This window comes from Schistocerca piceifrons, chromosome 11 (genome assembly GCF_021461385.2).
Source record: "Schistocerca piceifrons isolate TAMUIC-IGC-003096 chromosome 11, iqSchPice1.1, whole genome shotgun sequence".
Lineage (NCBI taxonomy): Eukaryota > Metazoa > Arthropoda > Insecta > Orthoptera > Acrididae > Schistocerca > Schistocerca piceifrons.
This window is the reverse complement of record NC_060148.1, coordinates 42,723,447-43,011,804: the sequence shown is the minus strand read 5'-3', so window position 1 is coordinate 43,011,804 and position 288,358 is coordinate 42,723,447. Positions and strand designations below refer to the sequence as shown.

General features: G+C 42.3%; 1 protein-coding gene across 1 annotated transcript; it reads right to left on the bottom strand.

Annotated features, from left to right (window-relative positions):
- Nucleotides 1–117,991: 117,991 nt before the first annotated feature.
- On the bottom strand, nucleotides 117,992–253,605 carry LOC124720082 (putative sodium-dependent multivitamin transporter). The gene is made up of 13 exons (XM_047245357.1): nucleotides 253,541–253,605; nucleotides 229,741–229,856; nucleotides 196,926–197,147; nucleotides 185,859–186,083; nucleotides 179,367–179,482; nucleotides 176,816–176,935; nucleotides 174,680–174,830; nucleotides 161,838–161,984; nucleotides 160,015–160,239; nucleotides 138,731–138,882; nucleotides 131,889–132,084; nucleotides 126,432–126,599; nucleotides 117,992–118,570 (listed from the first exon to the last, which is right to left on the bottom strand). The coding sequence occupies exons 1-12, from the start codon at nucleotides 253,593–253,595 to the stop codon at nucleotides 126,471–126,473; spliced, it is 1,854 nt and encodes a 617-aa protein (XP_047101313.1). The 5' UTR covers nucleotides 253,596–253,605; the 3' UTR covers nucleotides 117,992–118,570; nucleotides 126,432–126,470.
- Between the last annotated feature and the right edge of the window lie 34,753 nt (nucleotides 253,606–288,358).

The following is a 288,358-nucleotide window of genomic DNA, read 5'->3' as shown; positions in this document are numbered from 1 at the left end:
TCCCGGAGAAGGCGGCGTCGCGACTGGGGCCGGTTCTGGTGTACTCGGAAGCGGTAGCGACGTCAGCTGCATCAACACGTACGGTAGATCGGCAGCAGCAACAGGACTGGTTCTCGGGCTGGAGGAGGTGAAGGAAGGGGGCGGTGGCACCGGCGTGGCCACCACTCGTGGGCGCATCTGGTCGTATTGGCGAACAATCGTGCCGTCGTCCGTACGTATTTCACAAAGCCGGCGGCCGCGAAGAGCCTTGACCACCCCTGGAATCCATTTAGGGTGAGATCCGTACCCTCGTGCCCACACGTCGGCGCCCACCGAATATTTTCCCGCACTAGGGGACACAGCACAAGGCCTGACAGGGTGAAGCAGATGCAGTAGAGTGCGCGGTTGGCGGCCATGCAAGAGTTCAGCAGGGCTGCGATCACCCAGAGGCGTGAAGCGATAAGAACTCAGAAATTGCAGCAGAGCGTCGTCTGTGGAAAAATCACTATGGAATTTTTTCATCTGGCTTTTGAAAGTGCGGACAAGGCGCTCGACCTCCCCATTCGATTGCGGATGGAAGGGCGGTGCTGTAACATGATGAATCGCTTGTCCAGTACAAAAATTACGGAACGCCTGTGAAGAGAACTGAGGGCCATTGTCCGTGACGATCGTGGATGGAAGGCCTTCTAGCGCAAAGATTTTGGACAAAGCCAGCGTCGTCGCCGCAGTGGTGGGCGACGGACATCGAACAACAAACGGAAACTTCGAGAAGGTGTCAATCAACTAGCCAATAAGTACCGAGGAAGGCGCCGGCAAAGTCAGCGTGCACCCGTTCCCGTGGCTGCGCCGGATCAGACCACGGAGAGGGCATTGTACGAGGTGCAGCCAGTTGTTCAGCACACTGGCCACACGCAGCAACCATGTGGGCGATGTCCAAATCAATACCGGGCCAATAAACGTGTCTGCGGGCCAGGGACTTAGTCCGAGAAATCCCCCAATGGCCTTCATGTAACAGTTCGAGAACATCCTTGCGAAGAGAGGCTGGCACCACGACCCGGGGAGATGCGCCATCCGTGGCCAGAAGAACAATACCATCACGAACAGACAGACGAAGGTGCAAGGCATGGTAGTTGCGAAGGGGATCCGATGCCCGGCCCTCGGTCCTGTCCGGCCAACCGCATTGAACAAAATCGATCACCTGACGCAGGACCGCGTCCCGCGCAGTAGCCGACGCGACCTGCGAACCAGTAAGTGAAAAACCCTCGACCGCATGACGTTCTTCCTCATCAATGTGGAAACAGAGTAGTTCATCACGATCGAAAACCGGGGGGGGGGGGGGCCCATCGGCAATCGCGACAATGCGTCAGCGTTGGCGTGCTGGGCCGTGAGGCGATAATGAATCTCATAGTGAAAACGAGACAAGTATAAGGCCCAACGTTGCAGGCGGTGAGCTGCCTTATCCGCAAGTGACGCCGATGAGCTGAACAGAGAGACCAGTGGCTTGTGGTCGGTGATGAGGTGAAACTTAGAACCATACAAAAAACTGCTGAACTTTTTTAGAGCATAAATGATAGAGAGCGCCTCCATTTCGATTTGAGAGTAACGCCGTTGCGCATCGTTGAGGGTCTTGGAAGCATAGGCGATGGGTTGTTCCGACCCATCCTCATACCGATGGGTGAGAACAGCCCCTAGGCCATACTGTGACGCGTCAGTCGCCAGAACCAACTGCTGAACCGGACGGAATGTGGCAAGACAAGGCGCCGAATGGAATTGAGCCTTCAGGCGGACAAAAGCCTGCTCACACTCGTCGAACCAACAGAAAGGGACGTTTTTTCGTAACAGCTGATGCAGAGGATGAGCTACCGCCGCCGCGGATGGAATGAATTTGTGATAATAAGCAATCTTGCCTAGAATCGCCTGAAGTTCTTTGACCGTAGACGGCCGGGGTAGAGCGTTAATGGCCGCAACGTGCTGACGTAGAGGACGTATACCCTCACAGGACAAGTGGAAACCAAGACACACAACGGAGGGTTCGAAGAACTGTGACTTGTCCAGATTGCACCTCAACCCAGCCAAACGCAAAACCCGAAACAGTGAACGCAAATTGCGATGGTGCTACTCAGTGGAGGCCCCCGTGACAACAATGTCATGGGGGCAGCCGGAAACGGAAGCCGTGAGCTGCTCCAAAAACCGCTCAAAAATGGCCGGCGCGCTAGCGACGCCAAATGGTAACCGCTCGTACTGCTACAACCCACAAGGAGTGTTGAAGACGAGAAATTCCTTGGAAGAATCATCCAACGGCAACTGATGGTATGCCTCCGATTAGTCAAGTTTGGAAAAGAACTGACCCCCAGCGGGCTTGGTAAATAACTCCTCAGGGCGGGGAAGAGGATAAGTGTCAATGAGGCTCTGAGCGTTGACAGTGGCTTTAAAATCACCACACAATCGCAGACTCCCGTTTGGTTTAGAAACCACCACGATTGACGATGCCCATTAAGTGGAGGTAACAGGAAGGAAAATCCCTGAAGCTGTTAACCTGTCTATCTCAGCCTTGACAGGTGCACGCAACGCTACCGGAATAGGGCGTGCCCAGAAAAACTTAGGGCGAGCTGTAGGTTTAAGAGTAATGTGGGTTTCAAAATCCTTGGCGCGACCCAGACCAGCATAGAATACGGACGAAAATTCAGAACACAAGCCATCCAGCTGCTGATACGGAATATCCTCAGATATGAGGTGGACATCATCATCAGAGGAGAACCCGAACAACTGGAAAGCATCATAACCGAACAGGTTTTCAGTGCCCGCATGATCCACCACATAAAAAGGTTTATTATAAGTTCTCAGATTTCGCGTAACTGGAGACAAGGGAGGGGAGCCCAACTCCAAATACGTGCGAGAATTAATGAGAGTTACTGCAGAGCCAGTGTCCACTTGCATGCGAATGTCTTTATCCAGAACACAAACAGTAACAAACAACTTATTTGTTTGAGAAAGTACACAGTTGACATCCATGTCCGATGCCTCGTCCTCGTCGACAGGAACTTTAGGGGACTGACACACAGAAGCAATGTGGCCTTTTTTCCTACATGAATTACACGTGGTCCAACGTTTTGGACACGCGGCCCTGTCATGCTGTACGAAACAACGTGGACAAGAAGGAAGTGCGGAACGAACTTGCTTCTGTGGGTGCTGTTGTCGCTGCAAGCGTTGCGGCCCAACGTGACGTTGTGTACGCGAGTGAACCGCCGCCACAGCTTCGTTCTCCTGTGAAACAGGCAAATTGTCCGTGTCGAAAGGTGACTGTACAGCGCCTACATCACACCACGCGTCTATTTGCCCGCCATCAGCGTAAGACACTTCAAAGGATTGAGCGATGCTTAGAACTTCCGACAACGACGGGTTTGGCTGTTGTAGGGCGCGTTGCCGAACTTCTTTATCAGGAGCAAGCCGTAGAATAGCATCCCTAACCATTGAATCAGCATAAGACTCATGATGAGTGTCCGTGACAAACTGACATTTCCTACTCAGACCGTGTAGTTCCGCCGCCCAAGCCCGGTAAGATTGATGGGGCTGTTTACGACACCGGTAGAACGTCACGCGGGCGGCAACGACGTGGGTGTTTTTTCGGTAATACTTAGACAATAAGTCACACATTTCTTGGAAGGACAGAGAGGCAGGTTCCCGCAGAGGGGCTAACTGAGATAGCAGCTGGTAGATCCGTGGGGAAATCCAAGATAGAAATAACGACTTACACATAGGAGCGTCGACAATGCCGAAAGCCAAGAAGTGTTGCCGCAAATGCTTCTCATAATCCTCCCAGTCTTCAGTGGCCTCGTCGTAAGGAGGGAATGGAGGTGGAGAAGAGGAAGACAGACGATGAGTAAGCGACGTAGACAACGCCTGAATAGCAGCCGTCAATTGTGTTTGTTGTTCAATGAGCGCTTGGATGAGCTGTTCCATGTCTGCCCCGTCACGAACACACAAATCCACAACGCAGTGAAAATATCTGACCTCGCCACCAAAAAGTGTTATAACCTTTAATCACCAATAATTGCGTGGATATTCAAACACACTCACTTAGAAACAATAGCTGGTTACATGATAACAACTCAGTATCTCTTATTCGATTGCCGTGCCGTGACATGCAGCCGGCGCCGTTCGTAGCTAGGTGGCGCTCCCGCGCTCAGCCGAGTTACGGAGCGCCTCTATCGCCGTTTGCACGTACTATCGTGGCGGCACTGTTGAATGTCGTGGCACTGTCACAACAGTAACAATGAAATCTGACCTGAATAACCAATGAGCAGATTTATGCATACATCACATACAAATATTACTGAAAATCAGAACCAAAACACCCGGAGATAGAAAAGAGAGAAAAAAATTATTGGTAATAGTTACGGTGTAATTAGAGCAGCTGACGGATGCCAGCTTGATCTGCCACAGTATGCCATGACCATCCCCTGTGATATGTTCAGTTGTAGCTTATCTTCACTGAGCCAGTGTTTATTAACACACAATGTAGTCTTCTTGTTTACACCTAATAGACTACTAAGATTACCAATTTTATTTTTTAATGACCTGACATTTATATATAAGAATAATCATGAGTCATCACCACAAAATGGTAAATGTGGATTCTTAGGCAGTAGCACGTCATTGTCTTCACTTTATACACAGTCTTCTGTTAAGAGGAGATTGCATACACGCAACAGCAGATAGCTCCTTGATTGCATTGAATGCAGATGCTCCCGGCAAAGTAATTTGCTCAGAACCACCCACATAAAAATCACGGTTGCTTTCTTGTTCTGGCAGTCTCTCATACAATGACTTCTTTCTTTTCATACAAAATTCTTTGTATTTGTTGTATGCAATGTCCTACTAATATAATTGAACATTTGTAATACTGTCCAATGAAAGGAAAGTAATTGTTTCCTTTTTCATGGATTTGTCTATGCATTTGTAGCATCAACAGTAAATATGAAAAGATGACCAAATAATGTATTACTTATATTATTATAAGGTGATAATTAAATGGCACAACTGAAAAATGGGACTGCCTGTTCGGACACATCTTGAGACATGAAGGAATAGTCAAGTAAATTTGGTACTGAAGGGAAGTTGGTGGGTTAAAAATTACAGAGGTGCACCTAGGTCTGACTATGGTATGCAGGTTCAAATGAATGTAAGTTGTGCTTTATAATAAAATGTAATGGAAGCTGTGCCTTATAACAAAATGTATCCAAGTTTCCTGAATAAATTAATTACAGTTACAGCTCATGCTTTTAAGTGTGATATCCTAATGGATTTGTGCATCAATACAAATTGTCAGGCGTATCAAATACAAGTCGGTATCACTTTCATTTTCAATTAACTATTCTCAGTTCAAATATTTACTAGCAACAAACATTTGATATAATAGTCTGTTGATGTAGACCCATTTATAATATGATCCAGCATGTTAAAGAAAGTTTACAAGAAAAACACTCCATCCGAACAGCCCTTGAAGGACCAACGGTACTGACTGGCTGCCGTGTCATCCTCAGCCTTAGTCATCACTGGGTGTGGATACAGAGGGGCGTGTGGTCAGCACACAACTCTCCCAGCCGCTGTCAGCTTTCGTGACCAGTGTCGCTACTTCTCAGTCACGCAGCTCTCAATAGGCCTCACAAGAACTGAGTGCACCTCGCTTGCCAACAGCACTGCGCAGACCCCGATGGTGACCCATCCGAGTGCTAGCCGAGCCCAACAGCTCTTAGTATCGGTGATCTGACGGGAACTGATGTTACCACTGTGGCAAGACCAATGGCCAAGGAATATATTGGTTTCATTTTTTATTGTGTTGAGACCACAGGAAACTAAGGTGCAATTGACTTGCGCATGTTCCTTGGTGTAATACGTAACTCACAGACTTCAGCATGTTTACGCAAAAAACATTAAATACAAAGTAATTTTTAATCATTATGGGCTCCAAATATTTAGGTATTCTGTGTAATATTTTCTCCCCTAGCAGATTTGTATGTTTGCGATATTATTTATTTCAGTGTTACAAGATCAGTGATTAAAAAATGGCTACTTAGAAATGGCTTTCACACAAATAAAGAGTATTAGATACGTATTTCAACACAGGAGGCAAGCTTACAGGATACTCCCTCAAGGTAAAATTCACATCTGTTGGCAATAGTTTGTCAGTGGTGTTACTAATGCAATATGCCTTATGCCCTTGTTCCCTGCAAACCAAGTTGAACCTGGAATATTAGACCATGAATGCCTGTGTAATAAAATCTCAATCAGTACTGTAATGTTTAATACAGTTACAATTCCACATTTTGCTCGTCTTTACTCTCAGTGCATTTCCTTTGCCAAAACTGAATAATAAATCTATAAAAATGTAATTGCAAAAATCACAGTACAGCGTGTAAATATACTATCAATAGTGTACAGATTACAGTGAGTACTGATATTAGCTAACAAGAATAGACGCTATGTTAACCATTTTTGATTATCATGTTGATGACTAATGTAGAATAGAAGCAAATTCTTCCGAGAATGGGACATTAATACAATGAAAAATCTTTATATACACGTCAAAATAAGAGTTTAAAACTGCATCAGAATAATGGCCACAAAAGATGAAACTCTAGAAATGTACCAAGAACTGTTCTTCACTTTTTGATAGAAATAATAAAACTACATTAAATGTGTACATCATAAGCTATTTATTTCACAACATTACTTGCCATCCCATGATTGGAATACAGTCATTTTTTGAGCATTCCCCTAACCTACTCTTTCTGCCCAGGTATCTTAAATAAGCCAAAAATCTATAGTCATTCTTGAAGCACTTAACGATGCTGTATTTTACGCGCATTCCTCCAGCTTGCAGCAGTATCAGTATTTGGGCATAGTCTGAGAGCGTTAAGACAGTACACAGTAGTTGAAGCGGATTGAGTAACAGCACAATACACCGCCCTGCAGCCTAGAGATAAGTTAACAAACAGAATTAGGAGATATGAGGACAATAAAAGCAGGTGACAAAATGGAGACTGTTAAAAATTGAAACATGGAGAAAAAGATGCGAAGATAAAAACAAACAGTCGGTGATGCTGATTAAAACACATAGTAAATAAACAAGCACAATTTAAAAAAGCACAGCGACAGTCTGGTTTCTGTTTTCATGAGATAAAAAACACAACTAGCGACAGAATGGTGGGTGTTCACAACACTGTCAGGGGACACACAACACTGAACACTCAATTGAAACAGCACTATAGAGGCGACATGACACCAGATGGAGGGAGGGAGGACCCAGACCAATGAGGGGGAAAAGGGGGAGGAGAGGGAAAAAATGGGGCAGCCAATGGAGGGAGGGGACATAGAAAAAAGGGGGGCTGGGTGGACGCAAGAAGTGGGAAAGGCAGTGGAGGGGAGAGCAAAAGGGCTCAGGGGAGAGAAGGGAGTCAAGAGCGAGGGCTGGTAGGGGATAAACAGGATCGAAGGATGGGAAGAGGGAGGGTAGGCAGGGAAAAAACAGGATGGAAGGACAGCGAGGGGGAGCCCAGGAAAAGGGTAGAGGAAGGGAGGGAGAGGTGAGGATCAGGGTTGATAGGAGGGATAAATGGAGGGAAAGTGGTCATCATCCGGGAGCGGGAGTTGATGGAAGCCACTTTGGGAAAGGAGATTAAGGGTGCAGAGGCGGAGCGTAGGGGGGACACAATGGTGAAGGTGCGGCAGAAGGCAAGGGTTGGAGAGGAGAAGGGCAACCAGAGGATGAGGGGTATCAAGTTTGCGGAAGGTGTAAAGGATCCGAATATGTTCGAGGAAAATGAGCAGATGGGGGAAAGCAATCAGGTCATAGAGGATCCACGTGGGGACGGGAGGTGTAAATGGATGGTGAGACAGATTGCATGACGCTCAAGGATCTGGAGGGACTCGTAGAATTTGGCGGGGGGGGGGGGGGCAGATATCCATGTGGGACTGGCGTAAGAGAGGATAGGATGAATGAAGGAACTGTAGGTGTGGAGGATGGTAGAGGGGTTCAAACCCCATGTCCGGCCAGAAAGGATTTGAATGAGTCAGAGGCGGTTCTGAGCTTTCTATTGGATTTTTTTTTCTTTTTTTAATCAATGCATTACCACAAGTGTTGCTGAGAGTGAAGAATTCTCTTTGCAAATAATTATTAAACTTGAGCACTTATACCAACTTTGTTAAACTATAAGTAAGCAATAAACATAGATAAAGCTTCTAATTGTGACATCAAATAAAAGGTTCTCCATTGCTTGCACTGTTGCTTGGTGTCACTAACAGAAGTGAGCTCGGCACGATGCTGGGAAAAATATGGAGATCCTTTTACCACCTGGCTCCTGTCGCCATCTGATCTGCAGTGCCTGATAGAGCACAGTCGTATGTCGGTGATATTCTATGCACCCATTTGTAGCCCTGTATGGAAAGCCATTCTGGGCTTACATTTCAGAAAGATAATGCACATCTGCACATAGCGATAGTTTCTACTGCTTGTCTTCATGCTTAAAAACCCTTCCTTGGCCAGTGAGGTCGCAGGATCGCTCCCCATCTGAAAACGTATGTAACATTATTAGTGAGGCCCTCTGACCAGCTCAGGATTATGATGAGCTAAAGCACCAACTGGACAGTATATGTCTCGACATCCCTCAAGAGGACATCCAACAAAGCTATCAATCAATGCCAAGCCAAATAACTGCTAATATAAGGACCAGTGGTAGACCAACACTTTACTGACTTGCTCAATTTGTGGAGATCTTTCTCTTGAATAAGTTGATCAATTTTTCTGCAGTTGTGACCATTTGGTTGGCTGTACATGTACATAACGTCTACCAATTTCAGTCCCAAGTGGATAATTTCTTCGAGGTGAGTTGCTTTTTTTTCAGTTTTAAAGGTTTTCCCCGTGTGGGAATCACGAATTGTGCAAGTATAAGGGTTGTGACTATGTGACACGTGTAAGTTTCGATTGATACTGAAAGTGTGCTCAGGTAGTTGTAGTTCTTAAGGCGAGCACTTGTGGTAAGCGACAAATCTGGGTTCGAATCCTGGTCTGTCACAAATTTTCTTCTGGTCCAAATGGCTGATGTCAATATAGTGTCTCAGAACATGAAGTTATTTTGTAACATTTCGGAAGTATTCATAGCTAGCTGTATTATTCAGCAACAAGAAATGCTTTTTTTGTTATAACATTTTATATCCTCTTCACTTCAGCCAAAATCAGTTATTTTGCCACCTAATTGGGTAAAGTCGTATACTACTTCAGTGTGTCATTTTCTAGTCTAATTCCCTCAGCATCAGCTGGTTTGTTTGAACTACATAGCTGTACCCTTGTTTTATTTTTGTCACTGTTCTTCATATGATCGCTTTTCAACACACTGTTCATTCCATTCAACTGCTCTTCATAGCCTTTTGCTGTCTCCGAGAGAATTACAATATCATTAGGAAACCTCAAAGCCTGTGTTGTTTGTCCCAGAACTTTAATTTCCCTCACAAATTTCTCCTTGATTTCCTTTACTCCATACTCAATGTACAGACTGAATAACACCAGTGATAGACTACAACCTAGTTTTCCCCACTTATGCACTGCTTTCCTTTCACATTCTGTGACTCTTGCAACTGCAGTCTTGTTTCTGTACAAGTCTTGAATAATTGTTCACTCCATTTTCTAAAAATTTGTGATACCTTCAAACTTCAAAGAGTGTATATAAGTAAAAATTGTTACAATCTCTTTCTAAATTGGCCAATACTATCAGAAGAAGAGCATAATATGTTATTTCTCAAGACAACAAATCTCTTGGGAACATTTACTAATTGTACACAGCCGAATGTGGTATCACTAGAAAGAGTTTTATTTGGCACTGCATACCATTTTGTGCCATGACTTAGTATTTTTTGAAAATTTTAATACAAAAGACACTTTTAGCTATTGTAGGCAAACGGGCATCATGGATGTCCAGGTTCATACCTCTATTTTACGAAGTTAACTCATTAATCACAAATAAGAGATGGTCTTTCTATACAATGTTATCACAAATGCCTTTTTATTTGTTTTAAAGTGCTTATTAAGTGGATAATTTGTACACAGCATTGTCATAAACAATAACCATGACCACTAAGGTAGTCCATTATCTCTGGCAATCGTGCAAGTTGACGTTTCTAAACAAATATACTTTCCGAATTGCTAAATATATTTGTCATTTGTGCCTTGAATTGTAATTTACGTATTGCTCCTATGGTCTAATGTGCTTACTGTAGTTGAAAATGTTTGTCAACTTAAAGTTCCAGGTTGTGTAGCCCTACTGCAAACCTCCATGGGGTCTATGGCAGAGGGTATGTCCCACTGTAGCAGTTAATAGGGTTACTTCCTGTTTCCTTCTCGAATGGAGCATGGGAATAATCATTGTTTGACACACTCACAATCCCTGCATGAGCAATACATGGGGGTGTAGCATATTTCTAGAGTAATCATTTATAGCTTTTTCTCAGAACTTTCACAGATTTTCTTGGGATAGTTTATGTCTGTCTTCAAGAGTTTGCCATTTCAGTTCCTTCAGTGTGTATATGACACTATCCCATGAATGAAACAAATTTGTGGTCACAGATGCTGCCCTTCTCTGTATAAGTTCAGTATATAAGTATATCTGGTATAGGTCCACACACTTGACCAGTTATCTTGGATGGGTCGCATAATTGATTTATAAGCAATCTCTTTATTAGACTTATTGCACTTCAAGCATTCCAAGTACAAAACACATTTTAGAAAACACAGAAATGTATATACAAGGCTGTACCATAAATTCACAATTAGTATTTCCCATTATTCAGTTCAATTTCAGAGATGTTTCTCTTCATTCCCACAACAACCCATATCCCAGCAACTACACTTACTCCAGATGCTGTCATTATTTGAAAGTGTAAAAGTGGAAGAGCATCACACCGCTCATCCAGTACCTTAAAGAAATGCAATTCCACATTTGAATTGGAATGTTGAAATATCCCACATCTTCAAGATACTAAACTTTTCAGACGATACAATACATTTTCCATGTCTTAATATTATGCTAAAAGTTTCTTTTTCTACTCCGTAAAGATGAATGTGGAGGGATTAAGGCTAATGCTCTACAGCAAATCCTAATACGTTTGCTTAACGTTTTGATAAAATGTGTTAAGTGAACACATGGCCTTTCTGTATATATTGCAATACATGCACATAAATCACTACATAACTCAGATATTATTCTATGTCTTAATATTATGCTTAAATTATGTTTTCCTACTCCATTAAAATGAATGTGGAGGAATGAATGCCAATGCTCTGCCAGTAATCCCAATATATTTTCTGGATGTTATGTTAAAATTTATGAATTGAACATATGGCCTTTCTGAATATATTGTAATAAATGCACATAATTCAATTCATAACTCAGAGTTTCTTGCCAATATAAGCAAAAATCATACAAATTATGGCTAGTTCCCAGTGTCTTTGGCATTATACTCTACTCATGGTTCATTCTTTGACATATGGTCAGTTGTATACATTAGATTAGAAATTCTTGATGATTCCTTCTTTTGGTAGGGATGGTAGAAATCACCTTAGATGGTATGTTCTTCTCATTTATGGGTACATGACCCCAACTGGGCTTGGTGGAACTCCAGTCTGATCAGACAGTTGGAATGTGTGATCTTCAGAAGCGTCAATGAATGGGCTAACCTGTGAACAACAGAATTGCACAAATTGTGTTACCTGGCAGTGCTGTTAGTTATTTCTGTGTGAAGCCCTTCCTTTACTTTCAACAGAAATATTATTCTTTCTGTACAGTTTTGGCCACCATTCCTTAAACATTAGCACCTCACCTGTTTTTGATATTTTCATTTCAAAATTCATCTTTTCGAGGGAGTCAATTATTAATTCAGCATCTTTATTCACAAAATATATCCTATCCATCTTCCTAATTTTCCTCTTTATCTGTTGAAATCTCTATCACATGCAAGGTAGCACTACCCTCCTGTTGGAAAGTAATGGGCGATGAACTGAAACCTTCACTCTGCCACAAGCATTAAACAAACCTCACCAGTGCATGGTTTTTATTTTTGCCTCCAAAACAGGCTTCATCAGAGCTTTTTCGTGATAGAGGTAACATATGGCCCTTGCACTCTGTAACTCGTGCACATTAAAGATATTTAATGAAATCTGACCCAAGTTAAATGGAAATTGAATTGGTATCTGAGGTAATTGCAAATTCTGCATACAATCAAACGAGAGGACTGCAATGGTAGAATCAGTGTCAGTTTTTGCTGTAACTGCGTGTAATTTCTTGAAGAATTAATCACCACACCTCTTGCGCGCTATTAACTCAGCTATTGCTGCCCTTTTACCAGCATCATTCAGAGATGGACTTTTGATTTTTATCCAAATCTCTTCACATGTACTGCTGATATACACCTGTGGTCCCCCAGATTTTAAATTAAAATGGAAAGTTTTCAAATAAAATTGATAATCAACTTGAATATCCATTTTAATAGTTTTGAACATGTGCCACATAATCTGCACATGTTTGGGATCAAGATAATTAGATTCTTCATTGGCATAATGTGCTTCCCGGATGGGAAATGAGTCGATGTGCTTTTTATTTCCACTTCTTAAGCCACTGGTTCTGCACAGCCAGGGTTACATTTTCCCCTCTTACAACACACCAGTGCCTGTGTTATTCTGAATTACGATGCAATATCCCATGGGACAAGGACCCTCTTGATAAGTGGGTTATCTGGATTCGAGTGCCACTCTGGCAAAAATTTTCATTGTCATCACTCCATTATACAGCTGTTGGTTGTCCATTTTCGCAACTGTGAATTCATTCCAGGTTTCCTCCTTTATCTCTTGGAGATTTACCTTCTTTTAACATATTGCTATATTCGCCCATTGCTGACATCACCAACACCTTGGAAGGCAGTTTTACAAACTTGAATCTTTCCTTCAGACCTTGATAGCCAACAAATGCATGACTACAATTTTGGTTTCTTCCCACTAAATTCCTTATCACTTCTAGGCTTCTTTCTTGCCACTTGTTTTAATTCTATGAGGTTTTGATCGATTCCATCCTGATCATTTTTTGTTCTATCTTGCTGCCCTCTGTCATCTCAGTTGTCATGCTTTTCATCTGACAACTGGAAACAGAATGACATATTCAGTTGAACTTAACGTTCTACATTATTATGTTCACTGTGGTAGTTAAACGTTGATTTTGAAGTAATACTAAATTTCAGGTTAAGACACGCATGCTGATATAACCATTACGTTTTGGTTGGTATCTATTCCCTCTCCAATTTATATATGCTTCATTTTCACTCTGCTCGCTATATGGCTATATGTTTTGGAACCTCCACTGCATTCTTTCTTTTTCCATTACTCCCTGATATTTGTCACTAACGTCACGACTGTCTGACATCTTACCACCAATAACAAAATAGATTAATAAAAGAGTAAGAGGAATATTGATTATTCTCCTTGCCTTAAACTGAGATGATAGTATAAAATTTTTAGCGAGCCAAAATCTTTTGTACCTGTGGGCTTTCACTTCGAGAGAATGTGATAACAATGGCTGCATAACAATACAAAATGTTCCAGGACATATGGGATTTCGTTACATCTTGATTGGGCTACATCCTTAAAGCGCAAACACATATGTCACTCATACTGTCAAAAATGGATGTGTTTGTTTTCGTAATATTCCCATTCACTTACAAAATAAATCAGTATTGTTTCTTCTGTTCTTACCTTACTCCTAAATCTGATCTGATAATTCTTGAGGTCACGTATTACTAATATTTACAATCAAAAACACTCTTGATCACAAATTATTTATTCTGGTGACCGGTTTCGGCCACAACTTTGGTCATTTTCAGACCAATGATTAAGAACCTCCTTCTGGTGGTAAATCACAGTAGTGATTACACTGGCACTGTAGTGATTTACCAGCAGGAGGAGGTTCTTACTCATTGATATTAAGATGAGCACAGTTGTGGTCGAACCCGGTCTCTGGAATAACTAATTTGTGATCAAGACTGTTTTTGATATTAAATATTTGTAATAGCATTGATCACTGCATAATCCCACAATGTATTCAAAAGTAATTTCATGTATTACTGCCTATTCACTCATCTTGTAGATATTTCCTGGTAGTTTTTTACAGCCATACATATGCTGTATTTCATAAGTTATTGGGCAATAAATGGACAGATGGATCATAATCTACAACAGCAGTTGTGAAAGGCAAAGGGCGTGAAAGTAGAGCAGTGGTTGAGAAGGGACTGAGGCAGGGTTGTAGTCTATTCACCGTGTCATTCAGTCTGTGCACTGAACAAGCTGTCAAGGACACTGATAAAAATTTGGACATGTTTTTATAGTTCATGAAGAAGAAATTATAGTTTTAAGGTTTGCCAATGACAGTGCAGTTCTGTCACTGTTGGCAAAGGTCTTGCAGGGTAAGTTGAATGGAAGAAATAGTGTCTCGAAAAAAGATTATAAGATGAACATCAAGAAGAGTGGTTCCTTGCACCTATTGTCATAGGCGAGTTGATCGTCATTTGTTTTACATGTCATTTGTTTCATGGATAACATTGCTCCACATTTGGTAACTGAGGGATCAAGTGTTTTAATCCATAATTAATTTTTTTATGTTTGGATGAGAAAGTCAAGATAATTACAATATTGTCCATGGGCGATTTTAAAGTCCTGATTACAGCTAGTTCTCTGCATTAAACACAGCTCTCTCTTCCTGGTATGACATAGATTGAACCAGAGAAAGGAAAGACTTCCTCTTTCTCATCCACTGGGTAAATCTCCGCAGATCCAGTGTTCTCGGTGGCTTTCTCACACACTACACATTTCCCAAACCTCACCAGCCTTATCATTCACCCCTCTTCTTTCCCCTTCAATGCTTCTACAAGAAGAAGGAGCCACTGGCTCCTAAACTGGAGTATTTCTACAATATTTGTATATGTTTTCTCCTACCACCACTTATTGAGTAGTCCTGTATCTAGAAAATTACACTACGACTTCAATGAGAGGAGAACACACGGGCTCAGACCACTATATAGTTGAAATTAACATCAAATTCACACCTTTCAAGAAAATGAGTTACAACCCACCTCAACTGTTAAAAATGACAAGTAGCACCAAATAAAACAAAACATTAAATTAAGAAATGACCTAGGTGAACTGATATCTAGTACAAAAATCAACAAAAAACTATCAGCCTCAAAACAAGAAAACAACTTCCAGGAGTTACTGCAAAATCATTTGGAAACAGCTGCAGTAGTACTAACTATTTACGGTAATATTTGAGAATAAAGATAGAAGACACACAGTAACAAAGAAAGTGCTGAAACCATGACAGAAGCATTTAATAAACGTTTGGGCTGTGAAAAAGGCAAATATATCTTACAGACCGGTGTAAATAACACAACAAAAACCAAACCTAACAAATCAGGTTCTTAAAATTTCCTAGATGTTGAAGGAGAACTCACAGATCAAAAACTGGTAAGGTTGTTGCCGAAATGTGAATATATTTAAGTCACACTCTCAATATCTCCTTACACATAACTCTAACACAAAGATGGACGACATAGCCATTCCCTGAACATTATACCACAACCGTCATCCAGATGGGGGATAACAGCAGTCTGAATATCTACAGAGCAATCTCTCTCCTAGACTCCACATGCAAGACTTAGTCCTAGATTCTATGTGGAACAATCAAGGGACAACTAAAACAGGAGTTACGAGGAAATCTGGAAGGTTTCAGACCATGGAGAATTTGTGCAGAGGAGATCATTAGACTTTATCCAAAATTAATTAAACTGGTAGAACTTACTCTAAACAACGCTAATTGAAAGTAAGGTTTAGGGAAAAAAATTCTGAAACATTCCTCATAAAAACAGGTGTAAGACAAGGTGAATGCCTATTATCATTACTGTTCGACTGAGCACTGGAATATGTAATGAGAGAATGGTAGAAGGATAATGCAAAGAACATAAGAATTGGAAGTGTGAAAACTGATAAAAATTTAAACTGCTTGGGATTTGTTGCTGATAATATGCTCCTAGCCAAGAACGTTCAAGAAACTACTAAAGTAGTTAAATCATTAAAAAATAGCACAGAAACTCAGCCTCAGAATATCATTTGCAAAAACAAATTATGCCAGCTGGTCCATAAAAATACAGCGGAAGAACAGGAAATAAAAATCGATGATCAATTTAAATATTTAGGTGACATCATAATGGGAAATCTAAATGAGGAACATGGCAAGATAGAATAAAAACCTCACTAAGGAAAATTAAATCAGCAAAAAAAACATACAACAAAAAACGGCTGTCTGTAGTTGCAAATTTAAAACATTATAAAACAATCAAATGACCAGAAATAACATATGCAGCAGCAACCATCCTCAGGACAAGGGTTGTTGTCCGCGTCTTCAGCCCAGGTACTGGCTCGATGCAGCTCTCCATGCATGGTGGCTGGGGAGAAATGGGGAGCTCTCTAGTGCATTCAGCAAATTAAAATAAAACCGTGTACTTACAGACACGTAATTTTGACTCACATCCCTCGCCACTTTACGCCTAATACCGTGTACTTACAGACACATTTACCGGTTCGCACCCTCCAACCTTCGCCACTACACACCGTATAATAAAATCAATCTATTTGCCGGTTCGCACCTAACAGCACGAACCCTTCAAAAATTAAACATTGGTAAAGAACAAAAGTTTTCCCTTATTATCTGACCTCTCAGTTTTAAGCAACATGTCATCACAAATACGGCTGAGTATGAAAAATTGTCTTTGCAAATAAAAAACAGACACGGATGAGCTTTCCACCTTTGTTAAAAAACTAAACATATTCAATTGCAGTAGATAAGGAGGTTTTTGTTATTTCCAACCATTTCCTGTTAAGCTTCTTATTTCGACATCGGAATATCGGCCGTCGGTTGAAGGCCCTGTTGCTTGGCCTCGCCGACAGATGTCAGAGCGGTACGCTGCCGGGAAAAACATGGCGAGCCTTTCACCTCCATCTCCTGTCGCTAACCGCTCTGCAGTGGCTGTATAGCGGAGCAAACACAGACTAATTGCAGTGAACACTAGCATTATTCTATGGAGGGGTGAATGCAAATGCTCTGCTGGTAAACGTAATATATTTTCTTGACATTCTGTTAAAATTTATTAAGTGAACATATGGCCTTCTTGAATACAGTGCAATAAAAGTACATAAATCAATACGTAACTAAGTTTATTGTAATATTGGCAAAAATCAAGTAAATTATGGCTAATTCCCATTGTCCTTCGGATTATACTCCACTTGTGGTTCATTTTTTGACATATGACCAATTGTATATGTTAGAGTAGAAGTTCTTTATGATGTCTTGTTTTGGGAGGAATGGAAGAAATCGCCTTAGATGGTGCATGTTCCTCTCATTTATCGTTGCATGAGCCCAACTGAGCCTGATTTACAGGGCTTGGTGGAACTACAGTTTGATCAGAAAGTTGGAATGGGTGCTATTCTGCCACATCAATGAATGGCTTAACTTTAACAACACCACGAGGTTCTTGTGAACAACAGAATTGCAAAAATTGTGTTACATAAAAGAGCTGATAGTTTCTGTGTGAAGCCCTTCCTTTCCTTTCAACAGAAATATTAGTATTTCTATGGAATTTTGGCCACCACTCCTTAAAATTTGGAACCTCTTCTGTTTTTGATATTTTCACTACAAAATTCCTCTTTGTGCGGGTTTCAGTTATTAATTCTGCATATTCTTTCAGAAATTATATCCTATCAACCTTTCTAATTTTCCTTTTTGTCTGTTGATATTCCTATCATGTGCAAGGTAGGACTACCCTCCAGTTGGAAAGTAATGGGTGATGAACTGAAACCTTCCCTGTGCCACAAGCATTAAACAAACCTCAGCATTGAATGGTTTTTATTTTGCCCTCCACAACAGTCAGAGAATGAGTGAAAGTCTTTAACACATTGTCCAACATTTTCATTTATATAATTAAAAAGAAATGAACAAGCTTCATCAGAGCTTTTTCGTGCTATTCCTTCATGATAGAGACAAAAACCTGGCTGTTCAACTCTGTAATTCTGCGCATTTAAGAAATTAATGAAAGCTGCCACAAGTGACATGTAAGTTGTCTTTGTATCTGAGGTAATTGCAAATTCTGCATTATATCAAATGAGAGGCCTGCAATGGTAGAATCAGTGTCAGTTTTTGCTGTAACTGGGTGTAATTTCTTGTGCACTATTAACTCAGCTTTGCTGGCCTTTTAGCAGCAACATTCAGAGAGGGATTTATCATATTTATCTGAGGCTCTCCACATGTACTGCTCGCATACACCTTGTTGTTGTTGTTGTAGTCTTCAGTCCTGAGACTGGTTTGATGCAGCTCTCCATGCTACTCTATCCTGTGCAAGCTTCTTCATCTCCCAGTACCTACTGCAACCTACATCCTTCTGAATCTGCTTAGTGTATTGATCTCTTGGTCTCCCTCTACAATTTTTACCCTCCACGCTGCCCTCCAATGCTAAATTTTTGATCCCTTGATTCCTCAAAACATGTCCTACCAACCGATCCCTTCTTCTAGTTAAGTTGTGCCACAAACTTCTCTTCTCCCCAATCCTATTCAGTACCTCCTCATTATTTATGTGATCTACCTATCTAATCTTCAGCATTCTTCTGCAGCACCACATTTCGAAAGCTTCTATTCTCTTCTTGTCCAAACTGGTTATCGTCCATGTTTCACTTCCATACATGGCTACACTCCATACAAATACTTTCAGAAATGACTTCCTGACACTTAAATCTATACTCGATGTTAACAAATTTCTCTTCTTCAGAAACGATTTCCTTGCCATTGCCAGTCTGCATTTTATATCCTCTCTACTTCGACCATCATCAGTTATTTTACTCTTTAAATAGCAAAACTCCTTTACTACTTTAAGTGTCTCATTTCCTAATCTAATCCCCTGAGCATCACCTGATTTAATTTGACTACTTTCCATTATCCTCGTTTTGCTTTTGTTGATGTTCATCTTATATCCTCCTTTCAAGACACTGTCCATTCCGTTCAACTGCTCTTCCAAGTCCTTTGCTGTCTCTGACAGAATTACAATGTCATCGGCGAGCCTCAAAGTTTTTATTTCTTCTCCATGGATTTTAATACCTACTCCGAATTTTTCTTTTGTTTCCTTTACTGCTTGCTCAATATACAGATTGAATAACATCGGGGAGAGGCTACAACACTGTCTCACTCCTTTCCCAACCACTGCTTCCCTTTCATGCACCTCGACTCTTATAACTGCCATCTGGTTTCTGTACTAATTGTAAATAGCCTTTCGCTCCATGTATTTTACCCCTGCCACCTTCAGAATTTGAAAGAGAGTATTCCAGTTAACGATGTCAAAAGCTTTCTCTAAGTCTACAAATGCTAGAAACGTAGGTTTGCCTTTTCTTAATCTTTCTTCTAAGATAAGTCGTAGGGTTAGTATTGCCTCACGTCTTCCAACATTTCTACGGAATCCAAACTGATCTTCCCCGAGGTCCGCTTCTACCAGTTTTTCCATTCGTCTGTAAAGAATTTGCGTTAGTATTTTGCAGCTGTGACTTATTAAACTGCCAGTTCGGTAATTTTCACATCTGTCAACACCTGCTTTCTTTGGGATTGGAATTATTATATTCTTCTTGAAGTCTGTGGGTATTTCGCCTGTCTCATACATCTCGCTCACCAGATGGTAGAGTTTTGTCATGACTGGCTCTCCCAAGGCCATCAGTAGTTCTAATGGAATGTTGTCTACTCCCGGGGCCTTGTTTCGACTCAGGTCTTTCAGTGCTCTGTCAAACTCTTCACGCAGTATCTTATCTCCCATTTCATCTTCATCTACATCCTCTTCCATTTCCATAATATTATCCTCAAGTACATCGCCCTTGTATAAACCCTCTATATACTACTTCCACCTTTCTGCCTTCCCTTCTTTGCTTAGAACTGGGTTGCCATCTGAGCTCTTGATATTCACACAAGTGGTTCTCTTCTCTCCAAAGGTCTCTTTAATTTTCCTGTAGGCAGTATCTATCTTACCCCTAGTGAGACACGCCTCTACATCCTTACATTTGTCCTCTAGCCATCCCTGCTTAGCCATTTTGCACTTCCTGTCGATCTCATTTTTGAGACGTTTGTATTCCTTTTTGCCTGCTTCATTTACTGCATTTTTATATTTTCTCCTTTCATCAATTAAATTCGATATTTCTTCTGTTACCCAAGGATTTCTATTAGCCCTCGTCTTTTTACCTACTTGATCCTCTGCTGCCATCACTACTTCATCCCTCAGAGCTACCCATTCTTCTTCTACTGTATTTCTTTCCCCCATTCCTGTCAATTGTTCCCTTATGCTCTCCCTGAAACTCTGTACAACCTCTGGTTCTTTCAGTTTATCCAGGTCCCATCTCCTTAAATTCCCGCATTTTTGCAGTTTCTTCAGTTTCAATCTGCAGTTCATAACCAATAGATTGTGGTCAGAATCCACATCTGCCCCTGGAAATGTCTTACAATTTAAAACCTGGTTCCTAAATCTCTGTCTTACCATTATGTAATCTATCTGATACCTTTTAGTATCTCCAGGATTCTTCCAGGTATACAACCTTCTTTCACGATTCTTGAACCAAGTGTTAGCTATGATTAAGTTATGCTCTGTGCAAAATTCTACAAGGCGGCTTCCTCTTTCATTTCTTCCCCCCAATCCATATTCACCTACTATGTTTCCTTCTCTCCCTTTTCCTACTGACGAATTCCAGTCACCCATGACTATTATATTTTCGTCTCCCTTCACAACCTGAATAATTTCTTTTATCTCGTCATACATTTCATCAATTTCTTCATCATCTACAGAGCTAGTTGGCATATAAACTTGTACTACTGTAGTAGGCATGGGCTTTGTGTCTATCTTGGCCACAATAATGCGTTCACTATGCTGTTTGTAGTAGCTAACCCGCACTCCTATTTTTTTATTCATTATTAAACCTACTCCTGCATTACCCCTATTTGATTTTGTATTTATGACCCTGTAATCACCTGACCAAAAGTCTTGTTTCTCCTGCCACCGAACTTCACTAATTCCCACTACATCTAACTTTAACCTATCCATTTCTCTTTTTAAATTTTCTAACCTACCTGCCCGATTAAGGGATCTGACATTCCACGCTCCGATCCGTAGAATGCCAGTTTTCTTTCTCCTGATAACGATGTCCTCTTGAGTAGTCCCCGCCCGGAGATCCGAATGGGGGACTATTTTACCTCCGGAATATTTTACCCAAGAGGACGCCATCATCATTTAATCATACAGTAAAGCTGCATGTCCTCGGGAAAAATTACGGCTGTAGTTTCCCCTTGCTTTCAGCCGTTTGCAGTACCAGCACAGCAAGGCCGTTTTGGTTATTGTTACAAGGCCAGATCAGTCAATCATTCAGACTGTTGCCCCTGCAACTACTAAAAAGGCTACTGCCCCTCTTCAGGAACCACATGTTTTTCTGGCCTCTCAACAGATACCCCTCCGTTGTGGTTGCACCTACGGTATGGCCATCTGTATCGCTGGGGCACGCAAGCCTCCCCACCAACGGCAAGGTCCATGGTTCATGGGGGGCGCATACACCTGTGGTTGCCCAAATTTTAAATTAAAATGTCCATGCTTAATTGTCAAATAAAACTTATAATCAACTTGAATATGGGGTTCAAAAGTTTTGAACATCTGCCACATAATCTTCACATGTTTATGGTCCAGATAATTCTGTTCTTCATTGGCATAATGTGCTTTCTGGACTGGAGATGAGTTGATGTGATTTTTCATTTCCACTTCCTAAGCCACTAGTTTTGCACCACCAGGATGACATTTTCCCCTCTTACAATACTCCAGCGCCTGTGTTACTCCGAATTACGATGCAATTAATGAATCTAGTAGAACTTACTCCAAACAACGTCAATTTCAAAGTAAAGCTTAGAGAAAAAATTTCTCAACCATTCTTCATAAAAAGAGGCTTAAGACAAGGTGAATGCCTATCACCATTAGTGTTCGACTGTGCACTGGAATATGTAATGACCGAATGGTACAAGGTAACGCAAAGAATATGAGAACTGGAAGTGTGACAAATGGTAAAAGTTGAAACTGCTTGGGATTTGCTGCTGATCTTACTCTCCTAGCCACGAATGTTCAAGAAACCACTAAACTATTTACATCTCTAAGAAATATCACAGAAAGTCACCCTCAGAATATCATTTGAAAAAACATATTATGCCAGCTGGTCCACAAAATTTCAGTGGAAGAACAGGAAATCAAAAACGTTGATCAATTTAAATATTTAGGTGACATCATAACTGGAAATCTAAATGAGAAACGAACATGACAAAGTAGAATAAAAACCCCATCAAGGAAAATTACATTAGCAAAAACGCATACAACAAAAAAGCCTGTCTATAGTTGCAAATTTAAAACATTGTTGAACAGTTACACAACCAGAAATAACATATGCATCTGCAACCGTCTTCAAAACGACCGTTGTTGTTGTTATCGTCTTCAGTCCATGTACTGGCGTGATGCAGGTCTCCATGCATGGCAGCTGGAGGGAAAGGATGAGTTTTGTAGTGTATTCGAAAATTAAACAAGAATGGGTAGTTGCAAACGTGTTACTGTAAATGGCACCCCAACTGTGGGAACGGCGTTGCCGCAGTGGATACATAGGTTCCCGTGAGATCACAGGAGTTAAGCGCTGTCGGACGTGGCTGGCAGTTGGATGGGTGACCATCCAGCCGCTATGCGCTATGCGCTGTTGCCATTTTTCGGGGTGCACTCAGCCTCATGATGCCAACTGAGGAGCTACTCGACTGAATAGTAGCGGTTCCGGTCAAAGAAAACCATCATAACTGGGAGAGCAGTGTGCTGACCGCATGCCCCTCCTATCCCCTATGATACTGCGGTCCGATGGGCCACCTGCGGCCTGAAGACAGAGTGCTTTCTTTATTGTGATTTCATTCCAATGCCCCATATGGGCAGGGAAGGCCTGTCAGCGGCACAATCCATTGCTCTTCTGCCGAGTAACATGACAACTATGACAAGAATAAAATGTTACATACATAAGGCGATAAAAATGGGGAACTTAAAACAGAGCAAGGGGAGATAATGGAGGTAAAAAGACACTGACATGGAGATGTTCATGGGGTGACAATTAAAAAAGTCGACATAAGGTTAAAAAACACAAAGAAGACACTGCAGGCACACGCAAAGATTAAAAGTCGGCCACAGTATTAAAAACCCTCCAGAATAACGCACTTAAAACCCACTTGGAGCACACACCATGAAGAATAAAACTACCACGTGGGACCTGCTGAGGGAGAGGCCAGAGAGGATGGAGAAGGAGGGGAGAGCAAGGGGCAGCAAGGGAGATGGTGGGATGAAGAGAGTAGGGGCGTCAGCAGGTAGGAGACTGGTGGGGCAGGAGATGAAGAGGGAAGACAAGGCAGCAGGGAGCGCAGAGACACTGAAGGGGAGCACAAGAGAGGGAGGGGGAGTGGGATGGGGAAGCCGCTCAGGAGAAGGGAGGGGGAGGAGAGGGAGCCCTGAAGAAAAGGCAGGAAGGTGGGGTTAGAGTTGGTAGGAAGGGTAGATGTGAGGGGAAAGGCCATCATATGGCAGGTGTAGATGGTGGAAGTTGCGTTGGGCAAGGAGGCAGAGGGTGTGGAGATGGAGAGAGGGAGGGACACAACGGTAAAGGTGCGGCAACGGATTGGGGGTGGAGAGCAAGGGAGATACCAGGGGATGAGGGGGATCAACGCGGCGGACAATATACAGTCTACAGATGTGTTCAAGAAAAGGAGGAGGTGGGGGAAGGGGGTGAGGGATGCGCATGATGGATGGAAAGTGGATGCGGAAGGTGAGGCGGAGCACATGGTGTTTGAGGATTTGGAGGGATTTATAGGGCCTGGAACGAATTTGCTTTTTTCCCCTTTATTGTTAATATCGCACTTTATACAGGTAGGCCAGCAACAGCATTCTACGCCGCTCTTCAGACACAAATAAAACTAATGATAGAAAAGAAGACAATCACAGAACAGAGATGGTGGATATACAAACGTAGACATACAAAATTAAAACGCACGGGGCCGTTCACAAGCGCAGAGTCCAAATTAAAAATGTTCAGACACGTCGACAGGCGCAGGGATGACAGGTGACACATGCAAACTTTGGAGCACAAACGATTAAACACTGGAACACTTGAGTACAAACACGACGGCACACACAAACACTAGGCGATGATCTAAGGCGCACAAATGTTCAATATACGTGTGCGGGTCCGGGAACCTGCCAAAAGGGGGAAAAGGGGGGAGGAGGGAGAGGGAAGTGTGTAGATGTCAGTGGCAGAGGAGATGGGAGGGGCAGGAAAGAAGGTAAGGGGGGTAGAGGAAGCCTGGGGGAGGAGGGAGGAAGGAAAGGAGGTAGGAGAGAAGGAAGAGAGAGTGCCCTCGGGAAAAAACACACGGTGTTGTCGAGGAGGATCAAAGTTGGCAGGAGGGTAGATGGAGGGGATGAGGGCAACATCAGGGAGGGGAAGTTGGTGGAATCCACGTTGGGAGAGGGTATGGTGTGTGGAAAGATGGAGTGCAGGTGGGATGTGGGAATGAAGGTGTGACACAGGACGTGGTTGGGAGAGGATGGGAGAGACAAGCGGGTGAGGGGGATCAAGTTTGCAGGAGATGTAGAGGATCCGTATCCATTCGAGGAAGAGAAGAAGGTGCGGGATCAGAATAAGGTAATACAGGATCCGCGTGGGGGACGGGAGACGGATGCGATAGGCGAGGTGGAGCTCATGGTGTTCTAGAATTTGAAGGGATTTGTAAAAGGTAGGAGGGACAGAGATCCAAATGGGATGAGCGTAGCAGCGGATAGGGCAGATAAGGGATTCATAGGTGTGGAGGATGGTGGAGGGGTCCTGACCCCATGTGCAGCCAGAAAGGAGCTCGAGGAGATGGAGTCGAGAGCGTTCCTTGGCATGGATTGTCCAGAGATGGGGGTCCAGGTGAGGCGATGGTCAAGGGTCATGCGAAGGTACTTCATGGTGGGGGTGAGGACGATAGGACGGCCATAAATGGTGAGTTAGAAGTCGAGGAGACAGAAGGAAGGGGTGGTTTTGCCTACAATAAACGCCTGGGTCAACCAGTCAAGATGGGATTGGAGAAAGTGTTGGTAGCGTTGCAGTGTGGGGGTGAGGGAAAGAGAGGCTATTTCATCGAAGTACTGGAGAAGGTGGATGGGGGGTGAAGGTGGCGGCATATCCGCCGTATACAAAAGGTATAGAAGAGGGGAGAGGATGGAACCTTGGGCACACCGGCGGAGGGGTAGAAGGTGTAGGAATCCGTGTTATGGATGGTGACATAGGAAGGACGTTGGGAAAGAAAGGATCCGATCAGACAGACGTAGTCGATAAGAAGTGCAAAGATTTGGAACACGAAGAGGCGACCAGAATGCTACACACCGTCGTAGGCGCGTTCCAGGTCGAGGGAGAGGAAGATGGCGGAGTGACAGAAAAAGCTGTTCGGAGAGGAGATGAGTGAGGTGAAGGAGAAGGTCATCAGTAGTGAAGGATGGTCGAAAGCCACACTTGGGTAACAGAAAGGAGGCGGCGATGGCGGAGATGCTGGTGGATTCGTCAGGTAAGGATGGATTCCAGGACCTTGCTAAAGACCGAGGTAAGGCTGATGGGATGGTAGGAGGTGACAGCGGATGGCGGTTTGTCAGGTTTGAGGAACATCAGGATAAGAGGAAGTCTGGCTAGGGTGGAGAGAAAGGACGTGGGAGCTTCACGGAGGTGGCGATAGATAACACTATCGTGACCTGGAGTGGTGTTGTGTTTCGTGCAGAGTGTAGTGATGAAATCCTGAGTAGTGATGTGGGCATTGAGTTCGTTGGGTGTAATGTTGTCCAAGTACTGGAAGCGAATGGAGGACATAGGTGTTCTCTGGGAAGAGGGAGTAACAGAACTGGGGATCGTGAGGGAGGGTAAAGATATTGGACAGGTAGGAGGCAAAGTGATTGGCCTTACTAAGGTTGTCAGGGAAATGTTGGTCATGATGATGGAGAGGATGGTACGGGGGGGGGGGGGGGGGGGGGGGGAGGCAGACCAGTACTTGGACGAGTTGACAGGAAGTGTAACATTACGACAGGCACATGTCTGTCACCAGTCGCGGCGATTCTTAGCAGTGAGCCAGTTTTGGACGTGTCTTTGTAGTTGCCGGTGGCGTCGCAGTGTGTCCGGGTCACACTTGTGAGTGAAGGCATGGTAGAGACGCCGAGATTCATGGAGGGGAAAGACGGCCTATGGGGGTAAAGGGGAATGGGAATAAACATGGACGTACTTTGGGGGAGGGTCATTACGAGGGTTGGGGTGGGGGCGACGACAGTCTGAAACGGTGAGGAGGACAGGGAGATGGTCGCTACCAATGGGTCCCAAGACATCCAACGCTATGCGGCCAAGGAGGTTAGGGGAGGAGAGGGTGACATTGGGAGTGGAGTTGGATTCAGGGCGGTTGTGCTGGGGAATGGAAATGAGGTCACCTTGGAGGGAGGAGAGGAACATATGCGACCGCTGTTACTGGGGAGGGAGTGTGGGCAGATAGGGTCCTTGCAGCACTCTGATGTTAAGTTTGCGTTGTAGTGCAGGCACCTCTGGCAGCAGATGGACTGAGGAGGGGAATAGGAGGGGTCGACTTCGTACCAACGATGGAACAGAAGGGCACTCTCCTTCAGGAGAAGGAGAAGAGAGGGTGAGAAGCTTGGGGGATGGAATGAGGGCGGGCCGATTGGGCACACCACGTAACTGTGGTGGTGGCAGCAAAGGGAGAGCTATATACAATGGCGGTGGTGGTGGTGGTGCTTACAACGAGAAACGAAGGAAAAGAACAGGACAGGACTGGACCCTTTATAAGGCCCGCCGCACACTGCACACAGCAGAGGCAGAGCAGAGGCGTAGCAGAGCAACATAGGTTTTGCCGGTCAGCGCACACTACACGCAGCAGAGGCACGGCAGAGCTCAGTGGTAACCCAGCGCTCGCGAAACACAGAACGTCCAGCAATGTCCACCGCGGGTCTGTGTATGCAGTTAGACTTAGATTCCGATTCTGATTCGGAACTCAGGAGTGTTATTTTATTGTACAGTGCATACAAGAACAGAGAAAGATCTCTACGGAAAAGCAAGTACGTGCAAAAGCGAAGAACACATGGTGAATACGCGTTGTCTACGGAAGTTTCTGATCACGTATTCAGGGAAAGCTTCCGACTGAACAGACGGCAGTTTGAAGAGGTTCATACACTGATAGAGCAAGATATAAGAGGAAAACCAAGTGACATGCGGGAGCCCATACCTACAGAAGAAAAATTAGCTGTATGTTTAAAATATGCAATTGAAATAAAGTATTTTTTCTCTCAATATTTATTAAAGTTCAGGGAAACAATTTCCATCTGTAAATTTGTTAAAATAATGAACATGATAACACTGTTTATAGTAAATGTGGTGCTGAAGGTTCAAACTCCATACCAGGAGAGTCAGATGTTGACGTGGTAGACGAACTACTTTCTGTGCTGCATGATGGTATTGATGAATGATGTCGAGCCACTGATCTAGTCAAAATTTCCTCCTCCGTTTCAGATACTAACTGAAACACTTTTTTCTTTACCAACACTTGGTACGCCTTTGGCATATCTTTTGTCGATAGGTACATCGACACGAAAAATCGGTGTAAGGCGCCATTTTCTTGATGCAGTGATCTTTCGCGAAAAATGTCTCTTTTCTTAGCTCTCTCTTCGTAGCTGTTAATACTTTCAAGAATGATTTTAATGACATCTGCTTTCATATTCTTCTTTGACAATGGCGTCCCCAAGTCATCTTGTGTTTCGTTCCTCTGCGTGTCTGTTACGTCATCTCCTCCACCATCATTTGCAACGCTCGTTGTAGCATTTACCTCTTCCATCATATTTGTTACGGTACCTCTGTTGGCCATATATGGAACTAAAAATTCCATATGATTTTGATACAGCCATGGGCGGACTGAGGTCGCTGCCTGCCCACTCTTCTTTTTCTGTCTACAGAGGCCATCTCGATGACAATCCCTAAGTTCTCTCCAATTTTCTTTCGCTGTTTCCCCTGCAACAAGGAATTCCTGAATTTAGTTTTTCATGTATTTCCGTATAAAGTGACGTAAGAAAGGTGAACAGCTACATTTTCGAACAGTTTTGCCCCATTCCCTAGTAGTGACAGAAACAATCTGTGATTTCGTGTACACGTACCACAAATGTCGAAACACTTAGTAACTTTCTGTCCACTCTGCTTATGCGACATAAACGGATTCTTGTCTTTTTTCATTTTAGGTATTTAACGACGGGGAAAATGTTTAAAACCATCGCTCTAAGCTACGGCATGGGTCAAAGGACAGTGTCGAAGATAGTTTATGATGTGTGTGGAGCGATATGGAAGCATCTACAACCCATTTATCTACCTGAGCCAACAACAGTTATGTGGGAAAATATTGCTTCTGACTTTGAGAGGAAATGCCAGTTTTACAATTGTCTTGGAGCTGTTGATGGGAAACTTATCATTCTGCGAAAACCTCAATTATCTGGTTCCTCATTTTTCAATTATAAACAGCATTGCTCTGTAGTATTTATGGCTACTGTCGATGCTCATTACAGATTTACCTCTATAGGCGTCGGTTCAATGGGCAGATTTAGTGATGGAAACATTTTTTCTAATTCAGTATTAGGAAGAAAACTGACTGACAGAACTTTAAAAATCCCAGGAGATAAATCGCTTCCTGGACAACAAAACAGAGCGCCTTACGTTTTCGTAGGTGATGAGGCATTTCCATTATTAAAAAACTTAATGCGACCGTACCCTAAATGCAGAGTTACTGGCAATGACAAAAATAAAGTTTATAATTACAGAGTGTCTCGTGCTCGTCAAACTGTAGAGTGTGCATTTGGTATCTTGAGTTCCTGATTTCGTGTGTTTAAACGGCCTTTTGACTGTAAACTAGAGACTGTAGATAGAATTGTGACAGATAGATGTGTACTTCATAATTACTTGAGGACTGATAACATTACGTCAAATGATCTCGCCGAGGAGGACGACATGGGACCACTGAGTACCAACCAGCTTCTGTCGCCTGCTCCAAGTAGGTGCAGAAACACGAGTGAAGCGTTTCTTACGAGAGAAAAATTTAATGAGTGTTTTAATTCACCAGAAGGTTCTGTTCAATGGCAGTATGCAGCTATCAAAAGAGGCCAATACTAAAGAGAACGACTTATGTCATTAATATTACATGTATATTGTGAAAATGCATATAAAATAAATAAATCAATTAGTAAATAATACTTACAATTGCTGTAATGTAATTCCTCTGCAACCTTCTTCCATATTTCGTCCTTCAATTTACTCCGCATGTAGTCCAGATGACTGGTGTCGTACAGCACTGGATTGTCCTGAACTAACTGAATGAGGTGTTCCATAACTAAAAGACTTTGTACAAGAACGAAAGTGAGGTACTGTCGCAGACGCACACACTGCTGCTGGAAAGTCACTACTGGCCGAGCGCAACGCGGTGCCACAGACCACCTCTGTGGTGGTGCGAACCGCTGACAGAGATGGGATCGGAGATAACAGGCCCCTCGGGCCGCAGGCAGAGGAAAACTGTGCAGCTCGGACAGAGGGACAGAGGGCTGACCCAGCTAATCCTGCCCTGCGCCTCGGCTGCATGCAGTATGCGGTGCCCCATTGGAAAGCGTGCTCTACAAAAGCGGCTCTGCCTCTGCTGCGTGTAATGTGCGCTGGGCCTAAGGAGGGTGGGGCCGGCAGAATTGAAAATCCGGTGCACTGCACGGACGTCTAGGTAGGGATGTGCCTTAAGCTCCAACAGCACCTCCTCCTCCGTAATCGTCAGACTAAGCTAAGTGGTCATGGCGGTAAGGGTTGGTGGGCAATGCAGGCCTTGGGTTTGGTGGGAGTGGGAAGGGAAGGAGCAGGGGAGAGAGAGGCATTGGGGACAAAGCAGATTCGGGAAAGGATGTCTGAGTGAAGGGTGGGGCAAGGGGAGGTAATGAGAACGGAGTCCCAACAGGAAGTGAGGAGGGAGATGGGAGCTCCGGGATAGAGTTGGAGCTCCGGGATAGAGTTGGCAGAGGAGCTTCATGAGGTTGTGGGCCTCGAGGTGTGAGGGATCAGGATGGGATAGGAGGTATTTGTAGGAGGAGCAAAAGGAGGGGGAGGAGGAGGCAGTGGTGGTGGCAGAGGGGACAGGTGAGGAGACATCCATGCCATCCTGAGGGAGGTAAGAGGAGGGGACTGGGACTTTTTGGGAGCAGAGGAGACAGGGGTGCCACTGGGGCACTTAACAGCGATTGAAGCGTCAGAGGAGGTGTGGGACAGGAGCAACTGGGAGATGGTGGAGGTGGCAGGTCCTGGCATGGCTGCTGGTGCTGCGCCAAAGATGGGGATGGTGATGGGCCTCCACCCTGGCAGGGGCTGCAGAGACGGAGGGAACGGGGTGAGGGAGTGGAGGGAAGGGGTCAGAGGAAGAGGTGAGGGAGGAAGGAGCAGGGGATGAGGCTACGAAGAGCGAAGGAGAAGGATAAGGGAGGGTAAGAAGCTTGGGGGATGGAATGAGTGTGACGATTGGGCACACCACGTAATTGTGGTGGTGGCGGCAGAGAGAGAGGTATATACAATGGCGGTGGTGGTGGTAGTGGTGGTTGTCATGATTACAACAAGAAAAGAAGGAAAAGAACAGGATAGGACTGGACAAAACTAAAGAAGAAAACGAGCTCACAAAGACGGACAAAACGCTGACTGGGGCCGAAGCCCCACTCCACTGCTGCTGGAGGGAGGTGACCACAGAGGCTGCTGGGATGGCAGGCTGGCAGGTCCTGGAACACCTAACACTTCGATAAGTGGCTATGCCATGACTGGTTGTTTTTTTTCTACAGACTTCGTTTTAGAAATATGAAGATAATAAATAATAAAAAAAGGCGATAAAACCGGAGATTTAAATAGTAACATGACGAAAAAATCGTGGAACATAAAACATAGAACGAAGGGATGACGACGCAAATAAAATACATACGAAGCAGACGGGTAAAAAAATACAGACAATTAACAACACATGGCGACAGTCTGGTTTCTGTTCACAAAAGACTTAAAATTCTCACCCAGCGATAGCATGGTTTCTCTTCGCAACACTAGAAAGGCGAACAACACTGAACATTCACTGGAACACTGCACTATAAAGTTGGCAACTGTGACATACCACAGTCGATACAGATGATAGACAGATGATGGGAAAATAAAAAAGGGGGATGGAGAGGAAAAGCGAAGGGGGTGGAGGGGGGAAAGGAGCCAATGGAGGGGCGGGGGGTGCTGGGCAGATGCGACAGGCAGTGGGGAAGGCAGAGGAGGGGAATACAAAAGTACTCGGCAGGGGGGGGGGAGAAGTGAGGTAGGGAGAGGTTTGGCTGGGAGAAAACAGGATGGAAGGGGGGAGAGGGAGCCCAGGGAATGGGCTGAGGAAAGGAGGGGGGATGAGGATCAGAGTTGATAAGAGGGATAGATGGAGGGTAAGAAGGATAGATGGAGGGAAAGAGGGTATCATCCAGGAGGGGGAGGTGATGGAAGCCACCGTGGGAAAGGAGATGAAGGGTGTAGAGATGGAGGGTAGGGGGGACACAACAGTGAAGTTGTGGCAGGAGGTGGGGACAGGACAGGAGAGGAGCCACCAGGGGGTGAGGGGAATCAAGGTGGTGGGAGGTGTAGAGTAGGCGGATATGTTCGGGAATAGGAGCAGATGGGGGAAAGGAATGAGGTCATAGAGCATCCACATGGGGGACAGAAGGCGCCACTGGATACACTACGCAGCAAAATGGTCAAGTGGATTCTGGAGAAGGTGTTGGGACCGTTGGAGGGTAGGAGCGAGGGCGAGGAACGAGAATGCAGTGTCATCAGCATATTGCAAGAGGTGTACTGGAGGGGGTGTTGGGGCACATCTGCCATGTACAGGAGGTAGAGGAGAGGGGAGAGGACAGAGCCGTGGGGCACCCCTGTAGAGGGGTAGAAGGTGTGGGAATTGGCATTATGGATGGTAACATACGAGGGGCGATGGGAGAGGAAGGAGGCCATCAGACGGAGGTAGTTGACAGGAAGTGCGTTGGTTTGGAGTTTAAACAGGAGACCAGGATGTCAGGCATGGTCGTAGGCCTTTTCGAGGTCGAGGGAGACGAAAATGGTGGAGCGACGGGAGTTAAGCTGGAGGAAGAGGAGATGAGTGAGGCGGAGGAGTTGGTCATCGGAAGAGAAGGAAGGTCGAAAGCCACATTGGGTGTCGGGGAGGAGGTGGTTTTGGTGGAGGTGGTGATGGATGAGCCGGGAAAGGATGGATTCCAAGAGCTTGCTTAACACCCATGTGATACAGATAGGACGATAGGAAGACGCATCAGATGGAGGCTTGTTGGGTTTGGAGAACATCAGGATACGGGAGGTTTTCCACAGGTCGGGGTAGAAACCAGTCGCAAGGATGATATTGTAGAGGGTGGCAAGGACTGAAAGGAAGGAGGGAGGGCAGTGTTTAAGGTGGCGGTAGGTAATGCAGTCGTAGCCGGGAGCAGTGTTGCGTTTAGTGTGGAGTGTGAGGCTGAGGTACTGTGTACTGATGGGAGTGTCAAGTTCATATGATGGTGTGTGGCCCAAGTACTGGAATCTAGGGGTAAGGGGAGGAACAGAGGTATTTGTACGGTCCATGAGGTCAGGGAAGAGGGAATAATCAAATTGGGGATCATCTGGTACTGATAAAACATCGGAGAGTTGAGAGGCAAAGTGTTTGGCCGTACTGAGGTTGTCAAGAAAGGCATGGTCATGAAGGAGGAGAGGGTACTGTGGGGGGGTGGGGCGGTTTCCAATAAGGCCATGGAAAGCAAATCAGTACTTGGAATAGTTTATTGGGAGCATGGTGTTGAGTTGTGTACATGTCTGGCGGCAGGCACGGAGTTTCTTCGCAGTAAGCAGGTTGCAGATGTGTCGTCATAGTTGCCGGTAGCGGGTAAGTGTGTCCCGGCCATGAGTGCGGAGAAAAGAGCGGTAGAGGTGGCGGGACTCTGGAAGGTGGATGGCCTGTAGAGGCAGGGTGGGTCGGTGAGGGTGGATGGCTTAGATGGAGATATGGGTGGCGATGGCATCAGACAAGGTCTGGTGCAGTAAGTCGGCAATGTGAGAGATGTCATCAGGAGATTGGAGGGCAAGGTCGTGGCCATCACCTTGGGTGGAATGGAGTCCCGGTAGGCATCCCAGTTGGCACAGGAGTAATCATGGACAAGTTTAGGAGGGACGTCATGGTGAGGAGTGGGGCAGGGATTGTGACCACTAGAGATAGTGAGGAGAACAGGAGCATGGTCACTGCCAATGAGGTGAAGGACATCTGCAGTGATGCGCCCAAGGAGGTTGGGAGAGGCAAGGACCACATTGGGAGTGGTGTTGCATTCGGGTCGGGTGTGCTGGGGAAGGGGACCGGGCCTCCCTGGAGGGAGGTGATAAACTGATACCAACACTGGAGATTGGCAGGATCACGGCTGTGGATAAAGAGGTCAGTGGAAATCATGTAGGTGGAGAAGGTGCGGTCAATGTGGGCCAGGAAATCGTATGGGATGGGGGTGCGAGGGCAGACATAAATGGTGGCACAGGTGACGGTAAGGGTGGGGAAGAAGAGGCTGAGGGTGAGATGCTTGGCAGGAATGTTAAGGAGAGGTTGGTGCTGGACAGGGAGGTGCTTGAGGTGGCCTATAGCAACTATGCCATGCGCCAGAGGGTATGGGTTATCGGTGCGGTGAAGGGTGTAAGGAGGTGTGGAGATGGAGATATAGGGTTGAAGGAAGGTTTCATTTAGGATGAAAGCATCCATGTGGTGCTGATGGATGGTGTGGAGGAAGAGGAGTTTGTGGGTGGGCAGGGGGCAAATATTGTGGTACAGGATATGTTAGGGTTGTTGTACCATGGGAGGGGAGAGCAAGACGAGGGCGGTGAGGGGGGTGAAGGTGAAGTGGGCCTGGTTATGAGAGTAGGTGGCATAGGTGGTAAGATGGAAGATGGAACAGGCATCGAAGGCGATCTGGGGAAGGGTGTGGGGACACTGAGGGGTGGATGTTTTGGAGCACAATGGTGATGAGATGGATTATGTCCTCTGCAGTAGGCAGAGGGCGGAGCGAGTTTTTGGGGTGGATGGGATCATCAACAGGACGGGCATTGACAGTGAGCTCAGGGGTCACTGGAGGATTTTTCGCTTTACACTTCAAGGAGAAGGTAGGATGTGGTTTGTTACAGGTGTTGCAGGAGGGGGGAGAGGTGAGGTTGGGGCAGTTCTTGAGGAAGTGGGAAGCTTAGCAGTGGGGACAAGTAGGGGGGTTCTTGCAGGTAGAGGTAACATGGTCATTGTATGTGAGGCAGCTTTGGCAGTGGTAAGGTTGGACTGGGGAACAGGAGGGGTCCACCTCATGACGGCGATCGTAGATGAGGGCTCCCTCGGTGAGGAGGCGGTCAGTTGAGGAGGAGGATTCAGTGAATATCCGCATTAGATAAGTTGGCCCGCCATCATTAAAGATGCGATGGGCCAAGCGGATTATGATGTTGGGCCGGGAATTGAGTTCCGCCCACACCTCAACCTCCGTGACCACAGGGCTAAGCTTCGTGATCACAGCGGTGAAGGTTGACGGACGTCGGGGAGGTTGAGGCTGACGGGGAGAGGACAGGGTGTGGTAGGGGTGAGAGATGCACGTTAGCCAAATTGGATGCATGGGATGTGGGAGAGGAGATCGATGTGTAAGGAAGCAATGGGGAATTTAATGAAGACCGAGTCCTTGTGAGGACTCAGAAGGGAGATGGGGGCATTGGGGTAGTATTTCCGGATGGCGAGGGTGAGGGTGCAGGTATCAAGGAATTGAGGGTCACGATTGGAGAGGACAAAGGTGCGGGTGGCAGGCGTGGTGGGGGCGGGAGTTGGGGCCGTATCCATGGGGGTGGGTGGGTCACGGGGATTGGGGGTTTTTTTGGAGAAGACTTCGGGGGAAGGGTCAACATTCGGGCGCTTTGAAGGTTTCGTGGTCATGACAGGGTGGAGACGGGGCTGGGGGATGGGTTGCAGGGGGAGATGGCGGGGGGCAGTACCGCCCTGAGGAGCGGATGACGCAGAGGGAGGGGGCGTGGGTGTCACAGAGACTGTGTAATGGCGAGCCGAAAACCAACCGAAATCCGTGCCGCCTTACAGCCTGTCGGAGGTGGTGCAGGGAGCGGCAGAAAGTCTGCAGATGTCGATGGGGTGACAGTGACAAAGGAGGGAGAGTTGGGGGGAGTTACAGCCGAAAATGGCGCAGGAGTGGGGTGGACAGGGAGGGAAGGAAGGACCGGAATAGAGGTGGATGATGAGCACCATATGATGGTGGTAGGAGCAGCAGAGGGAGAGGGGAAAATGATAGTGGTGGTGGGTTGGGACATGGTGATGGCACGTGAAGGGGGGGCGAAGGCGGCGGCGAGGAGGCCCGGACGGCGAGCAGTAGTGACAGCATGCAGAAAACACGACAGGTAAAGTGTGGGATCTTCCAAGTCGAAGGTACACCCTGAGTTTAACCCAGGCAGACTGAGTCCTCATTAAGGAAGTGAGGAATCCAACCGTCGAATGATGGAATTTGTTGCATATCTTTCACTTTTTTAACGAATGCATCATCACTAGTGTTGCTGAGTATGAAGAACTGTCTTTGAAAATAAACAAGAGACATGAACGGGGTTACCCCTTTGTTAACAGACAATCGATACTCAATAGACGCAGATAAGGTGACTTTTCTTACTTCCAACTGTTTCCTGTTAAGCTTATTATTGCGACATCGAATAAACGGCCGTCCGTTGAATGCACTGTTGCCTGGCGTCGCCGACGGATGTCAGCTCGTTACGCTGGCGGGAAAAACCTCCGTCTCCTGGGTCCGATTGCTCTGCAATGCCTGTGCGCTGGAGCGAACAACAGGCGAACGACCAGTCCTCTGAATAATGATAGTGTTCACTACAGTTGGCCTGAACTTACGAACTAGATTTTACGCAGTACGAATGAAAGGCAGTACTGTCGGACGAATAATGAGCGAAAGGAACACAAGTGATTCGGTTTCTTTGGCGCTAACCTCACACAGCTACACACACACACACACACACACACACACACACACACACACACACACACAGATATCCAATAGAACGCTACTGTTGCGAAATACTTGCAATGAAAAGCAGTGATATCCCCACAGGATTATTGTGTATGTCACCTGCGCTGTTGGTGATGCAGAAGGCAAAGCAGCGAAGAAAAGGAAAAATATTTGCGTCTGAATTTTTACAGAAGCTGACAAATACGTGGCGGCAGTTCACGAGTCATTGAATTACAGCTACAGACTTTATGAGGCGTGTGTCAAAATTTTACGTGTATGTCTGTGGACAATTACTGAATTCGATTTGTTCAGTATTCCGTTTGAAACGGATATACATACTATAAGGGGTCGGCCGTGACGTTCAAAGGAACCATTCTGGCATTTGCCTGAAGCGATTTAGGGTAGGAAACATGGAAATCCTAAATCAGGTTGGCGGACACAAGTTTGAACCGCCGTCCTCCCGAATGCGAGTCCAGCGCTCTAACCACTGCGCAACCTCGCTCGGTGTAGTGGGTGTGATGTGGGTGACTGCATGCTCATGAGTTGTGAGATGTGTGATGCTGGTAATTCCCAAACGCAACTCCACATTCCTCTCAAACCAACCCTCAGTTTTCAACAGTTCTCGCAATAAAACGTGAGAGTCGCGAACTGTAGTATTTCCAAACTTTACCCTTCGGAAAGATGTGACGCTTGTGCTTTGTTTACAAGGACTATCGAGTTTACAGAACTGCAGCGCAATAATTTTTTACTCTGCTGTTTATTTATTTCCCTACCCATCCAATCATCAACTTCAGTGACCACAAATTTCAAAACTAAGGAGCTTCTATGACTTTCGCGTTATGATGTCAAGTGCTGGATAAATGCTGTGAAATTGCATTTTTCTTCCAATTGGTTTGGGGTCAGTCCTCGATTGCTTCACTATTCAGATGACGATAGAAGGAAGAAATTAATTTTTTTCGTCTATGGAAAGCCGTCCGTGTTGACTTGTGAAGGACCAGTGGTGCAGAAGATTGTGGGACGTGCGATAAGGCTGCGCTCACATTGCCACCGACAACGGTCGTCAGACTCCGTCGATAAAGGTTGCCCTCCAACATCGTCTGACAGCTTGGTCACTGTATGTCCCACCTGATTCGTTAGTTTTTGACGAGATCGAGGAGGTTAGGTTAGGTCAGAACCTATTCTATGTATGAAGTAGGCTATATTCTAACCTACAAAGATGGGATGGATACCACGGCGCCTCTGTGCTTGAAGACGAGTGCTGCAGCTCGGCTTTTGCTGTTATAAGGTGCACGTAAATCAGCTGCATCTGTCTCGAAACGAACGTGGCGAGTACTGCACACTCTGTCCTCAGTTACTGTAATTACCAGACAAGTTTCACAAACATAATGGAAGAAAGATAAACACCGTGCCACAAATATTAAAATCGCTATTATTTTGTGAATCCACTTTCCTACTCTCACCAGCATTTAGAGTCAGAAGGGACCACCACCTTAGAAACGAACAGGCCGTAATTGATTTTTTTCATATTTATACACGCGTCTTACGAAAATATGTAGTTTCAGTGATGCACAGCACCCATGATCTCTCCAAAACACAGGCGCATAATGGGGCCCCTTAGGGATATGGCAGCAAGAGAGGGGAAGAAAACCAATGTACACTCCGTGTGCATACCGGGGGGAGTCATTCCAGATGTGGAAAGGGTCCTTCCGGATGCCATGAAGGGTACAGGGTGCACCCATCTGCAGGTGGTCGCTCATGTCGGCACCAATGATGTGTGTCGCTATGGATCGGAGGAAATCCTACTGGCTTCCGGCGGCTATCTGATTTGGTGAAGACTGCCAGTCTCACTAGCGGGATGAAAGCAGAGCTCACCATCTGCAGCATCGTCGACAGGACTGACTGCAGACCTTTGGTACAGAGCCGAGTGGAGGGTCTGAATCAGAGGCTGAGACTGTTCTGCGACAGTGTGGGCTGCAGATTCCTCGACTTGCGCCATAGGGTGGTGGGGTTTCGGGTTCCGCTGGATAGGTCAGGAGTCCACTACACGCAGCAAGCGGCTGCACGGGTAGCAGGGATTGTGTGGCGTGGACTGGGCGGTTTTTTAGGTTAGATGGCCTCGGGCAAGTACAGAAAGGGCAACAGCCTCAAAGGGTGCGGGGCAAAGTCAGGACATGAGGGGACCAAGCAGCAATCGGTATTGTAATTGTCAACTGTCGAAGCTGCATTGATAAAGTACCGGAACTTCAAGCGCTGATAGAAAGCACCGAAGCTGAAATCGTTATAGGTACAGAAATCTGGCTGAAGCCAGAGATAAATTCAGTCGAAATTTTTACAAAGGTACAGACGGTGTTTAGAAAGGATAGATTGCATGCAAACGGTGGTGGCGTGTTTATCGCTGTTAGTAGTAGTTTATCCTGTAGTGAAGTAGAAGTGGATAGTTCCTGTGAATTAATATGGGTAGAGGTTACACTCAACAACCGAGCTAGGTTAATAATTGGCTCCTTTTACCGACCTCCCGACTCAGCAGCATTAGTGGCAGAACAACTGAGAGAAAATTTGGAATACATTTCACATACATTTTCTCAGCATGTTATAGTCTTAGGTGGAGATTCAATTTACCAGATATAGAATGAGACACTCAGATGTTTAGGACGGCTGGTAGGGACAGAGCATTGAGTGACATTATACTGAGTGCACTATCCGAAAATTACCTCGAAAAATTAAACAGAGAGCCGACTCGTGGAGATAACATCTTGGACCTACTGATAACAAACAGACCCGAACTTTTCGACTCTGTAAGTGCAGAACAGGGAATCAGTGATCATAAGGCCGTTGCAGCATCCCTGAGTATGGAAATTAATAGGAATAGAAAAAAATGGAGGAAGGTTTACCTGTTTAGCAAGAGTAATAGATGGCAGATTTCAGTCTACCTAACAGATCAAAACGAAAATTTCAGTTCCGACACTGACAATGTTGAGTGTTTATGGAAAAAGTTTAAGGCAATCGTAAAACGCGTTTTAGACAGGTACGTGCCGAGTAAAACTGTGAGGGACGGGAAAAAACCACCGTGGTTCAACAACAAAGTTAGGAAACTACTGCGAAAGCATAGAGAGCTTCACTCCAAGTTTAATCGCTTGACAGAAAATCCTAGGAAGTTGTGGTCTTACGTTAAATTAGTAAGTGGCTCGAAACAGCATATCCAGACACTCCGGGATGATGATGGCATTGAAACAGAGGATGACACGCGTAAAGCTTTAATACTAAACACCTTTTTCCAAAGCTGTTTCACAGAGGAAGGCCTCACTGCAGTTCCTTCTCTAAATCCTCGCACAAACGAAAAAAATGGCTGGCATCGAAATAAGTGTCCAAGGAATAGAAAAGCAACTGGAATCACTCAACAGAGGAAAGTCCACTGGACCTGACGGGATACCAATTCGATTCTACACAGAGTACGCAAAAGAACTTTCCCCCCCTTCTAACAGACGTGTACCGCAAGTCTCTAGAGGAACGGAAGGTTCCAAATGATTGGAAAAGAGCGCAGGTAGTCCCAGTCATCAAGAAGGGTCGTCGAGCAGATGCGCAAAACTACAGACCTATATCTTTGACGTCGATCTGTTGTAGAATTTTAGAACATGTTTTATGCTCGAGTATCACGTCGTTTTTGGAAACCCAAAATCTACTCAGTAGGAATCAACATGGATTCCGGAAACAGCGATCGTGTGAGACCCAACTCGCTTTATTTGTTCATGAGACCCAGAAAATATTAGATACAGGCTCCCAGTAAACGCTATTTTCCTTTACTTCCGGAAGGCGTTCGATATAGTTCCGCACTGTCGCCTGATAAACAAAGTGAGAGCCTACGGAATATCAGACCAGCTGTGTGGCTGTATTGAAGAGTTTTCAGCAAACAGAACACAGCACGTTGTTATCAATGGAGAAACGTCTACAGACGTTAAAGTAACCTCTGGCGTGCCACAGGGGAGTGTTATGGGACCATTGCTTTTCACAATATATATAAATGACCTAGTAGATAGTGTCGGAAGTTCCATGCGGCTTTTCGCGGATGATGCTGTAGTATACAGAGAAGTTGCAGCATTAGAAAATTGTAGCGAAATGCAGGGAGATCTGCAGCGGATAGGCACTTGGTGCAGGGAGTGTCAACTGACCTTTAACGTAGAAAAATGTAATGTATTGCGAATACATAGAAAAAAGGATCCTTTATTGTATGAATATATGATAGCGGAACAAACACTGGTAGCAGTTACTTCAGTAAAATATCTCGGAGTATGCGTGCGGAACGATTTGAAGTGGAATGATCATATAAAATTAATTGTTGGTAAGGCGGGTACCAGGTTGAGATTCATTGGGAGGTCCTTAGAAAATGTAGTCCATCAACAAAGGAAGTGGCTTACAAAACACTCGTTCGACCTATACTTGAGTATTGCTCATCAGTGTGGGATCCGTACCACATCGGGTTGACGGAGGAGTTAGAGAAGATCCAAAGAAGAGCGGCGCGTTTCGTCACAGGGTTATTTGGTAATCGTGATAGCGTTACGGAGATGTTTAGCAAACTCAAGTGGCAGACTCTGCAAGAGTGGCGCTGTGCTTCGCGGTGTAGCTTGCTCGCCAGATTTCGAGAGGGTGCGTTTCTGGATGAGGTATCGAATATATTGCTTCCCCCTACTTATACCTCCCGAGGAGATCACGAATGTAAAATTAGAGAGATTCGAGCGCGCACGGAGGTTTTCAGACAGTCGTTCTTCCCGCAAACCGTACGCATCTGGAACAGAAACGGGAGGTAATGACGGTGGCACGTAAAGTGCCCTCCGCCACACACCGTTGGGTGGCTTGCATAGTATAAATGTAGATGTAGATGTTCAGATTGTGGTTAATTATGCTACAGTGGCAGGATGTCCGACTTCGTTGGACATTTTTTCTATGTGATAATGAGCACAAAGTAGTTAATTTACGTTATGGAAGTATATGTTTCTGTTATAAACTGAAGGGGCAAAGAAACTGGTGTACCTGCCTAATATGGTGCGGGGTCCCTGAGAGCACGTAGAGGTGGCATAACACGATGTAGCATGGACTCAACTAACGTCTGAAGTAGTTCTAATAGGAATTGACACCGTGAACCCTGCCGTGCTGCCCATAAATCCGTAAGAGTACAAGGGCTTTCAGTGAGGTAACCCGAATAATCAGACAGCTCAACAATGAAGGCGCACTATCTGGTATGCAGAAGTTCACAAAACATTGGGAAGCTGTCACTAGCAGATAAGCTTTGGACAAACGAACAACTACAGTGAAATAGTGAGACTGACAGGAAACACATTGCAAATTAATAACGCCACGTGCGTAGTGCACAAGATTGCGAGTGACACGATCCGCAGGAAGGAGAAAGTGAAGTAAAATATGCAAGTGTTACCACCTAAACTTGAATTACAATGACAAAAACCCTGTTTGGCAGTTAAAATTTAAAATGTAAATTTGTAGCTTTAGAAAAATACAAAGATTGCATGTATATATCTACAGGATAAAAAATATAAAGGAATTAACATTTAGAGAAAAGGGGTATCTGAGGGGAGTTCAATTTGAGGGCTCAAATAAACTGATCAAACACATAATATAAACAAAGCGAACTGAAGCATAAAAACTGGCTGGAAATGCATCATGTAAAAATACATAAATTAATACACAGTACAAAAAAGCAATTTGAATGCAGAATAACTAAAGTAAAAAAGCTGGCTAAGCAAATATTTCAAAAATTAACATCGTGGTGTCAAGGTAGTTCTGATCCTTACTAATCAGCTGATCACTAAGCAGGTGATCATTAACTCCATATCCATGTTTGATAATTTACAATTCTTCTAGAAGTCCACAACAAAACCCAGCACAATCGTGTACCTAATGAATAGCCTCATAAACACAGAAGTGCTAACTTCTCCCCCCCCCCCCTCCCACTATATAAACTGGAGTGTAATGTCTGCCAAAACTTTTATGGCTGGTGGGAGGCTTAAGACTTTGGCCAGATGAAGCAGCATTCTGCCTCTGTTGAGAATTTTAAGTCAACAGGGCATCGACCACCCATGCTGGATGATCTCCAGATTCTTAATTATGCCAGAAAGTGGCAAAAAAAGTGACCTTCTTGTTAAATTGGAAGAATCAGAATTACTTTGACATCCTGATGTGAGTTTTAAAAAAAATTTTGTTTGGGTTATTCTTCTTTTAAGTTGCTTTTTCCTATATATTGTTCAGTGTATTTTTATATTATGCATTACGTGCAATTTTGGTTCCATGGAACCCTTTTCTTATATAAACCATTTATTATTGCATTTTATTTTAACTTGTGTGTGCCACTCTTCTGATGATGTCTATTATTTCATATGTTCCAATGCACAACGCTTTGTCTTGCTAAGGTCGCAGAAAAACATATGGACTGATGCAAGACAAAGCATAGTCTACTGGAACATAGTGCAGGAGCTGACGACATGCTGTTGATGAATACATAAATATAACTGGAAACGTCAGCCATGTGAAGATGGGCACAGATTCCCAAGGCCAGTTATGGCACTGAAATAAGGCACTTCAAAACTGTTTATACAGTATCTGTGTCTTCACAATACTATGCCCTTCAGAACGGCATGCAAATCTGAAGGAACAGGCACTGTCATTGACAATTATAGCAGTAGTGAACATTAGGGGTTTAAGTCCCAGACAGGAACAAATTTTCACGTGTCACAAACATCTGACATCAATGTATAGCCGCAGTATGCAAAGCTATTTTGTAATGTTTACCACTGCTGCAATGGCCAGTGAGATTTCTGCTCTGTCAGATGTGTATGGATGTTTGAAGGAATATACTGTAAAGATACGGTCACTGTATAAACACAATATAGGAACAATCAATGATGTATCTATTCCTCTACCACAAAAAAATCACGATATAACACACACAAAATAATACTTTGCATGAAATGGCGAAATGAGACGGAAATCAATAGATGAAAATCCTGAGCGGGTTTGATGGCTCTACCCTGGCCATAATGCTCCAAACATTCTCAGTTGTGGAGAGAACAAGTGGCTATGGTGTCCAAGATAGGGTTTGACAACCACAAAGACAAGCACTTGAAACACTCACAGTGTACAGGCATATAATGTTGCTGAAATGTAAGCCCAGGGTGGCTTGTTATGAAGGGAAACAAAATGGTGCATAGAATCTCCTCGACTTATCTCTGTACTGTATGGGTGCCACAGATGGCAACCAGTGGGGCTCTGCTATGAAAAGACATGGCACTCCAGACCATATGGTTGTCAGGCCACATGGTGGGCAACATTCAGGTTGGTATACCAGTGCTGACGAGGGCGTCTTGAAACACATATTCGACCTGGAATTTCGTTGGCTGGAGTAGAATTGTCTTCAGTGACGAATCCCACTTGTAACTGAGCCTGGATGAGGATCAAAGTAGTGTCGGGAGACGCTACACACAGCCATGGGATGCCAATATGACTGTCGCCCACCACACTGACCGTCAATGTGGAGCCGTGATCCAGGGTGCCCTTTCATTTTGTAGTAGGACCCCTTTAGTTGTCATCCACAGTACTGTTAGAGCACAGTCTTATGTCGGTGATATTCTATGCACCCATTTGTAGCACTCTACGGAAAGGCATCCTTGGCTTACATTTCAGCAAGATAATGCACATCTGCACATAGCGATAGTTTCTACTGCTTGTCTTCATGCTTAAAAACCCTTCCTTGGCCAGTGAGGTCGCAGGTTCGCTCCCATCTGAAAACGTATGTAACATTATTGGTGAGGTCATCTGACCAGCTCAGGATTTTGATGAGCTAAAGCGCCAACTGGACAGTATATGGCTCGACATCCCTCAAGAGGACATCCAACAAATCTATCAATCAATGCCAAGCCAAATAACTGCTAATATAAGGACCAGTAGTAGACCAACACTTTACTGACTTGCTCAATTTGTGGAGCTCTTTCTCTTGAATAAGTCGACCAATTTTTCTGCAGTTGTGACCATTTGGAAGGCTGTACATAATGTCTACGAATTTCAGTCGCAAGTGGACAATTTCTTCGAGGTCAGTATAAGGGCTGTGAATATGTGACACGTGTAAGTTTCGATTGATACTGGAAGTGTGCACCGGTAGTTGTAGTTCTTAAGGCGAGCACTTGTGGTAAGCGACAAATCTGTGTTCGAATCCTGGTCTGGCACAAATTTTCTTCTGGTCCAAATGGCTGATGTCAATATAGTGTCTCAGTACGTGAAGTTATTTTGTAACATTTCGGAAGTATTCGTAGCTAGCTGCATTATTCAGCAACAAGAAATGCTTTTATTTTATTTTTATTTTATTTTATTTTTTTGCCATAATACTGCTCATTCCATTCAACTGTTCTTCATAGACTTTTGCTGTCTCTGAGAGAAGTACAATATCATTAGAAAACCTCAAAGCCTTTGTTGTTTGTCCCAGAACTTTAATTTCGCTCACAAATTACTCCTTGATTTCCTTTTCTCCTTACTCAGTGTACAGACTGAATAACACCAGTCGTACACGACAACCCACTTTTCCCCCTTAGCCACCGCTTTCCTCTCACATTCTATGACTTTTGCAACTGCAGTCTGGTTTCTGTACATGTCTGGAATAATCGTTCACTCCATTTTCTAAAAATCTGTGATACCTTCAAACTTCAAAGTTTGGTATATAAGTAAAAATTGTTACAATCTCTTTCTAAATCGGCCAATGTTACGAGAAGAAGAGTATAATATATTATTTCTCAAGACAACAAATATTTTGTGAACATGTACTAGTTGTAAACAGCCGAATGTTTTATCACTAGAAATAGTTTTATTTGGCACTGCATACCAATTTAGTGCTATGACTTACTATTTTTTTTAAATTTTAATGCAAAAGATAATTTTAGCTATTGTAGGCAAAAGGGCATCATGGATGCCCAGGTTCATACCTCTATTTTACGAAGCTAACTCATTAATCACGAATTAGAGACGGTTTTTCTATACAATCTTATCACAAATGCCTTTTCATTTGTGTTAAAGTGCTTATTAACTGGATAATTTGTACACAGCATTGTCATAAACAATAACCATGACCACTAAGGTAGTTCAATATCACTGGCCATCGTGCAAGTTGACGTTTCAAAACGAATATACTGTCCGAATTGCTAAATATATTTGTCATTGTTGCCTTGAATTGTAATTTACGTATTGCTCCTACGGCCTAATGTGCTTATTGTAGCTGAAAATGTTTGTCGACTTAAAGTTTTAGGCACAACTAAAACAGGAGTTACGAGGAAATCTAGAAGGTTTCAGACCATGGAGAATTTGTGAAGAGTAGATCATTAGTTCAAAGTTGATTATGGTGTGCTGTAGGAGACAGAACAAATCTATGGCAATAACGTTTGTAAACTTTAAGAAGCCATCCAATGTCTCCATGGAACTCCAGTTTTAAACAATCTAAGAAATCTAAGACTTTATCCAAAATTAATTAAAGTAATAGAACTTACTCTAAACAACGCTAAATTGAAAATAAGGCTTAGAGAAAAAAATTCTGAAACATTCCTCATAAAAACAGGCCTATTACCATTACTGTTCGACTGAGCACTGGAAAATGTAATGAGAGAATGGTACAAGGATAACGCAAAGAACATAAGAACTGGAAGTGTGAAAACTGATAAAAGCTTAAACTGCTTGGGATTTGTTGCTGATATTATGCTCCTAGTCAAGAATGTTCAAGAAACTACTAAAGTAGTTAAATCATTAAAATATAGCACAGAAACTGAGCCTCAGAATATCATTTGCAAAAACAAATTATGCCAGCGTGTCCACAAAAATACAGCGGAAGAACAGGAAATCAAAACCGATAAATCAATCTAAATATTTAGGCGTCTTCACTCCAGCTACAGGCTCAATGCAGCTCACCATACATGGTGACTAGCAACTTAGCAAGCCCCACCACTTCACGCTTTATATCTTCAATCTAATTGCCGGTTCGCACCTAACGGCACAAACCCTCCAAAAATTGACTAGAATTTCCTAAATATCATCGACTACGACACCACGGAACCATTGTCTTTCTCTTTTTTAACCAACATGTCACCACAAATATTGCTGAGCATGAAAAATTGTCTTTGTAAATAAAAAAGAGACACGGATGAGTTTACCATCTTTGTTAAGAAACTAAACATATTCAATTGCAGTAGATAAGGAGGTTTTTGTTATTTCCAAACATTTCCTGGTGAGCTTCTTATTTCGACATCGAATAATCGGCCGTAGGTTGAAAGCCCTGTTGCTTGGCGTTACCGACAGATGTCAGCGCGGCGGGCTGCCGGGGAAAACATGGCGAGCCTTTCACCTCCATCTCCTGTCGCCGTTTGCTCTGCAGTACCTGTATAGCGGAGCAAACACAGACTAATTGCAGTGAACACTAGCATTATGCTATGGAGGGATGAATGCAAATGCTCTGCTGGTAAACCTAATATATTTTCTTGACGTTCTGTTAAAATTTACTAAGTGAACATATGGCCTTCTTGAATACAGTGCAATAATGCGCATAAATCAATACGTAACTCAGTTTATTGTAATATGGGCAAAAATCAAGTAAATTATGGCTAATTCCCATTTCTTTCGCATTATGCTGTACTCGTGGTTCATTCTTTGACATATGGCAAATTGTATATGTTAGAATAGAAGTTCTTTATGATGTCTTCTTTTGGGAGGAATGATGGAAATCGCCTTAGATGGTGCATATTCCTCTCATTTATGGTTACATGAGCCCAATTAAGCCTGATTTACAGGGATTGGTGGAACTGCAGTTTGATCAGAAAGTTGGAATGTGTGCTCTTCTGCCACATCAATGAATGGCTTTACTTTAACAACACCACGAGTGTCTTGTGAACAACAGAACTGCACAAATTGTGTTACATAAAAGAGCTGTTAGTTTCTGTGTGAAGCCCTTCCTTTCCTTTGAACAGAAATATTAGTATTTCTATGGAATTTTGGCCACCAGTCCTTAAAATTTGGGACCTCTTCTGTTTTTGATATTTTCACTACAAAATTCCTCTTTGTGCAGGATTCAGTTATTAATTCTGCATATTCTTTCAGAACATATATCCTATCCATCTTGCTAATTTTCCTTTTTGTCTGTTGATATGCCTATCATGTGCAAGGTAGGACTACCCTCCAGTTGGAAAGTAATGGGTGATGAACTGAAACCTTCCCTGTGCCACAAGCATTAAACAAACCTCAGCATTGAATGGTTTTAATTTTGGCCTCCACAACAGTCAAAGAATGAGTGAAAGTCTTTAACACGTTGTCCACCATTTTCATTTATATAATTAAAAAGAAATGAACAGGCTTCATCAGGACTTTTTCGTGCTGTTCCTTCATGATAGAGACAAAAACCTGGCTGTTCCACTGGTAATTTATGCGCATTAAAAGAATTAATGAAAGCTGCCACAAGTGAAATGTAAGTCGTCTTTGTATCTGAGGAATTGCAAATTCTGCATTATATCAAACGAGAGGCCTGCAATGGTAGAATCAGTGTCAGTTTTTGCTGTAACTGGGTGTAATTTCTTGTGCACTATTAACTCACCTATGCTGGCCTTTTAGCATCATCATTCAGAGATGGACTTTTCACATGTACCCAAGGCTTTTCACATGTACTGCTCGCAGACACTTGTGGTTGCCCAAATTGTAAATTAAAATGTCCATGCTTAATTTTCAGATAAAGTTTATAATCAACTTGAATATCCTGTTTAAAAGTTTTGAACATCTGCCGCATAATCTTCACATTGGCAATAATGTGCTTTCTGGACTGGAAATGATTTGATGTGATTTTTCATTTCCACTTATTAAGCCACTGGTTTTGCACTGCCAGTATGTCATTTTCCCCTCTTGCAATACTCCAGCGCCTGTGTTATTCTGAATTACGATACCATGTCCCTTCGGATATGCCTCCTCTTAATAAGTGGGTTATCTGGATTCGAGTCCGAGTATGGCACAAATTGTCATTGTCGTCATTCCATCATACAGCTGATGGTTGTCCATATTCACAACTGTGAATACATTTCATGTTTTCCCCTCTTATCTCTTGGAGATTTACCTTCTTTCAACATATTGCCCTACTCAGCCATTGCTGACACCAGCAACAATTTGGAAGGCTGTTTTCCAAAACTGAATCTTTTTTTCAGACCTTGATAACCGATAAATGCATGACTGCAATTTTGGTTTCTTCCACCTAAATTCCTTATCACTTCTAGGCTTCTTCTTTGCCACTTGTTTTACTTCTCTGAGGCTTTGAATGATTCCATCCTGTTCATTTTTTGTTCTATTGTGCTCCCCTCTGTTATCTTGTCATGCCTTTCATCTGACACGTGGAAACATAATGACATATTCAGCTGAACTTCATGTTCTACATTATAATGTTCACTGTGGTAGTTAAACTTTAATTCTGAAGTAATACTACATTTCAGGTTAGAACTCACATGCTGTTAGAACCATGACGTTTTGGTTGAACTCGGTTCCCTCTCCAATTCATACAAGCTTCATTTATCACTCTGCTCGCTCTATGGCTACATGTTTTGGGAGCTCCACTACATTCTTTCTTTCTTCATCACTCCCTGACATTTGTCACTAACTTTATGACTGTCTGACATTTTATCACCAATGACAATAGAGATTAATCAATGAGAATGAGTCAATAATGATTATTTGCCCTTCTTAAAATTGTGTTGACAATATAAAATTTTGTGTGAACCCCAATCTTTTGTACCTGTGGGCATTCTCTTCAGTGAAAGTGATAATAATGACTGCATAACAATACAAAAAGTGCCAGAACAAATTGGATTTTTATACATCTTTATCAGGCTACATCATTATAGCACAAAACCATACCTAACTCAATGTTGTCAAAAAATGGATGTGTGTATTTTCTTAATATTCCCATTCATTTACAAAATAATTCAGTATTGCTTCTTGTGTTCTTACCTTATTCCTAAATCTTATCTGATCTTTCTTGAGGTCATGTTTTACTATCTATTCACTACTTCTGTATACAATTCCTGATAGTATTTTTCAGTCATAAATACTCAGGATTTAGTACGTTGTTAGACATAAAATGGACAGATGGATCATAACCTACAACTGCAAGTGTAAGAGGCAAAGGGCATGAAAGTAGAACAGTGGCTGAGAAGGGACTGAGACAGGGTTGTAGCCTATTCACCGTGTCATTCAATCTGTGCACTGAACAATCTGTCAAGGACACCAAGAAAAGTTTAGACATGATTTTACAGTTCATGAATAAGAAATTACAGCTTTAAGGGTTGCCAATGACAGTGTAGTTCTGTCACAGTCGGCAAAGGACTTGGAGGGTAAGTTGAATAGAAGGAATAGTGTCTCTAAAAGAGTGTATAAGATGAACAACAAGAAAAGTGGTATCCTTCAGCTACTGTCATTAGGGAGTTGATCGTCATTTGTTTTACGTGTCATTTGTTTCGTGGGTAACAGTGCTCCACATTTGGTAATTGAAGGATCAAGTGCTTTAATCCATTATTAAAAGTTGTTATCTTTTGATAACTGGGTCAAGTTATTTACAATATTGTCCATGGGCAATTTTAAAGTCTTGATTACAGCTAGTTCTCTGCATTAAACACAGCTCTCTCTTCCCAGTACAACATACATTGATCCAGATGAAGGAAAGACTTCTTGCTTTTCATCCATGTGGTAGGTCTCCCCAGACACAGTTTTTGGGTGCCTTTCCCAAAACCTACCCATCTCCTAAACCTAACCAGTCCTTTTCCTTCGCCCCTCTTCTTTCCTCTTCAATCCTTCTACAAGAAGATGGAGCCACTGCCTCCAAAATCTTGCACATTTCTATAATCTTTGTATATCTTTTCTCCTGCCACCAGTCATTGAGTAGATCAGCATCTACAAAATTACATTACGTCTTCAGTGAGAGGAGGAGGCACTGGCTCAGACCACTACATAGCTGAAATTAATATCAAATTTACACCTTTAAAGAAAATTAGATACAACCTACATCAGCTGATTAAAAATGAGAAGTACCACCAAATAAAACAAATCATTAAATTAAAAAGAACCATAAACTTCAAAATCACAAAAATTCCAGGAGATTCTACAAAATCCTTGGGAATTAATTGCAATAGTATGAACTACCTATGGTAATATTTAAGGATAAAGCTAGAAGACACTCACACACTAATAAAGAAAATGCTGAAACCATGACAGAAGTATTTAATAAAGTTTTGGACTATGAAGAAGGCAAAGATCTCTTACTGACCAATGTAAGCAACCCAACAAAAACCAAACCTAACAAATCAGTCCCTTCAGATTTCCCAGATGTAGAAAAAGAAATCAGAGGTCAAAAAACTGTAAGGTGGTTATTAAAATGTGACACAGCCAAGATCTCCTTACACATACACAGCCCTCTCTTCCCAGTATAACGTAGATTGAACCAGAAGAAGGGAAGACTTCTTACTTTTCATCCATCTGATAAGTGTCCCCAGACCCAGTGTTCTGGGTGGCTTTCCCAAACCCTACCCATGTCCTAAGCCTGGTTCACGACATTCTTCCATTTTTCTGGCGTTATTCATATGACATTCTCGTTTACCAGCCTCTCTGTGTCACCCAATGTAAAGGTTTTTTTTTTTTTTTTCCGCTCCGCAACATCTACTTTTATTTGAGCCGAGATGAGTTCAGTTGTGTTGTAATGGCAGTGGTACGGTGGAAGACAAATAACTTTGTAGCCGTGGTTATCTGCTAACGTATCAATCATATAATGCGTCTTCTGTGGCTTGTATCATTTGACTACTTCCGGAAGTTCCGCTTTCCACATATTCTGTTCGAAGCCTGTTTATTATCTTTCAACCAGCTGACTACTCCGCCTCTCCTTGCAGCAGCTGTTGGTGCCTTATCTAATTGTACAAATGGTATGGCACGTTGTCCATTACAAAAACACTAGCACAACTGACGTTTGGTAGCAAACGAGTAACAAACCAGTCTTTGAATGTATCTGAATTCATCTCCTCATGGTAGATGAGAGATTTTATTGACTGAAACATCATCATAGCACTGGGCACAAAACCGTTCATAGAGCCAGCATGGCATATAATTAGTCGCCCTCCCTTACCAGTTGGTTCACACATAGATCCGTGGCACGTGTCGTCTGTCCTTGTGACAGAATGTGCATGACGCACATTGACCCGCGTTTCGTCCATCCGTATTACATTTTCCAGATTGACTGCTAGCAACTCGCGCAGGAAACAACATCTCCGTGCTACAGTGTCTCCGCATTCCGTTAATACCTTTCGTACTGAGAACTTTTTCCAATGGAAGCCAATTTTTTTTTTCCCCCCCCCCTCTCCAGAACAATGGAGAGACTTGTCGTTCTGCCTGCAAACAAACCACTGTCCGACAGTGATGCCATCAACTTTTTAAGTTTTGAATTCTCCTTCCTGCTGTAGTACGCGTATATGTGTTGCCTGATAGCACTTTTGACAAAGTTGTCTGTTTCAGTCACACAACACGATCTCTTCCTGGAGTTTCCAGGCATCACAATAACAGGGCTCGCAGCTGAATTGGCAGCTTCTTCAGCATTTGTAACTCTCTTCACTGTCGCTGCAGAGATGTGCAATGCTTCTGCCTTTCAGTCAACCAATTTTCTCACTGATAACAAAAGGCACACCAATGACCTTTTCCCTTTCAAACTAAACACGCAATCTGTATATAAATTCGTGTGCTTAGGATTTCATCGTAGCTCCTTTCCCAAAAGCCATTTTCCTCTTATACGCACTTTTGAACTTATACGGCAAGACTCACAGATGTAGCAGCACGCACACGTGTACACACAAACCTGTACGTAGCATGAGGCACAACTGAATGAAAGCAGTGGTCCGGTCAGCAGTACGACAACACTGGGGTGTTGCCACGGTGACGTAAACAAAAGCTCACGATCCGATCGGCCGTTGCGGATGCGCGAAGCAAGTGTGCCGAGGCCGCGTCAACTGTCGGGGCTCTTCTCTCTGCTGTATGGAGTATAGCTGTGCACGCTGTGAACACTAAACATTGTTTATCAAATTTGTATCTATTTGGCCCGTAAGGCAATTACATCATACCAGTTTTGCATGCGCAGAAGCTCCTTAAAATTGCACAAGTGAAGGTGAACTCGTGATCCTGATGCCAGTTTCCACTGAATCTAGAGGAGTAATCCAGCACAGCGCGGTAGACTTAGTGGCGTGTATTTCAGATTACCGCATATACATTACATTTTAACAGCATTCAGAAATAAAAGAAAACAATAAAACCAGAAGGTGTCAAAAGTTAGGGTGCTCACAGGCTCTTGTGCTCTGACACAGCAGCTTCCACTGGTAACATTGTAATGGCTACTGCAGTGATCTACAAGTTATTATTATTTCTCTCCCCTCTCAGACGCATGGGTCTGGTCAAAGGCGGAAAGTGATGCGAACCTTGATCGAGCGTGACTTCCTTTTAACTGTACAGTATATGTTATATTGCATTTAGGAACTTTCGGGTAATTGAACATGTATCAATAATTACAGATTTCTGTAGTTGTATATATAAGTTTTGATGTAGCTGTATTGCATTGATGTACTGGTGGATATTGTGTGGTAGGACTCCTGTAGTTGATAGTATAATTGGTATAATGTCAACTTTATCCTGATGCCACATGCCCTTGACTTCCTCAGCCAGTTCGATGAATTTTTCAATTTTTTCTCCTGTTTTCTTTTGTATATTTGTTGTATTGGGTATGGATATTTCGATTAGTTGTGTTAATTTCTTCTTTTTATTGGTGAGTATGATGTCAGGTTAGTTATGTGGTGTTGTTTTATCTGTTATAATGGTTCTGTTCTAGTATAATTTGTATTCATCATTCTCCAGTACATTTTGTGGTGCATACTTGTATGTGGGAACGTGTTGTTTTATTAGTTTATGTTTTATGGCAAGTTGTTGATGTATTATTTTTGCTGCATTGTCATGTCTTCTGGGGTATTCTGTATTTGCTAGTATTGTACATCCGCTTGTGATGTGATCTACTGTTTCTATTTGTTGTTTGCAAAGTCTGCATTTATCTGTTTTGGTATTGGGATCTTTAATAATATGCTTGCTGTAATATCTGGTGTTTATTGTTTGATCCTGTATTGCAATCATGAAACCTTCCATCTCACTGTATATATTGCCTTTTCTTACCCACGTGTTGGATGCGTCTTGATCGATGTGTGGCTGTGTTAGATGATACGGGTGCTTGCCATGTAGTGTTTTGTTTTTCCAATTTACTTTCTTCGTATCTGTTGATGTTATGTGATCTTAAGGGTTCTAGAAGTGGTTATGAAATTGCAGTGGTGTAGCCGATGTATTTATATGAGTGATTACTTTGTTTATTTTGCTAGTTTCTGCTCGTTCTATAAAGAATTTTCTTAAATTGTCTACCTGTCCATAAGGTAGGTTTTTTATGTTGATAAATCCCCTTCCTCCTTCCTTTCTGCTTAATGTGAATCTTTCTGTTGCTGAATGTATGTGATGTATTCTTCATTTGTGGCATTGTGATCGTGTAAGTGTATTGAGTGTTTCTAGGTCCATTTCACTACTCCAAATGAGTAGGTCAATACTGGTATAGCATTGTTTCTTGCTGTCAATTCTGTTTTCAGGATTTTTGTTAGTCTTTGTCTATATTTTTCTTTTAGTTCTTCTTTAATATTTGTATTATCTATTCCTATTTTTTGTCTGTATCCTAGATATTTATAGGCATCTGTTTTTTCCATCGCTTCTATGCAGTCGATGTGGTTATCCAACATGTAATCTTCTTGTTTAGTGTGTTTTCCCTTGACTATGCTACTTCTCTTACATTTGTCTGTTCCAAAAGCCATATTTATATCATTGCTGAATACTTCTGTTATCATTAGTAATTGGTTGAGTTGCTGATTTGTTGCTGCCAGTAGTTTTAGATCATTCATGTATAGCAGATGTGTGATTTTATGTGGGTATGTTCCAGTAATATTGTATCCATAATTTGTATTATTTAGCATGTTGGATAGTGGGTTCCGACAAGGCAGAACCAGAAAGGACTTAATGAGTCTCCTTGATATATTCCATGCTTAATCTGTATTGGCTGTGATGTGATATTATTTGAATTTGTTTGGATATTAAGTATGGTTTTCCAATTTTTCATTACTATGTTTAGGAACTGTATCAATTTAGGATCTACTTTGTATATTTCCAATATTTGTAGTAAACATGAGTGGGGTACACTATCAAAAGCTTTTTGGTAATCAATGTATGCATAGTGTAGCAACCTTTGTTTAGTTTTAGCTTGATATGTCACCTCTGCATCTACACTCCTGGAAACTGAAATAAGAACACCGTGAATTCATTGTCCCAGGAAGGGGAAACTTTATTGACACATTCCTGGGGTCAGATACATCACATGATCACACTGACAGAACCACAGGCACATAGACACAGGCAACAGAGCATGCACAATTTCGGCACTAGTACAGTGTATATCCACCTTTCGCAGCAATGCAGGCTGCTATTCTCCCATGGAGACGATCGTAGAGATGCTGGATGTAGTCCTGTGGAACGGCTTGCCATGCCATTTCCACCTGGCGCCTCAGTTGGACCAGCGTTCGTGCTGGACGTGCAGACCGCGTGAGACGACGCTTCATCCAGTCCCAAACATGCTCAATGGGGGACAGATCCGGAGATCTTGCTGGCCAGGGTAGTTGACTTACACCTCCTAGAGCACATTTGGTGGCACGGGATACATGCGGACGTGCATTGTCCTGTTGGAACAGCAAGTTCCCTTGCCGGTCTAGGAATGGTGGAACGATGGGTTCGATGACGGTTTGGATGTACCGTGCACTATTCAGTGTCCCCTCGACGATCACCAGTGGTGTACGGCCAGTGTAGGAGATCGCTGCCCACACCATGATGCCGGGTGTTGGCCCTGTGTGCCTCGGTCGTATGCAGTCCTGATTGTGGTGCTCACCTGCATGGCGCCAAACACGCATACGACCATCATTGGCACCAAGGCAGAAGCGACTCTCATCGCTGAAGACGACACGTCTCCATTCGTCCTTCCATTCACGCCTGTCGCGACACCACTGGAGGCGGGCTGCACGATGTTGGGGCGTGAGCGGAAGACGGCCTAACGGTGTGCGGGACCGTAGCCCAGCTTCATGGAGACGATTGCGAATGGTCCTCGCCGATACCCCAGGAGCAACAGTGTCCCTAATTTGCTGGGAAGTGGCAGTGCGGTCCCCTACGGCACTGCGTAGGATCCTACGGTCTTGGCGTGCATCCGTGCATCGCTGCAGTCCGGTCCCAGATCGACGGGCATGTGCACCTTGCGCCGACCACCGGCGACAACATCGATGTACTGTGGAGACCTCACGCCCCACGTGTTGAGCAATTCGGCGGTACGTCCACCCGGCCTCCCGCATGTCCACTATACACCCTCGCTCAAAGTCCGTCAACTGCACATACGGTTCACGTCCACGCTGTCGCGGCATGCTACCAGTGTTAAAGACTGCGATGGAGCTCCGTATGCCACGGCAAACTGGCTGACACTGACGGCGGCGGTGCACAAATGCTGCGCAGCTAGCGCGATTCGACGGCCAACACCGCGGTTCCTGGTGTGTCCGCTGTGCCGTGCGTATGATCATTGCTTGTGCAGCCCTCTCGCAGTGTCCGGAGCAAGTATGGTGGGTCTGACACACCGGTGTCAATGTGTTCTTTTTTCCATTTCCAGGAGTGTATTATCAGTTGCTCTTTACATCCTCGTGCTCCTTTGCAACAGCCTTTTTGTTCTTCATTTATAATTTTGTTCTGTGTTGTATGTGTCATTAATTTCTGTGTAATGACTGAAGTTAATATTTTGTATATTGTTGGTAGGCATGTTATGGGGCGATATTTAGCTGGGTTTGCTGTGTCTGCTTGATCTTTAGGTTTCAGATAAGTTATTCCAAGTGTAAGTGTATCAGGGAATGTGTATGGGTCTGCAATGTAAATGTTAAATAATTTAGTTAGATGTGAATGTCTTGAGGTGAATTTCTTTAGGCAGAAACTTGCTATTTTATCTTTTCCAGGGGCTTTCCAATTGTGAGTAGAATTAATTTCTTGGGTGACTTCATGTTGCAAAATTATCACTTCAGGCATTTGTGGTATCATCTTGTATGTATCTGTTTCTGCTTGTATCCACCGTGCATGCCTGTTATGTTGTACGGGGTGTGACCACATGTTGCTCCAGAAGTGTTCCATGTCTTCTATGTTTGGTGGATTGTCTATTTTAATGTGTGTGTTATCTATTGTCTGGTAAAATTTCTTTTGGTTTGTGTGGAATGTTTGGTTTTGTTTCCTTCTATTTTCACTTTTTTTGTATCTTCTAAATCGTTTGGCCAATGCTTGTAATTTCTGCTTCTTTTCATCTAATTGCTCTATCACTTCTTGTTGTGAGATTTTACCTAACCTTTTTCGTTTTTTTTCTGACATTTCATTTCTTATAAATTGTGTTAGCTGTCCGATGTCTTTTCTCAGTCTTTCTATTCTGATCTGTAGCCTGTGTTGCCATGCTGGTTTTGTGGGTTTCTTCTGTGTGTTGGTTGGTTCTGATCTCTGCCTAGTGTGTATATTTAGTGTAGTGAGTGCTCCTATATAAACCAGTAATTGTAACTCTTCCATAGTTGTGTTTTCATTTATTTTGTTGTGTATGATTGTGTTGATAGTTGTTATTGTTGTTTCGAATTGTGGGTTATTTGGCGGTCTATGCAAGAATGGTCTAATGTCTGTATTTGTGTCTTTGTATTCCATATATGTCAGCTGAAATTTTTCTTCTATATCTAACATGTGTGTCACTTCGTGTTCTATTTGTGCTTGTTCTGGTCGCTGTCTTAAGATTTTGTTTTCCTCTGACTGTTTAATTGATGTGTGTTGTTCTTTGTTTGTTTGCTCTGGGATGTTTGAGTTCATTACTGTATTTTCTTCTTCTTCTGATTGCACATTATTTTGTTCCAGTATTTGTTGTACTTGTTGTTTGATGTTTTCTAATTCTGACTGGGGTACCCTGTTATTTTTGATTATTACACGGATCTGATCAGCTAGTCGTTGTTCTGTTAAAAATTTCTGGTAATAAATGTTGTGTATACTTGTGATCTGTATCCACTTGTGTTGGTTCCTAGGTTTGTTGCTTGGTAATAACAGAACATGAGGTGTCAATTAACTTCATCTGACCATCTCATCCTCTGTCTTTGTTTTCCTTCTAGGGTGGTTGCAGGAAGCATATCCTGCAAAACACCTCTATTTGGATTTGAATCATTTTCCAGTTGGCTAGCAGTGTCGTTACCATTGTGGGCGGGCATAGGGATCAAGCGTCGTCCCCGACCATGACGGCCCTTGTCCGAGGCTTCTTTAGTTCTGTCCTGAACCAACTAATCACACTAAAAGGGGGGCTAGCTCTATTAGTGGTTTGTTCTTTTCGTCACCTTTTATGACTGGCAGAACATACCAGAGGCCTATTCTTTTCCCGGGCCTTTATTATTATTATTATTATTATTATTATTATTATTCAGTGGGAGTGCTCGGACATGAAGCATTGGCATGCTGAAGCCTTCTAATTTCTGCTTGTATGAAAGGTTGTCCAGCAATCAAATAATTTCCAAACAGGAAGAACCACATTTTAAGTGTGTTGATTTTATCTGTGGGAAAAGTGTGTGGAAGAAGTAAATGCCAGTAGGTAGGACAGTGCACATTTCTTTTCTGAGGTGGAGTTGTTGATGGCACTTGTGATGCACTGGGAATTACTTTACCGTTCATTTTAGCTCACAGACTGCTGCAACACACACACACTGAAAGAAACACTGCACTGCAGTCACGGACTGCGCGGCTGGTGCTGGCGAAGATTAGAGTCCTCCCTCGGGCATGGGTGTGTGCGTTTGTCCTTAGGATAATTTAGGTTAAGTAGTGTGTAAGCTTAGGGACTGATGACCTTAGCAGTTAAGTCCCATAAGATTTCACACACAATTGAACATTTTTGAGAAACACTGCATTCAAGATATACTGATATGAAAGTAGAATTTTGATTATGATATCAATGAAACAAAAAAAAACCTGAATAGACTTTGTGCATGACTTACAATGTGTAGTGCCTGAGAAGAAACCAGATGTAAAAAAAAAATGAATAAAAATAAGCAGCACCCATATCTCACAGACTCACTAGTATAATAGAAACAAGAACCAAATACTATTTATCTTTAATCATTTTAAAATAAAACTAATAGAATTTATTTCTAAAATTAAGTTTGGCAATAATGTTTGTGATATAGGAGGGAGGGGGAATTAGCTAATACCTTACACACTCAAGGGTAGGGACAATGACTTTATAATTGTTGCCACCACAGGCAAGAAGTAACATATACTTTATCGACTATAGCAGGTCATTTCTATATTTTGAATTTACATTGTTCATATTTAGTGAAATTATTTTCCCGACATTGATATAATCCTCGAGTGCTTCGCATATGTGCCACTGCAGATTTCAGGAACTTTGTGTGATGCAGCTGTTGTTGAAATTCGAAATAAATGTTTTAGACTTGTGTAAATGTTTCCAGTTGTTGGCATGGAGCGTAAGTGCAAGTCTCTCTTCAGCCGAGGTCTCTAGTCTATAGCCACGGTCTTGATTTTAGTTTTCCTTTCAATACGTGTTACCAACCAGCGAAAGTCATCCACCAACATACATATCGAAGCAGGCCTTATGAAGTTAGTGACTAGTGAACTGCCACCACATATCTGAAGCTTCCACAAAAATTCAGACCGAAATTTTTCTCTTCCTTCGCTGCTTTGTTTCCTGGATCAGCAACAGCGCAGTTGACATACATGACAATCCTGTCTAGATAACACTGTTTTCATCGCAACTATTTGACTGTGGTGTGGTTCTATCGGGTATCTGTGTAAGTAAGTTTAGTGCCAAAGAAACAAAATCGCAGACTTCAGTTTTGTTCACTCTCTCAATACTCGTTTGGCAGTGCTTTCTTTCGCTCGTCTAGTGTAAACGCTTGTTCGTAAGTACTAGCGATTTGTAGTGAACTGTTGTCTGGATTGCTCGTTCGCATGTGTTTGCTGAGGTGCACAGTCACTACACAGCAGATGGCGACAGGAGAGACAAGACTACACCGACAGAGTAAGGGACATAGTTCACATAAGTTATGACATCCAGTTGAAGAGTTAATTGCAGTGTCTGATTCCAACTGTCGGCTTTGAACAGTGATGTCATATCTAAGGCAAAGACGCTACATTGAGGTAATCTTTGAAAGTAACTGATCAAAAAGTAACTGATAAAAGAAAACCGAATATAGCATACTATAAAATTATGTACAATCACAGGTGATTCATTACTTAGCCAAGATTTATATCGGGAAGAACTGAAGGTAATGAAAATAAATAACAGAAAAAGAGTAATATCCATGTCTGAAATAAATCAGTGTGCGATTTGCAGTGGGGATGCGGGGGATTCCCCCCCCCCCCCCCCCCCCCGCCCCCCTCTGCATCAGACCATCCCCTCCTCTGGTTTTAGTTTATGCATCCCAAGCTGGGATGTTTATTTCCCACGCACTGGAGTAAAACTTGACATATAATGTAAATTTGTGGAGCCGAACACCCAGACTGCTTGTGAGATGTCTGCTTGTGTCTGTATATGTGTGGATCGATATGTGTGTGTGTGCTAGTGTATACCCATCCTTTTTTCCCCCTAAGGTAAGTCTTTCCACTCCCGGGATTGGAATGACTCCTTACCCTCTCCCTTAAAACCCACATCCTTTCGTCTTTCCCTCTCCTTCCCTCTTTCCTGATGAGGCAACAGTTTTTTGCGAAAGCTTGAATTTTGTGTGTGTGTTTGTGTTTGTTTGTGTGTGTATCGACCTGCCAGCACTCTTGTTTGGTAAGTCACATCATCTCTCTCTCTCTCTCTCTCTCTCTCTCTCTCTCTCTCTATATATATATATATATATATATATATATATATATATATATATATATATATATATATAGTGTTGTGTAAAATCTGAATATTTGTAATAGGTACGATGTAACACCCAATATTGTGCCTTATTAGGTCCAATGGTACATTTGTATCATGTATATGTAATCACATATGTATATATGACTGTACATAACTTGTAAAAAAATGCTATGACGTTTGCAATAGACACCAGTTGGTGTCTCCACGCAAAAAAAAAAGAAAAAAAATACAATACAATACAATAAAAATACTTTGTGCATTAACAGCCTTTACACAGGAACAGAATTTCTTTGGTTTTTGTGAAATGTCATTTTCACAATATTCTGCTATGGTAGTCATTGAAGGCATCACTAATTGATATCTTGACAGCCAAATGCATTTCATTCAGCATCTATCTATAGCCTACTATTTGTTTTACACCTATTATGCAGTAATCTTTGTTTGTTTAAAAGTTTCTTTGCAGTGACTATATATCATGGAGTTTCCCTAATGGCAGTAAACAGACAACCTTGACATAATTTACTTTTAGATATACACTGTGAAGTGTTGGATGAAAGTTCAGCCTATTCCCCTGGCATGTTTCACTCAGACTTGCATTTCTTCTTAAAATTCAAAGTTGCACTTGTTCATCAGCATTTTTCACCTAACACAGAAGCAACTCCAGCTGTGGAAGAGAATCCTTCCAATTGTACACTACAAAGATAAAATTTCACTGGATGAAATATGTTATTGTTAAAGAAGATTATTTTGAAAAATATTCTGGAAACATAAATGCACGTTTTTCAGTATGAGGCAGAAAACTTTCGAAACCTCCCTCCTATCTTCACTGATTTCATCTCTACTGATTACACTTATTACACATTTCAGTTAATTCTGATGTTCATTATGAAGTGCACAGCAGAAGACACAGCCCACTGTACCACATATTTACATTTCATCCTGCTCCATTACCTCATACAATTCTGTCTGTATTATGTCTGAAACGCAAAGTCATTTTTGTCAGGTTAGGGAGATTGTTACAAACAGAGAAATAATACATTTTAAAAATGACATTCCTACAGCGTGATTATATCAAAACTATGGAAATGCTGGAAAGGCGTTATTTCAGTGGATAAAAAGTGATATTATTGGTTTGTCCAATGCATGATATCTTTATGTAATTACTGACGCAAGGGGATGGGAGATTGTCATCCCCAAGGAAGTTGCATCACAGGAATGCCATTTTTGAAAATGCAGTGAATGGAAAGAGTAATGACTCGAGAAATAAACTCTGGAATTTTGGTGTATGGAGTTATTACTCCTTCTATGAAAGCAGGCAACAAATGTTCATAATATTGAGGTATTAAGTGGTGTGACTGACTGATTACTATTTGGAAAGCAAGTATTCATTTATCTGCATACCATTTATATATATATTTCTTTTCACACATTTTGAATTCTTCCATGAGGTCTTCCATGAGATCCTATAGCTCTGATATTTTGCTTTCATGGACTTTTACATGGTTGTAGTATTGTGATTCTTCACTGAATAACTGTCTATTAAAGTTGGAAATCTGCTGCTTGCTTTAGAAAATATGTTGCTCTGACATCCACAAATCCACAAAAATAATTATATAATTTGGCACCAGGTGGTGGTGATGAAAGGACTAATGCACATATAGCTGAGCACGAGCTCACAAATTACGTTCTGGCACAGGTAAACAAGAAAAATTATCAAGTCAGTATACTCTGTGACCTTGCTACAGTCTGTGACATCATGCCTTCTACAAATGGCATCTAACCTCCAGAATAGAAAGTAGAGGGTCACACTGGTCCACTTAGACACAAGAACGAAACAAACTTGACAATTGTATAACATCAAATGTGGGCCCCATAAGTGTCAGTACCAGGTCTGTTGTTTATCTTAGGTCAAATTATGATGATCACTCAAGTACAGGGAACAAAAATTCATGGTTACATGCCATGTGGATTCACCTTTCAGCTCACAGCAGTCCCCACTGTACTCTGTCGACATCACATTGGGGTGACGTGGTGGCCACCTATGCTATTGAGCGGCTCCTCCTGGCTCTTGGTGTCTGCAGCTGGTCCCACACCATTGGACAGGTCACCGGCCACACGTGTCAGCTGCAGCGAGTTGGAGCCCTGCACACAGATATATACTGGCTGTAGCCACTGACTGTACTAGAGCCAAATATGAAAAACTTTAAACTGTCAATATTTTATGGAACTTTTCCAAGGCCTTCAGATGCACAGATCATTTAATTCTACAAGAGAAACTATAAAATGTTGCATTGTGAATAGAGTCTTGTTTCAGTGACAGAAAACAGATCACATTAACAAATTGTAATACAGGAATAAAACCTAATTCACAGTGAGAAAAACACTAAGTATGGGGATCCACAAGGTTCAGTATTTGGCCCACTACTGTTTTGACCTAAATAAAATGTGATATAGAGATTGTTCAGCAATATTTCTGAGCGTTTTGGTATGAGAAATCCATGCTATCCAGTGGCTTGTTACAGAATAACTGCATCTAGTTTGACACTTTACACAAACTTTTTTTATATCTGGATTGGGCTGTGAACTAAGCTTTTATTTGATTCAGCTGCTATATTCCGGACCTAATTGTTAAATACTGTATATTGTATTGTCATGGTAAGCTATTTGGACGTCACTTATAACTCCCTGCAACTGACTTTACAAGAATATAAAGATTTCAAAGCAATCTAATTAACAGGACATTGAACTTACAGAGACACAGAACTACACTGTCCACTGGTTGTAGCTTTTCTGATCTGGTATGAAGATACTATGATATGGTTTGCCATCCATGTGAGAATATTTCATTATAGCATGACTGTATTGATCCTTCCACTGCATTCAGTTAACCTTCACACTAGATGTATTGGCCAACTCGATCCATACTACTCGGCACCACTGTTAACATACAGCTAACACTGCCAGAAAAGAAACCTGAGAAAGTACTGAGCTGTTTGAAAATCCAGCTTGAGGGCAAAGACTAAAATGGACATTATTGACGTTGGCAGCAAGAATTGTGAGCAAATTGAACAAATTTGTTTCCAAACAAGACGCACAGTGCATACTGTAAATGTTGGGTTGCAAATGTCTATGATATGCAGACATTTGCAGCACAACCACATCACAATACCTTCCCAGCAGGCCAGAAAAGCTACACCCAGGCCTATCACTGAAGCCTGTTTGTGTACAGTGTAGTTTTGCCTGTCTTTAAGTTTACAGTCCTGTTACTTTGGTTACTCAGATAACTGCTTCTTCTTCTACTACTACTACATAAGTCAGTTGCTGGAAGTTATAAGTGAACTTTAAGTAACTTTCGACAATAAGTACAATGTAGAGTAGTTAACAGTAACTTTCTGAATATAGTGGGTAAGTTAAATAAAATCTTAGTTTCTCCAGGGAATTATCTAATTCTCTTAGGAAACGGCTTTCAAAGACTGCTATCTGAAATACACCTTTATGGTACTGGAAAGGCGGAGATTCAGTCACTGAGTAAATAAGTGAAGACTAAGAACTCTCAGGTGCACGATGGATTATCTAGCTGAATACTAAAGCACTGTGGTGCCTATGTTGGTCCAGTACTTGGCCAAATTTGTAATTCTTCTTTTAGGAATATTTAGTTTCCTGAATGATTAAAGAACTCAACAGTGAAATCACTTTATAAAAAAATAAATAAAAAAGAAATGGATAATGGAGACAAATTCACATTTCAGTGCCAATGGCTTTTCAGAAGGAGTTTAAAAAATTAATAAGTAGCAATAATATTTTGTCTATTGTAAGTAATTGTGCAACTGGGAATTTGCAGAAGTGACTTTATACTGACTGACCAGCCCGATGACGGTACATGGTTGTGCACGAACTGCCCTCTGCTCTGTAGCAGCAGCTGTTTATAGATGCATATAAATCTGTCTTTACAGAACAATAAATTATGTATAAGATTTTTGAAAACATAGTCAGTGATCTTAAAAGTAGTTAAAATCAAGACTGTTTTAAATTTTAATTTTAATAAATTATGCAGTTGTTGAATTTCAACAGTAACATAAAAGACAGGAAAGTAGAGAAAACATACATACATTAAGCAATTAAGTTATTTTGATTAACAACTATATGAATGCACAAAAAACAGCACATGTAGCTGGTTCTAGTTTTATGAGCAAAATTTTAAGCGTGTACTAGAATTGTGTAGAAGAACACATTGAAATTTGAGGGGATTCACTAAAATCCATCATCCTGGTGCTGTAGGGAACAGAACACCATGTTATAGTAAAAGTAGCTTTTTTTCCACATTTTCAAAGGTCTAAACAAAAAAATTTTACTGTGCAATCAAGTTTTGAAAACAAGCACAACTGTTCAGAAGAGGAAAGTTTACACTTTTATCACAAATGCAATGTAGAATGAAATGAGTCAGTTCTTAATTGCAAAAGCCAGAGAATCTGAAATCTGTTCAATACTGCCCCACCTACCACAAATGCAAAGAAAGTTTCAGGTAAACCCTAGGTATTTTTTGGCATAGACTCCAAATCTGCGATGAAATGAAGATTTCCATTTGAAAATAAAAAATTGACCACTGCATTGTGGGAATGGAAGTTAGTGGGTAGCACATATATATGTCCCCTTCGAAAACATTAACTTTTTATCTGGAACATTTTTTTCATACAATTCACATTTTTTGGAGCTATTTAGTTGTTCTATGCCAAAACAAACACCCTACCCATTATATACAGGGTGTTTAAACATACTGTCATATATTCCTACATGAGTTAGTATTGGTGAATAATATAAGGAAAGTACTTATTTTAATATGTCCAAAAATCAATACCTGTTATGACATGAGCTGTTGAAAATCCACAGTTCACAGACTGTATTTTATTTACAGATGAAGCAGAATTCACAAGAGATGCCATAGTAAATTATTACACTATGCATGTATGGACCAATGCAATACTTGAGCAATCACAGTGATAAGGCATCAGGATCACTTCAGAATGAATGTACGGATGGGAATTGTCAGTGAAAGGCTCTTAGGACCATAGACTTTACCAAACAGTTAAACAGGTGCCACGTATCAGAATTTTCTGTACAATAAATTATTAGCGCTAATGGAGAACATTACCATTACAGAATGATGACTGTTTTATGCATGACAGGTCACCACCCAATTTTCTACAGATTGTGTAACAGTATCTCACTGCAATGTTCATGGGTAATGGATTGACTGGGGAGGTTCAGTACCATGGTCCCCGCATTGAACAAATCTGAATCCATTGGATTTCTGGCTCTGGGGATATTTAACAACATTGATGTATGCCCGACCCATCAACAATCTCCAGATGTTGCAGTAGCACGTGACCAATGCACAAAACACAATCCAAATGGTGCTCCGTATATCTGAAAAAATGCCTATTCACTGTGAAGTAGCACTGAAGGATGCATCAGAATGCATGGTAAGTGCTGTAGCATATACTTCTATGTAACACACAGATAGGAATGAGAGGACACATTGGGCCATATCTCAACAGATACTGGTTTCCGAACACATCTTTTATTCCATTTTTGACCAATATTAGCTCCTATAGGTATATGTAACAATTTACTATAATACCCTGTATATGTAATGGGTGACATCACAGTAAGTGGAGGAACTGTACCTCACTACATTCTGCCATGTCTAAATATAATATGTCAGGTTCTTACTTTCTCCCCATTTTATTATCAGTTTCTTGGCCGTTCTCCCTTTACCTTAAGTTGCCTCGTTTGCAGGAATATTGAGCTTTTTGGTCACCCTGACACCGCTATATGCAATCCAACATGACACACGGAATTTCCTGTAAGCTCAATCTCTCTGGTGAGCAAGACGACCATTGACAAATGATCGGCATATATAGTGGAGCCATTCTTCTGACTCTCAGTGTCCATTTAGTCACAGAGCATGTTGTGTAGCTACATCATAGAAGCTGAGTTGTCAGATCGGCCCCAGTGGGGTCACAGCAGAATGGCTCATGTAACGTTTTTTAAAACTAAGTGCCAAGATTATTCTCTTGAGAGCCATTGAAGCCGCTAGACTAAATAGATTCTGCAGTCAAGAAAGACACTTTATAATTTAATAATAAAATTAAATAAATAAAGTTAAGACCAATAGAGATAAAGCTAGTGTTCTTTATCCCACAGAATCTTGGTCAAACACATGTAAATAAAGAGTATGTGGCCTGTGAAAAGTACGACACTGCTGGTATATATCACATCAGTTGTGACAATTATCCTCCCAGGTATGTGAGGTGAGGCAGACTGGCAGAGGGTCTGCTATTATGTTTCGAGAACACGATAGTCTGAGAAATTCGAGGTCTACTCTAAGTAGCCACTTATGTGATTCTGGCCACTCCATAACAGGTGTAGTCAATAATTTAAAGGTCTTACACAGAGAAGTCAAGGACTAGATCTTTAAAGGAAGAGATTGAAATTATGTGGAGTCTAAAGCTATACCCCAAACACACCCTTAACAATCAGCTGGAGTTAAGACGTTACAATATACTGTCTAACTTTGATTACCTTTCAAAGACGTAGTGTCGTATTTGCTTGGTTATTGATCCTGGGATTGTTGTTACATGTTCCTACATCTGGTCTATTTGGTTTTACAATTTTTTTGCTGACATATTTTATAATTTATATGATTATGCTGTGTAACAGAGGCCTCAAACATTCCCAGGATATTTGGATTGAATAAAAATATTTGTAGCTTTCCCTGCTATGTGCATGGTGATGGTAGTGCCCTCCATGATACACATGAACACACTGGCACACTGAGCAGGCTGAAGCATTGCTGTCTGCAGCTTCCCAGTATGAAGTGAGGATTCATAACCAGGGGCGTTCAATGTATCTAGCTGGGGCTTTTACTTTTCTTGTTTTGTTATTTTGCTCTTTTCACTGTAGGTAGGTGCACATTTAATATTTCAGTTTTCAACCTGTCAATTTGAATTACGACATCCCGCTTGTTGTGGGTAACAGTACTTTACTTTGAGATGTCGTCCCCCACTCCTTTTTGTATCAGGGGTTAAACATTTCACTGATGTGTATTTCATATTGGTTGTCATCACCATAGGTTATTAGGATAGCTATCTGTTTATCATAATGTTCATTGTACATTTCCTATCTTGTACACCTGAAGATGTGATTTTAAATCACGAAAGTTTTTGTGTTCCCATAATAGTTCATATACAAGTGAAAGAGGTTTATTTCAGAAACACTTCATAATTAACTCCACCACTAAAACAGCTTTTAATTCAACAGTAAATGTGTCTCCAAACAGATTATATCTGAAATTGACTGCCTAATCACTTGTCAGGGCATCGCTCAGCTGGAGACAGTGCTGCCAGTGTTACCACTGCCACTCACCCTGTGCCCTCTCCTCGCGAGCAGCGCCCTCCGGACTGGCGGCACGAAGAGGTCGGGGTCTGGCGGCGGCACGCTGTGGTCCCCCTCGCAGGTGACGCCCGCCACCCACGATGCGACGGCGCCCATGACGAGTGTCAGCAGGAATCCCAGCACGACAACCCACAGGTACGACACGCGGTACAGGTAGAAGTACTCGCTGCAATGTGGGGAATAATACACATAATACATACATGTAACATGTGGTTCCCAGGAGTGGGGTGCATGTGACATCATGATATAACTGCCGATGTTGTTGTTGTGGTCTTCAGTCCAGAGACTGGTTTGATGCAGCTCTCCGTGCTATCTATCCCGTGCAAGCTTCTTCATCTTCCGGTACCTACTGCAGACTACATCCTTCTGAATCCGTTAGTGTATTCATCTCTTGGTCTCCCTCTACGATTTTTGCCCTGCACGCTGCCCTCCAATACTAAATTGGTGATCCCTTGATGCCTCAGAACATGTCCTACCAACCGATCCCTTCTTGTAGTCAAGTTGTGCCACAAACTCCTCTTCTCCCCAATTCTGTTCAATACCTCCTCATTAGTTATGTGATCCACCTATTTAATCTTGAACATTCTTCTGTAGCACCACATTTTGAAAACTTCTATTCTCTTCTTGTCTAAACTACTTATCATCCACATTTCACTTCCATACATTTCTACACTCCATACAAATACTTCCAGAAACGACTTCGTGACATTTAAATGTATACTCAATGTTAACAAATTTATCTCCTTCAGAAATGCTTTTTTTGCCATTGCCAGTCTACATTTTATATCCTCTCTACTTTGACCATTGTGAGTTATTTTGCTCCCCAAATAGCAAAACTCATTTACTACTTTAAGCGTCTCATTTCTTAATATAATTCCCTTAGCATCACCCAATTTAATTCGACTACATTCCATTATCCTCGTTTTGCTTTTGTTGATGTTCATCTTATATCATCCTTTCAAGACACTGTCCATTCCATTCAGCTGCTCTTCAAGGTCCTTTGCTGTCTCTGACAGAATTACAATGTCATCAGCAAACATCAAAGTTTTTATTTATCCTCCATGGATTTTAATTCATACTCCAAATTTTGCTCTTGCTTCCTTTACTGCTTGCTCAATATACAGATTGAATAACATTGGGGATAGGCTACAACCCTGTCACAGTCCCTTCCCAACCACTGCTTCCCTTTCATGCCCCTTGAGTCTTATAATTTCAATCTGGTTTCTGTACAAATTGTAAATAGTCTTTCTCTCCCTGTATTTTACTCCTGCCACCTTCAGAATTTGAAAGAGAATATTCCAATCAACTTTGTCAAACACAGGCTTGCCTTTCCTTAATCTATTCTCTAAGATAAGTCATAGGGTCAGTATAGCCTCACGTGTTACAACATTTCTACTGTCAATACGGAATTTTAATTGAACGCTACTCTTTCCGTTTACTAAACTACCCCATACACTGTGCATTTTTTCATACTTCCATCCTTTTATTCTCAGGTGATGCTTCATTCCACTATTATGAGCCATATTTGATTGTTTTCTGTATATTCATTGCTGATTTTATGTTAATCTCATTTTATGAGACATTGCATTTCATTAATAGTTGCTTGTAAGTGGAAGATGCATAGTGTTTCAATAGCTTTTCAATAAATTATTAAGAACAGTAAAAATGTATTGAAGTACTCATATATGCAGAAATGTTAAGACTAATCAAGAAGTTAGTATTGATTAGAATGAAAGCAGTTGCTGACGTGTGTGAATATTACCAGACTATCGGTTTAGTAAGTCATGGTTGTAAAACACTAAAACAAATTCTTTACAGAAGAATGGAAGAACTGGTATAAGCTGACCTGGTGGAAAGTTTGTATAGATTCTGGAGAAACGCAGCAAAATATGAGGCAATAGTGATCCTACAACTTATCTTAGAAGATAAATTAAGAAAGGCAACCCTACATTTACAGTATTTGTAGACTTAAGAAAGCTTTTGACAGCCTTGCCTGGAATGCTCTCTTTTAAATCCTGAAGGTAGTAGGGGTAAAATACAGGGAGCTAGAGCCTATTTACACCATATGGAAGTTATAACAGTTGAGGGAACAGAGGAAAGCAGTCGTTGAGTTAGTGAGGCAGGGTTGTAGGCCTATTACTAATGTTATTCAATCTGTACATTGAGCAAGAAGAAAGGAAACCTAAGACATATTAAGAGTAGGCATTAAAGTTCAAGGAGAAGAAATAAAACTTCTGAGTTTGTCAATGACAGTGTAATTCCCTCAGAGGCAGCAAAGGCCTTGAAAGCACAGTTGCAAATTATGGATAGTGTCTTGAGAGGAGGATATAAGAGAAACATCAACTAAAGCAAAACAAGGGTAATTGGATATAGTTTAATTAAACCAAGTTATGCTATGGGAATTAAATTAGGAAATGACACACTTGAAACAGTAGACGAGTTTTGTTATTTGGGCAGCAAAATAACTTAGGATGACTGAAGTAGAGAGGACATAAAATTTAGACTGGCAATGGCAAGTAAAGTGTTTCTGAAGAAGAGAAATTATGTTAAAATTGAGTATCAATTTAAGCTTTAGGAAGTCATTTCTGAAGCTATTTTTATCAGTGTATATAGCCATGTTCTGAAGATAGAGTTCACACATGAAGAGACTAGAAGCCTCTGAAATGGGGTGCTATGGAAGAATGTTGAAAATTTAATGCCTAGATTGTATAACTAATGAGGAGGTACAAAATACAGTTGGAGGGGGGGGGGGGGGGGGTGCAACCTGACTAGAAGAAGGAATTGGTTGATAGGAGACATTCTGAGATACCAGGTGATCACCAATTCAGTACTGGAGGGAAGTGGGGGTGGGAGGGAAGGGGGCTGTAAAAATCATAGAAGGAGACCAAGACAAGAACAGAGTAAGCAGATTCAGTAGGATGTACGTTGCAGTAGTTACTCAGAGATGGAGAGTCTTGCACAGGCTAGAGTAGCATGGAGAGCTGCATCAAACCAGTCTCTGGACTGATGGCCACAACAACAGCAATAACAAATAATAATTAACGAAATATATGTTCACATTTTGTGCATGTCCAGGTGTGCAATGGGGACATGTGGTGATAAACACTGGAACCAATCCTTATATCATTCAGTGTAATAGCATTGGTGCTGTTTTTACACACTCGTGATCTACAGCCTTAACTAAGAGAGGTAGTGCAAAGCTGATCTTCACTAATTTTCTCTTTTACTTCCAGGTGAGAACATAGGAAGGCAGGTTGTGGTGTTGACACTGCATTATCTGTAGCTAACATTATCCCAGACTGAAGTTATCGCTGAATTGTTACTCGATACCTTATTAAAAAGATTTATGAATATAGGGTAGTAGGGGGGTGTTTAGATCTGGTAAGGTGGCGGAAGGCAGACCTGTACTTGGACAATTTGATAGGAAGTGTAACATTAAGATGGGTGCATGTCTATCACCAGTCATGGCGGTTCTTTTGGTGTGCAAGGTTTGATCGTGTCTTTGTAGTTGCCAATAGTGTCATAGTGTGTCCAGGCATGTTAGAGACGCTGGGATTCATGGAGGAGAATGACGGTCTGTGGGGGTAAAGTGGGACTTCCGGCATATGAAGTCAGCCTCATTCTGCCAACGGCCTTGTCAAAGAGGGTGGAGGAGCGGATAGAGGTTCAGGGCACTCTCTTGTCCTAGGGGTGGGAAATTGCCCCTAAGGGCAGAAGAATCAGCAATGATCAACGACATGAGGATGCAGAAGGCAATTGAAACCACTGCATTAAAGACACGTAATGTGTATCCACAGGACATGTGGCCTGTAATTGAAGAAGTGTCATAATGATCTCTGCATTGGCAAAAGATTCCGGAATAGTCCCCCATTCGGATCTCCAGGAGGGGACTGCCAAGGGGGAGGTTACCATGGGAAAAAGATTGAATAATCAATGAAAGGATAACGATCTACAAGACGGGGCATGGAATGTCAGAAGCTTGAACGTGGTAGGGAAACTAGAAAATCTGAAAAGGGAAATGCAAAGGCTCAATCTAGATATAGTGGGGGTCAGTGAAGTAAAGTGGAAGGAAGACAAGGATTTCTGGTCAGATGAGTATTGGGTAATATCAACAGCAGCAGAAAATGGTATAACAGGTGTAGGATTCGTTATGAATAGGAAGGTAGGGCAGAGGGTGTGTTACTATGAACAGTTCAGTGACCGGGTTGTTCTAATCAGAATCGACAGCAGACCAAAACCAACAACGATAGTTCAGGTATACATGCTGACATCGCATGCTGAAGATGAACAGATAGAGAAAGTGTATGAGGATATTGAAAGGGTAATGCAATATGTAAATGGGGACGAAAATCTAATAGTCATGGGCGACTGGAATGCAGTTGTAGGGGAAGGAGTAGAAGAAAAGGTTACAGGAGAATATGGGCTTGGGATAAGGAATGAAAGAGGAAGAATCAATACGCAAAGAAGTGGGATACGGAAGTACTAAGGAATGACGAGATACGTTTGAAGTTCTCTAACGCTACAGATACAGCAATAAGGAATAGCGCAGTAGGCAGTACAGTTGAAGAGGAATGGACATCTCTAAAAAGGGCCATCACAGAAGTTGGGAAGGAAAGCATAGGTACAAAGAAGGTAGCTGCGAAGAAACCATGGGTAACAGAAGAAATACTTCAGTTGATTGATGAAAGGAGGAAGTACAAACATGTTCCGGGAAAATCAGGAATACAGAAATACAAGTCGCTGAGGAATGAAATAAATAGGAAGTGCAGGGAAGCTAAGACGAAATGGCTGCAGGAAAAATGTGAAGACATCGAAAAAGATATGATTGTCGGAAGGACAGACTCAGCATACAGGAAGGTCAAAACAACCTTTGGTGACATTAAAAGCAATGGTGGGAACATTAAGCATGCAACAGGAATTCCACTGTCAAATGCAGAGGAGAGAGCAGATAGGTGGAAAGAATACATTCAAAGCCTCTATGAGGGTGAAGATTTGTCTGATGTGATAGAAGAAGAAACAGGAGTTGATTTAGAAGAGATAGAGGATCCAGTATTAGAATCGGAATTTAAAAGAGCTTTGGAGGACTTATGGTCAAATAAGGCAGAAGGGATAGATAACATTCCATCAGAATTTCTAAAATCATTGGGGGAAGTGGCAACAAAACGACTATTCACATTGGTGTGTAGAATATATGAGTCTGGCGATATACAATCTGACTTTCGGAAAAGCATCATCCACACATTCCGAAGACGGCAAGAGCTGACAAGTGCGAGAATTATCGCACAATCAGCTTAACAGCTCATGCATCGAAGTTGATTACAAGAATAATATACAGAAGAATGGAAAAGAAAATTGAGAATGCGCTAGGTGACGATCAGTTTGGCTTTAGGAAAAGTAAAGGGACGTGAGAGGCAATTCTGATGTTATGGCTAACAATGGAAGCAAGGCTAAAGAAAAATCAAGACACTTTCGTAGGATTTGTCAACCTGGAAAAAGCGTTCGACAATATAAGATGGTGCAAGCTGTTCGAGATTCTGAAAAAAGTAGGGGTAAGCTATAGGGAGAGACGGGTCATATACAATATGTACAACAACCGAGAGGGAATAGTAAGAGTGGACGATCAAGAACGAAGTGCTTGTATTAAGAAGGGTGTAAGACAAGGCTGTAGCCTTTCGCCCCTATTCTTCAATCTGTACATCGAGGAAGCAATGATGGAAATAAAAGAAAGGTTCAGGAGTGGAATTAAAATACAAGGTGAAAGGATATAAATGATATGATTCGCTGATGACATTGCTATCCTGAGTGAAAGTGAAGAAGAATTAAATGATGTGCTGAACGGAATGAACAGTCTAATGAGTACACAGTATGGTTTGAGAGTAAATCGGAGAAAGACGAAGGTAATGAGAAGTAGTAGAAATGAGAACAGTGAGAAACTTAACATCAGGATTGATGGTCACGAAGTCAATGAAGTTGAGGAATTCTGCTACCTAGGCAGTAAAATAACCAATGACGGACAGAGCAAGGAGGACATCAAAAGCAAACTCGCTATGGCAAAAAAGGCATTTCTGGCCAAGAGAAGTCTACTAATATCAAACACCAGCCTTAATTTGAGGAAGAAATTTCTGAGGATGTACGTCTGGAGTACAGCATTGTATGGTAGTGAAACATGGACTGTGGGAAAACCGGAACAGAAGGAATCGAAGCCTTTGAGATGTGGTGCTACAGATGAATGTTGAAAATTAGGTGGACTGATAAGGTAAGGAATGAGGAGGTTCTACGCAGAATCGGAGATGAAAGGAATATGTGGAAAACACTGATAACGAGAAGGGACAGTATGATAGGACATCTGCTAAGACATGAGGGAACGACTTCCATGGTACTAGAGGGAGCTGTACAGGCCAAAAACTGTAGAGGAAGACAGAGAATGGAATACGTCAAGCAAATAATTGAGGACGTAGGTTGCAAGTGCTACTCTGAGATGAAGAGGTTAGCACAGGAAAGGAATTTGTGGTGGGCCGCATCAAACCAGTCAATAGACTGATGACCAAAAAAAAAGGTGAGGGAGTGGCTATCGACCTGGGTAGAGAGGGTACCCCAGTAGGAATCCCAGTCGACACGGGATTATTCATGGATGTCTTTCAGAGGAGGGGTGATGTGAGGATTGGTATGGGGGCGACTCCACCATGCACGATCGGGAGGGGATTATCGGAGTGGTAGAGGAGGTAGGGAGAAGTGTGGACATTACGCTGGGGCTGTAGAAAGGTTTTGTTTAAGAGGAAGGCATCCACACCATGGGTCGTAAGGGTGTGCATGAAGAGGTTCTTGTTGGTGGGTAGGGAGCGGATGTTGTTAAACAAAATACAGTGCTGTCGCATCATGACAGGAGTTTAGACAAGGGTGCCGAGACGGGTGAAGGTGAAGTGGGCTTGGTTGTGGGAATAGGTGGCATAAGCGTTAAGGCGGAAGGCGGATTAGGTGGCAAGGGATATCTGCTGGTGGGTGAGGGGGCACTGTAACGGGTGGACATTCTGGAGGACGATGGTGACAAACCAGATGATGTCCTCAGAAGTGGGGAGGGGGGGGGGGTACGGACGGAGTTGCCAGGAGGAGTGGGGCATCCAGAGGGCGGGTGGGGACGGTTAGTTCAGGAGTTGTGGGGAGGGGGGGGGCCTTGCATTTCTGGGAGTAGGTGGGATGCGGGAGGTTGCAGGTATTGCAGGACACAGCCTGAGGAAGTGCACCTGTTTGCAGTGCAGGCAGATGGGGGCCTCGCAGCACTCTGATGTTGGGTGTGCGTTGTAGCACCGGCACCTCTGGCAGCGGATGGATTGAGGAGGGGAATGGGAGGGGTTGACCTTGTACCAGCAATGGAACAGAAGGGCACCCTCCTTCAGGAGTAGGAGAAGAGAGGGTGAGAAGCTTGGGGGATGAATGAGTGGGGGGCGGCGATTGGGCACACCACATAATTCTGGTGGTGACGGCAGAGGGAGAGCTATATACAATGGCGGCGGTGGTGGTGGTTGTCATGATTACAACAAGAAAAGAACGTAAAGAACAGGACAGGACTGGACACCCACATAAGGTGGGTGGGGCCGGCAGAATTGAAATTCCGGTGCTCCGCACGGACGTCTAGGTAGGGATGCGCCTGAAGCTCCAACAGTACCTCCTCTTCCGTGATCGTCAGACTAAGCTAAGTGATCATGCCGGTAAGGGTTGGCGGGCAACGTGGGGCTTGAGGTTGGCGGGAGGCGGAAGGGGAAGGAGCAGGGGAGAGAGAGGCACTGGGGGGAAAGAGGGTGATGGGGATTCGGGAGAGGATGTCTGAGTGAAGGGTGGAGCAAGGGGAGGTGATGAGAACAGAGTCCCGATGGGGAGTGAGGAGGCAGATGGGAACTCCGGGGTAGTGTTGGCAGAGGAGCTTCATGAGGTTCTGGGCCTCGAGGAGTGAGGGGTCAGGACAGGATAGGAGGTATTTGTAAGAGGAAGGGAGGAGGAGGAGGAGGAGGATGAGGAGGAGGAGGAGGAAGAAGTGGAGGAGGAGGTAGCAGTGGTGGCAGAAGGGACAGGGGGGGGGTAGGAGGAGGAGATTGGGACGTTTTGGGAGTGGAGGAGGCAGGGGTGCCACTGGGGCACTTAACAGCGACTGAAGGGTGAGAGGAGGTGTGTGGGAAAGGAGCCACTGGGAGATGGTGGGGGGTGGCAGGTCCCAGCATGGATGCTGGTGCTGGCTCCGAATACGGGGATGGTGATGGGCCTCCACCATCGCAGGGGTTCCAGAGACAGAAGGAACAGGGTGAGGGAATGGAAGGAAGGGATCAGAGGAGGAGGCGAGGGAGGAAGGACCAGGGGACAGGGTTACGAAGAGTGAAGGAGAAGGAGAAGGAGAAGGAGAAGGGAGGGTGAGAAGCTTGGGGATGGAATGAGGGGGGGGGGGAGGTGATTACACCCCGTAATTGTGGTAGTGGTGGCAGAGGGAGAGCTATATACAATAGTGGTGGTGGTGGTAGTGGTGGTGGTGCTTGTCATGATTACAACGAGAAAAGAAGGAAAAGAACAGGACAGGACTGGGCAAAACTAAAGAAGAAAACAAGGAGCTCACAAAGACAGACAAAAAGAAGACTGAGGCCGAAGTCCCACTCCACTGCCGCTGGCAGGAGGTGACTGCAGAGGCTGCCGGGCTGGCAGGCTGGCAGGCTGGCAGGTCCTGGAACACCTAACACTTCGATAACTGGCTATGCCGTGACCGCACGGCGGTAGTCTTTCGAAGTATGGGGCATGATGACACGAATAAAATACATACAAAGCAGACAGGTAAAAAAATAGACAGACAATTAAAAACACATGGTGACAGACTGGTTTCTGCTCGCAAAAGACATAAAATTCACACCCAGCAACAGCATGGTTTCTGTTCACAACACTAGAAAGACGAACAGTGCTGAACATTCACTGGAATGCTGCACTAAAAAGTTGGCAAATCTGACATACCACAGGTGGGAGCAGGTGGGGGAAACTGGACAGATGATGCGAAAATAAAAAAGGGGGGGAAGGAGAGGAAAAGCGAATGGGGGAGAAGGGAAAGGAGCCAATGGAGGATGAGGAACTGTAAGAGGGGAGGGGAGTGCTGGGCAGATGTGACAGGGAGTGGGGAAGGCAGAGGAGGGGAATACAAAAGGACTCAGGGGAGAAGGGAGGTATGGAGAGATTTGGTGGGGAGAAAGAGGGCATCATCCAGGAGGGGGAGTTGATGAAAGCCACCTTGCGAAAGGAGATAAAGGGTGTAGAGACGGAGGGTAGGGGGGTCACAACAGTGAAGGTGTGGCAGGGGGAGGGGACAGGAGAGGAGAGGTGTAGAGTATGCGGATATGTTCGAGGAATAGGAGCAGATGGGGGAAAGGAATGAGGTCATAGAGGATCCACATGGGGGACGGGAGGCGTATACGGAAGACGAGGCGGAGTGCATGATGCTCAAGGATCTGGAGGGCCTAATAGAATTTGGGGGGGGGGGGGGGGCAGATATCCAGGCAGGACTGGCACAACAGAGGATGGGATGGATTAAGGATTTAAAGGTGTGGAGGATGGTAGAAGGGTGCAACCCCCATGTCCAGCCCGAGAGGAGTTTGAGGATTAGGAGGTGGTTGTGGGCTTTGGATTGGATGGAGCGGAGATGAGGGATCCAGGGGAGGTGATGGTCAATGGTAAGGCCAAGGTAGGTGAGGGTGGGGGAGAGCTGACATGACGGGCACAGACGGTAAGGGAGAAATCCAGGAGCTGGAAGGAGCGAGTGGTACGACCTACGATGATTGCCTGGGTCTTGGAAGGATTGATTTTCAGGTGTAACTGGGTTTTCTCTTTTGATGCTAGTCAATCGTCAGGATGAGCATTACTGCAAAGGGCATTTGATTCTAAAGCATTATGACAGGGTGAAAAAACACTAAATAAATTACTTTTTCTCTCTTAACAACATGGGGGCAGGGTGATTTCTTCCTTGGCTCGGGTATGAGGTAGAATGAAACAGCATTTTTACATACCTTTTATTGAAAGTTTTGTACCACTCAACATTCCTCCACTCGGAGAAATTCACCCTCGAATTTACCACTCCACATTCCTCCACTCTTCACGCGGTAAAAGCACTAACATAAGCTATGAAAACTCACGACTTAGATGATTACACACGCTTCACATTAAGTATGTTGAAAATACTTTATCACTTTACTAAAGCACTGTACACTCATGAATCACATAGTTGACACATAAATTGTTATAATAAGTGTAACAAATCTTGATGACAATGAATAAACAAAAATAGATTTTTCACTTAGAAAATTACATAGCAACACCTGTTTAATCTACCCTATATTAATGCAAGAATATCTATTCTACAGTATTGTTTATTTTAACATGAGTCTGTTTAATAAAGACTGAAGTACAATAAACAAAATTAATACACTAATGCTCAAAAGTAACCACTGAAGTAAACCAGTTAGGGGTGTGGTATCCAGTTAACAGGGATTTGATGAAGTGGTATATTATTATTTGGCTTACTTTTTCGTCTTAAATAAAACAAAACGGTACAAAGCAGAAACACCAACATAAAGGTTCCAGATATACCCGTTCTTAGCATTATAATTTTAGTTTTGTGTTCACTTTTTAACTTTAAGGCATGTTGCATCATAACATTCACATCAATTTTGCCTTGCTGTGAGTTTATGAACATATCTAATGATTTCAGAAGGGAACTGTCATGGGAGTAATTGAGGTAGGATAGGTTTTGTGTAGGAAATGCTAGTAAAAACAAAAACAAAGGAAAGAAGGAATATATTGTTAACTACAAGAAATACATGTTTCTACGTTCAACCTTTTTTTCTTAAAAAATAAACCATTATCATTTATTAATTATTTACATTTGTATACTATCCACAGTCTACCATGATTCAACTAGGACATTTGCACCCTTGGTCGAATATGGTATGGTGCCATGTCTGTATGTTGTGCTGGCGTGGCCACTCTTTTTCCTTTTTGGGCACTTCCTCCACTCTTCGGAAAAGCAGACACTATTGTTGAAGGAATTACATCTGGAGTGCCTTTAAAAGGCTTTAAACGACTTGCATGGACAATAGTAGTTCGGGTGGGCAGTTTCAGTTTAACGTTGGCTGGTGATGTGATCTCAATATTTTGATAAGCACCTCTGTAGTTTGTTACAAATTTCTTCGCTTTTCCTTTCGCAATGTATGGGGTTGACAGCATTACCCACTGACTGATGTGGATATTTAGCTTGGGCATTACCTAATCTTTCCTGTCGTTCCAAAGCCTTTGTATTAGCTTTTTGAACCTTTTTCCATACATCCTTCATCATTCGACAGAAATCTTTTACTGTTTCTCCGACTTTTCCGTTTTTCTGCCTGATTATATCAAAAGATGACGGCATTTTTATCCCATAGACCACTTCATAAGGTGACAGGCCAGTTGCTTCATGCATTTTGGCATTGTATACCGATACGATTATTGGTAAATATGTATCCCAATTAGAATGTTGTTCTTTAATATAATAACTAAGCATCTTGCCAATTGTCCGATGAACTCTTTCTGTGCGTCCGTTGCACTGAGGGTGTAATGGAGTTGTGCATAATTTACGTATTTTTAGTAAGTGGCATAACTGTTTCATTTATTCAGACATAAAATTACATCCCTGATCTCTGATAATAGCTTCAGGTACGCCAAATTTAAGTATCCAGTTGTTAACTAAAACTTGGGCAACTGTATTTGCTTGCTGATCTGGGAGACTCACCATAGCTAGATAGCGTGAAAAGTGACCTATAATCATAAGAACATACTTATTACCATCAGGAGTTTCACCAAACAGAGTGTAGATATCTACTCCGCAGATTTGAAATGGGCATGAAGCCTCGGGGAGCCTCTGTAAGGTTATTTTTAAACGAGAAAGTTCAGCTCGTTGTGCGGACACAATGCAATTACGAACGTCCTGCGCAACATCCTGCTTTCTGATTTGCCACCAAAGTTGCCCAGCTATGCGTCTTTCAGTTGTCCGCTGTCCACCGTGTCCTGCAAGGATATGATCGTGGGCCATTATTTCTTGTCTAAGGTGTTGGGGAACAACAATTCGCAGTCCAAGTTTTGTTTTACGGCATAATACACCATTTTCAAAGCAAAATTGTTTTTTAGTTGCGTATTTTTTGCATTCTGTATCCGTGGTCTGTAATAACCTTGAATTTTCTACCATACAAGTAGCATTTAAAGTATTTGATGTCATAAATAACACTTAACAATTCTTTCTCTGTTGTGGAATAATTTCTTTCTGCCATTGTTAGTTGTCTCGAAGCGTAGGCTATGGGGTGTTCCGCACCATTAATATTCTGACACAAAACAACTCCTACTGAATGACCACTTGCGTCACAGGATAAAATAAATTCTTTATTATAACCTGGGTAGGCTCCATTTGAAATCCAAACTGGAGTGCGACAGGGTGATGGACTTTCACCATTACTCTTTAATATAATTCTTGAAAAAATTATCAGGACATGGGAAAAAGAAGTCAAAGGAATCCAAATTGGCATTAGAAAAGATAATAGATTCAATTTGAAGTGTTTAGCTTTTGCGGATGACCTTGCAATCCTCACAAATAATAGAAAAGAAGCCACTAACGCCATAGAGAAGTTACACGAAATTGCACAAAGAACTGGCCTGCAAATCTCATATGAGAAAACCCAGTACATAGAGAGAGTGCCACAAGACAAATTGCCTATTGTGACAATCCATGGGAAAATCGTACAAGTACCACATTTTAAATACCTGGGAGAAATCACCCAGCCATCAAGGATCAACCTAAAGGCCAATGAGGAAAGAATAAAAAAACTACAGAAATCATATAAACTCACATGGAACTATTATAACAAAAAGTCCATATCCATTAACGCAAAATTGAGGCACTACAACACTGTCGTACTTCCAGAGGCACTGTATGCTTCTGAAACTACACAAATAGGTGGGCAAACTAAAATCAAAGAAATAGAGAAACAAGAAAGAAAAAATTCTCAGGAAAATTTTTGGCCCGATACAAGAGCAAGGAATCTGGATGAAGAGACCAACATCATAATTATACAAATACACAGACAAGATTACGGATACAATAAGGAAAAGAAGAATGCAGTTCTACGGACATATCCACAGGATGAATGAAAACAGAATTTCAAAGCGAATTCTTAAAGTCATCAACTCAGGCAGGGGAAAAACAAAATGGATAAAAGAAGTTGAAGAGGACCTCAGACAAGCACACATAACAGTAAACGATGCAGAAAATAGAACTGAATTCAGGAACATCATCAAAAAACATAAATTTGACCAGGATGCAAATGGACAGTGGAGCGAAAGAAACAACACAGTGAACACATGAAGAAAATTTGGGCTCAGAAAAAACAAACAATCATCGTAAAGGAATTCAAGTTCAAACGCTCTCTTAAATGGAAATATTCGAAAATAATAATAATAATAATCTGGGTAGGCTAATACTGGACTATGTGTCAACTTATCTTGAAGGGTTTGAAATGCTGATTCACAGTCTTCAGACCAATGAAATTTTGCACCCTTTTTCAATAATTGATTAAGGGTCGGGCAATTTCAGCAAAATTTTGAACGTATTTTCGGTAATATGATGCGAGACCAATGAAACTTTGTACTTCCTTAACACACTGTGGTGTTGAGAAGTCCTTAACTGCTGAATTAATCGAGGATCTGTTTTAATTCCTTTTTCACTAATGACATGCCCTAGGTATCTAACCTCTGTCAACGCAAAACTACATTTTTACATATTTAATGTTAATTTAGCTTTTCTAAGTCTCTGAAAAATTTACGCAGACGCACAGCATGTTCATTAATGTCTTTGGAGAATACAATAATATCGTCTAGATATACACAACATCGCTGAGTTTTGAAAAGTTGCTGGTGCGTTTTTCAAACAAAAGGCATTCTTTTAAATTGCCAGTGGCCTCCAGCGGTAGAAAATGCTGTTTTATGCCTATCTTCAAGTGCAACTTCCAATTGATGATATCCGCTACGTAAATCAATTGTTGAAAACTATTTACTGTTACCCAAACTGTCAATGATATCTGTAATGTTTGGAAGAGGATAAACATCTGAGATTGTTTGTTTGTTAAGGTGTCTATAGTCACAACAAAATCTATAACGTTTTGTACCATCGGGAGACTTCTTTGGAATAATTACAATATTTGAATTATAAGGCGAATCAGAATATTCTATAATTCCATCTTTTAGATGCTGTTCTAAAAATTCATCCAGTACTGGCTGTAAGTGATACGGAACTCTATATGGCTTCCTATAAACTGGGGGATATTTCCTGTTGGAATCCTATGCTGTGTGATATCTCTTGCTGGCAGTGGACCTTCTGCATTAAACTCAACTAAAACTGCGTCTATCGTGTCTCTAACATTTCCTTTCAAATGCTCAATCCTCTGGCATAATGCGGTTTTATAGGCGTCTGGTTTCTGACCATCAGTAATATTTGACCAAATGAAATCTTCTTCTTCAAAAGTACTGACTGTAGCTACTAATATTCCCTTATGCAACTCTTTGTCCTCCACTCCGAAATTGTCAATATGTACCGGTACTTTTCTTTCTCCTTCAACGTCTTGAACCTGTACAACACTTCTACGTACAAAACAAAGTGATACATCTAATTCCTCATTTTCGTCTAATGGCTCTATTAGATGCACTGTATCTGTAGGTACCTCAGGGTCAACAGTCATCCAAAACAGTTTTCCTGAGCCAAATGGTATCTTATCCCGCGAATCAACCTTCAAGGACGTTGCACGCAGTGTAGTTGATTTGGCCTTCCGGTTGGGAAATCTTGCGGCAGCAGGCCCTTTGCGGTGGTGTCACCTAGCTGAAACACTATTCCCATAAATTTTTAGGAAACTCTGCCCTTACATGTCAGGACGTTTCAGGAGGTAACCCACGTAAAAATGTATCCAGAGCTCCATCTTCTGCCTCTGTTAAAATAAGTTTATTTGCTTCATCACTAGTTGTCAACTGATAGGTGTTAATATTAAATTTTCTAATCCTATATACAAAGCTTTCTAACAACTCGTTTTGCCTCTGAGCGATAGTGTTTAATTTTTCCCTATAAAGTCAACAGCTGTTCTGTTTGTGAAAACGTTTAAGTAATCCTTTCTTCAATTCCTCAAATGTTAGTGCATTCCATAATTCTTCATGGTATAATACGTATGCTTTAGCCTCTCCTATCAGTTTTAACTTTGTCATTTGTAAGAACTATTCATCTGACCATGATCCTTAACTTTGCAGCTGTGACTAAATTGTCAAAAAAGGCTGTTATGTCCTCGTCAGGTTTACCTGAAAAAGGAGTTACCAAGGCTGCTGCTGAGGAATCTAGGGTGGGAGGGATTGAACCGGTTTGCCTAACCTCACACAACTGTTTAAATAAGGCATTACTATCATTTTTAAGCTGCACTATTTGATTAACTAAGCTCTGAATAGCTTCCTCAGTAGAAACCGCTTGTGGTGCTGACTCTGACTTTGTACGATTTCGTGTCATCATTTTACAACCTATTAGTTACACCATCTTACTACACTGAATTCAAAAGATGTTTAAATATTTTCTACAAACTCTTAAAATTATGAGAAAAAACGCACTTCTAAACAAAGAAAATATTACGACTGCTATGCAAACCTCTGTCCTTTCACACATTAAACAATACTAACTGTGGACCTTTAGTGCCTGTCATTTACACCTCATATTGAGCCAAGGGTTTTTTCTCTGACACCAAATGTAACTGGGTTTTCTCTTTTGATGCTAGTCAATTGTCAGGATGAGCATTACTGCAAAGGGCATTTGATTCTAAAGCATTATGGCAGGGTGAAAAAACACTAAATAAATTACTTTTTCTCTCTTAACAACATGTGGGAAGGGTGGGTCCTTCCTTGGCTCAGGCATGAGGTAGAATGAAACAGCATTTTTACATAAGATAACTTTTATTGAAAGATTTGTACAACGGTTTCTGTACTGGACTGTTCTGGTTGGGAGATCGGCAGCTGTGTCGTTTGTGAAGCCTTCTGCTGCGGCAGCGGCAGCGCCTGATTACGCCTGGCGGTGTGTATCTCGTTTCGCCGTCTCGCCCAGTTGACTGGAGACACGCATCATGCTGTGGCCCCTTTAATTATTGAGAATGAAGTCGTGAATCAGATGGTGATACCTTGGATTTGGTGTCCCAGTGTTTCTCTTCTCTATGCAGCCGCGTGTGACAGTGTTGTGCATCGGCCAGCGGAGCGGCGCGGCGAGGGAATGCCAGTGTCCCAGACTCAAACAATGGACTCCATCTTGTCAGTCTTTGGCTGTCAGATCTTCATCCCAGCTCACAGGTGACTGTTGATGTGAGGCCGTCTCCTTCCCGTCCTCAAAAGTCACCTGGGTATGTAAAAATCAGTCTTAGAATACCTTCTAACTGCTGTCTTCTGGTGGCGAGGCTGTTACTTGCTATTCCATTACAGCGGCGGACTTGGTGCTTCTGTGTACGATGTAGTCTCTTCTTGCATGACGGTCTTCAGTTCCTAAACTGAACTGAAAACTACTACTCTCAGGCCCACTGCGTCTCGCGTATTTATTCACTTCAGTTCACTGGAGGTGAACGACTTCATGGTCATTGCCTCTTCTGTCACGTTGAAAAGTTTCTCGAAGAATCTTCTTAATGTCGGCCATTGGCTCTTGGAATGTAGGCGAGGGCCTTTGATCACATGTGACAATTGAGAAACACGTGAGCCAGTCGGGCGATACTCTGACGGCTGAATTGACAGCTCTTGGAATGTAGGTGAGGGCCTTTGACCACATGTGACAACTGAGAAACTCGTGAGCTGGTTGGGTGATATACTAACGGCTGAATCGACAGTGTTCACTTATGTGGGGAGGGCTATGGCTTCTCCTCCGCGTGCTGATTTCATGGTCATTGGCTATTCTATCACCGCTGCTCTGCCAGCTGTTTGCCAGTGTGTAATTCTTCCAAACTAAGTTTTTCATTTATTTTCTAATTTCCACTTCACTTCACATTGATTTCACTAATTTATTCACCTATCTTAAGTACCACTCAACACAGGAGCCACTGGATACACCATGCAGTCAGTACTTTTGAAGAAGAAGATTCTGGAGAAGGCGTTGGGACCGTTGGAGGGTGGGAGCGAGGGCGAGGAATGCAGTGTCATCGGCATATTGTAAGAGGTGCACTGGAGAGGGGGTTGGGGCATATCTGCCATGTGCAGGAGGTAGAGGAGAGGGGAGAGGACAGATCCCTGGGGCACCCCTGCAGAGGGGTAGAAGGTGTGGGAATTGGCATTATGGATGGTAACATAGGAGGGGTGGTGGGAGAGGAAGGAGGCCATCAGATGGATGTAGTTGACAGGAAGGGCATAGGTTTTGAGTTTAAACAGGAGACCGGGATGACAGACACGGTCGTAGGCCTTTTCGGGGTCGAGGGAGACAAAAACGGTGGAGCAACGGGAGTTAAGCTGTAGCCCTGTATGGAAAGCCATTCTGGGCTTACATTTCAGCAAGATAATGCACATCTGCACATAGCGATAGTTTCTACTGCTTGTCTTCATGCTTAAAAACCCTTCCTTGGCGAGTGAGGTCGCAGGTTCGCTCCCATCTGAAAACGTATGCAACATTATTGGTGAGGTCATCTGACCAGCTCAGGATTTTGATGAGCTAAAGCGCCAACTGGACAGTATATGGCTTGACATCCCTCAAGAGGACATCCAACAAATCTATCAATCAATGCCAAGCCAAATAACTGCTAATATAAGGACCAGTGGAGACCAACACTTTACTGACTTGCTCAATTTGTGGAGCTCTTTCTCTTGAATAAGTCGACCAATTTTTCTGCAGTTTGTAACGGAACATATTAAAGGCTTTACTGTACCGAAGTATGTGATACCCTCCAAATTCAACCATTTTAACGAGTATTTATGATTATAGAAAAGTTATTGTGTATGTTAACAGTGATTGCATAACATGTCTCCATAAACAGTCAACCCATTAAATTATACTGAATAACTGACCCACACAAAAGTTAATATCACTTGATCACTGATACAGCAAATGTCATCATGTAAAAACACTAAGTCCATCTTAAATAATTAATATGAAGTACGAAAAATAGTGGCCAACTTCGGTATTTTGGATCTCCTTAAATAAAAATCACCCAGTGAAACCTATTTGTTCACTAGGAGCGTTTTCACTCAGTATTCATGAAATCAATCCTATTTTAGACGAAAACCAATGTAATTCTTAATAATTCATGTTATTTACCTATTTATGCAAATTAGAGAAGTCAATTGACAAACTTCTAAAAGACGGCCTTTTTGAAACAAAGAATTATTCTGTCAAGTCAACAAATCTGTCTGTCATTTTAATAACATGTTAAATTATGTCACTTGATGCAAATTAATAATTTTTCTGCACAAATTATGATAACAGATGTACATGTGACTTATAAACTATATCTCTTTTTAGTAGCTCTTTGACAGTGTTATAAATACAAGCAGCAAGAAGGGTCGGGAGGCAGTCGGAATGTCACTTTGGTAAAGTGTGTTTGTGTGTTGTTGTTTGAGGTGGATAAACAATGCAGAGAACATGTAAAGGAAGTACTACTTTGTGTTGTGTCATGGTCTTTGGTGGACTGTGGAATTAAGATGGCCACCAGAATAATAAATAATTGATGTTTACATATTTGTTGGTCTCGCTCGTTCTTTATCATCAAAAGCACATAAAAAACACGGGACCTCATGTTTTTAACCCTAGACAACCAGATTTAGAGTCAGCATCAGCATCGAGACACAGCAGCGATCCAGCAAGTAGCAGCGATTACCACAACACAATGCATTTTAATGGCGCCAACGTAACATCAAGTGCTAACAAGCTCCGTAAATGGGAGTGAAATAGTGCGATTATAGCAATTAGGAATATCTACGACTAGGCAACCATTACAAGTTGTGACCATTTGGTTGGCTGTACATGTACATAACGTCTACCAATTTCAGTCCCAAGTGGACAATTTCTTGTGGGTGAGTTGCTTTTTTTTTCTGTCTTAAAGGTTTTCCCCGTGCGGGAATCACGAATTGTGCAAGTATAAGGGTTGTGACTATGTGACACGTGTAAGTTTTGATTGATACTGGAAGTGTGCTCAAGTAGTTGTAGTTCTTAAGGCGAGCACTTGTGGTAAGCGACAAAACTGGGTTCGAATCCTGGTCTGGCACAAATTTTCTTCTGGTCCAAATGGCTGATGTCAATATAGTGTCTCAGTACGTGAAGTTATTTTGTAACATTTCGGAAGTATTCGTAGCTAGCTGCACTATTCAGCAACAAGAAATGCTTTTTTTGCCATAATACTGTTCATTCCGTTCAACTGCTCTTCATAGCCTTTTGCTGTCTCTGAGAGAGTTACCATATCATTAGAAAACCTCAATGCCTTTGTTGTTTGTCCCAGAACTTAAATTTCGCTCACAAATTACTCCTTGATTTCCTGTTCTCCTTACTCAGTGGTACACTACAACCCACTTTTCCCCCTTAGCCACTGCTTTCCTTTCACATTCTGTGACTCTTGAACTGCAGTCTGGTTTCTGTACATGTCTTGAATAATCGTTCACTCCATTTTCTAAAAATCTGTGATACCTTCAAACTTCAAAGTTTGGTATATAAGTAAAAATTGTTACAATCTCTTTCTAAATCGGCCAATGTTACGAGAAGAAAAGTATAATATATTATTTCTCAAGACAACAAATATTTTGTGACCATGTACTAATTGTACACAGCTGAATGTGGTATCACTAGAAATAGTTCTATTTGGCACTGCATACCAATTTAGTGCTATGACTTACTATTTTTTGAAAATTTTAATGCAAAATATACTTTTAGCTATTGTAGGCAAAAGGGCATCATGGATGCCCAGGTTCATACCTCTATTTTACGAAGCTAACTCATTAATCATGAGTTAGAGACGGTTTTTCTATACAATCGTATCACAAATGCCTTTTCATTTGTTTTAAAGTGCTTATTAACTCGATAATTTGTACACAGCATTGTCATAAACAATAACCATGACCACTAAGGTAGTCCAATATCTCTGGCCATCGTGCAAGTTGACGTTGCAAAACGAATATACTGTCCGAATTGCTAAATATATTTGTCATTGTTGCCTTGAATTGTAATTTACGTATTGCTCCTACGGCCTAATGTGCTTATTGTAACTGAAAATGTTTGTCGTTGTAAAATATTAGGTACAACTAAAACAGGAGTTACGAGGAAATCTGGAAGGTTTCAGACCATGGAGAATTTGTGCAGAGCAGATCATTAGTTTAAAGTTGATTATGGTGTGCTGTAGGAGACAGAACAAATCTACGGCAATAGCGTTTGTAAACTTTAAGAAGCCATCCAATGTCTCCATGGAACTCCAGTTTTAAAAATTCTAAGAAATCTAAGACTTTATCCAAAATTAATTAAAGTAGAAGAACTTACTCTAAACAATGCTAAATTGAAAGTAAGGCTTAGAGAAAAAAATTCTGTGACATTTCTCATAAAAACAGGCCTATTACCATTACTGTTCGACTGAGCACTGGAATATGTAATGAGAGAATGAACAAGGATAATGCAAAGAACATAAGAACTGGAAGTGTGAAAACTGATAAAAGCTTAACTGCTTGGGATTTGTTGCTGATATTATGCTCCTAGTCAAGAACGTTCAAGAAACTACTAAACTAGTTAAATCATTAAAAAATAGCACAGAAACTCATCCTCAGAATATCATTTGCAAAAACAAATTATGCCAGCTGGTCCACAAAAATACAGCGGAAGAACTGGAAATCAAAATCGGTAATCAATTTAAATATTTAGGTGACATCATAATGGGAAATCTAAATGAGGAACATGGCAAAATAGAATAAAAACCTCACTAAGGAAAATTAAATCAGCAAATAAAAACATACAACAAAAAACGGCTGTCTGTAGTTGCAAATTTAAAACATTATAAAACAATCAAGTGACCAGAAATAACATATGCAGCAGCAACCATCTTCAGAGCAAGGGTTGTTGTTGGCGTCTTCAGCCCAGGTACTGTACTTACAGGCATGTACGAGGGCAGTACAATAAGTAATGCAACACATTTTTTTCTGAAACAGGGGTTGTTTTATTCAGCATTGAAATACACCAGGTTATTCCCCAATCTTTTAGCTACACAACACTATTTTTCAATGTCATCTCCATTTAATGCTACGGCCTTACGCCACCTTGAAATGAGGGCCTGTATGCCTGCACGGTACCATTCCACTGGTCGATGTCGGAGCCAACGTCGTACTGCATCAATAAATTCTTCATCATCCGCGTAGTGCCTCCCACGGATTGCATCCTTCATTGTGCCAAACATATGGAAATCCGACGGTGCGAGATCGGGGCTGTAGGGTGCATGAGGAAGAACAGTCCACTGAAGTTTTGTGAGCTCCTCTCGGGTGCGAAGACTTGTGTGAGGTCTTGCGTTGTCATGAAGAAGGAGAAGTTTGTTCAGATTTTTGTGCCTACAAACACGCTGAAGTCGTTTCTTCAATTTCTGAAGAGTAGCACAATACACTTCAGAGTTGATCGTTTGACCATGGGGAAGGGCATCGAACAGAATAACCCCTTCAGCATCTCAGAAGACTGTAACCATGACTTTACCGGCTGAGGGTATGGCTTTAAACTTTTTCTTGGTAGGGGAGTGGGTGTGGCGCCACTCCATTGATTGCCGTTTTGTTTCAGGTTCGAAGTGATGAACCCATGTTTCATCGCTTGTAACAATCTTTGACAAGAAATTGTCACCCTCAGCCACATGACGAGCAAGCAATTCCGCACAGATGGTTCTCCTTTGCTCTTTATGGTGTTCGGTTAGACAACGAGGGACACAGCGGGAACAAACCTTTGAATATCCCAACTGGTGAACAATTGTGACAGCGCTACCAACAGAGATGTCAAGTTGAGCACTGAGTTGTTTGATGGTGATCCGTCGATCATCTCGAACGAGTGTGTTCGCACGCTCCGCCATTGAAGGATTCACAGCTGTGCACGGCCGGCCCGCACGCGGGAGATCAGACAGTCTTGCTTGACCTTGCGGCGATGATGACACACGCTTTGCCCAACGACTCACCGTGCTTTTGTCCACTGCCAGATCACCATAGACATTCTGCAAGCGCCTATGAATATCTGAGATGCCCTGGTTTTCCGCCAAAAGAAACTCGATCACTGCCCATTGTTTGCAGCGCACATCCGTTACAGACGCCATTTTAACAGCTCCGTACAGCGCTGCCACCTGTCGGAAGTCAATGAAACTACACGAGACGAAGCGGGAATGTTTGAAAATATTCCACAAGAAATTTCCGGTTTTTCCAACCAAAATTGGCCGAGAAAAAAAATTTGTTGCATTACTTATTGAACTGCCCTCGTAATTTTGACTAACATCCCTCGCCACTTTACGCCTTATAACATTATCAATCTATTTGCCGGTTCGCACCTAACGGCACGAACCCTCCAAAAATTGTAAATAATACTACGCCTTACAACATTATCAATCTATTTGCCCAGCAGCTCTCTAGTGTATTCAGTAAAATGTAAATTAAGGCAAGACCGTGTACTTACAGACACGTAATTTTGAATAACATCCTTCGCCACTTCACGCCATATAACATTATCAGTGTATTTGCGGGTTCGCACCCTCCAACCTTCACAAATTCACGCCGTATAACATTATCAATGTGTTTACCGGTTCGCACCAAACGGCACGAACTATCTGAGGCTCTCCACATATACTGCTCGCATACACCTGTGGTTGCCCAAATTTTAGATCAAAATGTCCATGCTTAATTTTCAGATAAAATTTATGATCAACTTGAATATCTGGTTTAAAAGTTTTGAACATCTGCCACATAATCTTCACATGTTTATGATCAAGATAATTCCATTCTTCATTGGCATAATGTGCTTTCTGGACTGGAAATGATTTGATGTGATTTTTCATTTCCACTTATTAAGCCACTGGTTTTGCACTGCCAGTATGTCATTTTCCCCTCTTGCAATACTCCAGCACCTGTGTTATTCTGAATTACGATACCATGTCCCTTCGGATATGCCTCCTCTTAATAAGTGGGTTATCTGGATTCGAGTCCGAGTATGGCACAAATTTTCATTGTCGTCATTCCATCATACAGCTGATGGTTGTCCATATTCACAACTGTGAATACATTTCATGTTTTCCCCTCTTATCTCTTGGAGATTTACCTTCTTTCAACATATTGCCCTACTCAGCCATTGCTGACACCAGCAACAATTTGGAAGGCTGTTTTCCAAAACTGAATCTTTTTTTCAGACCTTGATAACCGATAAATGCATGACTGCAATTTTGGTTTCTTCCACCTAAATTCCTTATCACTTCTAGGCTTCTTCTTTGCCACTTGTTTTACTTCTCTGAGGCTTTGAATGATTCCATCCTGTTCATTTTTTGTTCTATTGTGCTCCCCTCTGTTATCTTGTCATGCCTTTCATCTGACACGTGGAAACATAATGACATATTCAGCTGAACTTCATGTTCTACATTATAATGTTCACTGTGGTAGTTAAACTTTAATTCTGAAGTAATACTACATTTCAGGTTAGAACTCACATGCTGTTAGAACCATGACGTTTTGGTTGAACTCAGTTCCCTCTCCAAGTCATACAAGCTTCATTTATCACTCTGCTCGCTCTATGGCTACATGTTTTGGGAGCTCCACTACATTCTTTCTTTCTTCATCACTCCCTGACATTTGTCACTAACTTTATGACTGTCTGACATTTTATCACCAATGACAATAGAGATTAATCAATGAGAATGAGTCAATAATGATTATTTGCCCTTTTTAAAATTGTGTTGACAATATAAAATTTTGTGTGAACCCCAATCTTTTGTACCTGTGGGCATTCTCTTCAGTGAAAGTGATAATAATGACTGCATAACAATACAAAAAGTACCAGAACAAATTGGATTTTTATACATCTTTATCAGGCTACATCATTATAGCACAAAACCATACCTAACTCAATGTTGTCAAAAAATGGATGTGTGTATTTTCTTAATATTCCCATTCATTTACAAAATAATTCAGTATTGCTTCTTGTGTTCTTACCTTACTCCTAAATCTTATCTGATCTTTCTTGAGGTCATGTTTTACTATCTATTCACTACTTCTGTATACAATTCCTGATAGTATTTTTCAGCCATAAATACTCTGGATTTAGTACGTTGTTAGACATAAAATGGACTGATGGATCATAACCTACAACTGCAAGTGTAAGAGGCAAAGGGCACGAAAGAAGAACAGTGGCTGAGAAGGGACTGAGACAGGGTTGTAGCCTATTCACCGTGTCATTCAATCTGTGCACTGAACAATCTGTCAAGGATACCAAGAAAAGTTTAGACATGATTTTACAGTTCATGAATAAGAAAATACAGCTTTAAGGGTTGCCAATGACAGTGTAGTTCTGTCACTGTTGGCAAAGGACTTGGAGGGTAAGTTGAATGGAAGGAATAGTGTCTCTAAAAGAGTGTATAAGATGAACAACAAGAAAAGTGGTATCCTTCAGCTATTGTCATTAGGGAGTTGATCGTCATTTGTTTTACATGTCATTTGTTTCGTGGGTAACAGTGCTCCACATTTCGTAATTGAAGGATCAAGTGCTTTAATCCATTATTAAAAGTTGTTATCTTTTGATAACTGGGTCAAGTTATTTACAATATGGTCCATGGGCAATTTTAAAGTCTTCATTACAGCTAGTTCTCTGCATTAAACACAGCTCTCTCTTCCCAGTACAACATACATTGATCCAGATGAAGGAAAGACTTCTTGCTTTTCATCCATGTGGTAGGTCTCCCCAGACACAGTTTTTGGGTGCCTTTCCCAAAACCTACCCATCTCCTAAACCTAACCAGTCCTTTTCCTTCGCCCCTCTTCTTTCCTCTTCAATCCTTCTACAAGAATATGGAGCCACTGCCTCCAAAATCTTGCACATTTCTATAATCTTTGTATATCTTTTCTCCTGCCACCAGTTATTGAGTAGATCAGCATCTACAAAATTACATTACGTCTTCAATGAGAGGAGGAGGCACTGGCTCAGACCACTACATAGCTGAAATTAATATCAAATTTACACCTTTAAAGAAAATTAGATACAACCTACATCAGCTGATTAAAAATGAGAAGTACCACCAAATAAAACAAATCATTAAATTAAAAAGAACCATAAACCTCAAAATCACAAAAATTCCTGGAGATTCTACAAAATCCTTGGGAATTAATTGCAATAGTATGAACTACCTATGGTAATATTTAAGGATAAAGCTAGAAGACACTCACACACTAATAAAGAAAATGCTGAAACCATGACAGAGGTATTTAATAAAGTTTTGGACTGTGAAGAAGGCAAAGATCTCTTACTGACCAATGTAAGCAACCCAACAAAAACCAAACCTAACAAATCAGTCCCTTCAGATTTCCCAGATGTAGAAAAAGAAATCAGAGGTCAGAAAATTGTGACACAGCCAAGATCTCCTTACACATACACAGCCCTCTCTTCCCAGTATAACGTAGATCGAACCAGAAGGAAAGACTTCTTACTTTTCATCCATCTGGTAAGTCTCCCCAGACCCAGTGTTCTGGGTGGCTTTCCCAAACCCTACCCGTCTCCTAAACCTGGTTCACGACATTCTTCCATTTTTCTGGTGTTATTCATATGACAGCCTCGTTTACCAGCCTCTCTGTGTCACCCAATGTAAAGGTTTTTTTTTTCGCTCCGCAACATCTACTTTTATTTGAGCCGAGATGAGTTCAGTTGTGTTGTAATGGCAGTAGTACGGTGGAAGACAAATAACTTTGTAGCCGTGGTTATCTGCTAACTTATCAATCACATAATGCGTCTTCTATGGCTTGTATCATTTGATTACTTCCAGAAGTTCCGCTTTCCACATATTCTGTTCGAAGCCAGTTTTATTATCTTTCAACCAGCTGACTACTCCGCCTCTCCTTGCAGCAGCTGTTGGTGCCTTATCTAATTGTACAAATGGTATGGCGCGTTGTCCTTTACAAAAACACTACCAGAACTGACGTTTGGTAGCAAACGAGTAACAAACCAGTCTTTGAATGTATCTGAATTCATCTCCTCATGGTAGATGAGAGATTTTATTGACTGAAATATCATCATAGCACTGGGCACAAAACTGTTCATAGAGCCAGCATGGCATATAATTAGTCACCCTCCCTTACCAGTTGGTACACACATAGTTCCATGGTGCGTGTCGTCTGTTCTTGTGACAGAATGTGCGTGACGCACATTGACCAATGTTTCGTCCATCCATATTACATTTTCCAGATTGACTGCTAGCAACGCGTGCACGAATCGACATATCCGTGCTACAGTGTCTCCGCATTCCGTTAATACCTTTCGTACTGAGAACTTTTTCCAATGGAAGCCAATTTTTTTTTCCCCCCCCCCCTCTCCAGAACAATGGAGAGACTTGTCGTTCTGCCTGCAAACAAACCACTGTCCGACAGTGATGCCATCAACTTTTTAAGTTTTGAATTCTCCTTCCTGCTGTAGTACGCGTATATGTGTTGCCTGATAGCAGTTTCGATAAAGTTGTCTGTTTCAGTCACACAACACGATCTCTTCCTGGAGTTTCCAGGCATCACAATAACAGGGCTCGCAGCTGAATTGGCAGCTTCTTCAGCATTTGTAACTCTCTTCACTGTTGCTGCAGAGATGTGCAATGCTTCTGCCTTTCAGTCAACCAATTTTCTCACTGATAACAAAAGGCCCACCAATGACCCTTTCCCTTTCAAAGTAAACACGCAATCTGTATATAAATTCATGTGCTTGGGATTTCAGCGTAGCTTCTTTCCCAAAATCCATTTTCCCCTTGTACACACTTTTGCACTTAGACGGCAAGACTCACAGATGTAGCAGCACGCACACGTGTACACACAAACCTGAAAGTAGCACGAGGCACAATTCGCAGTGGTTCGGCGAGCACTACGGCAACACTGAGGCATTGCCACGGTAACGTAAACAAAAGCTCATGATCCGATTGGCCGTTGCGGATGCGCGAAGCAAGTGCGCCGAGGCCGCGTCAACTGTCGGGGCTCTTCTCTCTGCTGTATGGAGTATAGCTGTGCACGCTGTGAACACTACACGTTGTTTATCAAATTTGTATCTATTTGGCCCGTAAGGCAATTACATCATACCAGTTTTGCATGTGCAGAAGCTCCTTAAAATTGCACAAGTGAAGGTGTGCTCGCGATCCTGATGCCAGTTTCCACCGAATCTAGAGGAGTAATCCAGCACAGCGTGGTAGACTTAGTGGCATGTATTTCAGATTACCGCATATACATTACATTTTAACAGCATTCAGAAATAAAAGAAAACAATAAATCCAGAAGGTGTCAAAAGTTAGGGTGCTCACAGGCTCTTGTGCTCTGACACAGCAGCTTCCACTGGTAACATTGTAATGGCTACTGCTGTGATCTACAAGTTATTATTATTTCTCTCCCCTCTCAGACGCCACGTCTGGTCAAAGATGGAAAGTGACGCAAACCTTGATCGAGCGTGACTTCCTTTTAACTGTACAGTATATGTTATATTGCATTTAGGAACTTTCGGGTAATTGAACACGTATCAATAATTACTGATTTCTGTAGTTGTATATATAAATTTAGATGTAGCTGTATTGCATTGATGTACTGGTGGATATTGTGTGTGGCATGACTCCTGTAGTTGATAGTATAATTGGTATAATGTCAACTTTATCCTGATGCCACATGTCCTTGACCTCCTCAGCCAGTTGGATGTATTTTTCAATTTTTTCTCCTGTTTTCTTCTGTACATTTGTTGTATTGGGTATGGATATTTCGATTAGTTGTGTTAATTTCTTCTTTTCATTGTTGAGTATGATGTCAGGTTTGTTATGTGGTGTTGTTTTATCCATTATAATGGTTCGGTTCCAGTATAATTTGTATTCATCATTCTCCAGTACATTTTGTGGTGCATACTTGTATGTGGGAACGTGTTGTTTTATTAGTTTATGTTGTATGGCAAGTTGTTGATGTATTATTTTTGCTACATTGTCATGTCTTCTGGGGTATTCTATATTTGCTAGTATCGTACATCCGCTTGTGATGTGATCTACTGTTTCTATTTGTTGTTTGCAAAGTCTGCATTTATCTGTTGTCGTATTGGGATCTTTACTAATATGCTTGCTGTAATATCTGGTATTTATTGTTTGATCCTGTATTGCAATCACGAATCCTCCAGTCTCACTGTATATGTTGCCTTTTCTTAGCCACGTGTTGGATGCGTCTTGATCGATGTGTGGCTGTGTTAGATGATACGGGTGCTTGCCATGTAGTGTTCTCTTTTTCCAATTTACTTTCTTCATATCTGTTGATGTTATGTGATCTAAAGGGTTGTAGAAGTGGCTATGAAATTGCAGTGGTGTAGCCAATGTATTTATATGAGTGATTGCTTTGTGTATTTTGCTAGTTTCTGCTCGTTCTATAAAGAATTTTCTTAAATTGTCTACCTGTCCGTAATGTAGGTTTTTTATGTCGATAAATCTCCTTCCTTTCTGCTTAATGTGAATCTTTCTGTTGCTGAATGTATGTGATGTATTCTATATTTGTGGCATTGTGATCGTGTAAGTGTATTGAGTGCTTCTAGGTCTGTGTTACTCCATTTCACTACTCCAAATGATTAGCTCAATATTGGTATGGGATAGGTATTTATAGCTTTTGTCTTGTTTCTTGCTGTCAATTCTGTTTTCAGTATTTTTGTTAGTCTTTGTCTATATTTTTCTTTTAGTTCTTCTTTGATATTTGTATTATCTATTCCTATTTTTTGTCTGTATCCTAGATATTTATAGGCATCTGTTTTTTATATTGCTTCTATGCAGTCGCTGTGGTTATCAAATATGTAATCTAATTGTTTAGCTTGTTTTCCCTTGACTATGCTATTTTTTTTACATTTGTCTATTCCAAAAGCCATATTTCTGTCACTGCTGAGTACTTCTGTTATCTTTAGTAATTGTTTGAGTTGTTGATTTGTTGCTGCCAGTAGTTTTAGATCATCCATGTATAGCAAATGTGTGAATTTGTGTTGGTATGTTCCAGTAATATTGTATCCATAATTTGTATTATTTAGATTGTTGGATAGTGGGTTCAGAGCAAGGCAGAACCAGAAAGTACTTAATGAGTCTCCTTGGTATATTCCACGCTTATTATTATTATTATTATTATTATTATTATTATTTAGTGGGAGTGCTAAGACATGAAGCATTGGCATGCTGAAGCCTTCTAATTTCTGTTAGTATGGAAGGTTGTCCAGCAATCAAATAATTTCCAAACAGGAAGAACCACATTTTAAGTGTGTTGATTTTATCTGAGGGCAAAGTCTGTGGAAGAAGTAAATGCCAGTAGGTAGAACAGTGCATATTTCTTTTCTGAGGTGGAGTTGTTGATGGCACTTGTGATGCACTGGGAATTACTTTATCGTTCATTTTAGCTCACAGACTGCTGCAACACACACACAATGAAAGAAACACTGCTGGTGCCAGCGAAGATTAGAGTCCTCCCTCGGGCATGGGTGTGTGCGTTTGTCCTTAGGATAGTTTAAGTTAAGTAATGTGTAAGCATAGGGACTGATGACCTTAGCAGTTACGTCCCATAAGATTTGACAAACATTTGAACATTTTTGAGAAACACTGCATTCAAGATTTACTCATTTGAAAGTAAATTTTTGATTATGATATCAAAGAAACAAAAAAAACCTGAATAGACTTTGTGCATGACTTACAATGTGTAGTGCCTAACAAGAAACCAGATGTAAAAAAAAAAAATGAATAAAAATAAGCAGCACCCATATCTCACAGACTCACTAGTTCTTGGTTCAGTATAATAGAAACAAGAACCAAATATTATTTATCTTTAATCATTTTAAAATAAAACTAATAGAATTTTTTTCTAAAATTAAGTTTGGCAATAATGTTTGTGATATAGGAGGGAGGGGGAATTAGCTAATACCTTACACACTCAAGGGTAGGGACAATGACTTTATAATTGTTGCCACCACAGGCAAGAAGTAACATATACTTTATCGACTATAGCAGGTCATTTCTATATTTTGAATTTACATTGTTCATATTTACTGAAATTATTTTCCCGACATTGATATAATCCTCGAGTGCTTCGCATATGTGCCACTGCAGATTTCAGGAACTTTGTGTGATGCAGCTGTTGTTGAAATTCGAAATAAATGTTTTAGACTTGTGTAAATGTTTCCAGTTGTTGGCACGGAGCGTAAGTGCAAGTCTCTCTTCAGCCGAGGTCTCTAGTCTATAGCCACGGTCTTGATTTTAGTTTTCCTTTCAATACGTGTTACCAACCAGCGAAAATCATCCACCGACATACATATCGAAGCAGGCCTTATGAAGTTAGTGACTAGTGAACTACCACCACATATCTGACGCTTCCACAAAAATTCAGACCGAAATTTTTCTCTTCGTTCACTGCTTTGTTTCCTGCATCAGCAACAGCGCAGTTGACATACATGACAATCCTGTCTAGATATCACTGTTTTCATCGCAACTATTTCACTGCAGTGTGGTTCTATCGGGTATCTGTGTAAGTAAGTTTAGTGCCAAAGAAACAAAATCGCAGACTTCACTTTTGTTCGCTCTCTCAATACTCGTTTGGTGGTGCTTTCTTTCACTCGTCTAGTGTAAACACTTGTTCGTAAGTACAAGCGAATTGTAGTGAACTGTTGTCAGGATTGCTCGTTCGCTTGTGTTTGCTGCGGTGCACAGTCACTACACAGCAGACGGCGACAGGAGAGACAAGACTACACCGACAGAGTAAGGGACGTAGTTCACATAAGTTACGACATCCAGTTGAAGAGTTAATTGCAGTGTCTGATTCCAACTGTCGGCTTTGAAAAGTGATGTCATATCTAAGGCAAAGACGCTACATTGAGGTAATCTATGAAAGTAACTGATCAAAAAGTAACTGATAAAAGAAAACCGAATATAGCATACTATAAAATTATGTACAATCACAGGTGATTCATTACTTAGCTAAGATTTATATCGGAAAGAACTGAAGGTAATGAAAATAAAATAACAGAAAAAGAGTAATATCCATGTCTGGAATAAATCAGTGTGCGATTTGCAGGGGGGATGGGAGGGATCCCCCCTTTCTGAATCAGACCATCCCCTCGTCTGGTTTTGGTTTATGCATCCCAACCTGGGATGTTTATTTCCCACACACTGGAGTAAAACTTGATATATAATGTAAATTTGTGGAGCCGAACACAAAGTATGTCTATTAACACTATTAATATGTTTCAGTTTTCCATCATCACCATAAGTACAACTTTTCACAAATGTGCCTCTACGTTTTGAATTCCCCTTGTGTATCTGTACCTGTATGTAGATGATTTTGTAAATAAGCTTTACCTATTATGTACTTTTAAAGACATAACAGGGGATGGCATTTCTGATAGTGCATACGCGTCAATAGTGAGTTTCGGCTTTAACATCTATTTATAAATAGCTGTTTAACCATGCGTAATGCCATGGTCCAAGCTAGTAACATATATAATTCTACTAACTCCCTATGACTTCCCCCCCACTGGTAGAAGCACAAATCGCACCCTGGAATAAGTTAATATCGTAATTTATGTGAGTAAGAAAAGGACAGATAACCTTTAAATCTATTACAGTATAGCATGTGGTGAAGTCATTATATTATAAAATAGCGTTAATATATAATAATTATTGAATCTAAAAATTCTACTGTGGGAAAGTGGGAGTTTTTGTGCATGCAGAAACTAAAATGTAACACAATAACAGAAAATGAAATAAATCGAACATATATGAAGCATTACAAAAACAGTAGCAAGAAATCTGAAGAAACTGACACACAAATCCTGAAAGAGCTGTCGGTATACAAGTAATGAACAGTCACATAAAGTAACAAATGTTGGCATCAGTAAGTAGCATTAAACGATGCAGGTCAGTTCTATTTACCGATTCCAGTCATTTCATGGTTCATTATTTAGATAGTTTATCCAGCAGGTTTGTGCACTGGGTAATAGGGTTTCACCATTAATAATTACTCTCTGAACTACTACGGGAAAGTAACAAATATTGGAATCAGTAACCCCAATTGACCTAATTGGTTTATTCTATTTACCGATTCCAGTCCTTCCCCAGTTCGTTATTTAGACAGTTTTAATAACACATATATACAGTACAGTGTTATAGGACTTCTACATTTACTATTACTTTTTGCACTACTATGAAAAAGAAAAAAAACTTGGAATCAGTATGGTAGTTTCGTATCCCCTGGATCATTTGCACAACAAGTTGTAATGATGTGGAAAGAATCATTTTACGCTCAAGTAACAAATTTACAATATGCTGCTACATCCAGACTATTTACAGGGTGTTTTTATTATTTTTTAATTATAAAGAAGTTAATTACTAATTACTACCAACCACATTTTACACATTATCGGTACACAAACAGAAATACAGAACAGTTGTTATCGAGGAGAATCTTTTCAGTTGGTTTTCAAATTTAACTTTGCCGCATGTCACATGTCTCTGATCAAAATTTTGATAGTTGTATTGTGCTTCACTTTTTGTGCAAAAGACAACCTCAAACATGGATAGTGAACGTCATTTTTTTTCTTCTGGTATAGTAATTATGCACATCATTGCTCCTTTTGAATTGTAGTGGATTATATACAGCAAACTTAATGAGGGAGTTAACATATTGTGATGCAGTAGTCAAAATAACAAACTCCTGAAACAGATGTCTACAAGCTGACCATGGGTAAGCACCACTTTTCCGAGCAAAGAAGACTTTCTCAAAGATAACTTACACCAGAACTTTATTCCACGTGACATTATTGTCTTACGTTAAATCAGTAAGTGGCTCGAAACAGCATATCCAGACACTACGGGATGATGATGGCATTGAAACAGAGGATGACACGCGTAAAGCTGAAATACTAAACACCTTTTTCCAAAGCTGTTTCACAGAGGAAGACCGCACTGCAGTTCCTTCTCTAAATCCTCGCACAAACGAAAAAATGGCTGACATCGAAATAAGTGTCCAAGGAATAGAAAAGCAACTGGAATCACTCAATAGAGGAAAGTCCACTGGACCTGACGGGATACCAGTTCGATTCTACACAGAGTACGCGAAAGAACTTGCCCCCCTTCTAACAGCCGTGTACCGCAAGTCTCTAGAGGAACGGAGGGTTCCAAATGATTGGAAAAGAGCACAGATAGTCCCAGTCTTCAAGAAGGGTCGTCGAGCAGATGCGCAAAACTATAGACCTATATCTCTTACGTCGATCTCTTGTAGAATTTTAGAACATGTTTTTTGCTCGCGTATCATGTCATTTCTGGAAACCCAGAATCTACTATGTAGGAATCAACATGGATTCCGGAAACAGCGATCGTGTGAGACCCAACTCGCCTTATTTGTTCATGAGACTCAGAAAATATTAGATACAGGCTCCCAAGTAGATGCTATTTTTCTTGACTTCCGGAAGGCGTTCGATACAGTTCCGCACTGTCGCCTGATAAACAAAGTAAGAGCCTACGGAATATCAGACCAGCTGTGTGGCTGGATTGAGGAGTTTTTGGCAAACAGAACACAGCATGTTGTTATCAATGGAGAGACGTCTACAGACGTTAAATTAACCTCTGGCGTGCCACAGGGGAGTGTTATGGGACCATTGCTGTTCACAATATATATAAATGACTTAGTAGATAGTGTCGGAAGTTCCATGCGGCTTTTCGCGGATGATGCTGTAGTACACAGAGAAGTTGCTGCATTACAAAATTGTAGCGAAATACAGGAAGATCTGCAGCGGATAGGCACTTGGTGCAGGGAGTGGCAACTGACCCTTAACATAGACAAATGTAATGTATTGCGAATACATAGAAAGAAGGATCCTTTATTGTATGATTATATGATAGCGGAACAAACACTGGTAGCAGTTACTTCTGTAAAATATCTGGGAGTATGCATACGGAACGATTTGAAGTGGAATGATCATATAAAACTAATTGTTGGTAAGGCGGGTACCAGGTTGAGATTCATTGGGAGAGTGCTTAGAAAATGTAGTCCATCAACAAAGGAGGTGGCTTACAAAACACTCGTTCGACCTATACTTGAGTATTGCTCATCAGTGTGGGATCCGTACCAGGTCGGGTTAACGGAGGAGATAGAGAAGATCCAAAGAAGAGCGGCGCGTTTCGTCACTGGGTTATTTGGTAACCGTGATAGCGTTACGGAGATGTTTAATAAACTCAAGTGGCAGACTCTGCAAGAGAGGCGCTCTGCATCGCGGTGTAGCTTGCTCGCCAGGTTTCGAGAGGATGCGTTTCTGGATGAGGTATCGAGTATATTGCTTCCCCCTACTTATACTTCCCGAGGAGATCACGAATGTAAAATTAGAGAGATTAGAGCGCGCACGGAGGCTTTCAGACAGTCGTTCTTCCCGCGAACCATACGCGACTGGAACAGGAAAGGGAGGTAATGACAGTGGCACGTAAGGTGCCCTCCGCCACACACCGTTGGGTGGCTTGCGGAGTATCAATGTAGATGTAGATGTAGATGTAGATGAAGTATGGAAAATATGCTGCCTCTCCCCAATATCTGCAAGGTTTTCGAGTGCAAATGTGAACTAAGTTGTTTTAGGACTTACAAAAGCTTTTTATTTCCCTAGTAAGTCTAATCAATACAGATACTAAGAAAATTTTGATGTTCCACCCTATGTATCATTTCCCCCCCCCCCCTCCAACATTTGTTACAGTTATCATGGGTTTAGTACCCCTAAGAAACTGCATAATTTGTGCCTTTTGAAATTGAGAGCGAAACCATGTGAAGAAAACAGTCAATGATACGTTTAAGAAGACTGTTTCTCATTTCTTCTCCTGCTGTATACATGCTTGGATTGATTGCAAAACTAGTGTCATCTACAAAAGGAACTAACTCTGTTTGTTGTGTGTTAGATGAGTGGTAATTTACATGATGGCAAATCTATTATGGGTCCTTGGGGAACCCTATATATGATTTCTCTCATTAGAAGAATCTACTCTGATTACATTGGTTGGTTTACTATGCATAACTTTTCACATTCTATTGGTTATGCATGATATTATCTGTTGGTTGGCTGTGCCATCAGTTCCATAAAACCTCAGATCATCTACAAGAATGTTGTGATTTACACACTCAGATGTCTTAGATAGATCACGGAAAATAACAACTGGTGCTATTTTGTTACTTCACGTCACAAGTTTTCATGCTCATCATGGAGCATTATGACTCCAGAAACTGAGTGTCTCCATCCTGTTAGGCCCTGTTGAAGAAGTAGACCAGAGATTATCTTCTCCTCGGTCTCTTGCCTTCGATGTTCCCTTCCGAGATTATTTTCTCCACATCTTCTCACAGTATGGCCAAAGGGTGGAGAATTTTTTGATTGATACAAGAAGAAAGGCGTCTGGAGATATTCAGTTGCTCAACAACAAACATCTGTTCTTCTTTCCATCCATTTTATGTACAGTAATCTGTCAGCACCAAAGCTCAAATGCATCACTATGCTGCACACAGGTGCGTCTCTCGTGTCTTTGGACAAAATGATGGGCACTATTGATGCTCTAAAAATTAGTGAATGACAAATAATAAGAATTAACAGTGAGACATTAGCAAAAGAAGATTAGCCATCATCTAAATTGGTGATGCTTGGGAAGCAGAAGCACCTCAAGAGGACAGTCGCAAATTGTATTCTTTCTCATCATAAAATATACAGTTTGTGTATTATTCGAGAAAGGAACAGCCAATGCATATAAAACTATCTGCTTCTCTTGTGGCAGCAGACCTGTTTCAGGGTAGTTAATCGTTATTGCCTCAATTTGTAAGAAAGTTAGGATTCCATTACATGCCTGTTTGTGGCTGGATGTTATTAATGCAGCACCAAGATACTACAGCCTGGCACTGCCGTTTTCTGAGTGAATCAGTAGGGACAATTTTTTGCAAAATCATTTGGCTTGATGAAACCTGGGTAAAAGCGGGACGCAGCTTTGGAAAAGGTTGTAAATATGATACCATCAGCAGTAGTGTGGCAGCTCAAACTGACATAGAGAGGTAAAATAATTGTAGAGCACACTGGAACTTCAGAAAGTTTCATTCCTAGTTGTCTGCTGTTATTAAGTTCGCAGAAGACCTACGAAGAAGAGGTGAGGCACAGGACTTTTGTAAAATGGTTTTAGGATACTGTACTTAAAAACGTTACAAAATAAGTCAGTGATTTTTATGGATTACTATTTATATTATTCAGTACACAAGGTAGAACACCCACAAAGACAGTGAGGGGAAAAAAAAGACATTATTTGCTGCCTAGAGAAATGAAACGAACCTGTTGACAGTAACTTGAAATGCTGGCACCTCCAACATAGTAGTTGCCCATTCACTTGCCAGTCCATTCAACTGTGGACTGGCTTTTCTGGGTGATGTCTAACTACTTATAGATGTAGGTAAGGAATTACGAGGGTTATTCCAAAAGTAAGGTCCGATTGATTGCCAAATTGAAACCACAGTGAACATCAGAAATGTTTTACTTGTAACAATTAGCTACACCTTTCAGCTACTTCTCTACGTAGTCGCCGTTCTGACTTAGACTTTTGTCATAGCGTTGTACCAACTTTTCAATAGCCTCATCATAGAAGGCAGCCGCCAGTGCTTTCCGCCAATTCTCCACGCTGACCTACACCTCGTTGTCTGTGTCAAAATGTTGTCTTCAAAGACAGCGGTTCATGTGACCAGAGATGAAACTCAGGGGGAGACAATTGCGGACTGTATTATGGGTAATCTAACATTTCCATTTGAAAACGATGCAGGAGCATCTTCATTGCCCCTGCAGAATGCGGCTGAGAATTGTCGTGAAGACGAAACAGCACGACAGTTATGTAATGTTGGCTGCATAGCTTCAGGCGAAATTTCTCACCAGGCCCTCGTACTTGGCGGCAGACACTATTTTCTAGACATCTTTACGCACTCACTGCGAGCTCAGAAATGAGAAGAGCGACGTGATGCTAACTGGGGTTATACGAGAGACACTACCCAACACATCTGTGCAAAGCTTTATCGGATTTTCATAGTCGTTTCCATTTCGCGACCGATCGGACCTTACTTTTGGAATAACCCTCGTATTATTTAGAAAAGAACATAATGCAAAGAAATATGGCTTGATTGGAATTTAGTTTTTTATGGCCTAAAGAATCAACAGAATTCTGAATTACATACAACTTTGCTGGCTAAAAATTTACAAAAATGAACATTATTTTTCTTCTGCATTGTGAGCCTTGTCTTCTATATGAATGAGAAAAAGTGCAAATTGAAATGGATTACTTGAAATAATCAGTATGTTGATTCATCAATGCTGTACATCTGATGGTACAGAAAATTTAAGGTAAGAAAGTAGTTGAAGTCCAGAGTCTAACAGTGGCTCTGACTAAATCTGCAATGGAAAACACTACTGTATAAAAACTTCATGGGCAGTGCCGTGCAAATGTCAACATGTGGTCAGGATTCTGGTGTGGTAAGCATGAAGGGACCTTAGAAGACAAGTTACACATATCATCCCATGCAAAGATCACTGTCCAAGGAGATTGACGCATTGTCAGAAAGGGTACACATTGCAGGTTTCCAGCACATACAGGTGTGTTACAGTACCGACTGGAAATTTACTGTAAGTTCATATATAAGGTGCAGTGTACTGAATTTCTGTGAATGCCTTTTGGTGTATGGACCAAATGCAATGTCATGTCCATCCGCAGTGAAATTGTGGCAACAATTTGACCAAGGTCGAACAGACCTGGGCAGTGCTGGTTGGTAACTTAACTCCAGGTCCTCCACTGTGCAATTTTCGGCAAGGGGGGGGAGAGCTTTTCCAAAAATGTCAACATTCATACAGCATGGTTCCATGGCCTAGGAGCAGATTTCTATTGTTGAGGAACTGAACAACTGTTCAACGTTCTGACCATTGTTTACAGAGACTTGGCGACTGTGCTGAAAAAAATAGTGCCACATATCTGTGTCACTTGGAAGTGTAATGCAGCATCCAGTAAAAGTTATTCTGCCTGCAATGATAAAGTTTACCATACAAAGAGTGGTTCAACAATTTGAGATTTATCACGTCACGTTGTTCTGGGTCTGGTGAGCTTATAAAAGTATTTTTTAAAAAACTGCCATAATTTGAATTTGTTGCCACATAATTTGCAAATCTCTTCAGTATGTTGCTTCAGAGTTCATTGGTTTCTGGTGTGAATTTACTCCCTTTGTCAGAAAAGTTCCAGGACAGGTATTTTAAAAATTAGAAAATTACACTTACCAAGTAATTATCTTAGCTCCTATTGAAATTAGTCCCCTTGGCTCTCTATACATAGTGGCCAACGTTTCTGGAGGTCTTGGAAGCAAGCAGGAAAATTTTCAACTGCAATTGCTGTAAGGTCATTTCTCACAGCCCGTTGGATGTCTGCAACATCCTGATGGAGCTTTCCTTTCAGTCACCCTTTCACTCAAACAAGGAAAAAACAAAAAACTGTGAGGTGAAAGGTCAGGTGAATACGGTTGATGTGGGATGGCAATAACAGAATGTCTGCCCAGCTTTGGGGTATTGCATTGTCATGCAGTGAAAACCAGTACTGAGAATGTCACAAATCAGGGTGGTGATATCAAATGACTTGTTGTAAATGTTTCGAGGCTTCAGTGTAAAGAGTTTGGTTCACTGTTTGAACTGTAGGAGTATACTTATGGTGAATAATCCCTACCAAAGGATGCGGTCAACATTTCCTATATTCTCAAAGGTTGTCATTTGACTTGTATTTTTTAGGCTGGAAATCCAGGTCTCCGCCATTCAGCACTTTGACACTTGGTGTGAGGGCTATACTGGTAGCACCAACTTTCTTCCTCAGTAATAACCTTTGACAGAAATGAGGGATTGTCCAATTTTCACAAGTGGTTTTCCAGAGCGTAAAGCAGAACATAATGTTAATTCATTGCTCACAATCGGCATTCATTGTGTGACCATAACTAAAACCTAAACAGCATGTTGCTAAGCACAGTCCTGTCACTTAGTGATTTTACATGGCAATGTGGCCAACTTCATTTCAAGGACACACTCGTACCATGTCACATAAAAACAACATTTTACAGTTTTGCAAACTTTGAAATAAAAAAAAAGAAAAACCTGTCCTGAAACTTTTTTGACAGAGGGAGTATTTTAACATAATTTATATATGTTACAGTGACTGATTATGAAAAAAACATGATAGTTCCACAGCTACATAGTATTCTGCAGTCAGTGTGAAGTGCATGGCACAAGGTACTTCCTGTTGTAATTGATACGTCTTCCAATTCCATTAGTTTGTATAAATCTGTTTGTACTATGTTTAAAACGCAAAGTATTTATAGTAAAGTAAAAGGGTATGTTACATCCAGAGAAATTATGCTGTTCGAGCAATGACATTTCTACAGACTAATAGTATGCTGACTGGGAAAATTCTTTAAAGGAATAAAATACAGGATGTACATAAAGTTTGGGAACACGTTGAATTATTTATTGCACAAGAACTAAATATTGTAGAGATGTCATACATATGGCATTTTGAAGAGGAAATCTGAAAGTGTTTCCCCCCACCCCCCCCCCCCACCCCCCCAAACATTTGGTGTGTGAACCATGAGTGAGCTGGCAGATGTCAATATGGTAATCAAATTCCTGCCATACCCGTCTGAGCATTGCATTGTCGACTGTGGCAGTCACTTCCAGTATTCTCTCCCGGAGATCTCCTACATCACGTGGTAGAGGCGGTACATGCACCAGATCTTTAATGTCCCACAGAAAGAAGTCACACCGAGTGACATCTGGGGATCTGGGAGGCCATTTCGAACTCCAACACACAGAAAGCTTGCTCCGCACCTGAACTCGCCATGTCTGCGACTGGCGCTGACTATCGGCAAATTACCAAACTACACTGTGGCGGAATAAGTGAAGAAAGAAAAAAAAAAAAAACTTTCAGGGTTTCTCTTCAAAATGACATATGTATGATATCTAACAGTGTTTGGTTTTTGTGCAATAAATAATTGAAAGTGTTCCCGGACTTTATGTACCTCCTGTATTTATGTCGGTGGATTAGCTTCCACCTAACACAAAACATGACACTGCAAATTGCCACCAGTTAAACAAAAAATTAAATGAATGCACTTCCTCCACAACTGACCTGACTACCTACATTCAAGGTTTAAACGTTACTGTCAGCTACTGACAAGTAACAGTATTGGCTATAAGGATGCACAAGTGGTGATATAACATAACAACAACTTTGTTACAGGTGTAGGGAAACATTTTCTGCAAAACACGGAAATCCACTCAAGTAAACATTAAGCTACCAATACAAGATAAACAGTGAATATCTGGTACAACTGAGTCAGTAGTAGCACTGTTAAAAATGGCAGCATTCCTGCTGATTCACTATATTTCATTTAGCGGGCATAATCACAGAGCATATTAAAAGGTTTAGTAACAGTTCATCCCAATGTATTATTTTCCTATAATTTCCTTGTTCCTTATTAAGCACTGTATTCAGCATTGAATAGTAGCTCTAGGAAGCTTTGGTCCTGATGCACCATATTGAACCTTCAGTAGATGGAGACTACTTCCTGCCATCTTTTCACTGTTTTCAGATTGCACCTGCTGCTTACACCTTCTTTGCACATTCCAACGATGTGAAAATACAGCCCGTGTGATGACCATTAAATGCAGTTTAGTGGACACCTTTTGTGTAACAAATTAAGTTATATTAACCAATAACAATAATAAAACCATGAGGAAGGAAGAATGGAGTAGGAGTCTATTGTTGAAGTGGTCTGCAGATTTACAGCACAGGTTATAAGTTATTATCTCAAAAAGTTTATTATTCTTTTCCCACATCACTAACACATTCTGTATACCACAGTTGTCACTATAATACTGCTAAATGCTCTCACTTATACACTAATATAAATTTTTTCACTGAACACACATTCTCTTCATCACTTCTTGTTGCTGGAAGACATTTGGAAAGAGTACAAGCTTTTTGTGCAAATTAGACATTTAACAAGTAATCTACTGCAATGAACTGCAAAATTATCAATGACAGACAAAAGGCAATTACCAACAGCTCAATGGAGAAGTGCATTTTCTACATATGGTATTGTCTGTCTGTCTGTGTGTGTGTGTTGGCAATTGCCAAACACGCATTGCAATAACAATACTGGAAACCCATGTGCAGAAGAATTCATCCACACACACACACACACACACACTCCAATACAAACTGATCACAAAATTCTGACCAGGAAACTTAGCTTCTCAGTTATTTCGAAAGTGGAAACACTTTTACCTTCCTCAAACAACAATATTGCTAGCACATTTCTTTTAATTATAAGTACAACAAACACTGCACATACACTCCTGCAGAACCACAAAAACACACACACACAGGGTATTAGGAACCTAAGGATGCACCAGCAGGTGAAAGTATTTTCCATTACCAGTTGCCATGTGCCACTACAATAAGGCAGTCATACACTATCACATTACATTTTTATGTGCGGATAACTTAACAACAAGACATAGCCAATAATCACCAAACTACATTAGGAATGATTTAAATCAAGTTTTTCCTAAAGTGGCTCTTACTCCTTTCTGTTTGATACATCCCTATAGAGCTCATCAGTGTTCTTTCCCCAACCAATGGATATTCAAAAACCTCAATGTAATACTTGATGAGAGTTTTTTTATTATTTATTTTTCATTTTTTATTTATTTATCTGTACATTTTGGTTGCCATGCTATCACAATAAATAGCAGCCTGCAAGAAATACCATGTGGAATAATCTGATAAAGGAAAGCTTTAAAAAAAGAAGGGGTTCACCACAAGTATTTACCTTTGGGAATGATTTACTACGAGTTTTGAGTGTGATGTGTCTTTTTACAGATATGAAAGATGAACAGCTAGTGGAGAAGTAGGAGAGCAAAGGACAGACATGTTAGATATATGGAGCCGTCTTTAGATGGCAAAGGTACCACTGCCTGTCAAGAGCAGCCAGGGTATTCCACCAACAGGATACACCCTTCAAACGCCATTACGACATGCCACTACTCCTGCATTGGTCCTATAATTGATGGAGGTATGTTATGAACCATATTAGAATGTCCTGAAGCCTGTTAGGATGTAAGATCAGTACCAAGAATGTTGTATACTGATCAAGGAACATCTACACTATCAACCAAATACAGAAATGAAACATATGATGCACAGGACATGAGATAATCCAAGAGAACCAACATTTGGTTCAAAGGTTACAGAAGAAGGCTGCCCTCAGTTCTTATGACGTGGATCACCCAGCGTCAGAGGAATACGAGAAGATTAATTGGATACAATAGAAAATTTTCCCCAAATATGCCAATGGAGCAAAGTACAGCTTTCATATATTAATTCCCCGCAATTTACGTTACCCAAATTTTTTTTTCTTATTTTGACACTTATCCAAAAGATTCCACTTGTATTGGCAAGTTCTTGGCCTCACACAACTTCACTTAATCTGCACAAGTCCTCTTTATGAAACGATATGCTTGTGATTGTTTTACTATTGCAATAAACATTCTCAACAAAGAGTTCAGCATTACACAATACCTCCGAGCTCCTGGCCACATAAGTGTAATCAGTGAGCTTCCAACAAATTGGCCTACAGTAATAATTAGGACTTCGAGTACAAAATAGTGGATCTTTCTCATGAGTTTTAGCCACTTGTGTCCTCACATTTCAACGGAACTCACATAAACACAAGTATGGCAACACAAGACCGCCCGGTTTGGTAACAGCACTACATAACAGCTAACAGTTCCAGGCAAAGATCCAGCTGAGGTAACTGCATTTCTGTTGAGCCAATGCTCTGTTTTAGACTGCGTGTAGTATAATAGGTTGGTAGATGGAGTTGGAGTGAAACCTGCAGTTTTAAAGAGAATTCTGTTCAAATGTTGGGAGGATCCTCAGCAAGCAAACTGGAAATTAGTGGGAGACACATGGAAGCCAATAGCTACACAAATAAGTAGATGACATTAGAAAATGACAAGCAGCAGCAGTAGGAATGGATGTGGGTGAAAATTTGTAAGGTGTGACAAAGTGAAGAGGCAGCTTTTATTTAGTAGTGGGTGTCAAATGGATGGTGATGAAGAATGAAAGTGAGGACTGATGGTCAGGGGCAATAGCGGAGAGTAATGACAGTCTTAAATAACTGCTAAAAGCGGGTAAGTTGCCAGTATTCGTGACAGTATTTATGAAACTTAATATTCCATTTTTTAATTTTTTCCTTGAGAATTAATTAATTCGAAACAGACTCATGCACAGTACACTCAAGTAGGGACTCATCTCATTTTCTGCCATTAAAAGAAGGGTTTTCAAGTTTAAATGTGTCCCTAAGATCCTTGAAGATGACCCACCTTAAGTGCATCTGAGAAAACATGTATGACAGTAGCCACAGCCGAAACGCAAAATTTTCATCACCCAGTTACATCTCTAATCCACAGTTAAATGGTTAAAAAAATCCTGTCTCCAAAAAGTTTATGGCAGAAAGAGTTTCTGTCATCTGACACAGGTTATTTTTGTGAGAAAGCTAGCATGAGCTCAAAGTCACTCATTGTTTCACTACCTGACCATCATAGCTTACCTTCAACCCAACAGAGGCCATTTTTCCCCCAAATCAGGATTTCTCATTAATTTCCTTTGTGAAGAATCTAGTTGTCATAGTACCAAATGACTAGGACACAGTCATTACTTCCTCTATACAATATACGGTACCCTTCAGTATCTGTAATATAGAGTATTCCTATGTGTGGGAGGAAGCTGTTGCTCAGCCTTTCACATGTCCAGTGAAAAAACGTGACAACCACAAAGTATTGAGAATGTATGCAGCTACAGTATGTGCCAGAACTGCTAGGCATATCTTCGAGATCTATTGCACTCTGAAACAAAATGAAATCTCTTCAACAGTTTACCAGAAAGAGATCGAAATTATTAAGTCAGAAGCCCACCTCAAATTCATCTCTCCTTTCTCAACCCAAAACTTCAAAACAGTGATAGCTTTGGGACAGTAATTTTTGAGAACATTTTTCTTGAACAGTAGTTTTCCTTAGTACTTTAAAATGTACATAAACAGTCTCGACCACAAAAACCGTTATTTTTGAGGTTGCTAGTTTCCTTCCGTTACTATCTGATGGTAGGTCGTATGGACTCCACAAAACTCCGCTGTTGACATTAATGCAGTTCGTAATGCCTGCTCTGTTCTCTGCCAACACCTGTCAGCATTATATGTAGTCTGAAGGTGGTCAGTAACTGACAGAAACCGATAACTACAGAAATAAAGTTTTTTGCAGTCGAGACTGTTTATGTTCATTTTTAAGCTCTGGGACAAGCAGAAAATCGACCAAAGTTGGTAGTGAGTGAGTCTGACAACACTAGTTGGGAGGCAACATAAATGGCAGAGTTTTCTGCATTTCTAATGTAATTTTTGTTTTTCTAGGAACTTGATATGTTCCAAGCGTGATTTTCTGACAAGACATTCATCACTGAGGACTGTATTTTATTAGAATATTCATTTTTGTTAGGACACAAATTACATTACTTGAGATGCCAAAGGCACATTGCTAGAAGGATTAGGAAGTAACATACAAAATGTAATGGAGACGAGACAGCAGACAGTCAGATTGAGAAGATTTTAATTGCTGGCAAATCTTTGGGGTTGCACTTTCATGGTCCACAAATGTTTTTGGCCCTGACATGTCATATAGAGCAGAGTCAGATATCTCCACAGCTGCTTCTGATTCTGTCATGTCTTGCTGAGACTCAGGTCAGTCATGTGACACGAATATTGTGAAAAGTGGGCATGGTACGTGTTTTAATGTGATTGACAGACATCCAGCAAAGATGAAACTTAACTATTGATTCTTTGCAGCTACTGTTCATCAAGAAATTAATAGTGGACAAAGAACAGCAGAATTAGTACAGATCATTGACCAAAGTGTCCCTGCATAACACTGGTATTTAAAATTGTGAAAGTGCATCTATGCCATTGTTTAAAACATGCATCAAAGCCAGTTTGGAATAGGGGTTCAGTATTTTGCTTTTTGATCCACTGTTTTAAAGCTGATTTTATGTCATCCATGAACCAAGCGTGTGGTGATGCTGCAGCCAACATCAGCTGTGTGTGGTATTGCGTGAAAGAGTCGGGTTACAGAGAAACAGATACTGCTGTGCCAACAGATGTCACAGATGTCAATTGAGGATGTGTTGATGAAGTGATTCACAGTGACAGACATGGTGACATAAATAGGTTAAGAAGCAAAAGTGTGATTTTTTTTTCCCCAAAATTGGTTTTGATGCCTGGGTTCAATGATGGTGCAAATGTGTATAAATGCATGGCAACTATATTGAATAGTTGTGTTGTCTAGAGGGCTATGATCTGTAACAATTCCAGTGCTGTATGTTCATTATTAAATATTTTTATCAATCCACATACCACTAAGTCTCATGGCTTCTTTTCTGTTATAATCATCCAGATATTTATGTACTTTGATGGCTTCTCTATATAGCTGTGGACAACATTTCATCACTGTATATGAAATATTTGTATTTACATTTCTTTCCAATGCCTAACTCTTCATTCGGCAAAACAAAGTGGCACCAGGAGCATCTCTGAAGATGTCAAAACACAGCTCTGGACAAAATGCAAGACCTAAAACGTTAACCACACAAGTTGGAAGATTCGTTAGCAACTAAGACAACTGACCATGAAAGCATTAACTGTGTGCTGAGCAGGTTTTACCACTGTCTTGAAAAAGTTTATTTTTGACTGGGGATAGTTTTGTAACCCACACCTATTTCAGTGGTGGTGCAATCAGTGTACCCCCTGCAAATCCTATAGCCACTCAGTGGGAACTGAAGACAGTGTTAACTAGTAGACAGATTACCAGAGACAGGATGCAACTTTAATGAAAGACAAAGGGGCTATATATTGAAAGATGTCCGGCCGAGGGATAACGATATGCGGAACGTGATGGCGATGGTGCCAAATTGTGGAGGATGATGCAATACTTAACATTAAGAAATAAATCGGTCTGACATTTATTTGGATGCTGTTGGTCCCTTTGCCACATTTTCCAGAATATGATGTGATGACAGTTTTGGATGGATTATATAACTAGTGGAATACAAAAAGAAAACTACATAGGATTCGGAAGAGGTTCTAGGCAGTGGATGCACACACAGGTAAAGTAGTAAACTTTGTGGCTAATTTTTGCAGCTCTGTACTTCAGTCTGCAATGCAATGTTGTCACTGTTTTTCATCACAGCCAGAATTCTTAGAACACAATTTGTGTCCAAAACTTACTGTGTTTTGCGGTAAAAAATGAACACAGTCTGTGGAATTTGAGTGCTTGGTAACAGTGTACCTCGCACATTTTCACTCAGTGTTGGCCTATGGCATAATCTTCACTCATTCATTAATTCACATACTGTGTACGGTAAATCCCATCATAGTGGAGAGCCTGAAGCAATGCGGGCTGATATGAGTCATGGATCACCAGGCAGAAGCAGCCAGTCTAGGAAACATCCACAAAGCACACTCACTACCAATTGAGGCTCTATCGCAGAGAAGCAGAGGTCAAAAAAGTACTTAGTCTATAGTGAGAATATTGAGTAAAGTGGAAAAACCAACATCAACAGATAAACATATGTTCACTCTTTTGTCTTATCTGAGGTAAATAATAATGAATTTAAGACAAACAGCCAAAATACTAGAAGTAAAAATGCTTTTCATGTAGACTATGATTCCTGACTGGGGTTTGGGACTGAGTTTTATGTTCTGGTGAAAATGTTTTTGGAATGTTGCCAACAGACATCAGGTAGAGAACTGGAAATCTCCAAATATTCAAAACTAAGGTGCAGTGGTACCATCACACTTACAGGTTATCAGAACAATGGAGTTTTAAATGCCCTAACACTGATAATTAGTCAGGTTTAACTAGGGTCTAACACATACAGTCATGACATTCCGACTCATTTTTGTTATATATTGCAACAGCAGCATTCCAAGCCAACAGAAAGCTACGTTTACAAATATGGTATCAGACTAGTGCAAACAGTATCATTTATGTTGATTTCTAACAGTTTTTACAATAGGGAACTTCATGTACTGCCGTAAAAATAAGCACTAACTAAGAAATAAAAAGAAGGAAGAGTGGGTGAGACCACATTTGTCTTTCTTTAGTTTCCTAAGGGCCTTGGGAGGTATAAAACAGTCCGTTACAGAATAGTTTGTTTATAGTTCCCTTATAGCCTACAGATATTTGCTGAAGCATGGTTTTTTTTTTTTTTTTTTTTTTTTTTTTTCTTTAACCCTTGATCCAAAACAATAGTCTCTCAGACCCATCATTCATTTTAAACATTCATTCTAAAACATGTGGCATGTAAAGCAACATTCATCAATGAGCTTGACTTTGTCAGCCTAGCAATAAGGCATATCATTTCGAAGTTAGTGCAAAATTGAGTGCCTGTGTGACCACGTTTCACATTATGTGTAATAATTAGGTGGGTCCAACACACTGCATGTTTCTAGTCACTACATATTTTGCTTTCAGTTGATATTTTGGATATTCTTATTTTATAGCATTTTATTGTATGTGTGAATTTATGCTATTTTTAGCTTCAGCATGCAGCAACTTTCTAAGAAGACTAAGGGGTCTGCAGTTGAACCAAAGAAGATGAAGTGGAAAATGGGAAAAACAATAACATTTTTGATGATTCTAGTATCGATTCTGACTTTACAGCAAGAAAAACAGCTCAGCATAATATTTTGGAAAGAGGAATGGTTCTACTAAAAGCAGAAATCGAATTTTGGTGCAAATGCCTATTAAATCTCAAACACAGGAGAATTTGTTTGATGACACCTTAGAGGCATACCAAATGATAGAAGGGAAAAGAAGAAGATGTGTATAAAGTACCCAGCATAAAAGAAAGAACTGGTGGTCTCATAAGTGCATCAATCGTGCTCAGCCAACATTCATGGAATGCAATAGGAAGATGTGCATTGAGTGTGAAAAAGTTCTCTGAATTGCTTTTGTTTGCATTTTCTGCAATCTTTCATTTATACTCATGAACATCGTGATTGATGTCACAATATTAAATCATTTCAAGATTCTTACTAAATGACTGCACATATGTTTTGTATTCATTTTGAATACTGTAAGTTCTCAATAGTATTGCATCTACTCATAATATGAAACAGTTGACTATTCACTTAATTTTTGTCAGCTAATGTGGGGATATGTGATAACAATATTACAAGCTTTAGGAGACATGTTTCTTGTTACATACTTGAGAGATGTTTTGGGTTAGGGTCTTAAGAACAAAAAGTACTAGTAAACAGCAGAAGAACTGACTTTTTGCAGAAAGACACCCATGTTGAGTATCTACTCAATGATGTTAACTCTTTTCATTACAGTTCCAATCAAATCAGAGAATATGTAATGTAGGAAAGCTGTTTGGAACACAATACCTGCATTATTTAATGTACTACATATGCCTCCACAGATGCAGCTGAAGGTGAAACCACACAGACATTACAGTAAAATGTCAAAAGCAGTAATCCTGCAGGCTTTCTCGCTGCAATGTGCACTAGTGTTGTTCCAGCTTGCAGATGGTAACAGTTCCCACAGCAATGAATATCATGACCATATATGTTAAACTGTGCTTTAACTTTAATGTTCTGTAGGCAGCTGACACTGTTCTGTGCAAATTTACACAAAACTATTAGATAAAAACAGCAGCTAGTAGTATGATAAGATGATCAGTAATTTCCTTTAAAAAATAATAATGTTGCTCTTGTCCAACTACATTCTGCTAAACAAAATTCTGGAAACTAAATACAAAACAATTAAGTGTTTCTTGAGTCAAATATTTGGATAAATGGTTCTAGGAACTAGTTTTGAAAACATAATGGATGTAGCGTAGCCCACTGACAAAGTATTTAAAATGGGCAAAGAGGCACTGAGGAAATATAGAAGAGAAGAAAGTAATGACAAATTATTTTGTTAAAAAAAGGATGGATGAAGGAGCAAACAAGGAGATTCTAAATTAGATCAGTATTTCTTCACTTGTAAAAATATGCACTAAACTTCTACGGGATATTAAAAGAATGCAGTCAACCACATTAACCAGGTAAGTTGTGGAGCTGTACAAAACCAGCAGTAAAGCTAGAATACAGACAATGGAACTTGTCATGACAGTAAAGATGACTTGAAAAAAGCAGGGATAACACAACAGCTAATGTTCAACAAATTTCATGTCTCTACCCACACCTTTTAATGAATACTTTAACTCACTCCATACCCCTAATGTGGAGCCAGAACAAAATGGGTGAATGAATGGATGAAAAACATGTTTACCACTAAATTCTTTTTACACTGTACAAATTGAACCCACATTATAAATACCATATTTGTTGATTTCTTTGCCAATTATGCAATATGTGTTTGTATAAGTTCAGCTGTGGTGGAAATGGTGCAGATAGCAATGCAGTGTGTTGTATTGAGTTCTATTTAAACTGATGCATTATTCAAAAGAGTGAAGTACAGATGCAGCTTGATTTCGAATTACTCAATTTACTACAGGTGCCAAAAATCAGCTGACAGTGGGTGAGTGAATGATGAAATAAAGAAACATTCATATTTAAAAAAATTTTAAAGCTGAAATGGCAAAATGGTTTTAACCTTCAAAAAATTTACTTTGGCTAGGAACCCATACACACAAGACAAGACAGATTCTTCTAAAGTGCAATGTGCTCTAGAAAAATAATTACGGTGCAGCAAATATGATGAAAAATGTACATGTGCAAATTTTGTGATTGGTTTGTATCTGTGACCTTTTATAGGCAACTAGTTTTATTTTGGAGGCATCTTTTCTATGCCATTCAACAATATTATTCAGCCATCTTTACACCATCCAATGCCTCCACCCTCCTGTAGTATTGATCTTCATCACACGATTATTGATTTCCTGGTCAGAACTTTTTCCAATATTGTAATAATTATTGTCATACTTTTGCTCACAGTTTACCAGGTAAGCAATTGCCCATATTTAATAAGTCCACTGAAATGTTACATTTGTGAAAGTTTCTACACTGCGCAGTATTGCATCACCAGTTAACTTCAGCAACATTTTGCTGTCTCATATAATCTCTCCCACTCTCTTTGGCTGCTTCTGTCGAAGCTTCATGCACCTATAAAACTGATTTTGCAGTGCTTCATTATTTGCAGCAATTCAGCTGAACAGAAGAGAACTGAGAATAAAAAGCACAGCTATTACAAACTGAGGAATACTGAGTGTTTACATTTTTTTCCCTTTTTTACAAAACTAGAAAATAAATAGACTAAGTTGTTGCAGCCTCTGTAGAGAAGGCTGGAATGTCTCAGGCTGGGAACCTGCAGATCAGCACCTGCAACACAATAACAGGGAAAACAAACAGTCACACACACTGGATTTCAAACATTCAGTTTACGTGGTTGTGGGAAACATAGATGCTGTGTAAAGGGAAATTAAAGAAACCTTTGGAAAAGCTCAGAGGGCAAACTCATATTTAGCAAAGAAAGGAAGGCTGAAATGTGGAAGAAATATACAGAGGCAGTAGATGAACATGATATGGGAGATATGACATTGTGAGAAGAGTCTGACAGAGCATTGAAAGATGTAAGTGAAAACAAGGCACTTGGAAATAGATGAAATTCCCCCAGAAATACTGAGCTCCTTGGAAGAGTCAGCCATGACAAAACTATGCTGCCTGGTGTTCAAGACATGTGTTACAGGTGAAATACCCACAAACATCAAGAAAAAGTTTATAACTGCTATTTCAAAAAAGGCAAGTGACAGGTGTGAAGGCAAATGACAGGTGTGATAATACTGAACCATAAGTTTAATAATTCATGACTGCAAACTTCTAGCAAATTATTTATAGAAGAATGGAAAGAATCATACAAGCCAAATCAGAGGAGAATCTCCTCTTTGAAGTTGCTAAGATAGCAGGAATAAAATTCAGGGTGCACAAGCTTACAGTCTGTAAAGAAACCAGAGTACAGGTATATGAATTAAAAAGCATGAGAAGAAAGAGTCAGGGTTGTAGCAAACTAGACTGCAGTGAGAAGAACTGAAGGACACAAACGGAATGAGACCAGGTTTTAGCCTATATCCCAAGTTACTCAGTTTGTACATTGAGCAATAGAAAAGGAAACCAGACAATTTTGGACAGGGAATTATAATTTAGGGAGCAGACAAAAAATCGAAGTTTATTGATAACATCATAATTGTATCAGAGACAGCAAAGGACTGCGGGAATCAGTCGAATGGAATGGATAACGCCTTCAGAAGAGGTTACAAGGTGAACACCAACAAAAGTAAAGCAAGGCTAGTGGAATGTAGCCTAATTAAATAAGGAGGGGGCAGGGCTATTTTATTAGGAAATGAGACACTGAAAGCTACAGATGAGTTTTGCTATATGGACAGCAAAATAAATGACAATGACCAAAGTAGAGAGGATGTAAAATGCAAATAGGAAGGTAATTATTCACAAAAAAGAGAAATTTATTAACATCAAATACAAATTTAAGTGTTAAGGAGTCTCTTCTGAAAGTATCTTTCTTAATTGCAGCCCTGTATAGAAGTCAAATGTCAACAATATGGACTTCTGGGAAGAAACATGGTGCTATGGGAGAATTCTGAAGATTAGATGGGTAGACTAATGTGGAGGTACAGAACCAAATTATGGAAAAAAAAAGAAATTTATTGTTCAACTTGACAGAAAGAGTAGTTTGATTGAGAGGACTTAATCCTGAGGTAGCAATGAATTGTTGGGGGGGAGTATCTGCAGGGAGGGGGGGGGGGGGGGGGAAATTGTAGAGCTTTGCTGCAGAAATAAGGCTGATAACAACGTAATCTCAGTCTCTTTTACAATGAGAAGATATGTTGCATATTTGATACTATTTTCGCTATATTGAGTCATACATAATTGAAAATCATATCTACATCTACATCCATATTCTGCAATCCACTGTGAGGTGCGTGGCAGAGGATACATAACATTGTACCAGTTATTAGGCTTTCTTCCTGTTCCGTTCATGTATGGAGGGCGGGAAGAATGATTGAATGCCTCTGTGCATGCAGTAATTATTCTAATCTTATCCTCACAGTCCCTGTGTGAGTTATACATTTGGGATTGTAGTATATCCCTAGAGTAATCATTTAAAGCTGCTTCTTGAAACTCTGTCAGTAGACATTCTGGGGATACTTTACACCTATCTTTGAGAGTCTTCCAGTTCAGGTCCTTCAGTATCTATCTGACAATCTTCCACGGATTAAACAAACCTGTGATTATTTGAGCTGCCCTGCTCTGTATACAGGGTGACAACTATTGAACTATATGAAAAAAAGTTAAATTAGTTACAAACTATGGCATGCATACACTTTATTCAACATGTAAATGTCACTACAGATATTTGGATTTAGGTTATGACACGTTTGATATATCTGCCAACATTGGCAATGATGTGGCACAGATGAATAGCGAAATTGTACACGACTTGTTGAATTGTCTGAACATTGATGCTGTCGATGACCTCCGAAATGGCGTTTTCCAGCTCGGCAATGGTTTTGGGGTTATTGTGTACACCTTGTCTTTAATATAGCCCCACAAAATGCAGTCACATGTTTTCAGATCCAGAGAATCTGGATGAGGGGAATGTGGCTTGTGCCAGTGGCCTCTGGGTACTCCAGAGCCAGAATGGGGTCCCCAAAGTGCTCCTCCAGGGCATTAAACACACTCCTGCTTTCGTGGGGTTAAGTTCTGTCTTGCATGAACCACTTATTGTAGAAATAAGGGTCACTTTAGAAAATGGGGACAAAATTGTCTTACAAAACATTCACATACTATTACGAAGTTACTGTGCCAGTAAGAGAGATAGCACCGATTATTCCATGACTGGACATTGCACACCACACAGACACCCACTGAAGGTGAAGAGACTTCTCGATAATGAAATGCAGATTCTCAGTCCCCCCAAATGCACCAATTTTGCTTGTTGACAGACTCGTCTAAATGAAAATGCACTTTTCCGTTAAACCGAACAATATTCAGATCAAAGTCCTGTTTGTCACTTCTGTGTACAATAGTGCTGATGAAACACAACCACTGTTCCATACCCTTGGGGCTAAATGGCTGACGGGTTTGAATTTTGTACGGGAATAGACGCATGTTTCAACAACAATTTGTCGCAGTATCTCCGGTTGGTTCCCACCTGTTGTGCAGCTCATCTCATCAATTTCCTGTGGCCGGTTTGAAACACAGCATGCATATTCTTGAAGTTTTCAACCTTTTTGGATGACCAATATTGCTGACACTGTCCTCACGACACTACCCATTCTCTCAAACTTGCAAATCAAATTGTTGATTGTTAGCACACTTGGACCAGTTGTCTTCTGCTTGAACTATTTCCTTCGGACCACAGTTGGGGTGCTATTGCTCGTATGGTAGGCCTTTACAAGCACTATACACTCAGGCACACTGTGCTGTGACATTTTCGCATGCAAATGGTGAAAGGCATGTGTGAATTCACATACCAATTCCCATCATGCCCTGCAGCCAACCGTGTAGTTTGAACATCCTAACGCAAGCCATTCAGAATTTGATGATGATTTTATTTCATATAGTTCAATAGCTGTCAGAATGTACGTTCAATATCTCCTGTTAGTTCTGTCTGGTATGGGTCCCACCCTTGAGCAATATTCTTGAACGAGCCGCACAAGTGATTTGTAAGCAATCTCCTTTGTAGACTGAATGCACTTCCACAGTATTCTACCAATGAAGCACAGTCTAACAGCAGCAACTACCCACAACTGAGCCTGAGTGAACATCCCATTTCATATCCCTACAAAGCATTACAACCAGTTATTTGTATGAGCTGGATAATCCAAACTGTGGCTCATTGATGTTATAGTCATAGGATACTGCATTTTTTCATTTTGTTGAGTGCAAAATTTTACATTTTTGAACATTTAGAGAAAGTTGCCAATCTCTGCACCACACTGAAATCTTAACAAGATCTAACTGAATATTTATAAAATATTTATCCCACTTTCTTTCAGATAGTACTTCATTATAGATAACTGCATCATCTGTGAAAATCCTGATTTTACTATTAATACTATCTGCAAGGTCATTAACATACAACAAGAACACTACTTGCATCACAACAGCCAAAATGACTTCTGCATCTGACAATGACTCTCCATCCAAGATAGCATGCTGCATCCTTCTTACCAAAAAGTCCTCAATCCAGTCACAAATATCACTTGATACCTCATATGATCATACTTTTGACAATAAGCAAAGCTGTGGTTCTAAGTCAAATCCGTTTCAGAAAACAAGAAACATAACATCCACCTGGTTGCCTTGATCCAAAGCTTTCAATATGTCATGGGAGAAATGTGAAAGTTTGGTTTGAAAACCATGCTGTCTGGCATTGAGGAGGTCATTTTATTCAATGTACATCATTTTGTTTGAGCTCAGAAAATGTTCTAAGATTCTACAACAAATTGATGTCAAGGATATTAGATGACAGTTTTGTGGATCACTTCTACTACCTTTCTTGTAGATAAGTGTGACCTATACCTTTTTCGGAGAACTTGACACAGTTTTTTGTTTAAGGGATCTATGAGAGATTACAGTTATGAGATGGGCTGACTCAGCCACAAATTCAATATAGACTCTGACAGGGATTCAATCGGGCCTGCAGCTTTGTTCAGTTTTAACAATCTCAGCCATTTCTTAACACCACTGGCACCAATACTTCTTTCATTCATCTTTTCAGTGGTACAAGGACTAAAGTTGAGCAATTCTCCTGGGTTTTCCTTTGTAAAGTAAATTTGAAAAAGTAGTTAAGCATTTCAGGTTTTGCTCTGCTACCCTCAATTTCAGTTCCTGTCTCATTCACTAGGGCTGGACGCTAACTTTGTGCATTAACAGCCTTTACATAGGAACAGAATTTCTTTGGTTTTTGTGAAATGTCATTTTCACAATATTCTGCTATGGTGGTCATTGAAGGCATCAGTAATTGATCTCTTGACAGCCAAATGCATTTCATTCAGCACCTATCTATAGCCCTACTATTTGTTTTACACCTGTTATGCAGTAATCTTTGTTTGTTTAGAAGTTTCTTTGCAGTGACAGTGTATCATGGAGTTTCCCTAATGGCAGTAAATAGACAACCTTGACATAATTTACTTTTTGATATGCACTGTAAAGTGTTGGATGAAAGTTCAGCCTATTCCCCTGGCATGTTTCACTCAGACTTCCATTTCCTCTTAAAATTCAAAGTTGCTCTTGTTCATCAGCATTTTTCACCTAACACAGAAGCAACTCCAGCTGTGGAAGAGTGCCTTGCAGCCCTTCCAATGGTACACTACAAAGACGAAATTTCACTGGATGAAATATGTTAATGTTAAAGAAGATTATGTTGAAAAACATTCTGGAAACATAAATGCACGTTTTTCAGTATGAGGCAGAGAACTTTCGAGACCTCCCTCCTACCTCCACTGATTTCATCTCTACTGATTACACTTATTACACATTTCAGTTAATTCTGAAGTTCATTATGAAGTGCACAGCAGAAGACACAGCCCACTGTACCACATATTTACATTTCATCCTGCTCCATTACCTCGTACAATTCTGTCTGTATTATGTCTGAAATGCAAAGTCTTTTTTGTGAGGTAAGGGAGATTGTTACACACAGAGAAATAATCCATTTTAAAAATGACATTCCTACAGCGTGATTATATCAAACCTATGGAAATGCTGGAAAGGCGTTATTTCAGTGGATAAAAAGTGGTATTATTGGTTTGTCCAGTGCATGATATCTTTATGTAATTACTGATGCAAGGGGGTGGGAGATTGTCACCCCCAAGGAAGTTGCATCACAGGAATGCCATTTTTGAAAATACTGCAGTGAATGGAAAGAGTAATGACTCGAGGAATAAACTCTGGAATTTTGGTGTATGGAGTTATTGCTCCTTCTATGAAAGCAGGCAACAAATGTTCATAATATTGAGGTATTCAGTGGTGTAACTGATTACTATTTGGAAAGCAAGCATTCATTTATTTGCATACCATTTATATAAGAGTAATTTTGTAATTCTTCCATGAGGTCTTCCATGAGATCCTATAGCTCTGATATTTTTCTTGCATGGACTTTTACGTTGTAGTATTGTGATTCTTCACTGGATAACTGTCTATTAAAGTTGGAAATCTGCTGCTTGCTTAAGAAAATGTGTTGCTCTGACATCCACAAATCCACAAAAATATTTATACAGGGTGTTACAAAAAGGTACGGCCAAACTTTCAGGAAACATTCCTCACACACAAATAAAGAAAATATGTTATGTGGACATGTGTCCGGAAACGCTTACTTTCCATGTTAGAGCTCATTTTATTACTTCTCTTCAAATCACATTCATCATGGAATGGAAACACACAGCAACAGAACGTATCAGCGTGACTTCAAACACTTTGTTACAGGAAATGTTCAAAATGTCCTCCGTTAGTGAGGATACATCCATCCACCCTCCGACGCATGGAATCCCTGATGCGCTGATGCAGCCCTGGACAATGACGTATTGTATCACAGCCATCCACAATACGAGCATGAAGAGTCTCAACATTTAGTACCGGCGTTGCATAGACAAGAGCTTTCAAATGCCCCCACAAATGAAAGTCAAGACGGTTGAGGTCAGGAGAGCGTGGAGGCCACAGAATTGGTACGCCTCTACCAATCCATCAGTCACCGATTCTGTTGTCGAGAAGCGTATGAACACTTCAACTGAAATGTGCAGGAGCTCCATCGTGCATGAACCACATGTTGTGTCGTACTTGTAAAGGCACATGTTCTAGCAGCACAGGTAGAGTATCCCGTATGAAATCATGATAACGTGCTCCATTGAGCGTAGGTGGAAGAACATGGGGCCCAATCGAGACATCACCAACAATGCCTGACCAAACATTCACAGAAAATCTGTGTTGATGACGTGATTGCACAATTGCATGTGGATTCTCGTCAGCCCACACATGTCGATTGTGAAAATGTACAATTTAATCACGTCGCAATGAAGCCTCATCCGTAAAGAGAACATTTGCACTGAAATGAGGATCGACACATTGTCAGATGAACCATTCGCAAAAGTGTACCCCTGGAGGCCAAGTGGCTGCTGATAGTGCCTGCACATGCTGTACACGGTACGGAAACAACTGGTTCTCCCATACCACTCTCCATACAGTGACGTGGTCAACGTTACCTTGTACAGCAGCAACTTCTCTGACGCTGACATTAGGGTTATCATCAACTGCACGAAGAATTGCCTCATCCATTGCAGGTGTCCTCATCATTCTAGGTCTTCCCCAGTCGCGAGTCGTAGGCTGGAATGTTCTGTGCTCCCTAAGACGCCGATCAATTGCTTCGAACGTCTTCCTGTCGGGACACCTTCGTTCTGGAAATCTGTGTCGTTACAAATACACCGCGCCACAGCTATTGCCCCGTGCTAATCCGTACATCAAATGGGCATCTGCCAACTCCGCATTTGTAAACATTGCACTGACTGCAAAACCACGTTCGTGATGAACACTAATCTGTCGATGCTACGTACTGATGTGCTTGATGCTGGTACTGTAGAGCAATGAGTCGCATGTCAACACGAGCACCGAAGTCAAGATTACCTTCCTTCAATTGGGCCAACTGGCGATGAATCGAGGAAGTATAGTACATACTGGCGAAACTAAAATGAGCTCTAACATGGAAATTAAGTGTTTCCGGACACATGTCCACATAACATCTTTTCTTTATTTGTGTGTGAAGAATGTTTCCTGAAAGTTTGGCCGTACCTTTTTCTAACACTCTGTATAATTTGGTACCAGGTGGTGGTAATGAAAGGACTAACACATATATAGCTGAGCATGACCTCACAAATTAAGTTCTGGCACAGGTAAACAAGAAAAATTATCCAGTCAGTATACTCTGTGACCTAGCTACAGTCTGTGACATCATGCCTTCTACAAATGGCATCTAACCTTCAGAATAGAAAGTAGAGGGTCGCACTGGTGCACTTAGACACAAGAACGAAACAAACTTGACAATTGTATAACATCAAATGTAGGTCCCATAAGTGGCAGTACCAGGTCTGTTGTTTATCTTGGGTCAAATTATGATGATCCCTCAAGTATAGGGAACATACATTCATGGTCGCATGCCATGTGGATTCACCTTTCAGCTCACAGCAGTCCCCACTGTACTCTGTCGACATCACATTGGGGTGACGTGGTGGCCACCTATGCCATTGAGCGGCTCCTCCTGGCTCTTGGTGTCTGCAGCTGGTCCCACACCATTGGACAGGTCACCGGCCACACGTGTCAGCTGCACCGGGTTGGAGCCCTGCACACACATACATACTGGCTGCACCCACTGACTGTGCTAGAGCCAAATAGGAAAAACTTTAAACTGTCAATATTTTATGGAACTTTTCCAAGGCCTTCAGATGCACAGATCTTTTAATTCTACAAGAGAAACCATAAAATGTTGCACTGTGAACAGAGTCTTGTCTCAGTTACAGAAAACAGATCACATTAACAAATTATAATACAGGAATAAAACCAAATTCACAGTGAGAAATGCACTAAGTATGGAGATCCACAAGGATCAGTATTTCGCCCACTACTGTTTTGCCCTAAATAAAATGTGATATAGAGATTCTTGAGCAATATTTCTGGGCGTATTGGTGTGAGAAATCCATGCTATCCAGTGGCTTTTTACAGAATAATTGCTTCTAGTTTGACTCTTTACACAATTTTTTTTTTCATATCTGGATTGGGCTGCAAACTAAGCTTTCATTTGACTCAGCTGCTATATACGGGACCTAATTGTTAAATACTGTATATTGCATTGTCATGGAAAAATATTTGGACTTCACTTGTAACTGCCCGCAATTGACTTTACATGGAGATGATGATTACAGAGCAATCTAATTAACAGGACATTGAACTCACAGAGACACAGAATTCCACTGTTCACTGGTTGTAGCTTTTCTGATGTGGTATGAAGATATTATGATATGGTTTGCCATCCATGTGAGAATATTTCATTATAGCATCGCTGTATTGTTCCTTCCACTGCATTCAGTGAACCTTCACACTAGATGTATTGGCCAACTCGATCCATACTACTCTGCACCACTGTTAACATACAGCTAACACTGCCAGAAAAGAAACCTGAGAAAGTACTGAGCTGTTTGAAAATCCAGCTTGAGGGGAAAGATTAAAATGGACACTACTGATGTTGGCAGCAAGAATTGCGAGCAAATGGAACAAATTTGTTTCCAAACAAGACACACAGTGCATAATGTAAATGTTGGGTTGCAAATGTCTATGATATGCAGACATTTGCAGCACAACCACATCACAATACCTTCACAGCAGGCCAGAATAGCTACACCCAGGCCTATCACTGAAGCCTGTTTGTGTACAGTGTAGTTTTGCCTTTCTTTAAGTTTACAGTCCCGTTAGTTTGGTTACTCTGAAATCATCATCTTCTTCTTCTTCTTCTTCTTCTTCTACTTCTTCATAAGTCAGTTGCTGGGAAGTTATAAGTGAACTTTAAGTAACTTTCAACAATAAGTACAATGTAGAGTAGTTAACAGTAACTTTCTGAATATAGTAGGTGAGTTAAATAAAAACTTAGTTTCTCCAGGTAATTATCTAATTCTCTTAGGAAACGGCTTTCAAAGACTGCTATCTGAAATACACCTCTATGATACCGGAAAGGTGGAGATTCAGTCACTGAGTCAATAAGTGAAGACTAAGAACTCTCAGGTACATGATGGATTATCTAGCAGAATACTAAAGCACTGTGCTGCCTATGTTGGTCCAGTACTTGGCCAAATTTGTAATTCTTCTTTTAGGAATGTTTAGTTTCCTGAATGCTTAAAGAACTCAACAGTGAAACCACTTTATATAAAAAAAATATTAAAAAAATGGATAATGGAGACAAATTCACATTTCAGTGCCAATGGCTTTTCAGAAGGAGTTTAAAAAAATTAATAAGTAGCAATAATATTTTGTCTATTGTAAGTAATTGTGCAACTGGGAATTTGCAGAAGTGACTTTATACTGACTGACCAGCCCAGTGACTGTACATGGTTGTGCACGAACTGCCCTCTGCTCTGTAGCAGCAGCTGTTTATAGATGCATATAAATCTGTCTTTACAGAAAAATAAATTATGTATAAGATTTTTGAAAACATAGTCAGTGATCTTTAAAGTAGTTAAAATCAAGACTGTTTTAAATTTTAATTTTAATAAATTATGCAGTTGCTGAATTTCAACAGTAACATAAAAGACAGAAAAGTAGAGAAAACATATATACATTAAGCAATTAAGTTATTTTGATTAACAACTATCTGAATGCACAAAAAACAACACATGTAGCTGGTTCTAATTTTATGAGCAAAATTTTAAGCGTGTACTAGAATTATGTGGAAGAACACATTGAGATTTGAGGGGACTCACTAAAATTCATCATCCTGGTGCTGTGGGGAACAGAACCCATGTTATAGTAGAAGTAGCTTCTTTTCCACATTTTCAAAGGTCTAAACAAAAAAATTTTACTGTGCAATCAAGTTTTGAACACAAGAACAACTGTTCAGAAGAGGAAAGTTTACACTTTTATCACAAATGCAATGTAGAATGAAATGAGTCAGTTCTTAATTGCAAAAGCCAGAGAATCTTAAATCTGTTCATTACTGCCCCACCTACCACAAATGCAAAGAAAGTTTCAGGTAAACCCTAGGTATTTTTTGGCATAGACTCCAAATCTGCAATAAAATGAAGATTTCCATTTGAAAATAAAAAAAATTGACCACTGCATTGTGGGGAGAGAAGTTAGTGGGCAGCACAGATATATGTCCCCTTTGAAAATATTAACTTTTTATCTGGAACATTTTTTCATACAATTCACATTTTTTGGAGCTATTCAGTTGTTCTATACCAAAACAAACAACCTATACATTAAATACAGGGTGTTTAAATATAGTGTCATATATTCCTATATGAGTTAGTATTGGTGAATAATAGAAGTAAAAGTACTTATTTTGATATGTCCAAAAATCAATACCTGTTATGACATGAGCTGTTGAAAATCCGCAGTTCTCAGACTGTATTTTATTTACAGATGAGGCAGAATTCACAAGAGATGCCATAGTAAATTACTACAGTATGCATGTATGGACCAATGCAATACTCGAGCAATCACAGTGATAAGGCATCAGGATCACTTCAGAATGAATGTATGGCTGGGAATTGTCAGTGAAAGGCTCTTAGGGCTGTAGACTTTACCATACAGTTAAACAGGTGCCGCATATCAGTTTTCTGTACAATAAATTATTAGCACTAATGGAGAACATTACCATTACAGAAAGATGATTGTTTTATGCATGACAGGTCACCACCCAATTTTCTACTGATTGTGTAACAGTATCTCACTGCAATGTTCATGGGTAATGGATTGACTGGGGAGGTCCAGTACCATGGTCTCCTCATTGACCAAATCTGAATCCGTTGGATTTCTGGCTCTGGGGATATTTAACAACATTGATGTGTGTCCGACCCATCAACAATGTCAAGATGTTGCAGTAGCTTGTGACCAATGCACAAAACACAATCCAAATGGTGCTCCGTATATCTGAAAGAATGCTTATTCACTGTGAAGTAGCACTGAAGAATGCATCAGAATGCATGGTAAGTGCATGCCTGTAGCATACATTTCTATGTAACACACAGATGGGAATGAGAGAACACATTGAGCCATATCTCAACAGATACTGGTTTCCGGACACATCTTTTATTCCATTTTTGACCAATATTAGCTCCTACAGGTATATGTAACAATTTTCTATAATACCCTGTATATGTAAAGGGTGACATCACAATAAGTGGAGGAACAGTACCTTACTACATTCTGCCATGTCTAAATATAATTTGTGAGGCTCTTACTTTCTCCCCATTTTATTATCAGTTTCTTGGTTGTTCTCCTTTTACCTTAAGTTGCCTTGTTTGCATACATATTGAGTTTTTCGGTCACCCCAACACCGCTATATGTGATCCAGCATGACACACGGCATTTCCTGTAAGCTCAATCTCTCTGATGAGTGAGACGACCTTTGACAAATGATCGGCATATATAGTGGAGCCATTCTTCTGACTCTCAGCGCCCATTAAGTCATAGAGCATATTGTGTAGCTACATCACAGAAGCTGAGTTGTCAGATCGGCCCCAGTGGGGTCATACCAGAATGGCTCATGTGACTTTTTTTAAAACTAAGTACCAAGATTTGTCTCTTGAGAGCCATTTAAGCCACTAGACTAAATAAGTCTGCAGTCAAGAAAGACACTCTATAATTTAATAATAAAATTAAATAAATTAAGTTTAATAATAAAGTAAAGGACAAAAGAGATAAAGCTAGTATTCTTTACCCCACAGAATCTCGGTCAAACACTTGTAAATAAATAGTATGTGGCCTGTGAAAAGTGCGACACTGTTGGTATATATTGCATCAGTTGTGACAATTGTCCTGCCAGGTATGTGTGGCAGACTGGCAGAGGGCCTGCTATTATGTTTCGAGAACACGACAGTCTGAGAAATTCAAAGTCCACTTTAAGTAGCAGCTTACGTGATTCAGGCCACTCCATAACAGGTGTAGTCAATAATTCAAAAGTCTTAGACAGAGAAGTGAAGGACCATCTTAAACGTTGTGGAAGAGTCTAAAGCTATACCCCAAACATACCCTTAACAATCAGCTGGAGTTAAGACGTTACAATATACTGTCTATCTTTGATCACCTTTCAAAGATGTAGTGTGATATTTGCTAGGTTATTGATCCTGGGCTTGTTGTTTCTGGTCTATTTGGCTTTACAATTTTTTTGCTGACATATTTTATAATTTATATGATTATGCTGTGTAACAGAGGCCTCAAACATTTCCAAAATATTTGGATTGCGTAAAAATGTTTGTAGCTTTCCCTGCTATGTGCACGGTGATGCTAGTGCCCTCCATGATACACATGAACACACTGGCACACTGAGCAGGCTGAAGCATTGCTGTCTGCAGCTTCCCAGTATGAAGTGAGGATTCATAACCAGGGGCGTTCAATGTATCTAACTGGGGCTTTTACTTTTCTTGTTTTGTTATTTTGCTCTTTTCACTGTAGGTAGGTGCACATTTAATATTTCAGTTTTCAACCTGTCAATTTGAATTACGACATCCCGCTTGTTGTGGGTAACAGTACTTTACTTTGAGATGTCGACTACCCCTCCTTTTTGTATCTGGGTTTAAACATGTCACTGATGTGTGAGTACTTCGTATTGGTTGTCGTCAGCATAGGTTATTAGGATAGCTATCTGTTTATCGTAATGTTCATTGTACATTTCCTATCTTGTACACCTGAAGATGTGATTTGAAATCACAAAAGTTTTTGTGTTCCCATAATAGTTCATATACAAGTGAAAGAGGTTTATTTCAGAAACACTTTATAATCAACTCCACCACTAAAACAGCTTTTAATCCAATACTAAATGTGTCTTCAAACAGATTATATCTGAAATTGACTGCCTAATCAGTTGTCAGGACATCGCTCAGCTGGAGACAGTGCTGCCAGTGTTACCACTGCCACTCACCCTGCGCCCTCTCCTCGCGAGCAGCACCCTCCGGACTGGCGGCACGAAGAGGTCGGGGTCTGGCGGCGGCACGCTGCGGTCCCCCTCGCAGGTGACGCCCGCCACCCACGACGCGATGGTGCCCACGACGAGTGTCAGCAGGAATCCCAGCACGACAACCCACAGGTACGACACGCGGTACAGGTAGAAGTACTCGCTGCAATGTGGGGGATAATACGTATTGTACATATGTGTAACATGTGGATCCCAGGTGTGGTGTGCGTGTGACATCATGATATAACTACCAATGTTGTTGTTGTGGTCTTCAGTCCAGAGACTGGTTTGATGCAGCTCTCCATGCTACTCTAACCTGTGCAAGCTTCTTCATCTCCCAGTACCTACTGCAACCTACATCCTTCTGAATCTGTTTAGTGTATTCATCTCTTGGTCTCCCTCTATGATTTTTACCCTCCACACTGCCCTCCAATACTAAATTGGTGATCCCTTGATGCCTCAGAACATGTCCTACCAAACAATCTCTTCTTCTAGTCAAGTTGTGCCACAAACTGCTTTTCTCCCCAATTCTGTTCAATACCTCCTCATTAGTTATGTTATCTACCCATTTAATCTTGAGCATTCTTCTGTAGCACCACATTTTGAAAACTTCTATTCTCTTCTTGTCTAAACTACTTATCATCCACATTTCACTTCCATACATTTCTACACACCATACAAATACTTTCAGAAACGACTTCCTGACACTTAAATCTATACCCAATGTTAACAAATTTGTCTTCTTCAGAAATGCTTTTCTTGCCATTGCCAGTCTAGATTTGATATCCTCTCTACTTCAACCATCATCAGTTATTTTGCTACCCAAATAGCACAACCCCTTTACTAATTTAAGTGTCTCATTTCTTAATATAATTCCCTCAGCATCACCTGATTTAATTCGACTACATTCCATTGTCCTCGTTTTGCTTTTGTTGATGTTCATCTTATATCATCCTTTCAAGACACTGTCCATTCCATTCAGCTGCTCTTCCAGGTCCTTTGCTGTCTCTGACAGAATTACAATGTCATCGGCAAACCTCAAAGTTTTTATTTCTCCTCCATGGATTTTAATTCCTACTCCAAATTTTTCTTTTGCTTCCTTAACTGCTTGCTCAATATACAGATTGAATAACATTGGGGCCGGCCAGTGTGGCCGAGCGGTTCTAGGCGCTACAGTCTGGAACTGCGCGACCGCTACGTTCGCAGGTTCGAATCCTGCCTCGGGCATGGATGTGTGTGATGTCCTTAGGTTAGTTCAGTGTAAGTAGTTCTAAGTTCTAGGGGACTAATGACCTCAGCAGTTAAGTCCCATAGTGCTCAGAGCCATTTTTGAAAAACATTGGGGATAGGCTACAACCCTGTCACAGTCCCTTCCCAACCACTGCTTCTCTTTCATGCCACTTGAGTCTTATAACTGTCATCTGGTTTCTGTACAAATTGTAAATAGCCTTTCTCTCCCTGTATTTTACTCCTGCCACCTTCAGAATTTAAAAGAGAGTATTCCAATCAACTTTGTGAAACACAAGCTTGCCTTTCCTTAATCTGTTCTCTAAGATAAGTCATAGGGTCAGCATAGCCTCACGTGTTCCAACATTTTACTGTCAATACGGAATTTTAATTGAACGCTACTCTTTCTGTTTACTAAACTACCCCATACAGTGTGCATTTTTTCATACTTCCATCCTTTTATTCTCAGGTGATGCTTCATTCCACTATTATGAGCCATATTTGAATGTTTTCTGTATATTCTTTGCTGATTTTATGTTAATCTTGTTTTATGAGACATTGCATTTCATTAATAGTTGCTTGTAAGTGGAAGGTACACAGTGTTTTAATAACTTTTCAATAAATTATTAGGAACAGTAAAAATGTATTGATGTACTCATATATGCAGAAATGTTAAGAATAATCAAGAAGTTAGTATTGATTAGAATGAAAGCAGTTGCTGACGTGTGTGAATATTACCAGACTATCAGTTTAGTAAGTCATGGTTGTAAAATACTAAAACAAATTCTTTACAGAAGAATGGAAGAACTGGTGGCAAGTTTGTATAGATTCTGGAGAAATGCAGCAAAATATGAGGCAATAGTGATCCTACAACTTATCTTAGAAGATAAATTAAGGAAAGGCAACCCTACATTTACAGTATTTGTAGACTTAAGAAAGGTTTTGACAGCCATGCCTGGAATGCTCTCCTTAACTCCTGAAGGTAGTAGGGGTAAAATACAGGGAGCAAGAGGCTATTTACACCATGTGGAAGTTATAACAGTTGAGGGAACGGAGGAAAGCAGTCATTGAGTGAGTGAGGCAGGGTTGTAGGCCTATCACTAATGTTATTCAATCTGTACATTGAGCAAGAAGAAAAGGAAGCCTAAGAAATATTTGGAGTGGGCATGGAGAAGAAATAAAACTTCTGAGGTCTGTCAATGACAGTGTAATTCCCTCAGAGGCAGCAAAGGCCTTGGAAGTGCAGTTGAAAATTATGGACAGTGTCTTGAGAGAAGGATATAAGATAAACATCAACTAAAGCAAAACAAGGATAATTGGATATAGTTTAATTAAACCAAGTTATGCTATGGGAATTAAATTAGGAAATGACACACTTGAAACAGTAGACAAGTTTTGTTATTTGGGCAGCAAAATAACTTAGGATGACTGGAGTAGAGAGGACATAAAATTTAGAGTGGCAATGGCAAGTAAGGCGTTTTTGAAGAAGAGAAATTATGTTAACATTATCAATTTAAGCTTTAGGAAGTCATTTCTGAAGCTATTTTTATCAGTGTACGTACCCATGTTCGGAAGATAGAGTTCACACATGAAGAGACTAGAAGCCTCTGAAATGGGGTGCTATAGAAGAATGTTGATAATTTAATGCCTAGATTGTGTAACTAATGAGGAGGTACTAAATACAGTTGGGGGGCACAACCTGACTAGAAGAAGGAATTGGTTGATAGGAGACATTCTGAGATACCAGGTGATCACCAATTCTGTACTGGAGGGAAGTGGGGGTGGGAGGGAAGGGGGCTGTAAGAATCATAGAGGGAGACCAAGACATGAACAGAGTAAGCAGATTCAGTAGGATGTACGTTGCAGTAGTTACTCAGAGATGGAGAGTCTTGCACAGGCTAGAGTAGCATGGAGAGCTGCATCAAACCAGTCTCTGGACTGAAGGCCACAACAATAGCAATAACAAATAATAATAATAAATAACAAAATATATGTTCACATTTTGTGCATGTCCAGGTGTGCAATGGGAACATGTGGTGATAAACACTGGAACCAATCCTTATATCGTTCAGTGTAATAGCATCGGTGCTCTCTTTACACACTCGTGATCTACAGCCTTAACTAAGACAGGTAGTGTGAAGCTGATCTTCACCAATTTTCTCTTTGAGTTCCAGGTGAGAACAGAGGAAGGCAGGTTGTGGTGTTGACACTGCATTATCTGTGGCTAACATTCTCCCAGGCTGAAGTTATCGCTGAATTGTTACTCGACATTTTATTAAAAAGATTTATGAATATAAGTCCTATATCCTATGGAAGGTAGAAAGTGTACGAGATGTGGCAGTAGCTGCTCCATGCCTACTCGGGTGACTTTTGGCACCCACTGTCCACAACCTCCTCACTGCCCCACTACTACTGCAGGCCGACACCACCGTGGACAGTGAAGCTCTTGACACTGTGCTTCCAGGTGATCAGCTGAGTTGTGAAAGGCACGTTCCTGTATGATATTTCAACAACAGACACAGTCGTTACCTTTGGGAGCTGCTAGCTGGGTCACTATGCATACTTGCTGCCTGGCCTACAACTGGACCGAAGCACTGTGTGCGTCACACAGTTATTCGTAGCTGAGGCTGATTCCCAGTGTCAGTTACACACTGTGATCCTCTTTTGTTTTTCAGAGACCGCACTGATATTCCGTGAAATGCAAATGCCTTCAGTGTTTACCACCCCTGGTGGGCAAGGTGCCCAGCCTTATTTAAACTGATACCTCCATTCCAGTTTACTACAACTTTTGGACTTCTTTGTATTGCTAGAATCCTTAATTACAGCGTCCCAGAAACTTTGTGTTTACATGAGGACACTGGCCTTACAGCGTTTCATCTTGAGATTATATCAGAGGCAGTGCTCAGCGACAGCTGATTTTCTAAGCTGTTTTAGTTGGGTGTGTCAGTGAACCTGTCCTCAACTGTTCTACTGCTCTGCCCCATGTAAGATATGCTACATACACTTGACCTTCTGAGAAGCACATCATCTCTAACATTGCAAGCCACATTGCTTATCTTTGTTGACGTGAGTGAAATACTGTGGATGCCATTTTCCATACAGGCCTACTGATATCAGTAGATATTGAGTAATTATTTCTCTATTTCAATACACTTCTTTTAGATGATGTAATTCTGCAGCAGTGCTCTCATGATCTGACACTACACGAGGAAGGCTTCGCTGCAATGCCCATAGTTGGTAATAATGGCACAGTACAATGAGCCTACACTTATGTAGTTCTGGAGTACATCGGATAGTGATTCAGCTGGAACTAATGTATAAAGTAATATATCTTTTGTTATTATAATATTTTGTAACACCAGCAAAGTGTATTTCCTTAGTTTTAATTTATTGAATTATTTTGAAGTTTGGGGACCCATGTTTCTGTCACATTTAACTATTTTCCTTTATTTTTGAAAGCCTATGCCTTTGTATTTTGAGTTTCCAGGATGAAATACTGATAACTATATGTGAAAAATTATGTCCCCCCTTATCAATTATCAGCAGAGAATTTTGGTCTTATCAATATTTAAAACTGTTAAAACCCCATTTTAAATTTATTGCATCTGACACTAATTGATTATTCAAGCTTAACAAAACTTCAATTACTATTTGATTAAAGTATTATACACATTCCATTTGCGAACAAATACCAAGATGAGTGATACTCTACAATCCATCTTGTATCTTTGGTTTATGTTTCTTTAGCTGGAGGTAGCTGGCAGTGAGCTGTGGAGAAAGGAACCCGTTTTGTAACTGTGTTGATGATCAGACATGTGGAGAAAAAACTGCAATTTCTCTCCATTGCACCCATGTGAAACACATTGTTTATGTGTCAACAAATCTGAAAAACTGAATTTTTTTTTAAGAATTTCATTTTATACCTGATTAGATAATTCTGAGAACATGACTGAAATGCATTGTTGACTATTTCATTGCATGAATGAATTGTGCTGGTATACTGAGACCAAGAAGGAGAAGGATATATTGTTCTGAACGTTTTCAAGATCCAGACACCCTTTTGGTAAAATCATACTCCATTTTTTTTCCAGACAGCAAGCAAAAACAACAAGTACAACAATGTACTTAAGATGAGTGTTATTCTTAACTATTTATTGTTCACAATGTTAATGAAATATTTCTAGCACCTGAGCCCTGCAATTTCTTTTAGTCAACTCTACATATTGTGTCCACAGACAGATGTGTGTGACTTTTTATTGCAACAGTTATTCAAACATATTTTAATCATACAGCAGGACACGGTGGCTTTAGAACACCCAGTACATACCAGCTAGCAAAATATCTGGAGCACCAAGAGAATGTGTATTTCAGGCAAAATCGTGTCATCCCAGTAAAACAAACATGTGAAGCAGTGCAGCAGGAGCTAGGAGTCAAACTCAGCTATAAATAGTGGTGTGACACAAATTTTAACATCATTCTTTACAAAAAGATATTTCCAAGTCAAAAACAAAGTCATATTCTATGAGAACATGGAAACATGTCTTTCAGTACCCATGTAAGGAACTATAATCTGGGAACTTCCCTCCATTACTCAACAAAATAGAACAATTAGTACAAAATAAGTCATTAGGTGGAATCTTTGGGAATCTCTGTGCACCCCCCCCCCCCTCTCACTCTTCCAAATTGGGGCATCTTTACATGCTCACTGTGCACTCAGAACTGAGAACTGTGAAGAGTGATGTGATGCGCGATCGACAGATGTACTAGAGACACTGACCTACACATCTGTGCAAAACTTCATCAGGCTTCCACTGTGGTTTCCTTTTTTGCAACTGATTGGACCTTACTTTCTGAATAGCCCTCATATGATTTTCTTTAAAAAAAATGGTAAATCCAGGGTGGAATGTATTAACATAAGATAATTGCAGTCTCTGGCTACTGAGACCTGACTTGGTTTGTGGCCTCATCAGACAGAGACTGCTGTCATGTATGAGTGAGCCCCATTTGCATGTCTGTGTGTGGAGGGGGACGCGCGCCCAATGAGGTCTTGTTGGCCAAACACTCATTTTCTGGTGCCTGTCTGCAACTCAGTATCTCTGCTATATGGTGAGTAGCAACTATCCTTTTCACAATACTGTTACTAAGAAATGAGATTTATGAAGAAGAATCTAGACCCCAAAACAGGTTCTATGTGCTATTAAAAATTACATATCAATAAGCAAAGTTTTTCCTCTGTAGCACGGAACCCATGAGGTGTGGAACTAACAACTTATGACCCAAACCTTCCCCCAAAGGGATCAAAAGAATGTGTGCCTTCAAGCTTATAAACTAAATATTTTACTGTCATGCAAGTGATAGCAAAGGTGATATAATGTGTGAAAAAGAGGAAAAAAATTGAATTTTGTGACAGTCCAGGCAGCAGGTACACTTAACAGTACATCTCACATCAACTGGAGAAGATGACTGGGTCAGTCACTGAAGTATCGTGTGGAATAATGGAACTGACAACTCTCCTGAGCACCCAAAAGTACAGTGTTAATTTATGATGCTGCGGAAATGTGAGAGGAGATGCTGCGGCTGACCTGGGGTCCTGGGTGGGCGGCGGCGGTGTGGCCGTAACGTTGAAGTCGCAGCCGTCCGTCCTGGTGGGCAGCCTTACTGCGTCTGGCCGGGGGACGCCGAAGCCGACCCACATGGAGAAGGCGAGCCCCGTGGCCAGGCCCGTTATGGCTCCCTGCAACACCGTCACGTAGCAGTAGGCGTTCAGTGGGAAGAGGGGCTGAAAAATAGTCAAAAAAGTCTGCAGGGATCTGAGAAAAGTTCACGTCGCTCTTTCAGTTGACGGTGAGGAGAAAGAACTGAAGGATGAGAAAGCCTTGTGGGCATCTGTAGATATTTATGCAATCTGAGCAAGACTAATATTGCCGTTTTTGATACCAAAGCATTTGGGAAATTCGTGTCGATTGTTAAGAAAAGTAACGAGGAAAAACGTCACTGATTACTACCCTTAAAAGTGAAGCAACAGGAAGTGAACTTAATCATCCAGTGGGCTCGCCATTTTTTGTAACACAAGCCGGCACACGCTATATTTTGTACACTTGTAAAGAGTAGTGGTCTTTATGATACCGTGGTTAAGATATGTGAGCAAAATCATTGTTTAATCTTATTTTGATTACACAACCTTAAAATAAACTTACATAACCTTGCTAGAGGATTGCTTAACTAAACAATAATGAAATAAACTTTCATTATGTCACTCCGTTTCCACGGATAGGTTTTACCTCTCAGTAATGACCCACGGTATACAGCTGCATCAGATCCCAACCAACCAATTATTTTATTACTAATTAACTCGTAGGGAACAGCTTCATTAGGGGGTCGTGCTGCTACCTCAATCTGTGTCACTTTCATGCGCGACGCATAAATTTTTTTTGTTACCTACCTCGCTGTTTATTTTATGTTACTGCTGATCACTTGGACATATGACAACACAATTTATCACCAATCTATCTGAAGCAAAAACGAAGGAATTGGTATAGCCTCACAACTGTGAAACAACAATGGAACAGTGCAAAACAATGTCATTTGTGTTTGGCGGACTTTATACATAGGCAAGGCAGCTCGAGAGTTGAAGTGTGGTTATGCAGTTCCAACTTTATGTTGGTATAGAGAACCAGCAACTAAGTTTATTTAAACTATTATCACAGTTGCACACAATTTTTGATGGTGACTGATTTCACACACTTACATTCATTTTCAAACAACTGCCTTCATTCCAAATGTTTAACTAAGCCTAATTCAATTGATAAGAGTCTTTTGAATAGATCATTGGAATTATGCTTAGTTAGACATTTGAATGTAGGCAGTTGTTTGAGAATGAATGCAAGCATTCAAAACTAGCCACTGTCAAAAATTACAAGCACCTGTAATGGAAACCTAAATAAATAATCAGTTTAAGCATGCTAATTCAACTAATGACAATTACAACACTGTCCTAGTTGTAATATACGTATGTATGTGACTCCTCAGGGAGTCACACCTACCGATTACGTGGCTGGCGACCACGGGGCCCCAAGCTGAGTTCTAACATTGCTTCCACTTACTTATGCCAGGCTCCTCACTTTTATTTTTCCTATCTGGCCACCCTCGGCCAGCTCTTGTTCTTTTCCGACCCCGAAGCTATTAGGTTTCGAGGACTAGGGGTCTTTCATTTTCCAACCTATGCAGTGTCTGACCCAGAGTGTGTGGCTGCAAAAAGCATCTGTATTCCATGTTAGGGGTGGCCTCCAGAACTGCAGAAGGCAACGGAATACCACCACAGATTGTCTTCCCTGCATAATGCAGTCTCCATTTTATGCGCTAAAATGGCGTCCTCTTATGTTAAATCAGTATCCGGAGGTAAAATAGTCCCCCCATTCGGATCTCCAGGATGGGGGGTGGGGGGGGGAGGGGGGGGGTGGGGGGGGGGGGGGGGGGGGGAACAACTAGAAATGAGGCAAAATATCAAAACGAGAATTGATACCTGGAATGTTAGAACTCTGCTACAAGCAGGAAAACTAGAAAACCTTAAAAGAGATATGGAAAAGAATCATATGGACCTTGTAGGAGTTGCTGAGGTAAGATGGAATGGACATGGAGAGTTGCAGTCAGATGAATATGTGTTGTACTACTCAGGAGGAGAAGTAAAAGGAATTAATGGAGTAGGAATGATTATGACAAAGGAATTGGCTAATATGTAGATTATGCAAATGACCGTGTTAATGGTGTAAGTCTGAAAGGAGCACAAAAAGATTTACTGATTGTCCAGGTGTATATGCCAACTTCAGAACATGATGACCAAATTGTAGAGGAAAGATACAATGTAATAGAGAGAATAATGGATGAAAATAAAAAATGCTGCAAAATAGTAATGGGAGACTGGAACGTCATTGTGGGAAAAGGGAAAGAGGGAAACATAGTAGGCAGTCAAGGTCCTGGAAAGAGAAATGATAGAGGTGAATGGCTAATTGACTTCTACAGGAAACGGAAGCTGATAGCGGCAAACACATGGTTCTAGAACCATAGGAGGAGGCTCTACACTTGGAAATCACCAGGGGATAAATATAGAAACCAAATCGATTTTCTACTGGTAGAAGAAATATACAGGAATGGAATCAAGAAGGTGCACACATTACCAGGTGCAGATATTAATAGTGACCACAACTTACTTATGGCAGAAATAGAAATAAGAATGAAAAAACTGAAGAAGGCGACCATGGTGAAGAAGTGGGATCTAGAGAAGATAAGATACAACAAGGAACAAATTACAGAAATGCTGTCTTGGGAGTTTCTAAACACATTATGAGACAAAGAAGCACCTGATAATGCCAACAAGTACTGGAATATGCTGAAAGAAGGAATCATTAAAGCCGGACAGCAAAATATAGGATATGTAAAATGGAAAAGGTCGAAAAAACGATGTCACACAAGAAGCGATTTCCAAGATGGAGGAGAGAAGAAAATTGAAAAACGAGGGCACTGAAAATGCTAGAAAGATATACTGAAGGTTAAATAATGAACTGCGAAGACAAACAGAGCAGGCTAGGAAAAAATGGCTAAAAGAGGAATATGATGAAGTTGAAGAACTGGACAGGAAGAGAAGATATGACTTACTATACAACAGAGTAAAGACTATGACATGGGAACAAAACAGAGCAGGAAGTGCTACTATGGAAATTTTGAGTAAAGACGAAGAGGTAGTGTACAAAGATTGTGACGATGTCCTCCAGAGATGGGAAGAATATCTAAAAGAGCTATATGACACAAATAGCAAACCAGAAACTCTGGAACTTGAATCACACAACAGTGTAAGTGAGGACGAGAAAGGACCAATCATCATAATGGAAGTAGTAAAGTCTGCCATAGCTGCAATGAAAAATGACAAAGCGGTAGGTACAGATATGATACCAGGAGAAATACTAAAATGCTCGAACCAAGATGTAATAAGAGAAATATTGAGATTATGTAATAAAATATATGACAGTGGTGAATGGCCTGAGGACTTTCTAACAACAGTAATGATTCCATTCCCGAAAAAACATGGAACCAAGAAATGCAGTGAGCACAGGACAATCAGCCTCATTTCACATGCAGCCAAAGTGGTGTTAAGAATAATTAATAAAAGACTTGAAAAAGTAATGGAGGAGAATCTTGGCAAGCAGCAGTTTGGCTTTAGATGGAATACAGGCACCAGAGATGCAATAGGGCTCCTACGAATCTTGGGAGAAAGGTTTATTGAAAAAGGAAGAGACCTATGAATGTGCTTCATTGATCTAGAAAAGGCATTTGACAATGTGGTTTGGGACGAGCTGGCGACTATAATGAGGGAAAAGAGAGTGGACTGGAAAACCAGAAGACTTGTAAACTCATTATATCTTAATCAAAAAGTTTCAATTAAAGTGAGAGGAGAAAGTAAAAACTGGATCGGACTAGGAGAAGGAGTAAGACAAGGATGCTGTCCATCACCTACTCTTTTCAACCTCTACTTGGAAAATATGATTGACCAATGCTCATTAGATGACACAGATGTAGAAATTGGAGGAAGAAGAGTAGGGTGTTTGAGGTTTGCTGATGACATGGTCCTTCTAGCCACAGGGGAAAAAGAATTACAGGATTTGGTGGACACCATTGAAACAAATGGAAAAAAATATAGAATGAAAAATAACACAAATAAAACAAAAGTATTGGCACTAGGAAGAAATAAGGAAATAAAAATTATGCTGAATGGAGAAATACTAGTAGAACAGGCGCAAAATTTTAAGTATCTTGGAAGAAGGGTAGACACTGAATGGAAGTGAACCACAGAAATTAAAAGAAGGATAGCAATGGCAAAAAGAGGCATTTCATAATAACAGGAGAATTTTCTGCAGTGGTCTGGACAGAGAACTCAGGAAGAGACTCATAAAATGTCTTGTATGGAGTGTTCCTCTATATGGCGATGAAACATGGACTATGAGGAAGAAAGACAGAGAAAAGCTGGAGGCTTTTGAGATCAGGACATGGCAGAGGATGGAATGTATATGTTGGATGGACAGAGTAAAAAATGAAGAGGTACTGAGAAGAGCGGGAGAGAAAAGACAGTTACTAGATGTAATAAAGAGAAGAAAAAGAAATTGGATTGGGGACATATTAAGAAAGAGGGACGGATTTATAAAAACAGTTTTAGAAGGTTATGTAGAAGGGAAAAGGAAACGAGGAAGAAGAGATTCCAGATACTGGATGACATGATGGACGGTACAACATACAGCAGCCTTAAGAAGGAAGCAATGGATCACAGAAAATGGAGAGGCAAAGGACCTGCTAATATAGCAGATAACTGATGATGATGATGATTTGTTAGTAGATTTCATTGCATTATTTTAATGTCTTCCATTTTTTAAGTTGATTGGCATAATTAAAGTTTAATAAAATGTGGTTTGAAAGCTATAATTGGCGTTGTCTGGGTAGTGTGTCAACCAGGCCAGCATTCAACAAGGTGAATGTGGGCAGCCTCACACAACAACTGCAACCTACTCTTAACAGCCTATTGACCCAAGGTGAGCTTCCCCCTCCCCCCCCCTCCAATCACCCTAACCCCCCCCCCCCTCTCCGATACCACCACCACCACCACCAGAACCACATAATAGTGCAGCCCTGCCAACTAGGCTGCTGAATTCATAATTATATGACAGCATGTTGTGCTTTGTTGCACCTCATGGACTTTGAGAAGATATCCTTTCTTGAAGTGGGGATCTTTTCCATCTTGCTTTTTCACACTTTATCACCCCCCCCCCCCCCCACCGCCATCTAGTGCAGAAAGTGGTATTTTCTCTTTCAGATCGATGCATGTGGGCTCACAGATGAAAGTGCATATGAGCACACCTACAGTATAGCAAGGCGGTTCTTCAGAGTCTACTACAATCATTCTGCTATTGTAGAACAGAATGTGACCTCATCAAGACAAGACATATATTCTTTTTCCACACACATATGGTAAATTACTGTTGTGACTAACCAATTTATCAGCAGTAGAAGGTATCCTTGTCAGAATTGGTGACTGCTGCTGGGCAGGTACACTGCACCCACATTCATTATGCTGGGAATAGATACCAGAATCCTTAAACAGATGTGTTAGAATGGTTACTTTCTGGAGCTCAATAAGGAGTGTATGAAGAAGGGATAGAATAGTTTGGGGAATATATTTTGGCAGTTTTCTGTAAAATTCTGCAGCAGGCACCAATGCAGGACAATGTTGAAATCACTATCATGCCAAAGAAAATGCATTATTTATTGGGAACAAAGTGCATGGCACTTCGGTACCCCCACATTCCAGGAAGTGTCAAATGACCCCTTTTGCATCCATTGTGGATTCCAATCCTCAGACCAGAGTGTGCAGTAGGAACAAACAAAGGAAAAGTGGCACAAATAAAGAGTGGCATAAAGGAGAGCATCAACATTGTGGAACAGATTACTGTGCAATATTTACCACTTTTCTATCTGTTTGAATTCATAGGAAGTCTCACTTCCAACTTCATACTAAATGGAAGCTTGTTGAATGTCTTTTCAAGAGAGTAACTAACTCCAGTCTGATTCCTCAGCAAGAACACAAAGATCAAAGAACGTTTTTTAACACTGCATATCACAGTTAGGATTAAGAGCAATTTTTATTAACCCTCAAGTAGGTGCGTGCGCACACACAGACACACACACACACACACACACACACACACACACACACACACACATTCCACGTGGGAAAAATATATATCAAAAACAAAGATGCTGTGACTTACCAAACGAGAAAGTGCTGGTAAATAGACCCAATAAAAACACACAAATTTCAAGATTTTGCAACCCAAGGTTGTTTCATCAGGAAAGAGGGAAGGAGAGGGAAAGACGTAAGGATGTGGGTTTTAAGGGAGAGGGTAAGGAGTCATTCCAATCCCAGGAGCGGAAAGGCTTACCTTAGGGGGAAAAAAGGACAGGTATACACTCGCACACACACACACACACACACACACACACACACACACACACACACACACACATCCATCCACACATATATACAGACACAGGCAGACATATGTAAATTCAAAGAGGTTGGGCAGAGATGTCAGTCGAGGTGGAAGTACAGAGGCAAAGATGTTGTTGAATGACAGGTGATGTACGAGGGGCGGCAACTTGAAATTAGCGGAGGTTGAGGCCTGGTGGGTAACGGGAAGAGAGAATATATTGAAGGGCAAGTTCCCATCTCCAGAGTTCTGATAGGTTGGTGTCAGTGGGAAGTATCCAGATAACCCGGACGGAGTAACACTGTGCCAAGATGTGCTGGCTGTGCACCAAGGCATATTTGGCCACAGGGTGATCCTCTTTACCAACAAACACTGTCTGCCTGTGTCCGTTCATGCGAATGGACAGTTCGTTGCTGGTCATTCCCACACAGAAGGCTTCACAGTGTAGGAATTCAACCTTTTAATCCTATACAAATTCCATTACTTAATACAGCCATTCTTTTAGCCTCAGGAGCAACCGTAACATGAGCACATCATAGTTTAATAGAATCTAATCACACTCAAGCATTACAAGGATTATTTTTTACAGTATTATTAGGATTATATTTCACAATACTTCAAGCTTACGAATATTTAGAAGCACCTTTCACTATTGCAGATGCAGTATATGGATCAACATTCTTTGTTGCAACAGGGTTCCATGGTCTCCACGTAATTATTGGAACAATTTTCTTAACAACAAGTCTACTTCGACACTCATTAAATCATTTCTCACCAAGACACCACTTTGGATTTGAAGCAGCAGCATGATATTGACACTTCGTAGACATAGTATGACTATTCTTATACATTTATATTTATTGATGAGGTAGATAATTGTTTTTCTAGTATAAATAGTACATTTGACTTCCAATCAGGAAGCTTAAGCTATCTACAAGAGTTTTTATTAAATTTATTATTCCAATAATTGTTATAATCCTCGCAACAACATTATCAAAAAAACTACTCAATGATCGAGAAAAAAGTTCACCATTTGAGTGTGGGTTTGTTCCAAAAAGATCAGCACGAATACCAGAATGATAGTTGCTCCATTAATGGTGAAGCTCTGTCTTGAAGGGATAAATTTGATCTTGTTGCCATTAAATGTTTTTCTAATAAAAGGTCAAACTTTTATTTGTAGAGCTTAAATCTACTGCACTAATCTGCCATATTAGAATCTAGAGATTAAGGGTAATTCTGAGTAACTTTGTTCTGCAGGTGGATTATTTTGTAGTCATTCTGTTGATCTTCTTATATTAGCTGTGAATACAATTGCTCAAACCATTCTTTCTCATATGATTACAATGAATATAATAATTCCTACAATAGAAATTGTAGACCCAATTCTTGATACTACATTTCATGATGTATATGCATCTGGGTAATCTGAATATTGTCGTGGTATTCCTGCTAACCCTAAGAAGTGTTGAGGGAAGAATGTTAAGTTTCCTAAAATAAATATAATTGTGAACTGGATTTTTAATCATGTATTATTTATAGTCAATCTTGTAAATAGTGGGTATCATTGAATAACACCTCCTATAATTGCGAATACTGCTCCTATAGATAGAACATAATGGAAGTGGGCTACTGTATAATGTGTGTCATGTAATACAATATCAAGTGATGAGTTTGCTAGTATTAATCCTGTTAACCCACCAATTGTAAATAAGAAAATAAATCCTAGAGCTCATAGTAATGGTGGGTTAAACTCGAGTTTAGTTCCAGGTAATGTAGCTAGTCCTCTGAATGCCTTAATTCCTGTAGGTACAGCAATAATTATTTGTTGCTGATGTGAAGTATGCTCGTGTGTCAACATCCATTCCTACTGTAAATATATGATATGCTCATACAATAAATCCTATTAATCCAATTGATAACATAGCATAAATTATACCCAATGTTCCAAATGATTCAATTTTTCCTCTTTCTTGACATACACTGTGTGAAATAATACCAAATCCGGGTAGAATTAAAATGTAAACTTCTGGGTGTCCAAAGAATGAGAATAGGTGTTGACATAGAATTGGATCTCCTCCTCCCGCAGGGTCAAAGAATGATGTATTTAGGTTTTGGTCTGTTAATAATATAGTAATAGCTCCTGCTAAAACTGGAAGTGAAAGAAGAAGAAGGAGAGCTGTAATAGCTACAGACCAAACAAATAAAGGTGTTAGGTCTAAAGTTATGCTTTCTGATTGTATATTAATTGCTGTTGTAATGATGTTTACTGCACCAAGAATTGATGATACACCTGCTAAGTGTAGTAGAAAAATGGCTAGATCTACAGATGCGCCCCCGTGTGCAATAGCTCCTGATAGAGCGGGTAAACTGTTCATTCTGTACCAGCACCATTACCTACTATAGAAGATGTAAGAAGAAGGGTTAATGAAGGTGGTAGTAATCAAAAACTTATATTATTTATTCATGGGAATGCTATATCTGGTGCACCAATTATTAATGGTACAAGTCAATTACCAAATCCACCAATTATAATAGGCATTACTATGAAGAAAATTATTACAAATGCATAGGCTGTAATAATAACATTATAAATGTGGTCATCTCCAATTAGACATTCTGGTTGACCAAGTTCAGCACGAATAAGTATTCTTATTGATGTTCCTATTATTCCTGCCCATGCTCCAAACAGAAAGTATTAAGTACCAATGTCCTTATGGTTTGTTGGGAATATTCATTCTTGCAGTAAGATGGCTGAATTTTAGGTGGTAGAATGTAAATCTACTTATGACATATTTTCTCTCTTACCATACTCTGCTCTTATATTCAGTTATGATTCTAGACTGCAATTCTAGAAGTGTAAAGTTTTACTAAGGCCTAAAAGATTATTCTTTTAATTATAGCTTTGGAGGTTATTAGTATAATTAACTTAAGTCCTTAGTACAATGACATTAAGGTAGATGTTGAGAGCAATCCTATTGTTGAAATTATTACGGTTATAGGAAGAATAATTATTGATTTTTAATACTTTATCTTTATAGATCATGAATTTTCGGTATATGACATAATTAAGGCTGAGAATCTAATACGTATGTAATAATAAAGTGTAATTATAGTTAATACGAGTATAATAGTTACAATAGTTGTTATGTTGTTTTCTATTAATGATTGTATTACAATTCATTTTGGTACGAATCCAAGAAAAATGGTGGTAAACCACCTAGAGATAGAAGAGATAAGAATATTATGAATTTAATTTCAGTTTTTATGTTTCTAGCTGAATAAATCTGGTTTACAACGAATAGATTTATTTGTTTGAATAATAAAACCATCATAAAATGGTTCAAATGGCTCTGAGCACTATGGGACTTAACTTCAGTGGTCATCAGTCCCCTAGAACTTAGAACTACTTAAACCTAACTGACCTAAGGACATCACACACATCCATGCCTGAGGCAGGATTCAAACCTTCAAGTATAGTGGTTGCGCGGTTCCAGACCGTAGCACCTAGAACCGCTCGGTCACATCGTCCGGCAAATCATGATCAGCGTTAGTAGTGAATAAATAATAAAGTATAGTTCTCAGATGTTCTCTCTGACTGTTAGAGATCTAATTATTCACCCTAAGTGTCTAATTGAAGAATATGCTAGAATCTGGCGTAGAGATGTTTGATTTAAGCCTCCTATTGCCCCAATAACGATTCTTAAAATGATAATGGTTCAAATAAAGGTTCTTAGTTGAATACAATATGATAGTACTATTATTGGGCCAATTTTTTGTCATATTATTAATGATAAACAGTTATTCCATCTTGAAGCGCCTATTACTTCTGGAAATCAGTAACGAGAAGGTGCAGCTCCAATCTTTAATAATAATCTAGATCTAATTGTTATTGAGGGGATAAATTCTGTTTCCCATCCTATTGGATACTTTATTTGAATCAACAAAATTGAAAATAATAGTATTGTCGATCCTACTGCCTGGACAATAAAATATTTAATTGATGATTCATTTATCATTATATTTTTATTTCTCATTAGAAGCAGACTAAATGAAAGTAAGTTGATCTCAAGTCCTATTCAAACTGCAAATCAGGAATTTGATGAAATGGACCGGGTTGTTCCTATCATTAATGTTGAAAGGAAGAGAAGTTTTGTAGAGTTGTTGGTCATTAAAAAGGAGAGGATTGATACCTCTATAAATGGGATATGAACCCTTTAGCTTGATTAGCTTACCTTTTTACATTTCGGTGTATGATGCACGTTAGTTTTTGATACTAAATGAGGTAGTTCAATTCTATCTTATGTAATTTGTTTATTGTACGTAATTTTTATTTACTTAATTTACCCCATCAAGGCAACCCTCTAATTATGCACTTCGTTTATTTAATATATAAATATGTCTGCTTGTGTCTGTATATGTGTGGATGGATATGTGTGTGTGTGTGTGTGTGTGTGCGAGTGTATACCCGTCCTTTTTTCCCCCTAAGGTAAGTCTTTCCGCTCCTGGGATTGGAATGACTCCTCACCCTCTCCCTTAAAACCCACATCCTTTCGTCTTTCCCTCTCCTTCCCTCTTTCCTGATGAGGCGACAGTTTGTTGCAAAAGCTTGAATTTTGTGTGTATGTTTGTGTGTCTGTCGACCTGCCAGCACTTTCATTTGGTAAGTCACATCATCTTTGTTTTTAGATATATATATATATATATATATATATATATATAAAAACAAAGATGGTATATGTGTGGATGGATATGTGTGTGTGTGCGAGTGTATACCTGTCCATTTTCCCCCCTAAGGTAAGTCTTTCCGATCCCGGGATTGGAATGACTCCCTACCCTCTCCCTTAAAACCCACATCCTTTCGTCTTTCCCTCTCCTTCCCTCTTTCCTGATGAGGCAACAGTTTGTTGCGAAAGCTTGAATTTTGTGTGTGTGTTTGTGTTTGTTTGTGTGTCTATCGACCTGCCAGCGTTTTCGTTCGGTAAGTCACATCATCTTTGTTTTTAGATATATTTTTCCCACGTGGAATGTTTCCCTCTATTATATATATAATATATATCCAGCAGGGATACAACTTCCTCAAATCCTGCCCTGAAATGAGATCCATCCTTCATTAAATCCTCCCCACTCCACCAAGAGTGTCTTTCCGCCGTCCACCTAACCTTCGTAACCTGTTAGTTCATCCCTATGAAATCCCCAAACCACCTTCCCTACCCTCTGGCTCTTAACCGCCCCCCGGTGTAAAACCTGTCCCATGCACCCTCCCGCCACCACCTACTCCAGTCCTGTAACCCAGAAGGTGTACACGATCAAAGGCAGAGCCACATGTGAAAGCACCCATGTGATTTACCAACTGACCTGCCTACACTGTGATGCATTCTATGTGGGAATGACCAGCAACAAACTGTCCATTCGCATGAATGGACACAGGCAGACAGTGTTTGTTGGTAACGAGGATCACCCTGTGGCTAAACATGCCTTGGTGCGCGGCCAGCACACCTTGGAACAGTGTTACACCGTCCGGGTTATCTGGATACTTCCCACCAACACCAACCTATCCGAACTCCGGAGATGGAAACTTGCTCTTCAATGTATCCTCTCTTCCCGTTACCCACCAGGCCTCAATCTCCGCTAATTTCAAGTTGCCGCCACTCATACCTCACCTGTCATTCAACATCATCTTTGCCTCTTCACTTCTGCCTCGACTGACATCTCTGCCCAAACTCTTTGTCTTTAAATATGTCTGCTTGTGAGATGTCTGCTCGTGTCTGTATATGTGTGGATGGATATGTGTGTGTGTGCGAGTGTATACCCGTCCTTTTTCCCCCTAAGGTAAGTCTTTCTGCTCCCGGGATTGGAATGACTCCTTACCCTCTCCCTTAAAACCCACATCCCTTCGTCTTTCCCTCTCCTTCCCTCTTTCCTGATGAGGCAACAGTCTGAATTTTGTGTGTGTGTTTGTTTGTGTGTCCATCGATCTGCCAGCGCTTTCGTTCGGTAAGTCACATCATCTTTGTTTATATACATATATATATATATATGAATATAATAGAGGGAAACATTCCACGTGGGAAAAATATATTTAAAAACAAAGATGATGTGACTTAGCAAACAATAGCGCTGGTAGGTTGATAGACTCACAAACAAACACAAACATACAGACAAAATTCGAGCTTTCGCAACCAACAGTTGCTTCATCAGGAAAGAGGGAAGGAGAAGGAAAGATGAAAGGATGTAGGTTTTAAGGGAGAGGGTAGGGAGTCATTCCAATCCTGGGAGCGGAAAGACTTATCTTAGGGGGAAAAAAGGACAGGTATACACTCGCCACACATGCATATCCATCTGCACATACACAGACACAAGAATATATATATATATATATATATATATATATATATATATATATATATATATATATCAATAATTTATATTAATATATTACATTTAATTAAATTTAAATTCTTATAAGTTTATTTTATTATCATTAAGTGATTATTTCAATAAATTTATTTACCGAGGATTATAGCTACTTATGTTTTTAGCTTAAAATAAATTATTACATTATAAAATATATAATAATATGTAAATTAATATTAAATATTATTATAATAGGATATAATGAATAAAATTAATAATATTAAAGATAAAATATTATGTTAATATAAATAATTATATCAATTATAATAATATAATTAATAAATTGTCTATAATTAGATTAGTCAACTAACTAATATTTAAGTTAACTTAATATAATTTTATATTAATAACATATTACATTAATTTACATAATTGTTTCTAATATATTTATTATATTATTTAATCTTTCTTTATTATTAGTGAAAAGAAAGATTAAATAAGAAAGAATACAATACAGTGGTAAACGTGTTCCATATATATCTTTATTTGTATACAATAGAGAAGTTGTGGTCACAAAGGGGGTCTGCTTCTTTCTTTTTGCTAACATTTGTAATCTTTTTCTTTCTTTTTCTTACATATTTGTATCTTTAATTTTTTCCTCTTTTGGTTAATTTTTAAATTTCTTATTTTTTGTTCCTAAAAGTTTTATTCTTGCTTGTTTATTCACGTTTTCTTTGTATTATTTGTAAGTTTTATTAAACTAAAAGTTCTTTTTGCAGTATTTTGATTTAATTATCAAGTGATTTTGGATTTAGCAATTGATTTAGTATCGGCATAATTCGTGCCAGCAGCCACGGTTATACGATTGATACAAGTGAATATTACTGGTTAGTACAGTTGTTTGTATTATTAGGGCTAAAATATAAATTTGTAGGGTGAAATGTTAAAATTTATTTGTAGCTCTTTTTATAAATCTGTGAAATTTAAATAATAAACTAGGATTAGATACCCTATTATTTTAAATGTTAATTGTATTAACCTGGGTACTATTAGTTAAGGTCTTTAAACTCAAAGAACTTGGCGGTATCTCATTCCATTCAGAGGAACCTACCCCATGATTGATAATACACAATTTACTCTACTTAGTTTATTTGTTTGTATATCTCCGTTATCAGAGAATCTTTTTAGAGTTATAATTCTCAAGATTTATAATTATAAAATATTACAGGTCAAGGTGCAGCTTGTAGTTAAGAGGAGGTGGGTTACAATAGACTTTTGTTTGTAATGGATTTGATGGCGAAATACTGTTAATGAAGGTGTATTTATTTAATACAACTGATATTGGCTCTGAGCTGTGTACACATCGCCCGTCGCTCTCATTATTTATTATTCTATTTTGATTATTTTGAAATAGCTCCAATTTAGATGAGATAAGTCATAACATAGTAGATGTACTGGAAAGTGTATCTAGGAAGAGGTTCAAGATATAACTCATCAGTAAAGTGTTTCACTAACACTGATAATTTTTCTGTGCAAACCAGGATATCTTGATTATTTTTTTTATTATATTTATTTTTTGTTTCTTTATTTAATATAAATAATTTTGTAGGATTTTGTCTTAGTATATTTTATAGAATTGATTTTTTAAATTATAGTGTATTGGTAATGTAAATGTTTTATGAAATATTATTTTAAATTTTTAAAGTAGATTTTATGTGTTGTACCTATTGTATCAGGGTTTATCAAAATTTAAGTATTTATTTTACTTGTCTCATTTTTGGATTTACATATAAATACTTTATAGTTAATGTATCATAATTATTATAAAATTATTTATAGAAATGAGATGTTAATCGTTTCCTAAGATATCTAGTTTCTTAAGAAAAAATTTAATTTTTTTAAGTTAGTTGTGTTTATTTAATTTTGTAAGTATAAATATTAACTTATTTATCCTTTAAGGGATAAGCTTTGAAGTTATTAACCTATAATTTGTTTTTGAAAATATAATAGTAAGCTTTAAACCATATATGTTTGAGATTACGTTTTAGTTCATTGTTTTATATTTTGATTTTATAACTATTTTAGGTTTTTTATTAAGATTGTTGATTTAATTTTAAAATCTTTGTAATAATGATAGAAATGGTATATTTATTTATATAAAATTTTTGCATTGTAAATTTATTATAAGGAACTAAGTAAAACTGATTACCAATTGTTTATCAAAAACATGTCCTCTTGAAATTCTTTGTGGTCTGACCTGCTCACTGAGCAGATTTTTAAAGAGCCGTGGTATTTTGACCGTGCAATGGTAGCATAATCAGTAGTCTCTTAATTAGTGGCTGGAATGAATGGCTTGACAAGAAATCAACTGTCTCTTAATAAATTTTTGAATTTCATTTTTGAGTCAAAAGGCTTAAATTCTTCTTTAGGACAAGAAGACCCCTTAGAGGTTATCATTTTACTTTTATATAGTTTTTTTGTTTGTCTTTCTACATTTAATGATGATGTTTTGTTGGGGTGACATGAAGAATAAATAAACTCTTCATTATCATATCATTGATTTATGTTTGTTGTTTTGATCCATAATTTATGATCATAAGATTAAGTTACCTTAGGGCTAACAGCGTAATTGTTTTTGAGAGCTCATATCGACAAAGTAGATTCTGACCTGGATGTTGGATTAAGAAAAATTATGGTTGCAGGAGCCCAGTGATTAGGTCAGTTCAACCCTTAAATTCTTACATGATCCAAGTTCAGACCGGCGTGAGCCAGGTCAGTTTCTATCCTAAGACTATTAATCCATATTAGTACAAAAGGACCATATGGTTAAAATATTTTTGACTATATTGATTAATATTAATTAATTTATTATTTTGACAGATTAATGTGTTGAATTTATAATTCATTTATGTAGATTTTTTCTACAAATGGTATTGATACTTTATGATTAATTTATGTTTATTTTAAATTTTTGTTTATTTGTTATTTGTGTTTCAGTTAGTGTTGCTTTTTTAACTTAATTGGAGCAGTTGTAGGTTATATTCAGATTTGTAAGTGTCCAAATAAAGTAGGTTTTGTAGGAATCCTGCAGCCCTTTAGCGATGCTATTAAGTTTATTTGTAAGGAGCAGCCAATTCCTATTGTATCTAATTATGTACTTTATTATTTTTCTCCTGTTTTTAATTTAATGATTTCTTTGGTTGTTTGAGTAATTTTTCCTTACTTAACTTATATGTGTTCTTTTCCTTATGGAATTTTTGTTTTTTTTTGTGTTGTACTAGATTAGGTGTTTATACCGTTATAATTGCTGGGTGGTCTTCTAATTCAAATTATTCTGTTGCTCAAACAATTTCATATAAAGTTAGTTTAGCTTTGATTTTATTATCTTTAATTATTTTAATTGGTAGTTTTAACATGTTTGATTTTATAAATTATCAGCTTTACTGCTGAATTATTATTATTTCTTTTCCCTTAGCTTTAGCTTGTTTTGCTTCTTGTTTGGCCGAAACTAATCGTACTCCTTCTGATTTTGCTGAAGGTGAATCTGAGTTAGTTTCGGACTTTAATATTGAATATGGAGCAGGTGGTTTTACTTTAATTTTTTTAGCTGAGTATACTATAATTGTTTTTATAAGAATATTATTAGCTTTAATTTTTTGGGGGTGATTCTTATTCTTTTATATTTTTTATTAAGCTTGCTATTATATCTTTTGGCTTTATTTGAGTTCGGGGTACCTTACCACAGTTCCGTTAGCTTGAAAAAGTTTTTTACCTTTATCTCTCAATTTTTTTTATTTTCTTTGTTGGTTTAACGATTTTATTTATCTCATTTATTTAGTGAAATTTTTTAAGAAAAGTTAAACTTCTAGTTTTATGTTTTCAAAACATATGCTTTTCCTAAGCTAATTAACTTATTTATTCCTTAATTAGCTTATTTCATGCGTTTGCAACATCTACATTAATTAAGAAGTATGTAAAGTAGATGACTGTTAAGATTTGTCGTGTTATGATGTAAGGTTCTTCAACTGGTCATTTACTAATTTGTGTTAATAGACATACAACAGCTACTATAATTCAGATTAGAATCTGATTAATAGGATAAAATTGGATATCTCGGAATGGTGTTTTGTTATAGAAAGGTAAAATTATTAAGATTCTAATTGATAAGAATAGTGCAATAACACCTTCTAAGTTGTCAGGAATTGATCGTAGAATTTCATATGCAAATACGAAATATCATTCTGGCTGAAGATGGACTGGTGTTACTAACAGATTAGCGGGTACAAAATTATCTGGGTCTCCTAGAAGGTAGGGATTAATTAAACATAATATAATTAATAATGATGTTATTAATACCAATGTGATAGAATCCTTGAAAGTAAAGTATGGGTGAAATGGGATTTTTTTTTTTTTTTTGATATTTCCATTTAGCCCTAATGGCTTATTAGATCCTGTTTGATGAAGGAAGAATAATAAATGGTAACACAAAATTAAATGTAAAGAATCGATTTAATGTTGCGTTATCAACAGCAAATTATCCTCACACTCATTGAACTAAGTCTGTCACTAAGTATGGAATTGCTGATAATAAATTAGTAATTACTGTTGCACCTCAAAATGATATTTGACTTCAAGGTAAAACGTATCCTATAAATTCAGTTGCTATAACTAAGAATAGAATTACTGTAACAATTATTCAGGTGTGTATGTATATATAAGATCCATAGTAAATTCCTCATCCTACATGCAAATAAATACAAATAAAGAATATAGATGCTCCATTTGCATGTAAAGTTCGAATAATTCAACCATTATTTATGTCTCGGCAGATGTGTACTACACTACTGAATACTATTTCAATATTTGATGTATAATGTATAGCTAAAATTAGGCCAGTTACGATTTGAATTACCAAGCATAACCCTAGCAGGGACCCAAAATTTCATCAAATGAAATATTTGTTGGTGCAGGTAAATCAATTAAAGAGTTGCTAATAATTTTAATTAAAGGATGTCTTAATCATAATGGTTTATTCATTAGTAAGTTATCTCATTTTACAAATAGGCCCCTGGTTAATACTAGTAATTTCAACTACTGTTAATAGTGCTAAAAATAAATTATTATTATTATTATTATTATTATGTGCGATTGGACCCATATGGATCACGCAAAGCTTTTCCGATTCAATTTTTTAATTCTCGAAACTTCTCTCATTCTTTCCCCATGAATTCTCTTTCTTTCCTCTGTCCATTTTGTCCCCTGTCTCTTGCAAACTTCGTTCTCGGGTTGTACTTTCCAACTATTGATTTTTTGCCTTTATACATTTCTGTTTATAACTTCTGAAGAATTTATTTGTGCATTTGCTAGATCTGTTTTGGTTTCTTTTATCCAGGGTATGGTTTTCAATTTTTCAATGTATATTAAAATTTTGTGGGAGAGTCTGGGTGTTGGGAGTCTGTGGATATGACCGTAAAATTTTAGTCTTCTTTTCCGGATGTCTGCGGCGAGGTTAGATAATTTTTCTGTAGTTTTCCGAGACTGTAACCTGTATCCATCTTCAGTTCTTTTTGGGCCAAGAATCTTTCTGATAATTTTGCGTTCCTCTTTCAGGATGCCTTCCAGGTCGCCTTTTCTATGGAGTGTGAGTGTTTCGCTGGCATATAGTGCTTCGGGCTTGATTACTGTATTGTAGTGTCGTATTTTTGAGTGAATGGAGAGACACTTTTTATTGTAGATGTTGTGGGTTTTCCAGTATGCTCTTTTCAGTTTTTCCAGTCGAACTTTTTGTGCAGTTTTCTCTCCCCCTGTGGGTTCTAGGACCTCGCCTAAGTATTTAAAGAATGGAACTCTCTCAATTTGTCCATATTTTGTAGTCAGTTTTTGAGTTTCAAATTTTGAGCAGATGAATTTGGTTTTTTGGAAGGAAATTTGTAGCCCAACTTTTTCGGCGCATTCTTTGAGAATGTCTATCTGTTTAATTGCTGTGGTCTCGTTTTCTGCTAGAATGGCCACGTCATCTGCAAATGCCAAGCATGAAATTTTAATACCATCTTTCGATCTTCCTAGTTGTATAGGCTTCCAGTAATTTTGATTCTTCAGTTCTTTTTCCCATTCTCGGATGACTTTGTCTAAGATAAGGTTGAAGAGGAGTGGAGACAAGCCGTCACCTTGTCTGACGCCGGTTTTGATCAGGAAGGGCTCTGATATTTCACCCAGGAATTTTATCTTAGAAGTTGTGTTTGTGAGCGTTTCTTTGATAAGGTTTAGGGTTTTCAGATCGAGTCCTAGCTCCTCAAGGATAATAACGAGAGATTGCCTATCGATTGAATCATAAGCCTTTGCGAAATCAACAAAGGAACAAATGATCGGACTGTTTCTGACTGCTTTGTATTTTAGTGTTGTCTTCCAATTGAAAATTTGTTCTGCACAGGATCGGTGAGGGCAAAAGCCAGCTTGGTATTCACCAATACTGTGTTCGAGTTGTTCTTGTGTTCGTTGAAGAAGACAAGCTGAGAGGATTTTATAAGTGACTTGGAGAAGGGAGATTCCTCGATAGTTGTTTATATCTGCCATGTCTCCCTTTTTATGCAGTGGATGAATTAGGGCGCATTTCCAATCTTCTGGTAGTTTTTCTGTCTGCCAAATGTCTGTGATGATTTGAGTGAGTTCTTTGAGGGAATTTGGTCCAAGATTTTTAAGTAGTTCTGCAGTGATATTATCTTCTCCGGATGCCTTGTTGTTTTTCAGTCTATGAATATGTCTTTGGATCTCCTCTAGTGTAGGTGGTGGGGATTCTGGATTTGAGTAGACAGCAGTTTCTTGAGGGAATCTTGAAGAAGGTTCAGGGCAATTGAGGAGTCCGGAAAAGTATCTCGCCAGCTCCTCACAATTTTCCCGATTTGTGAGCGCTAGTTTTCCATCTGGTTTTCTGAAACATAGATTTCGTGAGCCGTATCCATTGATTCTCCCAGCAAAGGTCTTATAGAAGTCTCGTACATTATAGTTACGGAAATTTTCTTCAATAGACTCACACTGTTCCTTGACGTACTTCCTCTTGACTTGTCTGATTGTTTTTGCCACTTGTCTTCTGGTGTTGTGGAAGTGATCTAGATTTTCTGGGGATTTTTTACTGTTATACTTCAGAAAGGCTTTCTTTCTTTCTTCCAGCGCTTTTTCACATCCAGAGTCCCACCAGGGGTGTTTTGTGTTCTTTTTCAATGGGATCAGTTCTTTTGCCTTCTTTGTAATTTTTGTTCGAAATTTTTCCCAAGAGTCAGCTGGTTCCTTTTCCCACTCCTCCTTCAGATTGGTTTCTTTGATTGTTCGTGTGTCAAATTTCATCATGTGTGTTTTCTTCAGATAGAATTTTTTTGGGGTGAATTTCACTTTAATGCGTGTTAAGTAGTGGTCTGAGTCAATGTTCGCCCCTCTGCAGATTATTATTATTATTGTAATAATGAATGTTGGTCTATTATATAATTTTTCTAAAGATATTGTTATTTCTTGGTAATTGATGAATCATCAATATTTATGGTTCAGTATTTTTGCAGAAGTCTATAAATATTGTTATGTCTAGTATAATTAATATTGATACAATAAATCCCCATATTGTTAGGGTAATAATTATGCTAATTGATTTAGGTTGAAATATTTCGTTTGATGCAATTCTTGTAATATAAATAAATAGGACTAATATACCACCAAGAAATGTTAAGAATAAAATATATGACAGTCAATATCTTTCCATTATTGTTCCTGTTATTAATCCAACTAAGAAAGTTTGGAGGATAATGAAAGTATTATTGATATTGGATGTCTTAATTTAATAAAATTAATATTTATTGCATTTGATAGTGATATAATTATTATTTTAATCATTTCAGGGGTTAGTTTATTTAAAATATCGGTTTTGGGGACTGATGATGGAAGCTTTCCACCTCTGAAGTTTTAAAAGTGGGGCCTAGACTTATCTCCGGTTTACAAGACTGACGTTTTTTTTTTTTTTTTTTTAACTATTAAAGCTAATGCTTATATTCTCTGTTTTTACTTTTTTGTTGGTTTATTTTGCTGGTGTTTATGTTTTTTCTTCTAAACATAAACATTTATTAATGGTTCTTCTGAGATTGGAGCATATTGTTCTTTCTTTGTTTATATTAATTATTGTTTTTCATATTGAATTTGATTATGATTACTTCTTTCCTGTTATTTTTTTCTGTTTTTGAAGGTGCTTTAGGTCTTTCTGTTTTGGTTTCAATAATTCGGTCTCATGGTAATGATTTTTTTAATTCTTTTGGTTTATCCTCATGTTAAAGTATTCTGCTTTACTTCAGTTATTTCATCATAGTGCTAATAACAAGAGAGAGGCCAAAAGATCCACCCTGTAGATAAGTGAGTTCACTACCAGTATATCTCGGCACCTGAGTTCTACACACCAGACCTCTCTACAGAGTCTCTGGCGAGGCAGCAGGATGAGGAGTATGTACCGGCTCGTTGGCGTGGGGCAGGAACATGCCGAGCGAGAAGAAGCCGAGCACAGGTCCGCCGACAGCGCCGAATATCGTGAGGCTGGCCTGCAGCACGCCACCCAGGAACTGCGCCATGAAGGCCAGTCCCAGGAACAGCAGTCCGAATGCCAGTGCCAGCAGCTTCCCCACAAGTGGCGACCGCGACTCCGCCAGTGGGTGGCCTCGGTACCGCACGTACAGTGGCTGCCGAACACAACAAAACTGCGTCACCATTTCATCACGAACGGCAATCGCACAACTGGCTAGAGACCACATATGCAGAGCCCCTGCACTAACACAGGAACCGATACCTGTCTCCGCAACGTTCCAGCGGTGGTCTCTCGGCAGTGTGCTCACGGTATCGTGACAGTAATCGGTCTTTACACCGGTAGGCCAAAATTGTGAGGCTGCTGCCTATTGCCAGATTCAGTGCCGCCTGGTGCACTGTAGGTATGTGATGTGAGAACAAGTGGCTACTAGCACTGTGGAAACTGCACAGCTCATTGGATTTTGGCGTACTATTATCATTAGCATCTACGGACAGTGGTCGAAGGGTGGTGGAATCGCAAGTCGATGACAAGGTGTTTAATGTCTGTGCCAGTTAACAGAGTGAGGAGGTCGGTGGCTCGTTTGCTCTGTGAAGAAGCACGGATGGCAGTCTTAGCGATACCTGACAACTTTGCAGGAGTCTCGTTACAACTGAGTAGGAAGTTTAAAAGCAGGTACTAGTTACCGATGAGCAACCTGAAAAAAGTCTAGCAGTTACACTGTGGTTATTTGCAACTTGATACATTTGTGTTTAAAAACTTTTGTATTTCAGTAGCTGCTTTATCTCAGTTTCTGGTGTCTAGAGTGACTTACACAAAGCACTTCTAGTATTTTATTATACTACGTATAATGATTATAATGTGAAAGTATGATTAATAATGTATGTAAATGTGTCAAATGAGTTAGAAGAGAGATTGCATAATCAATGGAAAAGATTTTTATTTACTCAGGTCTAACATTAAAAACCTCTAAAATGACAGGAATCATCAATTTAATTACAGCAAAGAGAATGATAAAACATTTTGTACATTTTTAGTTTAGCCAGCACAATAAACACACATTTATACTTGTTTACTTTTGCAGAAATATATTATGCTTCTCTTTTTTAACAAGAAGAAACATCAAAGCTTGTACTTATTGGCTCCGTTCCCACCTGATAGAAGCATGTAATGGATTTATCATCATTCTCACATCCCCAGCTGGACCTATAAGAGCTTTGGCAACTATCTACTTATCATATTTCTTTTTGTTTCGCATTTGTGGTGCGAATCACTTGGCTCCCAGAAGCATATATGATACATATATAGTGCTGTCTCACCAACATTACCTGTTTTTTTTTTTTTTTTTTTTTTTTTTTTTTTTTTCCAGACCACTCCATCACTCACTCCAATTCAACCAGTCAAACACGTGTGAGTGTAAGTAACTGTGAACCAAATGTAATCAAAGGCTGTTCACTTATGTGCCATTTACAAAAGACAGAACATTTCTTGGCAGATGCTCATTCTCTTGTATCTTCTCCAGTGCAAACCAGGCTCCAGAAAACAAAAATGATTTACAATTCAAAACAAATAAGAAAGTAGGCCCATCCAGTTGATGCATTTGAAAACAAACACACACACACACACACACACACACACACACACACACACTGATGCACAAACACCATACATCAACTGTTTTTAATATAGGGACATATGACATCCATCCACCCATAGCCCACATATTCCTTTCATCGCAGCTGCAGTAGGCCTCACCTTAAAGTAATCCTCCAATGTGACGGCAGCCAGCGAGTTGACAGCTGATGAGACGGTGCTCAGGGAACCACTGAAGATGCCAGCGATGAAGAGGCCCGGCAAGCCCGGCATGCCGCTCATTGTGTCCACCACATACAACGGCATCAGCTGCAAATGAAGTGCTCGTGTCATTCCGAGGGCAGCTGCATTACATCCGGCACAGGAGACCGTGACAGCGCTGACTCGGGTAAAGAGAGGATGGACCAACATGTGTCTGATTTCTTGTCAAATACCTCTCATTTCAGTTACTGCAACTGCATTGTAATTTGTACCAACTTGGAACTTCCTGGCAGACTAAAACTTGGTGCAGACCAGGATTCAAACCTGAAATGTCACCATTCAGTGGAATGCTCTTCCTGGCTGAACTATCCTGGTACAGTTGGCACCCCGTCCTCACAGTCTGACAATTGCCAGTACCTCTCCACTACTTTTCAAACTTCACACAAGACTACCAGTACTCCTTACTCTATCACAAAATTATCTCAAATTACCTTATAAATTATGTAACAAGAACCAAATTTTTTACTGAAATAAAGCATCTAATTTCATTAGGTACTTAGATACCTACTTACTGTGAAAAATTGGAAAGAAAGTTTGTGATATTGCTGTAAGTTTTACTGGAGTCAAGAGCAATAATTATATACACTGCCTGGCCAAGAAAGTGAAGCACTCTGAAGACTGATCAGATGTTAATGTAACAGAGCATGCATACACACACACATGTACACGTGCACGCACACGCACCCGCACATGTGTGCGCGCGCGCGCGCGCGCGCGCACACACACACACACACACACACACACACACACACACACACACACACACACACACCTGCAACAGGTAGAATGGCCATAAGAGTGCATTACTGTTTTTTATGTTTTGTGTTGTTACCAGGTCTGGTACAATATAAAAAAGGCATGAACAGATTAGGACATTAAGTGGTCACTGTGAAGGAGACAGAGAAGCTGCATAATCATGTGAGAAGCGTTATCAGCACTTGCAGAGGCCTCATATTGAGTTTCCATTTGGGCAGATTTTCTAATTATGCAATATCCAAATTAAATTTTTGAAAACAGCTAAAAGTCACACTTTTTTTGTTGTATTGACTGGTTTCACTCTTCAGATTAACAAGAGCATCATCAGAATATACACTGTAAAAGATAAAAATTGAGGCAGTACAGGAAACTTACACTGACATCGCATGAAGTACATATTCTGCTTCCAGTATGGTGATTTACGTTTAAAGTTGGCTGACAGGCCTAAAGATTAATGTGGCTCTACTATAGTACTTAAACTTGTGTTTAAAGTGTGTTTAAAGTACAGCAGTAAACGATGACATAGATATGACAGCACGAGAGGAACATACAAGTAAATCTGTAAAAATCAAAATATCTTTCAAAATACATTATAAAAATACATATTTAAAATATCCATTCAAAAATGCACTCAAAACTACTGTTTTTAAAGATATTTCTAATAGGATGATATGGCAGGTAATATATGTTTCCAGAATGAGATTTTCACTCTGCAGCGGAGTGTGCGCTGATATGAAACTTCCTGGCAGATTAAAACTGTTTGCCGGACTGAGACTCGAACTCAGGATCTTTGCCTTTCGTGGGCAAGTGCTCTACCAAGCTCTACCAACTGAGCTACCCAAGTACAACTCACGCCCCGTCCTCGAAGCTTTACTTCTGCCAGTACCTCATCTCCTAACTTCCAAACTGTATATTAAATCATATACACACATCAAAAAAAGCTTTGCATCACCCCGGTTCCCAGAACTCCTAAAGATAGATGTTGTCTGTGGATATTGTATCACAGACACAGTCCCTTTGACTGTTCAGAGCTCCACTAAAAGTGCCCAAAGATGTAAACAACCATGCATGATCAGCACCTATTAGATGGAGGGGACTGACAGCCAATCAGTTCCAGTGATTCCACCACGAAGGAGGTACACGGCTCATGTTGTCTATAGTTCAACCGTGCCTAGATGGTTAATTCTGCAGTTTGATCATGTCTGCATTGTAACTTTGTGCCAGGAAGGCTCTCAACAAAGGAAGTGTCCAGGCGTCTCAGTGTGAACCAAAGCAATGTTGTTCGGACATGGAGGAGATACAGAGAGACAGAAACTGTTGATGACATTCTTCAATCAGGCCGCCCAAGGGCTACTACTGCAATGGATGACCGTTACCTATAGACTATGGCTCAGAGGAACTCTGTCAGCAATGCCACGATGTTGAATGATGCTTTTTGTGCAACCACAGGATGTCATGACTCGACTCAAACTGTGCCCAATAGGCTGCACGGTTTAAAACTTCCCTCCCGACATCCGGGGCAAGGTCCATCTGTGCAACCACGACACCGTGCAGCGCGGTACAGTTGGGCCCCTACAACAGGCCGAATAGATCACATCAGTGTATCAAGCATTCATGACTAAGACATCATGACTGAACTGCTTAATCTTCTTCAGCTCTTGCAAACATACTCTTAATACATAGTACATGGAACAGAAAATACATTGGATTAATTAAGTGCTAAAAAAATTTGTCTAAGGTTTTATGGTCAAAGGAGGGGGTTTCTGGAGTTGTGCTTTTATTTATATTGAACTTTTGAAAGCACCGAGATCAGCTTCTAGTCTTTCATATATTGTAGTTACTATTTTGACTACAGTAACTATCCAGTTTGTGTGTCTCTTTCGTATCATCATGGGAAATAAGACGTCATTTGGTTTATATTTGCGCTCCTCCTGAGTGTTTGTAGAACTGTTTGTACTCTGGCAATCTTTTGACATTCAGAAATATTTTGACATCTACCCCGTGAGCTAAGCACGAGGGCAGATGCGCGGAAGTAGCTGTGCACGGCCAGTGGCATGGGGCTGATGACTGCACATGACCAGTTGCGCACGCGCATTCGATGACTGGTGGTTATTTACTTGTGACGGTCGTAATTTCTTTCGCTGTGATGTGTTGCTCATGAAGACTTAGTGAAGTAAAAACTCGACTGGATCCATTACACTGTCAACACATCGAGTCATATCTGCAGAAACAGAATATAAAATGACTTTTGATCTTAATAATATGAATATTTATATATGTGTTTGGAGAGAAAGACAGAGACTGATTTTTGATTCAGATTTTTACTTTAAGTCAAATGGCTCAAAGTCAAAGATATAGTAGCAACAGCAATTGAGAGATTCATACCTCAAATTGGTAACAGATGTAACTGATCCCCCGTGGTAAACAAAACAGGTCCGAACTCTGTTGCAGAGGCAATGGAAAAAGCATGCGAAGTTCAGAAGAATGCGAAATTCCGAAGATTGGCTAAAATTTACAGACGCGCGAAATTTGGCACGGATTTCAATGCGAGATGCCTTTAATAGGTTCCACAACGAAACATTGTCTCAAAATTTGGTAGAAAATCCAAAGAAATTCTGGTCGTATGTAAAGTACACAAGTGGCAAGACGCAGTCAATACCTTCGCTGTGCAGTGCCGATGGTACTATTACCGACGACTGTGCCGCTAAAGCGGAGTTATTGAACGCAGTTTTCCAAAATTCCTTCACCAGGGAAGACGAATGGAATATACCAGAATTTGAAACACTAACAGCTGCTAGCATGAGTTTCTTAGAAGTAGATACCTTAGGGGTTGTGAAGCAACTCAAATCGCTTGATACGGGCAAGTCTTCACGTCCAGATTGTATACCGATTAGGTTCCTTTCAGATTACACTGATACAATAGCTCCCTACTTAGCAATCACATACAACCGCTCGCTCACCGATGGATCTCTACCTACAGATTGGAAAACTGCGCAGGTCGCACCAGTGTTTAAGAAGGGTAGTAGGAGTAATCCATCGAACTACAGACCTTTATCATTGACATCAGTTTGCAGTAGGGTTTTGGAGCATATACTGTATTCAAACATTACGAATCACCTCGAAGGGAACGATCTATTGATACGTAATCAGCATGGTTTCATAAAACATCATTCTTGTGCAACGGAGCTAGCTCCTTATTCGCACGAAGTAATGGCCGCTATCGACAGAGGATCTCAAGTTGATTCCGTATTTCTAGATTTCTGGAAAGCTTTTAACACCGTTCCTCACAAGCAACTTCTAATCAAGCTGCGGGCCTATGGGGTATCGTCTCAGTTGTGCGACTGGATTCGTGATTTCCTGTCAGGAAGGTCGCAGTTCGTAGTAACAGACAGCAAACCATCGAGTAAAACTGAAGTGATATCAGGTGTTCCCCAGGGAAGCATCCTGGGACCTCTGCTGTTCCTGATCTATATAAATGACCTGGGTGACAATCTGAGCAGTTCTCTTAGGTTGTTCACAGATGATGCTGTAATTTACCGTCTAGTAAGGTCATCCGAAGACCAGTATCAGTTGCAAAGCAACTTAGAAAAGATTGCTGTATGGTGTGGCAGGTGGAAGTTGACGTTAAATAACGAAAAGTGTGAGGTGATCCACACGAGTTCCAAAAGAAATCCGTTGGAATTCGATTACTCGATAAATAGTACAATTCTCAATGCTGTCAATTCAACTAAGTACCTGGGTGTTAAAATCACGAACAACTTCAGTTGGAAAGACCACATAGATAATATTGTGGGGAATGCGAGCCAAAGGCTGCATTTCATTGGCAGGACACTTAGAAGATGCAACAAGTCCACTAAAGAGACAGCTTACACTACACTCGTTCATCCTCTGTTAGAATATTGCTGCACGGTGTGGGATCCTAACCCAGTGGGATTGACGGAGGACATCGAAAGGGTGCAAAAAAGGGCAACTCGTTTTGTATTATCATGTAATAGGGGAGAGAGTGTGGCAGATATGATATGCGAGTTGTGATGGAAGTCATTAAAGCAAAGACTTTTTCATTGCAGCGAAATCTATTTACGAAATTTCAGTCACCAACTTTCTCTTCCGAATGCGAAAATATTTTGTTGAGCCCCGAACAGAAAGATTTAGGTGTTCGTTTTTCCCGCGCACTGTTCGGGAGTGGAATGGTAGGGAGATAGTATGATTGTGGTTCGATGAACCCTCTGCCAAGCACTTAAATGTGAATTGCAGAGTAATCATGTAGATGTAGATGTAGATGAAGTCTTAACTGGTACCTGAATTTTGGTTGCTATCTCCTTAAATTATCAACTTCTGCACCAGTTGGTGACGTATTATAATTTGTTGGAAGTTATTGTTCTTTAAGGTTTAAAATACCATATTGCAGATAGCTTTGAGGCCAAGTTTTCATTGCTTTTCATACATACAGGACCACCGTTGTAAGTAAATAAGATAAAACAGAAATCTGCTTTTTGTGAGGAAAGGAGATTGCTTGGCACACAAACTTCCTTCAAAATACATGTCCCGCTACATCAAAATTGGTCAGTGGAGTTCAGCAACATATTATTGTACAAGATCATAATCCAATTACTGTAATTAAGAAATTATGAAAGGTTGTTACGTATTGAATGAAAACTGTAGAGAATGCATTTCCTTTCCTGTATTTTAATGAACTTTGTACACTTACAATTCTGTCGATTGATAGCCAGCGACGACAATGAAGTTCACCTCCTTTTCCAAAAACAAGATGTTTCTATTCTTCACTTCCAGAAAATTTGTATACATAAATGTTTGGCAACTCTTACACATACTTTACTCAGTTTTATCACTAAAATATCAATTTTCATTAAATGTCACAATACGTTCTGAGCGACAGCCTAGCAACACATCCTCTTTCCACAAGATACAGATTAACCATCCTCTTTTTTTTTTATTAAATCAATTGTCTTTTTTTAGAGTCCATACTCAAAGATTCACAACTACTATCACTGCGGGGATGGCGCGCTAAAGAGTCTTTTGCTGTCCAGCTGCACTTCACTTCACTTCACGTACTTTTTGAATCACATTTACATTTACAGTATTTACATACATTACTGAGATTCTCAGTATAAAATCAGGCACATATTAGTTTCAAAAAAGGGCAGTGAGGCTCACATAACATTACAACATGTTTGGAGACAACCTGATGTCAGGCAGATTGCCTTAGACACACTGTCCAGCGAATGCACTAAGGTGGAGGTTGCCTGCTGTTTTGGGGTGGCATTATGTGGGGACGAGGTACGTTGCTGGTAGTCATGGAGGCACTGTAACAGTGGCATGATACATGAATGCCATCCTCCAACCGATAGTGAAACCATATCGGCAGTATATTGGCATATCTTAACGGACGACAATTTGCGCCCCCTTCATGCACATCTTGTGAATGACTTCCTTCAGGATAATGACACCACTCAACTAGAGTTGCCAGCATGTTCTCTAGACATGAACTCTATCACCTGGGATAGATTGGAAATGGCTGTTTATGGACGTAACCCACCAACAACTCCAAGGGATCTACGCCGAATTGCCATTGAGGAGTGGGACAACCTGGACCAACAGTACCTTGATGAACTTGTGGACAGTATGCCACGACGAATACAGGCATGCATCAATGCAAGAGGACGTGCTGCTGGGTATCAGAGGCACCGGGGTGTACAGCAGTCTGGACCACCACCTCTGAAGGTCTTGCTGTATGGTGGTACAACATGCAATGTGTGGTTTTCATGAGCAATAAGAGGGCAGAAATTATGTTTATGTTGATCTCTATTCCAGTTTACTGTACAGGTTCTGGAACTCTCAAAACCGAGGTAATGCAAGAGTTTTTTGATGAATGTAAATTACGAATGATGAGGAGGAATGCTTTTTTTTATGTTTGTAAACTGACTGGAAAATTTTTGGTGTAATCAGTGACATAAATCCTTAGTTTGTTATTATTTGTCTGCAACTATCAACAATGTTTAGGTTGTATCGATTTTAACCATCCATTTTATGATACATAATAAAAATGATGTTACATCAAAATAAAGAAGGAATTTTTAAATCCAACTGCAGAATTACAGTTGATTAAATCTTTTTCATTGAAAATTAAGCGTGAAGCAAAAGCAAGAGTAAATTAAAGAGTAAATTTATACTATGCATAACCCATCATCCAACTAAGTTCATTGTGTTTGAGATGGCAAACTAAACACCCTTCAGGGAGTGAAATCACAAAATAAAGTGAATCTGAACATTTAGCTCAAACTTTAATGTAACAAACAGAGAATGTGAGACTGTTGTATTAAATACACTTGTTTTGTATACAAGCCAATTCAGTTCATTTTCATTTCAAACAATCATGTGTATGATTTTTTTCCAGAACCTATTCTTTATGATATTTGGAAGTATGTATTGAAATTACTTTAACTGAGTGTAGGATCCAGCCTTATAAACAGATTAGTTCAATTGTTTGTAATATAAACCCCTGTTACATTTATTCTCGTAACTGCAAATTGATATGATGTAATGTATGTAAAATAATATGAATTGGCGTAAGAAACCACTACAATTGAAGGGAAGGGATGTTACAATTTAATTGTGTTTAAAATTACACATTTATACAATTAATTTTTTAGGCCCGATGTAAATTTTCATTTGAAGGGATACAAATTGATAAAATTTTACTGCAAAAATTTTAATTATATAATATGATGTATAGCATAGTGTCTCTAGATAGTTTTCTAATTACTATTTATAACTGTACCTAAATTCAAACATAATCATCAATAGTGCATGTACTAGTTTACATTGTCAACAACATGTTTATGTTCTATTGACTCTGCTTACTAAACTAGTATGTTATGATAAAGTATGCATTGTGATCAGTCACATGAAGCTGGAGAAGCTTGAACAATGTTGTGAAAATGGAAGCTGTATTCTCTAGAAACAGTAACGTGTGTTCAGAAGTTATTCTCTGAATAAATCATAAAACTGATCATTTGGAGTTTGAATGCTACCTTGAGACGAAATTACTATTCACAAACTGCAGAATTTAGATGCCATGATATCTTCAGTGAAAAGAACTCATGCCACACACATTAGTTTAGTATGAGTTATAAATGTAGCATCACAGTTCTAAAACATTTCATTGCAAATAAGTCATTAACAACTTTAAGCATTTGCAATTAACTGTCCTTGAAATCTTGAACTTTATTACAATATGTTAAAATGACAATATAAATCTACCATGGATGGTTTGAAGCTTTACTTGAAGAATATCATTTCTTTTTAAGAATAAAATTAAAAAATGGTTCAAATGGCTCTAAGCACTATGGGACTTAACAGCTGAGATCATCGGTCCCCTAGAACTTAGAACTACTTAAACCTAACTAACCTAAGGACATCACATGCATCCATGACCGAGGCAGGATTTGAACCTGCAACGATAGCAGCAGTGCAGTTCTGGACTGAAGCGCCTAGAACCACTCAGCCACAGCGGCTGGCAAGTATAAAATTATTTCAAAATCATTTTCTTGTGCAAATGTGCACTCCTCTATTTAAAAAAATTTCAAGCTGTCAAAAGAATGTAATGAAATGTGTATGACCTGTAAATTCGGACCAACGATAGAGAAATCAGCCTGTGGCTGAAACAAATCAGAGGAATTTTAATATATGTTAAGAAAAAAATTAGGTGCAAAATTTCTCTCAGAAAACTGATTCTCAATTCTTCTCAAACTGATCAGATGTATTTTGTTAATGTCTCTGTAGTAGATATAGATTTGATTTGTAATTAAATATGTTAAAAATTGGTTACATTCTTGTTTTCATTTATAAGGAAATGTTCTCACAATTGTCAAGTTGTATGTGAATTAGGGTTTTTGTAATTTTTATTTCAGAAAAGCTAGCTAGAATCATGAGCTCAGCAGATCGTGGTAAAGACACACAAAATGTTGAATGCAATGCACATTCAGCCACTGATTTCATTCTGCTATAAGCAAAGTCCACCCCTGGGGTTATTTGAAGATTATTTAACAGTGACTTGTGATGATTCTGAGCAAGTGTCCTGGGCGAGGGTCATCGTTCACCTCTTCTCGGCCATCCCGGAACCTTTTTAACCACTTATTCATGGTCGGTTCCTCCAGAGAATTGTCCACCCCTGAGGTTATTTGAAGATTATTTAACAGTGACTTGTGATGATTCAAACTGCATGTGAACTGACCATTGTCTCCAAACAGTGAATCTGCTGCTCTCTCTTCTGTCAGATACAGGCCCTGCACAACTGATGGCAATGTTATATTACTATCGCTCATAAATGGTAAAAACTTTAGGAGAAAATTTTATTCTGAAATGCATTCCTTTTAGATGCGTATCAGATGCAGTAGGGACAATACGAGGTTTGTCCGGAAAATACGTAAAAAAGTTGAATAATGTCTTTATGTTACATGTTGCAGTCATCGCCAGGTGGGACTACTGCTGTAATCAATCCCATCAACGCACAGTTCGAGTCAGAGCACTCTGCGTGAGGGTGGAAGTGTGCGGCAGCTTGTTGACAGTCACCCTTTTTCACCTGCCATCGGCATGGAGCTCTCTCTGATTGAGGAACAGCACGTCAACATCAAGTTCCTTGCAAAGCTAGGCAAGAACGGCCATGAGATTTTTGAGTGTTTGAAAAAGGTTTACGAAGACAATTCTCTGAAGGAACCGACCATGAACAAATGGTTAAAAAGGTTCCGAGATGTCCGAGAAGAGGTGAACGATGACCCTCGCCCAGGACACCCGTCGACATCGAGTTCCGATGCAAATGTTGAACAAATTCGGGCTTGTTTTCTTAAAGACCATAGATTGACAGTCAGAATGATTGCTGATGAGCTGTCAATCCCCAAAACAATCATTCACGAAATCCTGACACAAAAACTTGAAATGAAAAAATTGTATGTGAAAATCGTACCTAAGCTTTTGACGCCAGAACAGGAAGCAAAGAGGGTCGAGTGCTGTGAGGATTGGTTGGAAGCAGAGGAACGAGGGGACTTTCTCAACCGAGTCATCACTGGAGACGAGTTCTGCTTTTACGAATTCGATGTGGAGCTCAAATCTCAAAGCAAGGAATGGAAACTAGCAGGAGAACAGAGAACAAAAAAGTCGCGAAAATCAAGGTCCAATGTGAAGACAATGTTGATTGTTTTCTTTGATTCTAGGGGCATTGTTCACAAGGAATTTGTCCCTCCCGGCCAGAGAGTGAATGGAAATTTTTACGTTGTAGCTCTGACATGTCTCAGAGCTCATGTGGCCCGAGTTCGACTGGAGTTGGCAAAAGGGGGGCAGGTGGATCCTCCATCACGACAATGCACCCGCTCACACGTCGCTCGTTGTGCGAGAGTTTTTGGCCCGAAGCTCAATCACCATGACAGACCACCCGCCTCATTCACCTGATTTAGCCCCGCGTGACTTCTTCATGTTCCCGAAATGCAAAATGGTGCTTCGGGGGCGGCACTTGGGAGATGTGGAAGCCATCGAGGTGGAAACGACACGGCAACTGAACAACATCACAACTGAAGACTTTCAGCAATGTTATCAACAGTGGAAACGGTGTTGGCAGAAGTGTATCGCGTCTCAGAGCGAGTACTTTGAAGGAGACCATATTGTAGTACCTGAATAATTGTAAAATAAAGTTATTATTCAACTTTTATACATATTTTCCGGGCAAACCTCGTACATGCCACCTCAACAATGACCATTGCTCAACTGCTCAATAAGAGAGAAATTAAATTCATTTATTCAAATTCTGCTACTTTATTCAAATTCTGCTACTTTATTCAAATATTGGAACAAAAATGCATCATGTTACAAAGTAACCTGAAAAAAATATAAGAGTCTGTATATTGAACATCAGCTACTGCACTCAGTTGGTGAAACATGTAAGTAAAAATTCATTTCTATTTCACATTCTCATACAACTACACAGTATGTGCAACAAACTCAACCACATTTCAAAATAATGCACAAAGTGAATTTAGTCTTCTGCACTGAATGTAAATGGGGATGCTACAACTGGAAATCCTAGAAAAAAGATATCATTGAGAAATGGCCTAGCCACAGCAGAGGGGTCTGTTTCCAGATTGAACCTCTAACACTAAGTCAAGTGTGTATAGTTACAGAAAGGATAGATTGCTGCTCACTGTAAATGTGACACATTGATCTGCAGACAGGTACTATAAAAAGACTGTTACACATTAGACTTTTGGCCAAAGTCTTCATCAGGGAAGAGAAACACACATGCATTCACACAAGCAAGCACACTTCACACTCTACCACTGTCTCTGGCCACTCTGACCAGAATACTAAAAGTTGAATGTGTAACGCTTTGGCTGTCTGCAAGTAAATGTGTCAGCTTTACAGTGAGTAATAATATATCCTTTCCATAATTGTTGATATTCTAATTATAGTTTCGATTGTTTCATACAACTTAGAATTATAAACAATACATCAAATGAAAGAGCAACTCAGTCTTGCTTGTATACCTGTGCTTAAGCATTGCTTTCTGTCTCTTCCATTACAAAGTGCTGGTAACAAAGATGGTGATTAGAGAACTAAGGTTTTTGTATTTTACAGTTTGCCATGTTTGAATTTGTTACTACAGTCCTATGTGCATACCATATTAAGTTTCCCTCTAACCTTCCTGGTTATAACAACATCTGTAAATGATATCATCAGTTTTGAGATACCGGCTCCCTTTGCAGTGACTGAAGAAATTGTACGAATGAGACAGTCTTTCCCAGTGAATCGGTTGGGAAGGCTAGGCATGAATTAGCAATTCCAATGATATCTCTGAGGAGATTTAATGAGACTTTTATAACTATGTCTTTATTATTTGGAGTTGTCACGGGCTCTGAAGCGTACAGACTACAGCTTACATGCTAGCTTTGCTAATGAAGTTTTGCTGCATGACAAAGATTTTCTGCGTCATGTCATCTTCAGTGATGAACTGACATTTCACCTAAGTGAAAATATGTGAACGCACATAATGTGTGCATCTGGGAATCCATAAATCCCCACAAAATGACACAGTTGCAATGAGGCCCTCCTAAATTGAATGTTTTTGTGCCATATCCTGACAGAAAGCTTATGGTCCCTCCTTTTTTGGTGAAGCAACTGTAACTGGTATTTTGTGATGCACAAGAACTCTGGCTCTTTCTTCAATTGGGAGAAGCTCAAGCACAGAACTTTATTTGGAAGCAAAATTGTGGGCGACTTCAGTAACATAATTCAGTATGTAATTGGTTAAATGACGTCATACTCTACCACCGGTTTGGCCTCAGGGCGTGAGATGAAAGAGCTCCTTTTGAATGCCCTCCATTTCACCCAGTCTGACACCATGTGATTTTTTTTCCTTTGGAGGTTCACAACGGGTCACTTAAATGAGCATCTCCTATCAGCTGATCTACCTGATTTAAGAAACAAGACTGAGGCAGCTGCTGGAACAATTGCTACAGACAGATTGATAAAGGTTTGGGAAGAACTTGCCTATTGACTGTGTGTGCCATGTGACAAATATGCTCACACTGAACATTTTTAAGAAGAACCATTGGAGCTGCTCTTTCATTTGGTGTATTATTTATAATTGCAGGTTGAGTATAATAAATGGTATAAAACCTTAAAACCTCAAGATTCAGTTTGAAACATCCAGTACATACTAAAGTGGTTGGTTGCTGTATTCCTTAAAGTAATACAGTTCACAGCCACACAGCTCAATAACCAGTAAAATGCATAAATCAATCTTTTCAGTAATAACGACTACCTCTAATATAGTTCTGTTAACCTTTAAGATCTCGCAACAAATGGAAATGTCTATACTTTGGACCTTGTCCAAATGAAGTTTTGACACCACTCATCAGTCTCCAACCCTCTCCCCCTCCCCCACATCCCCCCCCCCCACACACACACACAGCACTGACCTGGTCTAGCCTCTCGATCCTCTTGCTGGTGAGTGGGTCACAGGTGTAGTAGTAGGAGTACATGGCCAGACCAGCGAACGAAGTGGTCAGGCTGAGCAAACTAAGTACCGGCCATGACCACCAGAGGGCGCGCTGTGCCGTTGCCAGATCCCTGCAACAAACACATTCACGTCTACATATCTATACCTGCACATCTATATCTGCACCTACATCTACACATCACATGGGGGTTGAGAGCTGTAGGGTGTGCACTACACATTAGAGACTGCTATTCAGGTAGCTGACTCTTCATCCATCTAGATAATGGCAGTTGTAGGAAACCCAAAAGTATCAGTGTAAGATCGAAAGAAATGACTCCCACAGGTGAAAGTATTAAAATCCTAATGGTAAAAAGTTTCCCAATCCCACTGTAATCATCAGTGCAGACTTTAATCATCCAACAATTAATTGTGAAAATTATAGTTTTGTTAGTGGTGGGCATGATAAGACATCCAGCAAAACTTTACTAAATGCCTTCTTTGAAGACTATCTGGAACAGGTACTTAGAAACACCACTAAGATGGAAATATATTGGATGTAATGGCAACAAAGCAATGAATAGACCTGACCTCTTTGGGGACATCCACATCGAAACTGGTATCAGTGACCATGACATGGTTGTGGCAGCAATGATTACCAAAGTACAAAGGACAACTAGACCAAGCAGAAACATATATACAGGGTGTATATAAAGTTCGGGAACACTTTCAATCATTTATTGCAAAAGACCTAAACACTGTACAGATGTCATACATATTGCATTTTGAAGAGAAACTCTGAAAGTTTTTTTTACAAACATTCGATACGTGAACCACGAGTGACCTGCCAGACATCAATACGGTAATCAAATTCTTGCCGTACCCATCCCAGCGTGGCATCGTCGACTGTGGAAGTCACTTCCCATATTCCCTCTCAGAGCTCTGCTACATCATGTGGTAGAGGTGGTACACACACCAGATCTTTGAAGTGTCCCCACAGAAGAAAGTCGCACGGAGTGAGATCTGGTGATCAGACAGGCCATTTCGTGAACTCCAACACACAGATACACCTGAACTCGCAAAGTTTACGAATAGCGCTGACTATTGGCAAATCACCAAACTACACTGTGTTGGCGTACATGGAAAAAAAACTTTCAGGGTTTCTCTTCAAAATGACATTATGTATGATATCTGTACAATGTTTGGTTCTTGTGCGATAAATAACTGAAATTGTTCCCAGGTTTTATGTACACCCTGTATGTTCAGTAAACTATAAAAGGTCTTCAACAGTGTAGGTTTCAATGATTTAACACAGATGGGAACACACCAGGCAAATTGGAATGTTGTGTCTGTACCAGTGTTTTAGCACCACATTCGTGAAGGCAGTGAGCTGGAGCACCATATGTGACAGCCACATTAGTGCTCATACCATCAAAGGCATTGGAGGTGGGATCATCCACAGAATCGAACATGTACCTCACCTGTGTGGCATTGTAGAAGGATGACTGGTTCAACAAGGCAGTTGCCATTAATCCCCACCAATACACAGGCTGAACTGGTGCCAATTTTTCACAGACACGATACTGTAGCTATACCCCGTAATCGTTCAGATGGGTGTTGTGAAGGTTGACAACATTGCCTCTTGTAAAGGTAGCCTCATCCACGAATGGGACAGATGACTGAAATCCCAGCCCCGTCATGGCCTCTGCAACAAGCCAGCAATGAAAACGTTGCCACGGAGGCAAGTCTGTAGGTAATGAGGCCTGCAGGCATTCTAAGGGATACGGATAGTTGCAGTTTTAATTGTGAATATTCCACACAGTCATACGGTTTGCGCTATGCTGGTAAGCCACCTGCCTGGTGCTGATACCAAGGTCACTAACCGAAATCTTTTATCTACACTTTCACATACAGGTGCCTCCCTTGGAATGAATTTCTGGCCATTTGTCTACTCCTCACTCCAAACAAATAAAACCTGCAACCTTCACCAGTTACCAAGGACACCAGTGGTGAGCACCTCCACTTTACGGATATGTTAAATGCCAAGCATTTTTAGTGACAGGATATTTCTGGATCGTGCAACATACCGTGCCCTCCAGCTGCGACACTTGCCACTTACCTGGTAGAGAGCAGCCTCTGAACCTGTGTCTGGTTGACGGCATACAGGCACAGGTAGGTGAAGCCGCCACCAATGATGAGTGACCACCACGTATGGCGCACCGTGGGGTCAGCAGAAATGCTGAAAAACATGTCCCACCATTAACAGTAATGACGATAGACGACTGACACTATGAGATGTGAAGATAAATCCACAGTGAATGAATTATTACATCAAGATTTTTCGTTACTGTCCACTGTCACATTTGTCTTTACAGTGGTATCCCGTTTCATTTATCAGGGTGTCCAGCAGTTCTTGAAAGATAAAGTTTCCTGGGTTTTCCACGCCACTTTTCATTGATTTTGTGTGGTCCAACAGCAAAAACTGCACACTGACCAGAAGAGCACTGCAAAGCAGCAACAAGAAGGCTTCGAGCCACATGCAAATGGAAAGAGCAGGTAGAGCCACACCTCCAGGAAAACAGAGTTCAGCGCCCCCCTGTCAACGCTAACTTAACCAACCACCTATCGCTGGTGAGATTCAGTTCAGTCACAGACTTCAAGAGTGTCACTGGCGTCCCATTATACGAGGTGTGATAATCAAGTAATGAGACTGATTTTCTTTGCAAGATGTGGCAACCCTGCTGGCTTGCGTAGGCATTTATTTGAAGAATAACTAAAATCCGAAGGCATCTTTTGGCTTGTCATGAGTCCTTATTACATCTTCATTAAACTATTGTACACTTACTTGTAATAAGGAATGTCAATTGTTTTATCACTTTGATTTGTGCAGTTGAACACTGAGCACTCTTTATTAATGTTTAATTTATATTTCGCTAAACAAACTGCAGAGAGAATTTAAATGTTTTACAAAATAAAGCAGTTCACTTTCCACATTTCCAACAATAGACTGGCTCCAGAATGAGAGCACTTGCCCATGAAAGGCAAAGGTCCCGAGTTCAAGTCTCGGCCCGGCACACAGTTTTAATATGGCAGCAAGTTTTAATAGAATGGCCCCTCTCAATGTTTTCACCATTGTGGAATTGGCAGCTGAGTTAATATTGCTTGCCTCAAAAACCTCTGTGTTAGCCACACTATGAAATTGAAATTGTTTGCTGTGAATCATTAGTACCTTTGGCTCTTTGTAGTAAAGGCTCAATTTGATCCAAATGCCTTTATAAATTTTTTTAAAAAAAACGCTGTTGTTGTTGTTGTTGTTGTTGTTGTGATTGCGGTCTTCAGTCCTGAGACTGGTTTGATGCAGCTCTCCATGCTACTCTATCCTGTGCAAGCTGCTTCATCTCCCAGTACCTACTGCAGCCTACATTCTTCTGAATCTGCTTAGTGTATTCACCTCTTGGTCTCCCTCTACAACTTTGACCATCCACGCTGCCCTCCAGTACTAATTTGGTGATCCCTTGATGCCTCAGAACATGTCCTACCAACCGATCCCTTCTTCTAGTCAAGTTGTGCCACAAACTCCTCTTCTCCCCAATTCTATTCAATACCTCCTCATTAGTTATGTGATCTACCCATCTAATCTTCAGCATTCTCCTGTAGCACCACATTTCGAAAGCTTCTATTCTCTTCTAGTCCAAACCATTTATCATCCATGTTTCACTTCCGTACATGGCTACACTCCATACAAATACTTTCAGAAACGACTTCCTGACACTTAAATCTATACGAGGTGTTAACAAATTTGTCTTCTTCAGAAACGCTTTCCTTGCCATTACCAGTCTACATTTTATATCCTCTCTACTTCGACCATCATCAGTTATTTTGCTCCCCAAATAGCAAAACTCCTTTACTACTTTAAGCGTCTCATTTCCTAATCTAATTCCCTCAGCATCACCCGATTTAATTCAACTACATTCCATTATCCTCGTTTCGCTTTTGTTGATGTTCATCTTATATCCTCCTTTCAAGACACAGTTCATTTCGTTCAACTGCTCTTCCAAGTCCTTTGGTGTCTCTGACAAAATTACAATGTCATCGGCGAACCTCAAAGATTTTATTTCTCCTCCATGGATTTTAATACCTACTCCGAATTTTTCTGTAACAAAGTAAGATTGCATAAATGGTCTCTAGCATGGAAACCATGCATTTCCGGACGTAAGTGCACTAGACTTTTTTGTTCCGTATCTTTTCATTGCTCAATCCCTAGAGTTTGTACACCCTGTGTGTGTGTGTGTGTGTGTGTGTGTGTGATAAAATACAGACAACATTAACAGAAAGAAAACCAATCCCCATTCCTTACACACATGCTGTTGTACCATGAAGAAGAACAACCCAAGACCAAAAGTTGAGGTACTTTATTAATGTCTTCAAATCTGTGTGCCTATGGACTGTTCAGTTCTTTCTGAACGGAGTGAGTGGTTGTCTTTACTTTTACTAACTTGAAAACTGATTTGAAGATGTTTATGTTTGAACACACAAGAAAATTTGAAAAAGGAGGAAAAAGGTTCTTGTTTGTTCTTCCATAATCAACAACAAAGTGCTACTTTTTAAAATGTGTTCAAGGAGAACAGTAACACAAGAGCGAAGTTAGTAGGCAATGGCTGGCAACACACCTGGAGAAGTCTGCACGGCCCCCAGTGGTGGCTATCTCCCACACCTTGTCGAAGCCTCCTGCATCAATGGAACCTTTAATACTGACCAGGAACACTGCTGCGAACATTAATAGAGACTGAGAACAGAAAAATTCCGGTCATCCAAACAATCCTACTGGAGCAGGTGGTGGAGGAGGGGCTGGTGAGGGTGGTGAGGGGGTGGTGGAATGGGAAGAGAACAAGGCTGTAGCAGAAGGGTTCACAAGTCATACGGACCACACACGTCGTTAGTAATTGACAAAAGAGGGGTCGAAGGACATCTTTGACAGGATTCCTGGGAAAGGAAGACATAAGGAACAGCAACAACACAATCGGAAAGAGAGTCTACATCCATACTCAGCAAATGTGAGTCATAGGATGGTGGTGGGATATTGTGATCTCACAATCATTCGTAACTACCATTCATAAATGTGTTATCAGAAGAACAAGTGTCGTCAAGTTGCTGTAAGTGCTGGAACATCATGCACGCACGTACAATGTAGCAGGCTAACTATTGTAGGCTGCAACCTAGGTGCCAACTCCAAAAACAATTTTGAAAGAATTCTGTCTGTGTTTTAATGTCATTGTGTGGTTTCTCTTGTAAGAACGACCATTGGCACCCGATTACGTTTTTATTTTGGCATGTATATATGAAGATGGTATCTGTTTTTTTCGGACATGTCAGTGACCATGCAGCTCATTAGAATGAAATTACAATGAAATGAATACCCTTAGCTGCATACAGGCGTTGATATAAAACAACAGGGACAGTTGAAAATGTGTGCCCTGACCAGGATTCGAACCTGGGATCTCTTGCTTACATGGCAGACGCTCTATCCATGTGAGCCACCAAGGACACAGAAGACAGTGCCACTGCAGGGACTTATCTCTGGAACGCCACCCATGAGACCCACATTAGCAACTTATTGTCCCGCACCACATTCATAGTGCCCCGGCTCATCATACTCATTACTCGCAGCTTTCCGAAAGAGCAGATGCCATCTTCATACACTCCTGGAAATGGAAAAAAGAACACATTGACACCGGTGTGTCAGACCCACCATACTTGCTCCGGACACTGCGAGAGGGCTGTACAAGCAATGATCACACGCACGGCACAGCGGACACATCAGGAACCGCGGTGTTGGCCGTCGAATGGTGCTAGCTGCGCAGCATTTGTGCACCGCCGCCGTCAGTGTCAGCCAGTTTGCCGTGGCATACGGAGCTCCACCGCAGTCTTTAACACTGGTAGCATGCCGCGACAGCATGGACGTGAACCGTATGTGCAGTTGACGGACTTTGAGCGACGGCATATAGTGGGCATGCGGGAGGCCGGGTGGACGTACCGCCTAATTGCTCAACACGTGGGGCGTGAGGTCTCCACAGTACATCGATGTTGTCGCCAGTGGTCGGCGGAAGGTGCACGTGCCCGTCGACCTGGAACCGGACCGCAGCGACGCACGGATGCATGCCAAGACCGTAGGATCCTACGCAGTGCCGTAGGGGACCGCCCCGCCACTTCCCAGCAAATTAGGGACACTGTTGCTCCTGGGGTATCGGCGAGGACCATTCGCAACCGTCTCCATGAAGCTGGGCTACGGTCCCGCACACTGTTAGGCCGTCTTCCTCTCACGCCCCAACATCGTGCAGCCCGCCTCCAGTGGTGTCGCGACAGGCGTGAATGGAGGGACGAATGGAGACGTGTCGTCTTCAGCGATGAGAGTCGCTTCTGCCTTGGTGCCAATGATGGTCGTATGCGTGTTTGGCGCCGTGCAGGTGAGCGCCACAATCAGGACTGCATACGACCGAGGCACACAGGGCCAACACCCGGCATCATGGTGTGGGGAGCGATCTCCTACACTGGCCGTACACCACTGGTGATCGTCGAGGGGACACTGAATAGTGCACGGTACATCCAAACCGTCATCGAACCCATCGTTCTACCATTCCTAGACCGGCAAGGGAACTTGCTGTTCCAACAGGACAATGCACGTCCGCATGTATCCCGTGCCACCCAACGTGCTCTAGAAGGTGTACGTCAACTACCCTGGCAGCAAGATCTTCGGATCTGTCCCCCATTGAGCATGTTTGGGACTGGATGAAGCGTCGTCTCACGCGGTCTGCACGTCCAGCACGAACGCTGGTCCAACTGAGGCGCCAGGTGGAAATGGCATGGCAAGCCGTTCCACAGGACTACATCCAGCATCTCTACGATCGTCTCCATGGGAGAATAGCAGCCTGCATTGCTGCGAAAGGTGGATATACACTGTACTAGTGCCGACATTGTGCATGCTCTGTTCCCTGTGTCTATGTGCCTGTGGTTCTGTCAGTGTGATCATGTGATGTATCTGACCCCAGGAATGTGTCAATAAAGTTGCCCCTTCCTGGGACAATGAATTCACGGTGTTCTTATTTCAATTTCCAGGAGTGTATATAGAGGGTGGTCCAATGATCGTGACTGGGCCAAATATCTCACGAAATAAGCGTCAAATAAAAAAACTACAAAGAACGAAACTCGTCTAGTTTGAAGGGGGAAACCAGATGGCGCTATGGTTGGCCCACTAGATGGCGCTGCCATAGGTCAAACGGATATCGACTTCGGTTTTTTTTTTCTTTTTCTTTTTCTTTTTTTTTTTTTAAATAGGGACCCCCATTTTTATTACATATTCGTGTAGTACGTAAAGAAATATGAATGTTTTAGTTGGAGCACTTTTTTCGCTTTGTGATAGATGGCGCTGTTACAGTCACAAACATATGGCTCGCAATTTTAGACGAACAGTTGGTAATAGGTACGTTTTTCAAATTAAAATACAGAACGTAGGTACGTTTGAACATTTTATTTCCGTTGTTCGAATGTGATACATTTCTGAGAACGCTTGCTGTTACAGCCCGATTACCTGTAAATACCACATTAATGCAATAAATGCTCAAAATGATGTCCGTCACCCTCAATGCATTTGGCAATACGTATAACGACATTCCTCTCAACAGCGAGTAGTTCGCCTTCCGTAATGTTCGCACATGGATTGACAATTCGCTCACACATGTTGTCAGGCGTTGTCGGTGGATCACGGTAGCAAATATCCTTCAACTTTGCCCACAGAAAGAAATCCGGGGACATCAGATCCGATGAACGTGCAGGCCACGGTGTGGTGCTTCGACGACCAATCCACCTGTCATGAAATATGCTATTCAATGCCCCTTCAACCGTACGCGAGCTATGTGCCGGACTGATCATGTAGGAAGTACATTGCCTTTCTGTGATGCAGTGAAACATCTTGTAGTACCATCGGTGGAACATTACGTAGGAAATCAGCATACATTGCACCATTTAGATTGCCATCGATAAAATGCGGGCCAATCATCCTTCCTCCCAAAATGCCGCACCATACATTAACCCGCCAAGGTCGCTTATGTTCCACTTGTCGCAGCCATCGTGGATTTTCCGTTGCCCAACAGTGCATATTACAAGGTGCGGCCAGAAAAAAACCGGACTGATGCTGGAAAAAACATTTATTTACAATTATTTACAATTTCATGTTATCTCCTTCAATGTACTCTCCTCCTCGGTCTCTACACCGCTCCATACGAATTTTCCACTGTTCATAGCAATGCTGCAGATCATTTTCGGTAAGTCCATATATTACTTCCGTCGCTTTTTCTTTTACTGCTTCAACAGTCTCAAATCTAGTTCCTTTCAAAGCTGACTTGACTTTAGGGAAAAGAAAAAAGTCACAGGGGGCCAAATCAGGTGAGTAGGGTGGATGATCTAAGATGGGAATGTTGTGTTTTGCCAAAAACGTCTTCACTGACAACGCACTGTGAGCTGGGGCATTGTCTTGGTGAAGGATCCATGACTTTTTTCTCCACGAATCGTTCCGTTTTCTCCGTACTCGCTCACGTAGGGTAGCCAGGACGCTAATGTAGTAATGCTGATTCACTGTTTGTCCCTCTGGTACCCAATCAATGTGCACAATCCCTTTGATGTCAAAAAAAAAACAATCATCATTGCCTTGAATTTCGATTTTGACATTCGTGCTTTTTTTTGTCGTGGAGAACCAGGAGTTTTCCAATGCATCGATTGGCGTTTAGTTTCGGGATCGTAAGTAAAAAACCACGATTCATCGCAAGTAATAACATTTTGTAAGAAGGTGGGATCACTTTCAATCTTTTCCAGGATGTCAGAACAAATCATTCTTCGGCGTTCCTTCTGTTCAATTGTGAGACACTTTGGAACCATTTTTGAACATACTTTGTTCATGTTGAAACTTTCATGAAGAATCTGCCTAACACTTTCCTTGTCAACTCCTGTTAACTCAGACACTGCTCTGATTGTTAAACGGCGATCTTGTCGAACAAGTTTACCGATTTTTTCAATGTTTGCATCAGTTGTTGCTGACAATTGTCTGCCAGTGCGGGTGTCATCACTGGTGTCTTCGCGGCCATCTTTAAATCGTTTAAACCACTCAAACACTTGTGGCCGCGATAAACAATCATCGCCGTACACTTGTTGTAACATTGCAAACGTTTCACTTGCAGATTTTCCTAGTTTGAAACAAAATTTGATGTTAACACGCTGTTCTTTCTGTACACTCAACATTTTCCGACGCACAGACAAAACGTCAACTACTTAAAACAGACGCCACGGGCAGACTGAGTGCAGGAGGCAGATGAAACTCGAGCAGTAGGCGGAGCGAGAGTCACGTGACAGGCCACGCGACTTTCAGCCTTATTGCATTCGTTTTATTGTTTCACCAGTACTAGTCCGGTTTTTTTCTAGCCACAGCTCGTATGTTACTACGATGGTGGGATGAAGATGGTCGCTTGACAAACTCTTTAGTGGTTTCATGATGCAATTCTTCAAACATGTATTTTGGCTTTTGTCGTTTCATTACCATGCCACAGGTGTGGAGCACGTTCGTGAGTGAGGAAACAACTTACGTGAGAGAGCTAAACAGTATTTCCTTAATGAAGCTAGCAGTCTCATTTACACTACTGGCCATTAAAATTGCTACACCAAGACGAACTGCAGATGATAAACGGGTATTCATCGGAGAAATTTAGTATACTACAACTGACATGTGATTAGATTTTCACGCAATTTGGGCGCATAGATCCTGAGAAATCGTAATAACGGCCTCGATACGCCTGGGCATTGAATCAAACAGGGCTCGAATGGCGTGTACAGGTACAGCTGCCCATGCAGCTTCAACACGGTACCACAGTTCATCAACAGTAGTGACTGGCGTATTGTGACGAGCCAGTTGCTCGGCCACCATTGACCAGACGTTTTCAATTGGTGACAGATCTGGAGAATGAGCTGGCCAGGGCAGCAGTCGAACATTTTCTGTATCCAGAAAGGTCCGTACAGGACCTGCAACATGCGATCGTGCATTATCCTGCTGAACTGTAGGGTTTCGCAGGGATCTAATGAACGGTAGAGCCACGGGTCGTAACACATCTGAAATTTAACGTCCACTGTTCAAACTGCCGTCAATGCGAACAAGAGGTGGCCGAGACGTGTAACCAATGGCACCCCATACCATCACGCCGGGTGATACGCCAGTATGGCGATGACGAATACACGATTCCACTGTACGTTCACCGCGATGTCGTCAAACGCGGATGCGACCATCATGATGCTGTAAACAGAACCTGGATTCTTCCGAAAAAATGACGTTTTGCCATTCGTGCACCCAGGTTCGTCGTCGAGTACACCATCGCAGGCGCTCCTGTCTGTGATGCAGCGTCAAGCCACGGTCTCCGAGCTGATAGTCCGTGCTGCTGCAAACGTCGTCGAACTGTTCGTGCAGATGGTTGTCGTCTTGCAAACATCCCCATCTGTTGATTCAGGGATGGAGACGTGGCTGCACGATCCGTTACAGCCTTGCGGATAAGATGCCTGTCATCTCGACTGCTAGTGATACGAGGCCGTCGGGATCCAGCACGGCGTTCCGTATTACCCTCCTGAACCCACCGATTCCGTATTCTGCTAACAGTCATTGGATCTCGACCAACGCGAGCAGCAATGTCGCGATACGATAAACAGCAATCGCGATAGGCTACAATCCGACCTTTATTAACGTGATGGTACGCATTTCTCCTCCTTAGACGAGGCATCACAACAACGTTTCACCAGGCAACGCCGGACAACTGCTGTTTGTGTATGAGAAATCGGCTGGAAACTTTCCTCATGTCAGCACGTTGTAGGTGTCGCCAACGGCGCCAACCTTGTGTGGATGCTCTGAAAAGCTAATCATTTGCATATCTCAGCATCTTGTTCCTGTCGGTTAAATTTCTCGTCTGTAGCACGTCATCTTGGTGGTGTTGCAATTTTAATGGCCAGTAGTGTATTTTACGTGGAGAGGCAGGAGCTGCAGCGTGTGTTGTAGGTGCAGGTGGCCGGGCAAGGAGAGGAAGTGGGTGGAACAGGGCGTCAGCTGACGAGCAGCTTCCAGAGGGACAGAGACTCACCTGGAAGACGTCGGTGATGACGACGGCCTTCATGCCGCCGATGGTGGAGTAGAAGGTGCAGATGAGCCCCACGGCCAGGATGGAGGCGTTCTCATCCAGGCCTGTGGTGGCGCGGATGGCCAGCGCTGGCGCGTACAGCACTATGCCCATGTAGAGCACCATCTGCAGCGAGAAGGCAATGCTGGCGCACAGCCGGGCCGCCACGCCGAAGCGCATCTCCAGGTACTGCAAAAGCCCAGCACCGGCCACGGCTGTCAATATGCTCGTGCTCGTACTGTAAGTGGGCTGTTCAGGTTTCCTTATTGGTAACGCCACGTAGCGCTCTGTGTGAAAATCACTGGCTGTGCTGTGTGCAGTCTGTGGCTGGTTTTGCATTGTTGTCTGCCATTGTAGTGTTGGGCAGCTGGATGCGAACAGCGCGTAGCGTTGCGCAGTTGGAGGTGAGCCGCCAGCAGTGGTGGATGTGGGGAAGTGACATGGCGGATTTTTGAGAGCGGATGATCTGGACGTGTTTCCACCAGAAACAGTACATTTGTAAGAATGGATGTCATGAACTGCTATACAGGGTGAGTCACCTAACGTTACCGCTGGATATATTTCGTAAACCACATCAAATACTGACGAATCGATTCCACAGACCGAACGTGAGGAGAGGGGCTAGTGTAATTGGTTAATACAAAGCATAAAAATATGCACGGAAGTATGTTTTTTAACACAAACCTACGTTTTTTAAATGGAACCCCGTTAGTTTTGTTAGCACATCTGGACATATAAACAAATACGTAATCAGTGCCGTTTGTTGCATTGTAAAATGTTAATTACATCCGGAGATATTGTAACCTAAAGTTGACGCTTGAGTACCACTCCTCCGCTGTTCGATCGTGTGTATCGGAGAGCACCGAATTAAGTAGGGATACAAAGGGAACGGTGATGGACCTTAGGTACAGAAGAGTCTGGAACAGCACATTACGTCCACCTTCTTATTGGTCTTTTTCACTGACGCACATGTACATTACCATGAGGGGTGAGGTACACGTACACAGGTGGTTTCCGTTTTCAATTACGGAGTGGAATAGAGTGTGTCCCGACATGTCCGGCCAGTAGATGTTCAATGTGGTGGCCATCATTTGCTGCACACAATTAGTACGTATGCTCAGATTGCGAATCTAACATCATAAATAAAGACAAGGGGAAATGAATTACGCGTCCTTCCTCTTCCGTAACATCAAATACATTTTAGTTATTCTTTTTAAAATGAACTGCGCAGAAAATCATTCACCAGAAGTGAGTAACTTTTTAGTAACGCCAGATGATATTAACAGCTTGCCGGCGCGGGTTAGCCGTGCGCTCAACGGCGTCATATCGCGGACCGACTTGCTCTTTGCGCCGTCAGTTCGAATCCTTCCCCGGGCATGGATATGTGTTAGGTTGTTGTTGTTGTTGTTGTTGTCTTCAGTCCTCACACTGGTTTCATGCAGCTCCCCATGGTACTCTGTCCTGTGCAAGCTGCTTCATCTCCCAGTACCTACTGCAGCCTACATCCTTCTGAATCTGCTTAGTGTATTCATCTCTTGGTCTCCCTCTACGATTTTTACCCTCCACGCTGCCCTCCTATACTAAATTGGTGATCTCTCGATGTCTCAGAACATGTCCTACCAACCGATCCCTTTTCTAGTCAAGTTGTGCCACAAGCTCTTCTCCCCAATTCAATTCAATACCTCCTCATTAGTTACGTGATCTACCCATCTAATCTTCAGCATTCTGCTGTAGCACCACATTTCGAAGGCTTCTATTCTCTTCTTGTCCAAAGTATTTATCGTCCATGTTTCACTTCCATACATGGCTACACTTCATACAAATACTTTCAGAAACGACTTTCTGACACTTAAATCAATAGTCGATGTTAACAAATTTCCCTTCTTCAGAAACGCTTTCCTTGCCATTGCCAGTCTACATTTTATATCCTCTCTACTTCGACCATCATCAGTTATTTTTCTCCCCAAATAGCAAAACTCCTTTACTACTTTAAGTGTCTCATTTCCTAATCTAATTCCCTCAGCATCACCCGACTTAATTCGGCTACATTCCGTTATCCTCGTTTTGCTTTTGTTGATGTTCATCTTATATCTTCTTTTAAAGACACTGTCCATTCCGTTCAGCTGCTCTTGCAGGTCCTTTGCTGTCTCTGACACAATTACAATGTCATCGGTGAACCTCAAAGTTTTTATTTCGTCTCCATGGATTTTAATACCTACTCCGAACTTTTCTTTTGTTTCCTTTACTGCTTGCTCAATATACAGATTGAATAACATCGGGGAGAGGCTACAATCCTGTCTCACTCCCTTCCCAACCACTGCTTCCCTTTCATGCCCCTCGACTCGTATAACTGCCATCTGCTTTCTGTACAAACTGTAAATAGCCTTCCGCTCTCTGTATTTTACCCCTGCCACCTTCAGAATTTGAAAGAGAGTATTCCAATCAACGTTGTCAAAAGCTTTCTTAATGTCTACAAATGCTAGAAACGTAGGTTTGCCTTTCCTTAATCTTTTTTCCAAGATAAGTCGTAGGGTCAGTATTGCCTCACGTGTTCCAAAATTTCTACAGAATCCAAACTGATCTTCCCCGAGGTCGGCTTCTATCAGTTTTTCCATTCGTCTGTAAAGAATTCGCGTTAGTATTTTGCAGCTGTGACTTATTAAACTGATAGTTCGGTAATTTTCTCATCTGCCAACACCTGCTTTCTTTGGGATTGGAATTATTATATTCTTCTTGAAGTCTGAGGGTATTTCGCCTGTCTCATACATCTTGCTCACTAGATGGTAGAGATTTGTCAGAACTGGCTCTCCCAAGGGCGTCAGTAGTTCTAATGGAATGTTGACTAGCTTGCATGTATATCCTAAATTCCTTGTTCCACCTCTCCCTTCCCATCTTCTCATCCCATCTCTCTCCATCCATCTCCTCCACTCCCTATTTCTCTGTGCACAACCTGCCGCCGGGCGATGTGGCCGAGCGCTTCTAGGCGCGTCAGTCTGGAACCGCGAGACCGCTACGGTCGCAGGTTCGAATCCTGCCTCGGGCACGGATGTGTGTGATGTCCTTAGGTTAGTTAGGTTTAAGTAGTTCTAAGTTCTAGGGGACTGATGACCTCAGCTGTTAAGTCCCATAGTGCTCAGAGCCATTTGAACCATTTGAGCCACAACCTGCTGCCACTCTCCCAGTCAATCTGCTCTTCCCTCCTCTCTACACCCATTTCCCTCTGGATGTTTAGTAGCTCTGCAGATCTCCTCCTCCCTGCACCTCTCACCCCCGTCCATCTTCTTCTGCTCCATGTTTAGTAAAGTCCATACCTTTTCCTCCTCCCCAAATCTCTCTCTCTCTCTCACTCTCTCACTCTCTCTCTTTCTTTCTGCGTGTGTGTGTGTGTGTGTGTGTGTGTGTGTGTGTGTGTGTGTGTGTGTCCATCTCCACCTTCCCCCCCCCCCCTTTATGTCCATTTCCGTTGAATGTTCAGCAGAGTATAGTGTAAAAATCTGATGTAAATCCATCATCATCTTTTAGAGATTTTTGGTAACAACATTTCTCTTTATACATTACATATGTATTTATGGCAGTTATACGAGTCGAGAGGCACGATATGGAAGGAGTGTTTGAAAAGGGGATGAAACATGGCTGTAGCCTATCCTCAGTGTTATTCAATCTGCATATTGTGGAAGCAGTAAAGGAAACAAAAGAAAAATTAACAGTAGGAGCGAAAATCCGTGGAGAATAAATAATCTTTGAGGTTCGCCGATGACATTGTAATTCTGTCAGAGACAGCAAAGGACTTGGAAGAGCAGTTGAACGGAATGGACAGTGTCTTGAAAGGAGGATATAAGATGAACATCAACAAAACCAGAACGAGGATAATGGAATGTAGTCGAATTAAGTCGGGCGATGCTGAGGGTTTAGATTAGGAAATCAGACACTTAAAGCAGTAAAGGAGTTTTGCTATTTGGGGAGCAAAATAACTGATGATGGTCGAAGTAGAGAAGATATAAAATGTAGACTGGCGATGGCAAGGAAAGCGTTTTTGAAGATGAGAAATTTGTTAACATCGAGTATAGATTTAAATGTCAGGAAGTCTTTGCTGAAAGCATTTGTATGGAGTGTAGCCCTGTATGGAAGCGAAGACCGGACGATAAATAGTTTAGACAAGAAGAGAATAGAAGCTTTCGAAATGTGGTGTTACAGAAGATTAGATGGGTAATCACGTAACTAATGAGGAGGTACTGAATAAAATTGGAGTGAAGGGAGATTTGTGGTACAACGAGAGTAGAAGAAAGGATCATTTGGTAGGAGACATTCGGGGCTTCAGGGGATCACCAATTAAGTATTGGAGGAAAGTGTGGAGCGTAAAATTGGTAGCGGGAGACCAAGAGATGAATACACTAATCGGATTCAGAAGTATGTAGGTTGCAGTAGATACTTGGAGATGAAGAAGCCTGCACAGGATAGAGTAGCATGGAGAGCTGCATCAAACCAGTCTCTGGGCTTAAGACACCACCACCACCACCACCACCACCACCACCAACAACAACAACAACAACAACATGTGTTTATACATTTTATAATTTTAACTGCCAAAGTTATGTTTTGCTATGGAAATATGACACAAGAATTGCAAAACTAAATATTTTTTTTAAATTTTCTTTTCCATGTCGACAATGTCATTGCAGTCCACAATTAGGAACACAGCAAAACAAAAAATCTCTCAAGCAAAATCTCTCAAGCCGTTCTCAGGTTTTGTTCTTTCATACATGTGGCAACTGATTAGTGAATATAGATTTCCATGTCTTATCTTTATTTCACTCACTGCAATGTATGAGTTAAAATCAACCAAATACAAAGTAAGCGCAATGCGTTTTATAGTTTTGTGCAATGTTTTATTTAATTTGATAAAACTAAACTAAACTCCATGTGAACAGGCCTTGGAAGGGACCGACCGGCCACCGTGTCATCCTCAGACCACAGGCATCATTGGATGCGGAGTTGGAGAGGCACGTGGTCAGCACACCGCTCAGCCGGCCGCATGTCAGTTTACGAGACCGGAGCCGCTACTTCTCAGTCGAGTAGCTCCTCGGTTTGCCTCACAAGGGCTGAGTGCACCCAACTTGCCAACAGTGCTCGACGGACCGGACGATCACCAGTCCAAGTGCTAGCCCAGCCCGACAGCGCTTAACTTCGTTAATCTGACGGGAACCGGTGTTACCACTGCGGCAAGGCCGTTGGCTTATTTAATTAGACGCAAGACAATAAATATGACCAATAACGAAAAGGAACTGATTTCATTATCGGGTGAAGATCTCAGACTGCAAGATGTGCAAAGACAGGGTGGCGCATGAAATGTGTTACCATTTTGTTTTTGAATATAAACTTTATTGTCTATACAATCTGAAAGGAACGTATACTACAATGAAGAGCCGTCCATGGAGATTTGTTCTAACTCAGCACATGCTCAATATGCCCACCATTTCGTTTCCCTAACTTCCTTCAAACGAACCCTGAAGTTAGTGATTACCCTACGGCACATGTCTTTTGTAATTTCACTGCAAGCTTGAAGAATACGTCTTCTGGACTCCATTAAATCACGTGGACGTTTCGGGAAAATTCTTTCCTTTAGGTACCCCCAAAGAAAAAAGTCACACGGATTGAGGTCTGGACTATTGGGGGGCCAATTTTGTCCATCATTGAAGCGACCTGGAAGCCTGAGTGAAATAATTCGCATGCCGAAATGCTCGTGTAAAAACTCCAACATAGTATGAGATTTTCACTCTGCAGTGGAGTGTGCGCTGATATGAAACTTCCTGGCAGATTAAAACTGTGTGCCTGGCCGACACTCGAACTCGGGACCTTTGCCTTTCACGGGCAAGTACTAGTTCTGCAAGGTTCACAGGAGAGCTTCTGTAAAGTATGGAAGGTAGGAGACGAGGTACTGGCAGAAGTAAAGCTGTGAGGACGGGGCGTGAGTCGTGATTGGGTAGCTCAGTTGGTAGAGCACTTGCCCTTGCAGTATGTGGCCTTGCTCCATCTTGCATGAACCACTGCGTGTTGAAGGGCAAGGCAGTAGCAAGAAGCTGTGGAATGAAGCTTATTGCGAAGCATGCTCAAATAACGCTCGCTGTTCACAGTTTCTTCAAAGAAAAAGGGCCCAGTAAGTCCGTGACTGGAAATTGCTGCCCAAGCTGTAATCCTCAGCGTATAATGTTGTCGCTCATGAAGCACTTGTGGTTTTTAAGTGGCCCAAAAGCGTACATTTTGTTTGTTAACCACACTGTCTAAATAAAAATGCACCTCGTCTGAAAACCAAACGTTGTTGAGAGTTTCTTCCCTATCCTCCACCCACTGAGCAAACGGTAGTCTCTGCTGCTTGTATTCTTCAGTGAGCTTCTGTGCACAGGTCATCTTGTATGGGTACCACACGGAGGTCACTTTTAAGAATGCGTTGAATGCAGCGTCTGGATATTCCCAGTTGCACCGCTGCCTTTCTACACGATTTCCCGGGACTTCTCTGTACAGCAACTCCTACCGCTTCAATATTCTCCGGCGAACAAACAGGCTTAGGCCAAGGTCGCTTCGCTTCCAATACTGTTCCTTCCTGTACAAATTTATCGTACAACCTGTGGGTGGTCTTCTCGCCAGGGACCCATCGTGTGTTAAACTGTTTTCGGAAACGCCTCTGAGTCGCAACAAGACTTTTCGTTTCACGAAAAAGTAACACAATTGCCGATCGTTGCTGTGTCGTCAGTCTTCCATTGTCAGCCATTGCTGCTTACTAGTCTCCTAGCGGCAATATCGTGAATTACACGTCATTCCGTAATTAATTTGTTTTTCCAAGCTCTGCTGGTACTGCTGTAGAGATCCCAGCGGGATATCTATTGTGCGTCGTAAATTGTGAAAGAAACTATTGGTAACACATTTCGTGCGCCACCCTGTATCAAATTTTTTCAGCTATTACTTTTCAAGAAACCAGGTAAGCATTGCATAATGGCCGGAACACCGGCTATCAGCACAGGTACCAGCACTTAGCGAGCAGTAGGGGAGAGTGGGGCAGTCTGAACCACGGGGCACAATGAATCACGTAGCATAATTTCAGTATAAGGTGGTAAATTATTTTTTCCTCTGTGCATATGTCGTCAGTACTGCTCTACCAACTGACACTTGTTTTCTGCAGTATCTAGTTCCCGCCATTAGTGTTGTAGTGGTGATATGTTAGTTTCGCGACAGTGAAATAATTTTTGGGGACATAGATTGAATTTTGTTCACTCCTTTGTCACCAAATTTTAGACAAAGTAAGTCATTGTAGCAATATCAGTACTGTATTTTAATGATATAGATCTTCAAATATTAACAATGTTCATACATAACCTCACATGAGTCTTGTTTGAAATATGTACTGTTGGAGCACATTGAACCAAGCTCTCCCAGGGCACAATGGGCCATGGTTCGTTGTGCCCCAGGAATCTTTTAAGTGTCCAATACAAGCACTCTGTGTTTGTTTCCTTAGCATGGGTAAAACATATGTGTAGGAATTTAAGGCTTTTAAATCACAGACGTTCAGCAGTCCTGTTTTATATTATCAGGTTTGAAGATGATTCTTTCATACCGCAGGAAGACGAACAGAGCTAAAACTGACCATTACGTTATGCAAGAAGCTGTACGCGATGTTCTTAATAAGGGCATGGCAGTTCACCAAGCAGCTAAATCTCATTTAATACCTTACCCAATTCTTCATTGATATGTTCAAGGCATTAAATGTGGTTCCAGAGAAAGATTGACACCAAACTGTGACAATTGTAAGGTATTTTCTGTGGAGCAGGAGAAAAAATTAGGTAAAGGATGAAGGTTTTGTTCCAGATAGCAACATACTTTATGTGCTCCTACGACCTGCTACTGATGGTGTGACAAAGAGACAAAAATCATATTTCAAATCTGGAATCAGCTTCGAGTCCACTGATGTTCGGTAATTGCAAAATAAATAACATGATTGTGTGCCTACAGATGTAATTATATGATTCACACATGGAATATATGTACACATTATGTTTTAAGTATATTTACACTTACTTTGTATGCTAAATAGGCTCTTTCAATTAACCTGTTTAATGTGGTTCATTGTACCGCACATGTGGGGCACAATGAACCATTTACCAAATTTTCTTCAAAGGCCTGCAGCTAAAAAACAATTAATGACAATGCAATCATATAAGGCCATTTGCTACTTGAATGATTGAACTGTAACAACTGTAAATCACAACTGTGTAATAAAATTATTGGATGAGTAACATGGAGAAATATTTTTTATGGTTCAATGTGCCCCACTCTCCCCTACAGCCGAAACAAAAGCTGCCCTCAGCACAGAATGTAGAGAGCACGTCTGTGCCAGTGGGAGGATTGATGGTCGGCACTGCACACGTGGGTGGAGAGCTGGCTCTGAGCACTATGGGACTTAACATCGTAGGTCATCAGTCCCCTAGAACTTAGAACTACTTAAACCTAAGTAACCTAAGGACATCACACAACACCCAGCCATCACGAGGCAGAGAAAATCCCTGGCCCCGCCGGGAATCGAACCCGGGAAGGGTGGAGAGCTGAATGGTTACCTGTGTAGTATCCCTTTTGCAATATTCACCATTATCGAGGTGAAACATAAATAAAAATGACTGTATGTGACTAAAAATCAATTGCAAACACTGATTTATCATTGATTTGACTGTAAAAATATACAATATATATCGATAAATGCAGAAAAGACATTATTTTTAGTGTATGAGCTTATAATGTGTAGGTAATTAAAAGAAGTATTATCATCTCTGTAAGAGTATAAAACACAATGCAATGTTCATTCTTCTCTCTAGTCTGTTTTGTTCTGTTCGCTCTGGTGTTAGCTGGAATAAGGCACGCAAGCTGTTCTGCTGCGCTAGCATTTGTTTCTGTCGTAACCTAATTGCAAATATTTAATGGTGTAAACTGTGTCCTAGTAAGAATATATTAGTATAAAGTGATCTCCGTGTGTTATTTCAAGAACCTACGCCACATTTATCTTATGAAAAGAATATCTAATGAAAATTATTTAGCATGTTTCCAGCTGCTGCGGAGCGAGTAACAGTGATCTCTGATTGTTAACAATTAGCCGCCATTACGCGGTACATTTAAAAATATTTTTTTACAGCACAATGTCTGATAGCCGGAGCGGAAGAAATTATGTAAAAATATTCAGTGAGATTAACTGAAGTATTCCAGTGAAATAATTTTATTAAAACTTGTCCATTTTCTGTGATAGTGAACTGGAGCTGAGTAATACTACGCTATTGCATTTACAGTAATTTGTAGGGAGCCTGGCGCTCGATAAAACCAGATTTAATACGTAATTGGCAACCTACGAAATTCATTATTTTGCTTATTATATCTCTTTTGTATTTTTTTGAAAGCTAAAAGTAAAAACTAACTCCACTGAAAATCAGTAACAGATCACGATAAATCAAAGGACAAACAAATTTACCAGGAGAGTGTTTCCTCAAAATAAATCATCATCATCATCATCATCATTTAAGACTGATTATGCCTCTCAGCGTTCAGTCTGGAGCATAGCCCCCCTTATACAGTCTTCCATGATCCCCTATTCAGTGCTAACATTGGTGCCTCTTCTGATGTTAAACCTATTACTTCAAAATCATTCTTAACCGAATCCAGGTACCTTCTCCTCGGTCTGCCCCGACTCCTCCTACCCTCTACTGCTGAATCCATGAGTCTCTTGGGTAACCTTGCTTCTCCCATGCGTGTAACATGACCCCACCATCTAAGCCTGTTCGCCCTGACTGCTACATCTATAGAGTTCATTCCCAGTTTTTCTTTGATTTCCTCATTGTGGACACCCTCCTGCCATTGTTCCCATCTACTAGTACCTGCAATCATCCTAGCTACTTTCATATCCGTAACCTCAACCTTGTTGATAAGGTAACCTGAATCCACCCAGCTTTCGCTCCCATACAACAAAGTTGGTCGAAAGATTGAACGGTGCACAGATAACTTAGTCTCGGTACTGACTTCCTTCTTGCAGAAGAGAGTAGATCGTAGCTGAGCGCTCACTGCATTAGCTTTGCTACACCTCGCTTCCAGTTCTTTCACTATGTTGCCATCCTGTGAGAATATGCATCCTAAGTACTTGAAACCGTCCACCTGTTCTAACTTTGTTCCTCCTATTTGGCACTCAATCCGTTTATATTTCTTTCCCACTGACATTACTTTCGTTTTGGAGATGCTAATCTTCATACCATAGTCCTTACATTTCTGATCTAGCTCTGAAATACTACTTTGCAAACTTTCAATCGAGTCTGCCATCACAACTAAGTCATCCACATATGCAAGACTGCTTATTTTGTGTTCACATATCTTAATCTCACCCAGCCAGTCTATTGTTTTCAACATATGATCCATAAATAATATGAACAACAGTGGAGACAGGTTGCAGCCTTGTCTTACCCCTGAAACTACTCTGAACCATGAACTCAATTTACCGTCAACTCTAACTGCTGCCTTACTATCCATGTAAAGACCTTTAATTGCTTGCAAAAGTTTGCCTCCTATTCCATAATCTTGTAGAACAGACAATAACTTCCTCCTAGGAACCCGGTCATATGCCTTTTCTAGATCTATAAAGCATAGATACAATTCCCTGTTCCACTCATAACACTTTTCCATTATTTGCCGTAAGCTAAAGATCTGGCCCTGACAACCTCTGAGAGGCCTAAACCCACACTGATTCTCATCCAATTGGTCCTCAACTAATACTCGCACTTTCCTTTCAACAATACCTGCAAAGATTTTACCCACAACGCTGATTAAAGAGATACCTCTGTAGTTGTTACAATCTTTTCTGTTTCCATGTTTAAAGATTGGTGTGATTACTGCTTTTGTCCAATCTGGTGGAACCTGTCCTGACTCCCAGGCCATTTCAATTATCCTGTGTAGCCATTTAAGACCTGACATTCCACTGTAGTTACATTATTTTTTTTTTAAGAGATATAATACCTGGTAGGCGCTGGCAGCCTGGAGGCGGAAGAAGACGGGCAGGAAGAGGTAGGCAGCCACAGGGGTGACCAGCCCGTAGCCCAGGTTGATGGCGATGAACTGCGCGCCGTACACGAAGTTCTCGGAGCTGACGCCGAGCAGCGTGATGGCCGACATGAAGCTGGCCATGAGCGAGAAGGCGACGGGCCCCGCCCCCAAGCTGCGGTCGCCCAGCAGGTACTCCTGCACACACACACACACACACCCGGCAGCGGCTCAAAACTTGGAGACAGTCAGAGGTACAGTGCTATCAGCTGCCACAGGCTAATGGGGCCAGCAGATCCCTAGCTGGAGGGAGCTTTCTTCCTCCGCTCAATGGTTCAAATGGCTCTGACCACTATGGGACTTAACATCTACATCTACATACATATTCCGCAATCAGCTATGGTGCGTGGCGGAGGGTACCTCGTACCACAACTACGAGGTTGGTGGCTGCAGTCGAAACAAAGATTCGTGAGGACAGAAGATTCACAATTTCCACTCTTTCTTTGGAATTTCCACAAGTTTCGAGATCGGTTTTGTACAAAATTGTGTCTGAAAACCTAAACTTTAAGAAACTGTGTTCTCGGTGGGTACCCAGACTCCTCACAGACGACCACAAAGGGAAGGGATTTGCCACTTCATTGGACTTTTTGATTCGTTACGAGGAAGAAGGAGATGACATGTCGAGTTGGTTGGTTGGTTGGTTGGTTTGGGGAAGGAGACCAGACAGCGTGGTCATCGGTCTCATCGGATTATGGAAGGATGGGGAAGGAAGTCGGCCGTGCCCTTTCAGAGGAACCATCCCGGCATTTGCCTGGAGTGATTTAGTGAAATCACGGAAAACCTAAATCAGGATGGCCGGACGCGGGATTGAACCGCCGTCCTCCCGAATGCGAGTCCAGTGTCTAACCACTGCGCCGCATGTCGAGTCAAATTGTCACTGGAGATGAAACGTGGGTATCCCGTATCACTCCCGAAAGCGAGCGACAATCGATGGAATGGCGACACACAACCTCACCCGTCAAGGTCAAAGCCAAACAGACGCTGTCAAAGCGCAAGATTATGGCAACTGTGTTCTGGGACCGGGCCGTTTTTTATTTTTAAAAAAAGATACAAATACTTTTGTAAAAAAATTTTTGTTTTCTGATTCTACACGCTTTTACCTATTTTTCTACATAGTTGCCTTGTTTATTTAAGCACTTGTCATACAGTACAACTAAGTTTTTAATTCCCTCTTCAAAGAATTCGGCCGCCCGCTCCGGCAGCCAAGAGTTCACGGCCGCTTTCACTTCATCGTCGTCGTTGAAGCGCTGCCCGCCAAGATGGTGTTTCAGGTACCGGAAAAGGTGAAAATCGCTAGGAGCGAGGTCGGGGCTGTACGGTGCATCGTCCAAAACTTCCCAGCCAAAAGAATCAATCAAATCCCGAGTCTTTTGAGAGGTGTGAGGCCTAGCGTTATCGTGCAGGAGCAAAACTCCTTTTGTCAGCATGCCGCGCCTTTTGTTTTGAATTGCTTGGTGGAGCTTCTTTAGAGTTGCACAGTAGGCATCTGAGTCGATTGTCGTTCCTCGTGGCATAAAGTCCACTAGCAAAACACCGCGCTGGTCCCAGAACACAGTTGCCATAATCTTACGCTTTGACAGCGTCTGTTTGGCTTTGACCTTGACAGGTGAGGTTGTGTGTCGCCATTCCATCGATTGTCGCTCGCTTTCGGGAGTGATACGGGATACCCATGTTTCATCTCCAGTGACAATTTGACTCGACATGTCATCCCCTTCTTCCTCGTAACGAATCAAAAAGTCCAATGAAGTGGCAAATCCCTTCCCTTTGTGATCGTCTGTGAGGAGTCTGGGTACCCACCGAGAACACAGTTTCTTATATTTTAGGTTTTCAGACACAATTTTGTACAAAACCGATCTAGAAACTTGTGGAAATTCCAAAGAAAGAGTGGAAATTGTGAATCTTCTGTCCTCACGAATCGTTGTTTAGACTGCAGCCACCAAATCGTCAGTGATCACAGAGGGCCGGCCTGAGCGTTCTTCGTCACGGACGTTTTGACGGCCATTTTTGAACTCTCTAACCCATTGACGCACTTTACCTTCACTCATTGCATTCGAGCCGTAAACTTCTGTTAACTGACGACGAATTTCTGCAGGCGATACGTTTCTCGCGGTCAAAAAACGTATCACTGACCGTATCTCACACGCGGCTGGCGATTCAATAATCGTAAACATTGTAAAGTAGCACAGCGGTGCGTACACGTCAGCTACAGAGCTGCAACTTGCATCAGTGTGAACGGGAAGGATGCCGGCAAGTGGCGCGGTCGCTTGTTGCGGCGTCCGCGCGAACTACGGGACTATACGCGCGAACGGCCCTTACTTAAAAAACAACCCTCGTAGCATCTTCTCTCCCTGTTCCACTCCCAAACAGAACGAGGGAAAAATGACTGCCTATATGCCTGTGTACGAGCCCTAATCTCTCTTATCTTTGTGGTCTTTCCGCGAAATATAGGTTGACAGCAGTAAAACTGTACTGCAGTCAGCCTCAAATGGTGGTCCTCTAAATTTCCTCCAGAGACTCCCACCCGAGCATTTCCGTAACACTCGCGTGATGATCAAACCTACCAGTAACAAATCAAGCAGCCCGCCTCTGAATTGCTTCTATGTCCTACCTCAATCCGACCTGATAAGGATCCCAAACGCTCGATCAGTGCTCAAGAATAGGTCGTATCAGTATTTTATAAGCGGTCTCCTTTACAGATGAACCACATCTTCTCAAAATTCTACCAATGAACCGAAGACGACACGCTTGTCCTACTTCATATCGCTCTGCAATGTTATGCTCAAATATTTAATCGATGTGACTGTGTCGAGCGTTACACTACTAATGGAGTATTCAATCATTACAGGATTCTTTTTCCTATTCATCTGCATTAATTTACATTCATCTATATTTAGAGTTAGCTGCCATTCTTTACACCAATCACAAATCCTGTCCAAGTCATCTCGTATCCTCCTACAGTCACTCAATGACGACACCTTCCCGTACACCACAGCATTATCAGAAAACAGCCGCACATTGCTATCCACCCTATCCAAAAGATCATTTATGTAGACAGAAAACAACAGCGGACCTACCACACTTCCCTGGGGCACTCCAGATGATACCCTCACCTCTGATGAACACTCACCATCGAGGACAACGTACTGGGTTCTATTACTTAAGAAGTCTTCAAGCCACACACATATTTGGGAACCAATCCCATATGCTCGTACCTTAGTTAGGAGTCTGCAGTGGAGCACTGAGTCAAACGCTTTCCATCTGAGGTCATCAGTCCCCTAGAACTTAGAACTACTTAAACCTAACTAACCTAAGGACAGCACACACATCCATGCACGAGGCAGGATTCGAAACTGTACCGTAGCAGCAGCACGGTTCTGGACTGAAGTGCCTACATTAGATTAGTACTCGTTCCATACGTCATGAATACGACACTTCGTAATGATGTGGAACGTGTTAGGTTAACAAAAGGTGTCTATGCCAGATATTACAATACACAAAATATTACATGACACTCAATATTTTTAAATTTTTTTTGTGGGTGTTGGGGAAATTGCCCACTTACTATATCCAAAAATTCATCTAATGAGTAGAAGGAGTTACCATTCAGAAATTCTTTTAATTTCCTTTGAAGTGCTATATGGCTATCTGTCAGACTTTTGATGCTATTAGGTAAGTGACTAAAGACTTTTGTGGCAGCATAATTTACCCCCTTCTGAGCCAAAGTTAGATTTAACCTTGAGTAGTGAAGATCATCCTTTCTCCTAGTGATGTAGCCATGTACTTTTGAATTCGTTCGGATTGCTAATAACAAATTTCATAAGTGAATACATATATTGTGAGGCTACAGTGAAGATCCCTGGCTCTTTAAATAAGTGTCTGCAGGATGATCTTGGATAAGCTCCAGCAATTATTCTGATTACACACTTTTGTGCAATGAATACTCTTTTACTCAACGATGAGTTAATCCAGAATATGATGCCATATGAAAGCAGAGAATGAAAATGGGCGTGGTAAGCTACACTCCTGGAAATGGAAAAAAGAACACATTGACACCGGTGTGTCAGACCCACCATACTTGCTCCAGACACTGCGAGAGGGCTGTACAAGCAATGATCACACGCACGGCACAGCGGACACACCAGGAACCGCGGTGTTGGCCGTCGAATGGCGCTAGCTGCGCAGCATTTGTGCACCGCCGCCGTCAGTGTCAGCCAGTTTGCCGTGTCATACGGAGCTCAATCGCAGTCTTCAACACTGGTAGCATGCCGCGACAGCGTGGACGTGAACCGTATGTGCAGTTGACGGACTTTGAGCGAGGGCGTATAGTGGGCATGCGGGAGGCCGGGTGGACGTACCGCCGAATTGCTCAACACGTGGGGCGTGAAGTCTCCACAGTACATCGATGTTGTCGCCAGTGGTCGGCGGAAGGTGCACGTGCCCGTCGACCTGGGACCGGACCGCAGCGACGCACGGATGCACGCCAAGACCGTAGGATCCTACGCAGTGCCGTAGGGGACCGCACCGCCACTTCCCAGCAAATTAGGGACACTGTTGCTCCTCAGGTATCGGCGAGGACCATTCGCAACCGTCTCCATGAAGCTGGGCTACGGTCCCGCACACCGTTAGGCCGTCTTCCGCTCACGCCCCAACATCGTGCAGCCCGTCTCCAGTGGTCTCGCGACAGGCGTGAATGGAGGGACGAATGGAGACGTGTCGTCTTCAGCGATGAGAGTCGCTTCTGCCTTGGTGCCAATGATGGTCGTATGCGTGTTTGGCGCCGTGCAGGTGAGCGCCACAATCAGGACTGCATACGACCGAGGCACACAGGGCCAACACCCGGCATCATGGTGTGGGGAGCGATCTCCTACACTGGCCGTACACCACTGGTGATCGTCGAGGGGACACTGAATAGTGCACGGTACATCCAAACCGTCATCGAACCCATCGTTCTACCATTCCTAGACCGGCAAGGGAACTTGCTGTTCCAACAGGACAATGCACGTGCGCATGTATCCCCTGCCACCCAACGTGCTCTAGAAGGTGTAAGTCCACTACCCTGGCCAGCAAGATCTCCGGATCTGTCTCCCATTGAGCATGTTTGGGACTGGATGAAGCGTCGTCTCACGCGGTCTGCACGTCCAGCACGAACGCTGGTCCAACTGAGGTGCGAGGTGGAAATGGCATGGCAAGTCGTTCCACAGGACTACATCCAGCATCTCTACGATCGTCTCCATGGGAGAATAGCAGCCTGCATTGCTGCGAAAGGTGGATATACACTGTACTAGTGCCGACATTGTGCATGCTCTGTTGCCTGTGTCTATGTGCCTGTGGTTCTGTCAGTGTGATCATGTGATGTATCTGAGCCCAGGAATGTGTCAACAAAGTTTCCCCTTCCTGGGACAATGAATTCATGGTGTTCTTATTTCAATTTCCAGGAGTGTACTTTACTCAGATGTATATCTCCAAAATTTGCAATGACCCTAATAGCATAAGTAGCTGAACTCAAACTTTTCAGCAGATCCTCAGTGTGTTTTTTCCAGTTCAACCCCTCATCAATGCAAACACCTAGAAATTTTGAATATTCTACCTTAGCTACTGATTTATTGATCGAATGGTCTCATTCCATTCACTGTGTGCAACTGTATATACTGTGTTTTGTCAAAGTTTAATGACAGCCCATTTGCAGAGAACCACTTAATGATTTTCTGATAAACATCGTTTACAATTTCACGAGTTAATTCTTGTCTGTTGGGTGTGATAGCTATACTTGTATCATCGGCAAAAAGTACCAACTTTGCATCTTCGTGAATATAGAATGGCAAGTCATTAATATATATTAAGAACAGCAGAGGACCCAAGACCAATCCTTGTGGCACCACCCCATTCTTGATTGTTCCCCAGTTTGAAAAATCTCCAGTTTTTTGCATATTATGTGAACTGTTTATTTCAACTTTCTGCATTCTTCCAGTTAGGTATGATTTAAACCATTTGAGCAGTGTCCCATTCATACCACAGTACTTGAGCTTATCTGGAAGTATTCCATGATGTAGACAATCAAAAGCCTTTGATAGATCACAAAAAATCCCAACGGGTGACTTCCGGTTACTCAGAGCATTTAATATTTCATTAGTGAAAGTATATATAGCATTTTCCGTTGAAAAACCTTTCTCGAAACCAAACTGACATTTCGTTAAAACCTTATTTTTACAAAGGTGTGAAGCTACTCTACAATACATTACTTTTTCAAGAATTTCGGATAAGGCAGTCAGAAGAGAGATTGGGCGGTAGTTGTTGACATCAGACGTATCCCGTTTTTTATGCTCTGGTTTAACAATGGCACACTTCAGCCTCTCTGGGAAAATACCCTGCTTCAGAGAGCTATTACATATGTGGCTAAGAATCCCACTTATTTCTTGAGAACAAGCTTTTATTATCCTGCTGGAAATGCCATAAATTCCATATCCCATCTATATTATTTTTACAAAGGTGTGAAGCTACTCTACAATACGTTACTTTTTCATTACTTTTATTCTTGAGAGAGTTCATCATCTTCCTAATTTCAGAAGGAGAGCCTAGAAGCGCTCGGCTACCGCGGCCGGCTCCTCCGCTCAATATTCCACTTCCTCAGTGTGTGTGAGTTGTGTGGCTGTCGAGTGTAGACCACTTTCAGCCTCTCCTAATAATGCATCACTTTATTCTCGAATCAGAATCGTAAAATTTACAGTAGCCATACACATCAATAAATATGTACATATGTATACACAAATTGTATTTATATTACATGTGCCCAGTACTTTGCAACCTCCAAGGCACTTGGAGTGGCTTGCAGGAGATCAATCTTCGTGCAGGATTTAGGGCACAAAAGGCACTGGAGCATGTGGCTTGTGGTTTGTCCTTGTCCACAATCACAGGACGTATCTTCTGTTATGAAGCCCCATCTCTTCAGGCTGTCTCTGGATCGTCCAACTCCTGATCGTAATCTGTTTAAAGATTTCCACACCAGCCAGCTCTCGTTGTGTCCAGCTGGTAGTTCTTCAGCTTCTGGCGTCTGCAGGTGAGGCGTCGACTTCTTCCATAACTCCAGCCTTGCCTTCTCTGGTGAAATGGTGAGCTTCTCGGATATCCTCAGGAAGCTCTTTCGCGATCTCAGCCGTTGCTGTGGTGGATTATGTCCGTGCAGTGGATGGGTACTGCCCTGTTCCACTTTCAGTCTCTCCTTGTTTGCAGCTACTGTTCTGCTATCCATGGTGGATACTGGGTGTCAGGTTTCTCTGGCAGCTGATCCTTTCACACTAGAAACATCATCTTGGTCCTTTTCAGGACCACAGTTGACCATCATATCGATGAATGCATCACTGTACGAGGGTGGTCTGAAAAGTTCTCGGAATCACCACGAGAGGTCAGCACTAACGCAACGAGTTGTTCACGTGATATTCGTTGGAGTGCTACCTGTAAACACGTGCCACGTCAGTGCTCTTGGAAGAGAGCTGTGGCGGTGACATTGCTCTGTTGATGTTCCCGCGTAGTGACTTGCGAAGGTGGAAAAAAATCTAGACTCCAGCAGTGGTTAAATTCTTCGTAAAGAAAGGTATGAAATCAAAGGATATTCATGCCGATATCCAGAATACACTGGGGGACTCTGCTTCTTCATATTCAACTGTTGCCAAGTGGACAAATGGATTTAAATTTGGTCGGGAGAGCTTAGAAGATGATCCGCGCAGTGGTCGGCCACTATGTGTCACTACTCCAGAAATCACTGCAACATGGTCATTGCTCACACTTGCCACATGTCATATGAAAGGGGATATCATACCGGGTGATCAAAAAGTCAGTATAAATTTGAAAACTTCATAAACCACGGAATAATGTAGATAGATAAAAATTGACACACAAGCTTGGAATGACATGGGGTTTTATTACAACCACCCCATACTGCTCGAGGCATTGTAATGGTACTTGAATTACGTAACCAATACGGCACCTCACCTCAACCTCTCGATACCAGCAATATTCTACTGTGTTTCTGTAAAATAGTTAACATATTTCTGTGGCAACATTCAGATTTGATTTCATTAATGTAGAGGTACTTTGATTCATCGATATGTTTATATTGCAATGATATTATTCTTATGTGTATTCTTTCTTTGTCACTATGATCTTTGACGTACTTGTAACTCTGATTTTTGGGCACGTAAGCAGTTATTAGAGAGTCAAGTCTTGGTCGTCACGTTGAAAAGACGCAAATTGTAGTCAGTTTATGAAATGTGAACTTTAACAGTGAGGAAGATATTTTCAAATATCTTATATTGTGAAGTGATGTTGCAACAAAAGTAATAAAAAAGAAGTGTAACTTAAATTCGGAGTCCTGATTACTTTTTTACATCACCATTGTCTTAACTTGCAAAAGTTTAACCTTCAAGAATAGTTTGTGAAACACATCTATAAAACTTTTGAATATCGCATAATATCACCTAGGCCTCTTTGCATCCGAGCTTGGAATCATCATTATCTATATTTTCGACGATTGAGCCATGAGTTCACAACGAGACCAGTATGGGAAACACGAAAAGATGAGTGCCTAGTTTATCCATTATTTCAGGAAATGAATTTATTAACTGTGCTCTAATGACACCTGCCACATAATATAACTTTGTTGTTGTCTGTAAATGCAATATTTAGCAGCGTGAGCAACACTAAAATCATAATTTTTGACCGTTGTTGTGGTAGGGTTGTTAGAGCGCGAAGGATGTCTTGCGGGCGTCGTTTGGCGATGATCGTGAGCTCAGCCGCCACTTTCGCATGCTTGGTCTCCCAGGTTCCCAGATCTCAGTCCGTGCGATTATTGGTTTTGGGGTCACAAGCGTATCGTGATCGACCGACATCTCTAGGGATGCTAAAAGACAACATCCGACGCCAATGCGTCACCATAACGCCGGACATGCTTTACAGTGCTGTTCACAACATTATTCCTCGACTACAGCTATTGCTGAGGAATGATGTTGGACATATTAAGCATTTCCTGTAAAGAACATCATCTTTGCTTTGTCTTACTTTGTTATGCTAATTATCGCTATTCTGATCAGATGAAGCGCCATCTGTCGGACATTTTTGAACTTTAGTATTTTTTTAGTTCTAATAAAACCCCATGCCATTCCAGCTAATTATTGCTATTCTGATCAGATGAGGCGCCATCTGTCGGACATTTTTGAACTTTAGTATTTTTTTAGTTCTAATAAAACCCCATGCCATTCCAAGCATGTGTGTCAATTTGTACCTCTCTATCTATATTATTCCGTGATTTATTCAGTTTTCAAATTTATACTGACTTTTTGATCACCCGGAATTTCAACAGAAGAATTAGAAATGAAACAATTATCTGCAAGATGGGTGCTGGGACTCCTGACACTGGATAGAAAACGCATGCCTTTGCCATGGCAAAATTACACTAATTAAGGTATGAATTGTTGTCACACCCACCTGATTCACCTGATATGGCTCCGTCAGACTTCCATTTCTGGGACTGACGATAACTGAAGAGAATCGTTCAACGTGGCGGAACTGCAACCCTTCTGCAAACTGCTGCAGATTGCAGTGCTGGGCCATCAACAAGTGCCAGCACGCCATTCGACGAAACATCATCGATATTGGCTTTCAGAGCCAGAGTCCCATTTGTGTACCCTCAATGACTGCACGACACAAAACTTTATGCCTCGCCTGGGCCCATCAACGCCGACATTGGACTGCTGATGACTGGGAACATGTCGCCTGGTCGGACGAGCCTCGTTCCAAATTGTGTGCAATGGATGGACGTATACAGGGGCAACCTTGCAAATCCATGGGCCCTGCATGGTCAAGCTGGTGGTGGCTCTGTAATGGTGTGGGGCTTGTGCAATTGGAGTGATATGGTTTTCCTGATAGGTTTAGATACGACTCTGACAGGTGACACGTACGTAAACATCCTCTATGATCACCTGCATCCATTCATGTCCATTGTACATTCCGACGGACTTGGGCAGTCCCAGGAGGACAATTCAACACCCCACACGTCCAGAGTTGCTACAGAGTGGCTCCAGGAACATTCTTCTACCGCTGGCCACCAGTCTCCCCACACATGAACATTATTGAGCATGTTTACGAGGCCGTGCAATGTACTGTTCAGAAGACATCTCCACCCCCTCGACTCTTACCGATTTACAGACAGCCCCGCAGGATTCACGGTGTCAGTTCCCTCTATGCTACTTGAGATATTAGTCAGTTTCTTTGCTCTTCAGTGTATGAAGGAAGTTATGAAAGCAGATCGCTCTTAATGTAGTGGATATATGAGGGTGTTGCGGTGGTATATCAGTGGGTCGAACTGTTTCTCTTCTACGATACTTATAACCCGTCCAGGATGAACATACTCCATCATTCATCTCCTGAATCAGCATTGCTATACAGTTCCAGGTGTGGTGAGAGGGAGATTAGATTAGTTCATCCTGAATACAGAACATACAATGGAAGACTGGTACCTTTGAAAGGTTGGTCTTTAGTTATTAAAAAACGTCCTCACAAGTGAAGCTGCTTTCATCAGGAAGGATATGTGCGAGTACACAACATTTGAGAGAAACGTTTACATCTTTCTCCTCTAAAAAATGGTTCAAATGGGTCTGAGCACTATGGGACTTAACATCTGAGGTCATCAGTCCCCTAGAACTCAGAACTACTTAAACCTTACTAATCTAAGGACATCACATACATCCATGCCTGAGGCAGGATTCGAACCTGCGACTGTAGTGGTCGCGCGCTTCCAGACTGTAGCACCTAGAACCACTCGGCCATCCCGGCCGGCTCCTCTAAAAAGAACCGTTTAAAGCTCTGATTTATAAATAAGGAGACTGACTGTTCAAGCCTGTTTCTGTCCAAATGCTAGTATACGGAAATACATACCAGAAATCAGTTGCCGGCCGCGGTGGCCGTGCGGTTCTAGGCGCTTCAGTCCGGAACCGCGGGACTGCTATGGTCGCAGGTTCGAATCCTGTCTCGGGCATGGATGTGTGTGATGACCTTAGGTTAGTAAGGTTTAATTAGTTCTAAGTTCTAGGGGACTGATGACCTAAGATGTTAAGTCATAGTGCTCAGAGCCATTTGAACCAAGAAATCAGTACAGGAGTTATATGGCATGGCACACAACAGTTTTAATGGAATATTTGTTAATGGTGGGAGGGAGCACCACGCACAGTATCACTGTACTTAAATAGCACTGACTAACGTTTAGAGACTATGCAACACAATTTTGCAAATAATAATTTTTGTATGTTTTGAATTCTACATTCCTGGAAATGGAAAAAAGAACATATTGACACCGGTGTGTCAGACCCACCATACTTGCTCCAGACACTGCGAGAGGGCTGTACAAGCAATGATCACACGCACGGCACAGCGGACACACCAGGAACCGCGGTGTTGGCCGTCGAATGGCGCTAGCTGCGCAGCATTTGTGCACCGCCGCCGTCAGTGTCAGCCAGTTTGCCGTGGCATACGGAGCTCCATCGCAGTCTTTAACACTGGTAGCATGCCGCGACAGCGTGGACGTGAACCGTATGTGCAGTTGACGGACTTTGAGCGAGGGCGTATAGTGGGCATGCGGGAGGCCGGGTGGACATACCGCCGAATTGCTCAACACGTGGGGCGTGAGGTCTCCACAGTACATCGATGTTGTCGCCAGTGGTCGGCGGAAGGCGCACGTGCCCGTCGACCTGGGACCGGACCGCAGCGACGCACGGATGCACGCCAAGACCGTAGGATCCTACGCAGTGCCGTAGGGGACCGCACCGCCACTTCCCAGCAAATTAGGGACACTGTTGCTCCTGGGGTATCGGTGAGGACCATTCGCAACCGTCTCCATGAAGCTGGGCTACGGTCCCGCACACCGTTAGGCCGTCTTCCGCTCACGCCCCAACATTGTGCAGCCCGCCTCCAGTGGTGTCGCGACAGGCGTGAATGGAGGGACGAATGGAGACGTGTCGTCTTCAGCGATGAGAGTCGCTTCCTCCTTGGTGCCAATGATGGTCGTATGCGTGTTTGGCGCCGTGCAGGTGAGCGCCACAATCAGGACTGCGTACGACCGAGGCACACAGGGCCAACACCCGGCATCATGGTGTGGGGAGCGATCTCCTACACTGGCCGTACACCACTGGTAATCGTCGAGGGGACACTGAATAGTGCACGGTACATCCAAACCGTCATCGAACCCATCGTTCTACCATTCCTAGACCGGCAAGGGAACTTGCTGTTCCAACAAGACAATGCACGTCCGCATTATCCCGTGCCACCCAACGTGCTCTAGAAGGTGTAAGTCACCTACCCTGGCCAGCAAGATCTCCGGATCTGTCCCCCATTGAGCATGTTTGGGACTAGATGAAGCATCGTCTCACGCGGTCTGCGCGTCCAGCACGAACGCTGGTCCAACTGAGGCGCCAGGTGGAAATGGCATGGCAAGCCGTTCCACAGGACTACATCCAGCATCTCTACGATCGTCTCCATGGGAGAATAGCAGCCTGCATTGCTGCGAAAGGTGGATATACACTGTACTAGTGCCGACATTGTGCATGCTCTGTTGCCTGTGTCTATGTGCCTGTGGTTCTGTCAGTGTGATCATGTGATGTATCTGACCCCAGGAATGTGTCAATAAAGTTTCCCCTTCCTGGGACAATGAATTCACGGTGTTCTTATTTCAATTTCCAGGAGTGTACATTTACTGCATTCAACACCTGTTGGAGTAGGATACCACTTTGCATTGAACTCTCTTTGATCTCAGACTGATTGAGTGACCGAAATCACATCTCAATGTTCCTGCTGTCTTAAGCAAGACAGCACCACAGATCTACTCTCGCTCCACTGTAGCGTCTACCGCTGCCTGTTGACCACTTACATGCATGACACTTTGATACCTTGGGAATATGCTCTGTGATGACACTTCAGCTGTTAATTTGAACATAGCAGCACCAACCACTATGAGTTGGGTTGGGGTTGGGTTGTTTGGCGGAGGAGACCAGACAGTGAGGTCATCGGCCTCATCGGATTAGGGAAGGACGGGGAAGGAAGTCGGCCGTGCCCTTTCAAAGGAACCATCCCGGCATTTGCCTGAAGCGATTTAGGGAAATCACGGAAAACCTAAATCAGAATGGCCGGACCCGGGATTGAACCGTCGTCCTCCCGAATACGAGCCCAGTGTGCTAGCCACTGCGCCACCTCGCTAGGTTCATGAGTAACGTTGCACTAACACAGCTGCTGACGGAGACAGGAGTGGCAAGATAGAATGTGATCCACTTAACTGTCAACTGCCCCTGTCACTATCTGAACGACGTCATTGTCAGCTGCTATACCGACATCAACACGGTTGAAAATGCCCTGAAAAGTTCATGGCACCCTCCATCGGTAATGCTGGTATTCAATATGGTGCTGGCCCACTTATGACGGTTTCCATACTCCCAGGCATACGTTCAGTCATGTGTTGGAAGATTTCTTTGGGAATGGCATCCCACTCTTGACCGAGTGCTGCACTGAGGACAGGTATTGACGTCGGTCGCTGAGGGCTGGCACGAATTTGGGGTTCCAAAACATTCCAGAGGTGTTCTACAGAATTCAGGTCAGGATTCTGTGCAGACCAGTCCATTACAGGGATGTTATTGTCGAGTAACCGCTCCGCCAGAGGCCGTGTATTATGAATAGGTGCTCGATCGTGTTGAAAGATGCACTCGCCATCCCCGAATTGCTCTTGAGCAGTGGGAAGCGAGAAGGTGCTTAAGACATCAATGTGGGCCTGTGCTGTGATTTATTTATGTAATTTAATCATATGGCTAGGGCCCCCCGTCGGACAGGCCATTCGCCGGGTGCCGGTCTTTCAATTTGACGCCACTTCGGCAACCTGCAGTCGATGAGGACGATAGGATGATGATGATGATGAGCACAGCACAACACCCAGTCCGTTGGCGCAGAAAATTCCCCGACCCAGCCGGGAATCGAACCCGGGCCCAGAGGATCGACAATCCGTCACGCTGACCATTCAGCTACCGGGCGCGGACTGTGCTGTGACAGTGGCACGCAAAACAAGGTGTGCAAGCCCCCTCTATGAAAAACACGACCGCAGCATAACACCACCACCTCCGAATTTTACTGTTGGCACTACGCACGCTGGCAGATGACATTCACGGGCATTCTCCATACCCACACCCTGCCAGCGGATCGCCACATTCTTAACTTCCACTGTTCGATCGTCCAACGTTTACGCATTTTGGCATTTACCGGCGTGTTGTGTGGCTTATGAGCAGCCGCTCGACCGTGAATTCAAAGTTTTCTCACCTCCCAGCTAACTTTCATATTACTTGCGGTGCATCCTAATGCAGTTTGGAGTTCCTGTGTGATGGTCTGGATAGATGTCTGCCTATTACACATTACGACCCTCTTCAACTTTCGGCGGTCTCTATCAGTCAACAGACGAGGTCGGCCTGAACGGTTTTGTGCTGTACGTGTCCCTTCACGTTTCCACTTCACTATCGCATCGGAAACAGTGGACCTAGGGATGTTTAGGACTGTGGAAATCTCTCGTACAGACGTATGACCACGTTCGAAGTCCGTGAGTTACGCGGAGCGCCCATTCTGCTCTCTCACGACGTTTAATGACTACTGAGATCGCTGATATGGAGTACCTGGCAGTAGGAGGCACCAGAATGCACCTAATATGAAAAACCTATGTTTTGGGGGGTGTTCAAATGGTTCAAATGGCTCTGAGCACTATGGGACTTAACTTCTGAGGTCATCAGTCCCCTAGTACTTAGAACTACTTAATCCTAGCTAAGCTAAGGACATCGCACACATCCATGCCCGAGGCCGGATTCGAACCTGCGACCGTAGCGGTCGCGCGGTTCCAGACTGTAGCGCCTAAAACCACTCGGCCACTCCGGCCGTCTTTTTTTTTTTTGGGGGGGGGGGGTCCGGATACTTTTGATCACATAATTTGTGATGAGTCGAATACACTCTTTGAAATTTTGGAGGAAACAGGAATAAAGTGCAAAGAGCGAATGTTAGGTTATTAGTTGCATGTTACAGACTGGTAGTCCGCCCCCGGTAGCTGAATAGGTCAGCGTGACGGATTGTCAATCCTCTGGGCCCGGGTTCGATTCCCGGCTGGGTTGGAGAATTTACTCCGTCCAGGGACTGGGTGTTGTCGTGACCTCATCATCATCCTCCTATCATCCTCATCGACACGCAAGTCGCCGAAGTGGCGTCAAATTGAAAGATCGGCACCCGGCGAACGGTCTGCCCGATGGGAGGCCGTAGCCATACGATTAAATAAAACAGACTGGTACATAATGTGAACGATTTTAATGATCAGCATTAACACAATTAACATATTTGTTTCTCAGTCCTGTGCATGAAACACCACTTAAAAAACGAACCTTTTTTTTGGAGACCAAAAATTTTTTAAACCAAAGCTGGCCTATGGAACAGAAGGATTTTTCCAGGAGAAAGTGTTCTGAGTTAGATTTTGAACTTGCTTTGCTACGTGTCAGACCTATATGTTATTGGGCAAATGATAAAAACATTTTAGAATTCCTTTCTGAGTCACTGAAAGCTTTAATAATGGGCGATTAAGATGCATTTTTTCTACTGTTAGTTGTTTCTTTTTTTTTCATGCGTCAGTTGGATAATAAGTCACTTTAGATTCACACCAAAAATTAATTTATGCATTTTAGAGCCCTTGTTCATTGGACTGTTTTTCGTGTTTTAGATCCCTGAACGTTTTTCAGTGGAATTCTGATTCACCATATTTGTCCCATGGGACATGCCTTTTGACTCATCCCGTAGCTGCAGTTAAAGTGCATAACTCTTTGAAGACATGCCTACAAGATAGCTGTGGATGAACACCATATATTGCTCTCACTGCTCGTTCTGCATAATCATTACCTTCTAAGTGAAGAGCTAATCCGGAAAAATATTCCATAAGAGTGGAAATATGCAGAATATATTAGGAAATTGATTCGTTTGTTTACAAGACTATAAATTAAACGAAGATCAAAAGTAGCTGCCCTTAATCGTTTGATCTGTTCAGTAATGTGTTTTTTGCGAGGTCATGTTTTTGCGAGTATGTACACCCAAAAATTTGAAGGGTTTTATTCCGTTTACTGATTCCTGTTCACGTGCTACATCAATTGTCGGCATGACTACCTGTTGTACAAAGTGTTGGTATGGCTATTTGTTGAACAAAAATTAATATACTGTGTATTCTCAAAATTCAGGGAGTGTAGATTTTCAGAGAACCGTTTAATGATTATTTTAAAATACACTCCTGGAAATTGAAATAAGAACACCGTGAATTCATTGTCCCAGGAAGGGGAAACTTTATTGACACATTCCTGGGGTCAGATACATCACATGATCACACTGACAGAACCACAGGCACATAGGCACAGGCAACAGAGCATGCACAATGTCGGCACTAGTACAGTGTATATCCACCTTTCGCAGCAATGCAGGCTGCTATTCTCCCATGGAGACGATCGTAGAGATGCTGGATGTAGTCCTGTGGAACGGCTTGCCATGCCATTTCCACCTGGCACCTCAGTTGGACCAGCGTTCGTGCTGGACGTGCAGACCGCGTGAGACGACGCTTCATCCAGTCCCAACCATGCTCAATGGGGGACAGATCCGGAGATCTTGCTGGCCAGGGTAGTTGACTTACACCTTCTAGAGCATTTTGGGTGGCACGGGATACATGCGGACGTGCATTGTCCTGTTGGAACAGCAAGTTCCCTTGCCGGTCTAGGAATGGTAGAACGATGGGTTCGATGACGGTTTGGATGTACCGTGCACTATTCAGTGTCCCCTCGACGATCACCAGTGGTGTACGGCCAGTGTAGGAGATCGCTCCCACACCATGATGCCGGGTGTTGGCCCTGTGTGCCTCGGTCGTATGCAGTCCTGATTGTGGCGCTCACCTGCACGGCGCCAAACACGCATACGACCATCATTGGCACCAAGGCAGAAGCGACTCTCATCGCTGAAGACGACACGTCTCCATTCGTCCCTCCATTCACGCCTGTCGCGACACCACTGGAGGCGGGCTGCACGATGTTGGGGCGTGAGCGGAAGACGGCCTAACGGTGTGCGGGACCGTAGCCCAGCTTCATGGAGACGGTTGCGAATGGTCCTCGCCGATCCCCCAGGAGCAACAGTGTCCCTAATTTGCTGGGAAGTGGCGGTGCGGTCCCCTACGGCACTGCGTAGGATCCTACGGTCTTGGCGTGCATCCGTGCGTCGCTGCGGTCCGGTCCCAGGTCGACGGGCACGTGCACCTTCCGCCGACCACTGGCGACAACATCGATGTACTGTGGAGACCTCACGCCCCACGTGTTGAGCAATTCGGCGGTACGTGCACCCGGCCTCCCGCATGCCCACTATACGCCCTCGCTCAAAGTCCGTCAACTGCACATACGGTTCACGTCCACGCTGTCGCGGCATGCTACCAGTGTTAAAGACTGCGGTGGAGCTCCGTATGCCACGGCAAACTGGCTGACACTGACGGCGGCGGTGCACAAATGCTGCGCAGCTAGCGCCATTCGACGGCCAACACCGCGGTTCCTGGTGTGTCCGCTGTGCCGTGCGTGTGATCATTGCTTGTACAGCCCTCTCGCAGTGTCCGGAGCAAGTATGGTGGGTCTGACACACCGGTGTCAGTGTGTTCTTTTTTCCATTTCCAGGAGTGTATTTGTTACCAAAAATGGGGTATCTCCAACCTATATAGAAACCATAGTGCCGCAAGAAGTCAAAGACACTGAAGAGACGCAATGGTTGAGAAGGAAGAATGTTGCAGCTTATCCATAATGTTTCCCGATTTTACATCGAGTGAGCAGCTAAGCAAGCCATTGGATCCTGGAAAGAGGATTACAGATCAGGTAAAAGAAAGTTTGCCGACGACAATGTGCAGGTAATTCTGTCAGAGGCGGCAAAGGACATGGGGACCGCAGTTTAACACAATTTGTCGTCTTGAGAAGAGGTTAAGATCAACGTCGACAAAAGTACCCTTAGGGAAATCGTATGTAGTCAGATTAAACGAGGAGATACTGAGGGAGTTCAGACTAGGAAATGAGACACTAGAAGCAGCTGAATGACAGTAAGGAGTAGAGAAAAAAAGAAAAAGAAAAAAGAGAATTGAAGATTTCGAAGTGTCTTCGTTGATCCATTATGGATCGTGGGACGGCGGCTAGCATGAACTTCTTGATGCAAAAATTTACCAACAGTCGAATGTACTGTAGAAATTTATTTTATTTTATGAACTTCTATGTGCTACCAGTTCCGGCATTACATTGATGCCATCTTCAGGCCCCATTGCATTAATCCACCCAGCGCAGTGTGGGGTTGTCCTACATAAGGGCCCTAATGAAGTGCCTACGATGACCAGGTGTTTGATGATTTTATAGTACGATTGCATTGGTTTACTTCGGGAATGCAATTGGGTTTTAAGACAAACTCTTTTATGCTTTTTATCGTTAATATTGCGGTACCTGTTTGTCGTACCACACAATATACAACATAGACCACACATAAGTAACTATGTATTCTGACATGGTTGTCACATTTTCTTGTAATTTAATTTATTTTATTGTAATTTATATTAGTTAATTTCTATTAAAAAAATCTTCCACTGTTCCACTGGATTACGAATGTATGCAGTACATCTGATGTGTTGCATGGCCTATTACAACCGTGTGTTACGGTTTTATGAATAATAGCGCACACATATGTTGATATATCATGCGTTATTTGAGTAAAACACAGAAAACTATTAACAACTGCATGACATAGGCAGAAACATATGTGCCCTAATGTTACATATAGTTTCAATGATATACAATATATCTCTTTGAGCCACTTGCATAGTCGGACTGATAACCACAGCAGTTGAGTTCCGTAGTGCTCAGAGCCATTTGAACCATTTGAACTTGCATAGTCAACATACCTGTCAATTGTTTACGCTTTGCCGGCCGAGGTGGCCGAGCGGTTATAGGCGCTACAGTCTGGAACCGCGCGACCGCTACGGTCGCAGGTTCGAATCGTGCCTCGGGCATGGATGTGTGTGATGTCCTTAGGGTAGCTAGGCTTAAGTAGTTGTAAGTTCTAGGTGACTGATGACCTCAGAAGTTAAGTCCTATTGTGGTCAGAGCCATTTGAACCTTTTTTTTTATCGCTTTCCTTTCATCAGTGAATAGATGATCGTATAAAGTTGAATCTGTTTGCCCTCCCCACGAATCGATAATGTACAAAAAAAATTTCTATCCCACGTACGGAAGAATTACAGAACGCAAAAATTGTTCGTACACCAGTTTCGTGAACTTCCCGGATTTCGCGCAGGATACGGCTACATTTCTGTTTCCCAGTTAATTTGTCCACTCGTCTTTGAACGTTTGGACCAAATTTTCCGGACGGTTCTTACATACATAAAAAAATATGGGAGCAGTATTCGAACACGGTACCTCCAACGCGGTAGCCGTGAACTTTTACCGCTACCCTATACTGACTTGGTCGGAATATATGTAATTTTACGGGTATACAAAGCGGGCAATGAACTTCAAAATCGATTTTCTCAAAAACCAAGGCACGTCGCTAAAAAACCGGGTAGCCAGGTACTCAGGGTAAGTGCCTCTACAACCCAGTTGAAGCGCATCAAAATCCGTGATTTACAGTATGGAGGTTCCCCTTGTTAGTCGTAGAGAAGCAGGGACACTATATTGAAGGACTATTAGCGGGCGTTATTCATGAAATGTGCCTCGTATGTGTTGTTCAGAGAGGCCCTGCTGTACGGGCGAAAACACGAAGTAATAGGAACGGGCGCCCTCTGGTGAATATGGCGTGTGGGAGTAAGCTATCCCATTGTAGTCAGTTCAAGGTTTCCTTCACTCTGCTTGCAACATGTCGTTTGGCACCGCCAGGGAGCTCTATGACTGTCACTTCTCTAAGTGCGCGATTTAAATCGAGCAACTGCACTTTGTAGCATTCAGCATTCGCCCCCGGACTCGGCCGCAGCAACTCACTGTAACCACACCGACTGGGACGTCTTTTGTCATTCAACTCAAAACCATTGTCTCTGAATCGTCGAAAACAATCTCTGCACTTTCGGAAAAGGCGTGGCCTCCACACGTTTCCACTGCACTTTGTAGATCATAAGAATTAACCTGCTGTAAACAAACACAAGTCCGCAGCTCGTGGTCGTGCGGTAGCGTTCTCGCTTCCCGCGCCCGGGTTCGACTCTCGGCGGGGTCAGGGATGACTGGGTGTTGTTTGATGTCCTTAGGTTAGTTAGGTTTAACTAGTTCTAAGTTCTAGGGGACTGATGACCATAGATGTAAAGTCCCATAGTGCTCAGAGCCATTTGAGTCTTTCTTTTTTTTTTTTTTTTTTTTTTTGAACAAACACAAACGCGATGATTGGCTAGCAGCCATAACACACGTACGAGGATCACTCCAAAAGAAATGTCCACTATTTTTTTTTTAAAATCCATCTTTTATTGTACATGTTTGAAAGTTTTACAGTGTGTAGATACATCCTTTAGGAACAATATTTTCATTTCCCCACATCATTTCCATCCCTCTCAACTGCCTTACGCCATCTTGGAACCAGCACGTGTATACCCGCACGGTAAAATTCTGGCCCAACCTGTTGGATTCACTGTTTGGCACCGTGCACAAGAGATTCATCATATTCAAACTTTGTTCCACGAAGAGAGTCTTCCAGTTTCGCAAAGAGATGAAAGTCACACGGAGCCAGGTCAGGACTGTAAGGCGGCTGTTTCAGTGTTCTCCATCCGAGTTTTGTGATCGCTTCCACGGTTTTTTGACTGACGTGTGGCCGTGCGTTGTCGTGCAACAGCAAAACATCCTGCATTTGCCGATGTGGTCGAACACGACTCAGTCGAGCTCGAAGTTTCTTCAGTGTCGTCACATATGCATCAGAATTTATTGTGGTTCCACTTGGCACGATGTCCACAAGCGAGAGTCCTTCGGAATCGAAAATACCGTAGCCATAACTTTTCCAGCAGAAGGTGTGGTTTTGAATTTTTTTTTCTTGGGTGAATTTGCGTGATGCCTCTCCGTTGATTGTCTCTTCGTCTCTGGTGAAAAATGATGGAGCCATGTTTCATCACCTGTCACAATTCTTCCGAGAAATTCATCTCCGCCATTCTCGTACTGTTCCAAAAGTTCGCTGCATACCGTTCTTCTTGTTTCTTTGTGAGCCACTGTCGACATGCTGGGAATCCACCTGCCACAAACCTTTTTTAACGCCAACACTTTCAGTACTCTACAAACACTTCCTTCCCCTATCCCAACGTAGCGTGACAATTCGTTCACTGTGATGCGTCTCTCAGCAGTCACCAATTCGTTAACTCTCTGCACATTGTCTGGAGTGTGTGCAGTACGAGGCCTGCCGCTGCGAGGACAGTCCTCAATATTGCCGTGACTGCTTTCATCACGTAACCTGCTACACCTTATTTTAGATCTACACTCCTGGAAATGGAAAAAAGAACACATTGACACCGGTGTGTCAGACCCACCATACTTGCTCCGGACACTGCGAGAGGGCTGTACAAGCAATGATCACACGCACGGCACAGCGGACACACCAGGAACCGCGGTGTTGGCCGTCGAATGGCGCTAGCTGCGCAGCATTTGTGCACCGCCGTCGTCAGTGTCAGCCAGTTTGCCGTGGCATACGGAGCTCCATCGCAGTCTTCAACACTGGTAGCATGCCGCGACAGCGTGGACGTGAACCGTATGTGCAGTTGACGGACTTTGAGCGAGGGCGTATAGTGGGCATGCGGGAGGCCGGGTGGACGTACCGCCGAATTGCTCAACACGTGGGGCGTGAGGTGTCCACAGTACATCGATGTTGTCGCCAGTGGTCGGCGGAAGGTGCACGTGCCCGTCGACCTGGGACCGGACCGCAGCGACGCACGGATGCACGCCAAGACCGTAGGATCCTACGCAGTGCCGTAGGGGACCGCACCGCCACTTCCCAGCAAATTAGGGACACTGTTGCTCATGGGGTATCGGCGAGGACCAATCGCAACCGTCTCCATGAAGCTGGGCTTCGGTCCCGCACACCGTTAGGCCGTCTTCCGCTCACGCCCCAACATCGTGCAGCCCGCCTCCAGTGGTGTCGCGACAGGCGTGAATGGAGGGACGAATGGAGACGTGTCGTCTTCAGCGATGAGAGTCGCTTCTGCCTTGGTGCCAATGATGGTCGTATGCGTGTTTGGCGCCGTGCAGGTGAGCGCCACAATCAGGACTGCATACGACCGAGGCACACAGGGCCAACACCCGGCATCATGGTGTGGGGAGCGATCTCCTACACTGGCCGTACACCACTGGTGATCGTCGAGGGGACACTGAATAGTGCACGGTACATCCAAACCGTCATCGAACCCATCGTTCTACCATTCCTAGACCGGCAAGGGAACTTGCTGTTCCAACAGGACAATGCACACCCGCATGTATCCCGTGCCACCCAACGTGCTCTAGAAGGTGTAAGTCAACTACCCTGGCCAGCAAGATCTCCGGATCTGTCCCCCATTGAGCATGTTTGGGACTGGATGAAGCGTCGTCTCACGCGGTCTGCACGTCCAGCACGAACTCTGGTCCAACTGAGGCGCCAGGTGGAAATGGCATGGCAAGCCGTTCCACAGGACTACATCCAGCATCTCTACGATCGTCTCCATGGGAGAATAGCAGCCTGCATTGCTGCGAAAGGTGGATATACACTGTACTAGTGCCGACATTGTGCATGCTCTGTTGCCTGTGTCTATGTGCCTGTGGTTCTGTCAGTGTGATCATGTGATGTATCTGACCCCAGGAATGTGTCAATAAAGTTTCCTCTTCCTGGGACAATGAATTCACGGTGTTCTTATTTCAATTTCCAGGAGTGTATATGACGATGCTATGCTGATTATATTTATATGTTTTGGCGATGCCATTAAGGCCTTATCACTTTAGGACATGGTGCAAAAAAGATCTGAGGATGGTCATTACGGACTGAAACCTGTCATCCTGTAAAGAATTCATACTGTGATCAAAGACTGAATTAAAAAACATTTCATTATAGGTTAGTTGGACCGCTGGGTGGCCAGTGCTGTCCCAAGTCTAATGCACGGGTAAAGCTGTTGCCCCGCATCATCGCTCGGTCCACGTGCGTGTAACACAGCATAAAACGCATCCTTAAGGTCGCACTTGACAGTACTGGTCACAGCTTGGCTTCCGCTCCACGTGAAACGAAATCCAATGAGATTCAAGCAAATGCGGAAGAATACCTGGCGAAATGTTTACACCACGTTCACTCGTATAATGAACAGAGTATAGTAAACACTCAGAACCTCAAAATGGCCGGACTATTTACGGACAAGTGCGAAAAACAAGAGAAGACGCGCGATTATCGAAAGCCCTCACGCTGAGCGCTGGCTCACTGAAATTATTCGATTCTTCGGGTACCCGAAATCAACTATTTACGATACTATGTGATCAAAAGTATCCGGACACTCTCACAACATACGTTTTCCGTATTACGTGCATTGTGCTGCCAACTACTGCCAGGTACTCCATACCAGCGACCTCAGTAGTCATTAGACATCGTGAGAGAGCAGAATGGGGCGCTCTGCGGAACTCAAGGACTTCGAACGTGGTCAGGTGATTGGGTGTCACGTGTGTCATATCTCTGTACGCGAGATTTCCACACTCCTAAACATCCGCAGGTCCACTGTTTCCGATGTGATAGTGCAGTGGAAACGTGAAGGGACAAGTACAGCACAAAAGCCTACGGACCGACCTCGTCTGCTGACTGACAGAGACTGCCGGCAGTTGAAGAGGATCGTAACGTGTAATAGGCAGACATCTATCCAGACCATCACACAGGAATTCCAGACTGCATCAGGATCCACTGCAAGTACTACGACAGATAGGCGGGAGGCGAGAAAACTTTGATTTCACGGTCGAGCAGCTACTCAAAAGCCACACATCACGTCAGTGAATGCCAAACGATGCCTCGTTTGATGTAAGGAACGTAAACACCGGACGATTGAAGAGCTGTAAACGTTGTGTGGAGTGACGCATAAAGTCGTGCGGATTCTTCCTGAACAGCTGCAAACCATCCTTGCAACATTTCACGTAATTCGGTTTTTGGTCAAGTGTGAGCAATCGCGGAACCCATTTTGCGGATAGCTTTCTCGTGTCCAAATGTGTACGCAAAATATTTTGTACCCATTCATTCGAGATACCCGCAGCACTAGCAATCTCACGCAGCTAAAACTCTTCTGTCATCCATCACCATATCACGGATTTTGTCAATGATTTCTGGAGTCGTAACCTCCACAGGGCGTCCAGAATGTTCAGCATCACTTGTGACCATATGGTCACTCCGAATTTTAAAACCACTTGTAAACTGTTATAATCGAATATGCACAGTCTCAGTAATGTTTATCAAGCTTCTCTTTAGTCTCCTGAGACGTTTTGCCTTTCACAAAGTAATGTTTAATCACCACACGAAATAATTTTTCGTCCATTTTTTGACAATCACTCGACTTCCTTCATTCACACGAATGCCGAACACAAAGAAATAGACCAATATGGCTGAAACTTGGTGTGCGTTCTTTCCAAAGATGCTACTAACTAAACATGACCTCGATACGCACCGGTGGTGCCAACTCTCGGACTTTGCACGGAATTTTCAAACGCCCCTCGTACACATCCTCGGCGTAGTAAAGCAGCTTAAATCACTTCATAACGGCAAGGCTTGCGGTCCAGACTACACACCAATTAGGTTCCTGATACATTAGCCCCACACTTAGTAACCACATACAACCCCTCGCTCGACGAAAGGTCCGTACCTGAGGAATGCAAGGTTGCACACGTCACTCCAATAATAAATTGTTTAATAAATATTCGACGAACATGGGGTGTATATTTTTTTCTAATCGTGTAAAAATTTGAAGTAAACACATCTACATCATACTCCGCAAGCCACCTAATGGTCTGTGGCGGAGTGTACTTTCTGTATCATATTTGGTCCCTCTGCCCTATTCCACTCGCGAATACTGCGTGAGAAGAATGATCGTCGGTAAGCCTCTGTATTGGCTCAATTACTCGAATTTTCTTGTTGTCAATACGCGAGATGTATATGGGGTAAGTAATATGTTGTCCGACTCCTCCTGAAAAGTGTTGTCCCGAAATTTCAGTAGGAAATCTCCCCGTGACGCACGACGCCTCTCTTGTAACGCTTGTCAACTAAACGATCCCGTGACGAAACGCGCCGCTCTTCGTTGGATCTTCTCTATCTCCTCTATCAGTCCTACCTGATGGGGATCCCAGATGGATGAACAGTGCTCAAGAATCGGGCAAGCAAGCGCCTTACAAGCCACTTCTTTCGCGGATGAGTTACATTTCCTTAACATTTTTCCGACGAATCTGAGTCTGGTGTCTGCTTTTCCCACTGTCTGTTTCATATGATCATTCCATTCAAGGTCGTTCTGGGCAGTTGCGAATACGTATTTTACGGCAGACTCTGTCTCCAGCTGTAGGTTATCAATTGTGGTGCTGTAGAGTAGTGGATTTCTTTTCCTATGTATGCGAAGTAAGTTGCATTTATTTACGTTCTGTGTCAACTGCCAGAGCCTGCAGCATTCATCAATTCTCTGCAGGTCATTCAGCAAATCCTTACTATCTTCTGGCGTTGATACTTTGGTATAGACAACTACGTCATCTGCGAACAGCCTTAAAGAGCATCCCACGCCTCCTACTATATGATTTATGCATATTGTAAACAGGAACGTCATATCACACTTCCCCTGTGCTACTCCGGATATTTACCCCCAGATCTGTCGATTTAGTTCCGTTAAGAGCGACGTCTTGAGTTGTATCTACAAGAAAGTCTCTAATCCAATCGCAGGTCTGCTCCGATACTCCGTAAGCTCGTATTTGTTTCATTAAACGGCAATGCGGGACGGTATCCAATGCCTGACTGAAGTCGAGAAACACGACATCAAGCTGAGCGCCGTCGTCCACTGCGCTGTGGGTCTCACGGAAGAACAGAGCGAGCTGAGTTTCAAAGGATCTCAGTTTGCGGAATCCCTGTTTACTTTTACAGAGGAAATGTTCAAAAAATGGTTCAAACGGCTCTGAGCACTATCCGACTTACTTCTGAGGTCATCAGTCCCCTTGAACTTAGAACTACTTAAACCTAACTAACCTAACGACATAACACACATCCCTGCCCGAGGCAGGATTCGAACCTGCGACTGTAGCGGTAGCGTGGTTCCAGACTGAGGCGCCTAGAACCGGCCGGCTGGCGAGGAAATGTTCATTTTCCAGAAACGCCATAACTGTTTGAGCTTTTATAATGCGGCTATTAAACCTTGGTGGTTCCTTCCTAATCGGCCTGTGTGGCCGAGCGGTTCTAGGCACTTCAGTGTGGAACCGCACGACAGCTACGGCCGCAGGTTCGAATGCTGCCTCGGGCATGGATGTGTGTGATGTCCTTAGGTTAGTTAGGTTTAAGTAGTTCTAAGTTGTAGGGGACTGATGACCTCAGATGTCCCACAGTGCTCAGAGCCATTTGAAAGGAAATCAGTCATAAAGGAAATCTGCAGAAATTTACAAAAGGGTTGCACTTCTGCCACACTGAACGATTCTCTTCAGTGGGCGCAGGATTTTTTCTGGCCGCAACGATCTCGGAGATTTGAAGTTTTACGGGATTCCTGTCCGCAGCTCGTGGTCGTGCGGTAGCGTTCTCGCTTCCCACGCCCGGGTTCCCGGGTTCGATTCCCGGCGGGGTCAGGGATTTTCTCTGCCTCGTGATGACTGGGTGTTGTGTGATGTCCTTAGGTTAGTTAGGTTTAAGTAGTTCCAAGTTCTAGGGGACTGATGACCATAGATGTTAAGTCCCATAGTGCTCAGAGCCATTTTGAACGGGATTCCTGATATTCACGGTACATTCGTGAAATGGTCGTACGGGAAAATCCCCACTTCATCGCTACCTCGAAGATGCTGTGTCCAATCGGTCGTGCGCCGACTATAACACTATGTTCAAACTTACACCTCGATAAGCTGTCATTGTGGCAACAGTAACCGATCTAACATTGCACCAGACACTTGTTGTCTTACATAGGCGTTGCCGATTGCAGCGCTGTATTCTGCCCGTTTGCATTTATTTTAATACGCATGGCTATACCAGTTTCTTTGGCGCTCCAGTGTATTTTTAATATATATGGTGTACGAAGATTGTGTTGAACAATAACTGTTAAGGGAAAATTCGAGCCTTTGCGCCGTTTCCGAGTTAATTAACGTCAGGCCGATGCGTGCACATATTCTGGCGGCCCACCTGACACGGTGTCGCCGAAGGTGGTACTTGTTTGGTTCAAAAATGGTTCAAATGGCTCTGAGCACTATGCGACTTACTTCTGAGGTCATCAGTCGCCTAGAACTTAGAACTACTTAAACCTAACTAACCTAAGGACATCACACACATCCATGCCCGAGGCAGGATTCGAACCTGCGACCGTAGCGGTCGCTCGGCTCCAGACTGTAGCGCCTAGAACCGCACGGCCACTCCGGCCGGCCAGTAAAGTTAAGTATGCTCATTTTCTTATTGTAATAAAACCCGAAATTATGACTGGTTTGATTGTCCAGCGAACCAAGTACGCAGGCTTCCGAGACACTAGAGTCAGTTCCCTCCAGCACGACTCCAGACATTAGTCGAGTCCAGGCCACGTCATACTGCGGCACTTCTTCGTGCTCTCTGGGGCCCTACACTATATTAGGCTGGCGTACCAGTTTCTTTGCCTCTTCAGTGAATATACGTAACCTATGTCCATCTGAATGTTTTTTACAGCTTCGTGTAAAACTCTGGTGCAAATCTTTCAAGAACTTTTCCAGAGTTTTTACTAAAAACATTTCCTATTCATCTGTCTGCAGCAGAGTGTGCGCTGGCGCTGAAACTTCCTGGCGGATTAGAACTGAGTGCCAGACCAAGAATCGAACTCGGGACCTTTGCCTTTTGTGGGCACGTGTTCTACGGAGTGAACTACCCAAGCACGACCCACGGCCTGTCCTCTGCGCTTTACTTCCCCCAGGACCTTCCAAACTTCACAGAAGTTCTCTCATGAAAATGTCAAAACTAGCGCTCCAGGAAGAAAGGCAAAGGTTCTGACTACAAGTCCCTGTCTAGTACACAACTTTAATCTGAAAGGATGTTGCATACCAGTGTACACTCCACTGCAGAGTGAAAAACTCATTCTGGACACATCCCCCAGGCTGTGGCTAAACCATGTCTCCACAACATCCTTTCTTCCAGAATGCTAGTTCTGCAAATTTCGCAGAAGAAATTCTGTAAGTTTGGAAGGTAGGAGACGAGGTACTGGCGCAACTAAGGCTTTGAGCAGGTGTCGTGCGCGGTGCTTGGGTAGCTCAGTTACTAGAGAACTTACCCACGAAAGGCAAAGGTCCCGAGTTCGATCCCAGTCGCGAACAGAGTTTTAATATGCCAAGAAGTTTGCGGGTGTGAGTTACCACTCTTTGTATCACGTGTGATAATTTGTAAGTCGTCATGTTGACGTCTGAAGGGTTTTGAGAGGGAGATTATTTCGTGTATTGTGATTACGAAATGGACTTAATTTTTGCGGGTCTTTGATGATAATTTAGTTCAGGAATTTTGCTACCATTCTTATGAGGCTCTTGTGAAACTCTCTACGTAACTTCACTGCATTTGATTAAGGGTATTTCCTGTTTGTATATTAACTAAATGTCGTAGGACCACTTCCCATTTATCTGAGTTGCCCTTTACTGATTATCGTTATTCAACATAATTCTCTGTCGTCTACATCAATTACAGACGTTACAATAGGACCCTTATGATTCATTTAACTTTTGTATTTCCTCGTATTTTCCGGAAGGCTTTTGACACTGTACCACACAAGCGGCTCGTAATGAAATTGCATCCTTATGGAATATCGTCTCAGTTACGTGACTGGATTTGTGATTTCCTGTCAGAGAGGTCACAGTTCGTAGTAATTCAGGGAAAGTCATTTAGTAAAAAAGAAGTGATTTCTGGCGTTCCCCAACATACTGTTATAGCCCCTTTCCTGTTCCGTATCTATATAAACGATTTTGGAGACAATCTGAGCAGCCGTCTTCGGTTGTTTGCAGATGACGCTGTCTTTTATCGACTGATAAAGTCATCAGAAGATCAAAATAAACTGCAAAACGATGGTGCGAAAAGTGGCAGTTGACCCTAAATAATGAAAAGTGTGAGGTCATCCACATGAGTGCTAAAAGGAACTCAAACTTCGGTTACACGATAAATCAGTGTAGTCTAAAAGCCGTAAATGCAACTAAATACCTAGGTATTACAATTACGAACAACTTAAATTGTACGGAACACACAGAAAACGTTGTCGGGAAGGCAATCCGAAGACTGCGTTTTATTGGCAGGACACTTGGAAAATGTAACAGACCTACTAAGGAGACTGCCTACACTACGCTTGTCCGCCCTCTTTTAGAATACTGCTGCGCGGTGTGGGATCCTTACCGGGTAGGACTGACGAAGAACATCGAAAAAGTTCAAAGAAGGGCAGCACGTTTTGTATTATAGCGAAATACAGGAAAGTGTATCACAGAAATGACACAGGATTTGATCTGGAAATCATTAAAAGGCGTTTTTCGTTCCGACGGAATCTTCTCACGAAATTCCAATCACCAACTTTCTCCTCTGAATGCGAAAATGTTTTGTTGACACCGACCTACATAGGGAGGAATGATCAACACGATAAAATAAGGGAGATCAGAGCTCGTACGGAAAGATATAGGTGTTCATTCTTTCCGCGTGTTATACGAGATTGGAATGATAGAGACTTGTGAAGGTGGTTCGATGAACCCTTTGCCAGGCACTTGAATGTGATTTGCCGAGAATGCATGCAGATGTAGATGTATTTTATTAACTCGCAGGTCTAGCCAGTTCATAGACTACTTGACCGCAGGATGACAGCTTCAGGTTATTATTTGCAACGAATTAGGTGCGGGGCATGAAAACAGACGTGTAAGGCTCACCCTCTGACTAAATCGAGCTATTCTCTTTCAAACAGATCCATACATAGCCCTAAGTACCTGTAAAGGTAAAGACTCAACTGGTTTGCTCATATGGGAACTTTTTGGAAAAGAGACTGTAAGTAGCCTATTTAGGTTTTTATGTTGGTAACGTCACGTAGCGCTCTATATGAAAATCATTGACTGCGCTGTGTGCAGTCTGTGGCTGGTTGGCATTGTTGAAACATTCGCTATTGTAGTGATGGGCAGCTGGCTGTTAACAGCGCGTAGCGTTGCGCAGTTGGAGATGAGCCGCCAGCAGTGGTGGATGTGGGGAGAGACATGGCGGAGTTTTGAGAGCGGATGATCTGGACGTGTGTCCATCAGAGACAGCAAATTTGTAAGACTGGATGTCATGAACTGATATATATATATGACTTTTCAACGATATTAAGGTAAATACATGGTGATCAAAAAGTCGTCAGTATAAATTTTACTACTTAATAAACCAAGGAATAATGTAGATAGAGAGGTACAAATTGACACACATGTTTGGAATAACGTGGGGTTTTATTAGAACCGCCCCACATTGTTAGACGCGTGAAAGATCTCTTGCGCACGTCGTTTGGTGATGATCGTGTGCTCAGCCGCCACTTTCGTCATGCTTGGCCTCCCAGACCTCAGTCCGTGCGATTATTGGCTTTGGGGTTACCTGAGGTCGCAAGTGTATCGTGATCGACCGACATCTCTAGGGATGCCGAAAGACAACTTCCGACGCCAATGCCTCACCGTAACGCCGGACATGCTTTACAGTGCTGTTCACAACATTATTCCTCGACTACATCTATTGTTGAGGAATGATGGTGGACATATTGAGCATTTCCTGTAAAGAACATCATCTTTGCTTTGTCTTACTTTTGTCATGCTAATTATTGCTATTCTGTTCAGATGAAGGGCCATCTGTCTACCATTTTTTGAACTTTAGTATTTTTTTTTTTTTTTTTTTTTTTGGTTCTAATAAAACTCCATGTCATTCCAAGCATGTGTGTCAATTTGTACCCCTCTCTCTCTCTCTACATTATTCCATGATTTATTCAGTTTTCAAATTTATACTGACTTTTTGATCACCTGGTACATTGTTTGTTCTCTATCAAAATCTCTCATTTGCTAACTATGCCTATCAGTAGTTAGTGCCTTCAGTAGTTACAACCTTTTATTTACCTGCCAGTATTGGCGTTCGCTGTATTGCAGTAGTTCGAGTAAACAAGATTTTTGTGAGGTAAGTGATTCATCAAAGGTATAAGTTATTGTTAGTCAGGGCCATTCTTTTGTAGCGATTATTGAAAGTCAGACTGCGTTGCGCTAAAATATTTGTGTCAGTTTAGTGATCATCAGAATAAGTGGCCGGCCGTTGTGGCCGAGCAGTTCTAGGCGCTTCATTCTGGAACCACGCGACTGCTACAGTGGCAGGTTAGAATCCTGGCTCGGGCATGGCTGTGTGTGATGTCCTTAGGTTAGTTAGGTCCAAGTGGTTCTAACAAGGGGAGGCCGCCAATTGTGAAATTCAGATTCGATTCATACTGCGCATAATAAAAGCTCATGGCCAGAGGTGTAATGTGGCAAAGCACCAAGATGCACTTCTCAGCCGTTGTCGAGAAAATCGACAGTTAAAAGAAACCGTTGCGGTGAAATACTCTCTACGATTTATATTTTCCAATAGCGTCGTGGCGCAGCAGTAAGCGCTCGGGTTCGTAATCCGACGGTCGCCGGATCGAATCTCGCGCCATACAATTTTTTTTTTAGTATTTGTTCATATATATATATATATATATATATATATATATATATATATATATATATATATATATATAATTCCCGGCAATCAGTTGCAACAATTATGCATATAATAAGTTGTTGAAAGTCGTTTGTCTTAAAAACTGGCGACTTCGAACATGATTATGTTTTCCGCAAACAAAGTTGTACTTCACAAATGTTATTAATTGTCTTCATAATGTTTACACGTGTAGTTAACATAAGACGTATAATTCATACTTTAAAGGATTCTCAGGATATTCGTTTTATATTGTTTTTATATTTGTTTTTTGTAATTCAAATATATATATATATATATATATATATATATATATATATATATATATATATTCGTTTTATAGGCTCAATTGTTAATTTTATATATATTTTTTAATTACAAAAAACAAATATTAAAAAAAAGGTTGCATGGCGCGAGATTCGATCCAGCGACCGTCGGATTACGAACCCGAGCGCTTACCGCTGCGCCATGACGATGTAGGAAACTATAAATCGTAGAGACTATTTCACCGCAACGGTTTATTTTAACTGTCGATTTTCTCGACAACGGCTGAGAAGTGCATCTTGGTGCTTTGCCACATTACACCTCTGGCCATGAGCTGTTATTATGCGCAGTATGAATCGAATCTGAATTTCACAGTTGGCGGCCTCCCCTTGTGAGTACGTTGAGTTTTGCTCAGCTGTTTGAAAATCAAATAACGTAAGAGATTTTCCAGCACAGTGATTCCTTACATACAAAGGGGAAGTTACAAAACTACACAAGCAGCGCGCTCGTGATTTCTTCTTCTTCTTTTGGTGTGACCTACCTGAGTGGTCTTCTGGCGACCGCCTGTGAAGCGGTAGTAGACGCCGATGCCCATGGATATGACCAGCATCGCCACCAGTACCACATAGTCCCACACTCCAAGCGTGGCCGTCTGGGCTGCAACACGTACAAAGAGTAGACGATTGAGCCAGTTGATTAGGCTTTTCGGTAACTAATTTATTGCATCGACTTATGATGTCCTGATAATAGATCATTCAATTAATTGTTATGTCGTTACTTTTAGGTCTATGATGCATTCCCCTAAAATTATTTGTTATGTTCAAAAGGTATGTTATAAACTGAAGAGTCAAAGGAACTGCTATAGGCATGCATATTCAAATACAGAGATATACACTACTGACCATTAAAATTGCTACACCAAGAAGAAATGCAGATGATAAACGGGTATTCATTGGACAAATATATTATACCAGAACTGACATGTAATTACATTTTCACGCAATTTGGGTGCATAGATCTTGAGAAATCAGTACCCAGAACAACCACCTCTGGCGGTAATAACGGCCTCGGTACGCCCGGGCATTGAGTCAAACAGACCTTGGATGGCGTGTACAGGTACAGCTGCCCATGCAGCTTCAACACCATACCACAGTTCATCAAGAGTAGTGACTGGCGTATTGTGATGAGCCAGTTGCTTGGCCACCATTGACCAGACGTTTTCAGTTGGTGAGAGATCTGGAGAATGTGCTGGCCAGGGCAGCAGTCGAACATTTGCTGTATCCAGAAAGGCCCGTACAGGACCTGCAACATGCAGTCGTGCATTATCCTGCTGAAATGTAGGGTTTCGCAGGGACCGAACGAAGGGTAGAGCCATGAGTCTTAACACATCTGAAATGTGACGTCCACTGTTGAAAGTGCCATGAATGCGAGCAAGAGGTGACCGAGACGTGTAACCAATGGCACCCCGTACCATCCCACCGGGTGAATACGCCAGTATGGCAATGATGAATACACGCTTCCAATGTGCGTTCACCACCATGTCGCCAAACATGGATGGGACCATCGTGATGCTGTGAATAGAACCTGGATTAATCGTCGAGTACACCATCGCAGGCGCTCCTGTCTGTGATGCACCGTCAAGGGTAACCGCAGCCATGGTCTCCGTGCTGCTGCAAACGTCGAACTGTTCATGCAGATGGTTGTTGTCTGGCAAACGTCCCCATCTGTTGACTCAGGGATCGAGACGAGGCTGCACGATCCGTTAAAGCCGTGCGGATAAAGGCCGGTTCCCACTAGGGCTGCCGCGCGACAAAACCGAGAGTCAGCGGCTGGGTGCCGTGGAAACGGCGTCAGCGGCACGGCGCAGCGAGCTCTGCGTCGCGGTTTGACCATGTCGAACCGCTTCCGCTGCCGCGTGCCGCACTCCAGGTGCGCGCCGCCAATCACAGAACGCGCTGAGCGTGACGTCAGGTACGGAAGCCCGGGCCACACGACCTTTCGCCGAACCGCTGGCGCGGACGCGGCGGCAGCCATGAAATACTTATCATCCGATTACAAGGAAACTATTCGGTAGAAAAATTTGATTCTTGGGCATGTTACAGCCTGATATCTTCTCTCGATAAAGGATCGAATTTCTTTTCGTTACTTGCTGTATCGCATTTACGTAGACCTTTACACGAAATTTTAATGTGTGTGCAGAGGTAAAAACGCATTGCGTGGACTTTGCGTACAGTTCATTTTAGGTAATACATTGCTGCGTATGAAATTTAGTCAACATATCGAAATTGTTTTTAAAGCTGAGAGCAGATCGATAGCTATCACCATTCTCGAGATATTGAATGATATGTCGGCGGACTGGCCGTACAGTGACCGCGCGCGGGTCGCTCGCTACGCGACCGATACTTCGTCCTGCTCGTTGTAAACCATGTGGTTGTATCAACTGCAAATTTCGTAAACGGTTCAAGAAATCGAAAAGTGTTTTTTTGCAAACAATAACTTGTAAAAAGTCATGTATTTTGTCACATGATAAATATCCTAAATCTGTTTATCTACCGAGATATGAAAGAAACTACAGTTTTTTCGGAAGGGATAGTTGAATTTTTTTAAACGGCATTTAATAGCATGTGGATTGAGAAGATAAATCGAGACTAATTTACTGGTATGTCATAAGATGTAATTGGCTAAGTATCTATAGCTATTGATTATTTCCTTTGGAAGTAACAAACGTTTCTTTCTTTATCCAGTGTACTTTATTGGTTCAAGACGCGTTTCGCCTTTTACTTTAAGGCATCGTCGGTGGAATCTAGAATGATTCAGTTTTGTTTTGATATGTGATACTTGCAGATCATAAAACAGATCATAAAACATCTTTTTTTACGTGAATAACTGATTACTTACAGTGAACCGAGTTTTTGGCGGACATCTGCATTCCCCCTCACCTGGTCACATGCTGGAGGTTGAACTAAAACTTAGATTATGGAACATAAGAACAATTTCATATTCGCTCTTTTTTCTTTTGTCACTAGCTGTAGACATTTTACCGAAAACACTGATTTGAAGTCGTAACTACAGTGTGTTCACCTCATGTCCCTTCCTGTTTGGTTTGTGTATGTACATGTTGCCAACCTAAAGAATTATATGCTGAAAACTAATGTTTGTTTATTTCTGTTCTCCTTATATCTGTATGTGTGTGTGGCTAGCCAGTGATAGTTATAGAAAGATGAAAGTGAATGCAGTAGTTGTCAGACAGTGGTTGAAAGATTTGGTGTTCAGCTGATTTCAGTTTTGGTTTAAATGTTCTGTGGAGGAGTGCATGGAAGAGTAAATTACCTGCTTACATTAATAGATAAACTAGTAGAATAGCATTTCAACAGATGATTATTATCCGAATACTATCACCCAACCCCTTTTGTCCTGAATCTTTGATGCCTCATAATATGTCCTGTCAACTTACCCCTCTTGTAGTCAAAGTTGTGCCATAATTTCCTCTTCCTCCTCTATTTAATTCCGTAACTCTTCTTTAGTTACACGATCCTCATATCTAATCTTCAGCATTCTTATTGTTCATCACGTTTTGAAAGCGTCCATTGTCTTCTTGACAGAATTGTTCATCGCCCACGTTTCACTTACATACAAGGCTGCACTCCGCACAAATACCTTTGTAAAATAGTACCCAATCATTAGAATTTATATCTGATGTGAACAAATTTTCTTTTTCAGAACGCTTTTCTTGCTATTCACAGTCTTCATTTCATATCCTCTCTACTTCTGCCTTCTCAATTACTGCTTCCCTTTCAAGTCCTTTAAGTCTTAGAAATGCAGTTTGGTTTCTGTACAAGTTGTAGATAATCTTGTGGCCCTGTGTTCTATGGATGACATCTCCAGAGCTTCAACGAATGTTTTAATTAAGATTGTCGAAACCTTTCTCTAAACAAGCAAATGCTATAAACACAGTTTCGCAGTTCTTCAGTGTGTCTACTTAGCTAAGTGGTAGGATCAGTATTGCCTTGCATGTTCAGACATCTCACATGAATCTAACATTGTGCTTATGTTAGTTTGTACAACCCCACCCCCTCTCCTCTCTACATATTCCTTCCACTTTCTAGCCTTCTCTTATTTGCTAAGTTCTGGCTTGCCAAATGAGTTCTTGACAGTTGCTTCTCCTTTGAGCAAATTTTTCTTTGTTCTTTCTCATTTTCATTCCCCTATGTTTTCCAAGTGCAAAATCGCGTTGCAATTTTGGACTTTCTGTCAACTTCATGTTTAGACGTTTCCCATGGCCTACTTTATTTGCTGCATTTTTATATTTTTCCCTCTTGTCAAATTTAATATATAACGTTTTATTTAACGATTTCTACTGTACCTTCTTCCCCTTCACATACTTTGCTGTATACACCTCTTCTTCTCTCAAAGATATCCATTCGTATTCTAGCGGATTCCTTTCCCTGCTTCAGTCAGTCGTTGCATTATGGTAACCTTAAGATTATCGAAAAACTGTAGGTCTTGACTTATTCAAGTTCCATTTCCTTAATTTGTTACCGTTTACTGTCTCTTTGGTTGTAAACTGCAGCTCGTAACCAATAAAGTATTGTAGGTTTGCGCCTGCACCGGGAAATGTCTTATAATTTAAAATCTGGTTTCGAAAACTTTGTTCCAAATATGTATTATTCTTTGATGAATCTTAAGCAAGGTGCTGGCGATGATTACATTATGCTCTGTGCGAAATTCTATCAGTGGCTTCCACTTTCATCCCTTCCCCCAAGCCTTTGTGTTCTTAGTGTTTTCCTGTACCTGCTACCATATCAGATTTTAAATTTTTGTCTCGTTTAACTATCTGAATAATCTCTTTTGTCGTACATTGTTTCAATGTGTTAGGAGATAGTGAACAATCATGAACGGTAGTCATGAAATCTGTTTATGGTGAAATGAGAAAACATGAATAATGAAATATGTGAAACAGTACGTTGTACAGAAAATGAAAAATTGGTATGTCTTCACCCAACTTCGCCTTTCCTTCATGTAGGTGTAAGATAAAGTTAATCAAACGCACCGGGCATTTCAGTGGGTCCCACCCCGTACCTCAATGGCTGTCTGACACTGGCTACCGCTAGCATCTGCCGCCTCCAGATGGGAACGCCGATTCCGCGAGCCTCCGTGACAAAGCTGAAAACGCTTGCCGCTGCCGTTGCCGCACGACGCGCTGCCGCGCTCTAGTGGGAACCGGCCTTAAGACGCCTGTCATCTGGACTACTAGTGATACGAGGCCGTTGGGATCCAGCACGGCGTTCCGTATTACCCTCCTGAACCCACCGATTCCAGATTCTGCTAACAGTCATTGGATCTCGACCAACACGAGCAGCAACGTCGCGATACGATAAACGGCAATCGCGATAGGCTACAATCCGACCTTTATCGAAGTCGGAAACGTGATGGTACGCATTTCTCCTCCTTACACGAGGCATCACAACAACGTTTCATCAGGCAACGCCGGTCAACTGCTGTTTGTGTATGAGAAATCGGTTGGAACCTTTCCTCATGTCAGCACGTTATAGGTGTTGCCACCGGCGCCAACCTTGTGTGAATGCTCTGGAAAGCTAATCATTTGCATATCACAGAATCTTCTTCATGTCGGTTAAATTTCGCATCTGTAGCACGTCATCTTCGTGGTGTAGCACTTTTAATGGCCAGTAGTGTATTTGTCCATCACCCACTCCATGACAAATGCGGCTCCTTCAGGACGTTTATTATTTTGTAAAGCGTTGTTCACTTTACAACTTGATGTTTGAACGTCTGTGAAAAGAACGTTTTACATATAACCACCCCACACAGTTCGTGTAAGCTGCTAAACATTTTTTGGTCGATATTTTCACACTCTTCTGTTTTGTGTCAAACTCAGAAACCGTTGAGTAAATCAATGCATGCTGAGCATCATGAGATTCGACACTACAAAATTTGTCAAATTCTTTCCCAGCATTGTACTCTCCTACTTCTTCCAAACATTTGCAATGGCAGAGGTAATGTCTGAACTCTGTAGATTCTCCAAGGACATTTCTTTAAGTAAAATAGCCCTTGCTTCGGATGCGACATTTTTTCCTAGTCTCCCTGTGGTGGTGTTTCTACTTCATTTCCGTTCCCTTTTTGGCCTCCCTTTGAATAACTGATTTCTATCTGGTACAGGAATGTTATTTTGTACATCACTGGTACACACATTTTGCAGTGGGATCTCTTCATTTACGTTTATTCGCCTTTCATCATTGTGAAGGTGGCTACTGTTAAATCTACAGTTCTAATCTTCATTACGGGCGAAGTTCCATCTACGGTTTCCTTACCCATTGTTACACTTACGGTTAAATCACTGTTACGTTTATTTTCATTCAGAGAAGGATACTGGGTTGGAGTGTCCGCACTTGAAGATGTGTATTCTCGCTAAAGAACGGAAGAAGAACGGAATGCGTAAGGTTTTCGACATATTGTTTAGTGTTTCTTGGAGTAGTTTTGAGGTTACCTTCCAAATGGAACTCGTGTTTTCGTACCTTTAAAACACCATATGTTTCGACATACACGAGACTCGTGGGGTAGCCGCGCGGTCTAGGGCGCTTTGTCACGGTCCGTGTGGCTTCCCCACGGCGGAGGTTCGAGTCCTCCCTCGGCCATGGATGTGTGTGTGTGTGTGTGTGTGTGTGTGTGTGTGTGTGTGTGTGTGTGTGTGTGTGTGTGTGGTCCTTAGCGTTAGTTAGTTTAAGTAGTGAGTAAGCTTAGGAATCGATGACCTCAGCAGTTTGGTCCCATCAGACCATACCACAAATTTCCAAGTTTTCGACATCCATGTTGAACTTTCAGTTAATACGTTGTGTCCTTACTGTGAAAGCATCCCAATCGCACCTGACAATCACAACATTCACGACGTTCCTACACGCAATGTAGTATCAGGTCCGTAAACACCACACAGCTCACAGACCAAGGAAAGAAGGCATTTTGCTTGGTCTTTGCACACAGCCTACGTTGTGAACCGGCGTTACCACACGTTTCGTCTACCATCACTAGCCCAGATACGGGTTGTATGTATGTATGTTAACCGCGGACCTAGAAACGACGGAGAGGCTCCATCCCCACTGCAGCCGCAGTGGTGGCTCAAATGGCTCTGAGCACTATGGGACTTAACTTCTGAGGTCATCAGTCCCCTAGAACTTACAACTACTTACACCTAACTAACCTAAGGACATCACAAACATCCATGCCCGAGGCAGGATTCGAACCTGCGACCATAGAAGCAGTGCGGTTCCAGACTGTAGCGCCTAGAACAGCTCGGCTACAACGGCCGACCGCCGCAGTGGTCCACAACGCCACGACGGCTACCGCAGTCCACTTCACCCCTCCGCCGCCCCACACCGAACCCAGGGTTATTGTGCGCTTCGGTCCCCGGTGGACCCTCTTATGGAACGTCTCACACCAGACGAGTGTAACCCCTATGTTTGCGTGGTAGAGTAATGGTAGTCTAAGCGTATGTGGAGAACTTGTTTGCGCAGTAATCGCCGACATATTGTAGCTGAGGCGGAATAAGGGGAACCAGCCAGCATTCGCCAAGGCAGATGGAAAACCACCTAAAAACCATCCACAGACTGGCTGGCTCACTGGACCTTGATACAAGTCCGCCGGGCAGATTCGTGTCGGGGACCAGGCGCTCCTTCTCGCTCCGGAAAGCTGTGAGTTAGACCGCTCGGCCGACCGTTGTGGCCGAGCGGTTCTAGGCGCTTCAGCCCGGAACCGCCCTGCTGCTACGGTCGCTGGTTCGAATCCTGCCTCGGGCATGGATGTGTGTGATGTCGTTAGGGTTAAGTAGTTCAAAGTCTAGGGGTCTGATGACCTCAGATGTTAAGTCCCATAGTGCTTACAGCCATTTTTTAGACCGCTCGGCTAACCGGGCGGGCATAGAGACTGGTTAGTGGCGCTGTTTCAAAACTACAATTTGGATTGAAGTCAGTGTCTAAGCCATATGTAAGTGAAGGCACGGTCTGTGTCAATGAACTCTGTGTACTGTTGCTTATGTAAACGGAAAACGCCATATACATGTTCCATGTTGATGAATTACTGGACAGGAAAGTGGCAGCAGTTGAGGCGTGCTGCAACAGAAGGGAAGTATCACTTTCTATTCATTATAGATTTCTACAGAGTGTTGATGAATTACTGGACAGGAAAGTGGCAGCAGTTGAGGCGTGCTGCAACAGAAGGGAAGTATCACTTTCTATTCATTATAGATTTCTACAGAGTGTGTCCATCTATGGGGTTCTAGCCTCGATCCAAAGACCAGTTTGATTTCGACAAAGGGGATAAATCAAGATTATTGTATTATGGTTTTATAAAAGTAATAATTCTGTGTTTTGTATTTGTCGTTTTTAAAGATTCTTGTCTTAACATCCTCTTCCCTTCGAATATCAGAAACCATAATATGGAAGTTAAAGGTTGGAAAATGTTTTTTGATTAGATCTTGCTGCAGCAATTCAATTTCTACTAGCTTTAACCTGTTAGTCATTATTATATTAACTTGAGATAATTACGTTGTACTAAGTATGCTATTTATATCTGAGGTCACTATTGTACAATTTGATAAATTTGACCTTGTACTTAATAATCAGTCAATCGACTCCACGAATAATATTTCGGGATCCCCACTCCCTGTTTCCATAATGGCAGGAAGCGCGAAATATATTTAAATATCTACCGGCTTTCTGTTGTTATTAAGAGTGTAGACGTCAAGGGAAATCAAATAAGATGGTGACTGAAAGTTAATGATCAATGTCCGACCTCAAATTTTGAAGATACTTGCCTGGCACTTTCTTCTTACTTGTCATGCCCCGTGTGGAGGTGGAATCACGTGACCGGCCTTGGGCGATTGTGGAGGGGAGACTGCAAATTCCGTGTGAAACTTGAGTCTTGCGCTCCCACACATGAGACGGACCAACACAGGCGGAACATCAGTACGGCTGCCACCATCGGATACTGGTCCACTCGCTACACCCACCGAAGCATCCGGCGCCGCTAATGGTCCGCCAGTATAGCTTTCCACTGCTTTCCGCTGTGCAGGGTTTACGGCATCCAGGAACGCATTGGATCATGTATGTACTTCATTGCAGGTCCCAATGGTTTGCACTGACGCCACCAGAACCAAATTCACTCGTGTCATTTGTCCCATGATTTTGCTGCTTTTCTTCCCCCAGATTTATGGCCGAACGCGACCGTTCAGCCTTCGCAGCCAGGGAACCCTAGGAGTAGCAGATGGACGATGCACCCTCGCCGTTGCCATCCCCGCTCGCCGACTCCACGGATGTGGAACTGCCATCGCCGTCGCCATCATCGCTCCAGCACACTCCCTCAGGTCTGGACGTGTGCACCGGCAGCAGTTTTCGGAGGTGTTCCTGTTACCTTGCAAGCCAAATGGTGGAGTACAGTCAGGAGTCTGCTGTCCTCCACATTCACGGCTCCCGGCCCATCACGACGTCCAGCGTCCTGTCTCCCTACCCGCTCTCGTTTGCAGCGTCACTAATGGTGCGGCATTTCAGGGGGGGGGAGGAGTGTAGAATGTGCTGGCATACGCTGGCACCTGCAGACCATGTGGCATAGAGGTTACAAGAGTATCGATAGAGGCCAACGACAAGCCTCGCTGGTAACGCGCCATCAACACCCTCTCAGCCGGCAGTATTTAGGGTTGCCGCCACAGACTTGAGTGTCTAGGACCTCATCCCCCACCTCCTCCTTTTCCTTGAACACATCCGCATCCTTATATTGTCCGCCCACTCGATCCCCCCCACCCCCACGTGTCCCCCTTCATCTCCACCCCCAGCCCGTTGCTGCGCCTTTACCGTTGTGTCCCGCCCTCTCTCTGTCTCCACACCCTCCACCTCTTTCCCTCCTGGATGATTGCCTTGACATCTACCAACTCCACCTTCCTCCTCCCTCCTCCTCAGGACTCCCTCTCCTCAACCTTATACACCCCCTCCCCTCCTGCACTCTCCTTCTGTGTCTCTGCACTCCCTCCTGCCTTGTCTTCCCTCTTCATCTCCCCCCTACCCATCTTCTGCCTCTTGGTGCGCCCCCTGTCCCCCCATTTTCCTCTTCCTCCCGCCCCCCCCCCACCCCCACATCCCCCCTGCTCTCTTTTTTCTTCCTCTCCAGCTTCCTACCAGCAAGTTTTATTCTTTGAGAGTGTCGTGGTTTCCATTGTTTTTGTTTTTAACTGTCTCTCTCTATGTGGTTTTTATACTGTGGCGGACTTTGAACTTGTGTTTGACTCCTGTGATTTTAAGTGTACAACAAATTGCCAGCCGGTCAGAGTGGCTGAGCAGTTCTAGCGGCTACAGTCTGGAACCGCGCGACCGCTACGGTCACAGGTTCGAATCCTGCGACGGGCATGGATGTGTGTGATGTCCTTAGGTTAGTTAAGTTTAAGTAGTTGTAAGTTCTAGGGGACTGATGACCTCAGAAGTTAAGTCCCACAGTGCTCAGAGCCATTTGAACCATATTTGAACAAATGTGTTCCTTTAACTTTCTATCGACTTTTTAACTGTCGCCCCCTGTGCATGTCCCCGTATTAGCGTATATCTTAACTCCCATAATCTCCAGTTGCTGTGTCTTTTATGTCCCCTTTTATCACCCCACCTTTTTTGTAAGCATTCCACTTTCATATATGTTGTAAAACCGTTGGGCTGAACAGCCGCTGTGAGCCCTCCTCTGCCCATGGGGCAGGGGAATGAAATTACAATAAAGAAAAAAAGAGACTGGGGGGTCAGTTTCGCCAGTTGGTTCGAGCCGGTTACGCCAGTTAGAGTCTGCACACTGTGGAATTCCAGCGCAGCACTGACGCGGAGCCACAGACTTAGCCTCTAGCACAGAGGCAGGCAGTGCATAGCAGCGTTATATTGAATATAGCCAGTGGCGGATACAGAAAAACCTCAAGGAGGGGGCGCTAAAGATATCTTGAGCTACCTTCACTTTTACCGTACTAGAAAATAATCAAGTCACATGCAAAGTTTAATTCTCGAATAAACAGTTTATTCGCACTGAAAAATGCAACACTGGTACACTTAGCACTAAAACATACACAGCCACACTCCGCATATTTCTAACATCACTAAGCACAACACTGACTGAAGTCTCTGGTAATAGCGAGTAACAGCAGTTGTTCACTTTTTATCACTTACAAGTTATCTCGACGATTGTAGCTTTCAAACTACGTGGCACTGACTTTGCTTCCCTTATATATGTGGCTTAGTTGTTTCGCTGCCAGAATGTTCGCTTCCACACTTTTATGGAGTGTGAACAAGTACCTACTGTGAAAGCGACAAGCCAATACGTAGGTTATGACGTATAATGTAAGGGTGAGTTTCCAATGATCACGCCGTCCAGCAGTTTATGTGTGTCGAACTTTTATTGTCGATTGCGTTCCTTTCTAGTGTATTGAATAGAGGGCCTACACAGTAAGAATGCGTTTTTAGGAATCTTCTCGCAAGTCACTATTACCGGAAATGTACGCATCAACAGTTTCTCATTCATAACTCTTATTAGGAGCTAGGTATGGGAAACTATTGTTACTTTATTATAAAAATATTGTTACGTGTCTCATAACAATATTTTTACTGAGAAATAACTATTATTAATACTTCACAATCAATAGATCACTCTCACTCTTTTCTAATCTTCACACTTGCACTTGCTACAACTAGGACTTTTTACTTGTTCATTCTTGAGCCTTAATATTTCTGCTACTGAATGTAAACTGCTTCCTATTCGGCGAATAGCCGGCCGCGGTGGCCGTGCGGTTCTAGGCGCTTCAGTCCGGAACCGCGAGGCTGCTACGGTCGCAGGTTCGAATCCTGCGGTGGTGGTGGTGGTGGTGGTGGTGGTTAGTGTTTAACGTCCCGTCGACAACGAGGTCATTAGAGACGGAGCGCAAGCTCGGGTTAGGGAAGGATTGGGAAGGAAATCGGCCGTGCCCTTTCAAAGGAACCATCTCGGCATTCGCCTGAAACGATTTAGGGAAATCACGGAAAACCTAAATCAGGATGGCCGGAGACGGGATTGAACCGTCGTCCTCCCGAATGCGAGTCCAGTGTGCTAACCACTGCGCGACCTCGCTCGGTCGAATCCTGCCTCGGGCATGGATGTGTGTGATGTCCTTAGGTTAGTTAGGTTTAAGTAGTTCTAAATTCTAGGGGACTGATGACCTTAGATGTTACGTCCCATAGTGCTCAGAGCCATTTGAATCATTTTTTATTCGGCGAATAGTCCGTATTTATAACGCTACGTATCGAAAGTTGTCTGTACAAGAAAACAGTACAATATTCGCCACTTTTCTCGAACAAATGCCAGACGGAATAGCGTATCGAGATCACTAGAATGGCCGCGACTTTTCTCGTAGGTGTGTGTTAGCTATCTATCTATGTACCAGACAGAAACGTATAAAATACGATGACGCGTGCTACATAGGGAAGTACAGCTACTCTACAACTCGATTCAGTGGCCGTGCGGTTCTAAAACTGCAGTCCGGAACGGCGGGGCTGCTACGGTCGCAGGTTCGAGTCCTGCCTCGGGTATGGATGTGTGTGATGTCCTTAGGTTAGTTAGGTTTAAGTAGTTCTAAGTTCTAGGGGACTGATGACCTCAGAAGTTAAGTCCCGTAGTGCTCAGACCCATTTGAACCATTTTTGACCGACGAAAGAAACGAATGAATACAGGGCTGGCTGAATGGCGGGTGTCCCCTGAACATAGCGGACTTGTACTTGAACAGCATTGAGGCTGCGTGGACTAAACAGAAGAGGGCTTGTACAACAGCACATGGAAACTTAAATTAAGTAGCTCTTTCTTTATGAGTAAAGAACCCAGTTAATTGCGTGCAGTCCGTGTTATAGAACGAGGATAGCGCCCACCAACCAACATCCTCTCCTTGCTTCCCATGGTACATCTCTACAGAGACAACGAGACGACATCAAAGCGCCCAAAGAGAATACAACACGTCTGACGCTTAACTGCCAAAAAGGCTTCCTTCGAATCTAATACTAAATTTAGGTAACTTTTGGAACAGAAGACGCTAGGAAGGAAAATGTGGTGTCAGTATGACACACTTTCTAAATAAAGTCTTAATTTATCAGTTTATTCAATCAACATAATTATATCAAGTTTGTAAGGGAAACATTTGTGAAGGACGAAGTTTAATGGAATGTCAGAGGTAAATATTATAATGGTGTTAGTTTTTTTTCCCACTATTGCTGCGCCATCGGACTAACTTGGTTATTGTACTGAGGGTTGCTAGATTTGGGAGATAGGAAAATGTATTGTTTGCATGTTAAGAAGTTCATTAAATTTAAAATCAGCCTTGAGCATTTTTCGCAGTATACAAAAAAACTTCATTTATGCGCATATTTGTTTTTTACCACCATTTCCCTTACAATTCTTAATGGAATATGGAACCATAGTCGGACGCTGTGGCCGAGCGCTTCTTGGCGCTTCAGTCTGGAACCGCGGGACTGCTGCGGTCGCAGGTTCGAATCCTGCCTCGGGGATGGATGTCTGTGATGTCCTTAGGTTAGTTAGGTTTAAGTAGTTCTAAGTTCTAGGCGACTGATGACCTCTTAAGTTAAGTCCCATAGTGCTCAGAGCCATTTCAAATGGAACCAAATGTGTTCGGAAAATTAGTTCGATTTACAATTAACAGATAATTCATTGCAACTCTCGAGCATCTCTGTGTAGATACAGTAATTTGCAGCTTTAGCATAGTGGCGCGAAAGACAGCAGACTGCAACGCATTATCCAAATTTGCACAGAATAGAGGTAAGGACAAAATATTTGGATTTTTTTTTTATTCAATCAGGTAAATTTATGTCATTCAGAGACATTTTTTGTGATCAACTTTGCAAAAGCAATTACTGTAGGCTTCATGACAAAGTTCATTATTCAGGCTGTTTATACTGTTCAAAATTCTTGTAGTCAGACTGCTAACTTTTACAGTACGAAAGACTTCCCTTTTCCTTACGACAGTAAATTATTATTAAAATGCAGTTTTGCTTTCACATTAGGACAGTACAAGTTTCATTGCGACAGTTCATTTATTATTACAGCTTAGAGTCTACTCATATTTTTAATTATTTTAAAGAGAACTTTCACTCTTACACATCCACACATCAAAACAAGTTTTCCATCACCTCGGTTCAGAGAATCCCGAAACCTGTACAGAAAATTGGAACAGAAATCAACATAAACATCATCTCCGTACTTTTTATTGCTCATGAAAACCACACGTCGCATGTTGTGCCACCATACAGCGAGACATTCGGAGGTAGTGGTCCAGACTGCTGTAAACATCGGTACCTCTAATACCCAGTAGCACGTCCTCTTGCAGTGATGCATGCCTGTATTCGTCGTGGCATACTTTCCACAAGTTCATCAAGACACTGTTGGTCCGGATTGACCCACTCCTCAACGGCGATCCGGCGTAGATCCCTCAGAGTGGTTGGTAGGGCACGTCCATTCGATAGGGTTCATGTCTGCAGAACATGCTGGCCGCTCTAGTAGAGCTATGTCGTTATCCTGAAGGAAGTCACTCACAAGATGTGCACGATGGGGGAGCGAATTGTCGTCCTCTAAGAGTAATGCCTCGCCGACATCGTTACAGTAACGGTCGGAGGATGGCATTCACGTATCGTACAGGTATTACGGCATCTTCCGTGGTCACCAGCAACGTACGTCGGCCCCACATAATGGCACCCCAAAACAGCAGGGAACCTCCACCTTGCTGCACTCGCTGGACAGTGTGTCTGTGGCGTTCGGTCTGACCGGGTTGCCTCCAAACACGTCTCCGAAGATTATCTGGCTGAAGGCATATGCGACACTCATCGGTGAAGAGAACGTGATGCCAATCCTGAGCGGTCCATTCGGCATGTTGCTGGGCCCATCTGTACCGCGCTGCACGGTGTCCTCGTTGCAAAGATGGACGTCGGGAGTGGAGTTACGCATCATGCAGCCTATTGCCCACAGTTTGAGTCGTAAGACGACGTCCTGTGGCTGCACGGAAAGCATTATTCGACACGGCGGCGTCGCTGTCAAGGCTCCTCCGAGCCATAATGCGTAGGTAGAGGTCACCCACTGCAGTCGTCCGCCCCGGTAGCTGAGTGGTCAGCGTGACAGACTGTCAATCCTAAGGGCCCGGGTTCGATTCCCGGCTGGGTCGGAAATTTTCTCCGCTCAGGGACTGGGTGTTGTGTTGTCCTAATCATCATCATTTCATCCCCATCGACACGCAGGTCGCCGAAGTGGCGTCAAATCGAAAGACCTGCACCAGGCGAACGGTCTACCCGACGGGAGGCCCTAGCCACACGACATTTCCATTTACCCACTGCAGTAGTAGCCCTTGGGCGGCCTCAGCGAGGCACGTCATCGACAGTTCCTGTCTCTCCGTATCTCCTCCGTGTCCTGACAACATCGCTGTGGTTCACTCCGAGACGCCTGGACACTTCCCTTGCTGAGAGGCCTTCCTGGCACAAAGTAACAATGCGGACGCGATCGAACCGCGGTATTGGCCGTTCTAGGCGTGGTTGAACTGCAGACAACACGAGCCGTGTACCTCCTTCCTGGTGGAATGACTGGATCTGATCGGCTGTCGGACCCCCTCCGTCTGACAGGCGCTGCTCATGCATGGTTGTTTACATCTTTGGGCGGGGTAGTGACATCGTTGCAGCCAAAGGGACTGTGTCTGCGATACAGTATCCACAGTCAACGTCTATCTTCAGGAGTTCTGAGAACGGAGGTGATCCAAAAATTTTTCGTGTGTGAATTTTTATTTGTTTGAAGAGAACTTTCACTTTCATTAATTCTATTTTGCATCTCTTTTTATAGTCCAGTACAACTTCGTCCTGTTTTCATGTTTGATCCGATTTGATTTTTTTTTTTTTTTTTTTACAGGCTATCCACTGTGCCATCTTACCACCCTGAGGGTTTTCCCTTGTTAGCACAAGCACCAGCATTTGGTGAACAGTACAGTCGTAAAGAGAGGTGCCCTCAGCACGGAATGTAGACAGCGACAGGGTTAACAGCCAACACAGTATACATCGACGGAGAGCTGACTGGTTACCTGGGAGGCGCTGGAGATCTGAAAGGCGGAAGAAGACGTCCAAGAAGGGGCAGGCGGCCACCGCGGTGACCAGCCCGTAGCTCTAGTTGCTGACTATCAACGGGGCGCCATAGGCGGAGTTCTTGGAGCTGCCGCCGAGGAATTCAGACTTATGTCTGTAGCGTGGAATAACGTCCATTACATCGAGGTGTAAGGAAGGGACATCCAGACCTCCTTACATCCTTGTTCTACACAAATACCACATGTTATGATTCACGCGACCTGTTTTCCACGTTTTGGCGCTTGCATTCCTTTGCTGTAACATAGTTCACACGTGTTTATTTTTTAAATGATAATTAATTGAAACCCTCAGCTGCCACCAGGTGTTGATATACCTCGATGGGGACAGCCGCAAATGTGTGCACCGACCGGGACTCTAACCCGGGATCTCCTGCTTACATGGCAGACGCTCCATCGATCTGAGGCACCGATGACACAGATGAATAGGGCGACTGCAGGGACTTATCCCTTGACGCTTCCCGTGAGACCCACATTCCCAACTGTCCACAATCTACATACGTAATGTACCTAACAGGTATTTGCCCATCCACTCATTACTCGCGCACACTAAGGTGACGATTCCCGTAAGAGTTTGGGCAACCTGTGCGCATTCGCACAGACGAAGGTCAATGGCTGGGTAGCCTTTAAATATCGGGTGATCAAAAAGTCAGTATAAATTTGAAAACTTAATAAACCACGGAATAATGTAGATAGAGAGGTAAAAATTGACACACATGCTTGGAATGACATGGGGTTTTATTAGAACAAAAAAATAAAAAAAACAAAGTTCACGAAATGTCCGACAGATGGCGCTGGACAGCAAAACGTTAGTGACTGCGCATGAAAAGCGTCATGCTTGGCCTCCCAGGTCCCCAGACCTCAGTCCGTGTGATTATTGGCTTTGGGATTACCTGAAGTCGCGAGTGTATCGTGATCGACCGACATCTCGAGGGATGCTGAAAGACAACATCCGACGCCAGTGCCTCACCGTAACTCTGGACAGGCTTTACAGTGCTGTTCACAACATTATTCCTCGACTGCAGCTATTGTTGAGGAATGATGGTGGACATATTGAGCATTTCCTACAAAGAACATCATCTTTGCTTTGTCTTGCTTTGTTCTGCTAGTTATTGCTATTCTGATCAGATGAAGCGCCATCTCTCGGACATTTTTTGAACGTTTCTATTTTTTTGGTTCTAATAAAACCCCATGTCATTCCAAGCATGTGTCTCAATTTGTACCTCTCTATCTACATTATTCCGTGATTTATTCAGTTTTCAAATTTATACTGACTTTTTGATCACCCAGTATATACCAACAATACCTGTCGGCAGCTGAGGATTTCAATTAATTATCATTTATTCTAGAGAAGTTGCATGGTCATCAATGGTATCTGTTCTTTCGAGAACAGCTACTATCCTCATATTTAAAGGCTACCCAGCCATTGACCTTGGCATGTGCGAATGCGCACAGGTTGCCCGAACTCTTACGGGAATCGTCACCTTAGTGTGCGCGAGTAATGAGTGGATGGTGGGCAAATATATATTAGGAACATTACGTATGTAGATTGTGGACAGTTGGGAATGTGGGTCTCACGGGAAGTGTGCAAGGGATAAGTCCCTGCAGTCGTGCTATTGATGTGTGTCCTCGGTGGCTCAGATGGATAGAGCGCCTGTCATGTAAGCAGGAGATCCCGGGTTAGAGTCCTGGTCGAGGCACACATTTTCGGCTGTCCCCAACGAGATATATCAACAATACCTGTCGGCAGCTGAGGGTTTCAGTTAATTATCATGTATTCTAGAGAAGTTGCACGGTCTTTCAAGAACAGCTAGTATCTTCATACATGTTTACTTTTTTGTTTTCATTTCTGTGAGACAACTATGCAGCTTCCTGCCTGCTTTCACTATTCATCACAATTACTTGCAAGGGTAATCAGGGTTGCCACAAGTTTCCCAAAGTGAAGTTCCTTGATATTTCTCTGATTTCCAGGCAAGTTTTGGCATTTTTCCCTGACAAATTTTGAGATCAAGGATAAGTTAAGACGTAAGTTGACAATCTGTCTTTGCAGTTATGGCACAAGAAAAATTAGTGCAAACAAGGAAATATCTAAAAGAACTTGGAAGCAGATGGCGTTTCCTGATGTGAGCAAAAATCTTAATATTAACATCAACATCTTTTGTAATGAACTGTTTTTAGATGGAGAAATCAAGCTAAATGGTATACAAGATGCGACAATAAAGTAATGAGACTGATTTTCTTTGCAAGATGTGGCACCCCTGCAGGCTTGTGTAGGCACAATATCCATGCGGCACATCGATGCAACTGGTCAATCGTCAGTTGTGCTGTAATAAGTTAACACGTGTTTGTGTGAATTGTACGGAAATGGAACCGCATAATACTGCGCAATGGTATGCCATTTCTTTTTGCGTTAAATTGGGTGAAAACGCGATGACAACTTACGGTAAGCTTCAGAAGGCTTTTGGAGAGGAGGTTATGTCAAGTGCTCAAGTTTTTCGTTGGCATAAAATGTTTAGTGAAGGCAGAACGAATGTTGAAGATGAAGACCGCAGTGGACGACCATCAACCTCACGGACGGATGATGATGATGTTTGGTTTGTGGGGGCGCTCAACTGCGCAGTCATCAGTGCCCATACAACGCCCCAATTTGTTCACAGTCCAATTTTCTTCACAGTCCAATATAACTACTGTCACGAATGATGAGGATGATGATGAAATGATAATGACAACACAAATACCCAGTCCCCAGGCAGAGAAAATACCCAACCCGGCCGGGAATCGAACCCAGGACCCCGTGATCACGAACGGATGTCAACTTGGCCAAGGTGCGTTAACTCGTACGACCTGATGGAACATTTTCCGTGAAAATGATTGCAGAAGAACTGAACATCCATCGAGAAATGGTTCGTCTAATAATAACTGAAGATCTTGGTATGAGAAAGATTTGTGCAAAAATGGTCCCCAAAAATCTGTCAGTACAGCAATTTTTAACCTCAAAACAAATTTCAGTACTACCACAGCCACCTTATTCATCAGATATCGCTCCCTGTGACTTTTTTCTATTTCCAAGAGTCAAAACGGCGGATAAGGAACACCATTTTCAAACAACACAAGATGTACAAAAAGCTGTGACGAGGGTCTTGGAGGATATTACAAAATATGGGTTCCAGAAATGTTACCATCAATGGCAGAAGCGTTGGAAAAAGCGTGTGCAATCAGAAGGGTACTACCTTCTAGGAGACAACACTAAACATGATTAAAACAGTAAGCATTTTTTTTCACATCAGTCTCATTACTTTATTGTCGCACCTCATGTGTGTTACATTAAGACCACTGATATTATTTTATTTCAATACAACAAAATACATTTGGTAAGAAAAATATGCATTTTGTTGTAGTCACAAGACAAATTTAAAATACTGTTGTTGTTGTGGTCTTCAGTTCCGAGCCTGGTTTGATGCAGCTCCATGCTACTCTATGCGGAAGCTTCATCTCCCAGTACCTACTGCAGCCTACATCCTTCTGAATCTGCTTAGTGTATTTATCTCTTGGTCTCCCTCTACGATTTTTACCCTCCACGCTGCCCTCCAATACTAAATTGGTGATCCCTTGATGCCTCACAACGTGTCCTACCAACCGATTCCTTCTTCTAGTCAAGTTGTGCCACAAACTCCTCTTTTCCCCAATTATATTCAACACCTACTCATCAGTTATGTGATCTACCCATCTAACCTTCAGCAATCTTCTGTAGCAACACATTTCGAAAGCTTCTATTCTCTTCTTGTCTAAACTACTTATCGTCCGTGTTTCACTTCCATACATGGCTACGCTCCAAACAAATACTTTCAGAAACGACTTCCTGACACTTAAATCTATAATGTTAACAAATTTCTCTTCTTCAGAAACGCTTCCTTGCCATTGCCAGTCTACATTTTATATCCTCTCTACTTTGAACACCATCAGTTATTTTGCTCCCCAAATAGCAAAACTCCTTTACTACTTTAAGTGTCTCATTTCTTAATATAATTCCCTCAGCATCACCAGAATTTATTCGACTTCATTACATTATCCACGTTGTCCTAATCATCATCATTTTATCCCCACTGACGCGGAAGTCGCGAAGTGCCGTCAAATCGAAAAACTTGCACCCGGAGAACGGTCTACACGACGGGAGGCCCTAGTCACAAGACATTTACATTTTATAGCGTACGAACCAATCAACGAAATATCGTCGATACGGACTTTCAGAGCCGGCTGGATTGGCCGTGCGGTTCTAGGCGCTACAGTCTGGAACCGAGCGACCGCTACGGTCGCAGGTTCGAATCCTGCCTCGGGCATGGATGTGTGTGATGTCCTTAGGTTAGTTAGGTTTAAGTGGTTCTAAGTTCTAGGGGATTGATGACCTCAGATGTTTAGTCCCACAGTGCTCAGAGCCATTAGAACGGACTTTCAGAGCTGAAGGCCGACTCGTGTACCCTTGATGACTGCACGACAGAAAGCTTTACGCTGCGCCTGGCCCCACCAACACCGACATTGGACTGTTGATGACTGGAAACATGTTGTTTGGTCGGTCGAGTCTCGTTTCAAATTGCATCGAGTGAATGGACGCGTACGGGTATGGAGATAACCTCATGAATCCATGGACACAGCATGTCAGCAGGAGACTGTTAAAGCTGGTGGAGGCTGTGTAATGTTGTGGGGCGTGTGCAGTTGGAGTGATATGGGGCACCTGGTACGCCTAGATACGATTCTGACAGGTGACACGTACGTATGCATCCTGTCCGATCACCCGCATCCATTTATGTCCACTGTGCATTCCGACAGACTTGGGCAATTCCAACAGGGCAATGCGACACCCCACACGTCCAGAATTGCTACAGAGCGGCTCCAGGAATATTCTTCTGAGTTTAAACACTTGCGCTGGCCACCCAACTCCGCAGACATTATCTAGCATATCTGGGATGCCTTGCAACGTGCTGTTCAGAAGAGATCTCCACCGCGTCGTACTCTTACGGATTTATGGACAGCACTGCAGGATTCATGGTGTCAGTTCCCTCCAGCACTACTTCAGACATTAGTCGAGTCCGTGCCACGTCGTGTTGCGGCACTTCTGCGTGCTCGCAGGGTCCCTACACGATATTAGGCAGGTGTACCTACCTGTTTCTTTGGCTCTTCAGCGTAACTAGCGATCATGGAGCAGGGACTGTGGATAGGTGCCGCCATTTGGGAATGTGGGTCGGCCGAGAGGCGTGCCAAAATAGTCTGCGCAATTGTGATAAACTGTGGGTGGCACAGTTCTCATCGCAGCTGCTTAGTAAGCCGGTGATCACGCGTTCGTATTCCTGTACAGCACAGATTTTCACTCCCTTCGCTGATGCCGCACCAAGTCCCGATGCAGCTGATATCAATAGTCTCTTTCCTTTACTTTCCTTTCTGCCCCCTCCCCTTTCAATCTACATAGCAAGTACACTACTGGACATTAAAATTGTTACACCACGAAGATGACTCGCTACAGACGCGAAATTTAACCGACAGGAAGAAGATGCAAATGATTAGCTTTTCAGAGCATTCACACGAGGTTGGCGGCGGTGGCGACACCTACAACGTGCTGACATGAGAAAAGTTTCCAACCGATTTCTCATACACAAACAGCAGTTGACCGGCGTTGCCTGGTGAAACGCGCCACGTGCAAAGAGGAGAAATGTGTACCATCACGTTTCCGCCTTTGATAAATGTCGGATTGTAGCCAATCGCGATTGCGATTTATCGTATCGCGACATTGGTGGTCGCGTTGGTCGAGGTCCAATGACTGTTAGCAGAATATGGAATCGGTGGGTTCCGCAGCGCCGTGCTGGATCCCAACGGCCTCGTATCACTAGCAGTCGAGATGACAGGCATCTTACCCGCACGGCTGTAACGGATCGTGCAGCCACGTCTGGATCCCTGAGTCAACAGATGGGGATGATTGCAAGACAACAACCATCTGCACGAACAGTTCGACGACGTTTGCAGCAGCACGGACTAACAACTCGGAGACCGTGGCTGCGGTTACCCTTGACACTGCAACACAGACAGGAGCGCCTGCGATGGTGTACTCAACGACGAAGCTGGGTGCACGAATAGCAAAACGTCATTTTTTCGGATGAATCCAGGTTCTGTTTACAGCATCCGTGTTTGGCGACATTGCGGTGAACGCACATTGGAAGCGTGTATTCGTCATTGCCATACTGGCGTATCACCCGGCGTGATGGTATGGGGTGCCATCGATTACACGTTTCGGTCACCTCTTGTTCGCATTGACGGCACTTTGAACAGTGGACGTAGCATTTCAGATGTGTTACGACCCGTGGCTCTACCCGTAATTCGATCCCTGCGAAACCCTACATTTCAGTAGGATCTACATCTACATCTACATCCATACTCCGCAAGCCACCTGACGGTGTGTGGCGGACGGTACCTTCAGTACATCTATCGGTTCTCCCTTCCATTCCAGTCTCGTATTGTTCGTGGAAAGAAGGATTGTCGGTATGCTTCTGTGTGGGCTCTAATCTCTCTGATTTTATCCTCATGGTCTCTTCGCGAGATATACGTAGGAGGGAGCAATATACTGCTTGACTCTTCGGTGAAGGTATGTTCTCGAAACTTCAACAAAAGCCCGTACCGAGCTACTGAGAGTCTCTCCTGCAGAGTCTTCCACTGGAGTTTATCTATCATCTCCGTAACGCTTTCGCGATTACTAAAAGATCCTGTAACTAAATCTCGCTGCTCTCCGTTGGATCTTCTCTATTTCTTCTATCAACCTCATCTGGTACGGATCCCACACAGCTGAGCAGTATTCAAGCAGTGGGCGAACAAGCGTACTGTAACCTACTTGCCCGCATCTCGTGGTCGTGCTGTAGCGTTCTCGCTTCCCACGCCCGGGTTCCCGGGTTCCATTCCCGGCGGGGTCAGGGATTTTCTCTGCCTCATGATGGCTGGGTGTTGTGTGATGTCCTTAGGTTAGTTAGGTTTAAGTAGTTCTAAGTTCTAGGGCACTGATGACCATTGATGTTAAGTCCCATAGTGCTCAGAGCCATTTGAACCATTTTGAACTCCTAATGCGTACTCCCAGATAATTTATGGAATTAACTGCTTCCAGTTGCTGACTTGCTATTTTATAGCTAAATGATAAGGGAACTATATTTGTATGTTTTCGCAGCACATTACACTTGTCTAAATTGAGATTCAGTTGCCATTCCCTGCACCATGCGTCAATTCGCTGCAGATCCTCCTGCATTTCAGTACAATTTTCCATTGTTACAACCTCTCGATAAACCACAGCATCATCCGCAAAAAGCCTCAGTGAACTTCTGTTGTCATCGACAAGGTCATTGATGTATATTGTGAATAGCAACGGTCCTACGACACTCCCCTGCGGCACACCTGAAATCACTCTTACTTCGGAAGACTTCTCTCCATTGAGAATGACATGCTGCGTTCCGTTATCTAGGAACTCCTCAATCCAATCACACGATTGGTCTGATAGTCCATATTCTCTTACTTTGTTCATTAAACGACTGTGGGGAACTGTATCGAACGCCTTGCGGAAGTCAAGAAACACGGCATCTACCTGGGAACCCGTGTCTATGGCCCTCTGAGTCTCGTGGACGAATAGCGCGAGCTGGGTTTCACACGACCGTCTTTTCAGAAACCCATGATGATTACTATAGAGTAGATTTCCACGCTCCAGGAAAGCCATTATACTCGAACATGGTGCAGGTCCTGTACAGGCCTTTCTGGATACAGAAAATGTTCGACTGCTGCCCTGGCCAGCACATTCTCCGGATCTCTCACCAATTGAAAAGGCCTGTTCAATGGTGGCCGAGCAACTGGCTCGTCACAATACGGCAGTCACTACTCTCGATGAACTGTGGCATCGTGTTGAAGCTGCATGGGCAGCTGTACCTGTACACGCCATCCAAGCTCTGAGTCAATGCGCAGGCGTATCGAGGCCAGAGGAGGTTGTTCTGGGTACTGATTTCTCAGGATCTATGCACCCGAATAGCGTGAAAATGTGATCACATGTCAGTTCTAGTGTCATATATTTGTCCAATGAATACCCGTTTATTATCTGCATGTGTTCTTGGTGTGGCCAGTAGTGTAGTATTAAGCGGACTGCAGGCCCTACCTGTGGCGCGCTCTATGGGGCCGAAGTCGCCCTCGACCGCCTCCACGACGTCCATGACCGCCACCGCCGTTGCCACGCGGCGACTTCCCCCCCGCGGCGGCACGCCGCTGCTTTTATACGCCACCGGCGCCGCCCAGACTCGGCTGCCGCGACCTCGCCCGCCGTGGCCGCCTTCATCCCACGGCAAACCGCGCACCGGGCTCCGCTGAGCTATCGTAATCTGGAGCCCGCGGGCACGACTGTTTGCGGGGGACTTGGCCCGCGGCCCGCTTGCAGATGGATCTCGCCGGCTAGAGCTGTTGTTCCAGCGGCGCTCGCTATCTAACCCCAGCTGCGCTACGGTATTACGCTTGACACAGCAGTGCGAGCTGTTTTCTCCGTGAGTCACCGTCTCTAGGTCGGGATGCAGTACTTACACGATTCTACACACCGTACGCGGACGAGCTCGCTATTCGTTTGGCATCTGCGCGAAGAAAAACTTTAACATTCTGCGTGGTGTCTGTTTGTTCTAAGCCGTGTCTCCCTACCACTTTCGTGCAACGACGCTCTGAGCTCTTAGGGAATTGACTAGTTTGAACCTGGGACCCGTTGCTGGTAAGGAGACGGCAGACCACACATGACATGTAGAGTTCAGAAGAGTTCAGTGAGACTTTTGTTGGTTGGTCATCAGTCTACTGACTGGTTTGATGCGGCCCGCTACGAATTCCTTTCCTGTGCTAACCTCTTCATCTCAGAGTAGCACTTGCAACCAACGTCCTCAATTATTTGCTTGACGTACTCCAATCTCTGTCTTCCTCTACAGCTTTTGCCCTCTACAGCTCCCTCTAGTACCATGGAAGTCATTCCCTCATGTCTTAGCAGATGTCCTATCATCCTGTCCCTTCTCCTTATCAGTGTTTTCCACATATTCCTTTCCTCTCCGATTCTGCGTAGAACCTCCTCACTCCTTACCTTATCAGTCCACCTAATTTTCAACATTCGTCTATAGCACCACATCTCAAATGCTTCGATTCTCTTCTGTTCCGATTTTCCCACAGTCCATGTTTCACTACCATACAATGCTGTACTCCAGACGTACATCCTCAGAAATTTCTTCCTCAAATTAAGGCCGGTATTTGATATTAGTAGACTTCTCTTGGCCAGAAATCCCTTTTTTGCCATAGCGAGTCTGCTTTTGATGTCCTCCTTGCTCCGTCCGTCATTGGTTATTTTACTGCCTAGGTAGCAGAATTCCTTAACTTCATTGACTTTGTGACCATCAATCCTGATGTTAAGTTTCTCGCTGTTCTCATTTCTACTACTTCTCATTACCTTCGTCTTTCTCCGATTTACTCTCAAACCATACTGTGTACTCATTAGACTGTTAATTCCGTTCAGCAGATCATTTAATTCTTCTTCACTTTCACTCAGGATAGCAATGTCATCAACGAATCGTATCATTGATATCCTTTCACCTTGTATTTTAATTCCACTCTTGAACCTTTCCTTTATTTCCATCATTGCTACCTCGATGTACAGATTGAAGAGTAGGGGCGAAAGGCTACAGCCTTGTCTTACACCCTTCTTAATACGAGCACTTCGTTCTTGATCGTCCACTCTTATTTTTCCCTCTTGGTTGTTGTACGTATTGTATATGACCCGTCTCTCCCTATAGCTTACCCCTACTTTTTTTCTGAATCTCGAACAGCTTGCACCATTTTATATTGTCGAACGCTTTTTCCAGGTCGACAAAAAGTGTCTTGATTTTTCTTTAGCCTTGCTTCCATTATTAGCCGTAACGTCAGAATTGCCTCTCTCGTCCCTTTAGTTTTCCTAAAGCCAAACTGATCGTCACCTAGCGCATTCTCAATTTTCTTTTCCATTCTTCTGTATATTATTCTTGCAAGCATCTTCGATGCATGAGCTGTTAAGCTGATTGTGCGATAATTCTCGCACTTTTCAGCTCTTGCCGTCTTCGGAATTGTGTGGATGATGCTTTCCAGAAAGTCAGATGGTATATCGCCAGACTCATATATTCTACACACCAACGTGAATAGTCGTTTTGTTGCCACTTCCCCCAATGATTTTAGAAATTCTGATGGAATGTTATCTATCCCTTCTGCCTTATTTCGCTGTAAGTCCTCCAAAGCTCTTTTAAATTCCGATTCTAATAGTGGATCCCCTATCTCTTCTAAATCGACTCCTGTTTCTTCTTCTATCACATCAGACAAATCTTCACCCTCATAGAGGCTTTCAATGTATTCTTTCCACCTATCTGCTCTCTCCTCTGCATTTAACAGTGGAATTCCCGTTGCACTCTTAATGTTACCACAGTTGCTTTTAATGTCACCAAAGGTTGTTTTGACTTTCCTGTATGTTGAGTCTGTCCTTCCGACAATCATATCTTTTTCGATGTCTTCACATTTTTCCTGCAGCCATTTCGTCTTTAGCTTCCCTGCACTTCCTATTTATTTCATTCCTCAGCGACTTGTATTTCTGTATTCCTGATTTTCCCGGAACATGTTTGTACTTCCTCCTTTCATCAATCAACTGAAGTATTTCTTCTGTTACCCATGGTTTCTTCGCAGCTACCTTCTTTGTACCTGTGTTTTCCTTCCCAACTTCTGTGATGGCCCTTTTTAGAGATGTCCATTCCTCTTCAACTGTACTGCCTACTGCGCTATTCCTTATTGCTGTATCTATAGCGTTAGAGACTAGCGATGATATAATCAAATACTTAATGATTTCAGCGTCAGCTCCACTGCACTCCCTGTAAAAGAATCTTAATACTAACTAAATTTAGTGGAAGGGGTTCAAGGCTTTCCTATTTTTAGTTAGCTGGTAAAATAACGGCGAAAAAGCAGTTAAGTTTACCGTTGGAAATTTTCTTCTACTCACAAAACATTATTTGTAAATTGCACTATTGATAAAAGGAAATATTTTAATACAGGATGATAAAAACCAACTGTGTTCAACAAAAATGTGAACGAATATTCCCTGAAGGGGTTTCCAAGTTCTACAATGGATCGAAGGATGACCTATGCCATATCACATCTATAATCTGGATTTAAGTTAAGTTTCATAAAAAGAGAAAACTATCAAAATGGTCTACAGTGACCCTCAATTATCTTTAATTACTTATCTAACTTTTCGTAAATTACATTGGCTGATGTGGCTTCTCAATAATTATACAACAGAAAATCATCGCGTTTCAGATTTTAACTTCTTGTAGCAAATGTGATTACCATGAGATTTAATTGACGATCGACACTAGTATTACGTAAAAAGGGGATGTAATGTCAGGATTTATTCGGAGCTATGTGACATACTGTGGCATTTGCTACCATGTCAGGGTTTTCATGGAAGGTGTTTGATTTGCCTGACACCTTACAAAACCTTCGGGTAAATATCACTGTGTCAGGTCCCTCTCATTTCGCGGAAAGTTTTATTTATTTTCTCCTTTTTATGCCGGGCAACCACAGCCAAACTTCGACATTATTTCAAAGAAAACTCCGCAGTGGCTGTATCAATGATTTTTATTAAATCTGCGACCGGTTTCGCATCACGTATCGGAGCATCCTCAGGCAATCTGTATAAAATATAATATGTAATAATTAATATAATACAATATAAACTAGTCGATGCCCCAATTCTGAGGTATAAACTCAACTTTTAAACAACCAGTTTTTTAATGAGACAAGAAAGTACTCACATACGCTCGTTTAACATTGCCCTGTAACCACTCCCCGCCGTTCAGGTCCAATATACCGTCATCTGGTGAATGCGGTAGTTAAAAATTTAAAAATCTTTTTTAAAAAATTTTTAAATGATGTGTTTTATCAGCATCGTATTTTATTTTTATTTTCTAGGTCACTACCGCTCCTATAAATTAAAAAAGTTTTAAAAAGAATTTTTAAATTTTAACTAGCGCTTCCACCAGATGACAGTATATTGGACGTCAATGGTGGGGAGTGGCAACAGGGCAATGTTCAAAATTACCATGTTATAAATAGTGTATATGAGTACTTTCTTGTCTCATTCAAATAACTGGTTGTTTAAAAGTTCAGTTTATACCTCAGAATTGGGGGATCGAGAGGTTTATATTATATTATAGATACGGGTAAGTCTTGTGGTCCACATTGTATACCGATTAGGTTACTTTCAGATTACGCTGATACAATAGCTACCTACTTAGCAATCATACACAACCGCTCGCTCACCGATAAATCTGTACCGACAGATTGGAAAATTGCGCAGGTCGCACCAGTGTTTAAGAAGGGTAGTAGGAGTAATCCATCGAACTACAGACCTATATCATTGACGTCGGTTTGCAGTAGGATTTTGGAGCATATACTGTATTCAAACATTATGAATCACCTGGACGGGAACACTCTATTGATACGTAATCAGCACGGTTTCAGAAAATATCGTTCTTGTGTAACGCAGCTAGCTCTTTATTTGCACGAAGTAATGCCCGCTGTCGACAGGGGATCTCAAGTTGATTCCGTATTTCTAGATTTCGGGAAAGCTTTTGACACCGTTCCTCACAAGCGACTTCTAATCAAGATGCGGGCCTACGGGGTATCGTCTCAGTTGTGCGACTGGATTCGTGATTTCCCGTCAGGAAGGTCGCAGTTCGTAGTAATAGACGGCAAATCATCGAGTAAAACTGAAGTGATATCAGGTGTTCCCCAGGGAAGCGTCCTGGGACCTCTGCTGCTCCTGATCTATATAAATGACCTGGGTGACAATCTGAGCAGTTCTCTTAGGTTGTTCGCAGATGATGCTGTAATTTACCGTCTAGTAAGGTCATCCGAAAACCGGTATCAGTTGCAAAGCGATTTAGAAAAGATTGCTGTAGGGTGTGGCAGGTGGCAGTTGACGCTAAATAATGAAAAGTGTGAGGTGATCCACACGAGTTCCAAAAGAAATCCGTTGGAATTCGATTACTCGATAAATAGTACAATTCTCAAGGCTGTCAATTCAACTAAGTACCTGGGTGTTAAAATTACGAACAACTTCAGTTGGAGAGACCACATAGATAATATTGTGGGGAAGGCGAGCCAAATGTTGCGTTTCATTGGCAGGACACTTGGAAGATGCAACAAGTCCACTAAAGAGACAGCTTACACTACATTCGTTCGTCCTCTGTTAGAATATTGCTGCGCGGTGTGGGATCCTTACCAGGTGGGATTGATGGAGGACATCGAAAGGGTGCAAAAAAGGGCAGCTCGTTTTGTATTATCATGTAATAGGGGAGAGAGTGTGGCAGATACGATACGGGAGTTGGGATGGAAGTCATTAAAGCAAAGACGTTTTCCGTGGCGGCGAGATCTATTTACGAAATTTCAGTGACCAGCTTTCTCTTCCGAATGCGAAAATATTTTGTTGAGCCCAACCTACATAGGTAGGAATGATCATCAAAATAAAATAAGAGAAATCAGAGCTCGAACAGAAAGGTTTAGGTGTTCGTTTTTCCCGCGCGCTGTTCGGGAGTGGAATGGTAGAGAGATAGTATGATTGTGGTTCGGTGAACCCTCTGCCAAGCACTTAAATGTTAATTGCAGAGTAATCACGTAGATGTAGATGAGGCGTTCAGACAGTCGTTTTTCTCTCGCGCGATCCGCGAGTGGAACAGAGGGAGGGGGGGGGGGATATGACTTAGGGGCGAATTTTGTCCTCCGCCACACACCGCTTGGTGGCTAGCGGAGTGTATATGAAGATGTAGAAGTGCTGCTCTGAGTTGAAGAGGTTGCCACAGGCGGGGAATTCGTGACGGGCCGCAAGAAACGAGTCAGAAAACTGATTACTCAAAAAACATGGCGGTGGTGGTTATGTAGTGATGATCGTGGTCGTGATGGTACGACGATACCGCGGTAATTTAGTCCGTTCTGGTGGGTAAGTTCCGTCGAGCAGATTCTCGTAAGCGGCTATGCTTGTGCGTGTAGCGCGCTGGCGAGTCAGGCCCAGCAGCAGATATTTCCAGCCGGGCGACGCGGCGACCTCGTCGCTTTGGGATTTACGGTTCGCAGTTGGCCAACACAACGTTCCGCCGCTGCGACTTATTTGCCGTTATTTCCAGAATGACGACGACGCACGACGGCAGAGCCCCTGCGAAACTCGTGAAAAATTCTACAGTCGCTGTTTACAAGTCCAGTGCCAGCACATAATTTCCAACAGCACTTAGACGCAACTCTAAAAAAAAGCCTCGATAAAGTTGGCTTCGAAGATTGGATGATTCCAGAGCGGTACCCGTACATACAGGGTGCCTGGAAATTCGCATTAGAAACTTGTAGGGCTTGTAAAGGAGAGTGAGTAAGTCCGAAAACGTACCGTTTCCTTTCTACGACTGTTTCAGTTCAGATATGTAACGGGTCCACGTCTGCCGTGGCAAAGAGAAAAGTTTAAGAGTTGCTTGTCGTATGCTATAGGATGACGTGAACTATGCCAAACGGTTGTCTGGCGCCAATTCGCGTCTCCCTCGCTGTCACACTCCTGTAGAGCCACGGGATGATCTGCTCTTAACTAACGAACCGAGATGATAGAAAATCTGGATTTTACCCACCCAGAAATCCGCGCGCGCTAGAGCACCCACGTCAGGGTCACTGGTTCACAGGCAACGAATCTAATCCGCCCGATGGATTACCGACCGGGGGGAGGGAGGGGGGGGGGGAGAGGATGCAGCAGCCGGCCATCCTGGACTGGATGTGGGTTTTAGGCGGTTTGCCACGTCCCAGTAGGTGAATACAGCACTGGTACACTACTGGCCATTAAAATTACTACACCAGAAAGATGACGTGCTACATACGCGAAATTTAACCGGCAGGAAGAAGATGCTGTGATATGCAAATGATTAGCTTTTCAGAGCATTCAAATAAGGTTGGCGCCGGTGGCGACGCCTACAACGTGCTGAAATGAGGAAAGTTTCCAACCGATTTCTCATACACAAACAGTAGTTGACCGGCGCTGCCTCGTGAAACGTTGTTGTGATGCCTCGTGTAAGGAGGAGAAATGCGTACCATCACGTTTCCGACTTTGATAAAGGTCGGATTGTAGCCTATCGCGATTGCGGTTCATCGTATCCCGACATTGCTGCTCGCGTCGGTCGACATCCAATGACTGTTAGCAGAATATGGAATCGGTGGGTTCAGGAGGGTAATACGGAACGCCATTCTGGATCCCAACGGCCTCGTATCGCTAGCAGTCGAGATGACAGGCATCTTATCCGCACGGCCGTAACGGATCGTGCAGCCACGTCTCGATCCCCGAGTCTGCAGATGGGGACGTTTGCAAGACAACAACCATCTGCACCAACAGTTCGACGACGTTTGCAGCAGCATGGACTATCAGTTCGGAGACCGTGGCTGCAGTTACTCTTGACGCTGCATCACAGACAGGTTCTGATTGCACGAGTGGCAAAACGTCATTTTTTCGGATGAATCCAGGTTCTGTTTACAGCATCGTGATGGTCGCATCCGTGTTTGGCGACATCGCGGTGAACACACATTGGAAGCGTGTATTCGTCATCGCCATACTGGCGTATCACCCGGCGTGATGGTGCGGGGTGCCATTGGTTACACGTCTCGGTCACCTCTTGTTCGCATTGACAGCAGTTTGAACAGTGTACGTTACATTTCAGATGTGTTACAACCTGTGGCCCTACCCATCGTTCAATCCCTGCGATTTTCTGGATATAAAAAATGTACGACTGCTGCCCTGGCCAGCACATTCTCCAGATCTCTCAGCAACTGAAAACGTCTGGCCAATGATGGCCGAGCAACTGGCTCGTCACAATACCGCAGTCACTACTCCTGATGAACTGTGGTATCGTGTTGAAGCTGCGTGGGCAGCTGTACCTGTACACGCCATCCAAGCTCTGTTTGACTCAATGCCGAAGCGTATGAAGGCCATTATTAGGGTCAGAGGTGGTTGTTCTGGGTACTGATTTCTTAGGATCTATGCACCCAAGTTGCGTGAAAATGCAATCAGAAGTCAGTTCTACTACAATATATTTGTCCAACAAATACCCGTTTATCATCTGCATTTCTTCTCGGTGTAGCAATTTTAATGGCCAATAGTGTACTTACACTATGTGATCAAAAGTATCCGGACACCTGGCTGAAAATGAGTTGCAAGCTCGTGGCGCCCTACATCGGTAATGCTGGAATTCAGTACGGTGTTGGCCCACCCTTAGGCTTGAAGACAGCTTCCACTCTCGCAGCCAAATGTTCAATCAGGTGCTGGAAGGTCTCTTGGGGAATGGCAGCCCATTCTTCACGGAGTGCTGCATTGAGGAGAGGTATCGATGTCGGTCGGTGGGGTCTGGCACGAAATGGCGTTCGCAAAAAAAAAATCCGAAGGTGCTGTAGAGGATTCAGGTCAGGACTCTGTGCAGGCCAGTCCATTACAGGGATGTTATTGTCGTGTCACCACTCCGCAAGAGGCCGTGCATTATGCACAGGTGCTCGATCATGTTGAAAGATGCAATCGCCATCCCAAAGTAGCTCTTTAACAGTGGCAACGAAGAAGGTGCTTAAAACATCAATGTAGGTCTGTGCTGTGATGGTGCCACGTAAAACAACAAGGGGCACAAGCCCCCTCCACGAAACACACGGCCACGCCATAACACCAGCGCCTCCGAATTTTACTGTTGCCACTACACACGCTGGCAGATGACGTTCACGGGCATGCGCCGTATCCACACCCTGCCATCGGATCGCCACACTGTGTACCGTGATTCCTCACTCCACACAACGTTTTTCCAATCTTCAGTCGTCCAATGTTTACCCTCCCTACACCAAGCGAAGCATCGTTTGGCATTTACTGGCGTGGCGTGTGGCTCATGAGCAGCCGCTCGATCGTAAAATCTAAATTTCCTCACCTTCCGCCTAACTCTCAGTACTTGCAGTGGATCCAGATGCAGTTTAGATATCGTGTGTGATGGTCTGGTTAGATGTCTGCCTATAACACATTACGACGCTCTTCAGCTGTTGGCGGTCTCTGTCAGTCAACAGACGAGGTTGACCTGTATGTTGTTGTGCTGTGCGTGTCCGTTGACGTTTGCACTTTACTGTCAGGCCATGACAGTGGACTTGAACGCTAACCACTCGGCTGCCGCCGCCTCATGGTAAAAATGGCCACGCACACGTGTATATTTGACGACCGAAATTATCTTGCGATTTTCTCAGTAACGCTTGAGAAGTACGCGCTACTGCTTACACGTTTTGTTGTCCTCATGGAGTACTACGAGTGTACGAAGTTTACAGTAAATCCGCGTTCCAAACGTCGTGGCCTCTCCTTGTAAGTACACTGCTGGCCACCATAAATGTAACACCAAGAAAGACAAGAGGTAGCACAACAAAATTTATTTTGTAGATAACATGTTGACCAAGTATCAAATGATTACGTTTACAGACGTCTGTGACATGTGCTTCCTGCCAGAATCAGTAGCCAGAGTAGCCGCCATTGTTGGAGATCGCCGCTGCCACACGTCTCGGCATTGAGTCAAAGAGGTACTGCTGGGGTACAGCAGCCCAAGCAGCTTCCACACGTTGCCAAAGATCATCTGGTGTGACAGCTGGGGATGTAATCTGGGTCACTCGTTGAGCAACCGTGGACCACATGTCATCTATCGGCGAAAGATCCGGAGAGCGAGCCGGCCAGGGAAGCAATTCAATCTGGTTATTGACGAAGAACCTTTGGACAATGCGTGCCACGTGTGGTCGCGCATTATCCTGTTGAAATATGGCTGTGGCCGAGCCCTGAAGGTAAGGAAGGACAACTGGCTCCAGCACTTCGGATATGTAGCGCCGGCTATTTAAAGTACCGGCAATGCGTACTAGAGGCGTGCGAGAGTAATATCCAATACCGCCCCATACCATAATACCCGGTGCAAGACCAGTGTGGCGGTGCGTAATGCAGCTGTTCAGCGTCCTCTCTCCTCGGTGTCTCCACACTCGAATCCGACCATCGTGGTGCTGCAGACAGAAGCGTGCATCGTCAGTAAAGACAACGTCATTCCATTCTGCCGTCCACATCCGTCTGTCATCACACCATTGGCGATGGAGACGTCTGTGGTTCTGCGTCAATGGTAGACGAAGCAATGGATGTCTTGCGGACAGACCACTCTGCTGTAAACGGCGTCGAATGGTACGCGCAGACACTGGATGATGCGTTACAGACGCAATGTGCTGTGCTACGGTTCGGGATGTCACTGAGCGATCCGTCACTGCCATGCGCACAATTTGCCTATCAGCACGTGCAGTGGTGCACCGAGGTGAATGCGATCGACCACGTCGGTCCGTCGTACCCTCCTGCATCCAACGGTCACATATCCGCATTACAGTTGTTTGGTTTCGTCCAACACGACTAGCGATTTCTCTGTATGATAATCCACAATCTCGGTAAGCCACTATCCTTCCTCTGTCGAACTCGGATACTTGATCAAAAGATGTTCGCTGTTGTCTACGAGGCATAACTGATCGTCTTGTGAAACAACCACAAGGTAAACACACGTGCCGAACGTACACTCGTCGAAGTCGCCAAGCCTTAAATGGCGCTATGAGGTGGCGCCACAGGCGCGTGTGATGTGCGTCTGCGCTGAAATTCTAATCAGTTGCATATCTCATCGCTGCAAACACATGGTGTAAATTTCACTTGATTCGGATGCTTCCTTCAGGGTGTTGCATTTACGGTGGCCAGCAGTGTAAGTGGCCATCATGTAGAGCACTATTTGTGAAACGGAACTGGGATTCCATCCGGACCTGTTTCTAGCTCTTTCAGTTCTTTCTGTACGCCAGGAATGCTTCCTACTGTGTCATCATCCATACAGGACTCTACGTGATAGGCAGACGACTCCTGCGCCGGTCTTCTTTCCATGTCCTCCTTGCTTAGCCCATCAAGTGTTATTTCGCTTCCATGGTAACATAACGCCTTTACTTCATACTCCTGAGTTTTAATGTTAATTTTACAGCTGATGTCATTTCTGATACCCCACGGCACTTTCGTTTTTCTGCACTTCACTCTCATTCCATATTCTGCACTTCCATCTAGCAGGTGCTTAATTTCTTTTTCAGTCTCACTGGCGATAGATACGTCATCAGCGAATCTTAGGACCGGTATCACTTCACCTTGGATTTGCAGTCCCATTCCTGAGGATTTGGCAATGGCCTTGCCACAGTGGATACACCGGTTCCCGTGTGTGTGTGTGTGTGTGTGTGTGTGTGTGTGTGTGTGTGTGTGTGTTGGGGCTTATGTGCGCTCAACATTGAGGTCATCAGCGCCCCCGGTTCCCGTGAGACCACCGAAGTTAAGCGCTGTCGGGCGTGGTCGGCACTTGGATGGGTGACCATCCTGGCCGCCATGCGGTGTTGCCATTTTCGGGGTGCACTCAGCCTCGTGATGCCGACTGAGGAGCTACTCGACCGCATAGTAGCGGCTCCGGTCAAACAAAACCATCATAACGACCAGCAGAGTGGTGTGCTGACCACACGCCCCTCCTATCCGCATCCTCAGCTGAGGATGACACGGCGGTCGGACGGTACAAATGAGCCACTTGTGGCCTGAAGACGGAGTGCTTCTTCTGCCTGAAGATTTCCTTCCTTTTCGTCATTGGTTCTTGGACAGTAGACGCGAAAAGTTGCATCCCTGTCTTACACCCTCTTTAATTCGAGCACATCGTTTTCGATCTACCATTCTTATCGTCCCCTCCTGGTTCTTCTATATACGGCACAGAGTGAGCAGGAAGCTATTTCCCCATTACGAAACCGAGCGATATGGCGCACTGGTTAACACACTGGAGTCCCATTCGGGAGGACGACGGTTAAATCCCGCGTCCGGCCATCCACATTTAGGTTTTTTTGTGATTTCCTCAAACGCTGGGATGATTCTTCTGAAACGGTGTGGTCGCTTTCCTTCCCCATCCTCGGCACAACCGCAATCTGTGCTCCGTCTCTAATGATCTTGACGTCGACGGGACGTTAAAACCAACCTTCCTTCCTTATTACCGAAGTTTGTTTCTAGGTAACTATGCTAGACACATCTGTGCCGTTTGTTGCAAATGGTAGCGTGACTTACTAAGTTTTCGGAGATACCCTTCCACACTTTATGTTGTATCTCAGTTACAGGAATTTCAACCACGGACAGAGTTTCAAAATGGTGCACCGTCACAATTGGGTCTATTTGTTCTTCAATTGTTTGGTGAAACTATTTCGAACAGGAGGTCGATTAAAGTTTTGAGTGTTTTGCATTCTTGTTGTAATATTTTGTGTTGATGAATAAAGTTTGTATGTTGAGTGCAACTGACAGGAACATATTTTGGCCCCTTTCCACAACCTAATCCGCTTTGTCCTGCGAGCCCAGGCATATCAACTGTGTACATTGAATCACCTTAACAATAATTCTCTATTATTCCAATCTCAAATAGTGCGCGGACAAAAACGAAAATTATATTTTTTCCGTGAGAGGTTTGATTTTTCTTATTTTATTATTATGATCGTTTCTCCCGATGTAGGTCGTCGTCAACAAAATATTTTCGCAATCGGAGGAGAAAATTGGTGATCGAAATCTCGTGAGGAGATCCCGCCACAACGAGAAACGCCTTTGCTTTAATAATTGCCACCCCAAATCCTGTATCATCTTCGTAACACTGTCTCCCCTGTTTCTCATGATGATGATGATGATTAGTGGTTTAGGGCGCACAACAGCGAGGTTATCAGCGCCCGAACTGTTTCTCATAATACAAACCGTGCTGCCCTTCTTTGAACTTTCTCGATGTACTCCGTGGATCTTATCTGGTAAGGACCCCACACCGCGCAGCAGTACTCTAGAATAGGACGGGCAAGCGCAGTGTAGACACTCTTCTTACTAGATCTGTTACATTTTGTAAGTTTTTTTCCAATAAAATTCAGTCTTTGGTTAGCCTTCCCCACATTTTCCATGGATTCTCTCTCATTGAAATTGTTAATAATTGTAACTTCTAGGTATTCAGTTGAATTTCCAACATTTGGATTTGGATGATTTATCGTGTAACCGAAGTTTAATGGATTCCTTTTGCACTCATGTGGAAGACCTCACATTTTTCATTATTGAGTGGGAATTCTCAATTTTCGCACCATCTTTTCTAAATCGTATTGCAAGTTGTTTTGATCTTCTGATGCCGTTAGTAAACGATAAACGAGAGCATCATTAGCAAACAACGTACGACGGCTGCTCATACTGTCTCCCAAATCGTTTATGTAGATAAGGAAGAGCAAAGGGCCTATAACACTACCTTGGGAACGACGGAAATCACTTCTGTTTTACTCCATGACTTTCCGTCAATTACTAGGCACTGTGACCTCTCTAAGAGCAAATCAAGGAATGCAGTCGCATAATTGAGTTGATATTCCGTAAACACGTCATTTGATTACAAGTCGGTTATCAGGCACTGTGTGAAAACGCTTCTGGAAATCTTCACATAAGGAATCAGCACTCAACATTTCGAGTGAGTAAAAAGCTAGTTGTGTATCACAAGAACTGTTTTGCAAATCCGTGTTGAATGTGAGTTAATAGACCGTTTTCTTCGAGATAATTCATAATGTTCGAGCACAATATATGTTTCACAATCCTGCTGTATGCCGACGTTAATGATATGGGCCTGTAATTTAGTTGATTACTCCTACTGCCTTTCTTGAATATTGGTGTGACCTGTGCAACTTTCCAGTCTTTGGGTAGGGATCTTTGGTCGAGTGAGCGGTTGCGTATGATTTTTTAGTGTGGAGCTATTGAATCAGCGTACTCTGAAAAGAATCTAATTGACTGATAGTCTGGACCGGAAGAATTGCTTTCATCAAGTGATTTAAGTTGCTTCACTACTCTGAGAATATCTATTTCTATGCAAGTCAAATGGGCAGCTGTTCTTGATTCGAATTCTGGAACATTTACTTCGTATTCTTTGGTGAAAAAATTTCTCAAGCCTGTGTTTAGTAACTCTACTTTAACAGCACTTTTATCGATAGTATTTCCCTTGCTATCGCGCAGGGAAGGCATTGACTGTGTCTTGCCGCTGGCTACTTTACATACGACCAGAACCTCTTAGGATTTTCTGCCGGGTTTCCACAACGAAACTGTCTCGAAACCATCTCGCATTGAAGTCCGCGCCAAATTTCGAGCTTCTGTAAACGATCGCCATTCTTGGGGATTTTGCGTCCGTTTAAATTTGGCATACTTTTATTGTTGTTTCAGCAACAGTGGTCAGGCCAGTTTTGTGTAACACGGGGATCAGCTCCGTCGTTTGTTAATTTATTTGGTAGAATTGTCTCAATTGCTGCCGATACTATTTCTTTCTATTCAACCCACATGTGGTATACAGTTACATTGTTAATTTCGAAGGAATGGAGATCGTCTCTCAGGATGGCATCACGCGAATTTTTTATCTGCTTTTTTTTGCATATGTACATATTTCGTTTATTTTTGGTGCTTTTGGGAGTTACAGTATTCAGTCTCGCTACGACAACCCTGTGTTCACTAATCCCTGTATCCGTTTTGATACTGCTTGTTAGCGCAGGATTATTTGTTGGTAACAGGTCAAATGTGTTTTCACAACTGTTATTCATTCGAGTGGGCTCATGCACTATGAGGGTCGTTCAATAGGTAATGCCCCACATATTTTTTTTCCTCTGAATATATTTATTGTTAAGAGTCATAATTTGTTGACCCGTGGTCTAGGGGTAGCGTCTTTCTTCGGTCCGGGGTTCGATCCCCGCCACTGCTTAAATTTTGATAAATAATCAGCATTGGCGGCTGAAGACTTCCGGTATAAGAAGTCAGCCTCATTCTGCCAACGGCCTTGTCAAAGAGGGCAGAGGAGCGGATAGAGGTTCAGGGCACTCTCTTGTCCTAGGGGTGGGAAATTGCCCCTAAAGGCGGTAGAATCCGTAATGATCAACGACATGAGGATGCAGAAGGCAATGGAAACCACTGCATTAAAGACACGTAACGTGTACCCACAGGACATGTGGCCTGTAATTGAAGAAGTGTCATGATGATCTCTCCATTGGCAAAAGATTCCGGAGTAGTCCCCCATTCGGATCTCCGGGAGGGGACTGCCAAGGGGGAGGTTACCATGAGAAAAAGATTGAATAATCAACGAAAGGATAACGTTCTACGAGTCGGGGCATGGAATGTCAGAAGCTTGAACGTGCTAGGTAAACTAGAAAATCTGAAAAGGGAAATGCAAAGGCTCAATCTAGATATAGTAGGGGTCAGTGAAGTGAAGTGGAAGGAAGACAAGGATTTCTGGTCAGATGAGTGTCGGGTAATATCAACAGCAGCAGAAAATGGTATAACAGGTGTAGGATTCGTTATGAATAGGAAGGTAGGGGCAGAGGGTGTGTTACTGTGAACAGTTCAGTGACCGGGTTGTTCTAATCAGAATCGACAGCAGACCCACACCGACAACGATAGTTCAGGTATACATGCCGACGAAGCAAGCTGAAGATGAACAGATAGAGAAAGTGTATGAGGATATTGAAAGGGTAATGCAGTATGTAAAGGGGGACGAAAATCTAATAGTCATGGGCGACTGGAATGCAGTTGTAGGGGAAGGAGTAGAAGAAAAGGTTACAGGAGAATATGTGCTTGGGACAAGGAATGAAAGAGGAGAAAGACTAATTGAGTTCTGTAACAAGTTTACAAGTTTTCGCTAGTAATAGCGAATACCCTGTTCAAGAATCACAAGAGGAGGTGGTATACTTGGAAAAGGCCGGGAGATACGGGAAGATTTCAATTAGAATACATCGTGGTCAGACAGAGATTCCGAAGTCAGATACTGGACTGAATAGCGCAGTAGGCAGTACAGTTGAAGAGGAATGGACATCTCTAAAAAGGGCCATCACAGAAGTTGGGAAGGAAAACACAGGTACAAAGAAGGTAGCTGCGAAGAAACCATGGGTAACAGAAGAAATACTTCAGTTGATTGATGAAAGGAGGAAGTACAAACATGTTCCGGGAAAATCAGGAATACAGAAATACAAGTCGCTGAGGAATGAAATAAATAGGAAGTGCAGGGAAGCTAAGACGAAATGGCTGAAGGAAAAATGTGAAGACATCGAAAAAGATATGATTGTTGGAAGGACAGACTCAGCATACAGGAAAGTCAAAACAACCTTTGGTGACATTAAAAGCAACGGTGGTAACATTAAGAGCGCAACGGGAAATCCACTGTTAAATGCAGAGAAGAGAGCAGATAGGTGGAAAGAACACATTGAAAGCCTCTATGAGGGTGAACATTTGTCTGATGTGATAGAAGAAGAAACAGGAGTCGATTTAGAAGAAATAGGGGATTTAGTATTAGAATCCGAATTTAAAATAGCTTTGGAGGACTTACGGTCAAATAAGGCAGAAGGGATAGATAACATTCCATCAGAATTTCTAAAATCATTGGGGGAAGTGGCAACAAAACGATTATTCACGTTGGTGTGTAGAATATATGAGTCTGGCGACATACCATCTGACTTTCGGAAAAGCATCATCCAGACAATTCCGAAGACGGCAAGAGCTGACAAGTGCGAGAATTATCGCACAATCAGCTTAACAGCTCATGCATCGAAGCTGCTTACAAAAATAATATACAGAAGAATGGAAAAGAAAATTGAGAATGCGCTAGGTGACGATCAGTTTGGCTTTAGGAAAAGTAAAGGGACGAGAGAGGCAATTCTGACGTTACGGCTAATAATGGAAGCAAGGCTAAAGAAAAATCAAGACACTTTCATATGATTTGTCTACCTGGAAAACGCGTTCGACAATATAAAATGGTGCAAGCTGTTCGAGATTCTGAAAAAAGTAGGGGTCAGCTATAGGGAGAGACGGGTCATATACAGTATGTACAACATCCAAGAGGGAAAAATAAGAGTGGACGATCAAGAACGAAGTGCTCGTATTAAGAAGGGTGTAAGACAAGGCTGTAGCCTTTTGCCCCTACTCTTCAATCTGTACATCGAGGAAACAATGATGGAAATAAAAGAAAGGTTCAGGAGTGGAATTAAAATACAAGGTGAAAGGATATCAATGATAGGATTCGCTGATGACATTGCTATCCTGAGTGAAAGTGAAGAAGAATTAAATGATCTGCTGAACGGAATGAACAGTCTAATGAGTACACAGTACGGTTTGAGAGTAAATCGGAGAAAGACGAAGGTAATGAGAAGTAGTAGAAATGAGAACAGCGAGAAACTTAACATCAGGATTGATGGTCACGAAGTCAATGAAGTTAAGGAATTCTGCTACCTAGGCAGTAAAATAACCAATGACGGACGGAGCAAGGAGGACATCAAAAGCAGACTCGCTATGGCAAAAAAGGGATTTCTGGCCAAGAGAAGTCTACTAATATAATACCGGCCTTAATTTGAGGAAGAAATTTCTGAGGATGTACGTCTGGAGTACAGCATTGTATGGTAGTGGAACATGGACTGTGGGAAAACCGGAACAGAAGAGAATCGAAGCACTTGAGATGTGGTGCTATAAACGAATGTTGAAAATTAGGTGGACTGATAAGGTAAGGAATGAGGAGGTTCTATGCAGAATCGGTGAGGAAAGGAATATGTGGAAAACACTGATAAGGAGAAGGGACAGGATGATAGGACATCTGCTAAGACATGAGGGAATGACTTCCATGGTACTAGAGGGAGCTGTAGAGAGCAAAAACTGTAGAGGAAGACAGAGATTGGAATACGTCAAGCAAATAATTGAGGACGTTGGTTGCAAGTGCTACTCTGGGATGAAGAGGTTAGCACAGGAAAGGAATTCGTGGTGGGCCGCATCAAACCAGTCAGTAGACTGATGACAAAAAAAAATACATCAACATGTCTTGTCCATGTCCTATTTTTCTATGAAGTCTCCATCGCGTTCTATGGCCGTACGCCAACGTTGTGGAGAAGCATGAATTCCCTGCTGGTGAAAGCTCTTGCCCTGTAAGCGTAGCCACGTTTCCACAGCATGACTGACACTCTCGTCATGTTCAAAGTGTGTTCCCCCGTAGAGAATCTTTAAGCGGCCCAAACGTATGAAGTGGCCTTTCTTTGAATCTTGTGGCCCATTGTGAGCATTCGTGGAACCCATCGTGAGCACCCCTTTGAATGCCCGAGAGTCTCGATCACTGCAGACAAACTTCCAATGCTGACCGACAACAGTAGAGCCAATTGTCGAGTTGTGGTGCGCCTGTCGGCACGAATAATGGCATCCACAGGACGTCCCGAGCGTGGCTGATCATGGATCTCTGTTTCTGCGTTTTCTTTCTCTACCCATCGCCCAACTGTACTCCTATCAACTGCAGCATCGCCATACATTGCACACAAACTTTTATGGATGTTCACCTCGGTTTCTGCACGCAAGAATTCAATAACATCACGCTGCTTGTAACGTGAGTCGAATGTAGACGCCATTTTGACGCTGTATTACTGCTCTGCCATCTGGCAGGACGATTCGAAACTTCACCGACGCACAGAACAAATTTCACATGTGAAGCACCAGCAAGGACGTTTTTGTATGTATATAATGTCTTTTTAAAAAATATATGGGGGAACGATCCTCGTAATTGTTCCAAACAATTTTCAGAGAACTCGTTTAGCGTGATTTCGGGTCGTGTTTTGTGTGTACCTCCGGATTTAAAGGGACCACACCCTGCCTATCTAACCCATATTAATGTAGTCAAGTGTTTGATCCATTTCTGAAAAAACTATTTGATGCAGGTCGTTAATCTTTTTACTGCATGTTACATGATGCTAATACAGTCAACTGTACTAAAATCTACTTTATCCATTTTATAGTTTTTAGGAAATAATTTTTAAATTTATTAACAAAAAATATTAAGTTTTTTTATGGAGAAAATATTTTTTGTGAACTTCCTAATGGGGGAATATTAATGAATGTAGTAACAGAGGTGGCTTTTTATGTTATGCAGGGTCTCTGAAAATTTCATTCATCTGTCTATGATAGTTTCTGATACAGTGGGGCATATGTACTGAAAATATTTATTTTGCGGGCACCTGACCTTAAAGAAAAAACTTTTGAAATTTGTTACTTACAGTTAATTAAAACTGTCCTGCTGCATATGACGGCCCCTCTTTGGCCTCTAGCAGGTCTTCCAGCTTCTTTTTCACCTTTCTGGATGTTTGTCTTGCTTTCTTGGCCATATTAGATGCAGACCTGTCTGCATCGGCTATCCTCATTTTATCGCAATGTTGCAGCCCTGTGATCATATTTTCACCAGGATTAATTCCGAGCTTTTTCAGTACCCAACACTTCCCAATATTTACACAACTGAATGTAATAACAGCATCATGAACTCTTAGTTTCATTGCATGCATTCCTACAAATACAGTTTTAGGAAGGCGGTTCCCAATAATGTTGTTGAAACATTCATTTGGGTTCTGTATCTGCCCATGCAGACATTTCCTTACAAGGGAACCTCCCCATCGCACCCCCCTCAGATTTAGTTATAAGTTGCCACAGGGATAGGCCTTTGAAAAACTGAACATAGATCAATCGAGAAAACAGGAAGAAGTTGTGTGGAACTATGAAAAAAATAAGGAAAATATACAAACTGAGTAGTCCATGTGCAAGGTAGGCAACATCAGGTGGAATATGAGCTTACGAGAGCCGTGGTCCCGTGGTTAGCGTGAGCAGCTCCGGAACGAGAGGTCCTTGGTTCCAGTCTTCTCTCGAGTGAAAAGTTTAATCTTTTGTTTTCAGACAATTATCAAAGTTCAGGCACTCACACACAATCAACTTCGCTCTCCAAAATTCCAGGACATGTTCAGATTTGCTTGGACATATGCAGGATTTGACGGTCTACACACGGGAACATTCGAAAACGTAAAAAACAAATGTTTTGACAGAGCACAGGGAAAACTGTGCGACTGTGAAACTGTTGCATTCATTTGTTGCAGTTTATGTGACAAACTCTTATGTTTTCATCACTTTTTGGGAGTGATTATCACATCCACAAGAAAACCTAAATCGGGCAAGGTAGAAGAATGTTTTTACCCATTCGCCAGGTGTGCAAGTTTGGTGGGTCGACAACATATTCCTGTCATGTGACGCACATGCCGTCACCAGTGTCGTATAGAATATATTAGACGTGTTTTCCTGTGGAGGAACCGGTTGATCTATGACCTTGCGATCAAATGTTTTCCGTTCCTATTGGAGAGGCACGTCCTTTCGTGTACTAATCGCACGGTTTTGCGGTGCGGTCGCAGAACACAGACACTAAACTTATTACAGTGAACAGAGACGTCAATGAATGAACGGATAGATCATAACTTGGCGAAAATAAAGAAAGTAAAATTTTCATTCGAGGGAAGATTCGAACCAAGGACTTCTCATTTCGCAGCTGCTCACTCTAACCACGGGACCACAGCAATACGCAGCTCACATTATCCTTGAGGTTGCCTATCTTGCACATGGACTACTCAGTTTGTATATTTTGCTTATTTTTTCATAGTTCCACACAACTTGTTCCTGTTTTCTCGATTGATGTGTGTTCAGTTTTTCAAGGCTTATGCACTGTGTCAATTTATAACTAAATCTGAGGGGGGTGCGACGGGGTGGTTCCCTTGTTAGAAGATCAAGATGAGCCAAGTCTCTGAAAATAAGTTTAATTGCTGTAGTAACAGCAGCAGGAAGAGAATGCTGGTAAGAATAAGATTCTCCAGTTGCCTGTGCCCCATTGTACGAGGGCAGTTCAACAAGTAATGCAACACATTTTTTTTCTCGGCCAATTTTGGTTGAAAAAACCGGAAATCTCTTGTGGAATATTTTCAAACATTCCCGCTTCGTCTCGTATAGTTTCATTGACTTCCGACAGGTGGCAGCGCTGTACGGAGCTGTTAAAATGGCGTCTGTAACGGATGTGCGTTGCAAACAATGGGCAGTGATCGAGTTTCTTTTGGCGGAAAACCAGGGCATCTCAGATATTCATAGGCGCTTGCAGAATGTCTACGGTGATCTGGCAGTGGACAAAAGCACGGTGAGTCGTTGGGCAAAGCGTGTGTCATCATCGCCGCTATGTCAAGCAAGACTGTCTGATCTCCCGGGGCCGGCCAGCCGTGCACAGCTGTGACTCCTGCAATGGCGGAGCGTGCGAACACACTCGTTCGAGATGATCGACGGATCACCATCAAACAACTCAGTGCTCAACTTGACATCTCTGTTGGTAGTGCTGTCACAATTGTTCACCAGTTGGGATATTTAAAGGTTTGTTCCCGCTGGGTCCCTCGTTGTCTAACCGAACACCATAAAGAGCAAAGGAGAACCATCTGTGCGGAATTGCTTGATCGTCATGTGGCTGAGGGTGACAATTTCTTGTCAAAGATTGTTACAGGCGATGAAACATGGGTTCATCACTTCGAACCTGAAACAAAACGGCAATCAATGGAGTGGCGCCACACCCACTCCCCTACCGAGAAAAAGTTTAAAGCCATACCCTCAGCCGGTAAAGTCACGGTTACAGTCTTCTGGGACGCTGAAGGGGTTATTCTGTTCGATGTCCTTCCCCATGGTCAAACGATCAACTCTGAAGTGTATTGTGCTACTCTTCAGAAATTGAAGAAACGACTTCAGCGTGTTCGTAGGCACAAAAATCTGAACGAACTTCTCCTTCTTCATGACAACGCAAGACCTCACACAAGTCTTCGCACCCGAGAGGAGCTCACAAAACATCAGTGGACTGTTCTTCCTCATGCACCCTACAGCCCCGATCTCGCACCGTCGGATTTCCATATGTTTGGCCCAATGAAGGACGCAATCCGTGGGAGGCACTACGCGGATGATGAAGAAGTTATTGATGCAGTACGACGTTGGCTCCGACATCGACCAGTGGAATGGTACCGTGCAGGCATACAGGCCCTCATTTCAAGGTGGCGTAAGGCCGTAGCATTGTATGGAGATTACGTTGAAAAATAGTGTTGTGTAGCTAAAAGATTGGAGAATAACCTGGTGTATTTCAATGCTGAATAAAACAACCCCTGTTTCAGAAAAAAAATGTGTTGCATTACTTATTGAACTGCCCTCGTATTTGCACCACGATTGACACAATCCATGACATGGCTTATCATCAGTAGAGGACTTATGGAAGAATATGGCCCGAACATCTCTCTTCATTGCCTCCAGATTTTCTTTATTTCACCTAATTGCCTGCTCATAGTATACCTGCAAGTTTTCTATAACAACTACTCGCAGTCACACTTGAACAAAACTAACCACGTGTTGGAAAGCGTGTTGTTTACAAACAGCAGAAACAAAAGAATACCGACTATTGCATTCCAAGGATAGCCAACAACACACTCGGGAGTAAAAAAAATCCCTAATGTGCAATGTAGGGGATATGAAGGCCTAGAATATATGCAGAAAAGTGGGTAACAGAAAAGTGGGCGTGGCACATAAACACACATGGCAGGAAAATGCTCTTTAAATGCTCGAAAAAAATTTTTTTCAGAGTACTTAAATATAACCTTAATCTATCGAAATATGATGAAAACCGAAAATCGATTTTTTTCGACCTGAACCACGGTTTTGTCTCCTTAAACATGTACTTTCGCCAGCATATCGAGAGCAAATTGGCGACACCACTACCTATAACTGTAGGAGACGAGTACGTGTTTGAATTTAGACTCAAGTTTTCTTTGAACATTTCAGTAATTGTGTCACCCGAGTTGGGAGAGGGGGTCCCTGTTATTTTATTCCTGTTGCCAAGAATGAACTCACAGGCACCGTCTACTTCCAATCAAGTTGTTAGCTTTGGCGGAGTCCAGCTGCCCGTTACGTCACTGGGCCACTTCGATTAACCGCAGCATTAGAGTCTCCTCTTGAACAGCCGTGGCGCGGCTCTGCCGGCCGATGAAGTTCTCTCGCCATTCCACTCCTGAGACGGAACGCAATAACCGCCTATGACGTGCCTACGGCGCGGAACTGGGGAATTCAATTACGCAGTCTCGGTCGCTGGCAGCTATAACGCCCTCTCCGATCAGAGGATTCATCTCGTACACACACGAGACCTGTTCAAATAATTCTGGAACGTTCGACATTTCGCGCCAGTGGCGCTTTGGAGCGAAATGCGGTTGGCATCGTTGCAGACGCCGGTGTCTAACGTGCAACAGCCGAAAGTTTCGTTGTTGTACGTCTGTTAGTTCTTGTTCGGTACTGTACTGAGTAGAACGTTGTGTCGTACAGCTCGCGAATTCCGAGACGGCAGAGTTACAGCCAAAGATATCTTAATCGCTGAACATTGTTTGTCGGAAAATCACGCCATGGAATATGACCGCACGAGGATTCTGGTACAGACGTCGAGATACTGGGACAGCGTTGTTAGAGAGGCCATCGAAATTCGCACCAATGACGACCTCATAAACCGTGACTGTGGCTATAATCTTAGCAAGGCTTGGGAACCAGCGATCGGGTTAATCAAGAGTAAATCGAGCAAACGTGTAGTTGTGACGACCACGGCGGACAGAGCCATCACTCCGACGTCATCTCGGACGCCGTCGCAATCTGTTCCACCCCGCGACCGTGGCGCGGGGCGCGGACGGCGGAGGGAGCGCGCCGCGGGCGGAGGGTATTTAAATCGGCCGCCGCCGCGACCGAACCCAGTTCCCTCTGAGCAGCCACAGCGTACGGATCTCCGTGCCGGCACGTTCACAGGAGCTCAGTCCGTCAGTTCACCTGATGATGGCGACATGTATGATCGCCGAAATATTGTGCCCGTTGGACACTATAGACCGGCAGCACACCCGTGGATATTTTGACTATATCTTAATTAATAAATATAGTGAAACAAGTACTGCGTTTCTGATTGTAGGCACTGAGCTGTAATAATAAATGAACTGCCATAATGTCAAAGCAAAGCTGCACTGTCGTAATAATTGATTATCGTAATGAAAACGGAAGTAATTCATGCTGTAAAAGTTATAATGTGACTGCAAGAATTTTGGACAGTATAAACTGCCTGAATAATGAACTTTGACATGAAACCTGGAGTAACTGGTTTTGCAAAATTGATCACAAAAACTCTCTCTGAATAACACACGTTCACACTGATTGAATACATAAAAAAATATCATAATATTTTCTCCTTACCTCTATTCTGCGCAAATTTGGATAACGCGTTACAGTACTGCTCTGTTTTTTCGCGCCATTATGCCAAAGCTGCAAATTACTGTGTCTGCACACACACACACACACACACACACACACACACACACACACACACACACACACTAGAGGTGCAAATCGAACTGTTTTTCAAACACACTTGGCTGCATGATGCATTAAAAGTTGTACGCGAAGGGTTGGTAAGCAAATGAAATACGCACATAAATGACAACACTAAGTTTACTGTGAAAAGTGCTCAAATAATACACTTTCCTATCTTTCAAATCTAGCTAGTTGGCCCGATGACGCAGCAATAGTGAAAAAAGTAACATCATTATAACATTTATCTCTTATTCCATTGGTCTTCCTCCTATTTTAAATATAGTATTGACATTGCTTCCACACACTAACACGGATAAAAATTATGTATTTTTTCCTTTTTTTTCCTAAACTTCGACAGCTCTCTCTACCAAAGTTAAACATTGTCTGCTCCACTGCGTCCTCGCGCACCTCAAAGATATTAGCTTAACTTTCCGATACAGCTTCAGAACATCGCTGCTCGCTTACAATCCATTGAGATACCAAAATTATGCATGACACCTATCAAGAGGAGCAATGCGTGTGCATTAAATTTTGCACGAACTCGACAAAACCTTTACAGAGACCCACCAAACGATGCAGGAAGCCTACGGTGATGCTAAACCGTACTCCATATTACGAATGGTTCACGCTGGCCGGACGGAAGTTAATGACGACCCTCGTTCAGGACGTCCTTCGACGTCTACCAATGACACTCATGTGAGAAACCTCAACGAAATTGCTAGTGCCAGTCAAGACTGACTTTCCGAGAGACTGCAGAAGAACACTTTTTGGGTCGTGCAAATAAGGGCCAGATGTTCCTTAAGAGGATCATAACTGGTGATGAGACGTGGTTCAATCTTCACATTGGGTTGGGAAACATCCTCCGAAACCAAAACGAGCTCGGTAGGTCAGGTCAAATGTCGAAGTCATGTGACATAGCTTTCTTTCACTTTGAAGGATTAGTTCATCGTGATTTCGTACCACACGGACAAGAACGACGCAATGTGAGAAACAAACGGCGTGAAATGTGGAGGGGACAATTCATGGCTCTTGCATCACGATCCGGAAGGTTTTGGCACTGTACCACACAAGCGGCTTTTAGTGAAATTGCATGGCTATGGAATACCGTCCCAGTTATGTGCCTGGATTCGTGATTCCCTGTCAGAGAGGTCACAGTGCGTATTACACTACTGGCCATTAAAATTCCTACACCAAGAAGAAATGCAGATAATAAATGGGTATTCATTGGACAAATATGGGTATTCATTGGAACTGACATGTGATTACATTTTCACGTAATTTGGGTGCATACATCCTGAGAAATCAGTACCCAGAACAACCACCTCTGGCCGTAATAACGGCCTTGACACGCCTGGGCATTGGGTCAAACACGTGTGTACAGGTACAGCTGCCTGTGCAGCTTCAACACGATACCACAGTTCATCGAGAGTAGTGACTGGCGTATTGTGACGAGCCACTTGCTCGGCCACCATTGACCAGACGTTTTCAATTGGTGAGAGATCTCGAGAATGTGCTGGCCAGGGCAGCAGTCGAACATTTTGTTGTGTCCAGAAAGGTCCGTACAGAACCTGCAACATGCGGTCGTGCGTTATCCTGCTGAAATGTAGCGTTTCGCAGGGACCGAATGACGGGTAGAGCCACGGGTCGTAACACATCTGAAATGTAATGTCGACTGTTCAAAGTGCCGTCAATGCGATCAAGAGGTGACCCAGACGGAAAACCAGTGGCATCCCATACCATCACGCCAGGTGATACGCCAGTATGGCGATGACGAATACACGCTTCCAATGTGCGTTCACAGCGATGTCGTCAAACACGGATGCAACCATCATGATGCTGTTAACAGAACCTGGATTCATCCGAAAAAATTACGTTTTGCCATTCGTGCACCCAGGTTCGTCGTCGATTACACTATCGCAGGCGCTCCTGTCTGTGATGCAGCGTCAAGGGTAACCGCAGCCACGGTCTCCGAGCTGATAGTCCTTGCTGCTGCAGACGTCGTCGAACTGTTCGCGCAGATGGTTGTTGTCTTGCAAACGTCCCCATCTGTTGACTCAGGGATCGAGATGTGGCTGCACGATCCGTTACAGCCATGCGGATAAGATGCCTGTCATCTCGGCTGCTAGTGATACGAGGCTGTTGGCATCCACGGCGTTCCGTATTACCCTCCTGAACCCACCGATTCCATATTCTGGTAACAGTCATTGGATCTCGACCAACGCGAGCAGCAATGTCGCGATACGATAAACCGCAACCACGATAGGCTACAATGCGACATTTATCAAAGTCGGAAACGTGATGGTACGCATTTCTCCTCCTTACAGGAGGCATCACAACAACGTTTAACCAGGCAAAGCCGGTCAACAAAATGTTGTTGGGAAGGCTAACCAGAGACTGCGTTTTATTGGCAGGACGCTTAGAAAATGTAACAGACCTACTCTGGAGACTGTCTACACTACACTTGTCCGTCCTCTTTTAGAATACTGCTGCGCGGTGTGGGATCCTTACCACGTAGGACTGACGGAGTACATCGAAAAACTTCGAACAAGAGCAGAACGTTTTGCATTATTGCGAAATAGGGGAAACAGTGTCACTGGAAAGATACACGATATGGGATGGACATGATTAAAAGAAAGGTGTTTTTCGTTGCGTAGCAATCTTCTCACGAAATACGAATCACCAACTTTCTCCTCCGAACGCGAAAATACTAATGTCTCCTATTTTTTTGTAAGTACATAGACCAGTTCATTTCTACAATGGTTTACATCAGTTTACAGCTTGACATTTAGCTATTTTTCGACATAATCACCATTTCTGTCGACGCATTTTCGTAGACGCTGTGGCAGATTTGGATGCCCTCGTCATACCAGTCCATCGCCATGCTGTTCAGAAAGTTACGAACCCCTTCTTTCACCTCGCCGTCGGAGCTGAATCGCTGGTACCACAATTAACGCTGACAGGTACTGTGAGGCTCTGAAAAAACTCGAACGGACAATTCAGAACCGGAAAAGAAGAATGTTGAGCAACGGCGTACACATTCTCCATGACAACGCTCGCCCACACATCGCTCAGCAAGCCGTTGCTCTCCTGCAACACTTTCAGTGGAACATAATCACCCACGCACCCTACAGTCCTGACTTGGCGCCCAGTGACTATCACCTGTTCCCTAGGTTAAAAGAACATTTGGCCGGAAAGCGATTCAGCTCCGACGACAAGGTGAAAGAAGAGGTTCATAACTTTCTGGACAGCATGACGGCGAGCTGGATTGACATGAGCATACAAAAGCTGCCACAGCGTCTACAATAATGCATCGACAGAAATGGTGATTATATCGAAAAATAGCGTAATGTTCAAGCTGTAAACTGATGTAAACCATTGCAGAAATAAATAGGCCTATGTACTTATAAAAAATAGGAGACCTAACTTTTGGGATTACCCTCGTATTCTGTTGACGCTGACCTACACAGGGAGAAACGATGACCATGATGAAGTAGGAAAAACCAGAGCTCGTGCGAAAAGATATGGGTGTTCGTTCTTTCCACGCGCTATACGAGATTGGAATTATAGAGAATTATGAAGGTGTGAAGATATGAAAATTACCGAACTATCAGTCTAATAAGTCACAGCTACAAAATACTAACGCGAATTCTTTACAGACGAATGGAAAAACTGGAAGAAGCCGACCTCGGGGACGATCAGTTTGGTTTCCGTAGAAATGTTGGAACACGTGAGGCAATACTGACCCTACGACTTATATTAGAAGAAAGATTAAGGAAAGGCAAACCTAAGTTTCTAGCATTTGTAGACTTAGAGAAAGCTTTTGACGATGTTGACTGGAATACTCTGTTTCAAATTCTGAAGGTGGCAGGGGTAAAATACAGGGAACGAAAGGCTATTTACAATTTGTACAGAAACCAGATGGCAGTTATAACAGTCGAGGGGCATGAAAGGAAAGTAGTGGTTGGGAAGGGAGTGAGACAGGGTTTTAGCCTCTCCCCGATGTTATTCAATCTCTATATAGAGCAAGCAGTGAAGGAAACAAAAGAAAAATTCGATCAAAATCCATGGAGAAGTAATAAAAATTTTGAGGTTTGCTGATGACATTGTAATTCTGTCAGAGACAGCAAAGGACTTGGAAGAGCAATTGAACGGAATGGATAGTGTCTTGAAAGGAGGATATAAGATGTACATCAACAAAAGCAAAACGAGGATAATGGAATGTAGTGGAATTAAGTCGGGTGATGCTGAGGGAATTAGATTAGGAAATGAGACACTTAAAGTAATAGATGAGTTTTTCTATTTGGGGAGTAAAATAACTGATGATGGTCGAAGTAGAGAGGATATAAAATGTAGACTGGCAATGGCAAGGAAAGCGTTCCTGAAGAAGACAAATTTGTTAACATCGAGTATAGATTTAAGCGTCAGGAAGTCGTTTCTGGAAGTATTTGTATGGAGTGTAGCCATGTATGGAAGTGAAACGTGGACGATAAACAATTTAGACAAGAAGAGAATAGAAGCCTTCGAAATGTGGTGCTACAAAAGAATGCTGAAGATTAGATGGGTAGATCACGTTACTAATGAGCAGGTATTCAATAGAATTGGAGAGAAGAGGAGTTTGTGGCACAACTTGACTAGAAGAAGGGATCAGTTTATAGGACATTAGTTTTGGAGGGCAGCGCAGAGGGTAAAAATCGTAGAGGGTAAAAATCGTAGAGGGAGACCAAGAGATGAATACACTAAGCAGATTCAGAAAGATATAGGCTGCAGTAGGTACTGGGAGATGAAGAAGCTTGCACAGGTTAGAGTAGCATGGAGAGCTGCATCAAACCAGTCTCAGTACTGAAGACCACAACAACAACATGAAGGTGGTTCGATGAACCCTCTGCCAGACCCTTAAATGTGATTTGCAGAGTATCCATGTAGATATAGATAATGTACCCACACACTCATCCTGTTGGTGCGTGACTATTGCACAAAAATCGGAATCGCTGTTCTACGTCATCCTCCGTTCTCTCCAGATTTGTACCACGCGGACATTTGTTTGTATTTCCAAAGTTGAAAACGCCGTTGAAACGCCGATGATGTGCAACGACAGACGAGATAAAAGAAAATTCGCAGAATGCGCTTCGTGCGATCCTGCAACAGGCGCGCCGGCCGTTGTGGCCGAGCGGTTCTAGGCGCTTCAGTCCGGAACCGGCGCGACCGCTACGATCGCAGGGCCGAATCCTGCCTCGGGCATGGATGTGTGTGCTGTCAGATTAGTTAGGTTTAAGTAGTTATAAGTTCTAGGGGACTGATGACCTCAGACGCTAAAGTCCCATAGTGCTCAGAGCCATTTGAACCATTTTTTGCAACAGGCCTGCCGCGACTGCTTCCGTAAGTGGAAATGGCGTTGGGAGCGGTGTGTCAATCCTGGAGAATAGTATTTCGAAGGACTCGATGCACAGTAATTAAAATATACGCGTAGAAAGATTTTGTGGACAAAGTTCCGGAATTTTTTCAACAGACCTCGTATGCGCCGCAAAAACAACGCTATGCGAAAGGAGAAACTAACAGAGACCACTCCAGATCAAAAGTATCCGGACACATGTGGTGGATACTAACGTATTGCGTGTCCAGGCTTCGCCTTTATGACAGCTTGACCTCTCCTGGGGACACTCGCAGTGAAGTATGTGGAGGAAATTCGGCCCATTCTTCAAAATGGTTCAAATGGCTCTGAGTACTATGGGACTTAACTTCTGAGGTCATCAGTCCGCTGGAACTCAGAACTACTTAAACCTAACTAACCTAAGGACATCACACACATCGATGCCCGAGGCAGGATTCGAACCTGCGACCTTAGTGGCGCGGTTCCAGACTGTAGCGCCTAGAACCGCTCGGCCAGCCCGACCGGTAGGCCCATTCTTCCACAAGTCGAACAAACAGTCGGCAGTGATGATGGGCCGTGGGGTCTGGAGCGAAGTCTACATTCCAACTGACACCAAAGGTATACAAAACGTTCTCGGATTTAATGCCGCGTCAATTCCGGGTAAAGCGTCGAGCTTTCGACGATTACATCCCTCGCTTTCGTCAGGAGCAACTGACAGTCAAAACTACTGCTGTGTTCAACTTATACAGCCCATCACGGCTTCTGATTGGTCTGTAATTCCGCAGTGCCGTCGCAAATGGTTTCAGCGTTTGCGTTGGTGGCCCGACAACTCCAGCCGTGTCTGAAACATTTTGACGAATATCTCTGACTGCATCGCGAGCTCGCTTCCATGGATCCACTATTACACTTGAAGATTTTCTCATACATTCGTATATTTACAGTCTCTTTACTTACAACGTCCCCAGTACGTGGGAGCCTATCGTCCGACCTAAGAAGATGAAAAAAACTGTTACACCTGCCTAAAATCGTGTAGGGCCCCCGCAATCCTGCAGAAATGCCACACCAAGACGTGGCATGGACCCGACTAATGTCTGAAGTAGTGCTGGAGGGAACTGACATCATGAATCCTGCAGAGCTGTCCATAAATACGTAAGAACACGAGGGGGTGGAGATCTCTTCTGAACAGCACGTTTCAAGGTATTCCAGATATGCTCAATAATGTTTGTGTCTGGGGAGTTTGGTGGCCAGCGGAAGTGTTTAAACTCAGAGGAGTGTTCCTTGAGCATCGCTGTAGTAATTCTGAGCGTTTGGGGTGTCGCATTGTCCTGATGGAATTGCCCAAGTCCGTTGGAATGTACGATGAACGGACGCAGGTGACCAGAAAGGATGCTTACGTTTGTGTCAGAGTCATATCTGCACGTGTCAGGGGCCCAAATCACTCAAATTGCACACGCCCTTCTCTATTACAGAGCTCCTACCAGATTGAACAGTACTCTGCTGGCCTGCAGGGTCCATGGTTCATGAGGTTGCCTTCATACCGGTACACGTCCATCTGCTCCAAACCATTTGAAACGAGACTCGTCCAATGAGGCAATATGTTTCGAGTCATCAAACAGTCCAATATCGGTGTTGACGGGCCCAGGAGAGGCGTAAAGCTGTATGTCGTGCAGTCATCGAAGGTAAACGAGTGGGCCTTCAACTCCGAAAGCCCATATCGATGATGTTTCGTTGAATGGTTCACACGCTGACACTTGTTGATGACTCAGCATCGAAATCTGCAGCAATTTGCGGAAGGGTTGCACTTCTGTCACGTTGACCGATTCTCAAATGGTTCAAATAGCTCTAAGCACTATGGGACATAACATCTAAGGTCACCAGTCCCCTAGAACTTAGAACTACTTAAACCTGACTAATCTAAGGACATCACACAAATCCATGCCCGAGGCAGGATTCGAACCTGCGACCGGAGCAGCAGCGCGGTTCCGGACTGAAGCGCCTAGAACCGTTCGGCCACAACGGCCGGCAAACGGATCTCTTCAGTCGTTATTGGTCCCGTTCTTGCAGGATCTTTCTCCGGCCGCAGTAATGTCGGAGATTTTATGTTTTACCGGATGCCTGTTATTCACGGTACACTCGTGAAATGGTGGCATGGGAAAGTACCCACTTCATCGCGCTCGTGCGCCGACTATAACATAACGTTCAAACTCACTTAAATCGTGATAGCCCGCCACTGTAGCAGCAGTAACCAGTCTAAAAACTGCGCCAATTCAACATGACTGTAGTGCAACCCTTCCGCAAACTGCTGCAGATTTCAGTGCTGGGCCATCAACAAATGTCAGCTTGTGAACCATTCAACATAACATGATCGATATGGGCTTTTGGAACCGAAGGCGTAAGTGTGTACCCTTGATGACTGCTCGGCAGTAAGCTTTGCACCTCGCCTGTGCCCGTCAACGCCGACATTGGACTGTTGACGACTGGAATCATGTTGCCTGGTCCGAGGTCTCGTTCCAAATTGTATCGAGGAAAGGACGTGTTCGGATGGAGACAACAGCATGAATCCATGTGGACAGTGCATCTAACCAGAGGACTGTCCAAGTTGATGGAGGCTCTGTAATGGTGTAGGGCGTGTGCAGTTGTAGTGATACGGAACCCCTGATGCGTCTAGATAGGACTGACAGGTGACACGTACGTAAGCGTCCTGTCTGATCACCTGCATCCATTCGCGTCCACTGTGTATTCCGACGGTCTTGGGCAATTCCAGCAGGACAATGCGACACCCCACATATCCAGAATCGCTACAGAGTGCCTCCAGGAACACACTTGTGTTTTTCAACATTTCCGCTGGCCACCAAACCAATATTGAGCATACCTGGGATGCCTTGCAACGTGCTGTTCGGAACAGATCTCCCCCGCGTACGCTTTACGGATTTATGGACAACCCTGCAGCATTCATGGTGTCGATTTCCTCCAGCACTACTTCAGACATTAGTCGAGTCCAGGGCACGTCGTTCTGCGGCAATTCTGCGTGCTCGCGGGGGCCCTACACGATATTAAGCAGGTGTACCAGTTTTTTGGCTCTTCGGTGTATATCTGTTTTGTGCTATGCCTGTACGAACACTAATGGATTGGCCTGAAAAGCAAAGAGCTAAAGACTAATAGGAATATCATGGACTCTAATTACGATTTGAAGTGAGTTTAACGTAATTCCGAATAATTACGAGAGTTTTAACCGCGGACTGACGAATTTGCACTGCAAAACATTTCGCATCTGACGCTACTTTACGTGAAAGTACGGCATTCTCATTTTATTGCCCGAAGAGAAAGGCTAATTTGCCGCCGATAACACGAAATTAATTTGTCGGCGCCCTGCATCAAGGCCTCCCTTTGAGATGTCTAACAATTGCTTCCACTTTAAAGAATTGTTTTGAATAATATTCGTAGTTACAATACATTTGCTGTTAGTTCTGAGGCTAAAATTTCCGACGCAGTAAATGAGGTGTATCACTTCAGTATGCATGAAGGACGAGGCAGTGAACAATGTTCCTACGAATAAATTTCAGTTAATTGTATAATAAGATTTCCACTTTCGTTGCGCTGTAAATACAATTGTTGGAATTTCGACTACAGGCGTTAGCCGCGGGGCGGTGCAGTAGTTTGAGACGCGACCGCCCGATGTCGGGACGGTCGCCGCGTAAGATTCCATGTAATTCCCAGCTGATTTCTGCGTCCCTGATGGGGAACTCCGCTAACAAGGGTCAAGTAGAGAGCTTGCCGCCTACTGACGAACGCCAGCTTTCTGCGACGTACAGAACGAGATTCGTTATCGACTGACCGCTTCTGGGAAGAATACGGAACACTGAATTCGTATTTCCTCCAAAACGGAGCAAAGTTTAAAAAAAACTCGGCACTGTGTTGTGACGTCTCCGGGCAAGGCATTTGTGAAATCTGTGTAATATATGCAAAAAAAACATCTATCTGTGTTCTTATATTTCATTTCTGTATGAACAGTTATCGATTATGTGGATTCTATATAAAAGAAATAACCATTTTGCATTTTTAAGTTTGTATACTATTATGTATGTCAATTTTACAAATAACGTCGTGGTCGGCGAGTGTGGAAACCGACGCAGACAATGGTAATTAAAAATATAACAAAGATATACATTAGAAGTGATGTCTGGCGTTCCCCAAGGTAGTGTTATACGCCCTTTGCTGTTCCTTATCTACATGAACGATTTTGGAGACAAACTGAGGTTGTTTGCAGATGACGCTGTCGTTTATCGACTACGAAAGTCATCAGAAGAACAAAACAAACTGCAAAACGATGGTGCGAAAAGTGGCAGTTGACCCTAAATAACGAAAAGTGTTAGGTCATCCACATGAGTGCTAAAAGGAACTCGTTGAACTTCGGTTACACGATAAATCAGTCTAATCTAAAAGCCGCAAATTCAATTAAAGACCTAGGTATTAAAATAACGAACAACTTAAATTGGAAAGAACACATGGAAAATGTTGCGGGGAAGGATAACCAAAGACTGCGTTTTATTGGCAGAACACTTACAAAATGTAACAGACCTACTAAGGAGACTGCCTACACTACGCTTGTCCGTCCTCTTTTAGAATACTGCTGCGCGGTGTGGGATCCTTACCAGGTAGGACTGACGAAGTACATCGAAAAGGTTCAAAGAAAGGCAGCAGGTTTTGTATTATTGCGAAATATGGGGGGAGAGTGTAACAGAAATGATACAGGATTTGGTCTGGACATCATTAAAAGAAAAGCATTTTTCGTTGCGACGGAATCTTCTCACGAAATACGAATCACCAACTTTCTCCTCCGAATGCGAAAATATTTTGTTGACACCGACCTACATAGGGAGGAACGATCACCAAGATAAAATAAGGGAAATCAGAGCTCGTACGGAAAGATACAGGTGTTCATCCTTTATGCGCGCTATACGAGATTGGAATAAGAGAATTGTGAAGGTGGTTCGATGAACCCTCTGCCAGGCACTTACATGAGATTTGTAGAGTATCCATGTAGATGTAGCACATTAAATTGCTTATAAATAGCGGAGGCTTAGATATTACTCTCTCTGTCTTCTCGCAGCCACGAATGTTGTAAGAGCCTGTGACGCTGTTTGGAACGTTTGGTTCGCTTTCATCTGTTTTTTCATCGAGAAAGACGCCATTGGGCACTGATGTATAAAAAAGACACGTACTTTATGTTAATTCTGAATATAGAA

What these genes read in the sequence shown, in the direction of transcription:
- LOC124720082 (XM_047245357.1), bottom strand. Translation starts at nt 253,595, where the DNA reads ATGGACGTCGTGGAGGCGGTCGAGGGCGACTTCGGCCCCATAGAGCGC. An exon ending in CCCCATAGAGCGCGCCACAG is followed by an intron (nt 229,857 to 253,540) that starts GTAGGGCCTGCA and finishes TACGTGTTGCAG; the next exon opens with CCCAGACGGCCACGCTTGGA. An exon ending in TGCCCCACGCCAACGAGCCG is followed by an intron (nt 138,883 to 160,014) that starts GTACATACTCCT and finishes ACGGTGTTGCAG; the next exon opens with GGAGCCATAACGGGCCTGGC.